Source organism: Rhamphochromis longiceps, linkage group LG14, assembly GCF_057381845.1.
Source record: "Rhamphochromis longiceps isolate RC_006_pf linkage group LG14, R_longiceps_female_GT1.1, whole genome shotgun sequence".
Classification (NCBI taxonomy): Eukaryota; Metazoa; Chordata; class Actinopteri; order Cichliformes; family Cichlidae; genus Rhamphochromis; species Rhamphochromis longiceps.
In genome coordinates, this window is record NC_140570.1 from 7,693,100 (window position 1) to 7,981,457 (window position 288,358).

General features: G+C 40.8%; 5 protein-coding genes and 1 long non-coding RNA gene across 7 annotated transcripts in view; 4 read left to right on the forward strand and 2 right to left on the reverse strand.

Moving 5' to 3' along the window:
- Window positions 1-18,965: 18,965 nt before the first annotated feature.
- Window positions 18,966-105,044, reverse strand: LOC146653505 (solute carrier family 12 member 9). Its single transcript, XM_085379455.1, has 13 exons — window positions 104,465-105,044; window positions 101,534-101,668; window positions 99,738-99,875; window positions 99,299-99,601; window positions 95,396-95,503; window positions 95,204-95,315; window positions 68,870-69,027; window positions 58,381-58,463; window positions 50,602-50,726; window positions 35,487-35,679; window positions 24,951-25,125; window positions 23,488-23,634; window positions 18,966-22,685 (listed from the first exon to the last, which is right to left on the reverse strand). Exons 1-13 carry the CDS (start codon window positions 104,682-104,684, stop codon window positions 21,730-21,732), a joined length of 2,853 nt encoding a protein of 950 aa, XP_085235581.1. The 5' UTR covers window positions 104,685-105,044; the 3' UTR covers window positions 18,966-21,729.
- Window positions 105,045-105,674: 630 nt separating this feature from the next.
- Window positions 105,675-112,433, reverse strand: LOC146653506 (uncharacterized). 2 transcript variants are annotated; one of them, XM_085379457.1, is made up of 5 exons: window positions 111,569-112,431; window positions 111,247-111,377; window positions 110,928-111,014; window positions 107,904-108,047; window positions 105,675-107,338 (listed from the first exon to the last, which is right to left on the reverse strand). In XM_085379457.1, the coding sequence occupies exons 1-5, from the start codon at window positions 111,579-111,581 to the stop codon at window positions 107,156-107,158; spliced, it is 558 nt and encodes a 185-aa protein (XP_085235583.1). In that variant the 5' UTR covers window positions 111,582-112,431; the 3' UTR covers window positions 105,675-107,155. The 2 variants fall into 2 exon arrangements, with proteins under 2 accessions (XP_085235583.1, XP_085235582.1); XM_085379456.1 differs by having other exon boundaries at window positions 111,247-112,433.
- LOC146653507 (uncharacterized) lies at window positions 109,474-111,428 on the forward strand. Its single transcript, XR_014907141.1, has 3 exons — window positions 109,474-109,612; window positions 109,691-109,856; window positions 111,296-111,428. It is a non-coding gene; the product is annotated as an uncharacterized LOC146653507 (long non-coding RNA).
- A 26-nt stretch (window positions 112,434-112,459) lies between the features above and the next one.
- Window positions 112,460-126,804, forward strand: LOC146653508 (uncharacterized). The gene is made up of 6 exons (XM_085379458.1): window positions 112,460-114,788; window positions 115,854-116,559; window positions 122,574-122,613; window positions 122,696-122,779; window positions 122,948-123,196; window positions 125,579-126,804. Exons 2-6 carry the CDS (start codon window positions 116,185-116,187, stop codon window positions 126,115-126,117), a joined length of 1,287 nt encoding a protein of 428 aa, XP_085235584.1. The 5' UTR covers window positions 112,460-114,788; window positions 115,854-116,184; the 3' UTR covers window positions 126,118-126,804.
- Window positions 126,805-135,895: 9,091 nt separating this feature from the next.
- Window positions 135,896-151,336, forward strand: chrd (chordin). The gene is made up of 21 exons (XM_085380024.1): window positions 135,896-136,304; window positions 138,404-138,507; window positions 138,632-138,758; window positions 141,145-141,291; window positions 141,399-141,516; window positions 141,813-141,900; window positions 142,809-142,950; window positions 143,194-143,331; window positions 143,443-143,525; window positions 145,166-145,313; window positions 146,465-146,571; window positions 146,896-147,175; window positions 147,267-147,502; window positions 147,599-147,712; window positions 148,360-148,560; window positions 148,695-148,788; window positions 148,909-148,965; window positions 149,535-149,638; window positions 149,867-150,130; window positions 150,858-150,951; window positions 151,171-151,336. The coding sequence occupies exons 1-21, from the start codon at window positions 136,160-136,162 to the stop codon at window positions 151,236-151,238; spliced, it is 2,859 nt and encodes a 952-aa protein (XP_085236150.1). The 5' UTR covers window positions 135,896-136,159; the 3' UTR covers window positions 151,239-151,336.
- A 74,642-nt stretch (window positions 151,337-225,978) lies between these two features.
- The window catches only part of LOC146653510 (chloride channel protein 2-like), a 175,654-nt gene continuing 113,274 nt past the window's right edge, over window positions 225,979-288,358 (forward strand). The window contains exons 1-2 of the mRNA XM_085379842.1: window positions 225,979-226,221; window positions 280,300-280,450. Of these exons, the coding sequence (XP_085235968.1) occupies window positions 226,171-226,221; window positions 280,300-280,450 (202 nt within the window). The 5' untranslated portion in view covers window positions 225,979-226,170. The remainder of the gene's footprint in view (window positions 226,222-280,299; window positions 280,451-288,358) is intronic.

The following is a 288,358-nucleotide window of genomic DNA, read 5'->3' on the forward strand; positions in this document are numbered from 1 at the left end:
ACCAGAATGACACATGAACCTGGCTGTATGAGCCCAATGGATTACCTCAGCGCAGACTTTTGTGAGTGCATAGAGCTGGTTCCTTCTGGGCATTTCGGACCAAGGTCTCAATCTCTCAAAACAAAGAGCAGATAACACAGGGTGGAGATGAGATCTGGGGGTTTTTCCTCCTCAGAAGTACTGTCTGAAGAGGAGAACTTCCCAACCCCCTGAGCCACGGTCGCCCCAAATGAAATCTATTCCAGTACACATTGAAATTAGTGAATCAAGGGAAGTGGTGAGGTCTTTAGCTGCTAATTCCCATTTCAGTTCATTAGTAAGACTATGCAAAAAGGCTCTGTGGAAGGATTTCCTAGGGCGATCGTGGCTCAAGAGTTGGCAGTTTGTTTTGCAATCGGAAGGTTGCCGGTTCGAGCCCCAGCTCTGACAGTCTCGGTCGTTGTGTCCTTGGGCAAGACACTTCACCTGTTGCCTACTGGTGGTGGTCAGAGGGCCCGGTGGCGCCAGTGTCCAGCAGCTTTGCCTCTGTCAGTGTGCTCCAGGGCAGCTGAGGCTACAGTGTAGCTTGCCATCACCTGTGTGTGAATGGGTGGATGACTGAATGAAGTGTAAAGCGCTTTGAGGTCCATAGGGACTAAGTAAAGCGCTATACAAATACAGGCCATTTACCATTGCCCAGGTCTCTGTAGCCAATGTCGAAAAGTCTGTGAAGAAATCTGCCACACTTTGCTTACCCTCTGTGAGCTGTCACATCTGGATTTGAGCCCATGTTAATAAACTCTATAAAAAGGAAAGATTTGGGATCAACTTTAAAACGGTTTGTCCCCACCTTGATGCTCTGGATCATTCTGTCCTGATCTGGACTAGAGATGGACCGATCCGATATTACGTATCGGTATCGGTCCGATACTGACCTAAATTACTGGATCGGATATCGGAGAAAAATTAAAAATGTAATCCGATCCATTAAATATCACGAAAGCATCTCACAAAACTTGCAACACCCGTAACTCACCTCAGAACGTTAGCACGTCGGAGCAGTATGCATCACGTGATAGAGCGGCTGTGGCATGCAGGACCTGTGGTGGTCTGGATAGCATTTGGAGCTTCGCTAGCAACCCGGCATTTCATCTCCGACAAAGTTATCCCGAGAGAAGTAAAGCAAGTGTGTAAGTCCATCTCTGAATGTAAAGCATTCCTGCGTTAAGCTTAACAAACGACTGCCTCTTCTTGCTGCTACTTCAATCATGAAACTGCTTAACGATCAGCTGATTGGCTTTTCTGTCGCGAGTCTGTGTCTCTAGTTTGCTTTTGGCCCACTTTGCACCAGAAAGAGGAAACCAGCGGCTGAACAACAGCAGCACGTTTAAGCTTGATAAGCTGTTGTTAGAATTTATTTAATATTACTTTCTACTCGAGGATCTTTTTCTACGTAGCTGACGGCTGGTAACTGTGCAGGGGCGGATCTAGCAAAGTTTAGCCAGGGGGGCCGATAGGGCATTAACAGGGAAAAGGGAGCACAAAGACATACTTTTCTTTCTTATTCTCATTTAAAATGTCGAGCTTTTAATAAATAATTATCTGACACCCAAAGTTTTAATTTGATGCAAAATGATTAGAAGTCAATTACTGTATATAGTGACTATTAAGTCTAATATACCCTAGTAAGCTATAGTACTTTTTCCTTTGGGAAGGTACCATCTGTGCAGTCTGCAATTCTGTTGAAGAAAGATGTTGAATCTATTTAATATTTCTTGAAAAATAATTGATTTCTGTGCATTTTTTTTCACACTGCATCAAATTAAGGTTGATTACGTCGATTAAGCATCATGAGGTGGAGCATGAGGGGTGGTTCCCTATTTTTTATTTATTTATTTTTGTTGTTGCTGGGAGTTGGAACCCTATTAGTTAGGTTGCTTAATATTTACGCTAAGTACTCTTTAAAATACCAGAATAGGGAGGATGGTGTAGGTTTAAGTTTATTAGATTGATCAGTATTGCTGAACTATGAAATATTTTTTTTTGCATACAGGTATAACAGAATAGCTTTAGTGTTGTTGTTGTTTTAAACTTGAGTATGAACTTATACAAAATGCAGCAAGATATTTAAAAAACAGTTTTGTTGATTAAAAAACACTATATCGGATTCATATCGGTATCGGCAGATATCCAAATTTATGATATCGGTATCGGTATCGGACATAAAAAAGTGGTATCGTGCCATCTCTAATCTGGACACAGGTGGGACACAATAGTACAGGTAGGACTGGCAGGGCTCCGAGTAATGTACTTTGACTGGGAGCACAGTATCACACGAGTATTTACAGTGAATAATAACATTTAAAAAGAATTATCAAAACAGTTGTGACAATCCAGACTCCACAATGGCTCTCTACAGCTTCATCACAATTTCTAGATGCTCTCTCAAATCCAAATAAAAACTGCTCACCAATCCACAACAGGGGATTCTCCAGGCAAACCTGAGCACAGAAAAACACAGGTTTGTATCTCTCTCACAGGTAAGTGGAAACAATAACTCAAGGTTTGGAGACTTTTACCAGAATACACACATACACGCGAGGGAGAGAGAGTGACAAGACAATTATAGAGAACAGCGAGTCAACCAGCAAGGACAGAGGAACCGTGACACTGATTGATAAACAATAGACTTGATAGACTAATAACAATCTTGTAAAGCAGCCACACCAGTTTTAGCAGCCACCTAACCAAATATTACTGGTTAACAATTTGATAATTGATAATATTCTTTGCTCTTGGGTCTTATGCACTTAGAGCACTGATAGAATAGAAGATTAATTCATTATATTAAAGTATTACATGCTGAAAAAATTACAACTATAAAGATAAAATTAACCAACATTTGGAGGATTGTGACTCATAGCAGTAATGTTAAAAAAAAAAAAAAAAAAAAAAAAAAGATTTATACTTAGTAATTCCTCCTCATAGCTAAACTGATGTAAGAAAAAGTTACTCTGCACTTTTTGCTATGAAGTATCTGGTTTTTAAAAGCTGATGGTGAAGAGGTTTAGCTTTTGGCCTAACTGCAGGAGACACATGATGTCATCTTTTATATATTTGTTTATATTCCATTCATCTTTTATACAGTCCCGATCAAAAGTTTAAGAACACTTGAAAAATGACAAAAAAAAAAATCATAATTTGCATGGTTGGATCTTAACAAGGTTCCAAGTAGAGCTTCAACATGCAACAAGAAGAAATGGGAGTGAGAGAACATTTTTATAAGCATGCAACACTTAAACTGAAACAGGCCTTTTAACCCTTTCACACAGAGTTGTCACCACAGTGGACAGCTATTTAAAGGCTGTCTTCTTATATTTGTGTCAGTGTTGATGGTATACTTGCACATAAACCACTACATTGGACACTGATGTGTCACTTCATACCCTGCCACCCACTTTTCAGCCAGTGTAAGTGCACAAAAAATGTCTTATTTAATTTAAAATTTTAATTTCTCTAACTACTTAGAAATTCAAAAATCTTTTTTCATGCCTAAAGATGAATAAAAATACTTAAGAAAAAATCCTGATTGAGATTGTCATAATTCATGCACAAAAGGGTTAAAGGCATGTGGTCTTAAACTTTTGATCAGCTGTAAAACCACATGTTTCAGTTTAAGCATGGTTTTCAAATAAATTGCATGCTCAAATGTTTTTTCTCACTCCCGTTTCTTCTTGTTGCATGTTGAAGCTCGATTTGGAACCTTGTTAAGCTCAGACCATGCAAAATATGATTTTTTGCCATTTTTTAAGTGTTCTTTGGATCGGGATTGTATATAGTCTGTGGTTTAGACAAAGACCAGTGGAGGTACCATTTAGTTAGACTTTACTTAATTCAAATGTGCAGCAATACAACAAATGGAGGCCACAGAGCAGAGTATACACAGGGATATTAGTGTCCTCTAACAACTTAACTAGTGAGGGCTTCTAATAATAAAACATCATTAACTTTTGTTAATGTTCCTTCCTGAAATAAAGTTTTTTCTTAATTTGATGCTTTCAAACCTGTATTTTGAGAGTGTGTGTGTGTGTGTCTGTGTGTTATTGTTGTTGTTGTTTTTTAAACATATTGCCCTATATAATAGGAAGCAAAGGTTAGAGAGACCTTTTCATCCTGGTACATTAACAAGCCATTAGTGCATCCATTTGTGGCTTGATTGGCCTCATTAGGAACTAGTTCCCTGCCCTAACAATGTCAGAGTGTTGGTCTTTTCATTGACCCTAGCTTCACTATTATAGAATTCTTGGTCTACTTCTAACAACATTCCTGCTCATACGCATGACTTCAAGTTGTCTTTCAACTTCTGCTATCTGATTAAAGACACACAAGAGTGATCATTCAAATAAACACTTGCAATTAACTTTTGTGACATTTGGTTTCTGTGTTTAGTGGATGCGCCTGCTACTACGTGTGTGTTTGTGTGTGCTAAATGAACCCATTGGGTGTACTTTGGCGTAACTCCATTACTTGTCCATTTCCACTGCATGGCTAGCCTGAGCATTTTACTCACAGCATAATACACTAATTACTGCTGTAAACACACACAAAGACAAACACTCATAACCATTTCCCGTGCTAATTTTACTGAGCCACAGCCATCCCGCCTCACTCCTTGTGCTCTCTGTCTTATTTCATTCAAGTGATCGCTCTTGTCCTGACTGTGTAAGAAGACATAATTTGTTTGTTCCCTTGATGACAAAAGGATAACCAGATCTGACCAGGCTCAAATAGGAATTGGTGAAAGAGGAGGTGGAGGGAGAGGAAAATTTAATCTTCATCACTGAATAGATGTGATTACATCTCTGGGTAGAGCAAAGGGATGAAGGAGGGGAGAAGGTACGAGGTGACAGTAGGTGAAATAAGAGGAGGAAAGATAATGACAAGCAGCAAGACTGAAGTAGAACTGAGCAGATGAGGTCTCTCACCTCTCTTTGTTCCTCATTTGGGCCACAGCTTTGATTACTGGAGACAAAATGAGCAGTGGTGTGCTTTTTTCTTAACACTGTTTAAGCAGTTTGATGGGGAACATTAGACGCGCTTTGAGTGCTCAGAAGAGTAGAAAAGCGCTATATAAGAACCAGTCCATTTACCATTTACATCAATGGTTCACTAGAGCTCAATGGATAGAGCGTTACTTACAAAGCTGAGCTTCAATGGATTACAAGACGATCAAACTGTAATATCCACTCAGGAAATTACAATATTTCCAAGGAAACAGTGTCAAAAAATTTGTTTTCAGTTACATAAATCTGTCTTGGTCATTTTATAACCTACTATGCTATTTTCATATGACTTATGCAAAAAAGAAACATGCTTTATTATTTTGGTCAAGTGAAAAAGGCAATAAAATCTTTTTTCAATTCTTATATGCATACCTAATGGAATTTGCACTCTGTGAAAACTACAGAGAAAAATGTTATAATTTCAAGTTTGACAACATGACAGCGGAATTGTGTCATGACCATTGTGCTTAAATCCAGACACAAAGATATCATCAGCTCCTTCTTTTTGTCCGGTAGTATCTCCAGCTTCCAGCAGCGGCAATGGCTCAAATTAATATGAGTCAGGACCACCATGGGTGACAAAACAAAATATTTAGTGCCTTGGTTTTTGGCCTTGAACTGGTTTTGAGTTTATTTACATTCTTTCTGGACTCCAACTCTCAAAACAGCTTGAGCTAAGACTTGTTAAATATTTTACGAAGCCTTTATTTCAACCTTGATTACAATACTTGAAAAAGTTCTAGAATATAACTGATTTTAATTTAAGCTATGAAAAAAATAGCACACTTAGATTATATGAAAATTGCACTTAATTACAGCTCGGGTCACTTCATATAATTTTGGACAGTAATTCCTAATTACGAGAGTGATTTTTGAGCTTTGTGAACAATGCTATAACACAGTTTCAAAGGATACAGAACTACAGTCTGATTAGAAGTGCACTTAATCACAGTGGTGGGACTGCATGTTAAGGAGCAACAGAATGGTTTTATCTGATTTTGTAAATTAAGACAGACTTTGCCTTTAAGTGTAAACGTTGCAAAGTGTTGCAGCTTAAAATTTGTGAAAACTGCATAATGTTATGTATTTCTGCTAGCCCAATGTAAATAAGTAATTGCTGTAATAATAGGCTTATGGACTAGCATCATGTTTAGGTGTATCTCTAGCTTTCTGCTTTCTGTCCACATGGAGTATTTTTAGGTAATTGAAAACATAGCTTTTGAAAAACGTAATTTTCTGCATTTAGATGTGAAGAAGTACCATAATAATTTTGTCTTGCTACATTAAAGGTGCGTGCCTTTTGTCTCCTTTTGTGACATCAGACTGTGAGTCACAATATTATTTGTCAGCATCCGATCGTTAATCATTTCTAAACTGTTAGAGTTATATTGCAACAGGTTGCTTTGGCATGCATTTCCAGTTTCATATCTATATATTTTTTTTTTAATCCCTGTGTGCATGTGGATATAGTCTAAGATTGCTTGCTATTTCTATGGCCTCATTATTTCCCAAATGATACAAAAGGTTGTTGTTTTTTGTTGTTGTTTTTTCTTTTGTGGAGAGGAAACGGTTCTAATCACTGAGTAACTGTGCTGCCAGTTTGTTATGGTTTGGTGTGATTAAGAAAAAACAAATCCAATAAAACAAGCGATGGTGAAATTGTCTAAAGATCTGGACAGTGTATAAATGAAAAAAGCAGAAGGCTAAGATAAAACAAATCAAGAATGGACAAGAGGAGAAAAGTATGAAACAGATGTTGAAAAGTTAGTGACAACAGGACTTGATTAAATTACATGGAATTAATATGGAATCTGCCAAGGTAGTGGCACGTATTCATTCCTTGATTCAGTGACACACAGGTTTCTCAAAGTAATCCCAAAAAAACAGCAAGGGCACCTAATCTAACTCCAACCTCAGAACGAGCCTCAGAAAGCAATGTCAATGTTAAGCTTGGTTAAAGGCCATTGATGAATAGAACTGAGAGTCCTATCCATCCTACTCAGTCCAAATGCCTCCTTTCTGAAGCATTTCTCCAAAAAAGTTGAGTTATGTAAACATTTCTACCACTGTGAGGGCCTCAGTTTTGTCCATTTTTTTCAGCATAATTCTTTTTCTCCCCATCTTTCCCCTCAGCAAAACAAACACACCCGCTCACACACATTGCAAAGGTAGCTGACTCTCATGGTGAGACAACAAATTGAAAAGGTAATGAAATTCGGCCATCTTTATTCACCTTATATTGACTGACCTGTGTGTGGAAATGAAGGACTATCATGCTACAGAGAAGGTCAAACATGAAAGAGAATAAGGCATGCTCGTCTCCACCTGTAGCTCTGCAAGTGCATCACACATATTCAAAAGAACAACATGGATCACAGCATGACTCAGCACACACACTGCTGATTAGGGATGGGTACCGGTGTCGCACCGGTTCTGACATAAACGGTAGTAACCAGACCGAAAAGCAGCGCACATTTCGGTGCTTTATTTCGGTGCTTTTTTTTCCTGAGCTGTGATACACTTCTAGCCAATCATTTTACGTTTCCGAGGATAGTAGGCGGGGCCAGTATGTACGTTCTGTTAGAGCAGAGCTACAGATTAAAAATGCCCAAGGTGAAGCGGTCAAAAGTCTGGCTGTACTTCACAGCAAAATATGCAAACTCAGCAGCCTGCAACAAGTGCTTTAAGCTGATACTGTGATACTGTCAAAGGAGGTAACACCAAGAATCCGATTAAACAGCTGGCGACGCATAGCGTTTTTTTTAAAAGCCGAGAAATGCGCCGTATTTGATAGCTTGCTGCGAGACCTCACACCGTGCACGTCGGGTGGGTTGCCAGTTATCGGACCCGGAGCAACATCCCCCAAAAACCCGAAGAATAGAGTCCTGGCCCCTAGCCCTGCCAGTGTAGCAGAAATGATGACGGGTGATGATGGCAGTAGCAGCCGTTCTTCTCTGCATGAGTAGCTTCATGTTGTTCGTGTGTAATTTACGTTGAGTAGGCTAACCACGTTATTACATTAATGCAGGTAAGGTGAACTAGCAAACATCATCATAGCTACATGCGGCTGTCTTCTTGTTTGATGGCAGATACTCCCTTCACCTTGGCCAAAAAGGCTAAAATGACCAAAGAAAAAGTGGAAAACAGCTAAACATGAGAGGTTTTTGGACAAAGTTTGTGTTTTTTCCATTGATTAAGCACTGCTTCCAGCCAAGAGTGATGCCATATATGCCACATAGCTGCAGAAAAGGCTAACATTGTTATATTTTTACAAAAAACAGCTGAACATGAGAGGTTTTTGGACAAAGTTTGTGTTCTCCATTCTTTAAGCACCGGTTCGAGCACCGTTTAAGCACCGGCACCGTTTCAAAAGTACCGATTTGGCACCGGTATCGGATAAAACCTAAACGATACCCATCCCTACTGCTGATACTGTAAACTATGTTAATTTGTGTGTGTGTGTGTGTGTGTGTGTGTGTGTGTGTGTGTGTGTGTGTGTGTGTGTGTGTGTGTGTGTGTACTGGCTTCATAGCTCAGCTATAGACATATCAAAGATTTCACCATTGAACAAATGGACTCTGTTTTTAAAAAGTTAAGCTGGTTGAAGTCTCAGTGCATAAGCATAAGAGACAAATTGTTCAGAGAGAATTGGCTGAAAATCCTTCTAAACAAAATGAGATGGGAGTAAAAGAGTCACACAGTGCCTATTGTAGCCCCATAGTTCTTGTCATGAAGAAAGATGGGTCTATATGGTTCTGTGTTGACTACCACAAGGTGAATGAGGTGTCACAGTTTGACGAATACCCAATGCCCCCAGCTCAACAAGCTCCTTGACTGGTTAGGCACTGCTTGGGTTTTTACAACACTGGATGACAGCCTACTTAGATGATGTCATCATCCACAGTGACACCTGAGTGGAGCATATGCAGCGGGTGGCCATGGTCCTGAAGTCCCCAAGGCAGGAGGGGCTCACAGCCAACCCGAAGAAGTGTGCAGCTGGATGAATCTCGGGTACCACTTGGGAGGAAGGCAGGTGCGCCAACAGATGAATAAGACAGCAGCAATCGCATCCTACCTGCCTCCAAAGACCGAAAAAGGTGAGGCAGTTCTTGGGGTTGGCTGGTTACAACCACCGATTCATCCCCGACTTGACCAGCCCCTTGACTGATCTCACCCGAAAGGGTGTCCCACATCTGGTCCAGTGGTCAAAGCAGTGCCAGGCAGCGCTCGTGCAGGTGAAGAGGGCTCGCTGTGGGAAATCCCAACTTCACTCTCCTAACTTTTTCCTCCCTTTTGTTCTGCAGACTGACACCTCAAATAGAGGGCTGGCGGCTGTTTTATCCCAGCAAGTAAGGGGGCCGACCACCCAGTCATTTATATCAGCAAGAAACTGTTAGATCCAGAGGCTAGGTACTGTATGGTGGAAAAGGAGTGCCTGGCGATTTGCTGGGTGGTCAACTGTCTTTGTTATTATTACCCCCTGAGCTGCCCTTTCACCATCTGTACAGATCATGCCCCGCTGCAGTGACTCCATCACATGACGGATAACACGCCCGGATCACCGGATGGTATCTGGCTATCCAACAGCTGACCTCCATCATCTGATCATGTTTCCCCATGTCGAGAATATATCCATAGTGGAATTATGTTTTGATGCTAGGGCTGTCAAAGTTAACATGATAATAATGCATTAACATTGCTTTGTGTTTTTATTTCTTTAATTATTTAGCCAGTCAAGATTCAAAGGGGCTAGGAAAAGAATGCATGAGTGGATGATAGGCAATCTTGATTATAAGGTAGTTATCAGAATACGATAACTACAATGTTAAATCAGTTTACAAAAGTGCTCTCTCTTTCTCTCTCTCACCCCAACCGGTCGCAGCAGATGGCCCCGCCCCTCCCTGAGCCTGGTTCTGCCGGAGGTTTCTTCATGTTAAAAGGGAGTTTTTCCTTCCCACTGTCGCCAAAGTGCGTGCTCATAGGGGGTCATATGATTGTTGGGTTTTTCTCTGTATCTATGAAGCGCCTTGAGGCGACTTTTGTTGTGATTTAGCGCTATATAAATAAAATTGAATTGAATTGAATTGAATTAAACCAGTCCTTTTATAAAATCTCAATACTAGCCATGTTAATGCACTCTAGTACTTGTAGAATTAACACAATTAGCAATCAGAGATGGGGGGTAACGTGTTAAAAGTAATGTGTTACTATATTTTGATTACTTTTTTCAAGTAATGAATAAAGTAAGGGATTACTATTGTAAAACAAGTTATTAGATTACTGTTACTTTCCCGTAAGCATGCTGCATTACTAAACCGTGATTTTGTTTGTGAAAGTGTCTCATGACAATGGTTCGTGGTAGCAACAGATGTGTGTAGATCAACAATGGATAATATGGAGTACGGGACAGAGTACGACCGTGCAGTATTTAAAGCCTAGAAGTAATGACATTACTTTGAGTTTGATTCTGTAAAAAGTGACGATCGTGGCTCAAGAGTTGGGAGTTCGCCTTGTAATCGGAAGGTTGCCGGTTCGAGCCCCGGCTTGGACAGTCTCGGTCATTGTGTCCTTGGGCAAGACACTTCACCCGTTGCCTACTGGTGGTGGTCAGAGGGCCCGGTGGCGCCAGTGTCCGGCAGCCTCGCCTCTGTCAGTGCGCCCCAGGGTGGCTGTGGCTACAATGTAGCTTGCCATCACCAGTGTGTGAATGTGTGTGTGAATGGGTGGATGACTGGATATGTAAAGCGCTTTGGGGTCCTTAGGGACTAGTAAAGCGCTATATAAATACAGGCCATTTACCATTTACAAAAACATTAGCGTCGGCTGTAAACTCTGCATGGGAAGAAAACTTCTTTCTACAGCAAAAAATTAAACTTCTAATCTGAGCAAGCAGATTAGAAGTTTAATGCCATGGGAATGTGAAATTCACAGAGAAAGCCCCGGATCCCCCCACTGACACGACCGCTGCGGGACCGGGCAAACCTCCAACAGGCCTCACTCCTGCTAAACAGGTGAAAATAGACTTAAGGGCAACAGTACCGCTCAATCTTTGAGTTTACTTATTTTTTGCTGTCTTTTACTTGCACTAATTTGAAAGAGTGAGTGTAAACACAAAAAAATATTTTATTTTATATGCTGGAATATGCAGAAAATAGGTTTAAATGTTAAACAAATTTCTTCCAGTCAAAGACTGTTGCATATAATTTCATTTATGCTTGATGCAATGTGCATAAAGTTAAAAGATTAAAACTAATAAAACAAGTTTTAAAAATAGACTTTTTCATTTGATTACATTTCATATGATGGATTATGCAGAAAAAATAGAACTGGGCTAAAAGTCTATTGTTTTATTACATACTCAGGTTGTGTATCATGTTTTTAAAAAGTAACTAAGCAATAAAGTAATTACTTTTAAAAATAAGTAATCACTAAAGTAACTGGATTACTTTCTTGGAGAAGTAATCAGTAATTAATAACTAATTATTATGTAGCTGGGTGGAAGTTCGATATTATGGGACATGCCACTGGATGGCGCTGTTTTTCTTTTGGGGTACCTCTGAGAGCGGAAGGGATCATGGGGATCTACGGAGACATGCCCGAGTGCTAGCTTGCATTGGTTTTATGTGGGTGTGCAATGCCTTTTTTTCGCTGCGTGATCTGTTTTGAACGCAAAGTGTGCAACAGTTAAGGCACCAGGAGTGGCTGCCACCAACTTCGCCGTTCGTCTCAGAGGGATCCATATTCCGTTTTCTGCTGGATTAATGCACTGTATGTATTTGAGGTCACACTTGTATTATACTATCTCTGTGGGTAAGAGGGAAATGTACCGTTTTGTTTTATTTATGTTTGGGTTTATATCAGACACGAAATGACGCTAGATGTCCTTGAGTTCCAGATGCTGATAAAGTTGGGGAAATAACCTGCAGTAGCAGTGGGTTACCAGAGCACTGGATAGGCGCTGTCTGTAACAATTTTATTTCTTTATTTTTACAACCTTGTTATTTTCTTCTGAGCACTTACTTTATCATTCAGATTAAAAGAACCCCAAAGATAATCTGTGTTCTGGGCTGGTTAATTTAGCCAGGCTACAATTATTTTGAAGTAACTTGATCAATACTGTTAGCAGTACTTGTGCTACACTGTTAGCACAGTTTGTAGCAATTCTGCCTTGTGTCATAAATGTTGAGATTTAAATTCAGGTCCTGACAATGCAATTTTTTGTCTTGGATAAATAAACTTAAACTGTCTTCTAAAAAATAACATTCTTAAAAAAGTGAGCAAACCTTTACTCAAAGTAGCTTTGTACCTCTCATTTGAAACATTTTAGAAGCAAATTGATTATGAAATGGTGTATAATAGATAGGATTTGACATCCTATTGTTGGGGTTGTTTTATGAATGAATTATCATAGTCATTTGCAGCAGTTAAAGATATTAACTGAAATTAATTTAAATAATAAAGGGGCACAGTTGTACTTCAATGCAAAAATAAAAATAAAAGCAGTTTTTTGTTAAAAGATTATTACTGGTGTTTTTTACTAAACTAAAAAAACTAAAAAACTGCCATAATATTGTTACTCAAACATCCCCTTGTCAAATTTGTCGCTGCATGGCCCTGCAGTCTATTGTGACAAGAATTACATAGATGTACTCCCTGAAGCTTAGGCAAAGTCAGTTCTGCACAGTTCTTGGGAGAAGACACTTTAAAAGGGACACTCAGTTCAGATATTTCAACCAAGTAAGCATGAAAAAAACTTCATTTCACATTGCATCACTATCTCAGCAAATCAATTTACAGTGCAAGTGGAATCAGAATAATTTATTAATCCCTAAAGAAATTATATTGTTACAGTTGCTCCAAGACAATCTGGTTGTTAAGTGATGGCGTATGAATCCTACTTATGGGTCCAAACTATACTGCATTCCTTAAGACTGATGTCTTTTAAACGTGTTTTAATGCTATGTATCTTGTTCTATATAATCTGAACAAGCCCCTAAAATAGTTAGTCATCACTGAAGGCCTCTGGGGTTTTTTCATATCATTGTTCATCTGACGCACGTTTTAAAACTCAGTGTTTAAAACCTCACGATGTAACTATAGCCTATCGGCTCAAGGTTTACCAGACACCAAATATTTCAACGTCAGTGAGAATGGTCTCGCTAACAGACCTAACTAAATTAAATAATACCATATACTTGAAAGCTACAAAATAGAAGAAATAGCTCTACTAGATTAAATTTTATATGATTGGTATTCTACTCTAAACCACATTAGATGGTGGAGTTTTAAAGAGAGAGGGCCACAGACAGGATTTCTTGTGTTGTTCAGTGTTGCATTTGGGTAATCTCAGCCTCTCGCTGACTGAGCTACACGTCATGGAGCGGGCAGGAGGTAATGTCAAGCACTGTCCTTGTCTTGGCCAACATTCACCTCTCACCAACTTAATAGAAAAGCTCAGTTGTTCATGATAATTTTGTGACCCCATTATCATATGTAGTTGAGTCCATCGACTTCAGGTGGCATGACGATGTGGGAATTGTAGCTCTAAGACAGAGGCCTCCTCCAGATAATCCTAGCGTACCAGACCTATAAAGAATCCTGCCCTGCCCCTTGATTCAACTCACCACCAGTTAGTGACCGGCTGAGCTCACATCTTAAACTGAATGTACAGGGTGGGCCATTTATATCTATACACCGTAATAAAATGGGAATGGTTGGTGATATTAAAGTCCTGTTTGTGGCACATTAGTATATGTGAGGGGGCAAACTCCTCCAGATGGGTGGTGACCATGGTGGCCATTTAGAAGTCGGCCATCTTGGATACAACTTTTGTTTTTTCAATAGGAAGAGGGCCATGTGACAGATCAAACTTATTGGTAATGTCACAAGAAAAACAATGGTGTGCTTGGCTTCAGGCTGTTTTGTTGCTTTAATTAATTTATTATTAACAATAATATAAAATTATGCACAAAAGGAATTACTAATGTAAAAAAAAGTGGTTTTATTTATCTATGTTTATATATAAATATTTACGGTGGCCCCTAGAGACAAAACACATACAAACTCCAAAACACAGCTACCTAGATCACTTAAATTACACAATTGAAAGCATACTTTTATGGTTTGTGTATTCATACACAAGCACTCATATATATTCAAATAATTTTAAGAAAAATGTTCATTTATCTGTTACTACCACACACCAAATCCAGTCGTTGGTAGTTGCTGGCTTGTGTAGCCACTAGGTAACAAAAGCTCAACACAGCGCCTAGCATCCTGGAGCACTTCTGTTGTGTTTTGAAGTTTGTACATGCTTTGTCTCTAAGGGCCACCGTAAATATACTTTTATTTATTCACTCCACATAAAATTTAATAAATAAATCATATAATACAAAAACGAACTATTCACAGTTCAACTTTTAACTTTTTCAATTTTCAGCTTCTTCCTTTTAAACAAATTTAGGCACCTTGCCCATGCCAAAAGTGCTGACAGGCGGAGGATAGTCCTCCCCCAGCTGCTATCAGGGCAGGAGACATTCAAACCTATGCGTCCAAACTGCAAATGAATCGCGCATGAGCGAAGCTGCTGCTCCCGCACTGACTGTAACGCAGTCAGTTCTTTTACTGTTATGTGTTATATATTGTTTTGTGGACCACAAGTTTTTAAAATACTTATAAACACACACACACAAAGTAACTCCACCAGAGTGCCTATTTCGGGTCACTTTTGCCGGTCCAAGCCCGGATAAAGGAGCAGGGTTGGAATTGTGACATTAAAAAAACAATAATTGCTAAAAGATATAAATTATAAATGGATTTAAGACGTTTTTTACTGACTTTATCTCTCTTCCACGATGTTATTTCTCTCTCCAACAACGTAGGTTACAATTACATTAGCATGACCAATTATGCAAATTAGGCGATGACGTCATTTAGCAACTTCTAGCGGCTTTTAGGACAGCCAATAGCGATTTTCCTTACTGTGGAGTTAGCAACACTGTTCGCGACCGACACATCACTACCAGTGTTGCCAACTCCTCAGTAAGGAAAATCGCTACTGGTTGTCCTAAAAGTTGCTAGAAGTCACTAAATGATGTCATCGCCTAATTTGCATAATTGGTCATGCTAACATAACAGTAAAAGAAGAACAGACTGCGTTACAGTCAGCCCTGCCCTGATAGCAGCTGGGGGAGGACTATCCTCCGCCTGTAAGTGCTTTGGCACCTACCCGCTGCTTATTTAGAGTAAGAGCGATACGCGCTTTCACGTCTAAAAGTCGTCATAAATAAGTCTCTAATAACGGCAGATTTGTCACTAGTCGCGTTTTAGAAAAAAAGTCGTTAAGGGGGTCTGGGTTTCGGCAAAGCCATTTTGATCACCGTCTTGGTAGGTTTGTTGGTAGGACTTCATAATACAGCCTACAACAAAGTGGATCATTCCCATCGAATCAAAAACTAAACACAGACGGTGCAGCTTAGCAAAGTCCAGCAAGTGAAGTTGGACTTTGTAGAAAGCACTCATCCAGATGCTCCTGGTGAACACTCACTAAATGATTGACCTGCCTACCTCTTGGTAGGGTTGGTCATCAAACTATGTAATACAACCTAGGGCTAAGTGCATGTCTCCCCGTAGAATTAAATAGTTGCGTTGGCTCTTGTCTGATATCACGATTTAATAAAATCTAACTGCAAATCCTTGTCAGAACATTTCCACCTGGGTTGTCTTGGTGCAGTTTCCAATTATAATGCACATCTTGGTCAAACATGGCGGTTGGCACTGTAGTCCACTGAGAGAAAGCCAGTTAAAAATTAAGAGAGCAGAGTTCATCACATGGCTGTGTTCACTGTAAAATCCAAAGCTTAAAAGTATGAGTGGGTCAGCTGGAGTGCAGTTTGGCCAGTGGTAGACATGACTGGTTATTAAAATGCAATTTTTGAGTACTTTCTAAAGCAAAATGTGCCAAAATTGCTCAGTTGGGAGAGCGTTAGACTGAACATCTAAAGGACTGTATTTCGAGCCTGGGTTTCGGCAAAGTCATTTTGATCACCATCTAGTACTTGGTAGGTTTGTTGGTAGGACTTCATAAAACAGCTTACAACTAAGTGGGTCATTCACATTGAATCAAAAACTAAACACAGACGGTGCAGCTTAGCAAAGTCCATCAAGTGCAGGTAGCATTTGTGGAAGACCACCCTGCAGAACACTCACTATATGATTGACCTACCTCTTGGTAGGGTTTGTAATCCAATTCCTATTCAATTCAATTCATAATACAGCCTAGGGGGGCATGTCTCCCCCTAGAATTAAATACTTGCATTGGCTTTTGTCTGACATAATGATTTAATAATATCTAACTGCAAATCGTCGCTAGTACATACAGTGAAATAACAGGTTAAAAGTTCACATTTTTACAGAACAGAAAAAATATATATTTAAATGTGTGGACCAGATGACAAAAGTGTGACTTTTGGAGCCTGGGTAGCTCAGATGGAAGAGCATCAGACTCTTTTGTCAATCACAAGACAACTCGTGTTCCAACAGTGTTCAGTTCCTTACTAATTTTGTTTTTTTTACCAAAGCAACATGTGCCAATTGCAGTGTTGTACACAAAGCTATTTCAACTTTACTCTGACCTTTACTATGGTCTTAAACAGAATCATACCCTGCATTCCCTTTCCTCCCTACACCTATAAACAAGTTCCTACTATTGACCCCAGAATGTGGCAATCTATGCTTTATGAATGCTTTTTCCCCCCTGGTGGTGGTCAGAGGGCCCGGTGGCGCCAGTGTCCGGCAGCCTTGCCACTGTCAGTGCGCCCCAGGGTGGCTGTGGCTACAATGTAGCTTGCCATCACCAGTGTGTGAATGGGTGGATGACTGGTTGTGTAAAGCGCTTTGGGGTCCTTAGGGACTAGAAAAGCGCTATACAAATGCAGGCCATTTACCATTCTTATATTTTGCTTGTTCTTATGTTATTGTATTTTTGCACACCTCTGTTGCTTGTGAAGCTCGCACACAAGAATTTCAATCACATGTACTGTACCAGTGTACCTGCACATGTGATGTGACAATAAAGTGATTTGATTTGATTTGAAGTATTAAGCCAAGAAATTCTTTGTGAAATGGAAAAGTAAATGCCACTTTATGTAATCCGTTTGTTCATACATACACATACTGATTGACCTAAAAAGATGTAACTCTTAGACCCCCTTGTATTCATAAAAATTCGACCAGCTGCCACGCAAGAAAGTTGAAAGAGACTTTCAGGTTTCTTTTCATTTTTTCCAAACAAACGGACTATTCATTTGCCCCAAACAATGACAAATTGATACCAAATACACCCAAGTGAGAGCTGGTAAATAAGGTCAACTCAGCCACATGCAATGAGATACTAGTGTGGGAAAAGAACAAAGGACGAAAGTGAAAACAGTAACCCTAAAAGTAAAGCAGCAAGTAAACTGAAAGAAGAGCAGACAAGAAGAAAACAGAAAGAAGATGACACACACACACACAAAAAACCCCAAAACAATTATGACATTTTTACTGGCATCTGTCCAATATTTACAGATTTATCATTTTTGCCCCCTTTTTTCTAACTGTGAGTTCACAAGGTATTGTTTTTCTCCCTTGAATGTCTTTTAAACATCAAACATTAAAAACATGAAATTTTCTGCAACAATATCTCAGAAGGTCAAGCTTTGGAAAAACACTGTTTGTTCATAGTCTATGATTGAAAAGTACCCAGTGAAATGCAAACTGGCTAATAGCTGCTTAGAAAATAGAGCTGTGCCATGAAGAAGTAACATGCTAAGCCTCACTTTATTATTGCATGAGATGTGCAGACCTTAAGGATTGTTATCATCAAAACAGCAGATATTGAGCATTTACTGAACAATCCTAATATCATCCTACTAAAAGTGGACAACACGCGTTCAGTATGTAAGACATCTCAAATGCACTGAGACTGCTGTATCAATGTGAGAGCTTTAGCTATTCAAAATCTTAAAATGTGAGGATGCACTTTCTACACATTTGCATGCACACATGATTCACAGGAAAAGCCAGCGGCCTGTTTGGCCTCCGAAAACCTTAACTAGTAATTGAATCTGGGTGTCAGCATGACCAAATCCTACTTGACACCCCCCTTCCTCCTCTCCTCCCGTCTTCTCTCTCCCTCTCCGATCCATCTGATGACTCTGGCAATCTGCGTGTCATGTACAATTAAGTGGATCTGGAGATGTAGAGAGGGAGATGAAATTTAAAGTGCTGTAGAAATTAGAAGTGATGAAGTACGGTGGTGTGTGCCGATGGGATCCCCAGTGGTTAGAGCTCTGACACACTGTAGAGGTGACAGGTTTCCTCTGATCAGGGCTGCACACGTGGCAGAGCAGGGTTGTCATAGTAATAATAATAATAAGTGTATAATAAAAAAAAATGTATACATACTCATAACATTTGCATTTCCAGTGTTTATAATAGTGGCTCATTGGGTTGCATGTTTTTGTGTGGGTTGCTACTCATTGTGTATACAGTAATATTTCATTCGCAGCACATTTCTGTATCTCACTGATGGTTGCTTTTGGCTTTTTTTTGGCATCATTTACATTTTTTTTCATGCCAAAATTCAAAAAATGTGTTCATATTTGTGAAAATGTTTTAACCATTTGTTTTCAAGATGCAGTGCATGTACAGGCCATCCTTTTCTTGCTGCCTGTTTCCTAATGTGATAATAATAATTTAAAGGAGACGAATTCTGGAGTCTAAAACACAACATATGCTATCCATTCAGGCAGCTCATTCCCAAACATAGTTAGTTGTCAGTTTTTCTTTTAATGAGCAAAATTTCTGACTTGCTAGTCTATATTTTCTTCTTTCATTAAATCATGTGTATGGAGAATGAAAGTACGCAGTGATAGATTCAAGTGATAGATACTTTATTAATTATAAAGAGAATTTAGGCATTCAGTAGCTTGTTAAACACAGTGCATCACACAGGAGATAAACAGCAAATAGACTGGCTCTTATACAGTGCTTTTCTGCTCTATTTGAGCACTCGGAGCACTTATACAAAATGCCTCATTCACCTATTCACACAAGCACTTTCTAAGCCCAAGTGCTCTGTATCTAACATTCACACTCTGATGAATGCATCAGACTTGAGGTTCACATTTTTCTTGCACAAATATGTTGGCTGGCACGCAGATTGGAGCAGCCAGGAAGGAAACCACAAACTTTCTGATTAGCAGATGACCTGCTCAACCTCTTGACCTACAGCCACCCCAAAAATCGTCCTGATGTCTGATTCAAGCAAGCGTTCTTCTAACTGGGTCTTTCTCATGAACAGGTTTGTACAGCTGGGTGGAGCTTCTGTGCTTAAGGCTAGAGGAGTGTGCTTGAGATGACCATATTAGGAATATCCTCTCTTATCAACAGTCAGAAACTGTCTGAGCTTTTGGCTCTCAGGGATTATTTGTACATGGGATGATTTCATTGTAAAACTAATAGTATATTTACGACAAAAAGAAAGGGAAAATCTAATCAAACTGCTTGTCAACTGTAAATTGTAAGAGCATACGCCTTTGTATTTTTGATTCATGTTGGATTATATATCAGTTTGTTTGATTCATACTGATTGGGATTTGTTTCGATCTACTTACAAATTGCATTTTTCTTAAGACTTAAGACATGCCATTAATGGTGCAACCAATAAACAAGCACGTCAGAAAACTAAGTTGCGATCTTTTTTTCTCTGCACATACGCAGACCCAATCCTCTCAGAGCTCACGTCTTTCCCTCAGTGATAAATGTCAGCCTCCCTCCTCCTGAACAGATATCGATGGTTATTTGGGCTTATTTCTCCAATCTGTTGTTCACCTCAGAACGGAGATGGAATCCATTTCTGCCTGGTTGGCAGCGAGGGTGACTGTAGGACAAAGTAATTTGGCTGGCTGGCACCCTCTAGAATCTCTCTGTCTGAGCTGCTGAGCTATCTCAGCCCTATTTCCAAAGTTTACCTCACACAAACAAGCGCTCACAAAAACCCCTCAGATCTCTTCTCAAAGACGCATAAACTGGTCTAAGGCTGAAGGAAACAAAGTGCAGACATTTGGAGAAGTAGTTAAGTTTGATCTGGCTTTTGCAAACAATCTGAGCAGGTATAACAAAACAAAAAGGACATATAATACAAACATTTTATTATTTATCTGCCATTTCAATTTAAAAGTATATATCAAACTCTAAACATTTCATTCTTTCAATAAAGCATGTGATTTATTTTTTTTGCAGGACAAAGAAGAACTCTATAATCAGTTGCTTGTTGGGGGCTGTAGTGTCCAAAAGGGAACCCAGCTGTAGCAACAGAGTGGACCCAGTGGGTCGAGAAATAAAAATATGTGTCATTCCAAAAACTGCAAAAAAAACCCCCAACAAACATTTCAAGCCATGTCCAAAACCAAGCACCAACCTCTCTTCAAGTACCACACAGGCATGTTGGAGTCAGGGTGAAAAAGAGTTTCAAGTGTAAGTTGAATTGAATTAATTTATTTTACATGAAATATTTATGGACCCCTAGCCTTCAGATTTTTACAGAAAAGAGAGGGATTTTCCAAAGAATGGAAATCCAATTTGCCACAGAATCCTGGGTCACACAGGGATGACACACTATGTATATTGGTAATCTAGCAGTTACAAATATCCCATAAATTTGTCCATACAGTTTAGCAAAAGCTACATAGACTCACTAAAGAAATGGTTTAGGTAAAAGGCAAAGAAGTTACTTCAATTAAGCCTGGCCAACAACGCCGTACCAAAAATGACATATCAATAAAACATAGATAATCACAGTAACGATTTGCATTGTAAACATGTTAAATTAATGTTGGAAGGCTGCTATTTGGCAGTGGAGGGACAAAAGTGTATTTGGATAAAAGGTGGAGTGTGTTTCTCAGATCCCACACGCAAGATGTTTGGAATTAAACCTTAAAGGCATCAAGCACCATTGTTATTGTTCGGGTGTTTCATTTGTAAAGGCAAAAAATGCAGATTTCACGAGTCAAGGTCTAACAGTCCAACTCCAGCTCCCTAACTAGCAAGGCACTTTTTGATCTGGAAGTAAAGTAAAAAACTAAAATAGAATGATTATTGTAAGAAAACAGGGAAGGAAGCTCTAGGAGAGGGGAAATTTAAAACTAGCTGAGCCTGCTGCGAGCGATTTAGCTCATTAATGTAACACTGGTGAAAAGTGAGAACAATTGTGCCATTTGACTGTGGTTTTTTGATTGACTGGCTCTACTTTTTCAACATTCACCTCCTGCTTTTCCCCTGAAAACATTATTTTGGTAAATCCAATCATCATCTGATTGTACTCATCTTATATTGAAATGAGGTCCATAAATGGAATATGATGGTGCCTTCAGGGGCTTGATTGGAATACTAGAATTTTTACTGGAGTGCACATATAAAATAAAGAAATGGTAAATATGTAGACAGTCAAGTTGAAACTGACGACTTTGTTCTGTGTCAGTGTAAAATGTGCAAGGGAGTGCAGACGGTCTCTGTGAGTGACGAGGTGTTTTGTTGAACTACTGTTGGGTGGACAGGTCAGACAAAGGCAGCTCTGAGGTCCACACACCTTCAGTGAATTCAAGAAAACTCTGTGTGTGAAGCACACTTCATCGAGCGTGCCGTTTCAAAGGTCGGTGGTGATGACTGGTGTTACGCCGTGGATGAGCAGCGTAGGGCCAAGGTCCTGAGTCAGCAGCTCCAGCTGGCGCAGGTAAGCAGTATAGCGGCGGGTGTCAGCTGGGGGGCGTGGCAAGTACAAGAAACGCACAGCGGGTTGGGGCCGGGACTGATCCAGGATCAGCTTGTTGACAGCTGAAAGGTAGTCATCTGACACACGTGTGGCGTTGCTTGGGAAGCTGTTGACGTAATCTTCTTCGTTCTCCTCATCCTCCTCCTCCTCAGGTTGCAGCTTCTTCTCTTCCGTAGTAGCATCCAGCTGTTTCTTCCCCCAGTTGCCTTGACGCTGCCAGTGTAGTGCCACCTGCTGATCCCAAGGCACGGGGTGGATCTGAGCCTTAATTCTCAACTCCTTAAGCAGCTGGCTGAGCTTCTCCTCCGGGCCCCTCACACTTCGGCCCTCCTCAACACACAGGAAGAGACGCAGTGTAGCTTTGCGCCAGTCCCGCACCATGTTAAGGATACATGCCAGCTGCAGCAGGAATAGAGAGCAGGTATCCACATAGCTACAGCTGTCTGGGCGTAGGAGGTTGACTGGCCAGACATCCACATACACAGCTCTCTTCCCGGGAGTGCAGGAGGGAGGTGAGAGAACCTGGGCTCTGTCAAAGTTGTTGAAGTATCGAGCTAGTACCACGTTCTTGAGCATCTTCATGGCATCAGCAATGATAGCTACATACTCCTGGGACCCTAGAACCTTTCCGTCTCCAAATTCACCATAGTCCAGTCTGTTACTAGAGCCCCGCAGGGATACAAAGTGGAAGAGAGGAGGTTGCTCTGGCTCGTGAGAAGGACCTGAGGGATCTGTGGACTGAGTGCTCGACATTGATGGATCAATCAGTTTGTCTTTTGGAAGACAGTCATCATAGAAACCCAGGACAAGGGTGTTAGGACGCATCCCACCTGGGAAGAGGAAAGGCAAAAATTATTTCTTTTATTACCATCATTCATTTCCTATAATGTTGAGAGTGGAAGACTTAGAATGATTCACAATATGTCCGTTACATGGCCTGGACTGAAAGTGAGCAAAAGAGCAACCGATGGCTAAAGAAAATTTTTAAAAGACCTTATGAAAGCCTGGAGAACTATTACTTAAGACAACTTGAACAAAATAACAAGAAAATCTGGCTCCTTGGAAGCAAAATATATAGAACTAGTGAGTAACTCAAGACTTTTGCGCAGTACTGTATGTTTTGTGGCTCTGTAAAGACCTTTTTGATCAAATGTGACTCTTTTGATATGCTGCCAGTCCTTGCCCTTGGGGCGGGATTAGGGTTATGGTGCATTTCAGGCATGTTAAATAAACACATTTACATAGAAACTACAAGAAGTTAAAATCAAGTGCATTTTGGGCACATAGATAAAAAGTGCAAATAGCAGTTTGGATATCGCAGCTCAATAACCGACACAGCATATCATCTTAGAGTGTTAACGTGTCTGCTTCTGGATGTTTGGGCAGTTTAGTTCAATACTTGAAACTTTGAGTAAACATAGTAACCAAACCACTGGTTGAAGAGCAGGTACTATTTTTTGACAGTCTAAATAATAATATAATATAATGTAAATGTAAAAACATTCATTAGGCATTGGCTTTAATCAAAATGTAAGTACGTGGAAGGAACAAAAATCATATTAGTATATTGATACTTGCCTTTGAATTTAATAACAAATAAGGACAATGTGCGTTATTAATAGGGGTACTGACCAAGTCCTGAAATGAAGAGGAGATGTTGGACACCATGACGTACAGAATCAGCTAAGGTCAGGTTGACAAAGGCTTTGATATTTAGATGGTCCACCAGGGACAACCAGGACTCATATTGGGCCTGCAGAGGGTCAGACGGCAAAGTGTCTGGAAAAAAAAACATAAAGTTGAATTGCACTAGAAATACATCTGACAGTTGAACAGAAGTGTGCTAAGATTCAGAGAATGAGAAGGAAATGGACCCAGAAGCAGGAAAGCCAAAAAGTAAAAGGAGGGAGTGGAGAAGTGAGTTGACAGAGCTGGAATTAGAGGCAGAGCGTGAGTGAGATGCAAGAGAGCATGCTGAGATATGGAGGAGAGGGAAGAAACAGAAAGATGCAAGCGTAAATGACAGTGTAGACAGACTTGGATAAAGAATGAAAGATACAGGGAAGCACAAACAGGCGAGCAGGTGATCAGTCATCCCAAAAAAAAGCATCAGCATGTATGTAGAGGGCCATCCAGAGGCCACGTCTACAGGCGTCCTGTGGTTGTTTGAACTGTGCTAGAAGCTGCCATGTATTCCATTCAGCTTTAAGGCAAACAGCTGCTGCACAATTGTAAGCATAAATGGGTAGACTCAAAATAGATTAGCAGGGCAATGTGCAAATCCTCAACAACAAACTCCACTTCAGTGTAATTATGTGAATGAATAGCTCGCTCATATTTCTCAAGACCAAGTGGCTCGTCAAGTGAGAGAAGGGCCCTTCAGCGGCTAATGAACATATCATTTTTTTCCACTGTGAAACACAAAGGATTTGGACTGGGAGCACTCCATTCATGGCCAGTCCCGGTCTGCCATCATCTCCCCCACCCCTTTACACCCCACGGAAGACAAAGAAAAAGACAATCAATGACCTTGCCCCTTGAAAATCTGCAAGTGTGTAGAAAGGAGGTGCCTCCAGAGCTTTGTGCGTGCGATTACTTCCCTCGACAGCAGCAGATGAGGCGATGTCAAAGAGAACGGGTTAGCATTCTGAAGAGGTCCATTAAACAATGAACCGCTCAGTCTGGAACTTTGGACTGCATTGCCAACATAGAGGCGCATTTCTCACTCATATACTTTCCATATTTGGCCATTTTAAACTGAACCAAAATGAAAGGACTTTAGTGATAGTGGTATATTTGATATATTTTATAGCAATACAGTTGAAGTTCTCAGGGAAAGAAGATTTTTTTGTTGCCTCTGCTGCTTTTAAATATCATAATCATGTTAAAATCCTCCAAAAACAATATCTTCTCAGCATCCCATATTTATTTTGCTCATAATTAATAGTCTCTCTCTCACACTGAGTGGGTGTACATGAGAAATGGTGCAGAAGTAAGCCTTCGAATCCTCCTAATGCAAAAGTCACTGGAGAAGAAGCTGATTAAATAAACGAAAAAAGTTTCTCGAGGTTTAAATCAAACTTTGGTGTTCTTACTAAGGTCTCCGAGCTGGACATGTCCCAGCACGTACAGGCCACTCTTCTTGATGTCGTTGATGAAGGTGATGAGGCCCACGCTACTGCGAGGGTTGGAAACCATGAGCAGGATCTGAGGTCTCCAGAATTTGACGTGGTCCTTCCTCACGTCCAGCATTAGCAAATACTTACGCACCTAAAGGTTGAAGAGAGACATGTAAGCAGAGCTGTTGGAGAATCTGTGCGTTTTTAACCCCATAAACTCCTACTTCACTAAACCTGCATTCCACAGAAGCCTCTAGTTTGACTTTCACTAAATCTGAGTTGTATCTGCAGCTGTCTCATGCTCAAGTCCATTTGAGTCCCACCAAAATAAATATCCAGATGTGACTGAACTTGCAATGACCTAAATTTTAGTTTTTTCACTTAATGTTAATTTCCATAATATTTGATATTGTGCAGGGGAAAAAAAACAACACTTCAAGCTGAAATTGCCAATATACAGTGGGGCAAAAAAGTATTTAGTCAGCCACCGATTGTGCAAGTTCCCCCACTTAAAATGATGACAGAGGTCAGTAATTTGCACCAGAGGTACACTTCAACTGTGAGAGACAGAATGTGAAAAAAAAAATCCATGAATCCACATGGTAGGATTTGTAAAGAATTTATTCGTAAATCAGGGTGGAAAATAAGTATTTGGTCAATAACAAAAATACAACTCAATACTTTGTAACATAACCTTTGTTGGCAATAACAGAGGTCAAACGTTTACTATAGGTCTTTACCAGGTTTGCACACACAGTAGCTGGTATTTTGGCCCATTCCTCCATGCAGATCTTCTCGAGAGCAGTGATGTTTTGGGGCTGTCGCCGAGCAACACGGACTTTCAACTCCCGCCACAGATTTTCTATGGGGTTGAGGTCTGGAGACTGGCTAGGCCACTCCAGGACTTTCAAATGCTTCTTACGGAGCCACTCCTTTGTTGCCCGGGCGCTGTGTTTTGGATCATTGTCATGTTGGAAGACCCAGCCTCGTTTCATCTTCAAAGTTCTCACTGATGGAAGGAGGTTCTGGCTCAAAATCTCACGATACATGGCCCCATTCATTCTGTCCTTAACACGGATCAGTCGTCCTGTCCCCTTGGCAGAAAAACAGCCCCATAGCATGATGTTTCCACCCCCATGCTTCACAGTAGGTATGGTGTTCTTGGGATGCAACTCAGTATTCTTCTTCCTCCAAACACGACGAGTTGAGTTTATACCAAAAAGTTCTACTTTGGTTTCATCTGACCACATGACATTCTCCCAATCCTCTGCTGTATCATCCATGTGCTCTCTGGCAAACTTCAGACGGGCCTGGACATGCACTGGCTTCAGCAGCGGAACACGTCTGGCACTGCGGGATTTGATTCCCTGCCGTTGTAGTGTGTTACTGATGGTGGCCTTTGTTACTTTGGTCCCAGCTCTCTGCAGGACATTCACCAGGTCCCCCCGTGTGGTTCTGGGATCTTTGCTCACCGTTCTCATGATCATTTTGACCCCACGGGATGAGATCTTGCGTGGAGCCCCAGATCGAGGGAGATTATCAGTGGTCTTGTATGTCTTCCATTTTCTGATGATTGCTCCCACAGTTGATTTTTTCACACCAAGCTGCTTGCCTATTGTAGATTCACTCTTCCCAGTCTGGTGCAGGTCTACAATACTTTTCCTGGTGTCCTTCGAAAGCTCTTTGGTCTTGGCCATGGCGGAGTTTGGAGTCTGACTGTTTGAGGCTGTGGACAGGTGTCTTTTATACAGATGATGAGTTCAAACAGGTGCCATTCATACAGGTAACGAGTGGGGGACAGAAAAGCTTCTTACAGAAGACGTTACAGGTCTGTGAGAGCCAGAGATTTTCCTTGTTTGAGGTGACCAAATACTTATTTTCCACCCTGATTTACGAATAAATTCTTTACAAATCCTACCATGTGGATTCATGGATTTTTTTTTTCACATTCTGTCTCTCACAGTTGAAGTGTACCTCTGGTGCAAATTACTGACCTCTGTCATCATTTTAAGTGGGGGAACTTGCACAATCGGTGGCTGACTAAATACTTTTTTGCCCCACTGTATGTGTTTTGCTCACTTTTCTGTGTCTGTTTTTTTTGGCATCAAGGAAAATTGACTTTTATTGGTCCTGAGATTTAGCATGAGGTACATTAAGGAAGGTTTCAGAAACTATGAATTTCATTCCTCTACCATCTGTACAGGCAGTCATCTTTAGAAAGATTTTTTAGCAACTTCTTCAACAACAGAAGCCTGCTTTCTTCTAAAGCAGTGCTTCCCAAACCTTTTTTTACTGGGCCCCCCTTTGTTTTACAAGAAAAATATTCTCCCCCCTTGCGCGCGCACACACGCACAAACACATCCTCCAACCACACACACCCATATTTTGCCCCATTGCAGTTTATTTCACACCTCAAACATTTAGTAAACAATTAAGCAAATACAAGTAATCTGCAGGTAGTAAGAAAATAAACTACTAACTCTTTTACGCTGCGTCTGCACGTGATTTTGAAAACGCAGCTGTTTCGTCCACATGTAAACAGCGTTTGGAATCACCGAAAACTGAGATTTTTTAAAACTCCTTTTTTGGGTTTATATGTGGACGAGGAATACGGAGTTCGTCACGCAACGTTTTCCACGTCACGCTGTGCGCCACGTTATTGTTTACATGAGATGAATTGCAGAATGGCAGATAGTCAGATTAACAGTATTTTGTCTCTATCTTCAGGTTTTATACGCTTACATACACACATGCAGTTACTGTCCCTCCATTTAGAATTCAGAGGCGTCACTGTGTAATTATTTTACATGTACTTGTTTTTTTCCTGTGTATTAATATTCAACATTGCTATCAATACATTTTTCAAAAAATGCCTGTGCAGGTGAAACCAAAGGGAAGATATGCTTCACCAGATTTTCTAGTCTTTGGCTTAGAATGAAGTTGGTTTGGAAACATATTCAGCGATGCGATGCTTCATCTCCTGCTTTGCGTTTGTGTGGGAGCCCCGTGCTAGCAGTGTCCAAGCGTTGTTTTTTTTTCCCCTTTTCATGCTGCTCCCCCCCTGCAATGGGGCCCCACACTTTGGGAAGGTCTGTTCTACAGCTTGTAGCAGTGACCAGTGATGAAGTTCCCACAGGACCAGGGATCCCAGTTCAACTAAAGCCTGATCCACACATGTCCCTGTACCAGACACTGCCATGGTTTTGTTGCCATGGATGAGAGGTAGATAAAGTATTTATAGTGTATAGAATAAAGTACTCTATAAATGTATGGTGGAAGTGGTCTCTAAAACTAGAAAAAGGCTATATAACCACTAGTCCAGATCCATTCATTGAATAATAATAATAATAATGGATTGGATTTATATAGCGCTTTTCAAGGCACCCAAAGCGCTTTACAATGCCACTATTCATTCACTCTCACATTCACACACTGGTGGAGGCAAGCTACGGTTGTAGCCACAGCTGCCCTGGGGCAGACTGACAGAAGCGAGGCTGCCATATCGCGCCATCGGCCCCTCTGGCCAACACCAGTAGGCGGTAGGGTAAAGTGTCTTGCCCAAGGACACAATGACCAGGACAGAGAGTCCGGGGATCGAACCGGCAACCTTCTGATGTACCACAACGTAAGGAGTGCTCTGATACGCTTCCCAACCCCCTGAGCCACGGCCGCCCAAGTATAGAATAGTCAGACATGTTAAGATGTTTATATGCATGTATAGATTAGAGATGGACCGATCCGATATTACGTATCGGTATCGGTCCGATACTGACCTAAATTACTGGATCGGATATCGGAGAAAAATAAAAAATGTAATCCGATCCATTAAATATCACGAAAGCACCTCACAAAACTTGCAACACGCCGTAACTCACCTCAGAACGTTAGCACGTCGGAGCAGTATGCATCACGTGATAGAGCGGCTGTGGCATGCAGGACCTGTGGTGGTCTGGATAGCATGTGGAGCTTCGCTAGCAACCCGGCATTTCATCTCCGACAAAGTTATCCCCGAGAGAAGTAAAGCAAGTGTGTAAGTCCATCTCTGAATGTTTGTAAAGCATTCCTGCGTTAAGCTTAACAAGCGATATATGGAGCGACTTCCTCCTCTTGCTGCTACTTCAATCATGAAACTGCTTAATGATCAGCTGATCGGCTTTTCTGTCGCGAGTCCGTGTCTCTTGTTTGTTTTTGGCCCACTTTGCACCAGAAAGAGCAAACCAGCGGTTGAACAACAGCAGCACGTTTAAGCTTGATCAGCTGCTGTTAGAATTTATTTAATATTACTTTCTACTCAAGGATCTTTTTCTACGTAGCTGACGCTGGTAACTGTGCAGGGGCGGATCTAGCAAAGTTTAGCCAGGGGGGCCGATAGGGCATTAACAGGGAAAAGGGGCACAGAGACATACTTTTCTTTCTTATTCTCATTTAAAATGTCTAGCTTTTAATAAATAATTATCTTACACCCAAAGTTTTAATTTGATGTAAAATGAATAGAAGTCAATTACTGTATATAGTGACTATTAAGTCTAATATACCCTAGTAAGCTATAGTACTTTTTCCTTTGGGAAGGTACCATCTGTGCAGTCTGCAATTTTGTTGAAGAAAGATGTTGAATCTATTTAATATTTTAATATATTGAAAAAAATAATTGATTTCTGTGCATTTTTTTTCACACTGCATCAAATTAAGGTTGATTACGTCGATTAAGCATCATGAGGTGGAGCGTGAGGGGTGGTTCCCTATTTTTTATTTATTTATTTTTGTTGTTGCTGGGAGTTGGAACCCTATTAGTTAGGTTGCTTAATATTTCTGCTAAGTACTCTTTAAAATACCAGAATAGGGAGGATGGTGTAGGTTTAAGTTTATTAGATTGATCAGTATTGCTGAACTATGAAATATTTTTTTTTGCATACAGGTATAACAGAATAGCTTTAGTGTAGTTGTTGTTTTAAACTTGAGTATGAACTTATACAAAATGCAGCAAGATATTTAAAAAAACAGTTTTGTTGATTAAAAAACACTATATCGGATTCATATCGGTATCGGCAGATATCCAAATTTATGATATCGGTATCGGACATAAAAAAGTGGTATCGTGCCATCTCTAGTATAGATGTGTGTCATTCAGACTGTTACTGTGAAAAATGTGCCCATGTGCTGCTGCTTATGAATGTACACTTAAATGCCAGAGTGTATTAGAATTATATATATTATATATATTATTATATTTTACAATGCAAGCAATCATGCAGCCATCATCAGGATTCACGTTGATAAAATTGGCTCAAGGTACCATTAAGGAAATGCAGCTGAGTAGAACCAAACATTAGGACTAAACAGCAATGATTAACGCTGACTACATATTGATCATTAACTCTGATGACATGTTAAAGCTGCATCCTACGCAGCCCAATTTATCTCTATGATAGAAAATGGTAATGGACAATTCCATGCTTTTCTTCAGACTTTTTGGAGTTTTGAGTGTTAAAACCAAGGAGCAATTTCAGGGCTGAAAAGGAAAATGTGACAAGACTGCTGTTCCTCTACTGACCAATTGGGGCTGGCTGAAAAAGCAAAGACATTCCAGTCACTGCCCAACTTCACAGCATTAAATAGAAATGATTACACTCTGATTAAAAAAAAGAAAGAAAGGAAGAAATATTTGGGTCTGTACAGATATCATCACCTTCAAAAAGTATAAGGTGGGTGAATTTTCTTTCTATGTATTTGGACACCAACAAAGCCTGAAGGAAGGACTGGTGTACTCTAATTATCTAACAAATATTATGGACTGGTATGCGGTACAACAAATGAAAAATGTTTGTGCTTCAGTTCTGGTGAGTGAAGTTATAGTATTTTATTATCTGTTACTTAACACTAATTAGCACATACACATCTATGTATTTTGAACCTGTCAAGGTTATGGATGCACCTAATAAACCAATCTTGCCAACATTAGTGGATAACTTAAAACTAGGGACGTGTGCGACCAGTTGACCACGCTATTGTCACTAGTCAGTACCAGACGTATTGGCATTTAATCCGATTGCTATCATTTTAATTGATGCTGAAATACTTTAAATTGCTGTGTTCTAAATGTTATGCAGCGATGTGCCACCAGATGGAGCATCACTGAGAAATGAGATTGCAGGGAAATGAGCGATTTCCAAAGGGTGGAGGGGCTCTCGAAAGAGGAATTCAATAATTCGAGAGAAGTTCAGAGCAGAGTTGCTGCTCCTCCACATTGAAAGGAGACAGCTGAGGCATAAGGTTAAGATGTTTTAGCCAGGGTTGGCCTACTGGGAGGAGGCCAGGGGCTAGCCGAGGACGAGCTGGAGAGATTACATCTATTCTTACATCTGGTCTGGGAATGCCTCGATGTTCCTCCAGATAAGCTGGAGTAGGGGACTGACAAGAGTGAGGTTTCGGCTTCTCTGCTTAGGCTGCTGCCCCCGTTACCCAACTCCAGATGGGTGAAGAAAACAGGTGGATGATTTATCATTTTGTTGTTTTAGACAGTAGTTGTCATGAATCTTTGAACAGCGTTCATAATGCACCACACTTTTCAGCCGCAGTTTATCAGTTTTTCGGATATTTTTAAAATACATGGACTTTTTTTATAGTAAAGAAATCGATTTAGGAACCAGGCACATCAACTAATTCATTTCAAAACCATACACAGAACATACATTACACCCTATAAGAGATTCCAGATGAAACTACAGGATACATATCACTGTCACATATGCAATGATTCGTCACCAGGCACGTTCTTACACATGTTATGAGACTGTCCAGTTATATCCAATTTTTGGGTCTTTGTGAACTCTGTGTTATCTGAGGTGCTGGAAGTTTTTTTATATCCCCAATCCTGGTCTTTGTCTCCTCAATGATACCTCTGAAATCTCCTTAAAACAAATACAATGCAAAATGTTGTTCGCCGGATTCACATCCGCAAAGAAGAAAATTACAAAGCAATAGTTCAGTCCTGACATTTGTATGGAATCATTCTGGATACGATGTCTTATCCGTATCATTAATCTTGAACATACCACAGCAAAATTAAATAAAGCTCGACCCACGACTGTCGAAGCTTGGAAAATCTTCTCATCCAAAGTTATCTCCTGGAAGAGGCAAGAACTGGTTGTAACTGTGTGTTTTTGTGTTTTTTCTTTCCTGTCCCCATGCCTTGTGACCAATGTTTGCTTTGCTACTGCAGTTTACAGTCGTGCTGTATATGTCTGTACACCCCCAACCCTGTTGTAAATCAATAAAATGTTGATCACAAAAAAAAAGAAATCAATTTAATATCATATTTCACAAAGAGACTGTTTGTTTGAAATACGACGTGCAATGTTGATAATGTGTGACGCGAGGTGCCGCTCAGTTAAGCAGTATGATTCATTACTGAAGAATGTGATTAATGGCTTCAAATGCCTTTGTTTAGATTGATTTTGACATTTTCCATTAATCGATTCACAAATTCAGCTTGATATAATAATAATGGATTGCATTTATATAGCGCTTTGCAAGGCACCCAAAGTGCTTTACAATTCCACTATTCATTCACTCTCACATTCATACACTGGCGGAAGCAAGCTACAGTTGTAGCCACAGCTGCCCTGGGGCAGACAGACAGAAGCGAGGCTGCCATATTGCAGCCCCTCTGAGAGCCCGGGGATCGAACCGACGACCTTCCGGTTACAGAGGCGCTTCCCAACCCCCTGACCCACGGTCGCCCATATCTGAGTGTTATTTAGTTTTAGACTAGTCGGTTAGTAATTTTTTTCCCCGTTTAGTCAGCTGCCAGGAACATCTCTATTTAGCACACCACCCTCTGGTCCAAATATTCTGGCTCCAAAAAACGGACATGGCAACAGCGACTGCTGCTATTGTAGAAGTTTCAAAATGCCAATCGATGGCATAACAGTAGCTTTTATTTGCAGTCTATGGTTAAAATTGGTGTTCCTGGTATAAAAGGAAAGTTGGGGAGGAAAAAAATAGTTTGAAAACCTTTAAATACATTCAGACACTTGCAGGGTGACTATAAAACAGACAAATGGAAAACTTCACTTGAGAATATCCTAAAATAGTTAAAATGGCTTCCACTTAAAAGTACTTTCAGGGTGTGCTTCATTTTATGGACTATAATCACTCTTGTGCTGCAGCTGGAGTTTAGCCTGAAAAGGCCTCGAAAAAGCCTCTGACAATAACGACTGTCTTAACAATCCAAGTTCAGCTCAAGCTGCTGAGTTTATGTTTGTGTGTACATGACTATCAATCAAAACTTGAGGATGCAACCAGCATTATTATATCATGATTGTCACACTTGTTTTTGTTTTTTTGCTGTAAAACACACACACACACAAAACATGGTCCCAGAGGCAGCGTCCAACTGCCTCCACTCATCTAATCATCTGTCTTCCTTTATCTCTCCATTTTCCCATCTTCTCATCCATCAGACTATCATCATTTCACTGTCGCTTCGGTCTCATCCATCACTTAGTTTCTCAATCACTCAACCCCACTCCCTCCTTATATTCCTGCTTCCTTCTTTCTTTTCCCATGATACCATCAGGCTTTGGTGCCTCAGTTTGTCTTTTTCTCCTCTCACTTTCTTTCCTAAACTCTGTTGTCAGCTGCTTGTTATCTCCAATTGAGATTTTTTTGTTGCTGTTGCTGTCGTTGTAGAATGCTGTGTTTTGTTTTTGTTGCTTTGCTTCAATGTCACCCAGCTGGCAGACCGCCACACTGGTTACTACTCGAGGGTGCAGGAGCATTGGACAAGTGTATGCATGAGCTCAGTAAATGTGCATGTATGGTCTCCTCTGCTGAGCCCATCAGTATAATCATTTGCGCTCTTTGCCTGGGGAGGTTTGAAAGTTCGGAGGGCCAAGCTGAGGCTCATTTGTGAAATGAGTATTCAAAGGGTTTATGACTTACATTTTAGATATTTGGAAATAAGTGCGGATGCACTGATATAAGTACCTCGTTGTTTGCCAGCAGCCTATTGGCATTAAAGATGACATTCGCAATGGCAATGTTTATCTAGAGTGTCAAATCAATTTTGCGCTGGATAAATATTCAAACACATTGTGATTTAACAGGTCACTTAATTTTATAATGACATAACAAAACAACAACAAAAACACTGGAATTCTAACTGACTGTCAGCCAAGCTGTTTTTAAAAATATGAATTACAGCCAAAGACTGTAAACAAAAAGTGGATGTAGTTGCCAGATCTGAAAAGTGATGCAATATCATTCCCTAATGGCCAGCCCCCATGTGGGATTTGAAGATGTCTAAGATTTCTAGTAGCTTCACCTGTGGGATGAAAATCCTTTGTCACCTCGTTTGAGTTATTGTGTTCAGAGTTTTAGAAAATTTGACCTCTAACTTTAACCTTGAAGTTGAAGTCACTGAGATTAATGTACCTATGGTACTAATTTGAAAATCGTACACCACCTGGTTCTCAAATTATCACACTGATGAACTCTGGTGTCAACGGCAACAGCCCGCCCATCAGCCTTTTACAGCTGAGGGGTAAAAAGCTATGGTAGCTATTATATGGATTAAAAACTATAACAAAGGACTTTACATAATTATTATAATAATAACTACACATAGATTGAGTGTTTAATAATGGAATAGAGATTCATAGATTGACTGATGATATGTTAAAATACATTTTAAATATTATTCAACTACTGACAAAGCAGTAATATGACTGACCAGCTAAGTGCAGGTTTAAATAAACCAGTCTTCAGCCCTCATCCGTACCTATCACCACCATTCTGGTAAACAGAGCTATCAAGGGTGGCCAATTGAATTACTTGAGAGTAGCTGCTGCCTCAGTGTTGTGTCTTGTGTAAGAGAAACTGCAGAAGTGGGAGGAGATGATACTAGAAGAAAATGGGAAAAGGGGGTGGTGAGGATTTGGAGGAAAAGTGCAATAAGTTAAGTGGTTGGAATCATGTTCTGCCTCCTGACAAGCGAGTGGCAAACCCAGACACCCTCTCTGCAGCCTTGGCAATGACTCCCCCACTCGGCTGTGGGCCGTCCTGGCAACGGTGAGCTGTCTCCTTGAGAGCAACAGGCTGGCCCGCTAGAGGACATGAAGAGCTGGATGATGTAAAGCTCTGTTTGTGTGTATCAGTGTCATAAATGTAAAGAGCTTTGCGGGGGAATAGATGTAGGTGTGTGTGTGTGTGTGTGTCTGCTAAGCCGGATATAAAGGTGACAGATAGCTGCTGTAGGGATGACAAGGCGGCATGAGTGAGAAAAGAGAGAGGGGAAAATGTGTGTGTTTGTCTGCTAAATGCAAAATCATTGGCTGAGGAGAGGCAGCGGAGAACTGTCTGTGTTTGTATTCGTTTGTGTGTCTCTATAAACCTGATAGAATGGTTGCTTGGCAGAGGTACGGGCTCTTGTAAAGCTGAGGGGATGAGATTTTAGTTGCTATAGTAATGACAAGGCAATACTGAGTGTGTGTTTGTGTGTGTGTGTCAGACCTGGTGGAAAATGAGAGCCTGGCTGATGTAGCCCCAGCTGGAGGTGGGACTGAGGTAGTGAATCAGCAGAAGCAGCAGGAGCATGAAGGCGATGCTGGCCGAGGCGTAGATGGCATTGATGAGGAACATCATGATGGCGCAACCGATGATGCCCAATATGCATGTGTGCCAGGTGAAATAACGAAAGGTGGGCCTGGGGAGAAAACAAGGGTGGTGAAGAGAGCACCACATTAGAATATTAGCCACCCCCCCACCAGCCCTCCAGAAAAACAGACTGCAAACCTCTGAAGTCATTCAATACTGGAGGGATATTTGTGCTTTTTAAAAAAAATTGTTTTCTAACTTAATACTCATTACTATTTTCTTACTAACTAAATGGTTTTGACTCTTCTAATATTCTAAAGATGAGATATTGCTTTGCTTTCAAATCAAGCCTTGAGAAACGAGAGAAAAAACCCTGCAGGAAACAAACGCAGTTTAACTCTCTGCTCTATGCCTGTTTCTTTTTACTTGTTTCCCAAGTTCATTCAAAAGGAGACCAAGTGTGCTTGGTCTGCACTGAATGCATTCACATAATCTAAACTAAGTTCAGATGGTACTATAGGGTATAAGGTTTTTCTGAAATTACCAACCAAACAAATAAGTAGACACTTGTAAACCAACTATAGTAAACTGTTTCAGAGTATTTAAAGTTTAGTTGCATTGAAATAAAGGTGGGTGAGCTCTACAAAGTTCTGGCTGTGTAAGGGGTACAGATTTAAACTGCCAATCTCCCTTTCACAATAACTTCTATCAATAGCAGCATAGCTTTGGTTTGGCTTTTTAAAAATGCAAATACGCTTCTACTGCAGAGCCCAGTGAAATTAGATGTATGAAAAAACAGACATTGCGAAGGCCTACTTTACACTTTAAAATTGACATTTTATAAACAAGGGCAACACAAACAGACCGTCTGAAATGTCTGTAAAATTCTGAATCCCACGTAATAAACAGCATGTTCCATTTGTGCGTCGCTGTTTGATTGGACTCCTTCAGAGGATACAGTCAGACAAACCTTTTGTTAGTGACCAGCTTCCATCTCACACCTCTGAAGAAAGATTTCCCAAAATGTCAGAATGTTCTTTAAAATGAGAAGGATTTAACAAACCACCAAGGAGTTTAGTGAAACAGCAGCTGCAATGGAATGAAGATTCTCCTAACATGGCTGTACATGTACTTGGGCTGAGAAAGATAACTAAGGGAAGGCCCTACTGAATGAGTAATGTCTGGCAGGAGCAAAGAATTACATTCTCAGCCAGAATAGTACTGCTCCCATTCTCCAGTCAATTTTTATTAGCAATTAGCAGTTGCTAATTTTAGAGTTAGCAACTGCTAACTGCTGATTTAATCAGACACCAACTATGCTTTTAATACTTAAATAAATACTTTAAAGGATGTCTAATCAGCCAATCACATGACAGCCAATGAATGCGTTTAGACACGTTCACATGATGAAGACAAGCTGCTGAAGTTCAAACCGAGCATCAGAATGGGGAAGAAAGGTGATTTGAGTCAGTATTTCAGAAACTGCTGATCTACTGGGGTTTTACCACATAGCCATGTCAAGATTTGTACAGAAAATGGTCTGAAAAATAGGAACTATCCAGTGAGCAGCAGTTGTCTGGGTGAAAATGTGTTGATACAAGAGGTCAGAGAAGAATGGTTAGACTGCTTCAAGCTGATAGGAAGGCAAAAGTAACTCAAATAACCACTCGTTACAACCAAGACATGCAGAAGAGCATCTCTGAATGCACAACATGTCAAACCTTGAGGCAGATGGGCTACAGCAGCAGAAGACCACGCCAGCTGTCACTCCTGTCAGCTAAGAACAGGAAACTGAGGCTATAATTCACACAGACTCATCAAAAAGTAGAGAACAATTATTTATTTATTCATTATTGTTATATACATATATATATATTTATTTTTTTCTACTTTCTTTTACCTCCTCAGTTATTTTACTTTTCTTTTCTTTTTTTCCGTCTCCATGCTTACAAGTCCACATATGCTAGTAATTGTTTACAATTGAATCTGTATAAGCATGCTGTGTTAAAAAAAAAAGCAAAAAAAACAAAAACAAAGAGAGAACAGAACATTAAAAAAGTAATTTTTCATAAACAACAATAAAGAGTGGATCCATCCTTCCCTGTGTCAATGGTTCAAGCTGGTGGGATATTTTCATGGGACACTTTGGGCACCTTAGTATGAACTGAGCATCATTTAAATGTCACAGCCTACCTGAATGTTGTTGCTGCTGACCATCTCCATCTCTTTATGACCACAGTGTACCATCTTTTGATGGCTAGTTCCAGCAGAATATCACATTTTTATCATAAAGCTCAAATCATCTCAAACTTGAAAATAAGATCACTGTATTCAAATACACTCCACAGTGACCAAATGTCAATCCACAGGAGCACTTTTGGGATGTGGTGGACATCTGCCTGATCCAGTCATACCAAAATGATCCAAAATCTCTCAGGTGTGTCCAGTACCTTCTTGAATCTGTGTCATGATAAATTATGGGAGTTCTGAAAGCAAAAGGGGTTCAAACCTGCTACTGGCAAAGTGTAATGAAGAGTGTATATGCTGTGAAGTAAAATCTCAGGCCTCAGACTGCTTGATAATTGTTGCGATCTTCTGCTTTGCCTAGTGTATAGTTGTGCTACTTACCATGGATTCTTTAAGTATATATCGTATCAAAGAAGATAAAAACTGGGAAAGAGCCATCTGGAAACTGGACACATTTTTACCACTGCTAAGGGAATCTTTTATACAGCTGCTACGGCCATAAAAGAATTTAATTTGTCTGAGTTTCACTGGAGAATTTCAGTGACACGTGAATTCCCACTTGCTGAGACTTTTGTACTTTCACAGACATGAAATACATGAATGCTTACCAGTTGTTTGGAAAACACTAACATTTAAAGTATGAATTTTATAGAAATCAACTACACAAAATTTACAGGGAATAAATTGTGCTCCTTAGGGTTTATCACCAAGGTCTTTATGCAACTATCTTAGCTTTTGACATCATAACATTTTAATTTCTGCCTCTCATTACCTCGGTTCTGTGTTCCTACCTGATGCTCCAACAGCTTGAGATGCAAATTTCTTGGGGGCAATATACTATTATCTGTCCTTGATTATACTACCTTAATTAAGTCAGGTTAAATTACTTGGCTAAGTAAACCTCATAATGAAAAATCTTCAATCAATATCTATATTTTAGAAATTATGCCAACTTAATATCTGCCATAATTTTGCTAAAGTGTTTTTTAAAGATTTTTTTTTTTAACCAAAAGTGATGTCTCACTCTCAATGTTAGACAAACCATAATTAAACATCAGAGTCATTCCCTAATGTGTGACTTCACAGCAGCATCAAAACTAATGTGGCGTTAATGCTGTGACAAGATCAATTAAAACAAACAGCACACATAGATAATAGGCTGCTGCTGCTTACTGCTTTAGACCTTTCAGTGTTTGTGTGATCGGGCATAAATTCTTATATGAATGCATGAATGCATAAGGACACATTAGCTGGCTTCCATCCACAAATACTTGCATGAATTTTTGTACTAGTTTTAAGTGGAAATGAGTTGGAGGGTCATGGAGTTGGGAACTGCACAGAGGATGGAAATGCTCATATTTTTGGAGGAGCATGTAACTGACCTCGATTTCCCTGCAATAACTGAAGCTGTGTGGATAAACAGCCATTAAAATAGTCCCAGCTGTAATTACACAAAGCAGCTCAAATGACCGGCGGGCTTCCTTCCTGGATTTACTTACAGATTTAGACTCTTTGTAAGAGACAAAAGCAACAACTGCTGAACACAACGATGCAGCGAAGTGCTAAAGTACGGAGAGAAGGGCAGGGGGGTGGGCCCACCAGAAAGCTAAATTAAAAGAGAAGACAAACACAGAGCTCAACTGAAAGAAGCAGCCATGAGGTAGTCATTAGTCTTTCTGTTGGTCAAGCTGTTAAAGGCAAAGGAGCAAAGCGAAATGTGTGCAAGTCTAAGATTAAAAACCTGAAAGTGAAATCTTTCAAAGCCAAAAATTGCTAAGGCAAAATTTTTCTTAGTACTGGCTCAATAATGACAGTTTTTAACTGTGTAACTGAGTCAGTAGATCCAGCCTATTTGCCAGAAATACTCGTGACTAAAACACTAGTAACATAAGCCCAATTTATGAGCGGGATTTACAACAGCCGACAAATGAAAATTTAAAAAGCAGAAGTAGAACAGATGGAAGAAACATCCTTCAGTTTTGTTCACCAGAAACAACTTCTCCGTTGGAAACACTCCAAACAGCTGATCCAGGGGTAGAGGGTAAGCGAGTAAATAAATAACTTGACATAACTAATTTTAGGGAAAGATGTTTATGGTTTTTGTCATGAGGTGCACATCAGGTTGGTGAGAACAGAAATAATGAAACGCTCAACGTCACACCAGCTGAGTTGCAGTTTGTGGAGTTTATATGATTAACATAATTTGGGTTAATGATTAAAACTATAAAGTTATAGCTTGGAATAGAATAGAATAGAATAGAATAGAATAGAATAGAATAGAATAATCCTTTAATTGTCCCACAAGGGGAAATTTGGTATAAAAAAAGAAAAAAGGACTCTGTGTTGACACTGCCAGCTCGGAGTGGCGCCGGAAGAATCTTGGACTTGCTTAGTGTTGTATTATATTGGAAGTAATACTTACAGATTAACATATCAGGAATAATGGAATAAGTTTGTAGTTTAATTTCTTGTGCTTAAAATGTATACTTTTATTTTGATAGTCTGGCAGAGACAGGAAGTTAGGCGAGTTCAGAGTGGAGCCACACAGTTTTTTGACCTCTAAATCTCTGCATCCATTTTAACTGAACTTTGTAAGCCTTCGATAATTCCGGATTCAGTTACTGTGTACCTGTTTTGGACATTTTTGGATAAGGAAAGATTTTTGGATAAGAAAAAAAGGGACTAAGTGGAGAGTCGAGCTAAGGCTTCATTCACTGGAAAGCGACACATACTATTCTCAGAAGCATTTAAAAGAGCAATGAAATAACATGGGGAACTGAAACTCACACCGAATTTGATGGATGGCTGGTTAGCAACTGTTTAAGTTACAAAAACGCTGGTTTCATTAGAGTTTAATGACTAACACTTTAGGGAAAGTTAAGCCTCCATTTTGAAGACGAAACAGTAAAACACTTGAACTTGCTGGAGGACGGTATCTTCTTAATATTTCAGCTCCCTCCTAGCTTGTTCCCAGTGTTGTACCATACAGGCCTTCTGTCTTCAAACTTTGCTTTTATTTCCTCTTGACCTGATCACTTCAGCATCAGCGTTGCCCACAATTGTCTCATCTAATCCTTCTCTTCATCTCATCGAAGAGTTGGTGTAATTACGATAAAAGCTTGCCCACCCGGTCTGCCTCCCCCCTTTACCATCAGCGACGACGGTCCCCTCGTACACTCACCTCGCACGCTCCCCTTTCTCCCCGCCTCACTTGTTCTCAAGCAACTGATGTCACTTAGCTGACACAGCAAAATGCTGCCAATCAAATCCCCAGAGACATTAAGAAACGCAGAATGATGAAGACAGAGAGAGAGAGAGAGGGAGAGAGGGCCAGGCTTTAGCCAAAAGACACGTCATAATTGAGAAGTAGGGACAGAAATGTTATCCTTCCTCACATACACTCCCAAGGGGAGGCGAGAAGAAGATGCCAGATTCTTTAAGTAAGAGGTCAGTGAGTTTGAGACGTTACGTCATGCAGCACCCCAACACTGGCACAACACCAGTGGGGACGGGACTGACCTTAAGAAACCTTAGATCATTTGATATTGGATCAGCCTGGTAAATTGCATCCGCTTCCTCTTAGTGCTTGATATATGAGATACCTGAGCAAAGGTTCAACCAGAAGTCAGAATATTATCTGAAAACTCTTCATGCAATTTAACAAGAGAATCATGGCAGGATAAGTTTTTTGCATCATTATTTTTCTTAAAATCTCTTCTATTTTCTTTGAAGGGAATATAGTATGTCCTGTCCTACTAAGGTTTTTCTCTTCTGCTGTTGAATACCTTCATTAGAAAACACACCGTTTTATCTTTTGTCTCTACATGTTCACGATTAGTAAGTCTGAAGTCCTATCACAAAATATTCCCAATCAATTGCAGCTTTCATAACCTAACATCACTAGCAAAGGGGAGCCAATGACAATCTCCTGCAAACATTGGACAACACTGGTGTACAAATCTATGATTCAGCTATATTTCATAGCTGAATTTGTTTGTACTCTACAAACACATCTAGAACTTCAGATCATGCGTGTGAACAAGCTCTTCTGGTTTTCCTGTCAAATTAAACAATAATAGCATAAGCAGAAAAAATTTAGACCGTAACCTTTTATTTTAAACATATTCCAAAATACTTTATCTTATCATAAAAATAACTTCTGTCATTGTGAATACTATCGGCTAATTTACTTGGAAGTATCTCAGTCTCTATAAACATACAGTTCCAATCGATTATATTACCTCAGTTCTTCTATTAACTGCTTTTAGAAATATAAGCAGCAACTGTAAAAATGTTAAAAAAGAGTAAAGAACCAGACAAAGAGTATAAATCAGCTCTCTCTTATGTATAAAACTGTTAAATGAACTTTATACATAAAGGTCATCCAATACAAGCCCTAGGTGTTGCATTTTAAGATAAAAAAAAAAAAAAAACAACATCCAAGGAATACAGTTGTTCTTCAGAACCAGAAAGGGTGGTCTGTAAATCCTATAGATCTTCTTACTGCCTGCACATTAGGGTCTATGGAATCTTTCAAGAATAGTGAGGTCACCTTTCAGTTGTTGATCTCTTAATCCATACATAACCTGCTCCAGAACGCAAGTTACCACTGTGATGGACCTTAATAAGATGAAAAACAAGGATTAAAGCTGAAGTCACCTTAACAAGCTCTGAATCCCCCTCATATTACAGGCCTCTGCCTTTCTGTAAGAAATCCTACACTCTGACATATGTCACAGCAAATCACTATCAGTTTCTGTCCCTGTTGTCCATACTCAGTTCTGAATCAGCAAGTCTTTTGGGTCAGGCTGATATTATGTAGTTTGAATTTGAGTACAGGAAGAGCAGATATCCTACTGTACAGTTTGGTTCCACAGGTTGAAAAGGCCGCCGAGAGAAACTAGTGATGTTGGGCTTGACTTCACAAAGTATGATACAAAGTGACGGTGTTCATGTATGAACAAATATCAGTTTAAAAAACATCTGTAAACTGAGTATCGACTATACTGAATCAGTATCATCACTAACTGAAAGGAAGCATTCAGCAGAGGAGCTCCCCTTAATGTTGTCTGAAAGCAACTTGATGAGCTTAATTGTGATCACTTTGGAATGAATTTACATAAATTAAATAAGCAACATGGAAGCTGAAATGTGTAACATAAGATCATTTTCTCTCCAGCTAATTCTGACACAAGCTATCCAAGTCATGTGGGAGTCCTGCATGTTTCTGCAATTAGAGAGCAACAGTTATTTGTAAAACAGGAGAGAGCCTTCAAATCATAATACAATAATGCTTTTGTAAATAGGTAACTGCTATGCTGATGGATTTCTAGTGCTTGGCTAGACCTGGTTTTGTACTGAGATGAGCATAATGGCCTGAACCAACAACAGGCGGAGGCACCACTTACTATTCCACTGAAGGGGTTTAGAGTCAGAGCCAGAGTGTCACGGCATTATGAAGTGTGATGTGTTCACTTGCTGATACTGAAGTGCATTTGAATGGTGATGGGATTCTGTAGCTTTGATAAAAATTGAATGAACTCCACAGTTGCTGAATATGAATGGCAATTTGCAAAAGGTTATCCACTGTACATTACAGCATCAGCCTTTCATCGAAAATTGGAGCACTTGATAAAACTCAAGATGAAACGGATCAAACATCAAAGTGTATACCTCAATATATCGTTCGCAGAAGTCTCCCTCGGACAGGATTTTATTTTCAGAGGTGGTGGGGTGTTTCCCTATTACATGCTTTTGTCTGCAATTTCAATGTCTGAAATTTTACACCCTCTCCACCCAAGGAATAATTACAGGCCGGGTTTCACACAGATTTTCACCAAACTCCCAGGTCCTCTTGCATTTAAAATCCAGCTCGGAAATCCACTTTGCATTTTAAAAATATGATTATACAGCTGCTTACTGATACTGAGTTTCATCAGCCTAGGATAGTATGGGAGCCAAAGTTAAATAAAACCAAGTGACACTAGCAAGACGGTAACATGACTCACAAACCAGCAAATAAACTTTCCACATAATATTTGCCGGCAATTGCAAAGTGTTTTAGATATACCTTTCTGAATTACTTTGTCATGGTTTGTGTTTTTTTCCCAGCTGTTTCACCAAGGTTTATGACCAAACATACATTTTTGAATATTTCCTATTGTAGAAACTACGTTTTCTATTAATAAAAAACATGTACTGGGAATTGTGTGTACCATTCGGCCCGTATACAGGAAAAAACATGGATGTAGCCATTATGTTACCCGCTAGTTTTGGACTCACATTTTGAAGCTTGATCATTAGTGTTTCAGCCGCTGCCATATTGTTGTTTTGAAGCTTGAAGGTACCTTGCACCTTGAAAAGGTGGATGGCTAAGTTAACAGTTAATGCAAGCAAGCTTGAATGGCAAGCTGCATCCATAAACTGCATGTGTGCAAAAGCATAGACAAAGGTTATAAAACATTTTTTAACGCATCCTCAAGAAAAACCCAGAGGAACTACAGTGGTTGTTACTTCCATGCTAACTTCATCTTACTGCTCTGGAGGTTTCCAACTGATTCCCCCCTACATTGGCTCCTCCCCGTGTCCTTTCATTTGCCATATCCAAGTTAGAATCCATGAAGAAGAAGAAGAAGAAGAAGAATCCTTTATTGTTATATTTGGTAACTCTCGGCACATATCAGAAGAGTCCTTCGACCTCAGCTAAGAAACACAAAAAGTGGCAAGGGTTATTTTTTCCAGCCTTCATTTGAAGAAGTTAAACAAGTTTAAACAATTATTTCCACTGGGAGTTAGATAAATGTAACACTGTGCAGGGAACAATGTTCAGGGAAAGAGCTCTTCTTGTGATATATATGGCTATGAAAGTTGATTCAGGGAGCATACTTAAAATTGAGAGTAAAAAACAGCAAATAGTGTTTTTATGCTTTGTGATTCTGTCCCCTGTTACACCTCTGTGGACCCAAATGAGACTGAGAATACAATAAAGTTTAAAATATGCCACCAGCTCTGAAATATACAAATCAAAGGCATTACATGGGCACTTCCACTTAAAGTCTGCAATATTTGTTAATTCATTATAGACTTATTAACAATATTTACTCGAGGTTTCTCCTCAATTCCCCTCCATATTAAATCCTTCCTGTATCATTTCATATGCCATAGAGTTAAATGTTGATTATTTTAAGATACTATTTAACAATTTTATAGCTGAGCAGGGGGTGGCTCTAGCTCAGGATGTAGAGCAGGTCTTCAGCTGATTGGAAGGTTGGTGGTTCGATCCCTGGCTCCCCCCCAGTCTGCATGCCAAATATCCTTGGGCAAGATACTAACCCCCACTGGCTCTCCGATGCACCCATCAGACTATGAATGTTCACGAGTGTTAGTTTGAAAGCACTGACAAGTATAGAAAACAGTGCTTGTGTGAATGGGGCGTGTTGTACAAAGCGCTTTGAGTACTCCAGGAGAGTAGAAAAGTGCTATATACGAATCAGTCCATTTACCATTTACTTTTCATGTCTCCTTTAAAACTGACAGTGTTCCTTTTCTGTAACTCCTGAAATGCAGTTTAACCACAAATGGTTGCCATAGAATTTAAGGGCAAACAGTAGAAGGTTAGTACAGGTCAGCTTTCAACACAATAAATGAAACAGTGCCCGTTGGCCTGTAAAAAAAAAAATGTTGGGCAAGTTGAGTGTAAAGCTGCTTGCCCATTTGGGCAAGTCACACCGTTTCCACCTTTTGATTCACCTAAGAAGCAAACTGACTGTTCTTCATCTCATACACATGCACACCTTCATACACCCAGTAACCTTTTGCACAATGCTTAGTCGTTTGCACATTTCTGTTGCACTGTTGTGTCTGCACTGTCTTTGCTTTGGGGTTTTTTTGCAATTTTTGCACATAGTCCTGTAGTCCTGTGCTGATTGTCTGTTATATGTCATATGTAGCACCATGGTCTTGTAGGAACACTGTGTCGTTTCACTGTGTACTCTACCACTACACATGGTTGAAATGACAATAAAGCCACTTGACTTGACTTAAAACTAAAGAAAATGTATCTGTTCATGTGCTCCCGTCTAGCTCCCAGTTGTTTTACAAAGCAACAGCTCAACTAAATTAAAAACAGACTAAAATTTGGCAGATATCTTGTAATTTGCTGAAGGCTGACAGCAGCCACCCTGTCTCTTTCTAACAGTGATACCTGCAGCTTGCAGGGGTTAGCCTGCTAACTTTAATGTATTAATTTAAAAGTGTAACTTACACACTCTTTTCTGATACAGATTTATAACATAAAACATATAGATCTAGTTCCAATTATGCTTTATTCTTGTACAATAAACTGAATTTTGTAAGGCAACTTTATATTGGACCATCACCAAGTCAGATCCCTCCATTAACAGATAATGACTCTCTAACAACCTATTTTTTCTCATTCATCCAGACCTTCCATCTGGATTTTTACACTACCCCAATCTCATTTAATAACACAGGCTGACTCATATTTGGACAAAGGACTGACCCAGCTTTTGTTTTTGGAGCTGATGGCTTGTCAATTTACACGTTATTACAAAGACGATTAAAGAGAACACAGTTGTAATTTGGGCATCACATGGCAACAAGCTGGTAAAAGTTTGTTTTTTGTCTAACTGAAGGTCACTGCATCTGTGAGTTCTATGCCTTCCATAAACACCCTTTGGCATCAATGCAGAGCACACAGTCGAGTCCTGATTCTTGGCCAGTGACCCTACCATACAGTGTGTGTGTGTGTGCGTGTGTGTTTTACATGCACGTGTTCATGCGCGTTTAAGCCACTAGTCCAAGTGGCTGGTGCCTGTGCAGCATCAGCAGCAGGACCACTCCACGCAGCTGGGGCCATTGCTGATAAAGCTGTGGCCAACACAAGCCTCTTCCCACAAAAACACATAAATAAAGATAAAGCTTCAAACACACACCAATAAAGGGGAACGCAAGCAAGCGCACACATGCACTCACACATCAGTGATCAGAAAAAACAAAAAAAACAAAACAGAAAGCGTGACGGGGATGTCAGACAAACACCCAGGCTCTAAAATTGCATACCTTAACTCTCTCTGTGCAGACACACACACACACACACACACACACACACACACACACACACACACACACACACACACACACACACACACACACTTAACAAGCAGGCATCTTTTCCGCTACATCATAATTGCAGCCCCCTTCCCTCCCCTACGCAACAGCAAATTTAAGGGAAAGGGAAATATTTCTGCTAAATTAGTTATGCTAATTACACAGTATTTCTCAGGGGGAGAGACAGCACTAAATGGCTTTTAATTCTTTTCGCCTGGAAAGAGATGTGGGAGAGAGCCAGACAGAGAGCACAGAGAGAGACAGCACAGAGAAAGACAAAAAAAAATTGAACGAATAAACACATAAACAACTGGCGTTCAAATTTGCCCAGTGACACAGCAACAGTGAACTAACGGAATTAACAGTGGGGGGGGGACGACACACACACATCATCTTATCAGCTCCGGAGGCCTTGGTCCCCTCGGCCAACAGAGAGGGGATAGTGGGAAAAGTTTTGAGGCTAACTTTGTGTCCTGTAGCCTTTGCCAGCGGTCACATATTGATAACGAGGCATGAGCAGATAGCACACAGCACTCTATATGGAGGGCACCAGAGGAAACACTTGGTACTGAGTGTGGCACACTCAAAGCTACTTATTCTCTCACACTCACTTTTGAGCAACCCGTTGTTCACTAAAGTATACAGTGTGTACTGGTGTCCACAGTGCACTCCTGTGGCAGTTAGCCATTGCTAATTTGGAAGAATACCGATGAAGGAATCGCAGCTTTGAAACATTTCTGCCAAAATTTAAAGTGAAAACTTTCCCCCATAGAAGACATGCTTTTGAGTGAATTTCCAAAGCTTCAGTAGCTTTTGCTGGAGCTTATTCAGAACTCTGTAGTAAGGCTATTACCAAAATAAAGAGGACATCAGCTCCATTTTAACAGAGTTTCACTGACCTCTAAGTATCCTACAGAATATAAACCTCAAATGGCCTCAGATCACGCTACATTTCTGACAGTCTGTCATGTTTATGCACCGACTCACACGCTTAGATCCTCCAGTGCTGAAATGTTGGTCGTGCAGCAGTTTCCAGAGATAAAAAGAGGAAGTAGCTTTTTTTTTTTATCTTTCTGGAATATAGCCAAACTTAAAATATTGGGGAAGCAAACTTGAATGATACTTACAAGAAGCTATTAAAGGTGCATTTTTAACTGATGTTCTTACTAAGTCGCGATTACCAAGTCTAAGAGGAGAAGCTTCAGCTAGCTTCAGTGAGCAGACAGCTACAGAACAGATGCACAGTTTCTTCATCAGTATCAGATCAGCCTTCTGTTATTTCTCTGCATTTTTCTGCTTCTGTCTCTCTTTCGCTTCATGTCTCTGTTTCTCAGGGTCTCTGTTTATGTACATTTTATATAAAATCTTTGTTTGGATTTCTTGCCTTTTTTCATGTTAATATGCTTTTATATCCGTGAAGCTTTCTAAAACCTTTCTGTGCCATACTGACTTCATTTGACTCAGCAGGTAATATTCAGAAATGGGGATTTCAGATTGAGATTTTTAAGGTCAAACACGTTACTAAAGACACTTGCTATCTGTCTATATTTCTGCTGCTTCTTTGTAGTTATCTGAGACCTACAGAAAAATCATCAACATGCTGGCAAATAAAATTTTCTCTCACGGACACAGACTTTTAATTCTGCACTTTAAGGGCCTGGACATCAGTCTATTCAAAGCAGTTATGAACACATTCTTAGGTATTTTATAGATATGGACTTATTCTGTTGTGATTGCAGTAAATACACATTGTATGCACGCAAGAAAAAGCTGGAAAAAAACATGCCACATGCCTCTAAACAATATCACCAGAGGGATTCCTGACATATCAGTTTTTTTTATTAGTATTTGGCAAAAAGTTTAGTAAAATTTTAGTTCTATTTTTTTAATCAGTTTATTTGTGAAAAATCCCCATGCAATTATTTTGTTAACTAGCCAGCTTCTAGCTAGCTTATACCCCTGATAAAGTCTGTGGCAATCCTTACAGCTCAGCTGTCTCCCTAGAGGATGCTGTACTGTAGTCGGACACACTCAAACACCAACATCATGGACAACAGCTGGCAATGATTGTATCTCTGCTGCTTTAGAGATACAAGATTTAATGCAAGCTGCAGGGTCGAGCGAACAAGAGCTTCAGTAAGTGAAAGCCCGCTTCATTTGTTGCTACGCCATGTGAACCAATACTGCAAAACAGAACAACAATTAGCATAGCTACTGTTATTGCAATGCAGTACAATGGAGTTGGGAGTTCATCCACAGGACAGACAGACTCACTGAAGGGGCACCTAATGATATTTCTGTTATTTTCCTAGGCATCGCTTCATCTTCGACCTTCACCGAGTCCCGATCAATAGTTCTATTGCGAATAAATGGTTCCATTCAATATCGAAAATAGAAGCAACTGTTGTTGAAGAACATCATCTTACAAGTGCTCTCTTTCTGTGTGAATGTCCTTAAGTGACGAATTCAATGCCTAAACTGCTCTCCAGGAGTATAATTGTGGTGCTCAGCTCCAATATGCAGCCATCAGTTTAATCCACTCATATTGTGCACCTAAATGTTCAGAGAACAGCTGAATAAATCCCACTGCGCCCAGATCCAATATTACACGAATTACTTATCAACCTCTTTGTTTTTCCTCACATACAGTATGTTTGACGTTTGCTGCTGTATCCCGATTTCGGCTTCACTTGACTGATGTGTCCTTGATATGGGCAGAAGTGTTCTAACATGTCTTCTGCCTCATTTCCAACTATCACTGCAGAGGAATATATAACGGCAAATGCAGCGCTGGAGGCAATTTGTCACAACAATAAAGCGATGTGTGGTTTTTAAACAGTTCCATTTCCCCCATAACAAATAAAAACAGTGGCAGTTAACACATTGGAAATGTATTTCACAGCCAGCGGAGAAAGTATGAATCTTTAAAATAAAAAAATAAAAAAACACAATAATACAGGTTATTGGATTTTCCAAGAGATTTTTCGTGTGACACCATCAACACCTCACAAAGAAAATATGAAATGAGTCATAAAAAGTTGCAGATCGAATCAAATGCCTGGCTGTGTCATGATGTCATTGAGACAGGGATGTGCATGCACACACACACACACACACACACACACACACAGAGTTGTGCTACTGTTATGTGAGAATGGTTTCCAGGAGCTTTTATAAATCAGAATCACTGCAAGCATCCTAGGAATACAAACACAGCACACACACTCTCTCTCTCTCTCTCTCTCACACACACACACACACACACACACACACACACACTCCACAAACATTGTAAATTTAAATCTCTAAGCATCTCCACACGCTGTAGCTTGAGCATCCAGTTCAGGCTGCACCTCCACAAAAACAAACAGTTTTATTGTCAGTCCCTGTCCAATATGGGGCTATAAGCAGTGGCCAGTTTTATGTCTTTTAATTAGTACACCGTCGCTATAGCAGCATCCAGCTGGCAAACAACCACCTCCAAATACACATATACATAAACAATAGCAGAGGGAAAAAAATACAATGGGGAGCGCAGTGTGCTCAGTGAGTCAGGAAAAAGTGATGGAGAACATGTGCAAGAAAGCCATGAGCTTTTATTATGGCACAGAATCTCTGTCTACATGTGTGTGTAAATTACCAGACGTGTGTGTACCTGAAATTAGGTGCCGAGGCCCATTCTAGGGCGAGACAAGCCAAGTCCACAGCAGCGTACACCAGCAGGAAGAAAATGGTCACAATGCTGGCGATGGTGTTGAGCTTCCCTGAAAACAGGACCAGCTAGAATGACCGAAACAAAGAAGCAGGGAAAGAAGGGGGAAGACAAACAGAGAAGAGATTAGCATTTAGAGCAATACTACATTCTACAGTCAGAACAGTGCATTTTATTCTTTTTTTATGACTTTTTTCCAGCGCCTAACAACTTTTCACTTCCAAAAATCTAAAATATGAAGTTAAAGCCATGTCAGCTGCTCTGATACATCTGAGCTTTGTTTGCCTCTTAGCTGGATATTTTCCAAAAATATAAAATAACCAAAAATAAATATATAAAATAATACCAGCAATCAGAGAATTGTTGGAGCTAAAACGTCTCAGAGGCTTTAAAGTGAGGTCTTAACAAGGGCAGAGGTTCCATACATTTTCAAGCCAAGGATCCCTAGATAATTGAGTTTTGGTCCCAAGAAACCTTTTTGCTGTGAGATATGATTATCTAGCTCCACTGTGGCAAAGAGGTGACATAAAGGATAGATTAGACTAGCATCTAGGGAGCAAGACACCGTTAAACTAAACTGTTCTACACTTTTCTGGGGATCTTGGAAGGACCACAGGTGGTCATCTGGCTCCACTTTGGGAGCCACTTACTGAGGCTAATGTTGAGTTTTAATTAAGATGGTATCAAGCCTGCTGTTCAGACAGGCAGCTATGTTAGCTATGGCAGCTACGTGACAAAACAGCCACATCCGCTTGCACTTTATATTCTCAGTGGCCGATTCAGGGGGAGAGCCGTACATCTAATAATAATGACAGCACATAGATGTATGAGACTCACCCTTTCTTACAGAGGTGCACTAGTTGACTTCTAATGGAGCAGGGAAATGATGACCTCATTATAAGCCCTGCTCCCTGCCATGTTCCCTGATATCAGAATGTGTGAACAAGGCTCTATGCAATTCACTGCGAGTAATATTTGGACGGGGAAGTCACGAATAAAGACAGTAAAAGCTTCGACTGTTTCACCTGACAACAGTTTACTTAGCATAATAAATCACAATGACATAGCTTAATGTTTGGACTAGAAATGGTCATTTTGGATACTGGAGTATTAGACTGTTGCTGCATATGCATCTTCTTTTAAATATATATTTCTCCCTCGTTTTACCAGTACCCTGTAATCAACCTAGAATTAACACACTACTATTAAGCCGTGAAAGAAAAAACATTATTTTTTGAATGACTGTCACAGGTCATCTCTGTGTTAGATGTGATGATGTAGAATATCCCGGGCAACTTATGAACGCTCATTTAGCCTTTTGTTAGCCATCTTATTCCCTAAAACACAAAAGCCAAAAATGGGGTATTTACATATTTATTAAATGGTGGAAAATAAAATGTGAAAATGCCTAAAGCAGTCATAATTTCAGGCATCTAACCAAAAATTTATTTAAAAAGAAAAACCTACATTTAGACCAGAAATGCAAAAGGCTAAGTTATATGCACAAAGCTACAGCACAATTTGAATTTTATACCAAATTATGTTGTTCTTGACTTTGAGCCACGAGCTGCTAGGAGTAAATATTAAAATGTGTCAATTATAAGACTAATACTCACTTTACTTGCTTGTCTCAAACTACAAGTTGCAGAATGTGCCACTAAATGCTGATAGCAAAGTTTAAGATCAGAAATTCAAATCATTATTAAATTATAAGTAGCTAAAAGCTTCACAGACAACTGTGCTAAACTGAAAACTCAATTCTGAGGGTTTCCTGCTCTTTCTGTAAATGCTTCAAACTTTTTATTCTATTCACTTCAATTCAGTTTTAGTTATAAAGAGAAAATTTACAACAACAGCTACCTTACAGCAGTACATATTGCAAGCTAAGCACTCTACAGTATTAGAAAGAAGACTCCAAAATGAAGTGATCTCCTTTTAGCAGCACTTGGCATGAGTGGGAAAGAAAAACGCTCTTTTAATAGGAAGAAACCTTTTGCAGAACCAGGGTCTGCGACGGCCAACTGGGGCAGTGAACATTGAGCAACAGGAGTGGAAAAGGGGGGCAAACAATCTGAGCCTTTAGTAGCACAGCTACGGGATGGTTCAGGTTCTGGCTCCCATTCTACTTTGAGAGACTTCTTAAGATGGAAACTACTTCTCCATTTCTTTATTTTATTATTTGCAACAACGTGTAGGACATCAAAACTATAAAATAACACTCAATGTGTGACATTTATTTAATTTATTCTATGTTGCACTTCATGGTTGTAAATATCAACTGTATCTACATCCAAGAGAATATTACAAGCAGATATCTCAGATGTATTTGACGTGAAACTACACTTTAAAAATAAACACACATGATCACCCCCCTCCTCAGCTCAACTATCCCTCATTTGAACAAAACTCTAATGTCACAGTAATACATGTGTGCTACTTTCACAACACATTATCACCATCACGCAAACCATAGCTTAGCTGTTCATTCAGTGTGTAAATTACACTCATTTGCAACAATCTCTGTTGAATTGTGGCGCGAACACGACTAAATTGTCAGAAATGGATATCTTCCCCACTGCTACCTTCCGTTCCTCAAGCACCTCACCTTCACTTTGGTGGAGAAACAGCACATGTAAATCTTTCAGGTAAAGACCGTCATTAGCTCGTCTGTGCCGAATGAAACATTTCCTGCAGTCGTTTCATCATCATGGAGTGGGCTTTTTATATGTGTTTGTGAGCTGCAGGGCCTGATTGCACAGACCAAGGAGGTAACTGCTGTACTGTACAAACACAGAACACCGCCTCTCTCTCTCTCCTTTTATTGTGTGTTTTATGATTTGCTACTGAGAAACTTCTCCAGAGTTGGGGAACATATTCATGAGCTCAAGGATATATTATTGGTATGTGTGGAGGGGAGATAGCAGCCACCATAAGGCAGATGTACACTGAGAAAGAGAGAGGGGGGAGAAAATGTAACGGTGGGGAGTTGAAATTAATGATGTCACATTATTGACAGGCGGGGAGAACAGGTCACCATGCACCGAGGGAGCAGTGAGGCTGGAGAAGTGGGGGAAGACAAAGAAGAGAGAGGAAGACAAGTGAAAAAGAGAAAGTGTGTGAGGGAGCACTGCTGACCTCTGACAGTCAAAGTCAGTGGGTGTCTCTTCAGTGCACCCGTGGGAGCTGGCTCTACCAGAGCATTAATTAGCCATTAACTCAGACACAGGCCTGCATGTACAACCGCTCTGACAGCACACCAACTGAGTGTGAATGAGTTGCGTTTGTGTGTGCATACACACACCATCCCGCTATTATGCGCTGATTTAAAAGACTGTTTTTACTGGAGAGCAGTGTGCATTAATTGCCACACAGGTCCTTGCAGTGTAAAGGCTCACACACACGTTTTTATTAAATAAAAAGAATAAAGTGGAAAAAGCTGAGTAATGCTTTTTACTACAGAACTGTGCTTTTCCAGACATGGCTAAGCATTACAGGTAACAATCATACAGCACATTCTAGAGTGTGTATTTGAGTCCAGATGCAGAAAGCCAGGTCCATCAGTTAGGACAGAGACAATTCGGTACAACACCACAGTGAATTTGAACTAAAACAATCAAGAATTAAAGACTTTCACCTTTCATTCAAGAGGGTTATAAAATAACTTGACTATGAAGACATAGTCTACAATTTATTATATTAGTATTTATAAAACGTAAAATGATCCTATCACGTTAACACTCAAATACAGACTAGAATGTCAAACGATTGGACCGGTACTGGTCCCAAACTCTGGAGTTTCCTTGTGTGTAAGGTAACCAGGGAGCAAAGTATAACTGACATCAGTCAAACTGTGCATCAAAAACAAAGACATCACAGAGGCAAGGAGGCAATGTTCCTCTACACCAACAAAGGGGAAAGATGTTTGTTGTACAGAGCTCTGCTTTCTCCCATCATCTGTTAAAGACTCAAACAACTGTTTTATATTAACACGGATTCCATCAGCAGTCATTTCAGATTAAATTTGCATCCATGTCCATAACATAGCCACCCTCAACTCTTATATCCAACTCAAGATTCACGATTACCGGCTGGAGAACACCTGGTCGCTATCGACAGGTCTGTATCCATCTGAATTGCCTACGAGTCATCAAAAATGTTCACATCTGTCACGTTTCTTAACAAGATTTTAGATTCCATTGAGATTATTTGAAACCAAACGCCCGGCCTGTAGGACCAGCCTAAAACTTAAGCCTAAAACTGTGGTCAAACATTATCAAACATCACCGGCAGTGTAAAAATGACTAGTCAAGCATCAACAGTGATGAAAGCTGGAACTGAATCCAACAACAACAATTTAAGTTGTCCCAACAACACATCAGTGCCCGATTAGTGCTGGACAGTAGAATTAAAACTATGGATCAGCTTGGGCGTACTGTTATAGCCAGAGCGTTCAACACAACCATGTTGGTTGACATATGACAAATGCTGGTTGAAGAGTGGGACGCCATCACACAGCAGTGTGTGACAAAGTTGATGACCAGCATAAGGAGGAAGTGCCAGGCTGTTGCGGCTTTGTCCGGTTCATCTTGCTTTGTTTTTGCCAAGTTTATTGACGTCCTTTGGAAGTGACATACATACCATTTATTTTTCTTGGGTTGCAGCCTATATTGTCAGATCACCATCCAACCCTATGCTCTTCAGTCTTCTCTTCAACCATTTATACTTTTCTCTCCCTGCATTCCCCGACCATTTCTCCTTTACTTAGAAGTCCAATAAAGCAAGGCCCCTGCCGCCCTCTTCCCTCCTCCTTCCTTTTCAATCCCGCAGCACATGAGAGTTTAAGGCAAGATTACAATCAGACTTTTGTCATCAGTGAATCATTCAAATGGTGGAGGAAGAGGCAGAGAGAAAGAGGACAGGAGTCAATGATTTCTGATGATGGCAGCAGCAGCGACGCAGCTAACGATTTCCATCTAATTGCTCCTCCTCCGCTCCTGGAGAGTGCCGGAGATGAAGAGAAGGGGACAGCGAGTGACAAAAAGAGAGGGCGCAAATAATGACAAGCCATTCAGCCTTTAACACTCACCTCTGATAATGATGGTTTAGTCAGGCCTATTTGCTCCTAAGATCCTCTGCCTGCTCTTCATCTCTATCCCCACCCTCCTCTACTCTGCCAATATTTTCTCCTGGTCTAAATTGGCTTCTTTCCTCCACTTAGGTGACACAATAGAAGAGAAAAACACTATGTGCTGTCTTTTGGTCAGAGTGGGAAAAAAGTGCCAGTTTTTCCCATTCAGCTGCTCTGATATTGTTCAGTCTTGTTCGGTTTGCGCTGCCTCTATACTTTAATCACCTACACACCAGGTTGTTGCTAGTAATGAACCCAGATGGGAAGTGAATCGATTAGATGATAAGTTACTCTTGTTTAGTTATAATTTTGCTTGTCAAAAATGCTTCTGAATGTTTTCCACCTCCCTATTTTTATTCTTGGACAGTTCTAAATAGTTTGTATTTTATACTGTGAAGCTGAAGGCTTAAAGGAATTGAAAGGATTAAGTTGTATAATGTTAATTCCACTTAAAGGTTTTGAATTCATTTGACAGCCTTTTACACCTGATTATCTTGATTAACTTGAACTAAACATCTGCTTAACAAAGCCCTAAAAAGCACACTTCCACGCTATTGGTATGATATTGGTGCTTGCGGTGGGAATTAACAGCAAAGACTCAATGTGAGCCCCATCAGGCTGAAGAAAGGTTCATCCATGCAGTCATAGATTGGTCCAAGTGTGAAGAAAGACAAAATGTAACGGCAGCCACCACCTGCCACCTGTTTGTCAGCTGCAGCTTCGTATTGTAGTCTCCTGAGTAACCGTGTCTGAAATAGCTTTTATGTTTCAGCATAAAGAAATAAGTATGCATGTTACAACATACTAATGTGGTTGTGTTTTATTTACAACTGTGACACTATAAGTGAAGTGGGTTGTTGGTTTGAAGACTAACACCATGCTAATGATAGTAGAAAGGAAAGTGAAGAGGGGGGGGCTGTATTGACAGGTCGACAGATGGGCTCAATGTGCGATGGTGAAGAGAGAGTGAAGGTGAATCTGTCCATTTAACAGTTGATCTGCATTCCTCCCCTCACTTATGGCCATGAGCTGACCACTCCCTTAGAGACAGGACGATGAGCTCGACCATTTGGGAGAAGCTCAGAGTGGAGACGTTATCCTCCGCACTGAAAGGAGGGGGTTCGAGTGGTTCAGGCATTTGACTAGGTTGCCTCCTTTGTCCTTCCTATGCAAGGTGTTTCAGGCATATCCAACTGGGAGGAGGCCCAGGGGCAGACCCAAGACCCACTGGAGGGACTACATCTTTTTCGCTAGCCCCCTCAGAAGAGCTGAGGGAGGAAAGTTCTCTGCCTCTCTGCTTAGACTTGTGCTCCTGGATCCAGAAAAGTGGCAAAAAAAATGAGCAGACGGAGGGATAGATGTTCTTCCTAGATTGGAGAAATGAAGTGAGAAGTCTGAAGCCTGACCTTTTGGCTCACAGGGATTACATCTACATCCACTGGCCTCCCGATTTGAAACTTTGGCAGCCACCATTGTAACAAAATATATATGACAGAAAAATAAAGAAACACATAATGGGTCCACTTTAATCTAAAGGGACATAAATGCCTGCAGCAATTATGAATAACATTATAAACTGTCAGATATCTGACAGATACTGCCTCTGTGGTAGCAGTCTGTAACCATGTTACAAAAGTGAACGCACTTCATCTTGATCCGTTTTCCTTCCAGCTGCTATCCTCTGCAAATCCCACAGCCTGTCTGCCTGTCTCTCTATTTATTTATATCTCTTTGTCTATCAAAAATTTTAAAGTGTTATTAATAAAAGACGGGGAAGGAAAGGAAATTTCAGCATCCTCACCTACCAATCAACACAGTAAAACTACTTAAAGTAAGTAAGTTGTGCTTTTTTGGAAAATTCACTGAACTCTATTAAACCAAAGAGACTTTAGTGATGCAGAAGCACGCCTTTGGAACGCATTAGTCGACAGAATAACTGACTTCAGGTGCCATTTGTTTAATGCAAATGCACAAATTTAAGCAGCACTATGACAGGTGTGCGTGGATGCAGATTGAGCGGTGATAGAAAACAAAGACATCAAACTGCTCAGGCTGAACTGGTGAATGAATAAGTTTAGTTTGAAGGGAGAGAGGACTTTCTGATCTTCTTGCCTGAGGAAAGTTTCTTTGAAAAACACTGAACAATCCAAACAACAGGAATTCCCGATGATTTTGTCCCTCTACCTTGCCAACCTTGCATTAATTAAACAGAAATAATATTGGCTTGTTTGAAGGTTCTCTACCTTCCTTATGTACTGAGAATTATATCTCTCGTAGAAGAATGTTACTGATTTCAGTGAAATATTGAAAGCCAAGTCTAAGGCTAGTGTTGTCTTGTTTGGACGTTTGATCACTGAAGCTCTTATTTTTGACACAGCATTCCTTTGCTTTTAATTTTGCTATTCAAAACATGTTTCCTCATTTGGATTTGTACAAAACATGAAGCTGACGGGACAAACTCTAACATTAGACTCTGTTCTCCTCAGCCCACACACTGATTACAAAACATTTACTTACAGTTATTTAGCAGTACTGCTTGACGTGATATAAAGTTGCACTTATCTGCTGATACTGATTTGCTTATCACTACTAACCTGCACTAGGAACCAGGAGATCAGCACTGAGACCCAGGGGTTGCCACTGCGAGATGTCTTCTTAGCCAGCCACAGCGCCTTACCTGCAGAGGTGAGAAAAAAACAAAAACAATAAAGACAGTGACCTTTTGAATCTTAGTATTAAAATATTTATCAGCAGCATCACCGTAACAACAGTCTTCCATGTTCACATCAGTAAAGCATGTGTCAACAGAACAGCTTAATCAGTGAAAGATTGTAACGAATGGCCTTTCTCGGTTTTAATAGACAGTGTTATCTATTAAATGTGTTCGTAGAAGCAGAAAAGGGGACACAGCTTGACACAGTGTCGATATCTGGGGAAGTTAAATAGCAAGTGCAGAGCACTGGGGTGTACTAAGAATCATGATTATTGGGTTAGCAAGCTATGTTGAGCTTAAAGTTTTCAGTGTCACAAAAATTTATCCTCTTTTTTAAACTGGCTAAATCACCATGGTAACGTATGTCTATGAACATATAACCTGTTCAGAGTTTTATTTATATTGAGTTTCAGTTCAAAACCAGCAGGAAGCTTCATGTTTTCACTGATTCTCTGCAGTATAGATTCTCTGCTAAGGAAATACAGTTTACATGTGCAGTTTGTTGAGTTACACGTTACTAACACCGCCAAATGAAGCCCAACACTGTCAATGGAAGTGATGCAAAAATGTATAAATGTTTTACATACATTCACACAGCAAGAAGACCTGTTCAATAAGTCGAATAATTAATTTTATTTTGATGTGCTGACAAACTAAAGCAATTTACACACCTTTGGTAGACTATGAAAGTAACGTTTGATGTTTAAATATATCCAGTTTATAGTTTCGGTTGTGTTACTAATGCGCAGCTTCTAATGAGCAAACTCATCATTTTTAATCTGTGCTTTGATTTTTCAGAACTACTGCAGTAAAAATAACAGCTTAAAAAACACTGATTTTCTACTTCACTATTTTATCATCGTCATCATCTCTGACTGGCGTAGGCAGAACTGACAGGGATTATTTTGTGTGGAAGAAGTGGAAGAAGAGTCACATGGTGCACAAAACAACTCTTTTCATGTGAGGAAGAAATAGAAAGCTTGGATAGCCGAAAACGCTGATAACCAACGTTGTGATATCCATTATCCCTCACTGGGTTTCAGGTTTTGTCACAGCAGCTGATCCAAAGAAAGCCTGGCTGTATTGAACTTCCTTCGCTGTATACCCCACAGGTGTCAGTCATTGTGCCTGTTGCAGGCCTTTGGTCTAATGCTTAGTTTATGTGTGCCATTTTTCGACCTCGTGAATGTGAGTGACGTGAAAAGCTAAGTCATAACTGCTGGTGTGCACCACGCTTTAGTGTCGTTTTGTATGGTTGTGTACGTCTCGCTTTTCGTAACCTGGGGTGTGTAGCGCAGCCATTAGTACATTGAAATGGAGGTGCGGCTGTCGCAGTCTGCATGTGCAACAGTCGAGGCAATGACCATAAACAAGATTTTGCTGGTATGCATTACTGAAAGTACATCCAAGTCCCTTTGACGATCTAATTTGTCACTCTTTAAATTCTGAACATTTCACTCAAGTAGGGAGATATTAACACAGTATGAGATTTAAAAAACAAACTCCTCCTGGAAGCGACAGCCAATCCCGCTCCGACTCGCTAGGTTCTGTTACTGCTTTCTTTCCATTTTTTATTTTATTTCCAAGAGCAACAGATATAAATAATAACCGATGATGGTAAAGTGCACAGAACAGATCTGATTTTCACTGGGGATGGTATTTTCTACCTTTACTGACATTTGCACAAAATTTATGTAATTAACTAAATGTCTGCTTTGAAAAGGGAGAGCGAGAGAGAGGGAAAGCGAGTGGGCAGGCGACAGCGAGGGAGACAAACGACGCGTCACTCTATTTAATACCTTACAGGCCTGTATGGTCTATTGAAAGATATTTACATACATTTACATACATCTCATAGCTTGCACGACATTTCATCGTGTGGCGATGATGGTATTTGCTTTGAACCCTGTGGTGGCTGAGCACAACAGAGGTAAGGCTGGTGAAAGACTATGGAGACGATAACGAGGCTCACACGGTGGAGAGACAGGAGGTGCAGGGACGAGGCGGGCGGTCGAGGGGGATCTGAGTTTAAGAGTAAATTTCACAGATGGTAAAGGACTGGAATTAAATCAGCGCGACTTTAAAGTCAAATCAATGCGGCAGAGCAGGGAGATGGAAAGGATGAAGAGAGGCAGGGCAGAGGTGAAGGAGTTAGAGATTAGCAAGTTAGAGAGGAGAAAGAAATGGAAGAGGTGTGGGACAGAGGGAGGAAAAACAAAGAACTTCTTTTGAGTGTGATTGTGTGTGTGTGTGTGTGTGTGTGTGTGTGTGTGTGTGTGTGTGTGTGTGTGTGTGTGTGTGTGTGTGTGTGTGTGTGTGTGTGTGTGTTGGGAAAAATTGACGCATCCATCACTTAGTTTGCATAGGACAGTGGCAAGGTTAAGCAGTGAGCAGCATGCATGAGTGACAACAACCAGAACAACACACACGTCATGATCCTACTGTCCCTTTTACACACACACACACACACACACACACACTACACATTTATGGTTCCACAGTCACTGACTCTTAATTAAAGACATTAATCTAACTTAAGTTAACCCTTTGGGTGTCAGTGAGTGAACAGACTCGTACCAGAGTCGTCTGCCTCTGCTCCATCAGATCACTTCATCGAGGAACTCTGACTAATACGGCCATTTATCTCCCCTGACACACACACGCACAGAAGTGCGGCTATACACACAGACAGAAACGGGCCAAATCCATTTGCAACAGACTTAACAAAAAAAGGAGAGGACGGGATAAGGAAGTTGCTCAGAGTCATTAATAACGACAAAGCAGCAGGCAGCGTCGACTCACACAGAGAAGTGATTGAAATCACACAAACGCTGCACTCGCTTGATATGGGAATGGCTTTGACTCAGAGGGTTTGTGTTCAGTTTTTTCAGAGTTTTTTTTTTTTTAAGAAAAGAAATAAGCACCACTGATCCCTGAAATACACCAGCCGCCTACACATGGACCTACACACATGACAAAAAGTTTCTGCTGGATATTAGGACTGCTTTTTGGATTTCCTGTCACGGTGAAGGTACAAACAAAGTGTTTGTCTTTTAATCTGTGTAAAATTTAAATAAGAAACAGGAAGCAGTAATTTGAAAATCTCAAAAACACATTTTATTCACAATAAAACACACAAGTATATCAAATGTTTACGCTGAGTCTTTTTACTATTTCATGTTGCTCATTTTGAAACTTTCTGGCAGTGCAAAAAAAAAAAGTTGGGACAGCTCCATGTTTACACTGTGTAGCATCCCATCTGCTTTAAACAACAGCCTGTGAACATCCTTATTGGGAAGACGAGTGTTGTCCCATTCTGATCTGATAGAGGGTTCTAGCTGCCTGGGTCATATTTTCTTTGTTTCTGTGTTTTCTTTTCTGTTTTGCTGGTGAAAGGTCTGGACTGCAGGCAGGCAGCTGCACTGTTCTACTAACAAAGCCATGCTGTTGTAAAAGATGCACTATGTGGTTTAACTTTGTCTTGCTAAAACATGCAAGGCCTTCACTGTTCGAAGGGAGTATAAGTTGCTCTAAAACCTGTGCATACCTCTAAGTATTGATGGAGCCTTTCCAGATATGCAAGCTGCCAATTCCACAGGCACTGATACATCACCATACCAGAGATGCAGGCTTTACTGATAACAAACCAGCTGGTCCCTTTCCTTTTTAGTTTGGATGATGAAGAATCCAATTTTTTTAGAGAGAATTTAAAATTCTGCTTCATCTGACCACAGAACAGTTTTCCGCAGTTCATTTTAAATTAACTTTGGCTCAGAGAAGATAGCAGTGTTTCTGCATCATGTTGAAATATGACTACTTTGTATCAAAGAGCAGCAGTCCCCAACCCCCGGGCCACGGACCGGTATCGGTCCGTGAGTCATTTGGTACCACGAGAGTTGAGGCTCGGGTGTGAAATTTATGGTTTTCAGGATTTTTATCGGTTTTTAGCGTTATTTTTTTAAATCGTTTTTATCGTTAACTCGGTTTCCCTGGCTCTTTTCCCATGTGTTATGAATAAATCTTATTTTTTTGGTGCAGGTACTGGTTTTATTTTGTTGTATTTATCTGCGACACCGGTCCGTGAAAATATTGTCGGACATAAACCGGTCCGTGGCGCAAAAAAGGTTGGGGACCACTGTCAAAGAGCTTCAACAGGCATTTGTGGATGGCATGGTGAACTATGATCCCAGAAAATGGGTTCATTCACTGATTTCCATGACACTATCATGACGGTTTTTAATGCTGAGCTGCCTGAAGGCCTGAAGATCACAGCCTTATCCCTTGCACACAGAGATTTCTTCACATACCTGAATCTTTTGATGATACAACAAACTCTAGATGATCACATACTTTACAATTCTGTTACGCACTCTTTTTTTAAATGTGAAAATGTAAACACAGCTAGGTGTTGGGTCTGCGCTTCCACAGGCCCCGCTGGTTTAGAAACTTATTCCCGTTAATGACAAGCAAGGAAACAAGACGAACAGCTTTTACTTGCTAGCAAGGGAGACTGGTCGGAACCAGGCTCTTGGAGCTGAACGCTCCTCACCTGTCTCCTAGCCAGCATCAAATAAAAAGCCTTCCTTGCCGCCTTTTATTGAAAACAGTTACAGTACACACAAGCACCTCCCATTGTAAACCCCCCCTATGGTTACAAAAGATAAGGTACTATGTGTGTATGTATGTGCAAGCATCTGTATGTGTGTGTATGTGTGTGTGTATGCATGTGAGTGTGTGTGTTTGTGTTTGGGGGTGCGTTTGTGTGACCTCCTGCTCACCAAAAGGGTCATAAAAGAAGGAAGCTTACTAACCAAGAAAACAGAACCTTCAGATAGGATGTCCCTATAATAAAACACTGCAGCCTCCCCCATGGCGATCGTGGCTCAAGAGTTGGGAGTTCGCCTTGTAATCGGAAGGTTGCCGGTTCGAGCCCCGGCTCGGACAGTCTCAGTCGTTGTGTCCTTGGGCAAGACACTTCACCCGTTGCCTACTGGTGGTGGTCAGAGGGCCCGCCGGTGCCAGGGTTCGGCAGCCTCGCCTCTGTCAGTGCGCCCCAGGGTGGCTGTGGCTACAATGTAGCTTGCCATCACCGATGGGTGGATGACTGAAAGTGTAAAGCACTTTGAGGTCCTTAAGGACTAGTAAAGCGCTATAAAAATACATTTACCAACAAACTGGTTGGAGAGGTGGTCAGAGACAAAGGAATGTCTTTGATCATGCTTGAACTAAGACTTACAAATTTAAGTAACACAATGACAACATTTAACAATTTGACTCCAACACTGTGTAATCTATAGTCAGCACTGCTCTGTAACAGATCACTTGCTCCCACTGTTCACTCTCTGGAGGTGTACATGAGAACAAAGTAACAACTTTGTTTCTAACATTCTCTCCCATTTCAGTTTAGCTCACTGTTGCAAACTTAGTTCAACATTTAGTTACTTTTCTTATTTCTTTAGCAACTTTTTCCTCAAATAACAACCTAGCAGAAAAGACTGACAGACGTTGTGTTGCTTCTAACTTTGAGTCACTACCACACAGCTATCATGTTTAACAAAGGTGTATAATTTTGTCAGATGACACTGAGTTAAAGTATTTGCTGTAGGTTACAATCAGCTCAAAAGATTAGAGTGACCACAGCTCTACAATAACTTAAATAACCAAAGACTTTTTCTTATACTTTCAAGGCAGTAAGCAGTTCTAACATTGTAATCTGTGGGTCTGATTTGTCTTGAGCCTAATGTGAACGTGTTAACAATAAATCCACAGGCATCTACCAGATGAGCCTCATGTAGAGGACCACACTGATACCCCCCTGCTGTAGGAGTAAATTTAATGCTTTCAGGAATACCCAGGGGCGTTCCCAGACCAGCCAAGAGATACAATCTCTCCAGCGTGTCCTGGGTCTGCCCCGGTGCCTCCTTCCGCTGGGACATGCCTGGAACACCGGAGGTGAGGAGGCATCTCACATAGCACTGTCTCCTCACCTAGGAGGCATCCTTGTCAGATGCCCAAACCACCTCAACTGGCTCCTTTCGATGTGGAGGAGCAGCGGCTCTACTCTGAGCCTCTCCCGGGTGGCTGAACTTCTCACCCTATCTCTAAGGGAGAGGCCAGCCACCCTTCGGAGGAAGCTCATTTCTGCCACTTGTATCCGCGGATCTTGTTCTTTCGGTCACTACCCACAGCTCGTGACCATAGGTGAGGGCAGGGACGTAGACTGACCGGTAAATTGACAGCTTCACTTCTACACAACAGACCGGTCGGTACAGTATCCGCATCAATGAGGCCACAGCACCAATCCATCTGTCGATCTCCCTTCTCCCGTCACTCATGAACAAGAACCCATGATACTTAAACTTCTCCACTTGGGGCAGGTGAATGTGAACGTGTTAAGAATATTCCACAGAATAGGAATACATATTAGAGGAAAATATGAGTAAACTCATTTAAATTGGAAAAAAAATATATCAAGAAGGAATAAAAAAAAAAAGTCTCCTGAACCTTATGTTCTAACACTAACTACAGTGCTGCCAAAAGTATTTGTCCCCTTCCTGATTTTCTGGCAGAGAGCAGAACTCACAGTTTCATAAGTAAGGTCCTAAAGCAGCAAAACAGTCCAAGACCGGTGGTTGAAACTGTGGATGGACAGATCGATCCTCACTGCAGTAAACGCCAGGACCGCCTCCTACAACGCGGGTCTCGCCACTGGCGATATGAGCGCCTACAAAGCGGCCTCATACGGCGTGCGGCGCGCGGTGAGAGATGTCAAACGCCGGTACCGGGAACGTGTGGAGTCCCACTTCCACCAGGGCGACACACGGAGTATGTGGCACGGACTACGCACCATTACGGACTACAAAGCCAGGGACACTGCGCTGATCAACGCTGACTCTGCATTCACCAACGAGCTGAATCAGTTCTACGCCCGTTTCGAGGTTAGCCAGGCGGCTAATGCTATCTACCGCCTGACTACCGAGGACAGTGATGTCATCAGCGAGAGACCGGTGACCAGCATCGCGGAGCATGACGTCCGAGCGGCACTGAGGAGAGTGAACACAAGGAAAGCGGCGGGGCCAGACGGCATCACCGGCCGTCTGCTGCGCTGCTGTGCTGACCAGCTAGCAGGTGTGTTCACTTACATCTTCAACGAGTCCCTGGCGAAGTCTGTGGTCCCCACATGCTTCAAAAGATCCACCATCATCCCTGTGCCCAAGAACAGCAAACCCTAATCCCTGAACGATTACCGGCCAGTTGCACTGACCTCGGTAGTAATGAAGGTGTTTGAGAGGCTGCTGAAGAACATCATCTCCTCCTCCATCCCAGACACCACAGATCCGCTGCAGTTTGCCTACAGATCCAACAGATCCACAGAGGATGCCATCGCCCACGTCCTACACACCACTCTCAGCCACGTGGACAAGAAACAGGGTAACTATGTGCGAATGCTGTTTGTTGATTACAGTTCAGCGTTTAACACAATAGTGCCCTGCAGACTGTTCACAAAGCTGAGGGATCTGGGACTTAACAGCCGTCTGTGTGCATGGGTGTTGGACTTCCTCACTGGCAGAACTCAGGTGGTGAGGGTGGGCAGGTGCTTCTCCAACAGCATCACCATCAACACAGGAGCACCTCAGGGATGTGTCCTCTCGCCACTGCTCTACTCCCTCTACACTTCATACTGTGTGGCCACCCATGGCTCCAACACCATTGTGAAGTTTGCTGACGACACAGTGGTGTTGGGTGCCATCTCCAACAATGATGAGACGGCCTACATGGATGAAGTGAAGAATCTGGCATCGTGGTGCCAGGACAACCACCTCCAGCTGAACGTCAGCAAGACCAAGGAGCTGGTGGTGGACTTCAGAAGGGGTCAGCACAGAGACTACAAGCCCATTATCATCAATGGAGCTCCAGTGGAGAGGGTGCAGTCCTTCAAGTATCTTGGTGTCCACATCTCCTCAGACCTGACATGGGCCGCCCACATTCAGGTCCAGACCAAAAAGGCTAGGCAGCGCCTGTATCACCTACGACAACTGAGGAAATTCAGGGTCTCTCCAAAGATCCTCAGGATTTTCTATACAGGCGCTGTGGAGAGCATCCTCACACAGAACATGACATCGTGGTTTGGGAACAGCTGTGTGAAGGACCAAAAAGCTCTCCAGAGAGTGATCCGTACAGCAGAACGCTGCTGCAGGATTGCTCTCCCCCCGCTTCAGGACACCTACACCAGGAGATGCCGGACTAGAGCAGCGCAGATACTGAAGGACCCGTCCCATCCTGGCAACAAACTGTTCCAACTTCTGCAATCTGGTAGAAGGTTCTGCATCTTCCGGGCAAGGACAGAGAGACTCAAGAGGAGCTTCTATCCCCAAGCCATCCGGGCCCTAAACACACACACCCGCCCTCTCACATCATCTATAATTGACTGAGTCAGGACTCTTCCAGACACTAAACCAAGGCACAATGTACATTTCAATTCCTTTAATTTTAAATATGTTTATATTGTCTATCCTGTAAAATAGTCAGATGTCTATTTATATTAATGTACAGAATTCACCTGCTTGCTGCTACTACTGCACATTCACCCAATGTATATACTACATATATATATATATAATGTTCTTCCTCTACACCCCCCCCCCCCCCAATTTTTTTGCACATGTCGAGGAGCGTGTCAGGCTACATTTCACTGTGTGTTATACTTCTATAACTATGCATGTGACAAATAAAGAACCTTGAACTTGAACTTGACCATCACACTACCAACTAAGGTGTGAGTGCTAGTGTGATGTTCTTTCTATGAAATGTTGTGTTAGTTTTATGTCAGATGTAACAGGACTCAAACCTTCCAAATAGTTCCATGTCATCATAGCACTGAGGATCAACAAGATGTTTTTGCCCAATATGAGACGAGCCCTTGTGTTCATTTTTGGTACTCGCTGGAGTACCTGTCCTTTGAAATGTCTTTGTAACACAGTCATCGGTCATCTTTTGAGAATGATCGATGACTGTGTTTCTCAGCTGTTTCGTTAGGCACATCGTGTCATGATGTGTTTGCTTTTTGAGCTCTTTTATTCAAATTCTTTTTGTCACATAGGTTTTATTTAAATGATTTTCTGGCAGTAATTAGGCTTGAGTGTGGTTAGTGAAACAACTCTGCTTTCAAAACACTATGTGTTAAGTCTAATTGTTGAATGTTGCCATTGTGTTTCTTAAATTTGTATAGTCTTAGTTTAAGCAGTAGGATCAAAGCCATCTCTTTGATCCTGACCACCTCTCCAGCCACTCTGTGCTGGGGGAGGTTTTATTGTAGATACATCCTATCTGAAAGATCTGTTTCTTTTGATGTAAGCTTCCTGGGTTTACGACCCTTTGGTCAGCAGGAGGTCTAACACACACACACACACACACACACACACACACACACACACACACACACACACACACACACCCAGTGTATACATTTACATACAGTCCTTGTCTATGTAACCAAACGGGGTTGCAGGGGGAGGTGTTTTGTAAACTATTGTTTGAAGTTTGTCAATAAAAGGCAGCGAGAGGAGGCCACCATTTGGGGGGTTCTTTGTCGTGCTGGACACAGACGAGGCCTCCCTTGCGCAAGAAATCGATCGAACACCGTTGCCTTGTTTTTCTTTCATGGGAATAAGTCCTGGATACAGCGGGGTCTGAGTTTAGACCCAACACTATGGTTAATCACACTTCATTCATGACTGATGATTGTTTTTTTCTTCAAAGGGCCAATTGGGTTTCTATAGTTTTTATCCACTTAATACATGAAGTCATCATTAAAAACTACATTTTTTAATTTACTCAAGTTATCTAATATGACTTTTTTTTGATGATCTGAAACTGGTGGCAAATATGCAAAAAAAGAAATCAGGATATATAAAATACTTTTTTTTAAATATTTTTAACAAATACTATGAAAATAACAGATTATATAAGGCTTTAAAAATACTCCATCTGAAAGGGTAATTATGGCTCTAGTTATTAAAGCTGATGATATTGATGATTATTTCACCTGCATCAACTATAATCCATCTTATCGCCTTGCTGCTATTATTATAAGCAATACAAATTTTACAGTCAGGATTAAAAGATATCATCTTAAGATTTTTAAAGAGTGTTTATTTCTCTGCAGCTGTAGGTATACAGTTGATTGTCTGGCAGCCAGCACTGCTATGAAACAGACACCAATGTTTTCTCTGTTGTCAGTGGCATTTTCATATAACAAATCACATCTGTGTTCCTGGCATATTTTAAACACTGAAATGTCAGTAACGATGGTTTCAGTCGAGATTTTGCGTCCCTTGGAAAAAAAAAAAAAAAAACATAGAGCCACCTACCAAACAGGTCATCCTTTGCCATGGCGTAGAGGACGCGTGAGGCCCCGATGAGGTTGCTCATGGCAGCAGACAGCGTGGAGGAATAAACTCCGATGAGGACGAAGGGGTGCCAAACATTGATGTCTCTCAGGAAACTGTAATCCCTCTGAAGGAGAAGGCTGCAACGGTTTGGAGAATAAAATTGACAGATAGGAGGAACCAGAGTGAATATTAAACTATATGGGACAAGTACTTTAACAAAGCACTGGAATTTTCGGGAGAGGTTTATGGCACTGAACACTGTTAAGTTGATAACTTGAGGATTTCTTGAACATTTTCAAGCACAGTTTTTGGGGGGGGAAAAAAGATTGTGCTCAGTTTTGACTCCTTTCTTAGTGCTTTCTATGTTTTAGAGTTGCTGATTAATTAGAATGATTTTCCCCTCCCATTTAACAAACTAGGAAAGAAGTCGACAGGAACATCATGGAATTTCAAAACCGTTGTCAGAAATTTTCCGAACCTTTCAGATTAACAGAGTATATCTTAGTACAACTTGGTCCTAGAAAAACTGTGTGTGTGAAATATCCACTTGCTGTTGCTTTTCTGTAGTTGTGAACTCTTTAATGAACACGTTCCAGACAGCTTTTGGTACATCTCTGACACTACATAAACATACCACAGCTGCATAATTATGCATCAGATACTCCTCATTATGTTTGTCGCCTAAACAAATGACAGAACATCTGCACCACAATAAAGTCTGACAACACAACAGAGCTGCTATTTTTGGATAAATACAATTGGTAATTGGCACGTCTCTGCAAAACACTGAAATGAAAGACATTATAACATTTGTAGGCACAACTTCATTTAGAACACACTTCAGTTATAGGTCCTATAAAGGTTAACTAAAAGGGTTAAAAGGAAATACCAAAGGCAGCAGTACACATCAGACAAACAATTCAACACACCAACCAGTAAAATGCTTCCCTCTGGTGGTGAAAGCTTTTGTGGAGTTCTACAAAGAGTAATTACAAAATGTAGCTTTAAATACTTGTCCCATTGTTTTTATAGCTCAATTGCAAATATTTGAAAAAAACAAACCCAGCTGCCTCACTAAACAGCTGTGACAAAATTAGAATTTTTATATCAAAATTTAAACTTTAACATAATCTTAACACCTTTACAACGATTTTTGTCAGTTACAAGTTCTGAAATAGTAACACAAATGTCCGCAAAATCCTAACACAATTCCATTTTGGCATACGATGATAACCAAGTAACAGAACCCACCCCAACAGAGATTATTAGCCAATACTATCTGTTTGCTAATTTATGTGTTATGGTATTCATAACGGGCAATCAGGTGAACTGACCCGTGGTCATTTTTTTTTTCATGTTTTCTGATACTCATCGATGCTGAAGAAAAATCCAAGTATGAATCAGAACTTTCACTCCAATTCACTATTTATCTAAAATGATTTCGATGCCCTGTAACAGACCTGCACTGACTTTTGGTGTGAAGACAAAATGGTAACCTGCTACAACCTAGTACGAAAAAAGAATGATCTTCCATCAACCCAGAGACTTTCATTTTAATCGTATTCTGTTTATAAGAGGAGCTCTAAATCAAGTAATTCAAAGGGTTATTTATCATTTCAAACTTGTTTGTCCAAAATGCGCTGATGTTCAATGAAAAAGAAAAAGATTGAAGAGGAGGTGATGATTACAATGCCAGGGTGCCTAATGATGAGATCCTGAAATAGCGGGCCCACTACACCGTGTGTTTGTGTGTGCGTGCAAGATAGACATGGAGAAAGAGAGATCAGAGAGTACAAAAAAAAAATCAGCAGGGAGCGCATGATTACGGCCAGCCCCCCACCTATTTTCAATACAACACAGCGAGAGAGATGAGAATTAGAGTGCAAAGTATTTCTCTCTTTTTCCTGATCCATCTCAGTCTCTCTTTGTAACTTAATACACACACACACACACACACACACACACACACACACACACACACACACAGTCCATCTATTACCCTCTATCTCTTTCATCATGGTGTTTTTAAACCCATTCAAGAGGTTTTTCTTGCTTCTCTTGCTCAGCCATCTTCATTTTATATCTACATGTACCACTGTCCGCTATCTGTTTTTCTCCATCTTTCTCTCCTAATTAAGTGTCCCATCACGTTTTCTTTCAGGTCCGCTGATTTTAATACTTATTATCATGGGCCTATTAAGTATTGTTCACTCCATCCACAGACCTGAGAACACTATTATTTCACATGGAGCCTGAGACGCAGTCAGTGCACGCACACGCGCAGGTTTTTTTGCATTACCACAAATCAACTAAACAAAAGGTTCTGCAGCGAAGTTAACATCACCCTCGAAATTAGGAAATGCCAACTACTTTGTTTATGGCGTGTGTGTGTGTGTGTGTGTGTGTGGTTGTGTTTGTGGTTGTATGTGGCGTGGGGGTGAGCACAGCAGTGAAAAGTTGATGAACTATTGCTTTAATCAGACTCCATGACATTTTCATAACACAGGAAAAACGGGAAAAAAGTTCATTGGGCTGATACTCAAATGTGCACGTGTAATTTTCACAGAAAAAGATGCATGCATGATGAGGAAATAATGTGTGTGTGTGTGTGTGTAACACAGGTGACTGATGATTTGGGTCAGAACTTATAGGCTGATTATTAATTTCTCTGACGTGTGGCAGCAACAAAATAAATCTCAAAAAAGGTTGACATTTCCAAACTGACTCCCAAAAACAAAGCCACAGTGAAATGACAGTGATGACAAATGGGGTGTTTGTTTGTGTGTGTGTGTGTGAGAGAGAGAGATGGTTCATAATAGAATGGCAGCAAATGCATTTTGCATTCATACACAGCAAATCCAGCATGTCCAAATTAACACTGTCGGATTTGATTTCAACACTATTAAAGTGTCTATATGGGTCCACACCAGAGAGTGTTAATTTTAACTCTTTTTGGAGAGTTGGTACCTTAACTCTGATTTAGTGTTAAACACCAAATCTGTCTGGAGTTGATAATTTAACACTTGGTGTTAAGAGTTTATATATTAACTCTCAAAGAGTATTTTAGTTTAACTACGTAAGAGTTATCTTCTAATTCACTCTAAAAAGCGGGAATTTTACTGTTCTGAACTTCTAGAAATTTCTTTTGGAAATAAACATTTACTAAAAAGACGCAATGGTTTTTGAAAAACATTTATTCTGAACTGTGCACCACAATTTCAAAACATTTTCTGAAAGACGTAACAGTATACATGTTCTCACTTTCATTAGAATTTTGTTTATCAAAAGGTCTGACATGGTAAATGCAAATAACAGCATTCTCATCACTTATTTCTTCAATACAATATGCATGTCCTTCATTCATCCCTTTGTGGAACTTCAACGCACTTCTGCTCTCCCCCATATTCCATCTTCACAAGCATATCCTGTGCGGAGATTGAATAAAAATTAGTTGACACTAATTAATGGCACAAATAATCCAGTAAACAATTGCAGCACAGTAAAAAAAAAAAAAAAAAAAAAAGGAATCCTCTTTGAGCCACTACTTGTGTAAAGTATTTTCCCAAAAGACAAGGACACAGGTAATACTGAACTAAATGTAAAACCTCAACCTTTTTCATTTTTACCTAAACCGTGTGCACAAAACTCTGGAGGGATCTATGCTAACGTAGAATCCAGTCAGGACGTCTGCTACTGCTGTTTGCTCGTTTTTTTTATGGGCGATCGTTTTCAGGCTTCAAGTAGCACCATTATACCAACATTTCACATTCTAGACATTGTTTTAGGTGTATTTGACCAAAAGTTTGACTGAAAATTCACATGCAAGCTTTTTTCAAGGCTGTGGTATTTGCCTGCAAACAATACCTTTCAGCTAGCTAAAACAGAATATTATGCTATCACCGAGCAATATGGCTACTGCCTTCCACACAGCTTTGTCTCAACTCCAAAGAGCCACAGAAGTAAAAGCTAATAATAATAATTGAAACAATCTTTGAAAAAATGACTTACCAAGCATGGCAAACAACTCAAATATGTAGAGCAAAATGTTCTGAAACGGCTTCACTTCAGCTTCGATTCGAGCCGTGCTGGGGGCGGAGTCTGTGAATTTACTCTGTTGGTGTCATAGCCCCTGTAGGAGTTCAGAGTTAAGAGGTCAAGAGTTAATGTTTCCATTGTAACACCTCCAGATTTGACAGAGAAACACTCATTTTTAACACTCGATTTTAACTACTATCATTTTACACCTCAGAGTTACATTAAAAGAATGTGACTCTGCTTAGAGTAAGATTAACTCTACTTTTGCAAGAAGACTATTAACACCAAAATATTTAACACTTTTGAATTTGCTGTGTACTTTTATGCATGGGGAAGACAGCAATTTGGTGCAGTTGTTAAGCACTACGACCTTGGCAGCAGGATAGTCCTGGGACAGACTGTCTCAGCAGGACAAAAGTGGAAAACTAGACACCAGCTACGTTTTGAAGGGTGGAGTTGGGCTTGTTGACATATTCTACCTTGTGACTACCTACATCACTATCATTAACAGATGACTGGACAGGAAAGATGGAGTATGATAACTTGTTCTTAATAAAGTTCATGCTTAGGGTCCCTGACCAACCCCCCCCAGTGCAAGCTACAGGGTAAACCAACAGAGCTACATCACCTGCAAAAACTAGAGATGAGATCCAGGGATCACAAAACCTGACGCCCTACATCCGTTTGCTGCATCTAGAACTGTTTAAATAGAATTTATGGTTGAGCACTGGTGTTTGCACACAAAGTTCTCTAGCTGCTGAGAGAAACTGACTGGGAGAATTCATCTAGCATGCATGCATTCCTCCAAAAAGATACCATGATGCAAAAGAGACACAAAGATAGCATCTAATTATGAAAAAGCAGCCCTGAGAAGCACAGACAGCGGGTACACACTGGATAGTTTTCCATTGTGTTTCTTTTATATTATTTAGTTTTATTTATATAGCGCCAAATCACAACAACAGTTACCTCAAGGCACTTTATGATGTAAGATAAAGACACTACAATAACACACAAAAAAAAGCAACCATCAGCTTACCCTCTATGAGCAAGCGTGTTGGCGTCAGTAAGAGGAAATAATGGGAAGAAACCTCCGGCAATCAATTCTGACTTCTTACTTCCACACCTCAACGGTCAATCTAAGGACCAGTAGCACAACACTGCTGTGTGAATCACAGCAGAATCAAATTTATAAGAAGTTTGCCACCTGAAAAGCTGAATCATTACATCATCAGCCAGCCTGACTCCACCTGTGATGGTGGATTTGTTTTCAAGTGCAATCAAGTACAGCAGGAGTAAAAAAAACACTATGAACATAACTATAAGTTACAGAAAGAGAAAAATAGTGAAGAATTTGGTTCAAATTGGACAAAAAAATCCCATCAATGTGAAAACAATGAAAGAAATAGCTATAGTCAAGGATCACCATAGACAAGTATAAAAATCATATTTAATTAAATTCAGTTAAAATTTAGTTTTAATAAACTGCCTACATATGATCAGTGGGGGCCTAGAATGGGTGGGGGTGCTGGTTAGCATAGACAATGGATGGATAAATAAGTCTCTACTGCTTTTGAGGCTGTGTATTCGCTACCTATGGAGTACTATATATGTATATCTTTGTGTGACTGTTGTGTGTGTAGCCTGTATAGTAATTATTGATCAGATCACCCTGCTGAAATGAGCTCTGCCACTGAAATAAAGAGGAGAACAAAAGCACAAGGGAGCGAGTGACAGATTAAAGGAACTCATTTAGAAAAGAGGAGGAAACAAAGCTCGATGACTAAAAGGAGCCCACAGAGATTGCTGGTCGATTGTTCTCACTCCTCCCAGTCCGCTCCATCCTTCAGCTTATTTGTTTACCATTTTTTATTCATGCCCTCATTTGTGTATTCATGCACATTCATCTTTTAATCCATCATTTCACGTGTTGTGCTCCTGATAATTCACCATTAAATTCACCTTTAATCTAACATTATGGATTAATTATCTGAGATTTTTCAAATGGGATGATAAATTATGAGTTGACATGAGGAGCGGGTACATGTGTGTGTGTTACGGTGCATTATGACATAAGTGCGGCATCGCTATCACAAATGCTGTGTATGCTGCTGTCAGAGGCCGAGGTCACCGCTCATCAGGAGTAATGTAACCACTGAGGATCATCTAGTTTAATGATCCCCGAGAATGTTCAATACATACTCGGATGAAATCAGAGTTGGTTACTGAGATGGCTTTAGCTTATGGCTAACATCACTTTTATGCTCATTGCACCATTATGTGGCCATTTGCTTGTCTAAAATATAGCTGTGACGGTCCTGTAAGTCAATCATTCCACTCACTATAAGATTCAAAGGTGCATTAGAAAAAATATACACAGTACTGTGGAAATAAATCTTGATTCACCACTAACTTATTTAAGTTCTGCTAGGGAAATGGGAAGTATGTATAGTTGGCACAGTACAGTGGTGTAAAAAAGTGGTGGCCCCCTTCCTGATTTCCTCTTTTTTTGTGTTTGTCACACTTAAATGTTTCACATCATCAAACACATTAAAATATTAGACAAAGATAACACTAAACCTATATGGCCCAGTGTGAAAAAGTGATTCAAGAATGCTCTTTGTGGACTAGCTCAGTGTCCAGACTTCCTCACCACCAAACTGAAACACCTTCAGGTCCCCTCTGACACCTGCTCCTGGATCAAAAACATAGCCAACCAGCCTCAATCACTCCAACTCAGCCCCCACCTCTCCCCCCACCACTGTCACTCAGCACCGGATCCACAAAGTGGCTGCGTTCAAGTATGCCAATGACACCACCATGGTTGAGCTCGTCTCTGATGGAACTGAGACAGGTAGAGAACTTGTCCCGCTGGTGCTCAGAAAATAACCTGAATGTGCTCATAGCAAATGAACTCATAATGGACTTCAGGCGGCACACACAGATCCACTCCTCTCTCACTAGAAATGGAGAATGAGTGAAATCTGTGTCCCCACATCTCTGCTGACCTCACCTGGAACCACAACACAAATGCCCTGGGAAAAAGGCCCAAAAAGCAGCTGCACTTCCTCCATGTCCAGAGCACGAATAACCTGGTCCTGGTGCTAACTGGTGTCAACACGTCTGTTTGGTGATGGCCTGTAAAGACTACCATATCTTAACAGACATGGAAGCCTACCATGACCTGAATGACTAAAACCAACATAGTCATATTCTCTGTAAACAAGATCTCACACTGCTTCAATGATGTTGAGGTCTCGGCTCTGGGGAGGCCAGTCCATGGCTGATAGTGTTCAATTGTGTGTTTTTCTATCCAGCTGTGCTTTTATTGTATTGGAACTGTGTTTGTGATCATTGCCAAGCAGAAAAAATGAAGCCGTTGACAATCAGATGTTTTCTGGATCACATTGCAGGGTGCATTAGAGTCTGAGGGTACTCTTTTTTTCCACATTCACAGTTGCATCAATTTTGGCTGAAAATGCAGGATTCAAAACATGGCAGAGCCTCCACCATGTTTTTTAGATGGCTGTAGAAACTAACCATTATGTGCAGCAAAAGTTTCAAATTTGGATTCATCAGTGATGGAGTCCCGTTCTTGTATAACTTGGCATACATCAACCTGTTCTTGTTTCTCTTCTGCAAGAATGACTTCTTTACTGCAGCTCTTCCACTGAGACCATTTCTGATGAGCCTTAAGTGTCCTCCACCTGTTCAGTTTCCCCAAATGTTTCAAGGACACACTGCACACTGTGCTGAGATATGACATATTTTGGGCTAATAGCTCTTCAGGATACCCTTTAAAATTGTTATCTTTGGCAGTTTTCAAGTAAAGAAACGGAAGGAAATTGCATGGGTGTTTTCTTTCCAAAAAAGGGGCTGGTAACAACATGCCTAACACGCCTATTTTAAATTGGTTCTTTGCCAAGTTGTGTTTTATGTGTAGCTGCAACACTGGTGCAGTTTACTCCTTTGCTTTGGATATCTGGAAGCAAAATATAAAGAAACAAGGGGTGGTTCAAGACTTTTGCACATCACTGTAGAATCTCACTGTAACATTGATGGAGAGAGATTCACTTCTCTGTTTGCAACAGAGATGGTGGTATGTAATGCTAAGACTTTTAATTAAAGACAATAGGTGATGATTATTTATTCCTTTAGATTTCAGAAACACATTTAATTCAATTTGTTTTCAGGCAAAAACAAATTCCAAGACCTGCACTATCAAGAACACCTTTAAAGTGGATATGAAACTCTTCAAGTATAACGGCTATGTCTAACCTTATTCCCCAGACAATCGCTTCACTTTTGTACTGTTTTTAACATCTTAGCTACTTACTTTTGTTTTCCAACCTTCAAATTCTGCCCACATGACACTGCCATGTCTTCATACACTCCTGCCATTTCAGGAATTTGGGACCCAATGACTTGCTTTCATTTCTGATGGTAATGTCCCCAGAAGTGAACAATTTGGTGTGTTTCACTCAGCTAAGACACTTCAGCAGAAGCGACTTGTAAGTACAGAAGTACAGAAAAAGAGCAGATTGTGAGGCAGCGGCTCATTCCTTCTTCATCCTCAAATCAGTTAACCTAGGGGACCTGACTGCTCTGGGTCAGCAGCCACCCTGGCTCGGTTCTGTCAGATGAGCATTCTGTTAAAAGAAGTTTTTCCCTCTCCAGTCTTGCCAAGTGTTGCCCAAGGAGAAAATTGTTAGGTTTCTCCACATGACCTAGTAAGGTGTCAGGCTTTTATGTTACTTGGACTTGTGCAGCTTGAGCTCATTACTGATGATCCACCTTTTTCCATGAACTTCAAGTCCCTACTTCAGTGGATCTTTAAGCACATGTGTTGCACAACATCTTTCACTTCAGTCAGGAACAAAATTAAGTTAATTGTTGCATTCAACAAAGCAAAACCTACATGAGAGACTGATTAGCAGGAGCAATGGAGAAATCCTGATTTTTAATTTCTAGCATCCTTCATTCAACAGCAGTAACATCTAAATAATTACTTCTTTCAAAATCCACATGTACTGCCATTTTTAACCCTGACTTTCTATTAAAATATTACCGTTTGTAGATGGGATTTACTGTTGGTCTTCAACCTCCCTTCATCTTGACCTTAAATGTACTTTTACAGCACAGCCAAGAGACACGAGGAGTGAGAAAGAGATGCACAGAGACAAAGCAACAGCCGAGAAGGAGAGGAACACAAAGTATAAAGGGAGGAAGAGAGGGGCCGTAAGAGTCAGCAAGAGATGGGGAGGATGGTTAAGTGCCCGCAGGGGAGTAGACTGTGGTTAAGGATTATTAAATGGGATCAATATCTAACAAGGCCTCTGCGTGCACAAACACACACACACACACAACCTCCATCACTTTTTTCCTTATCAATTCCTCATTCGCCTGCCTTCCCTTTCTTCCCAACCCTTCACACGTTCTCGGCACATCTTAGCCTTTTCAGGAACCGTCATCTTCTTTTATAAAATGTTTATCAAATCCTTTCCCCTCCAACATTGTCATCTTGTTTTTGCAGCAGCTCTTCATTTTCCATTTCCAATTTTCAGAGTTTTTTTATTCGGTCATTCTTTGCACCAACTTCCAATTTGCAGCGTCTTGTTTTTATTACTCGATCATTTGCAACTGATGCTTTTAACAAAGCATGACTGATGTGGGGTTCATGGTGAGGGGAAAGCCTTTTTATTAGGATTGCAAAAGACTCCAGTGAATAATTAACATTTTGAAGTGATGTGCATTAAATAAACTCACTGAACAGTTTGTGATGTGGTTATACCCAGACAGGGAAATATACTGTTACAAAAGGAGATGCTACAGAGTGGGCCTGTTTCAGTTAGTTGCAAAACTTTGCTGTTCCCCAACAATGAAGGCAAATGAGCAATTAGTGGCCTTGAATTTAAAATTTAGGACATTGCCATCTACATTTTTTTGGGGGGCCAGAAGTAACCATTTATGGACAAGAGGACTGAGTGATCAGCTTGGTAGCCAGTAAGCTTGAGTAAAGGGTGCATCCAGTGGCTATATGAGTGAAATGCCTAGACACAGAGAGCAGACAGTGTTACTATTTTAGGAATACATCAAAATAACAGAAGCAAACAACTTTTTGCATGGTACTATATACATTTAGAACAATTAATCACACAAACAGCCAATTCATTCATCAGACATTTGCATTAAAATGCCACACACCACAAACATGGTATTGAGGTCCAGTTTTTTCAAATTAACTAAGGTGACACCTAACAGACAGCCATTTCATTTAGCTACCTGTGTTGGCAGCAACTTTTCACTCAAGGTAACAGTTAACCTTGTTAACCTTATGACTCCTAGGGAACCCTAGCTGGCCTACCCTGGCCCTAACCAAAACTGGAATTCATACCAGACTTGTTTCTACTATAAAGTTGTGCCGTTCAAATGGGAATCTATGTTAATGAGACTCACTTTGGGAGTTAACCTCAAAGGGCCACTTGAGGAACTGCAGCTTTTGCTGTTGTTGGTAACAATTTTTAAGTCGGGCTGCTTGTAATAGCTTCAAAAAGTCAATACAATGGCCTATAGAAATTTAGTTAAAAATAAAGAAATCAGTTCTGTTTCTTTTCCTTATGAAATCTAATATGAGCAGAAATTTACAGATACAATTTCAAACAAACCCTGGAAGCTCCAGAACAGCTCTATTGTTTCTATTATCACAAATGAGCTTAAACAGTTTATCGGAGTGAAAATGTTCTTTTACTTACAAGGTACAAGTTACAGAGGTGAAATATGGACTTTGAGTAGATGAGATAAAATCCTATATTAGCATAAGAGTCCATATTTCACCTCTGTACTTGTACCATGGTGTAAGTAAAAGAAAACTATTATTATTATTATTTATAATTCAAGTTTAGTGCATCCCACAGACAACAGGTGAGGTAGCCATCAATTATAATGAGCTTCCTCATATCCATCACGGACAACACAAATGCCTGCCAAACCATTTTAAATGAAAAGCCCAGCGTCCACACCTCTCTGTGACCCAAATCCTCCCTTTCTCTCCTCTGTCTAAAGCCCTTTACTCCTGTGTCTCTCCTTCCCATTGCTGTAGCTTTTTATCCCGAGAGGACATGTTGTCGAAAACTTGGCCTGTGCCGCCGTCATTGTTACCACCTCCTCAAAAACTGGGACGGCAGCGAGAAAAAGAAGAGAGAGTGGGCGAAAGTGACTGGAATCTCTGCGGCAGAGAGATAGGAGGTGACTAACAAAAGGAGGGAATGCAGCTGTGTGGACGGATGAATGAATGATAGACAGGGAGGAGAGAGAAACTGGAAATGGAAGCCAAGAATGCTGCTGTGGGGTGATAGCACCAGGAGAAAGGGATGGGGAGAAGGAGGTGAGTGAGGATAAGAGCATAAGGAAGTGACTACACAGTGGACAATGAGGAAGAGAAGGCCAGAGAGCAAAGGTCAAGGTCAAGGTCAAGGTCAGATTTATTTATATAGCACATTTCCAACAGCCGATGCTGCACAAAGTGCTTAACAATAACAATAAAATTAGAAACTACAGTGTAATACAATAATAACAATAGAAACAATAAAATAGAAGAATTGAAACAATACTAACTAATTCAGATAAATCCAAAATGCTTGGGTCATAATGTGTTAAAAGCCAGAGCGTAAAAGTGTGTCTTTAGTAAAGATTTAAATTGCTCAAGAGTTTGAGCAGATCTAATATTAAAGGGGAGACTATTCCAAAGTCTGGGACCTGCCACAGAGAAGGATCTATCACCACGAGATTTGAGGTTAGTCCGTGGAATGGACAACAATAGTTTTGAACTAGATCTCGTGGGTTTTCCTGGAGCATAGGCAGAAAGGAGCTCTGACAAGTAGGGGGGGGGCTCGGGCGTTGAGTGACTTAAAAACAAAAAGTAAGAGTTTAAATTGGATCCTGTAGGGGACAGGGAGCCAGTGTAAAGAGGCTAAAATTGGGGTTATATGCTCTCTCCGTTTGGTACCGGTTAGCAGGCGAGCAGCAGCATTTTGAACCATCTGAAGGCGATGGATGGTGGCATGATCTAGGCCATAATACAATGAATTGCAGTAGTCCAATCTGCAAGTAGGAAAAAGGTGGATGATACGCTCGAAGACGTCAGCCGGAAGGTATGGCTTTATCCTGGCTAGCTGTCTTAGCTGAAAAAAACAGGACTGAACTACTGCACTCACCTGCTTATTCAATTTAAAAGAACCATCAATGTAAACTCCGAGGTTTTTTACATGTGTTTTACAATACGAGGAGAGGGTACCCAACGTGCTGTCGATATAATTGAAATTGCCAAAAATGACAACCTCAGTTTTGTTTTCGTTTAGCTGTAAAAAATTTAATGATAACCACTGTTTAACGTCGTCAAGGCAGCGTAATAAGAGCTGCGGTTGATCTGATCCTGATTTTAAAGGTAGATAAATCTGTAGATCATCCGCAAAGCAATGAAATGAAATGCTGTACCGCGAGAAGATGGAGCCCAATGGCAGCAAATAGAGTGCGAAGAGGGCGGGACCCAAAATAGAGCCTTGAGGAACGCCGTATTTAAGAGGAGCTAATTTGGAGTTGTGGGGGCCCATATTGACATAAAAGAACCTTTCTGTCAAGTAGGAGCGAAACCACTGAAGGGCAGATCCTTTTAGGCCAGCATGCGATTCTAGCCGTGATAACAGGATGTCGTGGTCAACCGTGTCAAAAGCTGCTGACAAGTCCAACAGTAAAAGGGCAGCAGGGCTGCCAGAATCCATAGTTAAGAGAATATCGTTAAAAATCCTTAAAAGTGCTGTCTCAGTGCTATGTAATGATTTAAAACCAGATTGAAATTTTTCTGAGATCATATTAGAATCGAGGTGTGCCTGCAACTGTAGATAGACCACTTTCTCCAAAACTTTAGATAGAAAAGGAAGCTTTGAGATGGGCCTGTAATTAGACAGAACAGTTGGGTCCAGATTTTGTTTTTTAAGAAGAGGCTGAACTACAGCTTGTTTGAAGCATAGTGGGACGCAGCCTGTAGTAAGGGACGTATTAATCAATTTCAGAATAAAAGGGCCAACAATATTAAAAGTGTTTTTGAGCAGACTCGGGGGAAGAGAATCAGAGGGGCAGTGTGATGATCTTAGGCCACTAACTATCGCGGTCAGGTCCTTAAGGGAGACGGGATCAAACTGCTCTAAGACAGCTGAACACAAAGGGAACAAGCACAAGAATCAGCACACAATAAGTTAATAGACTACAGAAATAAGCATATGTAAGCTCATGTATACTTTAGCTTTGCAACGCCGCCACAAAGAGGGGGCCTAGGAAGTATAAGTGTAGTTTTTGTGGTCTTTTTTGTGGTTTCTAGTCTTTTTACTTTTGCATCAACAGAATGAGATACAAGACAGCTCAGATATTTTTGGCAAACATTAAAAAGCAAAACAAAAAAAACCTTACCATTAGCTAAATGACTGATATTTACTACAGAGACTTTGTATCTTTTTTTAAATATTAAAAAGTGACTGTTTTGCCCAAAGCTGGAAAAAAGAAACTGCAATCAAGAGTCAGATCAGATGAAATTCTTCTGTAGCTTTCCATTTTGGACTTTTAGTGTGCCATAAATGCATATGCCAACATCATACTGTCTTTACAGTTCTATAAATGTACCTCTCTTTTTATGGTTTTTAGGTGTTTTGAAGTTCAAAGGCATGATTTTCTCTATGTACCACAACATGCATCATGTCCTGTTTGGTAAGACTAGACCTCTATGTTCCCCACTTTCTCATTTGATTAGGTTAGTTTGAGCTCCCTCAGTTCTGTTTCCATCTCTGTATATGTGATCTTGGACTCTAAATGAGCATACTTGCATAATTTAGAGTTACTTTGTTAATCCTACAGTAATACTGTGTGCAGCCTAGAGCTGGGCGATAGAACGATAACGATATGTATCGCGATATAACTTTTACTCGATAGAGAAATTAAGCTATCGCGATAGACCTCGCCGCTCTTGTCCTCAAAGAAAAAAAAAAAAAAAAAAGGTCAGCCAATCCAAATTAAGTAGCGCAGAGCCGAACCAATCACAGCCGCAGCGTCACGTCGCGTGGCTTGTTACGTACAGCACAAGTGCCAAGCCGCACGTGTGTTTGTTTGGGAAGCAGCCAGCGGGTAATGGAGGAAATGAGTGTGCCGACTAGAAAAATCAACCGAGCGTGACCGAAGAGAAAAAAGATGATGGTTCCAATGCCGGAGAGATTGTCAAACGGAAGAGCCATAGAAGTTCCGTAGGGTGAAGGTATTTCGGCTATTTCAAGTCTGACAAAAAATAGAGTAGCGTGCACTGTAAATTGTGCCGAAAGCAAGTCTGGAAATACAATAAACTGGAGCATGCGTCACACTGTGCGCCACGTTATTGTTTCGGTGAAATGAATTTCTACAATACTGTTACTGTTAATTCTACTCTCTGCAGTGTTTAAATGCTTACATATACACACAGTTACTGTCCCTCCACACATACGACTCGGTTCTGCTTCTATGCCCCAGCTTTGTTTACTTTTTCCCACCGAGGCTTCTAGACTTCTGATTGGCCAACATTTCGGCACGGTTAGGAATCTAGCGCCACCTGCTGCTTTGGCATGTTCATAGCAGCGTTTTCCTTCATTTCTGCCTTTATGTGTGGACGGGATTATTTTTTAAAACGAAAACGGAAAATCTCAGTTTTCAAAAATACCCGTGTACGTGTGGACATAGCCTCAGTCTCTGACTGGAAGCGCTAATTCGTCATTCGGCTTTTGTCAGACTAAAGTAACTGTTAAAACTGTTTGAAAAGCTCAGCTATACAACAAGGAGAGATTGAGAATTTCCTTTTAGTTCTCAGTTTATTTGATATTGACAAAAGTTAGTCAGTTTTGTCTGTTCTTCTGTAAAACAAACTAAGATTTATTTTTAGAATTAATACTTTGTTTCTAAGTGGAATTGACAATTTAGTCTGTTTCGTTTGTTCTATTTTGAAACTTAAACGCTTTAGCGGCTGCCTTTTGTGTAGTTTGCAATATTTGCCTTTATTTATCTGAAAAAGTCTCATGTTCCATAAGTACATCTACCCTGTTGAACTTATTATGGGAAATAAATATTTAAATAAAAACAAGCTGCTGATTATTTCACATTTTACTTGTGAGCAACGGCACATTTAAATCTTACAAATATAGTTATTTGGCTTATATCGTGATAGATATCGTTATCGCCTGAAATGAAAAAAACATATCGTGATATGAAAAAATCTCATATCGCCCAGCTCTAGTGCAGCCCCTCAGTTCATCCACTTAAATAAATCCCCCCCCCTTTAAGCCAACTTCTTCTGATTGGATAGGCCTCATGCACCTGCCTGAAATGCCATTTCAAGATATCCCCTCCCCATGTCATGACACAATCCAAAAATCCTTATGTAAAACAGAAATTCTGCTTGACCACTCTGAGTACCTTGGCTAAATCGTGTCTGTCTTCTTGATACTTCCACTGTGGGACACCTAAGCCGAAACTCTGAAATCCTACACGTGCTGGCTTTAAGCACAAATTTGAAATTGCATGTGTAGCACGCTGGTTTGCTTGGGTGCCAATATTCAAATGGAGAGCTGTGTAATTCTTTGATCAGTCACACTTGCTTTTGCAAACTCTATCTTAATAGCTTGTGGCCCACCCTTAGGCCACAGTCATTTAGTGGGAGACAGTAAAAAACCCTCAATTCTTAAAAAACAAAAAAGTTGAGTTGTAGGACTTGATCTACACAGAAGGTGCAGAAGCAACAGAGGAGATGATATTGAATAATTTAAAAAGTAAACACAAGCATGAAAGGTAATCCGCGCTAGGGGAGGGACGGTTAAAATATAGGATAGGAAGGCAGTAGAATGGAAATTGGCAGTGCGTGGGAGAAGACAAGAGACCGCAGACATACAGTGAAGTGTTTGGAAGAATAGCCAATGGAAAAAAGTGTTAAGCTCTGTGAAGAAAGATGTGTTTTCTAGAAAAGTAAGGGGAATTAGACACTGTGTGTGTGAGCGTGTGTGTGAGCGAGAGAGTAGAGGGGACAACAGAGGAGCTAGATGAGAGCGAGAGGCACTTCAGGGGGTGTATGGATTGCGCATGCATTTACAAAGCTGCATGTCAGAGATAGCACCACAAAAGGAGGCCCAGCAGATTCAAATTAATATAATTATCAAGTCGGTTATTAATACAAAAGCTTCTATAGCATAGGGCGGATTAGCCCACAGGTCACTCATGCACTGTGCTGCGCTCACACAAACACAAAGACGTCAATCAAGCAAAGACAGAAACCCCGACTACATGACTTTAACCTGTTAAGACTCAGCCCAATAATAATAATAATAATAATAATAATAATAATAATAATAATAACCATCATCATCAGCTTGGAAAAGCACATTGAGTTGTCATGCATTTCATTATCCACACACACATTACCAAAAGAGCTTGATAAAGTAGCGACAGGGCAATCTGTCATGGCTGGCTGGCTGGTCACATGAGGTTAATAGATTCCCCTTTATCTCCTATCCCCTCAGACTACATCGCCATCATCTGCAGCCCCTCTTACCATAGTGGCATATCATCAGCGATAATCTCAAAACAGACTAAATGCAGCCGCTCGATTAATGGTGACCTGAAAAACAGTTGGACAGTTTTTCCATCCCAATAGGCTTCATTTTCTTTGCAGTGCTAATAGCTGCAAAGGACAAAATGTGCTCTTAAAAAGTACATATGCAAAGTCAATCTTTCAGTGAAGGCCTTCGCACTTTTTTATATTTTGAAATATTTTATAATGATGTGGCATTGCTAAACTATAATAACTGAATCCATCAAACTTCAAAAGTCCATTCTGATTTATACTTAAAATAAAAATCCAACTCAGTTACTTCCTCTGCATGGAAGTGACTGATCACACTGCTAGGAAATTACAGGAAGGAAAAAAAGAAAAAAAATCTGTGAGCCCTCCACCTACAGCTCATAACAGAAAAGTTCAGCTAGCTGAAGCACATCATACATTAGTTCATGTTAAAACCGAGCCTGAACCATCTGAAGCTGTCAGTGCCACGGTGAATGATCTTATCCCTCGTTATAATGAGCACACGCTGACGATCGCTCACACCTAAGACAAGAGAGATGCTGCAAGAGCGGCACACACAGACTCAGGTAGGCAGCTATCAAGAAGCATTTTCAACAGCCCTTTTCTCACCTCCCTAACATTTACTTTTAAATACTCACAATCTTAACTGCTTGGCTTTTAAAAGCTATGATGGAGAGCTACAATTTGCAGAGGGTAGCAATTTAGAAGAAGAGCTCTGTGTAAAGGTTGGTCTGTCTGTCGAAATCTTTCAAAGAAGAGCTGCAGTTTGTAGAGAGAGCGTCACTGCCACACTTTGGACAACTTGTGGAACAGCAGGCAGAGGGTGTTCTGTTTTTGCTTTTATGGACAGACATTGGAGAACTTCAAAGAAAAGTAACCTGGCCATATTAGTGCCAGACATGGACATGGCCAAGATGACCTACTCATGTTTCTACAGAATAGAGAAGAACGGTGATTTAAGAGACTAAACATGGCACAGTTGTTGGTGGCAGACAGTGAGCAGCACTGCTCTGAGTGAAAAGACTTTGTTGATGCTAGAGATCAAAGGAGAATGGCCAGAATACTTTCAACTGACTGGGGGTCAACAGTAGCTCAAACAACCACTTGTTACAACCAAAGTATACAAAAGAGCATCTCTGAATGCTCAGCATGTTGAACCATAATCATCTACAGCAGCAGACGACCACACTAGGTGCCACTCCAGTTGCTAAGAACAAGAAAAAGAGAATACAATTTGCACAGATTCACTAAAATTGGGCAAGAGTCTTGATCTCTGAGTCTGATGAGTCTCAATTTCTGTTACAACAATCAGAATGCTGTTTCAGAATTTAGCATAAACCACACAAAGCATGAATCCATCCTGCATTGCATCAATAATTGAGATTCAACAGGTTCTACAGCTGCATTGTGGAGAGCACACTGACCAGCTGCATCACTGCATGGTACGCAAACGCCTGCAGAGAATGATAACAACTGCGGAGAAGATCATCAGGACTCCACTGCCCTCTCTGCAGAGCATCTACCATCACAGAGTCTAAAGGAGAGCTGCCTCCATCCTGAAAGATTCCACAACCCCCAACATACAGGGAGTGCAGAATTATTAGGCAACATCCTTTCCTTTGGCAAAATGGGTCAAAAGAAGGACTTGACAGGCTCAGAAAAGTCAAAAATAGTGAGATATCTTGCAGAGACCTGACATGGGCTGCCCACATTCAGGTCCAGACCAAAAAAGCTAGGCAGCGCCTGTATCACCTACGACAACTGAGGAAATTCAGGGTCTCTCCAAAGATCCTCAGGATTTTCTATACAGGCGCTGTGGAGAGCATCCTCACACAGAACATGACATCGTGGTTTGGGAACAGCTGTGTGAAGGACCAAAAAGCTCTCCAGAGAGTGATCCGTACAGCAGAACGCTGCTGCAGGATTGCTCTCCCCCCGCTTCAGGACACCTACACCAGGAGATGCCGGACTAGAGCAGCGCAGATACTGAAGGACCCATCCCATCCTGGCAACAAACTGTTCCAACTTCTGCAATCTGGTAGAAGGTTCCGCATCTTCCGGGCAAGGACAGAGAGACTCAAGAGGAGCTTCTATCCCCAAGCCATCCGTGCCCTAAACACACACATCCGCCCGCTCACATCATCTATAATTGACCGAGACAGGACTCTCTTCCAGACACTAAACCAAGGCACAATGTACATTTCAATTCCTTTAATTTTAAATATGTTTATATTGTCTATCCTGTAAAATAGTCAGATGTCTATTCATATTAATGTACAGAATTCACCTGCTTGCTGCTACTACTGCACATTCACCCAATGTACATACTATATATATATATATATATATATATATATACACACACACACACATATATACATATATATATATATATATATATATATATATATATATATATATATATATATAAATAAATAATGTTCTTCCTCTACAGCCCCCCCCCCCTATTTTTGTACATGTCGAGGAGCGTGTCAGGCTACATTTCACTGTGTGTTATACTTGTATAACTATGCATGTGCCAAATAAAGAACCTTGAACCTTGAACCTTGAAGAGGGATGCAGCAGTCTCAAAATTGCAAAGCTTCTGAAGCGTGATCATCGAACAATCAAGCGTTTCATTCAAAATAGTCAACAAGAAGCGTGTGGAAAAACCAAGGCGCAAAATAACTGCCCATGAACTCAGAAAAGTCAAGCGTGCAGCTGCCAAGATGCCACTTGCCACCAGTTTGGCCATATTTCAGAGCTGCAACATCACCGGAGTGCCCAAAAGCACAAGGTGTGCAATACTCAGAGACATGGCCAAGGTAAGAAAGGCTGAAAGACGACCACCACTGAACAAGACACACAAGCTGAAACGTCAAGACTGGGCCAAGAAATATCTCAAGACTGGTTTGTCTAAGGTTTTATGGACTGATGAAATGAGAGTGAGTCTTGATAGGCCAGATGGATGGGCCCGTGGCTGGATTGGTAAAGGGCAGAGAGCTCCAGTCCGACTCAGACGCCAGCAAGGTGGAGGTGGAGTACTGGTTTGGGCTGGTATCATCAAAGATGAGCTTGTGGGGCCTTTTCGGGTTGAGGATGGAGTCAAGCTCAACTCCCAGTCCTACTGCCAGTTTCTGGAAGACACCTTCTTCAAGCAGTGGTACAGGAAGAGGTCTGCATCATTCAAGAAAAACATGATTTTCATGCAGGACAATGCTCCATCACACGCGTCCAAGTACTCCACAGCGTGGCTGGCAAGAAAGGGTATAAAAGAAGAAAAACTAATGACATGGCCTCCTTGTTCACCTGATCTGAACCCCATTGAGAACCTGTGGTCCATCATCAAATGTGAGATTTACAAGGAGGGAAAACAGTACACCTCTCTGAACAGTGTCTGGGAGGCTGTGGTTGCTGCTGCACGCAATGTTGATGGTGAACAGATCAAAACACTGACAGAATCCATGGATGGCAGGCTTTTGAGTGTCCTTGCAAAGAAAGGTGGCTATATTGGTCGCTGATTTGTTTTTGTTTTGTATTTGAATGTCAGAAATGTATATTTGTGAATGTGGAGATGTTATATTGGTTTCACTGGTAAAAACAAATAATTGAAATGGGTATATATTTGTTTTTTGTTAAGTTGCCTAATAATTATGCACAGTAATAGTCACCTGCACACACAGATATCCCCCTAAAATAGCTAAAACTAAAAACAAACTAAAAACTACTTCCAAAAACATTCAGCTTTGATATTAATGAGTTTTTTGGGTTCATTGAGAACATGGTTGTTGTTCAATAATAAAATTATTCCTCAAAAATACAACTTGCCTAATAATTCAGCCCATACTCCCTGTAGACTGTTCAGTCTTCTGCCCTCGGGACGAAGGCTCAGAAGTGTGAAATCTAGAACATCCCGACTCAACAACTCCTTCTTCCCCACTGTTATCAGACTCTTGAACAGCTGACCTATTTTTAACAACATTAATAATTTTTGCACATTAGGTCATCTTGCATATTAAGCCAGTATATTAAGCTAATAGCTCTTTTGCACACACATCCACTTCAAACTTAAATTTTTTGTCTTCATTTATCTCTTCTATTTGTATATATTAACCGGCATCTGTGTGTGGACAGCAAAAAAAGAATTTCATTGCACAGAGAAATGCTTTCTTTGTATATATGACAATAAACACTTTGAATCCTTGAATTGGTAGTGATAGTCTAATTATGTGGGGCATACTTTCTTTGCACTTTTTGTGCCCTTCAGTGCCCAGTGAGAATTATTTAAACACCATAAGCAAACCAAGTATTGTTTCTGATCATGTTCATCACTTTATGACCACAGTACACTGATTTTCTAAGACTGTTCTCAAACAGGTCTCTCGGACATGACAATGAGTTCACTGTACTCAGATTGCCTCCATAGTCACCAGATCTCAATCCAGTAGAACACCTTTGGAATCTGATACAATGGGAGACTGGCATCATAGATGAAAAGCCGACAAATTTGCAGTAACTGTGAGATGCTATTATGTCAACATAAACAAAAATCTTCCCCCACCTTGTTTAGTTTATGCGAAGAAGAATTAAGACAGTTCTCAGGGCAAAAGTGGGTTCAACTTGGTACTAGCAAGTTGTACCTAATAAAATGTTAGCTGAGTGCATTTGTCAATGCTTATGGTGCTTATGGCAATAGTATCGCTGTTTTGGGATAAATGTTACATCAATTAGTGAGCGTTTTCTAGATCTTAAGGTGGCAAATACTATTTAGTCTCAGAGATATACAGAAGGTCTCCTTTAGCATCATGTGACATTTCTGTCATCATGTTTTAACCAAAGCCACAATGTTTTAATAAATTTTAATATGCAGTTTTGTAGTATAAGTCAAGCTAGTAAGAGTAAAAGAAAAATTGAAATTCTACTCTGACATCCCTGAGATCCAGCATCCATCCAAATGAGGTCTATATATGCACTAAGCTAAACTACCTATTGACAATCTACAAAGTTTAATAAATAGCTGCACCATCATAATAACCATCCAGATAATGTTCATAGATTAAAAAACAATTTTTAACCAATTAGTAGACTTTATTTAATTTTTCTGCAACAATTAACTCAAATTTAATCAACTAAAAATTCATAATTTATTAACAAAGTGCTATCAAGTGTTTGATAATTGAAGCAAATATATTTCAGATCAGGACAATTTGGCTAGCCAGAAAAAAAACAAGTGTAATTGACTTTGACTTGACGTGAATAATAACTCGTGAGGATTTTTAGTATCTTGATAATAATCAGCCTGTTTTGTTTTGTTTTTAAACCATAAAATGAAGACATAGTTATTGTAGTTACATCACAACATCTGGGGGTAGTTTTCACCAAGTATACACTCTGAATAGGTGTATGAGACCTGCATTCATAATGGATGGCAGTTTTTTTCCCTCATTTCTGGAACCATTTGCACTTGAAAAATAGATGTTACTTGAATTCTCGCAGTGTGATAAATATGGGTCTTCCAGCAATTTCCTTGCAGAAATTCAATAAAGTTTTATGATGCACTTCAGGTATTGTTGGTAATATTTTTCAAGGAGTGAGCCAGCTTAATGTAGCAGAAATAGCAGTGAAGGTTTAAAATAAATGGGTTTTTTTTTTGCAAGCGGGAGATGATGTACAAGGCAGCTCACTACTTACAAGCAGGTAATGTCTATAAGCTCCTGTTTGCACCATGAGAAAATGAAAGCTGAATCTTAAAATGGACTGTTCAGTGTCCCCTGACACCACAAGCACACTAATTAGCTGATGGTAGCAACTAGTGAGCAAATTAATACAGTCTTAAGAGTTTGCACAAAACATTGGTCTGGTGATTCACTCACCCACCCCACACCACAGATTGCACAGACTATTGCATAAATTGTGGAAAGTACAAACAGTGAATTCCAGCTTCTTACAGGCAAAAGACTACAACGTGAAAAAACTACTTCATGCCAAAGTATGCAACTGGTTTAAAGTTAAAATTAGCAACCATCCTTTTCCATGTTTTCCACAATTAAACACATTTAAAGTCAAAAATCTCAAAGTCAGATACCTGAACCACACAAGGAGGAACAGAAATACCAGCAGTTCTAGGAAATGACTTCATATTAACCTCAATAAACCAAATGATCCAAAGCAAACTAACGAAAATAAAAGAAATGATTTACCAGGCATGAAACCTGCTGTACGCAACCTTACACCACGTGTGCCGATGTCTCCTTCTTTGTTGGAAAGATTGCACGGTTCTGCAAATAAGTTGATGATTCACTTTCTGTCTCACTCATCTGTTCCTTTTACTGTCCTTTCATAGGAATCCTTTGCACTTCCTCTGTACAGTGAAGAAATAAGTCGTATGACCAGGTTTCTAAGAACAAGTGCAAACAAGTGCAAACAAGTACAAACAAGTGCATTACTGACTGATAAACATCGTCCGTCGTACATAAAACTCAGAACTAGGCATCAGTTATGTTACACGTTTGTGCAGTTATATATGTTCTTGGTTTGTGGTCACCAACATTTTGGTTTGAACACACCTGACAGCCCTGTGTGACCAATTCATACAAATCTAATTGTTTTAATTGTTATTTATTCATTTTATAACATCATGGAGGTTTTTTTGTACATCAGTTATTTTGTATTGAATAACTGATTTTCTTTTGGCTAACGGTTTGAAAAGTTTTTGATGACCCTTTTTAAACGTTTTACCTTTAATCAGAGTTATAGCTTGCTCTAACTGGCTTGCTCTACCTGTTTGTCAATTAAGCAAACAACTTTTAACAATTTACTTACATTTAATTATTTTGAGGATTTAGTCTTCACTTTTAGTTTTGGTAATTAACATCGCCACTTACACTTGTTACGTCACACGTTCTAAGATTTACCACAGTAGTCTAAAAACTTTACATTGTAATGACGTGGCGGGAATGAGAATTGGCAACTCTGAGAGTACTTGGGTACAAGTTAGTCAGTGTAAATCACCACTCTTCCACATCAAAAGGAGTCAGTTCGGATAGCTCAGGCATTGGACCAGGACACCTCCTGGGTTCTTCTTGAGGGAAGTGTTTAAGGCATTTCCAACTGGGGTCCCCTAGGTGGGTCCTCCCAGTTGGACATGCCCGAAGACACCCCGGGACATGTATAAGAGTTTCAGTTTCAGTGTAACTCTATGAGCTCCAGGTGTAGGCAGGGGAGAGGGAGGTCTGGGCTCTCTCCTCATACTGTTCCCCCCACAGCCCAGAAACAGATGAGCAGTGAGGAAAAAAAAAAAGCAAAAAAAGGATGTACACTAGTGGATTAGCAGTTTTCTTACTTCCCTATTAAATATTAGCCACTTACAAAAACTCAGTAAGCTATCCGTTTCATTTCTTTATTACTTTCAGCTAGTATTCAGTGTTCATTCAGTATACAATCAATCTGTATTCCTACTGTGTACACATACACATTTAGATCAGAGAATACGTCACCACCAACATACACGTTTTCATCCCCGATACGAGTCATGTGAGAATGGCCTACTCTAGTGATAAACACAAGGTTACCTTTGTCATAATTTGTTATAATACAACACACAATATGTGTGCATTTAAATAGCTACATCATGAAAAGGATATATGAACATTGGTGATTCTAGAAAAACACATTCAACAGTGCAGATGTAGAGAAAGTGTGTTAAGAAGCTTCTTGTCACCAAGTATATGTGTATGGTAGGCAGATACAGGGAGGGCGCTGCAGCAGAGTAAATGGTGGCAGTATTGATCTCCGATGCTCTTTTATAGCCCTGTCATGTCAGTTTAGCACCTTGGCAACATTCGCTTTAAAGCTGCATCAATTCTGAACTCTGACTTTCAGCAAAAGGCAGATAGAACGAGACATTTAGAGTGAGGAAGACAAAGGACAGCTAACCAGAGAAAAGCAAGTGGTAATTGCTACATCAAGAACTTAATGTACCTAACCTTAAGTATGAAATGAAAACATTTCACACTTAACAACATACCTGGATTTAATGATGCTTTTACTGTGATAAAAAAAAAAAAATCACACTTGAGCCACTATATAGTAACATCAGTCACTAGAGCAAACATACTGAACAACATATAAAAGATATGAGAATCCCAAATGTGTTTCCATTATAATGGTTGGCTTGATTAACTGACACCTGGTATTGATAACATCTCGCTGGAATGAATGGTTTTGAAATCGGCCTCCTCTGACGCTCCAATTCTGCGTGGTGAAGCAGAAAATGAACCCTCTCTGCATTATCTGACACCTTATGAGTATTGGATTTCATCGCTGAAGGGAAAATGTGCTGTGTCCACTACTACAGCACTGCATTTGAACTCAAAGATTTCAGCAATATGAACGGCTCTGTGAACACTGGGCTGTTACACTTAGGGATGAGTACTGAGGCACTGTGTGAAACTGGTAAAAAAAACCACCATACTGGTTAGTACCATAGTATTGCTGCTGTTGTTATTCATGCAACCTTAATTCTTCCTTATACAAAGCCACCAGGGTCGAGAACAAATGTAAAGTTGCTGTGTGTTTACAGCTCTCTGATAACTGCTGATCCAATATTTTAAGACAACAGAGCTACATGAATGAGAGGTTCCTTTACCAGAGCCTTGATGGGATTAACTAAACTAAAAATGCAATACCTCTGGTTGCAAAAAGCGACGACACTTCACAAACAATTTCCTAACGTCACCAACATTCTTTATACTGTTTGTGGTTACTACTCAGGACAGAGTTGGCTTTGATTTAAAACACGTCTTTAAATGTTCCTAACTGATCACAAGTACCTGTCACAGATTCTCAGTGATTACATGCAGGGAACAAGAAAAAACACTGTCACATGTTTACTGGTAAAGCTTTTTAATGGTAGATAGAGTGGTTGTTGTATAGTGTTTTTCTACTCTACTTGACAACTCAAAGCACTATATACTAAAAACCTCAGTCTCCCATTCACACAGGCTTTTTTCCTATGCGGGAGCTTTCTATCCAACATTCACACTTCGATGAATGTAGAGCAAATCAGTGAACAGTACATGGTATCAGGGATACTTTGACATGCAGACTGGAGCAGCAAGGGATCAAACCACAAACCTTCAAATTCTAGCTCCTCCTGAGCTACAGCCAGCCCAAGTTCAATCAAAACCTTCATGGATAAAAGCCAACTAAATTCTTTGAGCACTCGACCTAAACAAGCTTAAACATGTAGAACTATCTTTTCACCTGCTTCCATCCAACACAGTCCAAGTGGATATGAAGTGTGTGTCTCATGAAGGCTGCTATAGCCTGATCTGCAACTTGGAACTGTAAACGTCCGTGAGCACTTTTCTCTAATAGTAACACTGTGATGCAGAGGGCGTGTTTAAAGGGCTGGTAGAGGTGACTGTGGCCTCACGGGGTCCATAACAAGCTAGAAAGATTTGAGTTTGCCTGTTTCAGTGTGAGCTGCCATGACAATTCCAGAAAATTTATTTTGTGGTAATAAACTACATGTTCACTGGCACTACAGGAACATTACCAAACGACCTCATATCTCGTTACAATCAGGTTGAGATTCCATTCAAAAGTAATAATTTCAGACCAACGTTTTTACTGACCGATCGCAGGTGCAGGCGACCAGCACGCTGAGCATGATGTAGACGATGAAGGTGAAGATTACGGCTGTGATGGTGCCCCGGGGAATGGAGTAGCTGGGATTCTTCAGGTCACCTGATGGATAATGCAGGTTTTATGGTGTATGTTCTGACACAGGTAACCAGGCGGCACACACACAACATCTGTTCACTTACCTGACATGTTGGAGCCGGCCATGATCCCCGTGCAGCCGTTGAACATGACGGCGAACACGGTGGCGAAGGTCATCGTGGTTTGCGTTGTGTAATCTACAGTGTAATCAGCTGCAGGAAGACATATGAACAGATACAGCCCTGGAGTCAATGCTTTTATCGACACCACCACTCTTCAAAGAAAACTTCAATCTGCTGCACCTGCCTGCCCATCCAGCTTCATCATGTTTTGGAGCATTAGAGAAAGCAATCCTAATCAAATCTATCACATGATTTATTTCGAAAAATTCAATTTTGCAGCTCCAATCTGTGAGACATCTATTCTCTGTCTTCTCTATTTGTATCAGACAAAACAATTGGGAGTGCACATCCTATCTAAGAACAAGACAGACTTGTGATCACCGTTCAGTGATATAAAAGCTCAGTGTCAATGGTTTCCTGGCCTTTGCTCTGTATAATCTCAGTGAGGGCGGATAGCACTTATTTGGTCTGTGCTCAATGTGAGCACGCATCTGCTGCTTAAAACTTCTGTCTGCAAGGGGCAGCCAATTAGTTAGAAATGCAACAGCCATTGCACAGCAAGCACGTGTGAAAAATAACACAAAATTCCAAATTTTTTGGATGCAAACTTGTCATCTAACGGATGTACACACCGAAAGCATTCATTCTAAAAAAATGAACCGTGAAAAAACATGAAGTTCACATCAAGCAATGATGTCAAGCTTGGTTCGAAAAAATAAACGCTGCAAATTCATCCAGCGACATCATGCAGTCGGTGTGAATGGCTGCATTAATAGGCAAGTCCAAAAAATATTTCTAATGCACAAATTATTTGCACAGATTTAACATGTTTGGTGTGTAAAGGTCTTAAGCAGAAAGGAGGCAATCAACTGAGCTGCTGAACCAAGGCCCAGGATAAGAAAGTGATGCACTATTTTGAACTGTGAGGCATGCAAAGCCACTATAGTAGGCTCCATAAATAAAACCTTGCCGCTTGGAAATGAGCATGACAGGGTCCCTTTTCAGGGAGGTACACAACAAATAAAAGCTCAGTACTGATGTTGTCACTGATGGAATAAAAAGTCAAATGTTTTGCTGCAGAACAATTTTCAGTCAAATCCTAGCACAACCTTTTATTTTACAAGCATTTGTGCATGTGTATGTGTGCGTGCATGTGCGTCCTCATACTGAAAACAGGGATTATCCAAAGATGTGTGTTTAATAGCTGCCACGTGTGCATGCCTGAGTTAGAGCAATTAGCTCACAAATCATGTGCTTTACAGTAAGGCAGTGCAAACACAGAGCAGCGCTTGGTTTGGCTTCTGTGAATATTAAGATCCTGGACACATGTATAACCTCTAATTACGAAGCTTTCCTTTTCAGTCAGCAGTAAAATGAAAAAAAAAAATTAATGTGCTTTTAGGAAAGCAGCCACTGTCAGAAGAATGACACCATTTTCTCCACAACAGCGACTTCCGCTGGTTGGTGTTTACACCTTCACATGTTTGGCTGAGATTGCAGGGAATAGAGTCAAATCAGTCCAAAGGTAACAAAACCTGCCGACCAGCATGTATGAAGCTCACTTATTAACATGCTGCATTTCATTTTCCGAGATTTTGGAATGAAGAAAAAAAAAGAAAAAAAATCACTTAAGCCGAATACACAGTGGAAGCAATTTGCTGATTATGCATCGCTTTGAAGCTGCCAGTAGGTCTCTTGCGGACATGCAAGGCTTCAGCTGCCTAGGTTACCCCCTAATGTATTTACTAACAAGTAATACGTCAACTGTTTTCTTCACTCTGATTGGTAGTCTCTTCACTTGCCCATTGGACCTGCGCACATCGCGTCATCAGCAGTTATTTTGCCCATAGTCGCTTGAGGTCACCTAATAGACTTCACTTTCTATGGTCTCTGATCACTGTGAATCATTCCCAGTGTTTTCCAGATCAAACAAAAATACTTATTTTTGTTCTTCCCAAATCAGATCAGTATGGATACATTTTATTACAAAGGTAAAACTGAAAGAGTATCTCTGTATGGGGATGTTTTTATTATTCTTTCATATAATAACATGAAGACATGACCAAGTGGAATGATTGACCCACGATTCTCATGAATGATTAAAATGATCATTCAGATTTTCTAACTTATTTATAAGGGAACAATTATCTGCATTTGCATTCTTTTACTCTTTTGCAGTTGCTTTTGTTGCTTTGGAATATTCACATTTGCAATAACTGTAACCCCCAGGCCGACAGGACACTGGTAACCGGGTGCATGTCAACAGTTAATATGTTATTAACTTAGCTGATATTGTTCTGTGGGAAAGAAGTTGGTATATTTTTAAGTGCTTGATGTGTGATGTTATAATCCTGTAAATAATGGGCCATGAAATTAATTTGCTTAATCATTACATAAGACCAACAGAAGCTTTTTATAAGGAGTGATATATGCAGGACAACATCTTCCTGAAGAATTATTCCATGAAACTGCCAGGTAACAAGTTAAGACTACAGGAAGTGACAGTAAAATTAAATATAGCAATGAGAAGGGTGGCTGTTCCTGATGAAAGGGCTCAGGTAGTAAGAAATGAGTCATCAAGGTAACATTGTGCTAACACAAGTCTGTTACCATTTGAATACTTCTAATATCTGCAGAAAATAATATTTGCACTAGCGCTAACTAGTTATTTGTTCCAGTTAGCTGGTTATTACAAACAAATGATCTGAAGAGCAGGTTCCTGAGCGTCCGTGCTCACAGCCACCTCTGTATATCTAAAATATAACCCTATTAGGGATGCACTGTCTCTGACACGATGCACATCCAAGTGTAGAAAGAACAGTCTGAAACTGAGCATTCTGAAGTATTTTGGGTCCGACCTTGATATTTGAAATTTGGCAATCAACAATGGCAATATTGGAAAGAAAACCACCGTTATAATAGTAAATCTATGAAAAAAATAAAGAAAAATTTGTTAGAGCTCTCCAAGGTAAATTGCTAAAATGCTTTGTGGGCTAAATCAGGCAAACCCTTTGATTCTGTCTGAGTAAGTAATTATTATGTAATGAATGTATCTTTAATGCTAATCAGTTCTGTCCACACCTCCTGCTATTCACCTTTGTCCCTTGCACAGTTCAAAGACCACTTTACGTCATCCAGAGCTGAGCTGGTTATTATTAAATCTTATATATAGCACTCTGGCTTGTTTGAGCTTTCTTTCATAGACTGTAAAAGATGTATGTAGATATCTTCAGGATATCAAAGTGAGGCCAAGACGAAGTTCTATAGTGACATAGGATCAAGTCAATAAAGCCAGAGTTCTTCCACACACAGAGTCCAATAGAGTGGTCTGCAACCAGCTGACAACCACTGACTCCAGTGAGCTAAACCTGCGCCGAAGGTGAACCTTTTACTGAAATTTTACTTTTGGCTAGTAGCTAGTGAATTTTTCTATTCAGGGAAAACATCTCCAAACAACCGGGGCTAGGGAAACGTTCACTATGGCAGACAACTCTTGAGCAATGTGCACATAACGTTATGACTAAAAACTGAAAGATATCTACTGGAAGCAGTGTTCTGATGAATTGATGGCTTCAGTCCGTAGTTTCAAGTTTTTCTAAATAGGACATCGTGGTGTTTTTGTGGTAAAAAGGATAACAATCGCTGGGTGAGCTTACCCAGTGACTGACGAGTAGCTAAATTTACCAAAAAGTTTAAGGCTTCACAATGGGCCAACCAATATTTGACATCATGGTGGCTAATTCTTTTATAGGGAGTGTATGGGTATCATGCACAATGTACACAAGCAGTAAACATACAGAAGAGCATAAAAGACACTTATTGCTCATACCAACATGGTGGTATAATTTTTTTTATACTTTTTGACCCAGCAGTCCTCTAACTTACCCCATACGTTCCCAAGCAGTGTCTCCAACTTGAAGCCTGTAAAATTGGCTGTGGTGGGGCCCGTCGCATTGGGCTTCAGGTCAGGAAGCGTGATAGATTGAGGGTGCACGACGAAGAAGCTGATGAAGACAGTGATCAGGACAACAATAACAATCACAAAGATGAGGAAGGTGGTTTTGGCATAAATGTGGGCTCCCACCAGGCACACCAGCAGGCACAGTAGGGCAATCCCAGTGCCATAAAGCAGAGACCACCAGTAGCCAGATGGAAGAACCTGGTAGTGAGAAGTGGCTACATTCCCAGCTAGAAGGATGAAATGAGAGACCCATTTTAATAATGTTAAGAAAGCTTAAATACACCACTCCCAATCTTAATGTGAGTTTTTCAAACAAAAGTACACAATTATGCTAATGAGACAAACTATGAAAGTGAAAGTTACCTTCAGGGACTCCAAATGTGGACAAGATGGCTTCAACCAGACCGAGCACCATCAGAGCACTGCCGCATACATTAGCCAGGAAGAACATGATGCCGATGCTGCCACCAAACTCTGGTCCCAATGCTCGGCTGATCATGTCTGAGTGCCATTAAGGCAAAGCACACTTGTTTCATTCATTCACATGTATGTGCATTTCTCTACGGATAGTAGTCTAATAGTTTCGGGCAATATCATTACCTCCCTTGTAGTTTTTTTGGTTTATATTAGCTTAGCTTAGCATAAAGACTTCAAGCTGGGAAAAATAGGTAGCAAGCTGTCCAAAGACCAGTTAGTGAGTTTTGGGAGTGCTGGTAAGTGGATTGTGTTCCTTTTAAACCGAGGCATACTGGCTGTTCCCATATGGAAAAGAAATAGTAAAAACTTATATGTGATTACTCATGAAAGTGGCCACTTTCTCATTACTTTCATACATTGTTTTAGTAAGTATCCAAAACATACAAGTTTCATTATATAATTTTTCAAGGGATCTTATATCTGTTTTCACTCTCATATGCTTTTCATACAAGTTTCACACAAGACAGATACAAACTTTATAAGATTTATATATATCTTTTCCATGTGGGTTAACACCCACTTCTAACAACATTTAAACAAACAGCCGTAAAAAGAAAGTAGACAGGAATACTGGGAGGCTAGATATACAGCAAAGGCAAGAAGCGGCAAAGACAAAGGAAAAGGCTTACGGTGAATTTATAGTGACACCAAGATAAGATCAAAAGACTTGCATCAATTGGCTAGACAGACAGAGACTAATCTGAAAAGGATATGCGTTAGTGATTAAGGACAGAGGGAATTTCAACAAGTGAAAAGTGTGCATTGAGAAGATGGAAGGAGTACTCTGAGGAGCTGATGAACCAAGAAATAGAGAGAGAGAAAAAAGGATGGAAAAAAGATGAATTAGGAAGTGCAGAGGATTAGTTAGGAGTTGTAAGGGCTGCTATGAAGAGGATGAAAAGTGGAAAGGCAGGTGGTTCAGATAACATAGCTGTGCAGGTATGGAAATGTTTAGGAGAGAGGGCAGTGGACTTTTTACCAGGTTGTTTCACACAATCGAGGAAAGTGAGAGAATGCCTGAGAAATGGAGATATACAGATATGTAGGGTGAACAGGTGAAGGGCAGAGCTGTAGCAGCTGCAGTATAAAGTTGATAAGCCATGCTATGAAGATGTAGGAAAGAGTTGTTGAAGCTAGGCTAAGAGGAATTTTGAATAATCTTGGAAATGCACCATTTAGAACCGTGGACATGGTCATGGTTGGAAGGCTGGATCCTCCCAAGTTTCCTCCTGCCAAGTCAGTGCCTCATCTAGGGTCATGGCACAAATAAAATGAGAGAAAACCCGAATTGGAATTGGAAAAGCAAAATTGCTAGAAGGCTTTATTAAGTTGCCCAGATACTACAAATGAACCAAAATCCATAGTGTTATTCTTTCACAGTTACCTTCAAGCAAAAATACTTAAAATGTAATCCTGGCTTATTTACACATTTTAGCATAAATGTGGCTATAATGGTTCTATTGGTCAGGACCTAAAATAAACATGATACTTTAAAGGTGTCTTTAGTACAAATAATCGCCAACCCTAGGTCCATTCAATGTCACTGACAAGTCTTGAACTGCACCAACATACAGATTATATTTGTTTAACTAGTTTTTGTTCTTTTAGTGCCTGCACCACTGGCACTGTTACAGTCGTATGCAGATGGCGTTTCTGTGTGTGTGTGTGTTTTAAGAGGATACAATAAGCTCCCCCGGCATCAAGGGCTCCATTGGTGGAGATGGCGCAGACAGACAGCACGGTCATACAGATGATGATGTAGGCCACAACATACATGGCAATAGCCTGGTAGAGCCCAGCCTGTCCCACTGCAAGTCCTAGTCAGAAAGCACAAACATGGTGAGATGAAGCACTAGAAACAATAGAGACCTAGAAAAATCTAGGATCTCTTTCTCAGACATGGTTTAATTTACCCTGCGGCACCTGAATCAGAAAACCCATAAATTACGAGCATGCAAGGAAAAAACAGATAAATTAATGAGGGCAAGATGAAAAGTTTTTTAAAAAATTCATACAAAAGTCAGTCTGTATGGGTGGGGGTGGCATAAGGGTATAAAAATTCTGCAATATCAGGCAGAACCATACCATGTAGTGATTTCAAAGTAATTAATAAAACCTTAAGTTGAATTCTGCAGCAAACAGGAAGCCAGTGAAAGTAAGTACCCTTTCAGCTGTGTGCAGCTATACGCAGGCAACACAGTGAGTTTAAATACTCAATGTGGGAAGAAATGAGGGCGCAGATACGTACTTAAGTAACTGTCGAGAATTGTTCAGATGTTGGTAACATCTGTAATCTGTACATAGAAAGTCTGACCTAAACTCTTGACTTGCTGGTTGAAATCGAGGTGTGGCTCATATTCCTAATGTGTTGCTTTGGGTCAGTTATCAGTCATCCAAGGTAGGGAGTGACACTGAGAAATATTACCCAGACTATAAAAAACAAAGACTTCAGTTTTATTTATTTTTTTGTCTTTTGTAAAGCCAGTAGACAAAATTCTCTTTGCTTGGAGATGAACCCCAGTAAGAAGTGAACCATCTTTGAAAAATACTTTTAAACATGAACTTCCCTCACTGAGCCACTAATCCTGTGCTCAACTGTCTGAAAGCAGAAGTTACCTATGTGGTGTTGCACTGGTGACACCACCAAATGTGGTATCGAAAATGTGAGCAATTTAGAGTAACATGATAATTCCCCCAAACAAGCAGCGGAACCATCATGAAAATGGCCTTTTGTACTGCAGAAACAAATTCATGCTTGCTTCAACTGTATGATGAACACATCTGCAAAACTCCTTCAGGAAATGAAAAATGAAAGCAGCTCTGTCTTCGGCTTAAAAAATGACTCATCAAAACATTCCAACCTCAGTGAAAGCGAAACTGGAATCACATGTTGGAAGAAAATTCCCACTTCTCACAATAGCATCTGTGGTTGGAATGGTTCCTGACAGAAAGAAATTCCGAGTTTTTACACAACAATAAGTATAACTAAAATTTCTGATATTCAAAAGCGAATGAATGTGCATCTAAATACATTTGGGACAGGATATTAAGCTCACTTTACACCATGCTAGACACACATTTACCACATTATCACTAGTTTCTGCTGTAACCTTTGAGAGGCATTAAAAGCACCATGGTTTCATACACTGTGACCACTACTGCTGTGGATCTCACATGATCTCCAAGGACCAGACCTACAATCTCTTTAAGAATGCAGCAGGCACGGTTAATGAATGCAGCTTTACTTTCTTGTCACTATTATCTTGTCAGTAGGGCATATTTTAGTCAAAGTCTTCATCCTTATCTGCGCCAGTTGTCAAGACTGATAAAATAGTAATTTCACATCCACAATGAAACCCCTAACAGTTCCTGTGCAAGGAGTCTGAAAACAGACACAACACTGTGTTTTCCCTGTGTGTGTGTGTGTTTTAGGAATCCTCACTGCACAGCAGCTGACGTCTCACGAGACTGAGGGAGGGGGACAGTAGTGGTGGTGGGGTGGGGAAAACAACTAACACAAGCAGCAATGCCCAGATATGAGGGGTTGTGATGAGAGAAAAGAGAAGGTGAAGTTAGATGTGACCTCTTTTAATGCTTTAAACACAGAAATAGGGGAAAGTGCATTAAATTATAAATATCTGCTTATTTTCATAGCAAGGTAAACAGTGGATGACCTCAGAGTGCTCCTTACTTAATATAGTATAGTCTATTTTTTATATTTGTCAAATATGTTGTTTTAGCATTATTGAGTATGGTAGGAGGTGTTAGCATACCTCCGATGAGATTGACCGCAGATGTTATCTGTCGTTTAATATTTGGAGACCATTTCACCTTCTTTTGCATCCTCTCTGCTTAAAAAAGGGGGGGGGGGGGGGGGGGGGGGGGGGGGGGGGGAGTCCTTCTCCCTAGTACCAATAGTTTTTCCTCTCGTGACTAAGGGCTAAATAGATTTGTAGCCCACTGTGATCTTCACTAGAATCTAGTCTTAACTGTAAGGGCACAATTCTTTGGTAGATTCATGGATATATAGAGAGAAATTCATCGTCTCAACTGGTCCACAAACAAGTACAACCTGTAGGATTTTAATCGGAGCAGAACACTCAGTTACACCTTCCCTCATTTAACAACACTGAGGGAAATTTTTACATCTACTCACTTTTGTATAACATTAAATTCCTGGCTATCTAAAGCTCTTTTTAGCAAATAAGCAAAGGCTGTACATCAGTGAGGTGGGAAAATCTCTCTTACGTCATTCATCCACAGAGGCAGGTTATATGAAAAACTATGTGAGACAGTTTGGGGTTTGAATATTTAAAAAAGCTATAGATGTTCCTCCTCGTGATATCAATGAATGAATGCCGTGCATACAGGTAATGGACATATGCTGTCACACCTGTACTGCAAAGCCGGAATGTCACGGAAGTGACATGTGACAGTGACAAGTAACGGAACATAACGGGATTTAACGTGAAAGTTAATTGGGGGGGGGTCACAGTCGAGACATACACCCTCAACTTTGCTGAAAAGTGCACAACTTTAAAAATCTCTAAAGAGTTTGGCATCGCTCTTACCAAACAGGTGATTAGCGCACGTCCGTCTAAATGAGCACTCACCTATTCTGAGAAAGACTACCACGCTGAACATCGATAGCAAGGTAGGGATGACTACACCGAAGAAGGTGGAGAGTTTCTTCTGTTGCTTCTGCTGGGCAGCCCTCCGCCCTTGGCTGCCCGGGTTATGAACCGGGGCCTGCCGGCCCGCCTGTGACCGCAGCTCGGATTCATTGACGCTGGTAGAGAGGCGGTAGTGGAGGAGAGGAGTCCGCTCTGTCATGGTGAAACCTGCTCCCGGACTAGATTTCAAAACTTCATTAAAAAAAAGTGTCCCGGATAAATTTGAGCGATCAGACACCAGAGTTACATTTTCAAGTCTGCCCGGTTCGTGGAATATCTTCGAGCGTACAAATGAGCGTATTCCAACCGTTTCAAAAACCGAAGCAAGTGTATCAGTGGCGAGTCCTCATCAAAAAGAATCAACTTTACCTACCTACATAGCAAAGCAGTGGTTATGTTAATAATAAAAAAAAACTAAAATACAAATGCGTGTTAAACCTACATTTTAAAACGAGTAGGCCTTTCCTATAGCGTTATAATTCTGTTAAATGCCACATCAAGCGACTGTTGTATCGTAACATCTCATACAACTATATAGAAGAATGTCATGTGACACAGGAATGTCATTTTGTCTTAATAGCGGTGATTTCCGGTTAAAACTCCCACAGTAGAACACAGGGAACGTAATGAGAACGTAATGTAATTATGCCTAACTACCCCGGATGCAAACGGCAGGCAGGTGTATGAAGAGCTACCGTGTGGTTTTCATATGTGTGCGTGTCATATGAAGACCAACATGATTTTTTTTTAATGCCAGCACAGACGACTATACAAATGTTTTATTTTGTAGGCAATGTGCACAACTTCCGGTTTTGTCCTGTGTTTTCAATCAGTGCAGCGTCTTGATTTTCTGATTTTCCAGCGCCCCTTGGTGCCTGCCTGTTGCCTTTGGTCATATGACCGGGTTGGCCAATCACAGCAGTCCATTTTTCCGGCCACCTGCTGCATCAGGTTAGCCAGTTATTACGCTTGTGAACCTGGATACCTTCAAGGTCTTACAATGTTACAATGCAAAGTTACCATTCTAAACTTGAAATTATGACAGAAAACATACTAAATGCAGGCTTATTGTTATTATTATATACTTTATTATTTTTTGAAATTGCCGAAGGCACACTGAACATTGATGAACACAGATCAGTCATGCTCCTTCAAAATTTTTACACTGTAATTTTAAAATATAATTTTTTTTAAAAAGCTATTACATTTTATAGCTTTTTTATGTTTTAAAAGTTCATTTAATATCAATAATTAAAGCGATCCACATAATACAGAGTGGTCCAACTGCTGCCACAGACAGTCCAAAGTCCTCCACAATAAATAAATAACAAAAAACAGAGTGTCTCTAGCAAAGTCTTTGATGGGCACTGCAATCATTCAGCAATAATTGGCTAGCGTATACATATATATAAACTGAGCAGCACTTTTACATGTTTTAAATAAGCAAACACATACATACATTTTGTGCAGAATATATAGAAATAAGGCAGAATACCACATACTCTCTGCATCCATACACATCCATCTGTTATTTATTAACATGAGACATGAGTGCAGTCATTATGATCACTTTTGTTGTAGAATACAAAATTCTCATAAACTTAATCAATTCCTTGCACTCCAGGCCAAGTACACAGAGTTGGGAGCCATCCACAGGTGGTGACGGTGATGAACAATATCTGATGCATATTGACACACAATACGATTAATGCAACCTCATACCTACAGAGGGTGCTACAGTCACAGTTTCTGTTGCACTTTGCCATAACAAGTATGAGCACACAGACAGACTTTGTTCATTTGTAGGTAGCTAGTCATTACACAGATTCCCTTGCATGATTCATCTGTGGGCCAGGAGAGTAAATAGCACTTTAGTCAGATTTCCTCATCTTAAAAGCCAATTTGAATTTTCCTGGCACAGTTGGTTGCGCAATATATCTTTGTAAAGGCAAACAGTGGGCTTTTAGATCTAAAGCACACTGCCACCACCACTATCAACTCTACTATCAGTCACTGTCGGCTCCTTCACTTAAATCCATGTGATTCAAGGTGAATGGAATGTCTTAATATTAGTCATGCGTGGCAATCTGTTGATGTGTCAGTTGCTTGGCTCCAAACTTGAGTACACACTCACATTTCCCAACTTAGTTGGATGATCTGAGCATATTGACTGCAGTGATCCCTAAACATTTTCTCATGCCAGCATGAGGTCCAAACTTCAATTTATCCACTATTGTGATTTAGGATTAAATATCTGCAGAACTAAAGGCAGCCTTAGTAAGCTGTGTGTTCTTCTTCAAATGCAAAGCAGTGTATAAAAAATTATACCTGGTCAGTTCCAGCTTGTTATCACGGTGATGTTGAGCATGTTATTAGGCTTTATGCTAGCACTTGTCTCCATGCACCGATGTAGGTTTCTCTTTCATTTGTACAATTAGAGTCTTTAAAAACTGCTCTTGTTGCCTTTTGGAAACTTTTCTGCAGAAGCATTTCCTCCATATGAGGTTTACATCTTCCATTTGCACTCAGAGCACTCGCAGATTGTTACCTTTAAACATCCTTCCATTCAATGCAAATGTCACACAATGTTCCAACTCCCAGTCTTTTCTTCCTGGGTCCTCTCAGCGTACTTCATTCACATCTTCGATCAGGATCAGATTCCTTCCTTTTACTAAGTGAAACTTGTGGACACTCCTTAGCAAAGAGCTCAAGTTTTCCTTTGAGTAGCTGTTTGGAGCCAGCCAGCACTTTTTTCAGTGTGGTTTCATTTGAGCAGTGCTGCACTACCGAAGGAGACGCTGTCACCAGACCACTCTGTAAGTAAGAAGAACTCAGTTAAGCATTCATTGGCTTTTTTTTTTTTTTCAGAAAAACTACAAACATTTCTATATAAAGGCTGCTGATAGCATGCATGTGTCCAAATCTATATGTAAAATTTGTGTCATCTATAAGACGCAGTATGTTGAAAAATTAAAGATGGTTTCATTGGGTCTCATTAATCATAAAAGCAACACCAAGGGCACCTCAGGTGTTACATGAAACAAGTGAGTTTCTTCAATTAATTAGATGAAGTCAAGTATTTTTTTACATGGTGTCCCCTTTGTACTCATTCTCTAAATATTCCTGTTTTTTCTCTGTCTTTTCCAAGGGTATATGTTGTCAAGTAGTTTGAATTCTCCGTATTTGTAACAAACTATATACACAGCCTACACTCACTGGCCACTTCATTTGTTCCTTACTAGTACCAGGTTGGACGCCCTTTTCCTCCCTGCCTTAATTCTTTGTGGCATAGATTCAAGAAGGTGCAGGTCCTTATTTGACTTTTATCGCCTTAAAAATTTGCACAACATTTAGGAAAAGTAGTGTTATGATGCATTACCTGAAGGTTATTTTTGACAAGTATCAGATAATTGCGGACAATAGCACGCAGGTCAACCAAGCAGCTCTGATTTGTTTTAGCCTGCTCTAAACCGTTGTGTAACATTTGGAGGGATGCCAGTACGTCAGCATGCTTCTCCTGGAGCTTGAAAAAAAAACAAACACAAACACAAAAACGATTACAACTTTGCTATCGGTTACAATCCCAACATACGTGACGGTATCGTGGTCCCATTAATGTTCAACAATACAAATAGAGCATATCAACATATGCTGACATCCAGATGACCTGTTTTTAGGGGAAAATAGTAAAGCTTTGTATGTGAAACTTATACTGGAATCAGCAAACTGAAAGATCGTTTGAAGCCTGAGTTGTAATGTTGCAGCCTCAGTTTTACAAATCAAAATATTAAACAGAAAAAATCATTAAAACAATCATTTCAGTAATGCTGGAAAAATATCATGCCTTATAAATTTGCAGTGCCACCTTCTTTCAGGTCTATCTGTCCACTTAATGCATGTTATTACTTCCTATCATTCCCACAGTGAAGTTCAGATTGGGCAATATGTGTTTACTAAAGGCCTACAGTTGTCTGCACCATCATGCACGCCAGCATCTTAATGTTGGCAATGTGAACTTTGGATTGTGTCCATTTCTGATGAATTTCATTCAGGACTTGAAAAGGAATTAAGTTCAGTAGAATTTCACTCATTATTCATATCATCATGTCCCCATGTACGATATGAATAAATGAACATGAATGATGCAAAGTTTATTTTTAGATGCTTCTTCCATGCCATACCTCTCACTCATAGGCGAACAGCAGCAGGCAGTCTGAGCGGGGTCATGCTAAATTCTTTCCTTCCAAAGTCTTTATCAGATTTATCTTAGCTGTTATGGCCTTTGTTTCTCTTTCGAGAGTTTTGAACTGCACATTTTAGTCAGTCTAACAGCTGATGTGAAGTTATCGCAGTTCAGTGAATCTCATTTGATAAGAAATGATTAAAATGTTTGTTGTTGGCTTTTTCAATGATTTTTTATTAAAGCATTTTACTTTTAATCACTTTTGATATTTAGTAATATATCTGCAGACCTAATATTAATTCCAACAATCAGGTGTGTTTTGTGTTTAGAACAAATTGTCAGCACGTCCGCATTCTTATTGTTAGCAGTGTTTGCAGGGGCTTATGCAAGGAGACATGACTGGGCCTCCCAGGTGCCTACCTATTGATGCAGTTGGGCTACAGTACTGCTAGTCTTACAATGCACAGTGCCATTCGCTGATAGCACAGGACCAGTGATTAGGGATGGGTATCGAAAACCGATTCTTGTTGAGAACCGGTTCCCACTGTTTCAATTCCTTGGAATTGTTTGCCATTTTTGCAAACGATTCCCTTATCGATTCCAGTCGCCCCGAATGATGTCACCACGTTGCGGAGCGTCATTTACCTGGCAGGAAACATGGCGGCTCAAATGCTCAAAAGTTTGATTATACTGATTATACGGATGACAACAGGGCAACTTGCAATACTTGCAAAGTAGATATTTCATTTAAGGGAGGAAACACTACGAATATGCAAAAGCATTTGCTCACAAAACACGTGATAACCTTAAATGAATGTCGTGTTTTTTAATTCCGCTCCGGACTCGTGAATCTCAACCCAGCAGCAGCGGTAACGTTTGCACGTCCTCTCCCGTTAATATGGCAGGTAAATAATCAACTAATAGTGCATATTATGTTAGCGCGATCTGCCTTATTACAAAACCTGCCATTACTGTGCGTTTAGGTGACCATGATGAGAGAGACAGACAGAGTCTGGCTGGCTCAGATGCTGGCAGTTCTCACTGCAGTCTACCGGCAGCGTCTCAGGCCAGGATAGACGAATGTCACCGAGCAGTGACTAAGTTTGTGGTAAAAGGCTTGCACCCATTTGCCACAGCAGATGATTTTCAGTAAGTGAATGTGTTTAATTGTAGGCAGGGACATTACTGGATATTCTTGTGTAATTGCTACTGAATAATTTATGTTATACTTTATTATTGCTACAGAAGAATATTTATTTTATTATTTTACATTTACAATTTATTTTCCTGAGGACCCTGTGACACCCCATTGAAGAGCTGTAGGCTGTGGATCTCTTAAGATCTCACTGTTGGGTTTGTAAGGCCATGTTACTCCTAAATTTCTATCTTGTTCAAAGAGAAGATATAAAACAAAGTTCTAAGCTAATCAACCTTAGTGTTCTTTTAAAAAAAAAATAAGAGAATCGATAAAGAATCAAATCGTTAAACAGAATCGAAAATGGAATCGGAATCGTGAAAATCTTATCAATACCCATCCCTACCAGTGATAGACTATAACTTAAAATACACACTTCACAGAATTGCTGCTTGATGTCCTTAAACATGTCACTTCGTTGCTCGTTGTTTTGCAGATTTTCAAATATATAATCTATAAATCTATGGGCAGAGTCAGGGCAGAGTGTATATACAGTAAAAATCTATTATAGTTACCAGTAACAACACTGACAATGCTGTCAGACCGGAATAGCAGCAGATTTTGGCGAGTGCAACGTAGTGGGAGTATATTACTTCCATGGAAGTCTGTGCAGTATGTGCCAGAACTTTTTCTGTCTAGTTTTGTGCATGTGACACAACTGACTGTGATCCACTACATTATATCTCTTCTAAACCTCTTCTAAGCCCTTGAGACAGCCTTAAAAACACAAGCTGTTACTGAACTTTTTAACAAAGTAGAAATTGCTGTTTGAACAGAAGACAAGAATGCTGCTTTGTTTAATTGTCTTCTGTATTCTTGGTGAAGCTTATTGCAGTTAACTAACTGAAAAAAACGTTTAAAAGTAAGAAATAACTGAAGTTAGACTGTACACTTGCAGACAAAATAAAATGAGACTTGGTCAGTGGCCACTGACGCATACATTTACTGAGAGTAGGATGTCTGGTAGCCTACTCTTATATTTGTTGACAAACTGTTTTTGCTAAACATACTTCGGTTGTACTTACAGTTTTATTATTCCATTCTGCGGGTCGTATTGCGGTACATAGCCGTACTGAAGAGGGCAGCTTCTCTGAGACGCTGCACTTGAGTACCTGAGTACATCAACAACAGCACATTATCCATGCAGTCATGAAAATGACTCACTTTGTTAAACAAAAAGAGTCAAGATCTTTCAATAAAAATTCAAAATAAATATATAAATAAATGTTATAATTGTGCCTCCTAAAATGTGTACATTTAAAAACTGCTTATCAGCATCCCCACATTTACATTGTTTTAATGTTACTTTGGTAGATTGATAAAATGCAGAAATCATTTCCTCACCTGCTTTTTAAATCTATTCATCAGTTCATCCCTAACACATTTTTTGCAGAACTGCAAAGACAGTGATGTTGCATGAACTTCAGGTCGGTGGGTAAAAATCATTCCTGTCAGCAGCAGCAGCAGCAGAAGTCCTGGAGGAGCACACAACGGAGATGACTGACGAGCCATCTACCTCATTCATGCAACAGCAGACACAATTTAACCTATCTGTGTTTGTTTCATTATATCTCCTCCCCTCTTTTAGTTACCACTCTAAGTAACTATGAGTCTCACTGTCGTTTTATCTCCTCCTCTTCTCTGCGAGTACAAGCAGCATACTTACTGCTATGCGCCATAACCCGCTCCTGGACGCATGGTTTCCTTAACTATGGTTCCTCAACCTCCATTCTTCTTCTTTTTGTTGCCATAAAAATTAGGGCATATGTTCAGAAATCATTTCGTATTAATCATATAGTCTCTTTTCAGTCTACAAAGCTCCAGCAGAGTCCCAGAAATACTGGCATCAAGATTCCATTCAGCTATTTTCTCTTTCACTTGTTCACCGCAATAAAGCGTGTATTGAGAGGGGCTCGTGGCTTTGCTGTGACCTTTAGAGAAAGAAGTCTGTGTATTTGACTTAGCCCGAAGTTAATATTTGACTCTGGTTCAGTGCAAATAAGACCAGAGAGGCACTACATAGACCCAGACTATAGTAACCAGTTATGACACCATGATGCAGACATATGGAACTCATAATGAAATACTGTAGTTAATTTCGCTCTTATAGTGCTCTGTTTTGGGTCATAAGGCACTAGGCTAGAGAAGGCTTTTGTGACAACAACATTGTTTCAACTGCTGCTTTTGGCACATCCAGTAATGGTCAAGCCATGTTCATTGCTCATAGAGGAATCCAGTTTGTTTTGGATCACCATCATAGAAAGAAAAGATACCAAAATAAAAGTGATGAAACCATTGGAGGAGACCCTCTCCAGAACAGACATGCATGCTACAGTGGGGCAAAAAAGTATTTAGTCAGCCACCGATTGTGCAAGTTCCCCCACCTAAAATGATGACAGAGGTCAGTAATTTGCACCAGAGGTACACTTCAACTGTGAGAGACAGAATGTGAAAAAAAAAATCCATGAATCCACATGGTAGGATTTGTAAAGAATTTATTGGTAAATCAGGGTGGAAAATAAGTATTTGGTCAATAACAAAAATACAACTCAATACTTTGTAACATAACCTTTGTTGGCAATAACAGAGGTCAAACGTTTACTATAGGTCTTTACCAGGTTTGCACACACAGTAGCTGGTATTTTGGCCCATTCCTCCATGCAGATCTTCTCGAGAGCAGTGATGTTTTGGGGCTGTCGCCGAGCAACACGGACTTTCAACTCCCGCCACAGATTTTCTATGGGGTTGAGGTCTGGAGACTGGCTAGGCCACTCCAGGACTTTCAAATGCTTCTTACGGAGCCACTCCTTTGTTGCCCGGGCGCTGTGTTTTGGATCATTGTCATGTTGGAAGACCCAGCCTCGTTTCATCTTCAAAGTTCTCACTGATGGAAGGAGGTTCTGGCTCAAAATCTCACGATACATGGCCCCATTCATTCTGTCCTTAACACGGATCAGTCGTCCTGTCCCCTTGGCAGAAAAACAGCCCCATAGCATGATGTTTCCACCCCCATGCTTCACAGTAGGTATGGTGTTCTTGGGATGCAACTCAATATTCTTCTTCCTCCAAACACGACGAGTTGAGTTTATACCAAAAAGTTCTACTTTGGTTTCATCTGACCACATGACATTCTCCCAATCCTCTGCTGTATCATCCATGTGCTCTCTGGCAAACTTCAGACGGGCCTGGACATGCACTGGCTTCAGCAGCGGAACACGTCTGGCACTGCGGGATTTGATTCCCTGCCGTTGTAGTGTGTTACTGATGGTGACCTTTGTTACTTTGGTCCCAGCTCCCTGCAGGTCATTCACCAGGTCCCCCCGTGTGGTTCTGGGATCTTTGCTCACCGTTCTCATGATCATTTTGACCCCACGGGATGAGATCTTGCGTGGAGCCCCAGATCGAGGGAGATTATCAGTGGTCTTGTATGTCTTCCATTCTCTGATGATTGCTCCCACAGTTGATTTTTTTCACACCAAGCTGCTTGCCTATTGTAGATTCACTCTTCCCAGTCTGGTGCAGGTCTACAATACTTTTCCTGGTGTCCTTCGAAAGCTCTTTGGTCTTGGCCATGGCGGAGTTTGGAGTCTGACTGTTTGAGGCTGTGGACAGGTGTCTTTTATACAGATGATGAGTTCAAACAGGTGCCATTCATACAGGTAACGAGTGGGGGACAGAAAAGCTTCTTACAGAAGACGTTGCAGGTCTGTGAGAGCCAGAGATTTTCCTTGTTTGAGGTGACCAAATACTTATTTTCCACCCTGATTTACAAATAAATTCTTTACAAATCCTACCATGTGAATTCATGGATTTTTTTTTTCACATTCTGTCTCTCACAGTTGAAGTGTACCTCTGGTGCGAATTACTGACCTCTGTCATCATTTTAAGTGGGGGAACTTGCACAATCGGTGGCTGACTAAATACTTTTTTGCCCCACTGTATATGGGTAAAGCAAGCAAGCTGAGGTTTCCCCATGAATGCACTTTACATTCAAGTGGCATTCTTTGAATGTTTCCTGCAAGGGTGTGACACAGGAGACAGAAAATACAGCAAGCTACTTTCAGCAGCTCCCATATTCACATGAGGTCACCACAACAAGAAACTCCACTCCCCATCTTTGATTTGTTTTTTACACCATATGCCTTTCCTTACACAACCCCAAAGGGATTTGTGTCTCCTGCTGTGAATCTTTTGTTTATTAAATGATTGTGTAAACCATTACACCAGAAACACAGACAAGAAAATTCAGCAGTGGAAGCTACTCACTACTCGCCTTTCCCGAGTGATCTCTATATGGTGAGCAAAATGCAAAAATATTTTTTGCACACTACTCAGGTCATTTAATTGTCACTGCAGTCACACATGTAGAGTGTAATAGACAGCAAGAGATATTTTCATCATAAATGTATTTTCTCAAATAAACTAAATATATGTAGTTAAATATTTTGTCAATGTTTTTGTATGGATGTGCCCTATTTTCATGAGGCATTGTTAGACAGTTCTTTTTAAAGGGAATATCTGGTTTGAACCTTCAGGTCCTCAGGTGTGCTACCTGTACTTTGGGAGCATTCTTTTCAGGTACTCCAGGCTCACTGTTTCACATAGCAGTTGAGAAAGTGAGTCATTAAGAAAGAAGGTAGAGCTTGTTGAAAGAAATATCAGCAAGGACAAGTACAATAGCTGAAAGTGTTATGGGATAACAACAAGTCTACACGTGAACTTCGGTACTATTTCGCAATATATTAGTATCAGCAGGTCCTGAGTTGGATTCTACCACCTGGCTGGGGCCTTTCTGTGTGGAGTTGGCATGTTCTCCCCAGGTTTCTGTGGGTTCTCTCTGGATACTCTGGCTTCCTCACACAGTCCAAAGACATGCACTTAGTTGGGTAAGGTTAACTGGTAATTCTAAATTGCCCATAGGCGTGAATGTGAGTGTGAATGGTTGTCTGTTGTCTGTCTCTACCCTGCCTCTCACCCCATGGTAGCTGGGATACCATGGACAGATGGTGTAGTATTTTCAAAATGTATGAATTTGGCTCACTGGAGCAATCGAATAACTCCTCTTGAGCGCCAATTACCTCAGTGGGTGAGCGAGGGAACATGTGCCACTTGCCTGATGCGTAACAGCCTGGGATCGGGTCTGACCTACGGCCCTTTCCCTTCTCTCTGTCCCCACCTTCCTGTATATCTTGACTGCTCCGCAAAGACAGAAAATACCCATATGTCACTAGCCCCCCAAACCCTTCTCTGAATATGAAAAAAATTTGCTTATTCCAACCCACTTCTGAATCCTAACTCTCCCATGCTACAGTAACAAATTCATACATTTGTGTGAGCCCTTTGAGATTACAGGCTTTGACAAACTTCTCTGGTATTATGTTAAGCAATACTGCAACTATGTGATCGTGGTTCACAGGAATTCCCATGAGGAATACCGGGGACCTTGCCAAAACAGATAATCACACTGATCACAGAAGTCTGTTCATGCTTGTCTAAGATGTTTTTATCACACACATTGTCATCGTTAATTATTGTTTTAACGTACAAAACACTGATCTTTTAGTGCAAAATAATATCCCAGATCCTGACTTGATTATATCACTGTTGTTTTTGCAAGCTTTTGTGCACGTGTGTGTGCGTGTGTGTGTGTGTGTGTGTGTGTGTGTGTGTGTGTGTGTGTGTGTGTGTGTGTGTGTGTGTGTGTGTGTGTGTGTGTGCCTGCATGCACAAGTGGGTTTTTGTGGTGCATTATCTTGCAGCTGTGAGTCTCTGCAGGAAGAGCCATAACCATGGCAACGCCAGGCAATAAGTACCTTTCAAAAGGCTGGCCTCCTCTCTCCTGCTCCCCACTAATCATATTCTCCTACTCCCTCTCTCTCTCTTTGTCTGTCTCTCTCTTTCCATATTTTATCTGCTTGGTCATTCCACCGGTTTCACCCCTTCATAACCAGCTGGGAGGCATACTGGACACCACAACAAGAATACATCTATTCAGCTGGGCTCCTCCTATTCTGCAGTTTCACTTTGTGAAAGGCCACAGGAGGATACCACTTCCCATTCGAACATCTCTGCGGTTTGCTAAAAGGACATCTTTATAAACAGACGTTGCACGCGTGGTCTCTTTTGTTTGGAAGAACGGATTTCGAATGCTGCTTCTACTGACTGATGCCTTGTGAAGACCATGGCTGTGTACATGCAGTCAGACAGCTGTGGATCTCAAACAAAAAATTGATGTAGTGTATCTACAATGACATTGCATTTAGACAGAACACCTAAATAGCAATGAAACACGGTTCTTCTGAAATAACGAGCAAGGAGTTGACTGTGGGAAGATGCAGAAGGGGAGAGGATGAGGGCAAAGACACAGATTGTTTGCAGCAGTTCCCCCACTGTCCAGCTTGTAAACAAGACTATGACATCACTCTGATCCTGCCATGCTCTCACACCATGTGTGGTCAGTGTGTAGCAGCTGGAGAGGGAGCGAGGCTACGCCGTCAACCCATGTGCTCTGTGCGGTGCCCCTGTTGTCGGCATCCTGTGGAGCTGCCGTGCTTGACCTGGTCATCTGCCATATCTTGCCTCCCAAAACATCCCAGCATGAGATCTAATCATGTCAACAGAGAGGCCTCACCTGAGGATCACCCGCCACATGTGCAGGTCAGATGTCCTTTAGGGAAATTCTGGCATTTCCACTTAAACACAATGTGGTCTAGGTAGGCTAGGTAGGTACTCTGCCTTTTGGGGTCTGGGATAGTAGCCATAAACCTGATAGCACATTTAAAAAAAAAATAGATTGTCTAACCCACTTCCGAATCCTAACTCTCCAATGCTACATTCACAAGAGGGAGTTATTACTGTTGGTAAGATAATACTACACTGACAATAACCATTTATAACCCAGATCATGACTTGATTATATCACTGTTGTTTTTGTAAGCTTTTGTGCAGTTATACTTACAGATCATACCTAATATCTTTAAAACTTATTAGCTATTATACCTTTCCACATTTCACACATGTATTGCAATAATATTGTTGGGATTTTGTTGACCACCATTATTATGAATTGTAATGTGACAGCGCTAATAAAAAACAAACAGATAAAGCCAGAAGAGTCTGTCAGTTGGTGCTGAGACTCCCTTAACCCCCGAAACACACAATGACCAGTCTCACAGCATCACTGCTTTTGAATCACCAGTCAAGCAAAACCAATTATCCAATTCAAATCTATCCAACTGTATTGATAGCAATGCTGAATTGGTATAAGATTCATACTAGAGGGATAGGATCAATACTTTGTTTTGATTTTCAAAGTTCTTTCTTTATTTTTTTTTTTATGAAAAAATACACCTCAAACATGCCCTATCAAAAATGTCTGATCTTTTTTTGTGTTACCTGTCACGACTATTTTATTTATACCATATAGAGCATTTAAACAGCAAGCTGACCCTAAGTGCTTTAGAGACAGACATATTTACATTTCAGGTCTCTAGAAAACCCAGTTTAAAAATACATGAAAAGCTGCAAGGTGTCATTATTGTGGAAAGTAAAACTCATAATTTTGCAGTGTTAAATAAAATGTGTTCAGAATTTGCAAATTGACTAAGAGTTATCTCATGATTTATGACATGCTGCCTTTATAGGTTAAATGTATCAGTATCTGTATCAGTATTGGTATCAGCACCACTGGCCCTGAATTTACTTGGTATCAGATCAGTACCAAAATCTGCAGTATCACACAGCACTAGATGTCTGTGCAATCACCAGTTCTCTGCACGAGAGGACCGATGCTTGCACATTTTGTTTTGTCACCCTCTTTCCTGTTCTGGTGTGTTTATTTGTCCTGCGGTCATGTGACTCAGCGGCTCTGAGTAGCAACATGTAGGCTGCAGTAAGAAAGCGCAGCAGATGGAAGGAAATTTTCTCCTGGTCCCTCAACCATTATTAACTTATATAAAGATATGAAGGAGCACACAAAAAAGAAACGAACAGGAGGAAAGATATCCCTCAGGCAGCTCTAGAACCCCAGCACAGAGACTGACTCTGTACTCACGTATTATTGGTCATCATAGTTGTTATTTTAACAGACTGATTACCTTTATATTGTATCATTTGTAGATTAAATTAATAAATACATATAATAATGAATTAATTATTGTATTAGAACAGAAACATATTCTGTCCTATTTATTTATTTCTATTTTATCATTATGTATTTGAAGTGTTTCAAAGACAGACAAATTTACATTTCAGGTCTTCAAAAAACTGATAAAAAGCTGAAAGTTGGAATTTGTTGCATTAACAAAGTATGGTACAAAGTACATTCACCGGTATTTAATGGTCCCTAGAGTGTGTTTATAATTGGCAAACTAATGATGATTCATCAGTCATTCATAAATCTTGACACACTACTCTTCCTTACATAAGTCCTTACATAAGTTTAAATTATCAGTATCACCAATACTGAATTTGTATTTACTTGGCACTGGATCGATACCAAAACCTGCACAACACTAGTAGCCAAAAACCCGTAATCGAACAAGTGTCTCTTGATAGATAGATTTAGATTAATTAAATTAAAAGATTATTAATACTTCCAAGGTACACTAAAAGCCAAAACAGCATTGCTTGGCTCAGCACAGAAACACTTGAAACCTATGGAAACAAGTCTGAGTGTTTCAAGAGAAAACAAAATACACTTGCCAGCATGCCTAGAATTCAGGTTACCGCTTATTTAATGTGTACCTAAAGTTAACATCTATACTGTTTGCCTTCTTATGGCACATCAAGGCCAGCAAGTAAGTAATGAATATCAATAAACATCTACAGGAATAAAGTTAACTGTATGACGAGTTTTGAGTTAGGTACTTTACTATTGTATGTACTTTTTTTGGTAACTAAGCTAGCTTAGTCTGGCTACTCCACATATCACTAGAGATGGCACGATACCACTTTTTTATGTCCGATACCGATATCATAAATTTGGATATCTGCCGATACCGATATGAATCCGATATAGTGTTTTTTAATCAACAAAACTGTTTTTTAAATATCTTGCTGCATTTTGTATAAGTTCATACTCAAGTTTAAAACAACAACTACACTAAAGCTATTCTGTTATACCTGTATCCAAAAAAAATATTTCATAGTTCAGCAATACTGATCAATCTAATAAACTTAAACCTACACCATCCTCCCTATTCTGGTATTTTAAAGAGTACTTAGCAGAAATATTAAGCAACCTAACTAATAGGGTTCCAACTCCCAGCAACAACAAAAATAAATAAATAAAAAATAGGGAACCACCCCTCACGCTCCACCTCATGATGCTTAATCGACGTAATCAACCTTAATTTGATGCAGTGTGAAAAAAAATGCACAGAAATCAATTATTTTTCAAGAAATATTAAATAGATTCAACATCTTTCTTCAACAAAATTGCAGACTGCACAGATGGTACCTTCACAAAGGAAAAAGTACTATAGCTTACTAGGGTATATATATTAGACTTAATAGTTACTATATACAGTAATGGACTTCTATTCATTTTGCATCAAATTAAAACTTTGGCTGTCAGATAATTATTTATTAAAAGCTAGACATTTTAAATGAGAATAATAAAGAAAAGTATGTCTTTGTGCCCCCTTTTCCCTGTTCATGCCCTATCGGCCCCCCTGGCTAAACTTTGCTAGATCCGCCCCTGCACAGTTACCAGCCGTCAGCTACGTAGAAAAAGATCCTGGTGTAGAAAGTAATAATAAATAAATTCTAACAACAGCTGATCAAGCTTAAACGTGCTGCTGTTGTTCAGCCGCTGGTTTCCTCTTTCTGGTGCAAAGTGGGCCAAAAGCAAACAAGAGAGACAGACTCCCGACAGAAAAGCCGATCAGCTGATCGTTAAGCAGTTTCATGATTGAAGTAGCAGCAAGAAGAGGCAGTCGCTTGTTAAGCTTAACGCAGGGATGCTTTACATTCAGAGATGGACTTACACACTTGCTTTACTTCTCTCGGGATAACTTTGTCGGAGATGAAATGCCGGGTTGCTAGCATGCAGTGCTGAGTGTCACACTGGCACTACTGTCAAAACATATTCTGTTTAAAGTATTCAAGCTAATGTTACTCAGGCTCTAGTTATAAAAAAAATATCTGTTGACATAAATTAACAAATAAATTAACAAATACAAACGGCAAAAGCTTTTCTGGACCTAAGATTTGGTAACTTTGCTCACGTCACTGTTATTAGTTGTCGTTGTATTTGTGACATATTGCAAGCTTTACATAGCTATGACAAGATCAGACGCCAGTTGTGTAGATCAGATTTGGCCTACTAAAATTACAGGGTTTTTTCTTTTAAATAAATGTTTTTACAGTAGAATTTATGTATTTATTTATTATTTAGTTAGTGTCTTTAACAGAGCTGTAGCCTATTACTTGATAAAGCTGTTCCATGTTCTCTCTTCATGCACACTTCTTCAAATCTATTATTTCACTAGCTGGGCCCATGTCCTCATTTTAACTTTGACAGTGTTTTACTAGGTAAAAGTCAATGCTTTGACATGAATTGAGCTGCGGTTTGGGGAAGGCCTCGAAGGGGACTGCCAATGGCTCCCGGGCCTGGCAGATCCCCGTGTACTAAATAGAATTGAAGAAGTTGAAGAATGGAGAAGAAGGAGGGAGGGAGGGAGGGTGGGGCACGTAAACAAGAATGATCAGCTTGCAGAACTGGGGGAACCCAGATGACAGCCGGAAGGAGCATGTTTGGAGGCGTGGTCCTGCTCCTGAAATTCCGATACATAATCTCCAATTCTAAGTGGCGCCTGCTGTTTCAACCCTTTTTGTGTATCATATTTGTGGGAAGTGATAAGCACATTTTTAAATCTTTTTTTGTATTTTGTTGTTTTGTTTATTGCTTTGTTACATTACACTGGACCTTTTATGGGGCATTGGATATTTTGTTTCATAGACAATATACACTACCCCAAATAAAATACTCAATGTCCCATAAAAGGTCCAGTGTCAGGAAAACTACGAGCAAGTCAACGTTGAAAATGTAACAGGAACTTTCCTCAATGTGTAAAGGTGTCACCGTGGGTTCTTATGGGTTAATTTTGTACAGTCAAATAAATCCCCTTTGGTAACCTTTTTGAAATGTAATTTAACTACTAGTGCCTCTGATGAAGGCAAATATAAAAACAGCAAGACTGATTTTATAAAACCCCTTTCAATCCCCTTATCCATTCATTCAACAAGATTGGCACTATAGACTAAAGTGTCTGACTGATGTAGAGTAAAAACAAAAACAAACAGGTACAACCAAAAAGATGAATGAGATGGATCAACAGACTGGGAACTAGAACTACTACAGTCATGTGAAAAAGCTTTAATACCAATGGCTTGAAGTCAAGAGTCAGGAGAAGCGACTACCCACCTGTCATCTGTCACCTAAGATGCACAGAATGGGTGAGGTTGGAGAAGGAGGGACAACATCTTTGAAAAAAGGTGGAGTCATCAACATTTTATATATATGTACTAGCAATAAACAGATCTATATTTTGAATACAGACCAGTCAGGTTTTAACTGGTGAGGTTTAATGGTTTAATGCCACAATTACTAACTTAATTGTGATTTAGGAAAATTTTATACCCCTACAGTGTCATTCCTGTACAAGAGTAAACATAAAATGCAGTTTATAAATGATGATTTTGTATTTACTTATCAGTGAAAAATGCTTATATATTATATATCATATTATATATTTACTCAGGTTACCTTTGTCCAATATTTTTTGATGATCTGAGACATTCAAGTGTGACATATATGCAAAAAAAAGCCCAAATCAATAAGGGGGCAGATAGGGTTTTTTTAAGGCACTATGATTAAAAAGGCAATGAAAATGGACAAATGTTCAGACAAGGGGAAGTTTCAGCAATAATATGTTGCTGTTCAGTTTGAATTTCTTCAATTCAGTTCAATTCAATTTTATATAGCACCAAATCACAACAACAGTTGCCTCAAGGCACTTTATATTGTAAGGTAGACCCTACAATAATACATACAGAGAAAAACGCAACAATCAAATGACCCCCTATGAGCAAGCACTTTGGTGACAGTGGGAAGGAAAAACTCCCTTTTAACAGGAAGAAACCTCCGGCAGAACCAGGCTCAGGGAGGGGCGGCCATCTGCTGCGACCGGTTGGGGTGAGAGAAGGAAGACAGGATAGAAGACATGCTGTGGAAGAGAGACAGAGATTAATAACAAGTACAAAAATTCTTGTAATGAAAAGGTTTTAATTCTAAGACCAGTGTCCATATTGAAATTTTATCCAAGACGTCCTTTTCATTAATAAAACATTGTGAGGTTTTTAAAAACTTGGGTCATTATTGTCATTATTAATAGGATCATTATGTTATTACTTAACAATCCAATCCAACAACCTCTGCTGCAAATAAAATGTGTTTGGTTTTTCTGGCATATTTATTTGATAAATAATACATGCTTCATCCTGAATCTCAGATGGGTACTGTGATTAAATAAGAGAGATGTCAGAGAGTCATGGAAAGTTTGATTGTGCAAATAAATAAATAAATGGATTATTATGCTGTATGACTAATGTCTCTGGCATTTTTCTTCTGTATTTCATTATTTCTCACCACACATCGCCACATTTAGGAGGACAGCAGTAAAGTAACAGGTCAGACCAGTTTATACTGTAAGTATAGCAACCTCACTTTCAAGCAACAACCCAAAAGATTCTCATAAGGTAACCTAGACATTTCCCTCTTTTGGCCCAGATTCCAGTGTTGCCAGTTCCACGATAACACCAGTGGATGGTGCTGTAGATCTCCGGGAGGAGGAAATGGAGGCTTCTGTCTTTGGTAGGTAATCATATATATATATATATATATATATATATATATATATATATATATATATATATATATATATATATATGAGAGAGAGAGAGAGAGAGAGAGAGAGGTGTGTGTGTGTTTACATGCTGTACTTGATCTGCTCTGTCCTATTTTTACTCTGGCCTAATTTAGGACTGCATTTTGCTCTGGATCATCTTGATGCTTCAACTGCCCCACCATCTCTCCGTCTTTCTGACTCCTCTTTAACTGTCACCTACCACGAAGAGAATCCCCCTGTACCAGCTCCAGAAGGCAAAATTGGAAGACCTGTGATGACCTCAGACCCAGGGACTCTCCATCATATTCATGCTGATGTAGTAATTGCACGGGGGCAGTACTACTGGGAGGTGGAAGTGTGTAATAGCTCCATCTACAAGATTGGTAAAAACAACAACTTAATTATTCATGGCACACATAGGAAGACACACACAGTGTCTAAATCAGTAGCATTACAGCTTCCCTCCTCTTTTCTTCTGTGCTGTACAAGCAGGTTGATAACAATGGAGAACTGAGAAGACAGCCAAACGTTAAATCTGCATTATTTTAAATGGCCAACAGAGGACAAGTCTTCCATTTAGAACAAGAAGTGTCTTTAGACACAAGTTTATATTAAAACAGCCCTTATTGTCTTTTCACTTTGACCTCAGTAAACTCTAGTGTAATGAGTTTATTTGTCAGTCACTAAATTCAAATCTTATACAATACAACATGAAGCTTATTTGGTCAATAATGGTCTCCCCAGTTAAAAAGGGGCAAGAAAACAGGATATGTTTTACTGTATGACTGGCAAGAATGTATGGTGTCCATCATTCTTCGGTCAGATGAAAAGGGAAAGACCATGTCTGAATTGAGGAGGGGGCCTAAGGGTACATCTTTCGCCATCTTAAAATGCTGTGATTGCAGCCATCAGTGGTCTTTGATCAATGATCAATGGTCTTTGATCAGTAGTTGTTAATAAATGGTCATGAGAATGTACATATTAATGATCAAGGAACCGACTTCACAGCCTATTGTTCATTCAGTGGTGCTAGTTTCAGTCATTGTGCAATATACTCTTTATAAGGTTGGAGAAACCTGCAGTCAGCTGAGGCAGAAGAAGTCACCTGGATGAGTGATGAAACATTTCTCTCACTGAAAACGCTACGTCCAGATGAACAGAATCAACCTTTTGGGACTTACTTACCTGGATGATTGAGCATGCATCAAGACATTTGGATTTGTGTTTGTGGATATATGTGTGTGTGACAGATCAGATGCTTTCTAGTGGTTAAAATCACATTCAACGGCAGTGATGTGAGTAACTGAGGTTTCCTTGTTGGTGTTTTTCTGAATAAACATCATTGGATCTTTTTATATTCAACCGATCCAAGATTAAGGCAGGGCTGGAGCTTATCCCTGCTATTATAGGGCAAGAGGCAGGGTACACACTGGACATGCTCTCAATCTGTCACAGGGCTAACACAGAGAGACAGACAACCATTCACACCTCCAGCTCATTTAGAATCACCAGTTAGTCTAACATGCACATCTTTGGACTGTTGGAGGAAGCTCGAGTATCCAGAAATAACCTATCCAGGCACAGTGAGGACATACAAGTTCCACACTGGGAGGTCCCAGGTGGCCAGCGGATTTCAACCAGGACCTTCTTGCTGTGACACAATGGTGGTAACCACCACACCACCATGTTGCCCAACAAAAAAAACACACAAAAAATTAAAGTTTTCCACTTAAGATATAAACTCGTAGAGGACATGCATGTAACAAAGTTAAAATGTTGTTTTTCATAGTCGCCCAACTTTATACTTCACAGTATCAGAACAGTACCCAGCTGTAGATGACACTCAGTAAAGACATTTATTCACTCTGTTTGCCAATACAACACAAAAATGAAATGAAATGAAATCAGTCAAATTAAAACAAAACAAAGATTTAACATAAAAAGAAACTTGGTTTCTTACTTATTTTATTCAGAACACCATTGCAGACCACAACATTAAACAAAAACTCAACATTTCTTTTGGATTTAAATATTCTTTTTAGTTATTCCCACTCTTTTGAGCAATATCGTTGAGAGTGTTGTAACTCATAACTATGAATCACAGCATTTCTTGTTCCTGTCCAGGCTGCGGTGATGGTCCCGGAGGGTATCGTTTATGCAGGAGGGGTATATCTGTGGTGTTTCAAGGAAAGATGTCTTTTGTCTTCTCCTTGTTTATCTATGATACCACCAAGTTGGTGGCTCACCTCCTCAGCATCCAGACTACATCACAGACAAATAAGAGCAACAATTTCCACTAAGCAAAAATAACAAACACACAATGAAATGCCTACAGTTTATAGTAGCATTTGATTTATTCCTTAAGCTATTTACTTCAACCCTAAATTATTGTACAGTTGTCAGCTTATTTTAGTTACATTATATTAACTTAGCCACACAGATGGGAATAACATTAATTAAGCTGACTCGTTATAAAAGTATTGAGCAATGTGAACTAATGATCTGATAGTGTCTATAAACACTACAAATGTCAACCTCATGGTGGTGCAAGAGGAAAAGTAAGAAAGCCACCAAAGTCAAACAGATGCATCGTCTTAGGAGAATAAATAAATAAAATATTGTAAAAATCAATTGAATGGCTATTGGGATATTTGAGCGTTGGCCAAAGTGTTATCCCCAGAGCCAGGAATTGTTAAAGACTATTTTAATGCATAACCAAATCCATAAAAGTGCAGAGAAAACTGAAACTTTTCTGTCTCCCTCAGGTGTGATCTCAGTGGATGGTTCTAATGGCTGGTGGCTTGAGAGGCACAGTTTGACTTTTTGGGCAGTGTATGATGGGAACTGTGAACAACTTTGTACCATCCCACCTCAGATCAAAACCATTGGGGTCTTCCTAAACATTGGAGGAGGGACCCTAAGCTTCCACAACCCTGTAACCCAGGAGCATCTCGCCACACTGCCAACACGTTTCAGCAATGCTGGAGTGGTCCCAGCCCTGGGCCTGGGCCAGGGCAGACTGAGACTGCGCTGTGGCCTACCCCCACCTGTTTACGTATTTCTTAGTAAGAGCTCAACCTACAGGGAGCCTCATGGAAACAGCAGAAGTGAGTGGCGCCAAGAGGTTCCCTTTCAGTCGGTTAGGAAAGTGATCCAGAAGTTTGAGAAGCTGGCACTTTCTGACTCAGACTCAGGTCTGGTGTCCAGTTTTGGATCATCATGCTCCACCTTGGCTTCCTTTCCAGATGTGGGGGTTCCTGGGACCTTTCAGTCAGGGAAAGCAGGACAGGAAACTGAACCCTAATAAGAAGAGCTTGTGAAACCTTCTCTTCAATGAAAGGATAAACAAAAACTCCCACAGATGACCTGTGTAGTTTTAACTTTAGCTGTCATTTGAAAGGCTAATTTTTAATCTTCACAGACTTTTGGAAGTGTCTCTCCACTCCCTGCGTGACCCCCGGACCTACAATTGACTTTCTCACCAGGAGACAACCTTTTTCTCAGCTAAACAACCCCCACAGATTTGGCTTGGGCCAGAAAGAGTCCTCTGTGATGTGAAGTGTGAGGAAAGGGTGGGTTTTTAGCAGCAGGACTCCTTGATTTGTCTCTGTGTGATGGTTGTCAGACAGTAGGGGTCCTGTGCTCATAGTGCGCACATTTGTTTGTGTGTGTGAGAGAGCAGAAGCACTAACTCTGAGCATTTGCTCAGTTAGTCTTGGATTTCAAGGTGTGTTTGTGTGTGTGTTTGCGTGCATAGGAAGAACCACTGTACAAGTAGCCGGGGGTGGAGATGATGATGCATGAGTACAGCGACACCAGCAGTGTTGACACAGAGCACCAAGGACAGGTGGTATACTACGCTTATCCTGCAGCCTGTCTTTGATAGGACAGTAAGCCTGCCCCTTTCTGACCCTTTGAAACCCATAGGGCCTCTAAAGACTTTAAAAGAGCAGAGAGGGAAAAGACAAAACAGCATGCATAAATTAAAGACAGCAGGTGATGGACTGGACAAAAAGGAATGAGCTCAGAGAGTGATTCCCATCTGCTTTCACTTCCAAGACATCCTAATGGATCAAATGGCTCAGACCATATTTTTAAGGCAGCATACAGTATATTAATAAAATGGCATACTTTTTTACATTGCCAATTTGCTCATTGAACTTTAAGAAGAATCAAACAGGGAAATCAATTAAATTGAAACAATCTTTATTCAACACTATTTAATTACAGTGTCAAATCTTCATTAAAACCCGACAAGACTTTAAGACAAATGCATAAAGTCTTCTCACACAGAGCACACACTGAGGAATGTTTACTGCGTTGTTTTTTTTTAAATGAAAACCAAACTTTACTGGAATGTCTTTTGAACTAAAAGCCTAGCTATAAAATACTTTATATTAATTACACAATTACTGCAGTCACAGGTCTAATGACTACTTTATGTGCTGTGCCGGCTCAGCATTCACAATAAAGTGGTTTATATTTGTGTTGTGCACTCACTGAAATCAAAGTTATTTTGTTTGCAAATATCTGGATGTGCATGTTAAGCTGTCTGAGATATTATAAGACAGATGTGGCACACACATAAATTTGGAAGACAAATCTATTGAAGAAATGGCACAGATGGCATCTGTCTCGCCTCTCCGCTGATACATGTGCACAGTAAAGATTCAATTCAGTTTAGTTTGATTTACACAGCGCCAAATCACAACAGCTGTCACCTCAAGGCGCTTCATATTGTAAGGTAAAGATCCCACAATAATACAGAGAAAACATCAGCAGTCAAGGATTTTTTAGTACATCCTGGGGATAAGGAATTATAAGAATACAGCTTAGAAGCAATAAATGCATGGGCTAGTTTTTTTTGGCATAATTCTGAGACAGGATATGTTTAATTTTAGAGATATTGTGCAAATGGCAGAAAACAGTCCTACAGATTTGTTTAATATGAGCATTGAAGTACGTATGCTGGTCAAAAATGACTCCAAGATTCCTCATAGCGTGATTGGGTCCCAAGGTAATGCTATCAAGATTCACAATTGTTTTACTGTAAGGCATGGGACAAACACTGTTTAAACCTTATTTTGAGGAAACTTTGCACACTTTTCCAAACGTTGATTCTGTTCATCTGGAACAGAATCAACTTTTGGAGATTTACTTACCTGGATGATTGAGCATTCATCAAGACGTTTGCACACTTTTGAAGCATTTTTATTGTATTTCTTTCTTGATTTTACCAGTTTTTATCTCCTACTCGTCCTAGCTTCTTTCAGTGACCACTTGTATTACTGCAACAACAGCAAGAACAAATAAAGAAACCAGCATTTGACCTCATACACCATAATTTTCAGATATGTCTGAAAACTGTTGACAGGGACTGAAATTGAACACATAATCTGGTTATTAAAATTTCACTGAGGTTTCATATCTCTAGCAAATCCCTAAAGAAGTGTGTTGTCTTGATAGGAGCATATTTGGACACTTGATCAGCATTTCTAGACATCTGATTGGACAAAGGCTTCTTACTGGATATATGACCAACTTGGTGGCTCATTTTAGTTTTTCCACCCTATTTGCAGACAAATCCTTCTCCAGAATGGAAAAATATATTCAAAAATAAAAATCATTCATTAGAATCTATCCTTAGTATCTTTAGCTGGTTTAGAAGTTATCTGGGAGACCTCAACACGTTGAACAATCCTGATTTGTGCCCAGTGACCTAGACCCAGTTTCGTTGCTGAGCGCTTTGGGTTTTCTCCTGAAATCTTCACATATCCTTTTATATATTCATGAAACATCCACCTTAGTGTGATTCCCACTTCTGGACATACTGCAGCATACTCCCACCACCGTGCTTCACTGTGGGGCACACTGTTCTTTGGGTTGTATGTCTCTCATCTTTTTAAGCAGTGTTTCTGTGGCCAAAGATCTCTAGTTTCATTTAATCTTTTCTGTAGAAATAGAATTTTCTTTTTTGGTCTTAATCCTCACAATCCATTCCTTTGCAGGGTTCCAGTAATTGTTTTCTTTAAATCTACAATTCTTGACTTGGTCAAGTCATTGTGTCCTGACAATTGTTCTGGGTCTTTAGACAAATCTCACACTTTTTTTTCATACTCTTTGAAATCTTTCACTTCCTACCTCTGCCAGGCCTGTATCCTGCTAAAAAGTATACTAACAGAAAGTATCTGACTTGACACAAGAATAAAGCAAAAATATTAGTAACAATCTGTGAATCTGCATCCAATAAGACCCAAGCCTGTGCTGCAGAAAAGCATCATAAGAACAGTTTAAAAACAGTTTAAAATACTTAAGAAAGAGGGAAGGCAGAAGAAGACACCAAACGATGATACTAGCTGGCCATGTTACACACGTCAGTGTGAAACCATTCTGAGCCATAAGTGTGTTCATTCTTTGAACAGAAACAGCTATTTGCTCATTTCTTTGTTATTGGTGTTTAAATTCATTTTAATCTGCAGATTTAAAAAAAACAACAAAAAACTTTAAAGTTGTGTTTTTTGGACATTTCATGCCTTGTTAGGTCTCTGGCTCCACTTGGTTTCACTAATAGCCTCACCACACTAATAACATACTATATTTTGCATACTATACAATGAAAGTGGTACTGTTTTTGCCATTTTATTTGTCAAATCTGTAATATTTTTTTTTATGTTTTTATTCCTTTCTTTGCACCTCCCTTTTTTCAATTTTTTTCTTTTTTGTTTATTTTCTTTGTTCCAAACACTTCTGGACTTGTAAGTTTGGGAAAGATTCATTTTGTGATTCTCTGGCAAAGAAAATAATGAAAGCATAAACTTTCCTTCATTTTCTCCTCAATCTTCAGGGCTCCAAGCCCCGCTGGAAGAACCACTGGTGCCGAGGACTATTTATTCTTGGCTCAGCTGATATTCACATTCATTCTTGACCACTTGACTTGTGATTAGGCAATAAAGCCTTTTGCGCAACTCCCTCCTGTACCATCCTCTCCTCCCTGCCTGTCTTCAGCGATTGTTTGCCTTTTCTTTCCTATTCCATTGTCTTCCAATGTTCAGTCAGACCACCCAAACAGTAAATCTCATTGAAAAAGAAAAATCCTTGCAATTAAAACAAGCATCAACCAGCAGAAGTTCTTCAGGGGCACTTTTGAAGAGGTGGAGGAGTAGCAGTGGAACTCAGACCAACTTTACATTGAGCATCATTCATTTCATGCAAGCACGAAATCAGTTAAGCAGCGGGCCAGACTCGGTAATTACTGATGAGTCAGGAGAAGCTTGTTAGACTGTCGCCTCTCGGACCACTCATCAGGATGACTGCGTGTTGATGTTTAACGGTGGAGGTATTTGCCGCGCGAGTAAAAAATGCATGTGCCGTGACCGCTTTTGGCACAGCTCGCTCTCTCCTTCTCTCTCCCCTCTGCACATCTATCGACTTTTACAAATAAAGTGTGTGGAAGCAATTTGAGCCTTGTAAACAGAAATGAGACCGGAGTGATGCAGATTTCAAAGGGCCGACAGGAGAGAGCGGGGAGGGCGGGAAGGGAGTCTGCCAGGAAGGATGGATAACATGTCGTGCCATGTGTGCACATTTGGCAACGTCTGTCGTATTCTGGCTCTCTGAACATGAACTGCACAGCAAGATGCTGGACTTTCTTTTCCCCCCTTTTGCTCAAGTACTGCAAGTGCTTGAGATAATTATAATTGAGCATTTCAGTTGCATGTTTTTAGTTGATTTTTTTATTCACCTTTTAAATCAAACACGTCTTCTCTATTCTATGATCTCATTATGTTTTATACTTCTTTATATTTTCTTTTGGTTCTTTGTGTTTGTTCACTTTTTGTCTTTTGCATCCTGTGAAGTAGCTACTTTGAATGGTCTTCTTGTTCAAAGAGGCCCCCCAAAAGTGCACCTAGCTGCCAATATCTTTATTCTTGACCTGATCTTTCAGAGTCTGTGGATCTATCTATACACCTTTACTCTGCAGAGTGATATTTTGAAAAACATAACAGACTAATGCATTTAACACAGGAAAAGAACCTAAGAAGAAACATACTAACTGTTGAAATAGCCAGACTTTAAAGTACCGCACTACATATAATTATTAAATCTTTCTTTAACAATACTGTGCCATCTACCCCCAACCAGCAGATGGACTCCACTCCCTCAGCCTGATTCTGTTGGCGTTTTCTTCTTGTTTTTCCTTTCCACTGTTGTCAACTGCTTGCTCATGGGTGGGTCATCTGATTGTTGCTCTTTATCATTTTAGGGTTTTGCCTTACAGAATAAAGGACCCTGAGGTGACAGCTGTTGTGATTTGGCGCTCTGGAAATAAAATTGAATTGAACTGAATTCTGCTGAGTTTAGCTTGCCAGCTTTGTCAGGTCTCTACAATACTGGGTTGAAATAGTAGCAGATTTTAAGCAAATTAAGTCTCTTGAATAGTCACACAATCTGAGATTTTGTGCTGACTGACAAACACAACCATACCATGTCTTGAATATCGGAGTAATTAAATTCAGACCTATACTTCTAATTGAGTCTTTGCAGGTCATGTTTAAGTTACTTCTATGTATGTATAAAGCTCAGTGCTATTGCAGACAGACAACCTAAACGCTAACCTAAACACTGTGTAAATTTGCTTATTGCATAAATACTTAGAGTATAATTTGTTTTCAAAATCTTCTAAAATATTTCTCCTTGATTTCACTCTGGAATTAACAAAGCATTCTTCTTCGGAATTAGCCCCGAGTAACCACTGCTTATAAAAACATGCTTACAATAAAAAGGAATCGTTATTGTTTCCTTTAAGTCTTAGCTCATCGTTCTACCTACATTTTAGTACAATTATTCACTGATAAGTATTTTGATCACTGAAAACCACATCCTAATCACCGCCGTGCACAGGTCAGTGTCGGGAAGTTTGCTGGCTGGAAATAAGAAGAGCTTTTTATAATTTCAGCATAACTTTGTAGACTCTCCACTAGTAATCATCTGTTACTCCACACACGCACAAACTTCTCCTGGTGATAAACTAAACGCTGGGAACGTCCCCTGTAACTACACAGGTCTTTTCCCGGAGGTGTCAAAACAAACCGAGTAGCCTCCCCACACACACACTCACCTCCACTGCATTTGGACATAGCCTATGCTCGCTAATTGCCTGCAGTAATTATGGTCACGCCTCCTCCCCGATCCACAATAGGAGACGGTGAGAAGACAGGAGCAGCGCTCCTTTCTCCTCAATTTCGACTGTGTCTGCAAATTGATTCAGTTTGTATGAATAAACACCAACTCTGCAAGACGTCTTCTTCCATTTGCACATTCACATACTGACTGAGCAAAGGCCCATTTGACTCCCCACTCGCCCGCCCCCTCTCTCCCCTTTTCCGCTACCGGCATCAGTACACAATTAGCTCTACAGCCTCTTATTATTATCAGCATCAGCATAACACTGGCAGGGGCGAAAACATGGTGTGCGTCTTAATTTACCATATTCAGAGCACATTTTTAAAAACACGATAGATAGATAGATAGATAGATAGATAGATAGATAGATAGATAGATAGATAGATAGATAGATAGATAGATAGATAGATAGATAGATAGATAGATAGATAGATAGATAGATAGATAGATAGATAGATAGATTTAAAAAAAATCTTTTTATTGATGACGTTGATGGCGGTTTCCAGCACCTCGAAGTAAGCTACCTCTTCTTCAGATGTCCGCCCTTGATAGAAACCTAAAACGACGCTGGATTCCAAAAGGGAAACGCGTAATTACAACAGGGGCCGTGTATCTAAACATGAGTCAGAAATAATTTGGGTCTTGAGATGCATGGCGGCAAAAAAGGGAAGGTCACGCAGAGTGTACGACTCTAAACAGAATAATTCCGAAACCGACACTTCTCAATGTGAGCGCGTGGAGGCACATCGAGTCTGGGAACAGGTGGTGACTGAAAGGGAGGTGCATGAGCGGGGCATCCAGGGCTGACTGATATTCACACCTTCGGTCACTCCGAGCAGCAAACAGGATGCCCCCCCCCCCCCCCCCTTGAGTGAGCGCTCTGAGTCTGGATGTGGAGGTGGGGGTAGGATGAAGCTGTGGTCGTCTGGCGTGAAAAAAAGAGCAAATACACAGCGATTTGCTCTCCGTTACAGAGGAGAGTATCCATGAGCGTATTCATGGGTAAACCTTTATTATGCGTGACTGACAGCCGATACCCACCCTTGACCACCCCCTCCCTTGCAAACCCAGGCGCGCGCAGCAGGATCGCTGAGAACTTTTAATAATGCCCTTGTAATGGTGTCACGTAAAAAACATCCACGGCCGTTCCGTGCCAGCAGTGTTTCATACCAGGTTATTGCGCACTCTTCTGAGAAAGCTCCCCGTACAGCGGAGCGGGAATCTTAATAAAAGGAGAGAGAGAGAGAGAGAGAGAGAGAGAGAGAGAGAGAGAGAGAGAGAGAGAGAGAGAGAGAGAGAGCACCATGTCTGCTTTTAATTATATCAGAACCGCACAGAGCTGCCAGCATCCATATCCACGGTTAATCGATTTTTATTGGGCTGTAACCTTTCGTGGCAAATTAGAGATGATTTAAGACTTTTGAGCCTCTCCTTTCCAGCCTTAAAGATTAATGAGGGACAGTGATCAATCCAAGACCATTGTTTTTATCCAGGAAACAATCTGTAATTAATACCGAATAATGACCATTACACGACCCTATAAATTCTGCGGTGGAGGGGAATCCAAGGATCTGAGGCCAAGATACACTCGTTAAAAAAAGATTTACAATGCGATCGAATCTTTGCGAGTTATCAGCAACAGGTCATAAATACGTCATTATAAACATGCTCAGGTTTATTTTTTCTAAATGTGTCTCTTGATAAAACATACACGAATTATGACTTTATTGATCATTTGCTTTTATTTCTGAACCTAAAAGTCCGATTTTAGTTAGGAAATATGACGATTTTCCCCTGATAAAAATAAAATAAAATACTGCAGGTGAGGACTGATTTAACTCACCGAAGGATTAAACTATTCGATCAGCGTTCCCCCTGCCAGCCTTACAAACCATCAAAATAAAAGTTCCGCTCAGAGCAGAGCGGACACCTTGAAACTTAAATGTGTATTTGTGATCTTTTGGTTGATGGTCGAAAAGAATGACGGTGAGACCCCAGAGAAATGTCGTGTTATAAGTACTATGAAACAGAGGTGCCAGACTGATTTTAAGCGCAGGACACCTCCAATACACAAAAACCCGCTGTCAGTATGGGGGGCTGTACACTGCGGGGTTTTTTATATAGACGATTTGCTATCCCGTCTGCTTAATTAATCACTTTGCAGCGCAGAAGAAAAGAGTCGCTTATCACCCTATCATGAAGAGCAAATAGCCCATCATTGAGTCCCATTGCTGAGGTGAAAGAGGGTTGGGCAGTTGCGATGGGGGGAGCCGCGTAAATCCTCACACTCGGGTGGAAGTGGCTCCTAAAGGCCATGTAATGTGACACATGTATAAAAAAATAACACCTTGCCTGCGCCTTTGGCACGGAATGAATGAAACTGGCGCTTTTTTTAATGTAACGGTTTAATAGAGCTATCAATATTAATGCATTTTCTAGCCTATGTGTGGACAAAGTAATCCACGGAGGAGTTTGAAATGGTGCGTAGAGGCGAAAACACATCTACCAGCGAAGCCATACAGATTTAGCACATTTTGCGCAACGATTTAATATGGAGGTAATATTAATGGCCCTTGCAGTCGATTTCTGGTATAGGAGGGGGTACATAATATACAGCGGAGTGCACAATGCTGCTGTGCATCAGTGGGGTGTGTGGATTTGATAGGAAAGAAGAGCAAAATGAGACACAAACTACCAGGTGAACTGTGAACACAGAAAGCTTGGTAACATTCTGACAAAGCCTGACCTTTCCTGAACCCTGTGGTATAAACCAAAGCAGCACTATTGTAATGTAAACCTGACCAGTTTGTTTTGGGCTCCCCTCTGTAGGGACCACAGTGAGGAACTGGACTGTAAACCGCTACTTGTGTTTGATGGAGATATTTCCCAGGGCTAAATAGTCCCTAATAAAATTCACTTGTTGTTGACGTGGTGAATTTTTTTAAAGACTTTATGTTAAATAGCCCCCAACACATCCACAAATGAATACATTTTATTTTAAAATACATGTGATTTTAAGTGGAATCGTTCAAGCAGGCATGGCTTCGAGACAAGCCAAAGGGAAACTGCGCGGGAGAGGGACACAGAGGTCTGCAGAAGGGCCAGGAGAAATTTGCCATGAGGTATTCCAACTATTTTCATTTGTTTCTGTTAAGTCACTTAGGTCTCAGCGCCAAACGCACTTGAAAAAATAAGGGAACAGAAAACAGCGGACACTTACACATTCCTTACTGTACATGAGCTGGAGATTCCCACTTTCTCCCCAGAGCTCGTGGCTCATGTCCGTGGGCGTCAGATGGCTGAAAGCGTGCCGCTCATCGCGGTGAGCAGATTAGACTTTATCTTACGGCACAGCGCTTTAATGTGCGCAAAGGCCAAATGATTAAAGTTGGGGAAACGGACAGATAAATAGGTAATCACCGCTAAATAACACCAATACTGATTCAATTACACAAGAACTAAATCAAGAGAGCAGCATAACTCCCACGCACGGGATTGGCACACAAAAAACAATTATACCTGGCACATTTAATATCGAAGCAGCAGCGTATTAAACTTTATTAAAAGCACCCACGGTCCTTTATAACCTCAACATCAAACATGCAACATGAAAAAAATAGGAGGGGGGTGTTACAGAGAAGCTATTTTATTTTAACAACAACCAGAAAAAAAATATTTACCAAGCTAATTCAATGACAGGAAAGATATTTATGCCGTCACCTCGTCTCAGATATGTGTGTTGAAACACACTGCTGTAACTGCCCAGTCGTTTCGACAGCGTATTGAGTTGATAGGGGTGTCGATTGCCCTGTCCATCATCCACCCCCTCACCCATCACCCGGCCCACCCTTCATCTTCCCCCTTCCTCCTCCTCCCGGCTGTTTGGAGCTGTCAGGGAAGCAGCCTATAAAATCAAACGAGACAAGGCTGCGAAGAGACCGCTGGTACCGAGGAAAGACGGTGCAAGTACTGCCCTGCTCACGGAAAACTTTTTGTCTGGCCGAAACTCGGATGATTCTCAACAGCGGACGTTCACATCTAACGACAAAGGACGTTTTGTTATAAGGAGGAAACGTTTTATTCCCTCTCATTACTGTAATTCCCGGTTTAAAGGAGCCGGTTTCTCGGAAGTTTTTGAAGGGAGTCCTTTGCGGAGGTTTGTGATGCTGCTTCCCTGCGCACTCCACTCCTTGCTTTGCGCGCTGAGCTGCGCGTGGTGGCTGCACGGAGGAGCGGCCTCACGGCTCAAGTCTCCCTCTCTGCCCATCCAGCCCGAGAGAGAACCGCTGCCCTTCAAAGGAACATCAGGTATGTTGTTTTTGGAAACGTAAGAAAAGCCACGTAAGAAAAGCGGTGTTGCAGAATTGAGCTGGCAGCTGGAGTATACTCGTTTTTTTTTTTTTATACCAGCAATAGCTATAAAAATGGCCGCACGCTTTGAAAGCCTCTGAAGAAGTTGGCTACCTAAGCTGCATTTGTTAGCATCAGTTTCAGGCTTCCAAATCAGATAACCCCTGCTGTGTAAACAGTTTGTGACCCAGGGGGCAGCACTGAGCAGCAGCTAATTAACAATTTAAAAGTTTTGTTTGTTTTAAAACTTGTTATTAATTATTTCTTTTTTTTATATGAAGAATGTATTTAAAAAATGTGCATAATTTGATATAAAATTACTTACTGTTAAAATGTCTATTTTTCCGTGAGTTGTTTCGTGGGTGTGGGGTTATGACCCCAGTTCACCCCTCTAGCTGTGCACGCGACAGCAGCGCCGATAGCGGGGCTAGCTAACATTTAAAGACCGTTAAATCTCGACATTTAAAAGTTAGCTTTTTCCGCTGCAGTAGTACACAGTCGTTTTTTTCTAGTTTCCTCTCCCGGTTCCAGGTTGCTTCATGTGTAAACCAGCGGCAAACATGTGAGTCATAACCGCAGTCGATGTCTTTTGATTCATATGTGAAAGCCCCTTCGTACATAAGCTCGCCGCGGTTTTTATAAGGTAACTACTCTGGAGCACAGAGCAGCGGGAACTCCACGTTAACCACCCCGTTATAACGTGTAATTTCATGTTGGAAACTCAAATCAATCGACTTTCCATTACAACCGCTGGCTCCTCGGAGCCTCCTCCTCTATTTGAGCGCAGCGCGGAGTGGCGAGGCTCTCTGTTTGGCTCTCCCTTTAACTCGACTGGACTGTTTAAAGTGTGCAGTAACTTTAATGAAAGAATAATGCGAACCAGCTTGGTAGCCGTGAGCGGGGGAGAGCCATCAGCTCGAGTGAAGCTGGCCAGGGTAACATCAAGTTTGTGCGTGCACACACCACATACAGTCACCCTAACCAAAAATAATTATAATACTCCTGCGGTAACTCGGCGTGACAAACACTTAATTATGAGTGCAGCCTAGTAATAACAACACTGAAAGCTATTTTTATCCCCTGTAACATCAATATACAGCCCCGTCCCTACATATTAGGACATGGATGTGTATTTTATAGCCGTAGCTCTGCTCCAGCACACTGGGTTTAAAGTGAAAGGCTCACATGTTCTGCAAGAGTGTTGGAGTTCCTTCGCATCCACTTTGGGCAAAATATGGGAAGAGTTGCAGCCCATTGTTCACTTTCATTTCAAAGTAGACTGAACTCATCATGTACTGTAAAAATCCTTTTCACTAGAAGTTCAGTATACTGTATAATCTTTATAATATGCCCACTGAATTAATTAAGACGTGTGTGTGTTTCTGGGGAATCTGGGAATCTCTGATAAAAGTTTGAGTGGAACTTCTCTCTGGATCATTTAGGTCAGACAGGATGCAAAGCTCAAGTTCCAAAATTTGAGGCATCCAGGGAGTTTTGGTAGCTTCCAGCAAGTCTGGGCAGTGAGCTCATGTGTGGGATTTATTTGTTTTTAAGTATGCAAATGGCACTCGTGGTCTGGTATCTGTGGTTTGTCATAAAAATGAGTTAGTCTTTTTCTTGCTATTAAAGTGGAGTATTATCCTTATTTTTTAAGTTGTGTGTTTTTTATTTTTAAATGTTTTAATTTTTTATTACTAGAACTTACTAGAATAGCTTTGCATGATATTCCGTTCAATATAATCCTTATTTGCCTTATGCTCGGCCTTGAAAACATTGCCCATGTTTAATATGAGGTTCCACCACTTATAACAGAACATAGTAGGAAAACTCTAAATATCAGAAAGTCCAGCTTATCTTTTAAAATGTATTTTTTTTTTAAGTTTTTTTGTTGTTGTTGTGTTCCCTAATTAATTTTGGCATATCTCAAAAAGAAAAACATTTTTTAAGCATATCGTTTTGCTTTTCTAATCAAGTTCTTTATTTTGGAAAGAGCCAAAGAAATGAGGTTGTAATCGCCTAATTTTTGCTGTGTGTAATCAACACCGTTTGCATTGCAGGATGCTCATTTGGAGGTCGCTTTTATTCCTTGGAGGACAAGTGGCACCCAGACCTGGGGGAGCCCTTTGGCATCATGCACTGTGTCCAGTGCCACTGTGAACCTGTAAGTTTTGGCTTAGTGTGATCTCACTCCACATGTTGTGTTTGACTTTTTTCCCCTGCAGTAAGCTGTAACTCCAGGTGAGCTGACTAATGTGTGTGTGTTTGTTTTTATTTTTCTCTGGCAGCAAAAGAGTCGCCGTGGTAAGGTGTCGGGAAAGGTAAACTGCAAAAACATAAAACAGGACTGTCCGGCCCTGGACTGCGACAATCCCGTCCAGCTGGCGGGTCACTGCTGCAAAACCTGTCTTCAAGGTAATCATCCTCTCAGCTCAAATGCTGCTCTCAGCTTTTGTAGATGTCAAGCCATTCTAGTAGTCCTAAACACACGAAAAACAGGCAGCTGAATAAACAAGCATGAACATTCTTAATTCAGTAAACAAACTGTATGTGGAGAGAGCAGTTGTTTCCCCCCTTTTGTCACAAGAGCAATTTTTTCAACTTTCTTTTTGTTTATTCCGTTCAACTTCTATTTCTTTCTTTTTCTTCTTCCTCTCTATAACTTTTCCTTGGTTGTTGTTGTTTTTCTTCCCTCCTTGGGTAAGCTTGTTCGCCGTCAGAACAGCTGCTGAATACAATGAGCGAGTCAATTGATTTTCCATTTCTCCAACCAGTCTCAGCTGAAAGCACCACCCACCTATTTAGCCTCATTCTCACATAGTCACTTACCTTGTCTGCACACTGCTGCGCACACAGTCTCACCCTATTAGGGAGTCAGAGCTGCTTTACACATGGTCACACACGCACGCACACACACAAAGGGTGGGCCTTCATGCTGCAGTGTTATTCTCCATGGGTGTTTTTCTCCATGGCATGTGTGGTAATGGAATGGAAAGTAAAGGTAAAACACTGTGGAGACACTGTGTGTTTATATATGTGTGTGCGTGTCTGTTGTGGTCAAGCTTTAAGGAAAAGGTTGAGTGTGTTTGTCTTAGCTTTGGCAACCTTGCACCTGGTATATTTATGTAAGTGTTGGAAAATGGTGGGTGTATAAGTGTGTGTGTGAGCACCTGAGCATGTAGTATTACCAACTGGGGAGAAGTGAGAGTGATGCTGCCCAGAAGGGCTTCAGCGTGCCCAGTAGAGCAGTGGAATTATGAGATTGGAGATGAGTTTTAGGTGGTGTGTGTGTGTGTGTGTGTGTGTGTGTGTGTGTGTGTGTGTGTGTGTGTGTGTGTGTGTGTGTGTGTGTGTGTGTGAATCACACAGCAGACAGTCCAGTTGAGTTCCTCAGGGAAAAAAAGCCTTGGTGAAATAGCGTTTGAGTGAGTAAGAGGCAGTGTGTGGATTGCTTTCTCAAAGAACATATCAGAGAGGCTGTATTTGGCTGAATGAGCAGGGCTTTATGTGTCACTTTTTGTCTGTGTGTGTGTGTGTGCAAAGCAGCGAAGGCCACACATAGCATCAGGAGAGTTTGTGTGAAACAGCAGGTCATTGTTAGGATCGCATGCCAGTGTCGCTCCCAATTCTCCTTAAACTCCTCTGCTGCAAGAGACAACCTCGTGCTGAGAAACAAGAAATAAGTGGCGTCTGACGTCTTCTGCCTCATTTGTTTCCTCCCGTCTCTGCTCATTCTTCTGGAATTTCTACCTGCCATGATCAGCCTAGATTTGTCACTGTCCGATCCCTTTATCCACATGCTTCGCACTCCATCCATTCTTAAAACACAGCAGCCAGTGTTTTATTGTCATGTGTGAACCAGACTTTGGCACAATGTGTTTTCAAATGTTTGTCTTTATGCTGTTTATCTTGCCAGGTACTGACACTGTTTCAAAGGCAGGTGCTGAAAGAAATCTCAGTACCATAAAAGTAGTTAATAGCAGTTGGGGTTTTTTCCAGAGTTTGATGACTTGGCTTCACTTATGCAAGAACTTGTGGCTCAAATAAGAGCTCTTTTACTCTGGCGTGCTGTGTGCAGTTCATATGACTTATCATCCTGAAGTATTTCACAAGTCAAAATAAACACCTTAAGTTAATGTTTCTTATTCGTATTTAGTTGAGTTACACCACATGTTTATTTACATCATTTTCTTACTTTTGTATTTACTGAAGTGGGATAAGTCACACACTGTCGGATTTTGACACGTTGACTTTACTTAAAAATATGCAGACTCATTGCCTCCAAAAGAATATACCAATTATAGTATATCAAATAAAAAAAAACTTGATTTAACTTTTTTTTAAACTTTTGCACTCTTATTATACACAGGATTTATATTATGTGTTAAAAGACAAACATCTTATTTTTCTTCCCATGCATGTGTCCTATTCATGTGTTATTGGCTAACCCTTTAGAGTGTTCTTAGCCACACAAACAGTGGAAACCACATTACACATCCACAAGAAGACTAAACATAACCTAACTGAACTTATTCCCGTGAGAAAAAGTACAAATGAAATAAATGCAGGCAAAGAGTACAGATAACTTAATTCTACCTTCATTCTTCATTTAAACTTTTTTCAAATTTACATGCTTATATTATCATTGAAATTACACGAGGTCATTACTTACATTTGCAGTGTATAGCCAGTGTACATTTCAATACAGTAGTTTGGGAAACTGTCTATTTGCTTATACACTATTTGACAGTAATTTACAGATTCTTTTAGTGACTTTCAGTGTTTTTATTTTATTTTATAGGTGGTAAAAAACAGATTGACTCTGTGCTGAACTCCTTTGAATATTTCCCCCGAAAGAGCAAAGAGCGAGAGGAAGAACTCCACAAGTCATACAATGATAGATCCTACCTGAGCTCTGAGGACGTGGGGCCTGGGGAGAGCCGCACAGGTACATATGGAGCACCTGCTTACAAATAGACAGAATTGTCCTGAACACACATGACACAGAGCCTGAATAAAACACTACAGCTCATGAAACATTCTGTTGTGGTGCAGACTTTGTAGCAGTGCTGACAGGACTGAAGGACTCGTGGCTGCCCAGCTCCAGTGGAGTTGCCAGAGCTCGCTTTACTCTGACCAGAAGCAGCCTGACCTTTTCCATCACATACCAGAGGTGAGACTCTTTGCTTCTCTTCAGATGTCGTTCTGTTCTTTTTTTTAAAGATCAGGTACGCTAATATCAGTGCCTGTTGCTAACTATTCCAGCGCCTTTCCAGCTTATTCCAAACAAACCTCCTGTGTTAATATATTTTTATTTTTTGTAAAAACAAACTTTGTTTTTTGAGTAGCAGTCAGTATAATAGAATATAAAACTGGAATTGGTGAAAAAAAAAGATTTATTTTCAATAAATTAAAAGTTTGTCAACTTTTCTGCCTGCATTTCGCTTACATTTCCCTCTGGCTTTCCAGAATGGGCCATCCCACTAAGATTGTCTTCCTGGACTCAGATGGGACCCCTGCTTTCGAGTACAGAGTCCCCAAGGGAGACTCTGACATGGTAAGAATAGAAAATCATCTCCTCACATCCTGTTACATGTGCGTGAGTGCTCCTGGACAGAAAGGGAAACTAAGCACCGGTGTAATGAGCACTCACCCTGCCACTTCTTCACTCATAACTCACTCTGCAATAATAAACAATAAACACACTCGCTGACAGCCAAATACACATGCGGTGACACTTCTTCTCTGTTCCATTGCCCATTCTTAAACATGACAGAGTCAGCCTGATTGCGGTTAGCATCAACACGTGGCCGTTCAGGTTTTTAAGGTTAATAGCAGGCTAGCATTATCCAGATAAATCAGTAAACTGATATGTTGATGTAACAGTATTAAATGTGCATGCATGTCCATATGCTCCTCGAGGTCTGACTCTTGTCACTAAGCATCATTTCCCATCAAAACACACACATCTCCACTTTCCATTTCAGACCTGAACTGCCTGCTCAGTGAGGCAGGAGCCCCCTAAATGCAGGTCCCAGAAATTGGGCCTGTTATTATTTTTAGATAAATGGCAGCGTCAAGCGCCAGAGGACCTTAGAGAAAACACTCTGGCATGAGAAAAGGAAGGGGGTTTTGCTTAAGCAAAACTTTGGGGAAAGAGAGGATTTTTCACATGTTACATCACTGCTTAGCAGGGGGACAGAGAACATCGCTAATTAAAATGGAGATTACCCCTGAACTCTTGAGTTATGAGGCACAGGCACAACGCCACATTTCTTCCCTCTGCTCTCAGGGAGAGGTTTTATGTTGAAGCTTTGCAGCCCAGGATTGAGAATACAATGGTTGGATGTATTCAACAGATGTGCCTGTGGTGTCTGATATGTGTTTTTGCCACATGCATGCTATCCTGAAGAAGTATAAAATGATTTCCATCTTTTAAGCACCTACCTGCTTCTGTGTGTGTAGATCTGTGGAGTATGGAAGAACGTGGCTGAGCCTCTACTGCGACAGCTGCAGTCTGAGCAGATGCACATCAGTATGTCCACGTCCACAGGCCAACGAGACGAAGTGGAGGGAAGGATCATCAAACACAGAGCACTGTTTGCTGGTGTGTATCCATGTGGGATGCTGTAGCTCTCTAATGGCTCATTTTTTTTTTGAGACATGTGTACGCCTTTGTCTTTGTGTCACAGTACACAAGAAGCCCAATATTTACAAAGCAGCAGAGCCGTGTATATTTTCATGTAATCTTAAAAGGCTTCGCGTGGATTAATGTAGCTAAAATGTGCCGGCTTTGTTTACAAGTCCTGTAAGAGAATGCAGATCTAATGTGCACATGTGTTACATACAGAGACATTCAGTTCAATACTGACGTCAGAGGAAGAGAATTCAGCCATGGGAGGCATTGCTATGTTGACGCTGAGTGACACTGAGAACAACCTCCATTTCATCCTCATCCTGCAGGGCCTCATCCAACACAGAGATAGAGGTGAGAGGAAGGAGAAAGTTCACTTGAAATCTTTCTATAAATGTAGATGCATTAATATGAAAGTCAAGGAATGTAAAAGAGTGACACTGAGACAACTCTGTCTCTTCTCAGACCCCATTTTGGTGCCCATCCGAGTCCAACTGTTGTGCCGGCAGCACATCCTGAGAGAGATCCGAGCCAACATCACGTCTCATGTGAGTACCCAGCTTGGTGTAGCCACCATTTCACACCTCGCAACACTCCTTTTTAAGACTCACTTCTTCTTCATGTTTCTTCTGGGAAATTATTTAAAAATGTTATTTTTAAATAATGCATCCATCCGTAAGTGACAGGTAGTTACTGTGCATATTGAGGGGAAATTTTTAGTTTAATGTCACAGTTTCACAAAATATTTGGGTATTATGCTGAAAATTAAATGAAAAAGAACTGAATAAAATGCCAGATTTTGAAAAATGTTGACAGGTATTATATTTTGTACTCAAAAAGAGCCATAGATGTTCTTCAATCCATCACCAAGTAAAATAAGTGGGCACTTTGGGTAAAGTAAAATAGATGTATTTATATCTGAGACAGACTAAAAGTTAAAAGGTGACTGGGGGAGGAGCAGTGTTGTTTTCACTAAAAAACTTAGGACACAGAACATCCCACGCCTCCTTCTCTCAGAGATGGATGTGGTTTTGTCACCACATCCTAGTTATGTTGCCACTGCCGCTGCTCTGATCACAGAAAAGACAAGACTAAAAAAAAAAACTGGATGGAGAGGAAACTAGAGGGGAGAAAGTTAGCAAGTAGTTTTGCATGAGACAGATGTGAGACGTCTGGGAGACGAAAAGAGGGGAGGGTAGGAGGGAGGTAAAGAGGATGCACTGCGTACACACTCCTCACACATGTCAGTGGTTAGTGGTCTGCGGGGCTGAGATGGATGGAGGGAGGAGGAGGAGGAGTGATGAAAGGCGGGCCTGTTTTTAATTCTGCCAGGAATTGCGTGAAGGGCCGATGCACCTCTCTTTCTCTGAGAGACTGTCCATGAAAAATACACGCAAAACACACACTTTAACTATGAATTACATATCATACACTATTTCTAGCTGGGCAATGATGATGAAGATAATTGGCTTTATTTGTACAACACATTTCCTCCTCTCTCATAATTGTGTCCATTCACCCCCCCCACCCCCCGCCATTCCCACTCTGTTTTAGCCCCTCGCTGTGTGGATTTATGGTACATGTGTATTTATATTGAACTGCGGCCCCACAGGTCATAAAAGTAACATTTCTCCAACACTCGTGTGCATCTGTCCTATTAATCCAACATTTTTCAACGTCTTCTTGGAGACCGGTCAGCCTGCATTAAATCTAATTTCTCTCAGTATGAAACTTTTTAAGGCAATTCAAGCCATATTTTTTGCCTCAAGTTTTAAGTGTGCATGTATGAGTGGGGGCAATTTTAAATCTGTGTTCTTTCTGTAAGAAAGCCATTTGTGCCCTTGATGCGTTCTGACTTCGTGATTCCTTTCTGACTGCCCTATTTATTTTATCTTAAGCCAATTTCACTGTCTTTCGGCTTTTGTTTTTGCTCTCTGTGCTGCAGATCACATTTTAATTGTCCCAAAATGAAGAAACTTTTTTTATTTTAGCTGGAAACTGGTTTAAATAAGTTGAGGTTTCATTACTCTGGTAACATGCCAGTGTTGAACCAACATCCTGTCAACAACATCCAAAAAGGCATAATGTGACATTTTTATTGCTAGCATTTGAAAAGGCATTTGTTTTAAGAGGAAAATGGTTTTATATTTATCCACATTTAACTTTTCGTACTTTTCAATGTGTGCAGGATCCGGACTTTGCAGAGGTGCTGACAGATCTGAAGAGTCGTGAGTTGTTCTGGTTATCTCGCGGTCAGCTAGAGATCGCTGTGGCCGCCGAGGGTCAGGATCCCAGGCAAATCTCAGGTTTCATCACAGGCAGAAAATCTTGTGATAGTAAGTATTTACTGCAATCGGTCCATCCTCGCCTACATGTCACCAGCAGTGTTAAGGCACCAGACAATGAGGCTGCTGAGAACATGTTTGTTGGTTTGCTGCTCGTCCATCTGTGGACTGTTTTTGTCATTCACCTCTATAAATACTTTTTTTCTGTCTGGGTTCTTTCAAGTCTTATCGCTGGGGGAAAACCATGTTTACAGACCTTCTGTTTGACTTGGTGGCCCACCAAGACTGTTTGCATGTGTGTGTGTGTGTGTGTGTGTGTGTGTGTGTGTGTGTGTGTGTGTGTGTGTGTGTGTGTGTGTGTGTGTGTGTGTGTGCGTGTGCGCGCGGGGAATGGCTGGAGGAATGTTGTGGACAGCTTAATCGTCTGAAACAGTTAAAGCATGCACACAGTCTTTCAGTGCAATGCATATTTGGACATTTCACATTAGCGTGAAACATTTATTGTAATACACAGACACATATGTATGAAGATGCTGGTTTGTAACATATTTACACTCACATAGTCACTCACACAGTTGCACTGCCAAGGTCACAGTCTGCAGGACGTGGGTTTCCCTGCCAGTGTTCCAGTCCTGTGATTAACAGCTTGATATTATGTCTGAAGAATTCAAACCCAATCCCCCCCTCCTTCTCACTTTTTCCCACTCTCATTCCCACTCTCTCTCCCTTCATTTCTCTATCCCATCATCTGCTGTCCTCTTTGGCATCTTTCCTCTTCACTGGCTTCTTTCTGTCTGTGTCATTTTCAGACGTTTTTCTCAGCACTCTCCTCTCTTACTCATTCCCTTCTGTCCTCTCAGCCCACTCTTTTAAGCCTTCTGCATTCAGCCAAGGTTACCTCATTTTGAAGCTTAAATCTTGGGTGGGTTATTGTATGCATGTGTGTGTGTGTGTGCACGTGTGCTAACATATATGTATTTGGCCTGAGTGCCACACAAGCAGACACGCCTCCTGACTAGTTGTCCAATTTAATCTGCCCTCTCAATGACTCTTTTTCAGTAAATGGATAAAATCATGGGTATGTGGCTGTAATATTTTTTATTCTCAGAAAACTTGAATGTGACAGATTTTAGATAAGTAGTGTGAGCAGGAATGTGCTCTGAAGTGGACTTTTGATATGAATCTGTCTTTCTCTGGCTCAGCTATTCAGAGTGTGATGTCCAGCAGTGATGCATTGATCCCAGGGAAGACGGGAGGTGTGGGATCTGCTATCTTCAACCTCCATGATAATGGAACGCTGCAGTACCAGGTATGAGTCTGCTCACTTTTGCAGGGTTGTTGTTGTTCACAAATGTGTCTTGCAATACATATTTTGACTGGATTTGACTCAAATTTTATTTGAGTGTTGCAAGAGGTCCAGCTGCATTTCTGTCAAGGTACTTTAGTCAAAATAGGATTATTATTTCCATTTGGTTTAGTGTGACTCTGTTCTGGGGCCTCCCCACCCTGTATGTTTCCATGTATACATGGAAAGCATAAACACAGAGAGATCAGCAGTAACCCTCACCCTTAGAATAAAACAGGCAACACTGACAGTGATTAGACTTCAACCTTTCTCTCTCCTCTTCTTCAGGTTCAGGTCACAGGGCTCACCAGCGATGTTGTCAGCCTCACCATCGAGTTGAAGCCACGTAGGAGAAACAAGCGCTCCATCCTGTGCGATTTAACGCCAGAGTTCAGCAAGGCCACGGGGCAGGCGATAGGAAGCTGGAGCCGCCTGGAGGCCCGACACATGCACATGCTGCTGCAGAATGAGCTCTTCATCAATGTCGCAACAGCACACAGCCAGGAGGGGGAGCTGCGGGGGCAGATCAAGGCCCTCCCTTATAGTGGCCTAGAGGCACCTAGACATGGTATACATTGATTAAGGTTGTGAAATTAATGTAAAAAACCATGCCAATATGCATGTAAATATTCTGAACTGCTTCCTTCTTCTTCTTCCAGAGTTGCCCACCCCTCTAGCTGGCCACTTTGTGTCCCCACCAGTAAGAACAGGTGCTTCTGGCCATGCCTGGGTGTCAGTGGACAAATACTGCCACCTGCATTATGAGATACTTGTTGCAGGCCTCAGCCAAACTGACGACCTGACGGTGAACGCCCGCCTCCACGGACTGGCTGAGATCGGAGAGCTAGATGATAGCACCCACATGAGGCTGCTCACTGGCTTCTATGGCTCAAAGGTACATCAGTGTACACAATAAATGTGTCCTTACGCACATCAGTGTATTTGGAGTAAAGAAGGCCACTCAATGTTTTTGTCTTTTGGTCTCCTCAAGGCTCAGGGAGTGTTAAAGGACATCAGTGTTGAATTACTGAAACATCTGGACCAGGGAACAGCCTTCATCCAGGTCAGCACCAAGCTCAACCCGAGAGGAGAAATACGAGGACAGGTATGTACAACTTTGGCGTGCTCAATTTGTGGTTTGTTTTTATTTTGGATTTTTTTAAAACAGGCACTTCAATCTCAGGTCATATATAAAAGATGAACCACTAAGATTTTCACATTTAGAAGTGTAATTTTGGATGTGTGCAAACGGGAGCTTCTTTTAGCAATCTAAAGAAGCCTTGTATTTGTGAGGTTGCGTGATTGCCCACTTAGTGCCTACTAGCCTACACAAAACAACACACTTTCACAGCCATAGCCCACAGCTGCTTGCAAAGCTAGCTGCAGCATTGCAGGTGTAGTTGTTGAACAATATGTTGTTTAACAGTTGAACTAAGAAGAGTGATCTCTCTCACACACTTGGAACAGAAGTATCCAGCTGTTTTAATAGGAAACAGGTCCAACACATAAACAGCCATCTGCTCAGGAGCACAAAAATGCTCCATTTAAGAACAATTAACTATAGATGACTTGACACCGGTTTTTAGTCAGCTGTGTCCAACATCACTCTTGCTCTAACCTTGCTTTCTCCTGTTTTCTTTTTTTTTCCATCTTTCTTGTTATTTCTCCCCCTCCCCCTTCTTCTTTTTCTTTCATGGCCTCCATGTCCATCTGTCGCTTCCTTTCTTTTCCTCACACATTCCCTCTCACCAGGTCCACGTGCCAAACAACTGCGAGTTTGGGACCAGGAGCGAGGCAGAGGAGGAGGAGGAGGAGGAGTTGGAAGACTTTCTGTCAAAGGACCCCGAGGAGCTAAAAAAAGACCCCCATACCTGCTTCTTTGAGAACCAGCACTACCCTCATGGTTCCAGCTGGACGCCCAACTATGACAAGTGTTTCTCCTGCATCTGCCAGGTTAACACCAGAAACACAAAAAAATGTTTTTTTGATGTTTAAATGAATCATTTTAATAGAATGTTAAAACATTTAAAAAGCAGGTCATGTAAAATTCACGTCCGTGTCAAATCTTTGTGGGCTTTTTTCTGTAGAAGCGAACAGTGATCTGTGATCCAGTCATCTGCCCGGCGTTGACCTGCTCCAGAACCATTAAACCGGAGGGCAAATGCTGCCCCATCTGTGATGGTGAGTTAGCCCGTTTTTAGTTCAGCATCAGGTTTCATACTGCTTTTTGTGGATCTATTTTATTCCCACAGCAATCATAAAGCTTCAAACTAATTCCTCCATTTCCTTTTTCCTGTACAGAGACGAAGGAGCTCAAAGACGTGAAAGTTCCAGAGAGGGTTGATGAACATCCTGAAGGTAGGGACCACTTCTTCTGTCTATAACTCAGCTCTTCTTTCTTTCTCATTCTTTAAAAGGGACCTTTTTTTTGCTCGTTTCCATCTCCTATAATTTTTTCTTAATCTTTACTTTAGTACTTCTGCGTGAGTTGAAAGAATACTGGGCCTTGACAAAGCTCCTCAGATTATTTGCTGAGTGAAAGTCATTTTAGCTCTGTTCCTCCTCTTTTTTTCAGTCAGCTTTTTTTCTGATTGGCTGCCCCTCATAAAAGAGATTAGAGCAACAGGTGGGTGGGGATTCTGCAGTTTTTGCCAGAGCTATGTGCCAGAGATGATCACATTAAGATCATATTGAGGATATCTGCTCTTACTAAACCAAAAATCAGACCAAAATGATCATTTAAAGGCTCTTGTACGTACACGAGTGTAAAAGATAAACTACCATAACAGCATATGTAAAAAATAAAACGTGTAACAGGTCTTCTTTCATTTTTATTTTGCCTTTATTTCTGCATGTCTCGGTGCTGCATTTTTTTCCTTCAGGGATTTTCTTACTGACTGTCCTCAGTAACCCTTTCTCTCTGTCAGGTTGTTACTTCGAAGGAGACCAGAAGATGCATGCCCCTGGGACCACATGGCACCCCTTTGTTCCTCCTTTTGGCTACATTAAATGTGCCGTGTGCAGTTGCAAGGTAAATACATATCAATAAATCCCCTCACATCTGGCTGGCTTTACTTTCTGGCTCTTAATGGGTCATTTGTTTTGTATTAGAGTCCAAAGAAAGTGAAGCCTTAATACATTTCTCATCAGTTCTTTCTTGGGATATGTCCAAACTATTTATGTGGAAAAAGCAATAAGTCAGCTGCTGAAGTTAAAAATTGCTGCTGACCTCCTGCTGTTGGCTGTGTTTTATCCATAGGGATCTACAGGAGAGGTTCACTGTGAGAAGGTGACATGTCCAATGCTGACCTGCAGTCACCCAGTGAGACGTCACCCCACCGACTGCTGCAAGGTGTGCCCCCAGGAGGAGAGGACCACTGCAGCCCTGGAGCACAGTGACATGATGCAAGCAGACAGCCCCAGATACTGCAAATTTGGCAAGAACTACTACCACAACAGCGACAGCTGGCATCCCTGGGTGCCACTCTTTGGGGAGATGAAGTGCATCAACTGCTGGTGTGATGTAAGTAAATATGACACAAGAGGAAATTCTCTTACTTTACCAAAATGTTACTTTTATATTATTAATGGTTTTTCTGATACTTAATGGATGATAGATGATATTTTCATTATATAACTAAGGAAATGAATCATAGTTTCCAGAGAGTTCAGACTAAATGTATTCAAGATAACCGAATACAAGATCTGATAAGGAACTGAAGCCAGTAATGTGAATGTGCTGTGTGTGTGTGTGTGTGTGTGTGTGTGTGTGTGTGTGTGTGTGTGTGTGTGTGTGTGTGTGTGTGTGTGTGTGTGTGTGTGTGTGTGCGTGTGTTGAGTCATCCCCCAGTTTTGCTGTTCAGTATTTAAAGTACCTCTCAGCTCGCTGTATTGGTTAATCTGTTTGGTCAACTCTCACTATTTTCAACATCCTCATTTCCAGCTCCAGTGGGCAACAGCTGGTTTCGGTTAAGATCTCTAATAAAAACTTTGTATCCTACGTACTCATTCTAGCTTATGGAGTTAGTTAACTCTGTTAGCTAGAGTGGGTAGTGAAAATAGTGCTTAGTAGCTGAAAAGCCAGATAATCTGAAAAAATGATCAAAAAGGAGACCCAATTAATGCATTTATTCAGTGTTGAGTTTACAGCTAGAAAATACAGCAGGTATATCTAATGTTATCAGAGGAAACAAACAACCTTTACTGCCACATGTTGCTTATTTTCACAAATCCTTCCTTTTTCTCCACAGCATGGTGTGACCAAGTGTCAGAGGAAACAATGTCCACTACTGACTTGCTCCAACATCACCCGCACAGAGGGCTCCTGCTGCCCCGAATGTCTCGGTAAGCACACTCTCTTGACCTTTTGAAAGGTCGCTTTATATGTAATAAAACATCTGTGATGAGTGTAAATAGCTATTAATTACATGTAAACATCTGCACTGAAAGAATTTGCTTCTCGCTGGGTAACGTTGTACTTGGAAGCTGTTTCTGCACAGTGTTAGTGTAAAAGCACAACTTCCTGTTTCGTGGGTGCTCAGCACATTTTGCTTTTATCTATAGATGACAAAGAAGAAGATGACATGGTGATGAAGGCTCCAGACAAAAGACAAACCTGGAGACACCACTGATCCCTGAGCCTCCCTTATTCGTCCAAGATGGACAAAAAGCCAGAGCTGCTCTCTGAGGTCTTCCTTCCTCCCTCCCTCCCCTCCCCTGACACCCACCCTGTATCAGCTTCAGGATTGTAACGAGGCAACGTGGACACAGCGGGCCTGTAAAATGGAATAAAAGACTCAATAAGTGAAGGAATGTAAACTGCGGAGACGACCCACCAGCATTTACTTATATGCTGCCTTCATTTTCGTGCCTTGATCATGTGTTGGATTTTTAATTGTAATTTTTTTGGAAGCAGCTCAACAAAAAATGGACAAATGGTGTAAACAGATAACGCTGTTCAGTGTTCAGAAATCCAGCTGGACTTTTAAATGTTGGTAATATTAAGAGAGCTAGTTGTATTTGACTGACAGAGCTTCTTTGTGAAGCACAGCTTAAATCAGTGTGAATGTGTGCGCGTGCAAGTGTTTCCTTTTTTTTACCTGTAAAGAATATAAATAATAAGCAATACAAGATGTACAAGACAGTGAAGTTGGCAGGGTTTGAAAACTCTCTGCCACAGTCTGCTGCTTTCATTGTTGTGGTTCCACCCGCTGTCGCTCACGTACGGATCAGTGCTGCTCGACAGCAAGAGGTCTGAAACACCTCCAGTCGATCTCAGCGCTTCTCTGCTCTGCTCTGGTTATTCTTCTTCCTGTTTTGAATTTCAGTCAGATCTCATGATGCCCGTTGTCTTTGTTGTTTATGAATATGAAGCTTGTTTACATTTTGTATTTATTGAACAGTGTGAAAAAAAATAAAAAAAGATGTTTGTTGGTAGAAGCGGGCTGATAATCCCTCTGGTTTTTCATCATTTATACATCGTCATTTAAGGTCGGCAGGATTTTTATGCTGCTTTCCTCTCTGAGTTTCCCGGCACGTTCCTCTCCCACAGTGTTGGAGCTGTGGAGTGGGAGTGACAGACATGAGTGATTTGACTTCATCCTTAGATTTTGCTTTCTCTTTCTCCTCTGACCTCCCATTTCTGTCATTTAATTTCCTGTTTCTCATATTCCCTTTTATATTTTTCCTTTTGCTCCATCGGTTCTTTCTTTTTTCCTTCCCCTGGTTGTTTTCCACATCACTCACCACATGTGCTGTGTAATGTTTTGTCCCATACGTACCTCACAATAAAAAAGACACAGGCAGAGCGCAGACAGACCGGAACATAAATATATTTTTACAGATGTACACATGTACGAAACTCCTGAATCAGGAGTGCAGACACTGCCAAAGGGCATACAGAATTCTTTCCATTACACACACACACACTCACATAGAAATCTGCTGCTGCACTCTGCTGGATAAAGCACATTAATACACCAGAGGTGTGTGCTGAAAACAGCTGGTTGACCACACACCTGTCCACCTCCACTATGTTTGCCAGTCAACAGGGAACAGGGATTACTACACCACAGCCCGATCCAACCTGAAGAGAGGCATCAGAGAGGCAAAGGGGGACTATAGGAGGAGGATTGAGGACCATCTGAAGAGTAATACCAGCCGGCAGGTGTGGCAAGGCATCCAGCACCTAACCAACTATAAGATCAATCTCGGAGCTGCGGACGGTGACCTGGAGCTGGCAGAGGAGCTGAATATCTTCTTCGCCCACTTTGAGACCAGGGTACCGGAGGTATTGGAGCCACAGCAGCAACACGCCACCCATAGCAGCACCACCCTCACCCTGGAAGAGCACGAGGTGAGGCGCATGCTGCAGGCTGTTAACCCGAGGAAGGCGGCGGGTCCTGATGGTGTGCCAGGTCGAATATTGAGGGATTGTGCAGGACAGCTGGCTGGGATCTTCACCAGGATCTTCAACAAATCCCTCGCACAGGCGACTGTCCCACTCTGCCTGAAGTCCTCCACCATAGTCCCCTTGCCTAAGAAGCCCCACATCACCGGCCTGAATGACTACAGACCGGTGGCACTCACCCCAGTGGTAATGAAATGCTTTGAGAAGCTGGTCCGCAGACACATCACAGCAGCCCTGCCCCGCAGCCTGGATCCACACCAGTTTGCCTACAGAGCAAACCGGTCCACGGAAGACGCTGTAGCCACAGCACTCCATGCTGCATTAACTCACCTGGAAGAGCATGGTAGCTATGTGCGGATGCTCTTCGTGGATTACTGCTCAGCTTTTAACACCATCCTTCCACACAAACTGGTGGCCAAGCTACAAGACCTGGGGCTTCCATACAGCACCTGCATGTGGATCAACAGCTTCCTCTCGGGCCGTAGACAGAGAGTCAGAGTTGGCCATCACACATCCTCAGCCCTGAGTCTCAGCACTGGCTCACCCCAGGGCTGTGTGCTCAGTCCACTGCTCTACTCTCTCTACACACACGACTGCACTCCTCGCCACCACAGCAACATCTTTGTGAAATTTGCAGATGACACCACAGTGGTGGGGCTCATTACCAAGGGAGACAAGTCTACGTACAGAGACGAGGTGGAGCAGCTGACGTCATGGCGTAAGGCCAATAACCTCCTCCTCAACACTTCAAAAACCAAAGAACTCATAATAGATTTCAGAAGGAAAAAGGCAGAGATCCAACCACTATTCATAAATGGGGACTGTGTAGAAAGGGTGGCAAGCTTCCGCTTCCTGGGAGTCAATATAGAGGAGAACCTTTCCTGGAGTGTGAACACCTCCGAGCTGCTGAAAAAGGCCCAACAGAGACTGTACATCCTGAGAATTCTCAGGAGGAATAACATCACACAGAAACTGCTGGTGTCCTTCTACAGAGCCACCATTGAGAGTGTTCTAACTTACTGCATATGTATTTGGTACACTAGCTGCACAGGGGCTCAGAGGAAAGCACTCCAAGGGATCATTAACACCGCCCAAAAGATCACTGGCTGCCCTCTCCCCACACTGGAAGTTCTACACAATGCCCACTGTTTTAAAAAGGCCCAAAACATCATAAAAGACACCTCACATCCTGGCCACTCCCTGTTTGAACTGTTGCCCTCAGGCAGACGGTACAGGGCAATCAGAGCAAGGACTAATAGACTCAAACACAGCTGTTATCCAACTGCAATAACACATCTGAATACTACAAAAAAATGTCCATCACGCCACTCTTGTGTTAATCTATGCACGGTCTGAAGCATGTGTGTGGGAATGTATGTGAATGTTTTACTGTTACATCTTATTAGTATTTTAAGTATTCTATCTATTTTATTTATTGAATTTTATTGTTTTATTTATATTTTGATATTGCTAGGGATGATGCAATGATCGGGGACCATTCTTCATTTCGTTGTTCTCGTGACAATGACAATAAAGTTTCTGATTCTGATTCTGTGTTTTTCAGAGAGTAGGGATAGTGGAAGTCAAAGGTTAAGTATCCTGTGGTAGCCTGTGATCACACATATGAGAGGTGTGTGATTCCTGCACCTGCACGCATAGTAAGGCCATGTGTGAATATGATTTTCTAATAGAAATGACAAACATCCATTTTTCCAGATAGTTTTTTAAGCCTTGCTGTGGTATAGCTGTTTCGTCTGTCGCAGATGGGAAATATCTGACTATTTCTGGGATGAGTTATCATCCTTTTGATTACTCATAAACCCATAAATTCCAAATAACCTGGACTCTGGTCCCTTTTTTTCTCCTATGTGCTTAAATAGAACATAGATGACCTGCTGCTTTGAATTTCTGTCATTCATTCAAAACCAGATCTGATTGTACTGTTCCCCTACAGATTTTGAGCCCTAAATAGATAAAGATGCATCATAAAAAGCATATCGTTAGCTTCATAGCATAATTGCCTAAGTCATTTGACTAAGTCAATGACTTAGGCACTTATGCTATGAAGCTAACGATATTAACCATTCTCTCATATTACAGATGAGTGATAGTTTCTGACCTGAGGCCATTAAAGTAACAGTGGAAACCACTCAGCGTGGATGTTTAAATTAGCCTCAGCTGGGATGTTCATTTCAAGAGAAATTCCAGTTCATCTTACACTTGTTTCCCATTTATAACATCTTGACCCAGGCAAACACAAAAGAAAAGAGAAGAGCAAACCTTCCTTGTATGTGTGCTGACTCAGCACGAAAAAGGAAAGCAGAATGTCTCACTGTGTTATATTCCAGTATAACAATTTATTTTAATTTTTGATCCAGTATTGGACAAATTATTTTGTTACAGTTGTTGAATTAATCATAATAATTATAACAGTAATGGAAGCAGTAATATTAGTAAGAACTATATTGTATATACACTCAGTAACTTTATTAGGTACACCATGTTGGTACTGGGTTGGACATCTGCTTCTTCAGAGCTGCTGTAATTCTTCATGGCACAAATTCAATAAGGTGCTGGAAACATTTCTCAGAGATTTTGGTCCATATTTACATGACAGCATCACACAGTTGCTGGAGGAATTGTTGGCTGACATCCATAATATGAATCTCCCGTTCTACTACATCCTAAAGGTGCTCTATTTGGTGACTGTGAAGGCCATCTGAGTACAGAGTATCCTTTATGATGTTCAAGAAATCAACGTGAGATGCTTTGAGCTTTGTGGCATGGGGGGGTTATCCTACTAAAAGCAGCCATAAGAAGATGATACACTGTAGTCATAAAGCGATGGACATGCTCGGTAACAACACTCAGGTATAGGCTGTGGTGTTTTAACTTGCTCATTTGGTACTAAGGGGCCCAAAGTATGTCAAGAAAATATCCCTCACACCAGCACACCAGCAGCAGTCTGAACCTGATCAGGCAGGAGGGCTCCATGCTTTCATGTTGTTATGCCTCACTGTAACAATTCACTTTAGTTTCCTGTTCCTAGCTGACAGAGGGAACCCAGAGTATGCTTGAAAGTTTGATGTTCTTTGAGATCAGAGATGTCCTTTTGCATACTTTGGGTGTAACAAGTGTTTATTTGTAGTATAATCATTATGTACAGCTACTTTTAAGACCCCATGTATAATTTTCTAGATTCGCTGCTGCCTTGAGGTGATTTCCTGTAAACCTGAAGCAGTGTGTGTCCAAAGGTTGACTCTGTTCATCTGGACGTAGTGTTTTCTGTGGGGGAAACATTTCGTCACTCATCCAGGTGACTTCTTCAGTCTCAGCTGACTGCAGGTTTCCCCAATCTTATAAACAATACATTTGCATAATGACTGAAACCAGCCCACTGAAGGTTTCAGTCATGTCTGATGTGGGCACAGACCAGTGTGCAGATGTGTACAATCACAGTGTTTGTCACCATCTAGTGGTTGATTCATTTAGTTTAGTTCATTCACTTTATTTACCATCAGTAAGACAAATGTTTTGGAAAAATGTGTTTTTAAAGAGTTTCCCGCCAAGGTGTATGTCTTGAACTGTGCGAGGAAAGCCAGTATCACAGGGAGAACATGCAAACACTACAAAAAGCGACTTCTGAATACACAAGATTTAGATGAGCCACTGCCAGCTCACTTTCAAAATGTCCTGTGATCTGACTATTAGATTGATGATATTTCCTCAGTCCTAATGTTAAAAACATTGCATTACACTTTCCAACCTATTGAATAAAAGGTTGCAAATTAATCAATCAATCAATCTTTATTTATAAAGCACTTTTCATACAAAAAAAAATGTAGCACAAAGTGCTTTACATAGTTAAAAGCAGCCCACCCCACCGTCCAACTCACTCCCCACACTCTCATTAACATAAATGATGTGAATACACACATATCCCCCCCCCCCCCCCCCCCCCCCCCCCACACACACACACACACACATACACACACGCGCACACTTAAAGAGTAAAAATTGGGCTGGGCTCGCATGAGCCAAGTGAGGAAACACTATAACAGGGAGCCGTCTGCACCGGGAGCCGGTCACAGACCGCAGCCTCCAGGCTGGGCACACAGCAGGAGGGAGGCCAAGGAGCCCCCCAGCCAGGCTGAGAGGACCCCCAGAGACCCAGCAGCCACAGTCGATCACAGCCCCGGTGCAGAGAGCGCCCTCTGAGGAAACACTGGAGATATGACACAATAGGATATATACAGGGTAAAATCATAAAATAAATAAGAACAGGATACAATATAAATATAAATATAAATAGAGTAAGAAGGTTAAAAAATGAATAAGAATAAAATCAATAAATATTAGGTAAAGTCTAAATTAATAATAGAATAACAGGATAGAATAAATAAGCATAAAATAAATAAACGCTAAGTAAAAGCTAAATTAAAAAGGTGGGTCTTGAGCCTGTTCTTAAAAACATGTACGTTCTCTGCGGCCCTGAGCTCCTCCGGCAGGCTGTTCCACAGACGAGGACCATACCACTGAAAAGCTGCCTCTCCGTGAGTATGTGTCCTGACTTTAGGGACAATTAAAAGGCCAGCACCAGAGGACCTCAGGGTCCGCGAGGGTTCGTATGGTAAAAGCAGATCTGAGAGATAAGAAGGCCCATGACCATTAAGACATTTAAAAACCAATAAAAGAACTTTAAAATCGATCCTGAAACACACGGGGAGCCAATGCAGCGATTCTAAAACCGGTGTAATGTGGGCCCGCCCTCTGGTCTTCGTCAGCACACGAGCTGCCGAGTTTTGCAAAAGTTGTAAAGTTGAAATATTCTTCTTAGGAAGACCAGAGAGCAGGGCATTACAGTAATCAATGCGACTGGTAATAAAAGCATGCATCAGCATCTCCGTGTTGGCCCGAGAGAGAATTGGACGGACTCTGGCTATATTTTTTAGATGATAAAATCCAGTTTTGGTTACATGTTTAGTATGTGGGATAAAACCAAGCTCAGAGTCAAAAATAACACCCAGGTTTTTCACTTGTAGCGAAGGACATAGTGAAAATGCCTGTAATTTAGACAAGAGTTTCTCTCTCTGAGCCTCGGGACCGACGATTAAAACTTCAGTTTTGTCCTGGTTAAGCTGTAAAAAGTTTTCTGCCATCCAAGATCGTATATCTAAGATACAGTTAAAAAGGGCATCCATTGGTCTGGTGTCATCAGGAGACACGGAGATGTACAGCTGCGTGTCATCAGCGTAACTGTGGAAGTTCACTCCATGCCTCCTGATGACACTGCCGAGAGGCAACATATACAAATTAAAAAGTACAGGGCCTAAAACCGACCCTTGAGGCACACCACATGTCATTCTATGGATCTTAGAGGAGCATGTATCCATACTCACCATAAAAGTTCTGTCAGAGAGATAGGAAGTGAACCAGTTGTGTACAGCACCAGAGAGGCCCACCATGTGTTTCAGTCTGTTTAAAAGAATAGCGTGGTCTACTGTATCAAAGGCTGCGCTTAGATCCAGTAGCACCAGGACTGAGAGCTTTTGGGAGTCCCAGTTACATCTAAGATCATTTAAAACCTTTAGGAGAGCCGTCTCTGTGCTGTGGTTCACCCTAAATCCAGACTGGAATATCTCCAGGATCTGTCTATCATTGAGAAAATCAGTAATCTGAGTAAAAACAAGTTTTTCTAAGATTTTACTTAAAAATGGTAAGTTGGATACAGGTCTGTAGTTATTAAAATCATTACAATCCAAATTGCTCTTCTTCAGAAGGGGCCTCACCACCGCCGTTTTAAAGGCAGCAGGGAAGACACCCAACTGAAGAGAGCAATTCATCATGTATAAAAGCTCAGCCTCAAAAAATCCATAAAGTGTTTTAAAGAGTGAAGAAGGGATTGGATCTAAAAGACATGTGGTGGGTCTCACTGTGGAGAAAACTTTCTGAAGGTTCTCAGCATTAACCAGGACAAAGCTGTCCAGTGTCTCCTCAGGTACAATCGAGCCATCAGATGTGTTTACAAACATATCGCGATTAGATGAAATATCAGATCTGATGGCGCTGATTTTTCCCCTGAAGTGGTCTGCAAACTGCTCACAGAGTGAGTCTGTGGGGGTTCTTTGGGAGCTGTTAAAATCAGGGTTAAATAAATGATCTATGGTGGAAAAGAGGACCTTGGGATTATTTTTGTTATTACTGATTATTTTGGCGAAGTATGAATTTCTTGAGTTCCTTAATGTATTATTGTACATTTTAAGTTGCTCGCAAAATATTTGATGGTTGATAGTATTTTTATTTTTCCTCCACCTCCTTTCTGCTGCCCTGCAATTTCTTTTGAGTTTTTTGACTTCTTCGTTTCTCCAGGGTGATACGTGTTTTACGTTAATCTTTTTGGTGGTGAGTGGAGCAACGGAGTCAAGGCTTTTCTTCAGTTTGCTGTTGAAATGATTAAAAATCAGATCGCAGGGTGCAGGTAAAATCACAGGGGGGCATTCGTCTAAAACCCTGGTAAAATTTGCAGCCACTTCAGAGGTTAGATAGCGCCTCCTCACAGTTCGCACCGAGGTCTCCCGCTGAATAAAACCGGTGATGTTAAAAAACACACAGTAGTGGTCAGAGACAGCCAAGTCAACAACAGAGGACACGCTGGTGGACAGCCCATGGGTGATGACCAGGTCCAGAGTGTGTCCTCTGTTGTGAGTCGGCTGCGTGACGTGCTGGGTAAAATCCAAACAGTGAAGAATGTTTAATTAAGTTATGGAGGTCCTTATAATAATGGCACTTATTCATTTATTTTGAAAAAAAGTACACTGTGAATGTTATTTGAGATACTGAGTTCCATTTTTGACACTAAGCATGCACTTCATCTGTGACTGTGTTCCTCACAGTCCATTGTGTTTCTCAGAGCCTGGATCTCAGATCTCTTCTGCCAATTGTTGATTTCAGCTCGTAGACCAGAGAAAGGTTTTTGTTCACTGTGAACTCTGAATGTGTTCATAAAACTTTTAGCAGTTTGTGGAAGAATAAAAGGTCAATTCTTCCTCACTTTGCTCTGTCAGATGTGTCCATTTAACGCTGGTGTCTTACTCTTTTCCAAGAACCACAGTGAGAAATGATTTTTTTTCTCCCTGTGTGAGCTTGAATAGCTATGGAAGAGAATGCGGGATAAAGGCCGAGCTCTGGGGGAGCGAATGATTTCACTGGTCTCCTCAGCGTCCTCAGCATTTTCAAAGTCTGGTTACTAAACAGAACAGAACAAACCTTTATCCAGTGTACGTGTGTGCATGAGGTCCTATTTCTGCTGCTAGTTTGACTGATGACTTTCAAACTTGTGACTCATTCATGTGAAATGTTGTCCACACATGAAAACAGGCAACTTTTCCTCACCGACAAAAAGCTCCCATTGCGATGGAGCCTTCACCTGCTGGCAGATGTTCATATAGTGAACATCTGGCAGGCCTCATCAACACATGGGGTCAGCCTACAAGACAACACAGTGGTCTCATAACTAATAACTAATTTACATGTCCAAACCCATTCCTCACCCACACTTATGACTTTCCTGTTTTCTTCTCTCATTCTTTGTTACCTGCTGGTTCATTCTACTGATAAGCACAAAAGCAGCTCAGTTCATGCTCACTTCATATTTCCAGCTGAATCAAACTCAACTCTACCTGAAGCAGCACTCTTTTTTTTTCAGACTCAATTTGCTTTGGTTTCGCTTGGCTGGACACAGAACTAGAAAAAAACTAAACCTAAATCTTTCTTAACTTAACTGCTGACACACCAAGAAGAACATAGTCTCCAAAACTGCTAACACACAGACACAAAGCTGTTAAGAGTACGAGAAATCTATTATTATATATGATTTAAGATCTTTCTTTCCTGATTTTAGAGAACAATAAAACCTGCTCTAGTATGTAAAATCCTGTGGTATGACATGATTTAAGAGTTTGTACTAGAGAGACAACAGAGAGACAACAGAGAGACAACAGTCCATAATGACATCACAAAAAGCATCTGTACGTGAGGAGAGCAAGGTAAGCTCACACAGAAAACCTACAGGTGGACACGAGAGGTCCACACATCCGCTTAATTCTCTTCCTCCAAATGCTACTCATTCGGAAGTCAACAATTCAGTACAGCAAATACTTCTGTGCAGCAGTGTAAAATAGAGCTAACACAGAAATTGCAGTTACCCTGGGGAAAGACCTATGGATGACCTCACATGAGCCTCGCTTGTTCCAATTCCAATAAAGCTGGAATGCTGTGCAAAATGTAAATCACATCAAAAAGTCAACAAAACAGAGTGCAAGGATTTGCAAAACCCATAAGCCCCTGTTTTGTCCACATAGACCACACAAAACATATCAAATGTTTGAACTGAGACATTTTTCTATTTCATGAAAAATATTCACTCATTTTGAATTTGATGGCAGCAGAACATCTCATAAAAGTTGGGACGGGGTCATGTTTATCACTGTGTACTCTTTCTCCTTTATCATCAGTCTGTAAACGTCTCTGGACATGAGAAGAGTTGTCCCATTGTCATCTGATAGAGGATTGTAGCTGCTCCACAGTCCGGGGCTTTCTTCATTGTACTTTTAGTCTCATAAAGCACCAAATGCTTTCAAAGCCATGCTGTTGTAACAGATGCAGTGTGTGGTTTAACATTATCTTGCTGCAATATGCAAGGCCTTCTCTCAAAACGTTGTTGTCTGGATGAGAGCATATGTTGCTCTAAAGCCTGTGTTTACCTTTCTGCAATGATGGAGCCTTTCCAGATGTGCAAGCTGCCAGTTTATAACTGGGGATTCTAAATTACCCATGGGTGTGAATGGTTCTCTGTGTGTGTGAGCCCTGTGACTGGTGACCTGTCCAGGGTGCTGCCTGCCTCTTACCCTGCAGTAGCTGAGATAGGCTCCAGCCCCCCGCGACTATAATTGGGTCAAATGTAAAAAATTAGCCTTTGTTAAGTTGGAGTACATTTTTTTAACATAGCATGATTTCAAAATATGGACATGGAGGTGTAATTAGGAAGGTGTTTAAGTTCTGACTTCATAGATATTGTTCAACCTTAATTATTGGCACTACATCTCGTTAGAGGAAAAACCGGCGTAACTGAATTCAATAAATAAAAACAAAGTAAGAATAACGGTGAAGGTGTCATGAGTGCAGCCCTTAAGGAGGTGTGAGGAGGAAGGTGTGAGAGAAGCTAATTTGAAGAAAAGAAAGGAGTGAAACGAGATGAAGAGTAGGTGGGAGTGTTGTGTTGGTGTGACCCAGGTTATTCATTTCTATTTATCTTTCACACCGAGAAGACAAACCAGATTAAACACGAGTGCCAACCTGCGACAGCAGGAGGGAGAGACAAACACATCTTAGCATCTGTAAGTCTGGGTGGCAGTTTTTCATTTTTATGCACTGACAATAACGCGTCAGCAAAACCAAACCTCAGCAGGTTTTGAAAAAAAATACAAAGGACATCACGACGACAGAGAGCACACTGCACATAGATCAGAGGCACACACACGTGGCCACATTTGTTATGTACTAACAGCAGAGCTATAGTGTGAACACAGGTGCTGCAGCCACCCGATGGTCTCATCTGTCACGCACACACACATGCATACTGATTACACTTTTTTTTTTAAAAGATGGGACTATTAAATGCTATTTAAACTACCCCATCTGATCTGGGGTCAGTGTTCATGTGATTGAATCATTAGCAGTTATGGGCACAGGAACATCAAGCGAGTACTCGTGCAGTCTTTGCTTTGCCCCTTCTCAGAAATTATTTTCTTTCTCTTTCTTTTGTCCACATTCACTGTGGTGCACACAATGACACCAAATGACTCAGTGACTGCTTGTCTCCATTTGAATAGTCTGAATGACTTGAAAGAACAATGACTCATAAGATGCTCCCTGAAGACAATAGTTTGCTTGAAACATAATGACAGCTCAATTATTTATAATAAATATATTTAATTAATTCTACAGCAAACCTGCATTGTTGGTAATAAAGCTGCAATACTGTCTCTTGATAGCCATGAAGCAGTCACAATGTACAATCTATTCATGTAACAAATGGAGCATTCATCATCTTCCGGGACATGAATCCACAGGGGTTTGTATGGTGGCCTAGAGAGGTCAAATGCACTGCATTGTAAGAAAACACCAGCAAATATAAAGAAACTGCAAAAGCACACAAAACAGAATGGGAGTTAAATAAAACTTTTTGGGAGCAATGACGAAACAGTTGCAAAAGTGACAAAAACCCAAACGCATGACGGATCGCACTGAGATGCGCTGAAATGAAGCAGGGATTCATAGATGACGTGAACAAGATACATTAAATTTTTTTAAATTGCATAATAATTCTGTTGATATAGCTTTACTATCAGTTGTTTACATATCATGTTATTGTCTCCCCTAAATCACTCATGTTGTGTTTTGTGAGCCTTTTTTTTGCAGCGTTTACTTGCTGGTGTTTTCTTACATTGCTCTGTTTGATCTCTCAGAGCCACCATAGCTTTGGTAAAAATATGAGTGTTTCTATTTTTCCATTTTCTCTCTAAAGAGTCCCCAGAGCATACGTGCTGCAGACACAAAATGTTCCTCTTTGAAATACATTCAGTTCATAGTTATGGACATTACGCTCAGTAATGTCCATGGACACAAATCGAATGCTCTTTTATGGCTATTTGTCATTTCACCACGAGACTACATCCTTGTGCTACAAACTCAGTTCAGAATACCCAGGTTATCTTTCTGTTGTCTGGATTCACTTCACCAAACATCTGCAGTCAGGCTGAGTTTCTCCTGCACGTTCCTGTAATATGGATGGCAACATGACCGATCACCAGTGGCGGTCCTAGCCTGTCCTAGCCCCGCCCCCCCCTCCCACACACACACACACACACACACACACACAGACATAAAACATATCAAGGATTATACATTATCATAAAATTGTTGTCGAAACCATACTGAATTTCGCCAGAGACACACACACACATATGAGGAGAGAGAGAGTATGCATTGTATGCAAATGGCTACCAAACAGCCATCATAATTTGTCATACAATGAGAACAGTACAAATCAACAATTGACAACGACTAATTAATATTAAAATCTGTAACATAATGTATTGTTTGGAGTTTAGTCTGTTACTGTTATTATTTTTACCATTTCTTTTTGGAGCAGCTGTAACCACATAATTTCCTCAGGGATTAATAAAGTATTCTGATCCTGATTGTTCAATTCAATTCAATTCAATTCAATTCAATTCAATTCAATTCAATTCAATTCAATTCTTTATTTATTTGTCACATGTAGTTATAACTAGTACAACACACAGTGAAATGTTTTTTCCGGCTAAAAAGTACTCCCCCCCCCCGACTGTGCATCTTACTAAACTTATAATAAAAAATATCTATATAAAAGTATAAAAATGTATAATATCGTGCAAAATATTACGCTGTAATAGTTAAGAGCTATAGTGTACGTATTTACATAAATACAGATGTATATGATAAAATACAAATAAAAATAAGGATAAAACTCAAGGAAAATTATATACTGTGTATGGAATTGTCCATCATGAGCACCTGATGGCTTTGAACTTTTCTTGTCCATCTTCCATTGGTTTTAATTTTGCACTCCAACTCGAGGATTGCCACAACATAACCTAATAGTTCATTAGTGAACATAGTTCACAGATTCACTTTGTCTAAGGTGTATTTCTGGCCTTTCACACAACTTCAAATCATGCATAGATAATGGGCTTGGATTTACATCATTATGATTGAAATGTGCTATGTTTGGAAGCAGCCGGCCCCCCTCCCCTTTCGACAGGTTGTGTGTGAGACTTTAAATCAGCAAACTGTAAATTATCAATTTTAAATTGTTATTGATCCTTTACCCCGAGTCCTAAAGTGTATATTTATTTTCAAATCAAATCAAATCAAATCACTTTTATTGTCACATCACATGTGCAGGCACACTGGCACAGCACATGTGAGTGAAATTCTTGTGTGCGAGCCCCACAAGCAACAGAGATGTGCAAACACAACAACACAAACGAGCAAAATACAAGAATGGCCAATCTGAAACTAATAAATATATGTACAATGTATAATAGTGTATGCATTTCTGGATGTGTATACTAAATATTTTCCTACGTGTGTGTGTGTGTGTGTGTGTGTGTGTGTGTGTGTGTGTGTGTGTGTGTGTGTGTGTGTGTGTGTGTATACACATTTTTACAAATTAAATAGTAAAAAAAATAAAAATAAAATAATAATAATAATAATAATAATAATAATAATAAAATATATAAAATATACAGAGTTGAATATGTGCAAAACAAGTGGCATTTATATACAGTGTGGAGTGCATAATGTTGAAGTTCCAGTAGTGAAGCTGAGGTGTCTATGACGTGTTCAGCAGTCTGATGGCCTGATGGAAAAAGCTGTCTCTCAGTCTGCTGGTACGGGACCGGATGCTGCAGAACCTCCTTCCTGATGGAAGCAGTCTGAACAGTTTATGGCTGGGGTGACTGGAGTCCTTGATGATATTTTATTTTATTCTATTCTGTACAGTTGTGTACTGTATTTATTCTTATTGTATTCTAATTTTTGCCTCATAACTTTTGCACTGTCCACTTCCTGCTGTGACAAAACAAATTTCCCACGTGTGGGACTAATAAAGGTTATCTTATCTTATCTTATCTTATCCTCCCCGCTTTCCTCAGGCAGCGCTTCCTGTAGATGTCTTGGAGGGAGGGAAGCTCACCTCCAATTATCCGTTCAGAGCACCGCACTACTCGCTGGAGAGCTTTGCGGTTGTAAGCGGTGCTGTTGCCATACCAGGTGGTGATGCATCCAGTGAGGATGCTCTCAATGGCACAGCGATAGAAGGTCCTGAGGATGCGGGGGCTCATGCCGAATCTTTTCAGTCTCCTGAGAAAGAAGAGGCGCTGCTGCGCCTTCTTCACTGTTTTGTTTGTGTGTACTGACCACGTAAGATCCTCAGCCAGATGTACTCCAAGGAACCGGAAGCTGCTCACTCTCTCCACAGCAGCGCCGTTGATGGTGATGGGGGTGTGTACTTCTCTGCACCTCCGGAAGTCCACTATCAACTCCTTTGTCTTTGCGACGTTGAGGGTGAGATGGTTGTCTTGACACCAGTGGGTCAGGGCGCTGACCTCGTCCCTGTAAGCCGTCTCATCACCGTTGGTGATAAGACCCACCACTGTAGTGTCGTCCGCAAACTTCACAATGATGTTGGAGCTGTTAGTGGCTGTGCAGTCGTAGGTGTAGAGTGAGTACAGGAGAGGGCTCAGTACACACCCCTGTGGAGCACCAGTGTTCAGTGTGATGGGGGATGAGGTGATGCTGCCCAGTCTGACCACCTGGCGTCTGTCAGACAGGAAGCTAAGGATCCAGCTGCAGAGGGAGCTGCTCAGTCCTAGATCCTGCAGTTTCCTGTCCAGCTTCGAGGGAACGATGGTATTGAATGCTGAGCTGTAATCTACAAACAGCATCCTCACATACGTGTCTCTCTTCTCCAGGTGTGACAGGGCAGTGTGTAGTGTCAGGGCTATGGCATCATCAGTGGACCTGTTGTGGCGGTATGCAAACTGTAGAGGGTAGTGCAGAGCAGATGAAGTCCCTGACCAGCTTCTCGAAGCATTTGCTTACGATGGGGGTCAGGGCTACAGGTCGCCAGTCGTTCAATGAGGAGATGGTGGAGGATTTGGGTACAGGGACGACTGTACTTACTCTTCTTATATTTATTGTTTGTTTACTTGCACTGCTGTAACTGGAGCCTCGCCGTCTCGTCTCTCTGTATACTGGACTGTAGCGGAGATGACAATAAAGTTTACTTTGACTTCAGCAGCGAGCAGGTGCACCGAGGGCTCTCGCGCTCACTTTTCGTGTATAGAATTTCGAAAAAACATCGGTGCAAATTATAAGTCTGTATTATAATGTCTGGTGTTTTCGTGTTTGTTGGTTTGTTTTTATTTTGTTTTATTTTGTGAGTTGGTTATTAGATGCCGCTGCAGCCAGCCAGTGAATCCCCCGCCGCCCCGTCCTCTCCTCCCAGTGCTGCAAGCAGCAGGCGCACCTCGCAAACAGAGGGCCCCCTTACTCCCAGCAAATGGGCGATAGAAAACCGATCGGTGCCTATGCCATTCCCAATATGCGCTGGCTGATGTCGGGGCAGCATGAGTATGAGCAATTTTTTATTTTTTTGCCGATGCCCGTGATGTCGCACGTATCAAAAACCGCTACTGCCGATCACAAACACGGATAAGTGTGCTTGTTTTTAAGTGTGCGGATAAGTGTGCAAGAGGAAGATAAAAGTATACTATGAGTAAAAGTATGAAAAGGTTCAACATAATACAGACTAAAGGCGACACAGCAGCTGAGTTTGTGTGAGAGGGAAAGCAATATGCAGCAGGTTAGTGTAAAAGCCTGTTGGAATGTCTGCAATACAGTCTAGCCTATTTGACGCCTGGAAAGAAAGCTGTGAAAAAAGCTGACTGTGCAACTTATCAGTATTAACAATATTACAACTTTTCATTAATACACAGGAGACAGATTATAACAGGGGAAAAGGAATAAGGAATACAGCTGCACCTATGAATCAATTTTTGTTATTGTTGCTCATCAAGGAAAAACATACACAAGGAACCAGTAAAACTAGATTTATATAACTAATTGTTTCCTATGATTTTTGACCATGTGGAAAATGTTATGAATGGGTGTTTGTTTATACTACACTGTGACCCAAAATACCCAATAAGATTTTTATTGTAACCCAATAAAATATTTATGCCCAAAATATTGACTTTAAGTAACTGATCACACCTAAATTTTCTGTGTAATCTTGTTATATAAGTAAAATGATACATTTAATGGAACCTGGTCAAATGAAACTTGCTTGCATACATCTTGTCTACTCTAAGCACCTTTTCCTTAATTACTTGGTTTTTATATTTCAGTTACTCAGAATTATTTCTTCATCTTGGTGAAGAATCTTTTGATGAAAGTTAGCAAATGATTGACATACACAGAGAGGCTGCCAACACAAACAATCTGAGTGGGTCTGTTTCCATTAGCACAACTCGTCTGACGAGTCTCTGGTGACAACAGGTGGCTCTGAATTTAAGTAGCTATAGTGTGAATTTCTGTTTATGGACTCAACAACAGATTTACAGTGTTGCTACATTTTTACAGTTATTCACTACATTATCACAAACAGATTGCATGTAACTGCCAACTTGACCCCATTCACTCAGACTGATAGCAGACTGACTGCCTTATTGCCATTTTATATCCATTATGTGGTGACAGGAAGTGAATGCGACAGATCACAGACTTGGCTTCTGTTTACGAAGCAACCCTTTTCATTAACATTATCTCTACCGTGGACCTCTGTTTTCCCTAATGTGAATACAGCAGGAAACATTTGACTCCATAATACATGGAATCAAATGTAAATGTAACTTTATTACTGAGCATGGCATTAAATGAATCTAAAAATATTTTTACTTCCCTGTTTTTGAGAAATGATAGAAAATTATTCCACTTTTTCACCAAAGTATTAGTTCTTGGCTCTGAAGGCTGTGACAATTAAATAGTCTCACTTGTCTACTTTGGTCATTATTTCGCCTGTCACGGTGAGTGAGATGAGCCGTGTGGAAATACTAAAGGAGGATCCAGTCGCAGGCACTCGTGAAGGTGAGGTGGTTTATTGAACACAAAATGCAAATAGAGAAACGGCAAACGGGACAGAAGACTATCTAAACTGAGAACAACTAAACTACTGAACACAAACCAGGACGGTTGACAGCAGGTAGCGCAGAAAGATGACGCATGGTGGATACACAGATCGACCAGCGACTACAATGACAGAAGACACGACTTAAATACACTCAGAGAAACACAGGTGGGGGGGGGGGGGGGGGGGACAGCTGGGAGTAATTAACGAGACCAGACAAGGGAGGTAAACTGAACACACTCACATGAGACGCAGACCTTCACAATAAAACAGGAAACAAGAAAACACAACACAAAGACGCAGACATGACACTGAGAGACAGACAGAATGTAACACATGGAACTCAATGCTAAACATGAGACACAAACCCTGAAACACGAATAAACAGAAACATGGAATTATAATAATAATAATAATAATAATAATAATAATAGGACCCGAAAAACACAACAAACATTCAAAAATAAACCAAAACATCAGAGTTCAAAATCCTGGGTCGAACCGACCCAGAACCGTGACATCGCCTGTGAAAAAAGTGTCAGTTTAGTTATTTTACAAGCCAGTCTACACATTTATCTTTTTAAACTTTGGAATCTCCAGTAATCCATTTCCATGATTTGCTCCCCTGCAGCAACTACGTCACGATTTGTGGACGAATTTCTGAATTTCTCCTTCAAATCTATGACAGTCTGCATGGATTCTGTTTGTTAAAGAAGTTAATAAGAATTTGTGCACTGAAGATTTGATGCATGCGCGAGTTTGTAAGTAATGGCACAAGCTGGACAAAAGAGGTTCCATTTGGACATTTTTAATTAGAAAGATTAAATATGTGTAGTACTTTGAAAAGTGTGTTAGGAATAGATTCACATAGGGCCGATTATCAGGTCACTGAAATGACTCTAGATAGTGTGAGCAAGGCTCATCAATATTTTACCACTGCTGCCCTCTGCTGTGAACAGCTGAACTGACATTTTAAATCACAGCCCTAAAATGTGGATTTACTGTTTAATTGGCCATATACACACGAGCCTCATAAAATAGTTCCTGCTTCACTGCCACAGCAGAAGCCTTTCACACCATAAAGACCCTTCTGAGTCCAGTCCTGCCCCTGTAAAGCTATTCACAAAACACACAGCCTACCTGCGCCACTTCTGCATTTTCAAGGGTAAATGCCTCGCTCAAGGGCTTACAGCAGAGAAAATAAACTTTCTTTTTGTATGTTTTCTGTGTATGAGAGAGCTAACCTTCAGGCACCCTCTCCACACACAAGCGAGTCCAGCTGTATCTGAAGAAAAAGCAGACAAAGGTGCAGAAACTAAACTATCATATCAAACGGATTTTGACTATAATTCTTTTGGAAATTCAGCTTTGTGTTTAGACTGTGCCTCAAGCAACGAAACACCCTCTGGGGTTAAGGATGAAAAAGAAGCACTTGATGATTTATCTATCTATACTTATATATGGCAAGGAAACTGTATAAAGCCTTTTTAAGGTGGGCAAAAGTTTGCTTTGTGACCTTCTCTCTTTAAAAAACTTCTGAGTATGACTGACAAGGTAACTGACTCTCTCAGTTAGTTGATCTTTGCTGATATTTTGGATTTTGCAAGGTTATGTCTGTTTGCTGTATAAATGTCATATTAATCTAAGATTTCTTTTGAAAAGACTTTGATTTGAGGCCTCGCAGCACCATTACAGCAGAAAGAGTAGTACCTTTTGACAAACAAACATGAAGTGGGGATGACAGAAGTGATTGTATATGACAAATCTATATCTGTAAGCCATAGATTACTAAAGGACATTAAGAGATGCACTTCAGTGCTATTTATGTGAGCGCTGTGTTTGTTCAGGCAGCTGTTCTACAGCTGATAACCATTCTACACATCCTGCTGGTAAACTGTAATAAAACTTAATCTGTCACATATCTGTTCCAAGTCTCCCAGAAGCGCCAGGCTTTCTTCACAATTGCTGGTGTGACAAAACCAAAAATCCAACTCAGAAATAACAGGAGGTTACCAACTTTAGCCCAGGCTTTAAAAGAAGTATGTTAATATATTTATACTACCACTCTTGGGGCTGCTGTTTCTTTCTAATGTGGCAGCTTCGTATTAGAACTCTGAAACTTGCACCTGAACATTGCAGGTTATCACTGTGTTCAGCTCTGACTCTGCCCCATAGCCTAATAACGGAGACGTGAATACAGCTTTAGTTTGTCAATTCGGTTTTTTTAGCATAATTACTATGATGAGCTAGCCAAGTATAAAGGGAGCTACCTTTATGACATTGAAAACTGTGACTTAAGGCTCAGCTTAACATAGATCTTCCATATCTTTATAAACACGCTCTTGCAAAAGTGGAAAGCCATACAAAATTAATTTAAAATTTCTAGTTTTAGTTGTATTGCATTTCTACTCTTGTCTTTTTTTTTAAGTGTAGCCTTGTCTTGCTGCTCAATGGAGCACAGATGCTACACTTTAAATACAGGGAAAGATTGAAAAATTCTGGGGCTCACTCATTTTTAAACCCAGGTTACAGCCCTGCCTGTAATGTTGGGGATTTTACCTTGTAGTTTGTGAGGACTCACTTGCTGTTTGGCCCTGCCTTAAGTGATTATAAGAGGAAGCTTTTTATTATTATTATTATTATTATTATTATTATTTGGCTTCATTTTTCAGCCTCGGATGTGGCCACTTGAAAACTATAAGTACAGTGAAAAACAAGAATATGAGAAGACAAGTTATTCACATTTATGCAGTAAAAACAGGGCCAACAGAACAAAGTACTTCCAGTTCGTATTAATGCACCTATACAGTAATTGTATGTAACCATGAATCATGAATATATTTTTCAAGCAGTTCCTTCGCTCCATGTCAAGTTTGCTTCAGCGTTTATTTGTGATATAGCCTTGGAAAGAAAATATTAAAGGTGCAGTCTCAAACTCAAGAACACTTAAGACATTTGGAGTGCTGAGGGAACTTCAGATTTGCCACTCACAGGTAATTGGTTGCTGGATTTCCTTCTTGGGTGGCCGTAGGGTGAGATTTATGCACAACACGTAGAGTCTGATGTTTCCACGGTTACATCAGTCAGTCGGATTCTTGCAGGGTTTTTTCATCTAGACAGATTTAAAGTATGCCAATGTTTCAAGAAACGTTATTTCATCTGCAGTAGTTTTTATATAGAAATATAATTGTTGTTGGTTTTCACTTAATTTAACTTGATTTCTAAATTCTGATCTCTGAACCAGGTCCTCAGTATCCTCGGGACAATAAGCAAATCAGTAATTAGTCTGGTAAAATCTTAAAGTTGACCTCACATTACAAATCAGTAAAACAGAGACAAGAAGAAGAATGAGAATATAGCACCTGTGATGAACCATGTTCTTGTTCATGAAATGACAACAAAGAAAACAGAACAAAGAGTCTGTGTAGTCACCACAGAGAGGTGGAAATGTAATTCCTGTGTTATAACAATGGCAACCGGCTTTCATTGCTGACGTCAGTGTCAGCAATTTTGGTGAATCGCAGAATATTGTTGACCTATTGTTGAAGAACATCAGTTTGTTGACAGACTCAACAGTGTCAACCTCTGATTTCTCCAGAGCAACAAGGTGCAGACATGTAGCAAGGGAACATACTACTCTCTGAAGGTAAGTTTGCTGAAAACACTGTAAGCACTGTTTTCTCCATTTTTGTTTTTTGATTCAGTGTGAAATGAATTCTCAGCGTTGTTTTGACACTGGCTGGCTGTGGTCTTGAGCAGAGAAAAACTGTATTGGAAAAACTGGATATGCCAGAAGTCTTGCATGTTTTGTTTGTGTATTCTAAAAAATGGGTTTTGTGTTTTCAGGTTTGAGAAAAGGGGGGATATCTTCCAAGAAACTAGCATTTGTTACAATAAAAAACAGCCCCTCTTCCACCTCCTCTCATTCTCCCCGTGTGCATTTAACTTCTTTGCCTGTAATTAGTAACGCAGATGTGGCATCTTTTGTTCATGGATGAGGACTGATTACCAGCACAATAGCTGTTTCACAAAGGAGCACTAGAGAGTCATGATGACAACTATGTTGCTGTCTTTCATTTAACAGAATGACTCTAAATGAGTTTTTATGGGTGACATTTTATAATAACCGTAATGCTAAACTGATGGTTATCTATACAGGGTGGGCCATTTATATGGATACACCGTAATAACATGGGAATGGTTGGTGATATTAAAGTCCTGGTTGTGCCACATTAGTATATGTGAGGGGGCAAACTCCTCAAGATGGGTGGTGACCATGGTGGCCATTTAGAAGTCGGCCATCTTGGATGCAACTTTTGTTTTTTCAATAGGAAGAGGGCCATGTGACACATCAAACTTATTGGTAATGTCACAAGAAACACAATGGTGTGCTTGGTTTCAACGTAACTTTATTCTTTCATGAGTTATTTACAAGTTTCTGACCACTTATAAAATGTGTTCAATGTGCTGCCCATTGTGTTGGATTGTCAATGCAACCCTCTTCTCCCACTCTTCACACACTGATAGCAACACCACAGGAGAAATGCCAGCACAGGCATCCAGTATCCGTAGTTTCAGGTGCTGCACATCTCGTATCTTCACACCGTAGACAATTGCCTTCAGATGACGCCAAAGATAAAAGTCTAAGGGGGTCGGATCGGGAGAGCTTGGGGGCCATTTAACTGGCCCACGACGACCAATCCACTTTCCAGGAAACTGTTCATCTAGGAATGCTCGGACCTGGCACCCATAATGTGGCGGTGCACCATCTTGCTGGAAAAACTCAGGGAACGTGCCAGCTTCAGTGCATAAAGAGGGAAACACATCATCATGTAGCAATTTCAAATATCCAGTGGCCTTGAGGTTTCCATTGATGAAGAATGGACCCACTATCATTGTACCCCATATACCACACCAAACCATCACTTTTGTTGTTCCAACAGTCTTGGAGGGATCCATCCAATGTGGGTTAGTGTCAGACCAATAGTTTTTGTTTGTTAACTTGACCATTCACATAAAAGTTTGCCTCATCACTGAACAAAATCTTCTGTGTCCTGCTCCAATTTTTGTTTTGCCCATTCTGCAAATTCTGTGCGCCGATCTGGGTCATCCTCGTTGAGATGCTGCAGTAGCTGGAGTTTGTAAGGGTGCCATTTGTGAGTAGCTAATATCCGCCGAAGGGCTGTTCCACTAATGCCACTCTCCAGTGACATGCGGCGAGTGCTACGCTGTGGGCTCTTGCTGAATGAAGCTAGGACAGCCACTGATGTTTCTTCATTAGTGACAGTTTTCTTGCGTCCACATTTTGGCAAATCCAACACTGAACCAGTTTCACGAAACTTAGCAAGCAGTTTGCTAACTGTAGCATGGGAGATGGGTGGTCTCGTAGGGTGTCTTGCATTGAAATCTGCTGCAATGACCCGGTTACTGCGTTCACCAGATATCAACACAATTTCGATCCGCTCCTCACGTGTTAACCTCTTCGACATGTCAGTGGCTGTGAACAAAGAGAAACGTGTAAATAACTCATGAAAGAATAAAGTTACGTTGAAACCAAGAACACCATTGTTTTTCTTGTGACATTACCAATAAATTGGATGTGTCACATGGCCCTCTTCCTATTGAAAAAACAGAAGTTGTATCCAAGATGGCCGACTTCTAAATGGCCACCATGGTCACCACCCATCTTGAGGAGTTTGCCCCCTCACATATACTAATGTGCCACAAACAGGACTTTAATATCACCAACCATTCCCATGTTATTACGGTGCATCCATATAAATGGTTAACCCTGTACTATTGCTATATTTACTATCTATACTAATATTTAGTTTATTATGATACCATGGTATCAAATGCTGCTGTTTGTAGTCAAAGCCTCTCGCGTCTTAAAGATGTGTAAGTATCTCAGTAATGAGACCAGTTGCTCTTGGACCCAAACCATAATCTTTTCCTAAAAGGCCCCTGCTCATTGTTTCTTTCATTTAGCTGGGGAAAGTGAAATGACAGCAAAGCCAAGCACAGTGTCGTAAGTACATCTTACTGGCTCCATAGGTATTACAAAGTAAGCAGTGGCAACTAAGTTCTGGTAATCAAATGCACTTGATTACCTGAAGTGTGAACACCTTTACAGTTGGCACTCTGCTGGTCTGGAGGAGTCAGGTGAGTCTTAACACAATTCCAAAATCTTCTTGGGGGCGGGGCAGCATGCAATGTAAATAGCAAAATGGTACAGTTACAAAAACCTGAACATTAGCTTGTTGGAAAAGGTTCTCAGAGAAAGCATTTTATCTTAAAAAAGAAGATAACAGCTTAGCTTTGCAAAGTTTCAAACAAACAAATCACAAGATGTACTGTGTGTATTATTGTAGGGTCTTTACCTTACAGTATTAAGTGCCTTGAGGCAGTTGTTGTCACTGTTGTTGTATATGAATATAATTGAATTGAACTGAAGACTCCTGAAATAATGTTGCTTGGACAGACAAGACCAAAATGGAGATGTCTGGCCATAATAGACAGCACCACTTTTGGTGAAAACCAAAAACAGCATATTAGCACAAACAGCTTATGACTGAAAAGTGATCATTTACATTTGTTTTGCAGCCCCAGGACCTGGGCACCCTGCAGATAATGAGTTGACCATGAACTCCTCTAGATCCCAAAGTATTGGAGAGGCTGTCTAGAATACAGGGCAACAGGGCAGTGATCCCAAGCATACCAGTTAATCTCCAAATTTACAACAGAATGGCTGAAGAAGAAAGATATCAAGATGTTGCAAAGGCCCAGTCATAGCCAAGACCTGAACCTGACTGAAATGCTGTGGTGGGATCTGAAGAGAGCTGTGCATGGATGCCTGCTCTCCGTTACAGGTTTCCTATGAAACAACAGGTGAAACATCACTCTAGAGACCATGTTTATTTCAGTATCAATGCCCAAGCTCAAACTGACTGGTTATAAAGTGTTAATACTGCAACTTCCAACTTCTACAGTTTTTCAGCCTGCTAGCTATCCTAACATGTCAACTGCTGGTGTCCTGATTTGACTCTTGGCTGCACCCACTCGACTCCCTCAAATCACAGCCAGCAGACATGGACACACCAGGCAGCTCTGCTAGCTATGTTAACAATGCTAAGTGTGAACGTGAGCAAAAGGAATAATGTGATGCTGGTGGGAGTGACATCACAGACTAGCAGCATTTAATTACTTAGCAATATTCTTAATCGTTAATGTCTGCTCTGCTCACCAATGTCTTGCTTTTTCCTCTTCCAAAAGGGCAACGGTTATTTTCTTTTAAGCCTAATCATAAATGCCATTTGTAGTGGAAGAGAGTGGAGGCAGCTGGGGCCCCTCTCAGTAAGGTTAGGTCTCTTCAACTGTCAACACAAGCTTTGCACATTTCCACTGCTGTAGCTTGCCTCAAGGCTTCCCCTTACTGGCCTGGGGCTCAAGTAGTCGCTTGCCTTACCTGGTGGCACGTAACACTTCTGCCTAGTATCATTATTTACAGTTCACTATGTTATGCCATGCCTTATCCTTTAATATTGCTCTTCTATCATGCAGGTCTTTAGTTTTGAGCAGTACTCAGAGAAAAAACTCCTTCTGCTGGCTGTTCATTTTCTGCCACTCTGCACAGCCGTCACCTCGTAACAGTGATTTTTGACAAGTGTGTAGATAGATAGCTGGAGGATATGGTTTACAGATTGGATTAACTCTCTCTATTTTCTGTGTGCAGGAAGCAGAACCACAGGTACGACAGACTGAGGTACATATGCTGTTCAGTTCCCCCAAATCTATGTTTTAATCTACAAGCAGCTCTGGCTGTACGGAAATGTAAACCTGTCTGATATGTCTTAATAAACAGTAAATTACTGTGGAAGAAATTAACATATAAAATCGCTTTTTTAAAAATTTGTTTATCTAATGTCAAACCAAACAGACAGAGGCTTGACACAGGTCCTGCGTGGAATTCCCGTTTTTTATATTGATGGAAGAATGATGTTTACGAGTAACAAGAGCAGTTATTGAACATAATGGTGCTACCTCCCAGCATGTTTCCATTGCCAGCTGGATATGGCATCATTCATTATTTCCTGCAGGGGTTTATTGCAGCTTGTAACTCTGTTGCACCCTCATCAGAGACAGCAGGGCCAGATATGGTAAAGTCAGATTATCATTACTCCTACAGCATCTGCAGCCATTTTCTTCAGCCCGAGCACAGAGGTTAGACTGGACGGCAAAGAGTGTTTTCCATTATTCTTGCCAAAACAACAGCTGACATTTTCAGATATAAAAATAGCAGGATTGGTTATTTCAACGTGATTAGAGATGGATTTGCATTATCGCTGTGTTTTGTTTTTTTGTGGGGTTTTTTTGTTAGATGTTGAATAGATGTCCCAAGTATTTTTTAAAGTCTGTAAGACTTATAACCTTCTGTCTATAACTTTCTGTACTGCTCAATGAGCCACAAATTTGAAACTGTATCAGTCATAACATCCATTATATTACAAGTACCAAATTATGAATAAAAAGAAACATTTAAAACCAAATACAATGGCTAAAGATTATGGCTTAAGTCACCTTCTGAGAGACAGAGAGATAGGTTTGTAATCACATCTTGTGAGGGGGGGGGGGGGTAGTTTCCATGGCTACAGAATTGACTTTTGACACATTTTGTCTATTTGAAATTGTTGAATGAAAGCAAAAATGAATTGAGCATGCTTTTCACGTGGTTAGGCAAAGTCACCACCATCTGACATTATACATAAGCTAGTATCTTGAATCACGTTAACTAGGAAAGCAGTTTAGCAAGAAAGACAACTAGCATTTAAGTCCAAGGTAAGTACGTTGTAAAGATAAAAGGGAAAATAAAATAAAGGGAAATGTCTAGAAATAACATAGTGCAATATTAATGCTGCTTTGATTCATTTTTGCATTGGGATATTATTTTGTCTGTAACATTGCACATTTGAAAAACCAATTGTTTTTAAGCATCAATTAGAAATAATATTGGAGTTGCTGAATATACACTTGTAGTTGGTTATTTTGTCTTATTGTACTGATACTGCAAAAACAAAACTTGATTCCTACTCTATGCTGAGTTTTGGCTAGTTTTGACAGGATATACAATGAGTTTTATCACAAACACAGGACAAGCCACATCCATTGTGGATGAAAACACAGTCTAAGGGAGCCAGTTGCTTTTCCTGAAACACATACTCATTCCCAGCTCCTGTAATACGTTATAACAGACCTCTTACAAGTTGAGCTGTTCATTTCTAAAGGTTCAAATGTGCTGCACTCTATGTGGTATTGTCTAGTATTTCACTGTGCTTATCGAAGCATGCAGACAGAGAAAATTATACCATATCTCCTTCCAGCAGAGAATAATTTTTCAACTCACTGTAGACTACACGTGATCTATGCAAGCTTCTGTCAATTCAACTAACTGTCTAGATGTTGCAGGTGTTCTTCAAGCATACAGTTACTAACTATATTTGCATAAATGGTTATATAGATTGTTTTTGTTTATTGTGAATAGCTTATATTTTTGAAAAGGTACATAGGTATCTTACCAGTTGTTACCATATAAGGCCATATTATTCATTATTGTCTCAAAAGGATATGCAAATAAGCCTGGAAATTATAGTACGCAGACAGTTGCTAAAAAGTCCACAAGTTAAAGGAAAGCAGTGAGGTGAGTCTATCTATGCAAGACAGACTCAGGTGCTGCAAATGAGAAAGGAGCTGAGGAAAAACAAAGCAAGTAAGCTTCCTGTTCACTTAATTGTAACCTCATAACCTTACATACCTCAGTCTGGGATATCAGGCTCTAATTGAGACTTATAGAGTTCACATTCCCATATACCCATCAGCCCTGGTGCATTTTTCAAGACAGGCCTTCTACAGTGCATAAATGAATCTGCTTTGGAGTTGTGAAGCAGCTGGCTCACTGATCTACAGGATAATTGAGTGAGATCACGGAGAGCCAATGCAGTGGTGTTACAAATTACTTTATTGACTTCTTTCTGCTTTCTGCTTTATGTCTGAAGAATGGCTGTGGAAAAAGAGTCGGGCATACATTGTCAAAGGCTCCAAAACAAATAATGTCTCACATGTATATGGGTTTGAATTCCAGTACCCCGGTTATTGTCAACATTATTTGTCAGATGTTGTCTATACTGCTTAGTTCACTATATATGTTTTCTTAGCTAAACCCTGCTGTCTTACATCACTGTTGTTTAGTTAACTTTTCGAACTACATCACATGGCATTGCCAACATTTAAATGGACTGGTGCTGATATGGAGCACTTCTACTCTGAGTGCTTAAATTGCTTTTTACTATAAGCCTCATTTATCCAATCACACAATCACTTTGTTTTTCTATGTCTAAGAGCTAACATCCTCATGCGCACTCATAACTTGAGCTTAAGTATTTTGCCCGAGCATACTTAGGCAAACAGACTGGATTAGCTGAGGAATTGATTCAATGACATCTAATCCTGCACTACAGCCAAAAGCTTATTTTACTATTTATTTTGCTGTCTTCATACTGCAGACTTTCACAACCGCACATTTGGAGTGTGCTTGCCTTCATGTGTGCTTCAGATTAATACAGCATGATTCAACCCAACAGAGCATGCTTTTCATTTATTAAATACACAACTGAATGCAGAAACCCACAAACAAGCAAACAACCTAAAGGCCTGGCAGAGCATCTCAGCGGAGGAAAGAAAGAATCTGGTTATACTGTGGGTTCTAGATTTTGAAGCAGTCAGTAACTGGTAAGGATTTTCATCCAAATAATAAAAACAATCCTTACGTTAAAAATTATGTTAGCTTGTCCAATTAGCCTCATTTTGAGCCTCTGAAAACTACGTATAAAAATGTAATTTCTAAACTGTTAACAAAATACTTTTGTTAAACCCCTTCAGCTATAACTGAAAGTCTAACTAAGGACTCGAATTATGAGGCACTGGTATAACAGCGGATCGTCCTGAGCTTTTCCTGATTTTTCTTGTTTGTGTGGATAAAGTAAATTAAAAGGGTAGGTTAATACCAAAAGAGTAGGCCAGTCTTGTCTTATTTATTGATATGCTAAAGTTTTTTAAAATGATGTCTGAACAATTATTAATGTGGAAATCTAAAATATAGCATCTTTAACTCTTAGGGGGGGAGCTCTTAGAGGTGCAGGAGCTTTTCTGCTTTAAAGTGCTTGGATTTGCCGATAAGGCTAGACAAGCTACATAAAAGCAGCCCACACACCATTTTCCATTGGAAATTCTTTAGGCCTGAAAAAGGCAATTTACGATTGCCTGTCTTATAAACACAAATGCATTTTTATTGCAATATATCAACACAAATGTCTCATAAACCTCTGAATTATTTCTCAGTGTAAAAAAAAAAAGTAGCTCAGTCTGCACTTTAAGTTATTTTGGGATGATATTTCTCTTGTTTTTTGTTCCCATTACTCTGCTGCTTATTTTCATCCATGCGGCCCATAGCAGAGAGTCACATTTAGAAATATAAAACCCCTGTGCTGTGCTGATATTAAAAAGGGTCTCATAAGCTTTTACTTTTACACTCAAACACTTCAGATATGTCTCAGACCAGATACTATTAGATTGAAGGTTTTAACTGGAAAAACTTTCGCATGACTGCAAAGGAAAATCAGAATTGGATAATCGAAACTCTGGAAACCCTTCAAGGTTTGTTTTTTTCTTTTTCACTAAGAACAACAGACACTTCTCAGCAGTATGTTTTCTAATGTTTTATGTATGAAAAACTAATACATCTAAGAAGAGAAGTATGTGATTGTGGAAGCATTGATGTACACATAGCATGACTTTACTGAAACAATGATTTCACTTATTTCAATGCAGTATTAACAACATAATGTGATGTAAAATTCACAAACTGGATTTAGAAAAAAATTTCAGAATCAGAAAAACTTTATTAATCCCAGAGGGAAATTGGGTTATCATAGCAGCAAATATACAACAAACAACAAGGACTCATATAAAATGAGTGTAGAAACTGAGTTATGATAGATAAATATTACGATAAAAAGATAAATATAGAGATATAGGCATAAATATACGCAGAAATATAAAAGGACAAGTATGTGTGCAATATATGTCGTGGCATACAAAAGTGGACTGAAATTTGTTTCCTTAGTTAATATATGTCAAGTCCAACGTAACCTCATAACATAAAAAGGTCCACGGATCCAGAATCAAACTCTTCTGTTCATTTTAATGTGACCAAAGCCCTTTAAAAAGTGTAAAAGCCTTACTGAAATAATCTCCTATGGAGCTTTTGTGTATGTTTTTATGCTCCAAACAAAAATTACAGATATTCTATTTCCTTGCAGCACCAAAAGTTAAGCTGTAAAAATGGTTTTATTAGTGCTTTTTTTTTTTTTTTTTTTTTTACAATGATTTAATAAGACTGAAGATATGAGTTATATTCCCTGATAAAGGTTTTTTTGGGGGTTGTTAATAATGAGGTTTCAAATGCTGGAATGCAGGGGCATCACGGTAGCCTCATACAAAGTCCCAGCAAACAGTGCTGGCAACAATCAGCAGTGCAGATCTGACCAGGGACATTTTTCCCCTGTTTTTTCACTCACTATGTGTTTATAGACCACTCTGAATTTATTTATTTATGAGTTTTTCAAGGTGTTTCTTTGTTCTGTCTTCCTTGCCTGACTCCAAACCGGTCGCGGCAGATGGCGGGCCCTCCCTGTAAAAGCATTTTGGCAAACTGGTGGGGTTTTATATATATATATGTGTGTGTGTGTGTGTGTGTGTGTGTGTGTGTGTGTGTGTGTGTGTGTGTGTGTGTGTGTGTGTGTGTGTGTGTGTGTGTGTGTGAGAATTGCATGCCTTCCTTTCCCTATACAGCCTTGTAACAAATTTGTACAAAGTTTAATTACCAAACTGTAACAACACCTAGCTACATAAGTGATTGTTTCAAAGGGAGCAGGGTGCAGGCATTTCACCTTCCACAATTAGAACAAAACAAAAGCAGAGGAATTACTTGAAACCCCAACATTACTCTGCAAAGCAACAATGCCCCAGACGGGAGTGAGTCTGCACTGGTCGTGTTTTTTTTTACTCCCAAAATATGATTAAGACTTATGTGTTCATACAGCCACTGAATCTTTTGCATGCAAATGTAATTTCCCACTCACACACGTACACAGACTTACACACGTCCTGTCTTTCTCCCCTTACCCTCAACTGTTCTCTTCCAATTGGGAGGGGGTTACATGGGAACCTGCCCATTACATGTAATGTTGCCTTTCCTTTTTATTTTCAGTCATCCCCAAAAGGCATCACAAATAGAAGGTCATTCATCCAATCTGCTATTGTTTTTTTTTTAAACCAATTATCAGTTTTTCTACCACCTCATGATTTATACTGACAGTGTGGGATCGGCTACTGTTGCCTTTTAAAGATAATTGGTTCACAACATGAAAGTTTTACTCTATCCTAAAACACAGATATCTAGTATGTATATGCAATAAATCTTGTTTATACACAGCTATTAAAATCCAAGGGTCAATCACTAAATATATGAAGTGGCGAAAAACATTTAGGCATGTTTCTCTGTCCAAAAAATACTCAAAGGCAGTCTGATATAAGACAGAATAGACAGCTCGGCACACTCTGACTCTCAGGTCTCGAGTTAGAGAAACACAATAATTAATCAATAATAAATTATACCCACATCATACTGTATTTCAAAGATACCTTACTGGACTGAAGTAAAGGACTTAAAATTTTATTTTTTTTCTATTGGGCAGCAGGGGGCGACTCCTCTGGTTGCAAAAGATTTCTGCAAACTCTATGCAAAATGCCCCCCTTATTGACTTCAGTAAATGCTTTTCTCATGAGTTAATGCTCTTAATCACCACTTTCATGTCTTATTAAACACATCATGATGTTTATTTTCTAAAGTGTGGTGCCTGCTAGGGTCAAAAAATGAGAATAAGGCTGTATCTGATCAATAGCTAATCACTCAGTTTTGAGGTGATGGCTGCTTTCACTTTTAATGTTTTAATCTTTAATCCCAGTCTAAATCTGATCCCTCGGCAGGGATTACATTAAATGAGAAAATGTATTATTAATTATTTAAACCAATCCTGGTTCTTTCCTTTCAATTCACTAAATATTGACTTGTCACCATCTAAGTGATTTTTGACTGAAGATTTTTGAAGAGACCGCAAGCTCTTTCATTCAAAGAACGCGATTACTTCTAGATTCAAATGAAAGGACCATGAAAGCTCTACGTGTGCAGGAACGCCGGTTAAGGCGCACTGACGCGCGGCATGCACAGATGCTCCTCCGCCACTTTACTGATCACCCGTCTTTGTCTGTATGCCACCTAATTTCACCCAAATCTCCCTCAGGTATCCACATCGCGCTCTCTCATCCAGCTCCCATGCCTCCTCCAACAGTGAGCTCTCCTCCACCCTCCTCCACACGCTCGCTGCTCGCCGCATCCCCGTCTGTCCTGGTCAGCTCCAGGCGCTGGAGGCAGCACATCTGGGGGTAGCATGGGCAGCCGAGGAGGGGTGTGTGTGTGTTGGTGTGTGTGTGTGTTAGAGAGAGAGATTTGTTTTTTTGGTTTTTTTTGCCACGGCAGCAGCAGCACCCGCATTGCAACACAGGAGCGGCTGTTGAATGTGTGAGGAGCATCTCTCTCTCTCTGTGTCTCTCTCTCTCTCTCTGCGCTCCGTGTTTATTGAACAGACAGGTGAGCACGCTGTTCCATTTATCAGGACGTCTCTTCACACGGTCACAGGGAGGGGGTGTTTTGGGTGGAGGGAGTTTTTAAACGCGTCTTGGAAGTTGGGGCTGTTTGTTGCAGCCAACAGGATTTCACCCGGCAGCCTGAAACGGCGGCATCGGACAGGAGCCTGGAATCTTTGCAGCAGCAGCAGCAGACAAGTTCCAGTGGAGGATAAACTGTTGCCTCGAATCAAACTTTGCCTTTGAACTTGCGGGATTTTTCGACCTCTTTCCTCCCGAGCACCCTCCTCCTCTTCTTCCTCCCCCTCCTCCCCCTCCTCCTCTGCCCTCAGCGCTCGGAGGGTCTAGAGATGGAGAGCAGCAGGTGACTGACCGCTCACCGCCACTTCAGGACGCCTGCCGGGGGTTTCACTGGTTCCACTGGGGGACACCCAGGGCCCCGACGAAGGATGGTGAGTAACCTGCGCACTGCGCGACTGATGAGTGTCCTTGCACGCGTACATGCGTGCATGTGCGCGCGCGTGTGTTACCAAGCGTCTTCTGCTCTTCCCCTCAACTTCCTTACCTCCTACTGTCCCTCACACACACACACACACACACACACACACACACACACACACACACACACACACACACACACACACACACACACACACCCCGCGTCCTTTCCTAGTCACGGGACAGATAATGCACATCAGCTGCGAGCTCTCAAATCACAAGACGGCCTTTCCGAGGGCCACAGCGCTTCACACATTATCTGTTTTAATAGGGAAGTGATCATGTGCTTCACCCTTTCAAGAGAAGAGAGGGGAGAAAAAACTCTTTTAATTTGTGCGCCTTGTGGCGCCTTGTCATGCCTCCAAATACGGAGACTCTTGACACAGTTTTGAGTGGGCCTGAGGCCACCAGTCGCCCTTTTTGGTTTTGTCCGAGGGGAATCAAAGCAGAGCGCTTCCTGTTGCGCAGAGCGTGAACTCTCCGCAGGTCCCGCTACTTAACTGTGATGAATACTTCAGAGTGGTTACACAAGGACCAGCTGTACCTGGATTGTCCCACCAGGGGGCCCAGAGCATCCATGTTACAGGGCTTCCCACACACATTCAGATATGATCGATCTGGGACCTTCCGCTAATCGTTCTTTAATTCGGTTTGCCAGTTTCTCTCAGTGTGTATCAGTCATCTGATTACACGGCTAAATATGCTGAGAGCTCTCACATAAGTGGGACTTCTCAGAGGTGTTTCTCGGTCTTGGAACGAATTCTGACATTTTTAAGAACTAACAACAGAATCTGGCGCCATTATTTACATTTCAAATAAGGAGCTACTGAGAGTTTTGACTTCAAATTAGACATTTCGTGTCATTTTATGTACGAAATTCCTTTGAATTAATGTGATTCGAGAATGAAGTTATCATTGAAACATTTACGTTTGTTTATATGAAAGGCAAACTGAAGTAGAAAGAAACTGCTTACATGACAACTTTGGTATTCAAGTCTTCTTCCTCTGTGGTCCTGCTAATGTTGTTTAAATATACTGTGTTAAAAGTTGTATTGGACAAAAGCCAGGTAGCACTCCGGGTGTGGCCCAAATGTTGTCACATTTAGCCTGAACTGATGTCAGATCTGTTGCGACAATGCGATTAGATCGACTCCACACAGTGCTAGCTGTAACTCAGATCAAGTCCAGCTCAGGACCATATCTGACCCTCAGTGGTGTAACTGTACCCAAAGAAGCCCAAAATAGGCGCAGCAATGTCTGCAGGATGATTCATATATACAGGTGAGCCCTGATCACATGGTTTCTTTTAAATACGAACTGTAGTTTGATTCAATTCATTTTATAAGTTTTCTAGCACTAGTTCACTCTGTATTGTAAGGTAATAACCCTACAACATTAGAACGAAAATCCTCTCAAAATGTGTTGATCCCTATAAGGAAGCATTTGGTGAGAGTGGGGAAGAAGAATTCCCTTCCTCCAGAATCAGAAGCAGAATCAACATTCATCATATCCGCGATCTAATATGGACATCCAGATTTAGCACAATATGTGAGGTGTCCTAGCTAGTGTGCTGACAGCACATGTATCAAAACAAGTAGTTCAAATGCAAATTTTCTAGTAAGTCTGCAGAAAACTGCATAGCCTGTCAGCTGTCAGCTCACTGACAGGAGGTCAGAGTTATAGTTTGTAGAAGTGCAACACATCCTTTTGTGTGATTGTAGTGTTACTAGAAGTGTGTGTTATATGTATGTTCACAGACACAGAAACCATGAAATGTGATTTATTACTCCTGTGCATTTTGTTTCTTGAGAAACGGCATCGGTTGAGTGACTTTTTCCAAAAGCTGTGTCAGCACTCAGTTTAATGGCAAATACATACTCCTAAATATCCTATTTCTGTACACTGACTTGGTGAGATTGTTTTGCTTCTTACCTGCAAATACAAAGCTGATTTTGGCCTTCCTTTCATGAAATTCAATTTGGATTGATTCCATTTTGATCCTCAGACATTATACAGCTTTTTGCAATATCTTTAAAAAATCTGAATTTCTAAGTAGATTACATTTAGAATCTGTTTGGGGTTTTCTGGGGTGGCAGATAATGTCTGTTTTGTTACCATATGGAAAAATTAGTTGTATTCCTGGTCTTGGACTCAGATTTTTTCTTTGTGTAGATCAAAACTAACTGTGAATAAGTTTAACATGCACAAAATCTCCATGCTCATAAACATAACCCTAACCCTAGTGCTTCCAGTCTGATAAAAAAAAAAAGGGTGGGAGGTGGTGCCGATGTGGAGGTCCCCAAACTTTCACCAATACTGGGTACCAGTACTGGGACATAGTTGCATTGCACTTGCTGTTGCCACAGCTTCGTTACACTGTGGTGTTTAATGTGTCAGATGTCTGGGACAAAGGCAATGTGATTTCCAGTTGCAGCTGCATCAGAACAGCACAAGTAACAGAGTTTTGAATCCGTAGCTAGCAAGTGGGTATCGTATCTTTTGCTTCCTAAAAGCTTTATTCAGTGAGCACTGTCTTTTAAACCTGCTGAATATCTCCAAAAGTGAGAACACATCTGATGAAAAGAACCTCTTGCTGTGTGCAACATGTGAGAAAAGACCTGACCTGATTCTTACCATTGTTGTTTGTTTGTTTTTTAAACATAAACTATGATTTAAAAACAGCAACTGAAATTCAAATTTCATATTCAAAATTCAAAACAGCAACAGAACTGCTAATAACACTCGCTCAACATCTCACAAACACAAGATTATTAAAAAAAATATTTCCTTGAGCTGTGGTCTTTGCTTGGGAGGATGAATGAACTTACCAGTTCCTCTAGCCCCTCTAACCTCCAGTGTCTTCCTGCGTCCTCCTTTTTCCTGCAAAACTGCACTTCATGTATCTGCAGATGAATCTATAGATAGGATAGATAAAATAGAAGTGATACCATGCCATGAGACTGTTGCCGTGTAAGTATGCTGAAAGGATCAATGGTAGTATAAATTACAAGTTTTCAAACCAGCGGTCTAGGCTTTGAGTATAATGGATTCTACATTCTTTTATCTCACCCTTTGGTTACTTTAAGCCTTAACCAAAGGGTGAGATAAGGTATCAATGACAACTTGGGAAAGATTCAGAGTTTGGATTAGAAGACCCCTTTTAGCACTGAACCTGTGCGTCCTATATACTGTTTGTGGCCAATTGGTAGTGAGACTGATTTCATTGTTCCATAGCTGGACACTTTGTATCGAATGCCTAATGACAGAGAGGCAGTATTGAGAACGGGCTGGCACAAAGCACACTGCCAACTAAAATACATTACTAAAGTTAAAAGGAAATTCCTTAAACATGTACGGGGTAAACACATTGTGTAAGTGTGATCGAGTTGCTCCTTGAGTTGTGAAATGAGACCAGTTCTGTATTAGGAAACCACAAATCTTGCCCTGCATGTTGGCTTTCTCCATGGTTCTGTAAAACATTTACTTCCCTTCAGTCACGGGCTCTTTAGACACATTCCATTAACGCCGTAGTTGACATTTAAGTGTGAAACAATTAGGTGAGGCATCAGCCGAGCTGGCAAAGAGCCGCAGGTCTGCACTGCAGGCCTGGAGGGAGTTTTCACTTCAACATATCACGACTCTAATAGAGTTGTCCACCAGCAAATAAAGACTGAGTGTGTCAGTGGACGTGCAGCCCAGAGTGTGTGATGGATTTTCCTTTAAAGTTCACCACTCGAGGGATAGTGTGAGTCTTGTTGAGACAGGAAGAGAGAAAGGTGCAATGTGGTGGTGGTGGGGGGAGGGTTGGACTGCTCCCAGTATTTATTATTGATCTTTGAATCTTGCTTCTACTTTGATGGCCTTAAAGAGTGAGCCAGAGTGTGCTGCATCATGAAGTGCTCGAACACGTGAAGTGAAGAGGAGATCAGACAGACTGTTTTGTTTTCAGCTACTTCTGCTAACAGAAAGTGTTCGGGTGCCTGGGTCGTTGACCCAGAGTTTTGAGTTTTCATTATTATTGTACTTTGATTTTTGCCTTTATTTATCATTTCTAGTCTTTTGGTTTCTTTGTCAGAGTTGTGCCTTCTGGTTTCTGTTCTGTTCCATAGTTGCTGTATCCCTGTGTCAAGTCTGTGTCTCTGTGTTATGTTTCCTGTTTTACTTTGAAGGTCCATGTCTTATGTTAATGTATCTTGCTTCCCCTGTTTCGTTAGGCTTGATTTGCCCCAGCTGTGTTTCCCTCCTGTTACCCATTCCCTGATTGCGCCCTCTGTGTATTTAAGCCTTGTGTTTCCCTGTGTTAGTGTTGTGATCTACCATCATATTGTACTGTATGTGTTTTCTCTGCCAGCCTGCCAAGTTAATTTATTTTGTATTCTAGTTCAGCCAGTTTTCTGTCTTGCCGTCCAGCATTAAAGCTGTATTCCAGTTCACCTTTTGTTTCCATGAGTCTGTATTTTGGTTCCTTTTCCTGCCTGCACACAGCCTTCACATGACAGAAAGGCAGTTTTAATGAAGTTCATCTATTTGGGGCGGGTTGGGGTCTAGAAATAAGAGCTTAATTGAGATTGGTTTAATTCTACATTGCTATTGTTGAGAATAGATTCCTTAATATACTTCAGAGTTAAAAAGAATATAGTTTGTGATTGCTCGCAACATTATAATATTGTGGTTAATGGGTGTAAGAATACAAAATAGAAAATAGGCCTGGGATGGGAACAAAGAACTGGGGTGCAGGGCAGGAGGACAATCAACCCCCACACCCCCAGGGCAGGAAGCAAGAGTTACTGAGAGTGAGGGGCAGACAAAGGGCAAACGGACACTAACTAAAAAGGAGATGGGGGTCAGGGTGTCAGCATCCTTGGCCACTGTACTAGTGTATTTCCATTGTAGGGGGGAGGAGACCAGAGGTTATAACTGTAACTGTTGTGTGGAGTTCTTTAGATCAGCCTTTAGCATAGGACTGCATAGGAATGCAGTGTGCTGATCTCCAGATGCATCTGTAAGAATAATGGGTAATAAAAGGATTGTGTAAAACATGGAAAATCTCAGCGTGATCTCTACCAGGACCAAAAGGATCGCAGAGACCGGCGTTGTCTCAACACTCTCTAAAGAGCTAAGTTAGCCTTGTGTGTCAGTGTGTTCATGTACATGTCTGTGCGTGTGCAGTGTGCAATGCCACTGGCATTCCTGTTTAATTGGAGCTAGAAAATCATTTCCCTTGATTGCTTGCACACTCACTGGGACACAGCTTAGATGGATTGTATTGTTCCACAAATTACATTGTTTTTTCCTCCACAGATGGGGCATTGATGTTCTAATAAACACATGTAACAGAGATACTCGGAGCCAGAAGCCCACCCATGAACATGATAAAACATGATTTTAAAAAATAGTCTTGCTGATATTAGATTTCTGAGAAAGTATATACATAGTCATTTAATGCCATAATACAATCTGAAAGCCTAACAAGCTCCTGTTATTCAAATCAAGATTACAGCTAGCTATAAGCTATACTATACGCTTCTTCTGGGCTATATTCTCAGCAGCATATTAAACATATCAGGTCCCCATAAGGAGGATCATGTGCTAACGGCTGTCTAAATGACTCAGGTAAAGTTTGTAGCATGCGTGCTTGTTGTTTTTGTCTGCTTCCACTTGTCTTTGCACTAGGATGATGCCGGTGTAAATGTGCAGTCATATTCATTGTGTTCCCACTAGTGTTGTCAGTGTTAATCTCGTTAAAATGACCTTACCGCGGATCGCCCCGTGCGTGGGGCTGGACGGCATCAACACGTTAACAAGCTAACTGCGCTAACGCACTAGTCCCCATCAATTGAGCATTGCGTGGCACAGCCGACATACTGTTTTACGTTTGTCCATGACGCGCTTACCATCAGGGTCATGCTTCACATGAAAACCAAGATAGTTCCAAACGCCAGATCTGAATGAGGGTGGGGGAGGTTCAATTTCGAGCTTAGCTTCTGTCTTACGAGCTTGCACTGCGCTCAGTGGATCTGCACTCGACAGTGCAGCCTAGGCGGAGTAGTCGAACGCAGATTCACTGAGCGCTCAACACAGACAGCATCGTCAGAAGAAAAGTTGATAAAATAAAATAAAAATTTGTATTGTTTGATACATATGCGTACCGAACCGAAAGCACTGTATCGAACGGTTCAATACCGATATGAGTATTGTTGCACCCCTAATATATATATATCCCTAACTCCCTAACTTAATCCCTAACTTAATTATAACCCTGAAAAGAAATGAGAGGTACAGAAAAAATGGCCTCAGCTGCCACATTTGAGGGAGGATGATTCATTTTTAAACACTGCCAACTCCTGAATCACCTTATTTTCAGGTGAACCTGTTCACTGTGAATGGTTTTAATCTGTAGTGTAAGACCGGGGGTCTCCTTTTTTGGGCATATATATACTTATTCCATCAATCCAGAGGCTGCAAGTAAGTTAGGGGGTCCTCGGGTGTAACAGTCATTATTCTGGGGTCGCTTTGAGAGCCAAGAAAGAGAATTTATAGGGATAACAGTGAGTCCACCTCCCAGCATATAAACACCTTCCTTGTAAACATCAGTGAGGGTGTTGCTGAGAAATAAAGCTCTTTTTGTCTGGAGAGCATGCACACAATGCAGATGCTATACACACACAATGTAGTCATACCTGTTTCTTTCTTGCAAAGTGACTCTCACACACACACACGGACACACCTGGACCCACGCACATTCTTATAGATCAGAGAATCTTTATTTCCTTTAATTCAATCATCTCAACGCCTTTAACCTCAGCAGAGCTCAGGCAGCTTGCACAAGGTCACCATTGAATGGACATGAGTAAATGCTTCAAAATACAAGGAATACACTCTTTTACACACTTGTCTTATTTGCTAACTCAACAGTCAGCTGTTCACCGTACCAGAACAGCACTAAATGAAACTAGTATAGAGAATGACAAGCCGTATTCAAAGTAGCAGCAGGTCATACCAGATGCAAGTCTTTGTTCCACTCTTTGTCTTTGCACGTGACTTAGATAAAGTAGATTTTGCTGACAAGGATTTTCAGCTGTTTGATTATTAAATGGATTAAGTGGGATAACTCCCAAAACAAATAGACATGCTGCAGAAAAGAAAGAAAGAGCACCCTGCTGTGTGCAGTGAAACCAAACTACACACAGCCTCCTGAGAGGTTGGGAGGCTGTGGAAAAGATACGTTGATTTTCAAATCATTTAAATCATATATTGAAGTGAAATTGGACCAAAGACATACATGGGTATAAAAAGAGAATCCCCTAAGGGAAGATGGATATTGATATGTTTATAATAATATATATTGGGGGTTTTTATTACAAAAAAATGGGCAAGTCAAAACTCTAAAATATGAGAAAAATACATACATAAACAAGATCCAGAAATACCCATACCTTCTTTGGACCTATAACCTCATTTAAAATTAAAAAGAAAAATGTAATGGTTTTCCCACCTCAAAATAGGATAACTGATCCTATTTTCTAAGACATCAAAACTGCTCTGGGTCAAAACTCAAATGCCTGAAAATGTCACGGGTGTAAGTTAGAAGGGAACCCCTTCTAAAACAGGAAGAGCAGCAGGGGATGATCACGGGAACAGAAAGACATGTAAAATCTGGTTAAAATAATTAATAAAATATATACTTTATTTACAGCATAAAATGTATCCTGATCAGGGGAAAGAATAATTAAAAGAATGTAAAACTAAACAAAATTAAAAAGAAGAAGCTCCAATAAATACAATAAAAGCATGCAACACTAAAATACACTCAACATTAAAACACAACAAAGCATGCAACACTAGATAAGAAATCCTTCTTCCCCGGATGACAGAAGCTCAAAATCAAGTTGCTTGTTTGTTCTCTGATCACTAAGCAGATATATGATGTCACATCAGGTATTCTGTTTTGGACTTGAATTAGGCACTAAAGGCTCTTAATACTCTGACAGCCTCTTCAAGCTGCTTGTCACAGCTGGTGCCATTGATAAATCTGATGATCACAATGGAGGGCAGCCAAATTAACAGACCTTTTATCTTAAAGAGCTGACATGTATAATGGTGTGACTTTAGAGTAGCACAGTGTGAGAAGTATGGAGTGTCAATATAATTGTGTTTGAGTTTAAGAAACTTTAGGAGGCAATTTATTACACTGTAAAAAAAAAAGAAAAAAAGAATCCCTACAAGCATGCTATAATCTGCTGGTTTTATATGAGGAAATTTTCCATATTGGAATTCACAGAAGTATCCATAATTGGTAGGGAAATTGTACAGTAAATTTACAGAATTATATGTATTGAGGTTGATAGAAATGTAAAAAAAAAAAGTCAGCAGAAAAACACATAACATTTTGGCAAAAAAAATTACCAGTATTTTACAGATTTTTTACAGTGTGTCTTATAGAGTGACTGATCTTTAAAACAAAAAAATCATCTCCTGTTTCTGACAGTTGTCTTGCTGAAGTGTCTGTAATCTCAAAGCAAACGGTTTGCAAAATTATACACACTGCATTTAAAATAGGCTACCTCTCTCCTCCAGTTGTCATTGCACATTTCCTGCAAAGCTAGTGACAGGAAAATCGCGAGTGCTTTGTGAACCTAGACAGTGTGCCCGTCTGGCCCAGGGGATTTGTGGGATGATTTATTCAGCGTAGCTCAGCTGATGGGAGAAAGAAAAAAAAAGAAGCTCATTCATATGCAGCTAGAAAAGTTTGTTTGACAGCTGGATAGAACCAGTGCTAATGACAAATGGAAAAGAATAAAGAAAAACTGAAGATGTAATAGCAAAAAGGCTCCAGTGTCCAACTCCCAGCATTTTCACAGCTTGAAATATGACTGCACCCTCACGGTGCTATGTGCTTTGTTGTATACCGGGGAGGAAACTGGAGTCAAAAAGTGTTTGTTGAGTTTGCAGTGAGGGCTGCAAAAAGAAAAAAAATCTACCCCAAGCTTACTGGTTCTTCTAGAGTGTTTATTTGCATGTGCACATTTATACTCTCAGGCTGATATTTATTTATAACACCGTTTGGCAATGCATGTGATAGTCCTGATGATAGACTGTTACCTGCATTGTGTATTGCTGTTTGTGTGTGCGCTTTAATCACCCTGCAGCGATGCTAATGTAGTCACAGAGTCACAGGGTCACATTACAGAGTCTCACCTCAAAAGATAAAGCTTAGCATGCCAGGGTTCAGCCTTTTCTTTTCTTTAGATCACAACTGAATCTACAGGGTGGGCCATTTATATGGATACACAGTAATAAAATGGGAATGGTTGGTGATATTAAAGTCCTGTTTGTGGCACATTAGTATATGTGAGGGGGCAAACTCCTCAAGATGGGTGGTGACCATGGTGGCCATTTAGAAGTTGGCCATCTTGGATACAACTTATATTTTTTCAATAGGAAGAGGCCCATGTGACACATCAAACTTATTGGTAATGACACAAGAAAAACAATGGTGTGCTTGGTTTCTATGTAACTTTATTCTTTCATGAGTTATTTACAAGTTTCTGACCACTCATAAAATGTGTTCAGTGTGCTGCCCATTGTGTTGGATTGTCAATGCAACCCTCTTCTCCCACTCTTCACACACTGATAGCAACACCGCAGGAGAAATGCCAGCACAGGCATCCAATATCTGTAGTTTCAGGTGCTGCACATCTCGTATCTTCACACCGTAGACAATTGCCTTCAGATGACCCCAAAGATAAAAGTCTAAGGGGGTCAGATCGGGAGACCTTGGGGGCCATTCAACTGGCCCACGACGACCAATCCACTTTCCAGGAAACTGTTCATCTAGGAATGCTCGGACCTGGCACCGATAATGTGGTGGTGCACCATCTTGCTGGAAAAACTCAGGGAACGTGCCAGCTTCAGTGCATAAAGAGAGAAACACATCATCATGTAGCAATTTCAAATATCTGTCACAACGGGACTGCACGGACTCACATGCAGGCTCTAAGTTTTGAAAACACAAGAGTCTTTATTACAGCAACACCAGGTGATCTATTTACAAAGGTGAGAGGAAAGCCAGGCTCTGGGGGTCCACACACAAATGGGGAAAGACACAGAAAGACCACACACACTCCATCCACGCCTCACGCTCCTCTTCACACTCCACGCACACTCGATCGCTCGGGAAACACAAGGGTTGGTCCAGGGAATCTGTACACAGAGACACGAAGGGATTACAAAGGAAGATCGCTGAGAAACACTCTAGAGGTAACTGAGCTGGGATTACACTGACGAGGGTCGGCAACGGTCCAGCGACGAGAAACACAGAGCTGCCATCTTAAAAAGGAGCTGGAACAGTCTCGTGATGAGCCACAGGTGCGTGATTGCGACCAGGTGCGTGGGCCAAGGGCAGGAGCCCACAGGTGAGCTCCGCCCAGGCAGAGGGAGGAGGGAGAGAGAGGAAGGGAGAGAGCAGGAACAAAAATGAAAATAAAAACATATGTAGCCATACTGAGCTGACCAGGTAGGCACAGGGACCCTGAAAATGTCCAGTGGCCTTGAGGTTTCCATTGATGAAGAATGTACCCACTATTGTTGTACCCCATATACCACACCAAACCATCACTTTTGTTGTTCCAACAGTCTTGGAGGGATCCATCCAATGTGGGTTAGTGTCAGACCAATAGCAGTTGTTTTGTTTGTTAACTTCACTATTCACATAAAAGTTTGTCTCATCACTGAACAAAATCTTCTGCGTGAACTGAGGGTCCTGCTCCAATTTTTGTTTTGCCCATTCTGCAAATTCTGTGCGCCGATCTGGGTCATCCTCGTTGAGATGCTGCAGTAGCTGGAGTTTGTAAGGGTGCCATTTGTGAGTAGCTAATATCCGCCGAAGGAATGTTCCACTAATGCCACTCTCCAGTGACATGCGGCGAGTGCTACGCTGTGGGCTCTTGCTGAATGAAGCTAGGACAGCCACTGATGTTTCTTCATTAGTGACAGTTTTCTTGCATCCACATTTTGGCAAATCCAACACTGAACCAGTTTCACGAAACTTAGCAAGCAGTTTGCTAACTGTAGCATGGGAGATGGGTGGTCTCGTAAGGTGTCTTGCATTGAAATCTGCTGCAATGACCCGGTTACTGCGTTCACCAGATATCAACACAATTTCGATCCGCTCCTCACGTGTTAACCTCTTCAACATGTCAATGGCTGTGAACAAAGAGAAACTTGTAAATAACTCATGAAAGAATAAAGTTACGTTGAAACCAAGCACACCATTGTTTTTCTTGTGACATTACCAATAAGTTTGATGTGTCACATGGCCCTCTTCCTATTGAAAAAACAAAAGTTGTATCCAAGATGGCCAACTTCTAAATGGCCACCATGGTCACCACCCATCTTGAGGAGTTTGCCCCCTCACATATACTAATGTGCCACAAACAGGACTTTAATATCACCAACCATTCCCATGTTATTACGGTGTATCCATATAAATGGTTAACCCTGTAGTATAAACTTTAAAAATACCTTTTCAAACTCATACTTATTATATGAAACCTCACCATTATGGTTCAATGCCAGTGCATAGAGTAGCCTGCTGAATTACTGTTTCTGAATTAAAGTGTATTAAAACACAGGAGAAAGGACCTAACCACAAAATTTTACCTTGACAATTTCAAATTTACAGGCTCTCAAAATACAGAGGGGTGGATTGAAATATAGCATTTTGTGATCCCTCACTGCAAAACACATGAAATTTTCAGTGTTGGAAAACACATTGAAGCAAGTTATCACATATGAAAGTTTTCTTTTTTTTAACTGCCTAACTTTTAACTTTCTAACTTTCTAACATCTTCTAGCGGTCTAGTTTGTGACAGTGAAAAGAATTTTCTAAACCACATTTTGCAGTAAGTCTGACATTATTAGTCATTAACGAGTCCAAACTTCTTCGGTTCCCAAACTCAAACACTGCGGCATCACTGTAGGTTAAAAACTGTTTAAATTCTTTCATCTTTCATGAAAATGATCTTGGCTGTTGTTCAGGTGCTACGAAAAAGTTAATATTCAAATATTCATTATTAAGAGGATTAGTGAAGTTTAATGGAGTTTGATAAGAGCAGGAAGTTAGCTCGCTAGTTTTCACCTAAAGATGATATACCCTGTTCTGACTCAGGGATTTCCAAAAAGTAAAAATGGACAGCTCTGCTATCACTTCGGACGTAAATGAAAACAGAAAATTAAACAGCAATGTTTGTAGGTTCAAGGTTACTTTATTTATACCTGTAAGTAAATTTGATAGCATATTAGGAAGGTTACTGAAGTTGAGCTAGCTGGCATATAATGGCATGCTACCTGGCGGCTAGCTACAGAGCTATTGCTAGGATAATATAAATACATTACAACCTTAAAAATGGAGAATGAGCGTTAACTTAACAAAAGTTAATGTGAGAATCCCTGATGGGCAGAGATAAATACAATCATATAACAGGGAAAAAATGCAGAAAACAGGCCACACTTCAGTCGAGGGAGCATCTAAGATGATCCATTCCCAGAATGAGGTTAGTCATTAATATGATTTTGGATGTCTCACTATAAAAATTCCTAAGTTCGATGTACCCATTCAAAGTTTGGTTAGCCTTCGAGTAATTCTTTTCTAAAGCATTCAAGTATTTGGTGTCCACCAAACTGTGAGCCCATGGGCTAATGTTACAGCGCAAGGTTTTAAACTTATATAAAATCAAATATGATATAAATAATTAGAACACATTAAAAAGACAATAGCCTTAATGAATGCAGTAGGAGCTACTAACAGTAGATATAGACAACTAAATAATTGAACGCTGAAACTTCAATCACATCTTTCAAATATTTTAAAACCCCTGTGGTAATGAATGGTGCCAAAAACTACAAAACTTGTATTATTAGACCTAACTGTATTCAAGTAGTTAGTGTATGTGCAAAATGTGACTAATGTTAAGTGTGCTTGGTTTCAGGATAGGGTTAGAGTCACACTGGGGAAAACAGCAGCATGGCCAAATTTTCCATTGGCTTTGAAATGTTTGTTTTGCAGATAGTGACCAGGTCTGTGACTACTCACAGTTAGTTGCAGTCTGCCATTTAACTTTAGTGCTGTAAGATGGTGATAAAACATCAAATTGGCAATTGCATGGGGTCACAAGTACATGCAATCTACTTGTGATGATATTGGCAATTAACTGTGATCATTTGGCAAAACTCAGAAATCTGATCAAACAGATGAAACAGAAATTCTGAATTGTTCCAGAAATAGTGACGTAGGAGCTGCAGGAGTCATTTATTTGCAAAATGACATAGATGTACTCAGCAACTTTCCGCTTATATATGAATATAACCAGAATATGACCAGCATCGAAGCCCCAGAATAACCCTGATTGATTGCAACATGCTGACAATCTGTCTGAGAGTGATTGCAGTCAGTCTGAGTCAGGCTTTGGAGACAGGTTGTCACCCACCAGATGAACTGTGCAATTGCCTTGCAGTTGAAAGTGGTCTCCCAGAGGCATGCTCAACTAGGTGACCAGATAGTGTCTTCTTCTTACAATTGGTCTCCAACAGCACAGAAAAAAAATCAGTGCAGTCACCTTGCAACCACCAGTTTTTTTACTCACAAGCTGGTCACTGTACCATTCTCACTCTAATGTGACTGAGACAAAAGAGGCTTAGGATGTGCATTCACAGTATAAGATGTTATGGAGGGTCTGCAGAGAATGATTGCTAGTCAGTGAGAGCATGACAGAGCAAAAGTTAATGGAGAGATACAAAGAAAGACAGCACTGTGATAATTTTATCTTCAAGTAGTCTGAAATTGATTTTCAAGGTTCTTGGAAAGACAGTGGGCCTCGTTCATCAAACTGCCTTTTGTTACACTGCCAAACTGCATATTTATCAGTTTAGTCTTTGTTGGAGCCATAAACAAAGGTCCAGCTCTGTTCTGTTTACAGAAACTCATTTGAAATTGTATTTGAAAACCTACTGGACAAGAAATCTTTAAAGATTACCTATGCCAAGTCTTTCAGGCTTATTTATATCCATAACTTTCCTATGAAAGTGACTTCAAAACGCAAATTTCTGTCATATGTATGCTCTTATAGTGCTCATACTAAAAATGGTCAAAGATTTACATACATTTTTAGAGTTCAATGCATGTAGAAGTGTTTCCTTTGAGCCAAACACACAGGATTTAGGCTCACCAATCAACAATGTTTTTTGTGTTTTTTTACTCTTGGCTTTTTTATAATATCATTGAGATTATACGTCCCTTAGTGTACCCATCTCAGTAACTCAACCAGATAACTTCTAATATAACTGAGAACTCCCAGGATGTAATGCTAGCATTTTATGGTCAAATTGTAAAAGCAGTAATCAAGAATTGCTTTAGCCATTTTACATTTCACTCTTTTGAGTTTTGTGCAGTGAGTTTAACAGGAAGTGGATTGGCTCTTAGACTGACTCTAACACACCTTTGGCTTTCAGGGCAAAAGCCCCGCCAACATTCCATTCAAACCTATCCGGTTGTTAAGTGATGACGCGACGAATCCTACTTCCGGGCCTAAAGTAGTCTGCGTTTAATATGGCTTTTGTGTTGTTAACATGTTTAATGTTATGTATTTTCTTCTATTTGATCTCAAAAAGCTCCTAAAACAGTCAGTGATCACTGTTGACCTCCCTCGGCTTTTATTACCGCTAATCATTTATTTAAGCTCAGTTTTTAAAACCTTAGGATGTAACTACAGCCCAGCCCATGCAGCAGTATATGAATGACTAACCTCGTATTGTGGATGGATTATCTCAGTTGTTCTCCTGGCTGAAGTTTGGTCCTTTTACAGCATCCTGCCATGCGATTACATTTGTTCCTGACCACCGAGAACACTCACGGTAACTTTTATCGAGTGGAAAAAAAGTTAGCTTGTTTATATTATGCTAACATAGCTGTGTCACTAGCGGTCACGTAGCACATCATTATATACCAGCTAGCCCAACTTCAGTAACCCTACAAACGTCACTGCTGTTTAGTTTTCTGTCTTCATTTATGTTGGAAGTGATAGGAGAGCTGTACGTTTTAATTTGTTTCCAAAACCCAGGACAGTCAGGACATGCTATATTGTATTTAGATAGAAGCTAACGAGCTAACTCCCTGCTAACTTCTAACTCCGTTAAATGTCATAAATTCCGTTTTCATGGATGCCTGGATGTTAAACTCAATTGTTACACCTGGTAGAGCAGAACGCTGATCATTTTATTAAAGATGAAAGACTTTAGACAGTTTTTCAATTCTCAGTAATGCCATAGTGATCGTTTGATATATGGACCTGCAGCGGAGTTTAGGTACAGACACGGCTAGTGACGCCAGACTGAACAACCGGATTGTTTATGAGGAACAGCCAACCAGAAGAAAGTTGACTTAAACAGAAACGCATGGACTCACCTGGTTTTTAGATAGTGAATACATAAGGATTATCGTGAACTTAAATCATACAAAGGCATTTGATAGGAGTCCAAGAATAAGAATGTGGAGTTGAAAACAGCAGAATAAATAGTTTAAATTCAAGTGCAGATTTTCCATACAAACACAATCACAGTGAGAAAAAAAAACTATGACAGTTGGTTGGGATATTATTTTAAGAATTATTTTAAAATAATAAAAATGGTCACTTAATAGCATACTTTCTGGATCGAGTCACACACTTGTACTTTGAATATACATTTTAGTCATAGACAAGTTCATAAGTCATAGAGAAGAAGTACTTTTTCAAGTGGAACTGGGAATCCTGCTGAACAAGTTGGACTTGTCATACATATGTAAATTTCCTTTAGGGATGAGAAGTAACGAAGTACAAATACTTTTGCTTTTGCACAACACCAGACTAACTGCAGGTGTCCATAAGTTACAGGGTGTGGTACTTCAGCATCTAGGTAGCCCCACAGAAGAGGACCGAACATAAAGGACCTAGCTTCCTGGCTAAAGATCCAGCTGATTTATTTCACAGGGAGAGAAAACAAGAAGAGCCAACTTCACTCAGAGACAGAGAATGATAATAAAGACAGTACAAGAGAGGAAGAAGAGAGCTTAGAATTAAAGGTAAGAATGCTCAGTGGTGCTTGATAAACTGAAAATGTAAAGCTTACAAGTCTTCATGTTTTTAAATCAGATATTGGGTCTGTACATATGGCATGTTTTTTCATATTTTGAAATGTGCTGCAAAACAAACTGAGGTAGACTGTTTTATTTAAAGATTATATGAAAAGCAGTTAGTGCAGGATAAACCGGTTTGTTTGCTGTACTGTGGTGGGTTTAAAGTAAAGAACAGTGTGTGACTGGTGCACGGTGGCTGTGGTTTCATGGTCAGTGTTAGGTTACATCAAGTGTAGCAGAGATTCATACTGATTTTAGCTGATGAATTCCACCTTCATACCAACTTTATACCATCTAGAAAAAAGGCAACATAAATAGTATACTGTTAGTGCAGAGGATGGAAATTAGCTAGGAACTCATGAAACATTTGCACACATCTGGTTGAATTCAGGTGTGTACATCCAAAAAGAGCAGCAGGTGTCACGATCCTGGGTCTTTTGACCCAACGTTTTGAGTTTTAGTTTATTTTGATGTTTATGGGTTGTGTTTAAGTTCGTTAGGTTATCTAAGTTCATTTGTTTATTAGATTCCCCTTGTGTTTTCAACCCCTCTGATAATCTTCCTTGTCCTTTGTGTTTCATGTCTGCATATTTTTTGTTGTCAAGTTCATGTTGTCATGTCTGCGTTTCATTATGTTTCCTGTTTTATTTTGAAGAAGTCCTATGTTCCTGTTGTCTATGTGTTTAGCTTTAAGGCCTTTCTCAATTCTCAAGTCCGCAAGTCTGTACTCGCGTTCTCAGCGAGTCTGGACTTGCCGAGAACGCGAGCACGGACTTAAGATTTGTACAATTGGAACACCAGCGTACTTGATGATGTCACGGGTCTGGAGTTTTTACTGCTGTCCCCTCTTAATTTAACTGTGATTAATATGTTACGAAGCTTAACTTTAATCTCAGCCAAACCAATTTACCTACGAGCAAATAAAACACTGAAATACACCAAACATTAACATTTAGAAGTGATCTAAGTGACTTATATATTGTGTTTAACCTCAGTAGTGAAATCTCTATTAATAAAAATAATGTACATGTATGCCTTAATAAAAACAAACAGGTGAGATGTTAGAAGGCTTTTATTTTTATCTTAGTGGACACTCAAAAATTACAATAGACAGCTGCTGGGGTTTGGAAGAGAACTGAACAAATATTTAAAATATAATCTGATCATTTTGAAGCATCCTTCAGAATCTCCACATATTAACATGCTGTTTTTGTTCCCGGTGAAAATGTCTCCTCCTGAATTGAAATATATCTCAGCCAGGAACAAATAAAACACTGAAATAAACTGAACATTAACATTTCGCATTAGCATTTGTGCCGGGAGTCCACTGTTCTTGCCGGCTCAAGTGATCCTTGACCTCCCGGTCTGCTATGGAGCTGGTGGGTAACAGACGTCTCCGAAAACGTCAGAGCACATTTGGAAATATATGATATCTAGATAAATCGAGCAGATATTTGAAGTGTACACAGCTACATTCTCGCTTGAAAATAACTTCAAAGTTTATTTTGTGACCCAGAAAGAGTAATAAAAGTTTTTAGCCGCACTCCTCAGCCATTGTCACGTTTGGGTTTTGGACTAAATGCATTCTGGGATATTTAGCTGTACCAAGTACACACAAGTCACCACCGATGCATGCTCAATAAAACAGGCGGAGTGAGAACACATCCGGGAATTTTTCGGGTTCTCGGCTTGATGCCTACTTTGAATTGGAACAGTACTTGGTCTCCAACTGATGATGTATCACGAGAACGCAAGTACGCACAAGTATGCATATTGAGACAGGCCCTTACTCTCCCCTTGTTGGGGCGATCGTGGCTCAAGAGTTGGGAGTTCGCCTTGTAATCGGAAGGTTGCCAGTTCGAGCCCTGGCTTGGTAAATTAGTTGAATCAGTACTTCCAACTTTTACTGGAGTCTTTTTAACAGTACTATTTGTACTTCTATTTAAGTACAGAATGTCAGTACTTGTGCCAACTCTGTCTACATTATGATTAAGTATCTTTATTCTTGTCTTGCAGTTACATAAACACTCAGCCACAATGAGCCTTAGGCTACGTCCACACATACCCAGGTATTTTTGAAAACACAGATTTTTCTATGCGTTTGCACCTTTCGTCCACACGTAAACGGCGTTTTCGGTCACTAAAAAAGGAGATTTCTAAAAACTCCTGCCAGGGTGGATATTTTCAAAAACTTTGCATTTACGCGTGGACGAGAAAAACGGAGGAAACGCAGAAAACGCAGCGTCAAAGGTGTTCGCCTTTTTTGACGTCACACTGTGCGCCACGTTATTGTTTCGGTGAAATGAATTTCTACAATACTGTTACTGTTAATTGTACTCTCTGCAGTGTTTAAATGCTTACATATGCACACACAGTTATTGTCCCTCCACACATACGATTAAGGAAGAGCGAACCAGAAGAAAGTTGACTTAAACAGAAACGCATGGACTCACCTGGTTTTTAGACAGTGAATAAATAAGCATTATTGTGTGCACTGTAAATCATACAAAGCCATTCTATTAGAGTCCAAGAATAAAAGTCCAAGCAGAATAAAGAGTTTAAGACTATTATTATTGGTGTTTTCCATGTCATGAAGATTGACGTTTTTTAAAAAGTTCAAGTTCAACTTTATTGTCACTTCAACCATATACAGTTTAAAAATACACAGTGAGCTGATTCTGACATTTAACTAAGAGGATCACTGTTGTATTGCCCTTGTCTACGTTAAATGAATTTGATTGATCTTTCCATTCATCCATCCATTTTCTGATGCTTACCTGGGTTCAGTTTGCAGGAGCGTCTAGCAAAGAAGCTCAGACTTATCTCTTCAAGGGGAACCTCCTACAGCTTTTCTAAGGTGACCTCTAGGTAATCAACTTTGTTACATCTATAGTGTCAAAAGTGACCACCATAGTAAAGAAATGGCAATCCCCCCACACCCCCTTTGGCCTCTGACCCCCTGAATGGCCCACTGAATGACCAAATAAATGAAAGACCCACTGAACAACCCATTGAACTACCCACTGAACTGAATTTGGTGGTGAAAAATGTTTTTTATGTTAATTTAAGAGCTGTTAAAACTGACCAGTCAATTGTGACCGGGAACACAAAAGTAAGGGGGTGGGGATGCACACAACCAGCTAGTTTTACACCTGAACCACCTCAACTGGTTCCTATTGATGTGGAGGATTAGCAGCTTTACTCTACTCCCTTCTGAAACATTAAGCTTCTCACGCTTTCTCTACGAGAGAGGTTACCAAGGACTGTCCTATGGCCTGCTCATAGATTTTCATGAGTGAAAAACCAAGGAAAGACTGTGGATTTGCCTTAATTGACAGGCGCTTCTTCATTGTTTTTTGCTGGTGAAACAGGAATTGTTCTGTTTTAGAAAATAAAAATGTTATAAGTAGGGGCGGATCTAGAAGGGTGGCATGGGGTGGCAAGTGCCACCCTAAAATGATCTCTTGCCACCCCAAGTGCCACCCTAGTTTTGCATATGACAGTGTTGTTTATTAAAATAAGATAGCATTAACACTTTGAGCGTAGTTACAGTTAACAGTGAACATAAATGCTAAAACTGAATATATTGCATCGTGTTACCAATGTTCCCTCTAATTTTTCATGTGTCTGAGCGAACACACAAGCTCCCTGAGCGGTCCCTTGGACCACCTTGAGCGACAGCAGATGTGTGCACTGTAGTCACGCCAGCATCGAATCCATTCAAGTTACATGGTTTATTAAAATAATCAAATTACAGCATTTACATTTATGTTAGATTACTTTTAATTAACTGCTTTAGCCCACTTATAATGAAAATTAAAAAAAATCTTGTCCATGACCTGTGTAGTATGTTAACACTATTGGAAGTAAAAATAACTTGAACTCCAAATTTGAAAACACAACTTTCTTTCTTTTTTATAAAGCTCTGACTTGTATTATGAGTCTGTAGTCTGGGAGAGAGTCCTGTAACTCTCTCTCTGCAAACTATAGTATATATTGACCAATGTTGGGCAATTAATTATATAGTTACTTCTTCAAAAAAGTAACTGAGTTTTGCAAACAACAAAGTTTTTTGCAGCTGTTTACCTAAAAATGCAGCAAAGGCGTTTTTTAAATAAACATTTCAAACTATTTACAGAACAATCAGCTGTTCTGCATCAAATTTGATGCCACACAAAAAAATAATTTCTGTCCACTATGAGATAAAGGAGAACAACAGCGCAATTGTGCACACGCGCAGCTTAGAGGGTGCATGTTACCCACCTCCACCATTAACAAATGGTTCAGCCAATAGTGCAGACCGGCTTTTTTCTTGTTTTCAGTAGCAAGTGATGCTTATGATTGTGTCAGAGCACATTTTGAACAACACCAAGGGAATTTCAGATTTTACACAGCTGGTTGGTTGTTGCACTCTGGAAATGGAATAAGGGTGAGTGTTATTAACCCTTTGGGGTCCACGGACACGCTGCACCTCCAAATCACATGACTGATTCAAGCTGACATAACAACAAGCTGCAGCCACGCTGACACTTTCAGCCCGTGTTGAAAGTTTGGACTTCAAAGTTTTTTATGTTATATTTATATATATATCTCTCTCTCTATCTCATCATGGTTTTTTTGTGGGGTGGGAGGGGGGGTTAAACATTTTCTAAATACAGTGAGAAAACAGTAAAGAAAGGGGGGGAAAAAAAAGACACCTATTTCCTATTGGTGGGAAAATGTACCATTTTGACCAATTAAAAAAAATAAGTCAACACGTGGGATTTGGTTGTTTAGACAGAGGGGAAAGTTTTGGGAGTGACAGTAACGGCAGCGAGACAGAGCGAGTGAGTGAGATAGCGAGTTTTTAGAAGTGTGTCACGGTCTGACTGGGGCAGACCGTATGTGTTGCAGAGGAGGACTCAAACGCAGACCAAAATGTGGTGTGGATTAACAAAACAAGCCGTTTATTGAGGTTAGCAACGAGGGTACAAAATAATAGGGCATCGGTGAAAACTAAACAATAACCTAAACTGGGTGAACTAATAACAAAACATGAAAAACCTTAACCATAGTGAACTGACATGGGTACCTGGAGATGAGACATGGATGAGCAGACGACCTGACAATGGCATGAAGAAAACAAAAGGCTTAAATACAGACATGAGGTGATCAGGGGAAGTGGCGACACATGGGGGAAAACAGCTGACAGACATAAACCTAATGACAGGACCAGGAGAGGAAAGCTAAATACAATAAACAAAGAACACATGACATTGTCAGAATAAAACAGGAAATACTAAAACATGACAACACAACTTAACAGACCTAATATGTGATGAATAAATACAAAACCCCAAAACATAGAAAACCCAGAAACAATAACTGCCTAAACTAAAGGCAGATATGTGATTTAGTTTGTGTTATTTCCTAACAAAATGAGACAAATACAAACATGAACTCAGAGCGCTGGGTCAGAGACCCAGCCTGTGACAGAGCCCCCCCCTCAAGGGCGGATTCCAGACGCCCAAAACCACGAAAAACAAAACCAACCCACCAAGGGCGGGCGGTGGGGGTCCAGGACGGAGGGCCAGAGACAAGGCCAAAAAAACAAAATGTCCATCAAAATCACAGGAGCGCAGGGAACAGTTCATGACTCCTCAGGGGGCCGACCCGGAGGGTGACGGTCCAGAAAAATCATAGTTCAAGTGATCAGGGGGCCGGCCCGGAGGCCGACGGCACAGAAGTCCATGGTCGAACAGTTCCGGGGGCCGTCCGTGCGGACGGCAATGGTGGCGACATGGAAACCGTTCAGGGGGCCGACCGTGCGGACGGCAACGGCGTAGAAACAGTTCAGGCGGCCGACCTCGACGGCGGTGACGTCCAGCAGGTGGCTGAAGATTCCCAGGTGCAGAGCGAGGCTTGGGCGGCGGCATAACAGCCGTAGGACCAGGCGACGCTGAAGCAGAGGCCGGACCAGGCGAGGCAGAAGCAGAAGCCGAGGAAGACTCTGACGAGGCCGGACCAGGCGAGGCAGAAGCAGAAGCCGAGGAAGACTCTGACGAGGCCGGACCAGGCGTAGACGAAGACTCTGACGAGGCCGGACCAGGCGAAGCACAGGCTGGAGCTGCAGCAGGCGAAGCACAGGCTGGAGCTGCAGCAGGCGAAACAGAAGCAGAATCTGAAGGTGGCTGGACGGGCTCCTCGGGCCCCCCAGCTGACGTGGCTTGAGGCTGGACGGGCTCCTCGGGCCCCCCAGCTGACGTGGCATGAGGCTGGACGGGCTCCTCGGGCCCTCCAGCAGAAGCAGTGGCAGGACCAGTAGGTGCCGAGACTACTGGCTGAACAAAAGGCTGAGCAGGTGATTGAGCAAATAACTGAGCTGAACAATGGGGAGCTGGCTGAGCTGCACAGTGGGCTAAGGGCTGAGCTAACGGAAACACAGGAAAATGAACTATTGACTGGGCTGCTAACAGAGCTAATGACTGAGCTATAGACTGAAAAGCATGCAGTAGTGATGGTGGTGTTGGTTGCGGACTGAATTCTCCTGAGCCTTCAGTAGAAACAGGAACGGGTGCAGGCACCTGCTGGACACTAGCCACTCCCACCCGAGGAGTAGGTACGGGTGCGGAGACGGGCTGTATCCTGGCTGACCTCACCCTGGGGACCGGCATTGGTGTAGGGGTGGACTGGTTCACAGCCCCCCTCACCCCGGAAGCCGGGACAGGCACCGGCAACGGCTGGGCAACTGCCCTTCCCACCCGAGGAGCTGGTACGGGTGCAGAAACGGACAGAGCCTCAGCTGGCCTGGAAACCAGAGCAGGGACCAGCTGGGCCTCAGACTCCCTCACCCGAGGAACTGGTACGGGTGCAGGGGTACGCTGGGCCCGAGCTGCCCTGGCAGCAGAAACACGAACAGGCAAAGGAGCAGGCTCAGAAAAAACAGTCTTAGAAACGGCAGGCTTAGGGTTAATATGTATTGGGTCGACAAAAACAGACCTAGCAAAAATGAATCCGCCGTCCACTTCATGTTTAGCAGTCTTAGTATTAGCAGTCCTTGGGTTAACGGTCTTAGAGTGAGCTGACTTGGGGATGATTGAACCAGACTTAACAAAACCTGAACTGAGTGTTGTAGACCTGGTAGAAGTGTTAACAGTTTTTCCTTTAACCGCATGTGCAGACTTAAGCGAGCGGGAATTGTCTTTCATCCCTCCCTGCGTAGAGGGAGTAAAACAAAACGGATCCTCCCAGTCCACGTCGTCATCCATCAGGGAAATTCCCCATGGATCGGAAGTGAGCCGATTGTTGTTAATGTCAGACGGGACGTGAGAATAAAAGTCATTTTCACTCACCACCGTGAGCTGCTCAGCGATGTCCGGTTTATGGCGGCGTGCGCGCCGCTTCCTGCGAACAGAGGAAGCTGGCGGAGCGAGCGACTGAGCCCCTGGTGCACAGAATGGTGACACCGAGGCTGGAGCGTGAGCGCCTGAAGCCACACGGAGGACTCCCACCTGAAGCGAGCGAGGCTTAGATGCAGGCAGCGCAACAGGCGGGGACTTTCGGCAGCTCTTGGGACCTCCGAGAGCTAGCCGAGTCCCGTGGAAAATGCGCTCGTAGTCGGGGGTACGCCACGGCTTCCAGCGGAGCTCCTCCTCCAGCTGGGCGAAGGCTGCCTCCCGACGCTCGTAAAGCTCGCGGTCTGCTGAGTCCATAGTGGTCAGGTCGTACTGTCACGGTCTGACTGGGGCAGACCGTATGTGTTGCAGAGGAGGACTCAAACGCAGACCAAAATGTGGTGTGGATTAACAAAACAAGCCGTTTATTGAGGTTAGCAACGAGGGTACAAAATAATAGGGCATCGGTGAAAACTAAACAATAACCTAAACTGGGTGAACTAATAACAAAACATGAAAAACCTTAACCATAGTGAACTGACATGGGTACCTGGAGATGAGACATGGATGAGCAGACAACCTGACAATGGCATGAAGAAAACAAAAGGCTTAAATACAGACATGAGGTGATCAGGGGAAGTGGCGACACATGGGGGAAAACAGCTGACAGACATAAACCTAATGACAGGACCAGGAGAGGAAAGCTAAATACAATAAACAAAGAACACATGACATTGTCAGAATAAAACAGGAAATACTAAAACATGACAACACAACTTAACAGACCTAATATGTGATGAATAAATACAAAACCCCAAAACATAGAAAACCCAGGAACAATAACTGCCTAAACTAAAGGCAGATAGGAAATAACACAAACTAAATCACATAACAAAATGAGACAAATACAAACATGAACTCAGAGCGCTGGGTCAGAGACCCAGCCTGTGACAAAGTGGGAGATTTCTGACGTTTAGTGTGTAGTATGTAGTAAGTGTGTTGTGTTGTCTTGTGCATTTAGTCTGTTTTGTAGTCGCTGTTTTGTTTTGTGTGTCAGTGAGGGCACTAATGAATGTCACAAAGGCACATTGCAGTGTAAACACTTTCACCAGGTAGAAAACCAGCGGAGTGATGCACCTCCTGTTGTCAGGCCAGCAGATTTATCCCTGTGGTGTTCTCCTCTATCTTGTGGTGGACAAACTTTTTTTTTTTTTACTGGCACACACAATTTGTAGAGCATCCTATTGCGAGACCTGATTGTTCTCTCATTTTAGTTAGAGTAATATTTTTAAATGGTTGTGCAAAATAAAATAAAAACGGCAGGTGTATTGGCTGCATTTTTAGATAAACAGTTGTATATGTTTACAAAATGTGTGCATAATTTTTCACCACCTGCATATGTGTTTGGAAAAAAAGGCTTTGATTTTGCCACCCTCATGCCCCTATGAATTTCTCTAGATCCGCCCCTGGTTATAAGTAATGTTATATCTTATAAAGGTAACACCAAATGTGGTTTCATTCAGGCCTAATGTAGTGCTGATTGGACCGAGCAGACCTCCTGGTGCTCGCTGTTCTCCAGAACCTCCAGATGGTCAGTCTGCTGCTGCCTGAACACACTCTGAATTATTCATTTCGAGTTGTGTGACTCCCGTGGGTCCTGTCACACAAATAGACTTATAGCATTCTGTATGTCCTGGAAATGTGCAAACTTATATCATAAGTTATAGATACTGTAACTCTGGAATGTATGGAAGACAAAAAGTAAAAAATGAATAAAAACAAAATATAGAAATAAATGAAATAGTTAAAAATCAGAATCCTTGTGTTTCTAGATGTTTACTTCACTGTTTTTTCATTTCTGTCATAGAGTATCCATGTGTTAATGGGCTGGGCTAAAAAGGGATTTGGCAGGTAGGGGAAACCTAAGATTTAATGTAACAATTTCAGTATGATTAAAAGACTAATTTAGAAATTTAATAAGAATAATTTGTGTTGTCAACTCCGACCTTTCCTTTTGTGAGGGTTATTGCTCTTTTTTAGATTTAGACAAGTATGCTTTCCAAACTTTATCCAGCTGTATTTACTGATGAATTTTATATATTTAAGTATATAATTTTGAAAAATGTAAATACATAAAAAATTGGAATCGGACAGTAAGTCTTTACATTTGAAAGTTTTGGTCAAAGCAAGAACAATATCTGCTTTTGACAGTTTTATTTAGATCATTCTCTGCTTTGAATATTTGACTTCTTTGACTCTATAAATGATGAGTGTTAAAATCTGTTTTTATTTGTTTTAGTGACTTAAAGTCACTAATCAGTGAAACAAATCCACAGTGGTTAAATCGCGAAACCATAACATTCAACAATATGTTGCTATGACACAGATGTTTTGTTTTGATCTCTGTATTAACATTACTTACCTCCAGAGCACCCAACTGTTCATCTGACATAAATCAAGCCATAACTTTTTGATTAGTCCCACGAACAAACAGAGAAGCTGAATCAACCACATAACCTGGTTGATGTAATTAAGTTGCAGCTTTGAAAAACTACTGTGTATACAAATGGTGAAGAACAAAAGAACAAAATATGGAACATTGTGGTGTTACATATGACAGCCACAGTGGTCTGACAATAGGTGAGATGAAATCTAGGCTTACTCTAAGATAAGCTATTATTATTATTATTGTAATTACGACAGGACCAAAGGGGAAAACAAGGAGAGGTATGTAAAAAACCCGTAAAAAAGAGAGAGGTCACTGTGGATTGTATTCCACAATATTTACAGTGTGTTTATTACTCCCCGCATGCCCAGACATATCATCTGTTTTACTGAATACAATGATGATTCCCTGAGCCTAAATAAGACCCTTTTTGGCCTTAAACAAACAGAGGTTACATTCCCCTTTCTACCCCTACCCATGCACCTGACCAATGTTCCCTCTAAGCTGCGCACGTGCGCAATTGCGCACTGCTGGCACGGTCTCTGTGCACGGAAAATCTGCGTTGCACAAAAAACAACAACAAATCTAACCTGAATTGAAATTAAAACTTTAACAATTCTGTTTTACAGTGTTAGTCAGTAAGTGACTGGCTGCTCCCGTATGGGATTAGAACGATGCCACCTTATCCCATAGTCCAGCCATATGATTCATATTCGTATATACGCAGCTAATCAACGTCGTTGACAGGCTATGACAGCGTCTTTATGTGCCGACACCGGTGTTTTAGCTAGCAAAGCGGCGTGGCTGATGTGGAGTGAAGCCACGTTAATGACAGCGTGTACAACCATTGGAGATGTGAGCAGGACAGACGGAACAATTGACGGAAAAAGTGTGGACTTTATACCAGTTTTTAAATTGTGTTGATAGGCCACGTAAAACCAGAGTTATGATAAAAATATCTGCAATGTTTGGTTTTCTTCCTGAATACTATCGTTGTTTATATTTACTGCGGGAAGAAACGGTAAAAACGGCGTTTTATAAGGAAAGCGCTTAAAAGCACTCTCCGCCTGTGAGCAAAAACAAAGCCCACCCTTTCCTATTGGTGGAAAAATGTACCATGTCGACAAATCAAAAATGATATGGCAACATGGCATTTAGTAGTTTAGGAAGAGGGAAGTTTTAGGAGTGATGGTGGTGTTTTGAGATCTGAGAGATTTGCAACGTTTAGCGCAAATATTGTGTAGTTAGTTTGTAGTGTAGTCCAGCAGTCCCCAACCCCCAGGCCTTGGACCGGTACCGGTCCGTGAGTCGTTTGGTACCAGGCCACGAAAGTTGACACTCAGGTGTGAAATGTATGGTTTTCAGGGTTTTTATCGGTTTTCAGCGTTATTTTGTTATCGTTTTTATCGTTTACTCGGTTTTCCTTGGTCTTTTCACCTGTGTTATGAATAAATTTTCTTTTTTTCGGTACTGGTACTAGTTTTATTTTGTTGTGTTTATCCGCGACACCTTAAAGGCCGGTCCATGAAAATATTGTCGGGCATAAACCGGTCCGTGGCGCAAAAAAGGTTGGGGACCGCTGGTGTAGTCAGTAGTTTTGTTGTGTGTGTCAGAACAATGAGGCGACTACTGAATGTTACAGGAGTGATACATCTCCTGTTGTCAGGCCTCCAGGTATCAGGCTGTTGTTCCTCTTTATCTCATAGTGGACAGAATTTTTTTTTATTTGTGTGGCATCAAATTTGATGCAGAACAGCTGATTGTTCTGTAAATAGTTTGAAATGTTTATTTAAAGAAACGCCTTTGCTGCATTTTTAGTTAAACAGCTGCAAAAAACCTTTGTTTTTTGCATAGCTCAGTTACTTTTTTGAAGAAGTAACTATATAATTAATTGCCCAACATTGGTCACTATATACTGTATTTTGCAGACAGAGAGTTACAGGACTCTCTCCCAGACCACACACTCAGAGCTTTCAGTCAGAGCTTTATAAAAAAATAAAAATAAAAGTAAAAAAGAAAGTAGTGTTTTCAAAATTGGAGTTCAAGTTATTTTCTTACTTCCAATAGTGTTAACATACTACACAGGTCATGAACAAAAACAAACTAGAGGGAACATTGCACCTGACCATCACCTGTGAGGTTGTAGAGGGTTGAGAATCGCTAGGTGAATCATATGTGTCATATCTAAAGAACAAAAAACATTAACCACCACTTGTCTACTGAGAAAAACTTTTTTAGCATTGTTAATGGTGCACGCCCACATGCAATATCCTTCCAAGTGTGTAAAATGCAAACCTTTGTATCCCCAGGTCCAGTTTTGAGAAGCTGTTGATTGCTTCAGCAATCCAAACATTGTCTTCTTTTTTAGAAGACAGCGTCTAGTTTCACGTGGATGTAAGAGGACAGGTTTTTTTGTCCCTTTGTTGTTTTTACTACAAGTTTCATTTACCAGAGAAACACATATTCAAACAAGAATTTTTTTTCCTATACCTACGTTTTGTCTACCATTCTCATATATTTACACTCAGATCAATGTATCAGGGGGAGTTTCAGGTTCAGTATCTTGCAGTAGCTCGAAGAACACTTGGAGACAGAAGCCACTGGGATTGAACCACCAACCAACATTTGGACTAGGAGTTAGCTAATCAGTGGACTGAATATTAGGTTTTATTCATCCATCCATCCTCTTCCACTTACTCGGCTCAGAGTCATGGGAGGCAGGAACCTATCCTACCTCCCATAGGACGAGAAACTGGTTACACCCTGGGTTGCAAGTCACAGGTCAAACACAGAGAGACAGACAACAATTCATGTACGCCTTTACACTTATGGGAAATTTAGAATTGTCAATTAACCCAACCCTGTCTTTGGACTGTGGAATTAAACTGGAGTACCCGGAAAGAATATGCAAACTCCAGAATTTGATGTTCCTTAGCAGACTGGAGAGATGTAGTATATGCATCTTTCTGTCATATTTTGTGAAGATTTTCTCAGAGATTAATCAGAACATGGAACAACCTATATATAGTCAGATGTTCATTAGATATGCAGAATATAAATTATATGTGTACACTGTGCAGCCAACAAAAGGGGTCACTGTTGCAGTGTTACCACTGTGTGAATGAGCCTAATTGTTGCAACCACAGAACAACATCCCTTCCTCACACTCCACTGTTGCAAATGATCTATTGTCCGGCAGTCTTTTGAGCAGCTTTTTAGATACACCAAGAGAAACCACACATGGCTGCAGGATGTTTTTGAGTTCTGCACATGCTGCGAGGAGGATAAGGAGGAGGTCCTCTAAGCCTCGAGGGATTGCAAGTTTGATTTCACTGCTTATTAACACAGAGACAAAGACATAAAAGTGTCAAGACTGAGACAAACAACATCACATGCCTTAGCGGAGAGCAGCTTTGCATGAAATGGGCTCTAATATAGCACACTTACACTCACACAATATGTATATGCACAAACACACTCATTCAAACCAAGAATAAACAAATTAAGGGGTGGAGGATGCATTATGGCCTTTTAAAGTCAGAGAAGGTCAGATGTTGACTGAAGAAAGCAGCAGAGAGGAATAATAAAGTTTTAAGTGGAAATATCACTGCTTAAAAGAAAGTGTGCACGCAAATGCTCCATTCAAAAATAAATACAAGAATAAAATCCACACAAATATGAATTTTTTTTTTTTTAAGTTCATGATATAAATCAAAATAAAAAGAAAGCAGCAGCATCCACAGCTGTGAGACATGTGTTTAGAATCTTTTTAATTGGTTTACCGCACATCAGATCCTCGTGAGTGAAAGCGGAACAAAGCTTGAAGGGATAATAATACTCAGAAAATTGATGACCTTTTTAAAGGCTAACAAACTTATACAGTGGTTTAAAACAGAGGGTTTATGACGGTTTTACTTATGAAATACAGGTAAAGAATAGCTGTTGCAATTTATTGATGAAAAGGGTTCAGAAATAAATTCCATTGTTCCTTTATTTTTTCATATGTTTCTGTCAGGTTTACACACTGAAACTAACAGTAAACTATTGGTGCTTCACTTACATTAGGTATGTATGTATGTATGTATGTATGTATGTATGTATGTATAGATAGATAGATAGATAGATAGATAGATAGATAGATAGATAGATAGATAGATAGATAGATAGATAGATAGATAGATAGATAGATAGATAGCAATTTGGCCATTGAAGTTACTTCTTTTGTTAGGGAGGATTGGTTTGTTGTTGTGTGCAATGTTAAAAAAAGTTCTTTAAAAAACAAAAAATAATTTAATATGAAGGCAATATGAGGAGAGAGTACAAACATGTTGAGGGATTGGCTGTGTTAGTTCAGTGAGAGAGTTGTTGGTAAAGGAAACCGATTTTCACTATTAGTCAAAAACGAATGTTTATATGTATGTCTTCATTTTTATTTTGTTAAATACAAACAAAATTATAGCAGAAGTACAGCCAGAAAGAGGGTACCAATTTCTTTATTTGGTAGTTCAATGGAAGGCTTCAATTAGTTAAGAGAAGAAAAAAATTTTTTAAGGTAGGACTGTAAACATTAAACATCTCATATTTCTAATTTTATCTCTTTGTTTTATTTTATTTTTTATAATTATCATCGTTCAAAGAAAAAGACAGCGGACTCTTTGAAGCGCACTTCACAAATGTCTGGTAAATTTACATTTAAAAGTTTAAAAAAAATCTATTTACATTTGTAAAGTTGCTAATTATGATCAATATTGATATATACTATAAATAAACATTAATGATACAATAAGATGAAGTTTTCTGGGTGGATGTTTGAGAGTTTTTCTGAATAAAATTCTGGAGCAGTGAAGAAGAGGTATAAAGCAGAATAAAATCCAAGATCCAGCTACCAGAAAACCCCACTTGTAGTCCAATGACAGGTGTATAACAGTAGGCACTTACAGGCTATTGGAGAGCAGCAGACCTGTTGGAGGATGCCAGGTGTGTCTTTCACAGAAGTCAAAAGAGGATTAGAAAGAGTGAAATGTGGTGGTTTTTCCTGCTACCAAACTGATTCGTCTTATTGACACAGACTGTGTGGAAAGGAGAAATCTGGTGAAGGGCAGAGCCGTCGCAACTGAGCACCTCCTGTCACAAAAGGTGCTCACCTACGTGAGTCTCCCACGTGTAAAGTTAATTTTTTTTTTTTAGCCCTGTCACTACTCAGGCCTCCGCTTCTCCCACTGACCAGTTCTGTTGTGCAACACACTGAGCATTTAGCCAGCATTTGGTTTAACCATTACACACAGAGACGCTGAGTGTTCCTGCCACAGTGTTCGAAGCTTTCTTTGTGTTCTAACAGAATATGATTATTCAAGAACTTACACTCAAAACATGCAAATACATACATACACTAATTGCGTAAAAAGGAAATTACCAGCAATTCGTTCAAGTGCTTGGGTGTCAGCTTTCTAATTCAGTGTTCTGTAGGAGTGTTTACCGCTTCTCGGCCGAATCTGTCACACTTACATGCCTCCAGCAAACAAGCTGTCGCACAGTCAAATAATAGCCATGAGCTTTTGCATTAGCACTTGTGAGTGATTGCTTTTATGTTAATATGGGTGTGACAAACACACTTTTTGTGCATTAAATAGAAGAGAAAAAAAGAATGGAAAAACAGGGCATTAAGCCTTTGTTTATTTGTCTTTAGATTTTATTCCTTGAGTTTGGTATTCGCACTTGACTGACATCAAGTCTTTTTCCATCTCTCATCCTTTGGTCTCAGTTGACATTGGGGGTCAACTTTTCTTTCAAATAACAAAAAATTCTTTCCATTTCTTCTTTTCCTACATTGTCAAAGTTAATAATTAGAATAGCAGAAATGTACAGTTAAGTCCATAAATATTCGGCTCTGTAAATTATCACAATGAATTTGAAACAACTTAGATGCAGTTAAAGTGCAGACTTTTAGTGAGCTGAACAAAAGGATTGCATAAAAATGTGAGGACTAAATTATTTTTAACACAATCCCTTCATTTCAAGGGATCTAAAGTAACTGCACAAATTAAATAACTGAAAATAAAATGTTCATGTCTAATACTTGGTTGAAAACATTTGCTGGCAATGAAAGCCTGAAGTCTTGAACTCATGGAAATCACCAGATGCTGGTTTTCCTCCTTTTTAATGCTCTGCCAGGCCTTTACTGCAGCACCTTTCAGTTGTTGTTTGTTTGTGGGACTTTCTGTTTGAAGTTTAGTCTTCAACAAGTAAAATGCATGCTCAACTGGGTTAAGATCAGGTGACTTGACCATTGAAGAAAATTCCTTTTTTTTCTTTTGCTTTAATAAACTCCTGGGTTGCTTTGGCTGTATGTTTTGGGTAATTGTCCATCTGTATTATGACTGTATGTCTCTGAACACCTTAGAATTAATTACCTTCTGTCCTGTGTCACATCATCAGTAAACACTAATAATAATAATAATAATAAATTTTATTTATGAGCGCCTTTCAAGTCACCCAAGGACACTTTACAATAGGATAAAACACTTAGTAAAACAATGACAGAATAAGAACAATAAAATAAAGCACAAGATAAAATGAACAAACAGTGGATTCACAGTGAATATGCAGATTTGGTGGTGAGGCGGAAGGAAGGTACAGTAAGCTGGACAGAAGAAGAAGAACGAAGTGAACGGGCAGAACAAGTGGTGGTTAACAGGTCAGAAAGGTAAGAAGGAGCGAGGTTATGAAGGGCCTTGAAGGTGAGCAGAAGAAGTTTGAAAATTATCCGGAATTTCACAGGGAGCCAGTGAAGTTCCTGAAGAACAGGGGTGATGTGCTGGTAGGAGGGGGTTCTGGTGATAATGCGAGCAGCAGAGTTCTGAACCAGTTGAAGCTTATGGAGGGATTTTTGGGGGAGACCATGCAGAAGAGAAGTGCAGTAGTCAATACGGGAGGTAACAAGACTATGTACAAGAATGGACGTAGACTGGGTGGAAAGAGAAGGAAGCAATCTGTTAATGTTACGTAGATGGAAGTAGGCAGAACGGGTGAGGTTATTGATGTGTGATTTATAAGAAAGTGAACTGTCTAGGATGACACCAAGGCTCTTAACCTGAGGAGAAGGGAGAACTGTGGAGTTATCGATGGTGAGTGAGAAATGGTTTGCCTTCAAAAGGTTGGATTTGGTGCCAATAAGGAGGATCTCAGTTTTATCGTCATTGAGCTTTAGAAAATTAGAGGTAAACCAGGATTTTAACTCGGATAGACATTCTGTAAGGGAAGAAGGTGGGAGGGAGGAATCAGGTTTGCAAGAGAGATATAACTGGGTGTCATCAGCAAAACAGTGAAACTGAAGATCAAATTTGCGGAAGATGGTACCTAGAGGGAGGATGTATATTATAAAGAGAAGAGGGCCTAAAACTGAGCCTTGGGGTACACCAGAGGTGTACCCCACTAGTGTTCCAGTGCCACTGTGAGCCATGCACACCCAAGCCATCACACTGCCTTGGTCATTGTAGGTTTGCTTATAATCATCAGTCCGCTGTAACTGTATGCCAGCCGTTTATTAGCAGCCAACATGAACGTTCGTACACTCGTAACAGGAATTACTGTCATAGGCAAGTTAGAACCACAGCGACATACGCTGGAAACCTCCGTAACAGCAGCAATGGCAGGCAGTATAGACAAGGATAACATTACTGTTATCTACATCCCCCTTTTCATTCTTTTTTTTTTTTTTTTTAGTTTTGCACTTGTTAGGCAAACCCAAATCAAACAACACCACTGTAATGGAAGAACTTATCGGGTTATGGATTACACAAAAAATAAAGGTTCAAATGTCAAATGAAATTCACGGTAATCATTGTCATAAATGCAACAAATATGCAACAACATAACATGAGAGAAAACACATTTCAAAACAGAAAATACAGCATCACTGTGCTTAGACACTCTACCAGATCTGGTTCGGTACAAGTTGTCATCAGAGCGTACTTGGCATTTTGTAGGTGTGATCACTTGTTCGGACTGTTTTGTGCCAAGTTGTGGTGGGTCAAGTTGAACTTGAATTGTTTCATGTTTGTTGGTTTGTGCTTTATTGGGTTCAATTTCATCCGCTCGTCGAGATGTGTCCAGTTCATTTTGTGTTGTAGCGAGCTTTTCCGGTTGAGGCTCGCTCACAGGCAGAAGATGTTGTCTTTGCGCCTGTATTCCTTTCCATCCGACTCAACTACATAACAGCGAGGTTCAGCACATACCGGTACCTTACTTACAACTCCAATCTTGTCATATCCTCTCTGTGTTTGTAATCTCACCACCTGGTTTGGTGTTAATGGACTGAGCAGCTTGCTGGTTCAAATAGAAATCAATTCCATCTCTTTTTGATGTTTCAAGGAGTCTTTTAGCACTCCGGACAGCTCTTTCACTGAGTCCATTTGACTGAGGAAACTCAGGGCTGCTTGTGACATGTACAAATCCCCAGTGTGTGGCAAACTCACGAAAGGTCTGGCTGGTGAACTGGGTGCCATTGTCTGAGTACAGTTTCTGTGGTATCCCATGTACTGGGAAGTGGCGTTTAAGTTTGTTAATGACTGAGGCAAATGTTAGGTTTTCAAGTTTATCTATTTCAAACCATCCAGAATACAAATCCACGAGCACAAGGTAGTGGCAGTTGTCCCATTCGAATATGTCTGTGGCTGTGATGGACCAGGGAAGATCAGGAATTTGGGGTTTCAGGGGTTGTTTTTGTTGGTGAGGCTTTAGACTGTTGCAAATGCTGCATGATTTGACTTTGTTCTCAATGTCAGAGTTTATTGTCAACCACACTGTCCCTTGCTCTCCTTTTTGTAGACTCCATGCCTGGATGTCCCTTGTGTAGTTCCTGTAGATAGGTGTCATGTAGTGATGCTGGAATGATGGCTCTGTTGCCTTTCATAATGACATTGTTGTCGATGATTAGTTCATCGTGGTAGCTGAAGAATGGTTTGATTTCTATAGGTACACTACTCACTTGTTTTGGCCACCCCTGCTGGATGTAACGAGCAAGTGTCTGTAGAGTAGCGACCTTCGAGGTGTGTTTGGCAAGCTCTTGTAGGCGTGAGACGAGCTGAAGTGACATTACCTTGAAGTCGCGCCCCACTTCCTTTAGAGATTGCTCATCCAGCGTTGGTGTGCAAGAGAGTGTGTCTGCAATGGAAAGGTGTTTGCCTTTCTTGTTTCCAAGAGTCAAGTTGAACTTTTGTAATCGTATCATCATGCGCTGTAGCCGTGCTGGAACTGTGTGGAAAGGTTTGTTTTGGATTGTGACCAAAGGCTGGTGGTCAGTTTCAATCACTACTGGCTTGTAACTCCTTCTCTATCTGAGCGTACCTTCTCTCTGTTGGAGTTAAAGTTCTTGATGCATACGCCGCAGGTTTGTCGTCCTGAAGGCATGCAGCTCCTAGACCATGCTGGGAAGCATCACTGTTTTGTGCATGTCATAGTATTGAAGTACTGGTGGGCTGGTGAGGCACGCTTTAAGTTTGTTGAAAGCATCCTGCTGAGTGGTGTTGAGTTCAGCTCCACACCACATCCTTGTGAAGCAACTGACGAAGTGGTGCTGACAGTTGGGTGAACTTGCCCAGGTAAATGGTAAATGGCCTGTATTTGTATAGTGCTTTTACTAGTCCCCCCTAGGGACCCCAAAGGGCTTTACACACACACACAGGTGGAGGAAAGCTACAGTTGTAGCCACAGCTGCCCTGGGGCAGACTGACAGAAGCGAGGCTGCCATATCGCGCCATGGGCCCTTCTGGCCAACACCAGTAGGCGGTAGGTGAAGTGTCTTGCCCAAGGACACAACGACCGAGACTGTCCGAGCCGGGGCTCGAACTGGCAACCTTCCGATTACAAGGCGAACTCCCAACTCTTGAGCCACACAGTGAATTAATCTGAGAAGGTGCATTAAAAAATAAATGGCCGGGCCAGCAGTGCACATCGCAAATTAGCTCACATACACACATTAGTTGTGCTGCTTAATGAAAGCTTTAATGAGCAGCTGGATTTGTCTCGCATTAACTGGCTGAGTTAATGCCAGTTAATGTGACATCAAAATGCAGCTGATTGAAGTGAAAACCTCGACTCTGTGGGGGTCAAAGTTTGCAGAACTATGAACGCAGCTGGAATCCATAGCCGTGCGTGTTCATGGAGCTTGCATTTTCACCTGCTGGACATCACTACCTGACAAGTTTAACTGTCTTCAGAACATTGCAAAGGCCTTATTGACAGTATTTGGCTCTACATATCTGTGTGAGCAGATTTTCTCTCACATGAGTGTCCTCAGGTAGCCGTCTGAATGCTGGACACTCGGAGACCTGTGTCTCTGAGTGGGAGAGGATAGATCACATTAACATGTGTATCTCTGTATTAACAAACATGCCATATTGGCCCGGTTTATTTTTCTTATCATTGTTGTGAGAAGACCATAAATAGCATTTGCATTTTCTGTTGTATTTCATTTGCTGTTCTTGTTATGGATAAAAAATGTATTTTTTTGTTTCAAAATAGCAATTCACTGATAGCTGCCAACATATGTGAACAAATATAATTCTATAAAGTTGTTCTATATAGTGTGTAACTGTTAATATAGAGCGTTATTAAATATTAAAGGGCGATCGTGGCTCAAGAGTTGGGAGTTCGTCTTGTAATCTGAAGGTTGCCGGTTCGAGCCCCGGCTTGGACAGTCTCGGTCGTTGTGTCCTCGGGCAAGACACTTCACCCGTTGCCTACTGGTGGTGGTCAGAGGGCCCGGTGGCGCCAGTGTCCGGCAGCCTCGCCTCTGTTAGTGCGCCCCAGGGTGGCTGTGGCTACAATGTAGCTTGCCATCACCAGTGTGTGAATGTGTGTGTGAATGGGTGGATGACTGGATATGTAAAGCGCTTTGGGGTCCTTAGGGACTAGTAAAGCGCTATACAAATACAGGCCATTTACCATATTGCTAATGCAATCATATGGCACATTGACTGCTGAGGACGTTTTTAGATGGCACTCATCATCAGAAAGGTTGCCGACCTCTGATTTAGACTAAGGTAAAAGGAACACGAGGATATTCAGATAAGGTTGTTCTAAACAGAGAGACTGAGAGAGAGAGCGGAAACAGCAGTGCCAGCTTTATTATTTAATGTGGTTGAAGAATGGCAAATAAAAAGAGTGCAAAAACAAGAAAGATGAATTCTTGAAATCTTTCAAAGACATATCTCAATAAAAGACTGAAAGTTATATTTCCATTTTCGTCAGCAACAATAGAAATGAAGAAAAGTTATTCAGATGTATATGTGATAGCCAGATACAATATGGACATTGGACAAGATTCTACATACACTGTTTAGACTGAATTTGGACGTAGCCCCAAATCTTGTACCGTGTAAAATGATATACCTGTACATGGCAGTAAAATCTCTGAACTGGAAAAATGTGACTTAAATCAGCAAGTTTCACTAAGTTTTAATAATGCATTTCCATCAAGGTACTACAGGGGCAATATTTGGAGAAAGATGCATAATGGTAATCAGAGAAAAACTGCTCTTCTTGAGGGTAACATATTTAATTTGCAGACTTTTAATGACAAAATAAACTGTGATAAACTTTGTGGTCTCCTTAAGAACAATGTGCGAATTATTTCAGACTAGCTGCCTCATCATTTATGTCATGGTCCTAGGTCTTTGACCCAGTGTTTGGAGTTTTTGGAATTTCGCTGTGAGTTTCCATTCTCACTTTTATTTTTGTTATCCTTTGTTTGTTGTTGTTCTTGTTTTGAGTTTGCCTATTATCCCTGTTTCAGTTTATTCTGCCTCATTGACTTCTTTCCGGCTGGATGTTGTTCCTTTGGACTAAAAAGCAATCATTAAACGTACAATACCTTTCAATTTCACCCATCTGTGTCAGAGTCCACATTTCATGACAGTTTAGCCAACCCTCCTCAAAACAGATTAATATAACAAAATAGGGACATAGCCACCGTTTTGGTGCGTGGCGTGCATTTTTAAAGGCTCCAGTTTTGTTTTTCAGTTGTCACCATTTTTAGACCTGTGACTCCTTTCAGCTCTTACTAACAAACATGCACCTTGGATGACAACTACAGATTTAACTGCACAAGGGGTTGATTTTCTTTTTCAATCTCTATATACAACCATGGCTTTGTGAAAGTATTCTGGACGCTCTCAAATACAACAAGTGAACCAGGCAGAGGCCAGAGACGGAGAGAGATGGAGGATGTAGTAGGGAAGATAGATCCCTCAATAAATGTTTTGTGCCATCACTGCCCAGATCTGGATAAGTGGTAGAAAATAGATGGATGACTGCTGTTGATCAGCTGGTGTTTCTGCTTATCACATACCTCCAGCCATTTTCCATTGTGAGTCATGAGTTTCAAGAATGTGAACCCTTGCGTAACCTTAAAAACAGCAGCTCCACAAGATAGGAGCTGAATCTACAAAGGTTGTCGCTTTCAAACAAGATTCACACAAAGCAGTGCTATTCTAATGATTAACCTCTTCTGTCCAACAGCAGTGAGCTCAAGTGTGTATTTTTGTAGAGTTTCATATCAGGTTGGACTCCCCGCTGACAGCTATGAATAGGTTCCTAGTATTTGTTTCACATCACTGCAAAAGAACATCAAACACCTGAGTTTCTCAGTATCAGGTTTCTGAAGACAAATTAAATCTAACACATTATTGACCTCAGGAAGAGTTATCTTTGTTCGACTGGATAGCAGTTAATATCTTTAGAATGGTTAACCTCTGCACATGAAAAGGTTTGTTCAAGTGATACCGAGTGAGAGTGAGCTTTCTCTGCATTGATCTGATTGTCTGTGGTTTTGGCTCAGATCAGTAACTTTCTATCTTTTATTTCAAGGCATAATCTTTCAGATGTGATTCTTTTATGTTAGAGTATCTTATTCCAAAACAATAAGCAGAATGGGATATTGTGTCTTTGTGTCTTACTTAACAAGACTGAACATCTACAGCCAGACTCAAAACTCTGTGAGTCTGTACCTCAGAGGAAAAACAGTAAATGCCAGTATCACAATGCTAACATCCTCAAAATTACAATGCAAACATGATCATTCTTCTATAAACTGTATAATAATAATGGATGTAGTTTCTGGTGCTACAAAATGAAACCTAGTAGAAGTGCCTGAATTTGCCAAAAGGGGGCGACTGCAAAAAATAAGTCACATTGTATGGAAGTCTTTGACAAAAGCCACTAGGTTACTTTTTACTAGATTTATTCACTGGAAAAACATTTTCCTATTGGGTTTAAGTCTCAGTTGCTGTATAGCATACAATTAAACAAAATTCGCTAATTTCTAAAGCCCCTGACTGATGGCAAGATGGTTAATGAAGGCAGAAATGGATCACTCCCTTGTGCAGCGCAAACAACAAATACCTAGTGCTTCAGCTGATTCACCACCTAAAGAAAACAATAACAAGGAAATATTTAGTAGTCAGTACTGTGAAAGCAACCTGTCTTATAGGTTTAGACAGACTGGGGATTTTATGAGCTCGCAGCTTGAGAGTGCCATCTGTTGAGAGAAGCTTTCTTATCCTAACATGGTAACACCAGCTAAAAAGGCAAAATCAAACATCCTGGGGTAAGCAGGTGATTGCTGGGTTTGAATCTACTCCAAAGCCAAATGCTCTGTCTCCAAGCATTCATTACATCTCCCACATTAAAAAAACAAACAAACAAAAAACATACAACTGTTACAGACGTTTCCTCTCCCCAAGGAATATAAAACATAAATCTGAATTGGGGTAGAAAATTGGTTTTATTGTTTTAAAAAAGAAAAAGAAAAAGTCAACTGTAATTTGAACCCTCAAAGTTGGCTAGCTTGGTGGGTTCAAAATGGTAATCCAATGGTGTGGTGCTATTGGTTACATCTACACAGAAGGCGATGTAAATTTGGCAGGTCCCAAGATAAACTTTGAGACAAGTATTTGAAGCGACTGCTGATGAGAGAGCACGATACCGGTGACTCACAGATAACCTGCCAGCAAATTAACTGGGTAGCCACAGGCTGGAATGTCCAATAGAGATAACCATCACCTTCAAAGTGATCCATGATGAGCGAATCCCTCATTGTCATCCTTGTGTGCCGGTGTCCTGCAGGTTTTAGAGCTCACACTGGGTCAACACACCTGAATCAAATGATCAGTTCATTACCAGGCCTCTGGAGAACTTCAAGAGATGTTGAGGAGGTCATTTAGCCATTTGAATCAGCTGTGTTGGATCAAGGACACATTTATAATCTGCAGGACACCGGCCCTCGAGGCCTGGAGTTTGACACCTGTGAGTTAGATGGACTACCTGGACTACCTGTGAAGTTCACACAGTGTAGCTTGTTGGTGGTCAGTATTGACAGGTCAGCTGGTATAATACTTCACTAAAGCCTCAAATACTGTAGTAAATATTCAATTCAATTCAATTTCTTTATTGTCCCACAAGGGGAAATTAGTTTAGCAGCAGGATATAAATAAACAGAACAATACTATAAAATAATAATGACAATAATAGTGATTAAAAAGTCCAAGAACAGTTATTTGCCATTGAGGAGACAAGATGCAGTGGGGATAAAAGAGACCTGGAGTCTTTTAGTCTTCCTCACAGGTACTCTAAAACGGCGGCTGGAAGGCAACAACTCAAACTCAATCTTCAGAGGTTTTCAGCTACCTTATCAAATACATTTAAATGGAAACCAATATTAAATGGAAACTTTCACCACAAGGTTGTAGCATTTTACCAAAAACATTAAGTGTAGTTGTCCACCCCAACCAGGATTACATACTTCTATGTACTTTTAAAATTATTTACTTCCTAATAGAAGATTTCTACCTAACCTAATGCTTCTAAACTGCATCATCTCTGGTCTTGTAACTAAAGGCTAAACAGTAACGCGAATTAGGTACAAATTCTGGACTCGATGTGATTCCAGTTCATATTACATGAGAATACAGCCTGACAATGTTTTAACTTTAGCTGACATCTCTGCGATGCGATACATCAGGGTTTAAGCAACCTTTAAAGATTGGGTCATGTCAGGGAAAAACTTGCATTAATCATACTTAAAAAAAGAAAGGAAAAAAAAAGATGGATTCATCTGTGTCAGAGATATTTCAGAGATTGTATTCCTTGTAGAACACCTGTCCTATCACTGGTGCATTGTGTTTGTAGCAGCTAGCTTAATGCAGAAATAAATAGCTACAATGAGATATAGATTTCACTATTTAGTAAAGAGATATGACACCAAAGAGAACATTTCACACATACTGTGTTTCAGGCCGCCTGTGTCATTCACCGATTTAACCTCAGTAATTTGAAAATGCCCATTGTGATTTGTGAGCATAAAACTGTGCATTCCTACACAGAGTTATTTTTTCAGAGCACAATTGAATGCTTAACTCAAAAGAGCTTTGTCCCCCCCACCGAAATGCAGACATTTCTATTTCTAACATTAAAAATTGTTACATTTTGTTCAGTACCAGGGCTCTGTTATTGTGCATTCAGACACAGTGGGGCACACTTTAACCTGTGCATTTCCTGTTATAAGTCTAAATGTTTGCTGTGAGATGAGGAGTCATTAGGAGCTCTACCATATGACTGCAGCACCGTTCCTTATGAACACGGTTAGATTGATTGTCCTTTGTTTTTTGGTCCTGAAGAAGCTTGGACCAGCTCAGAAGGCTTTAATTACTCATATTATTTAACCTTTAATGAATTCCCTGATTACATACACAACAACAACAACAACAACACAAGCATATATACTAAACTAGACTGTTTTGTTTTGGTTTTAATTTTTATCTAAAGAAAATAAAGGATTAAAGGTAAAAGAAAAACTATGAACAACCGAAAGGTTCCTTCTGGCTTGACTGACACCTCCCACTTAAACTAGCAAAAGCTCCGCCTCAGCCTTCTATCTTGTTGAGAACTTGAGGCTATAAAATGAAGGAACTTACTGTAACCAGTTCACAGTCTTTACTTGGAGTTCCGTTTGTGAACTCCTTAACAGAAACTACAGTAAATCTAATGCTTTAATCAGTGAGAACACAATAGCGCTGTCGGCTTTTCCTTTCACTTGGCGACCTGAAAACCGCGAGCTGAACCATGGCAGGAGACGGGTCAGATCAGCGGGCGCTGCAGTATGAACAAACTCTTGTAAGTCTTCGCTTGTCACCACTCTGAACTTTGTTCCCTTGTTCGACAGTGCGTCCACTTCTCTTGGGTTGGCGGAGAAGCCACCGTGTGCCCCTTTTTGCTCGTTAAACTGTTGGAGACAACGATAAAGAGCAACGTGTGAGCCAAGTGTGGCCAAAAGCTGGAATAGAGATGAATGAAGTGTGGGGCAGTATGTACGTGCCGAATTCAACGGTGTGCCTATGTGACTGTGGAAATTTCTTGTGGAGTGTGTATGCGGTAGAAAACACAAGTTTTAAGTATAAATTGTCACATTTTAAACGAAGTTCAACCTCCGGGTGTTCTCACGTGAATGGTCGAGGTTTGCGGTGTCGGGAGCCTGCTGTGTCGGGCTAATGTGTCCTTAATTCCGTAATTGCAAGTCATGTATTCTTGTGAATTAACATGAGCTAATTCCTAAACTGGTGAACACCACACACTGAATTTCTCCGGCTTGCGGCTTCGCTGTAGCTCTGGAAGTAAAGGTGTTTGTCCGAACATCTGGATTTGGCTCTGTCAATAGGTAGCAGCCGATAACACCCACGCAAGAGTTCAGCCAAACTCCACTGTTAAAAAAACAATCTGGCCGTAAGAGTCGTCTGTATTGTCATAATACCATATAAAAGGTTACTTACTTAATTGCAGTTTTAATGTGTAAGTGAGTTTATTAATTCTGCATACAAATTATACCAGTTTGCATCAAACAGTACTGCATCCATTTCCAACCGATGAACGCAACCGTACTATTAGATGCTTTATTAGCTAAATGTAAATTTTGCAATGCATATCTGACTGCCAATAAGTAAATGAATCTTGCTGGACAGCGTTTTGTCAAGATTTAAATTGCTACAATGCAAGCGCCATTTGATGAATAAATTAAATGCCTGTTAGATAGTTTGGGTAAACATGCACATGTCATAGGGATTACTGGTAGTGTCAGGAGCACTGGATGTGTATACAACCACCAGCATCAGACAATGGATCAATTCATCGTTGGTTAGCGGCTTGGGTGCAGCACACAGCAGGTTGTGATGCAACTGGCAGCTGTGCAAGTGTCTCGTGCAGCACCCACATCTGGCTCACCATTGTTATCGTAGGCCATCTTCTTTATCTTGCTTTTTTTTTTTTTTTTTTTTTTTTATTACACATTACACAAGCAGTTGTCAGAAGTCCTAGAAAGTCTTCATGCAGCTTTGGATGACTGCGTTTAGACCTGATTTAAACAGCAGGGGGCTCCCACACATTTTAATGCCACAGGGCCTCAAATGAATAGAGATCAGGGCCTGTAGGTTCCCACTCCATAAGAGGACTAAGTGAGGGCTTTTAATTGGTAAATTTGAGCACATCCCTCAGAATGGTTACAGGGCAGGCTTTAAGCTGAGAGTCCCCCTCGTGTGTGCGCGTGTGTGTGTGTGCGTGTGCACTTTTCCTGACAAAAACAAAACTTTGGTCAAGCCTAAAGAATTGGCTGTTTGAAGAGACTCGTCTTATAGGCCAACTGGATCCATTCAGCGGCACTGAGGCTTTAAATTAAGAGGAGCCACAACTGTAACACTTGTTTGGGCCTCTGTTTCTTTTTTCTTGAAGTTTCCTTGCACAAACACACACACACAGACACACACACTCTGCTCTGTCCACCCTGCCTCTGCTAGTGTGTGTGTGAGATTACACAACTTGTGACCCGCTGATTCAGCACTGGACGCTCTGTCACCCTGGCAGGGTCTCGTGCCCGTTCCTTCAGCTCTCGGAAAGAAAGAGGGAGGAAGAAAAAACGTGTTCAGACTACTTCCTTTGTTAATCTCGGCTTACTTCACAGCATATAGAAGATTGTTACAGGAACAAAAATTGTGAAATGGAATCAAATAAAAATAGCTCCAGTGTGCGAATAACCTCTTTTATCATAAATGAGTTCTCTCTCTGCCCCCATCCCCTCGCCGTGGGTTGTAGTAACATGGTGTCTTTGTGCAATATTGGCAGTCGTGGTGGTTGTGTGGGTTTTGTTGTGGGCAGTGGATGCTCAAAGAGGCCAGTGTAGTTTGGCTGTTAGGAAGGCTGAAAGGCTGGCTGTACAGAAACACTGGCAGAAAAGCAGCCTCAACATATTGTCGGCTAACATCAGACTAACACGTCAGTTTGTGCGTGTAGCTGATTTTCGGCTGTTTCTTCAAGAACATAAAGTTACATTTGCGCGTGTTTGAATGGTACATGGTGTGAATCTAGTGTATAAAGTTACGTAAGCATACGCACATCTTTTGTTGCACGAATTATCAGCAAATGACACCTTCAGTCAAGAAGTAATATTTTTGACCTTCATAACTGTCAATTGCAAGGTTAACATTAGCAAATCATTTTTGAAATGAGCAAGAGAATAAATAACTGAGCAAATGTTAAAGACTTCTTCTTCCAAGAAGTTGTAACAAAACTGTTTGATAGCAGTTTAAGGGTTAGGCTTTTTTTAATTTTTATTTATTTTTTTTTTAGCTCAAACGTAAGGTTTTAATAGGTCTTGTACAGTGGTGTGAGTAGCCTATCAGATGTCACAGGCTGATATTTATGACATTTTCCGTGGCGACCGCTATCATAAGCAATAAAGTGAAATCCTGTTTGTCGGCGTTGCTCCAATTTATTTGCAAAACTGTGTGAACACGTAATAATTAACAGAACGATCACACTGGTGCCAAACACGGAGTGCACACGACACGCGAGCTTCTTGGAGGCGCTAAAACAGTTGGATTACTCGTCACGAGGAATGCTAATAAAGTTACGGAAAGTGTTGTAATATCTCCTGCAGCTATAAAGATTCCAAAAATAACCCTGAACAAAGGACATAATGGAAAGTGTCTCTGTTGCAATCTGGAGTTTAAATTAGAGTTTTAAAGGGAGTTGGTGACAACAAGAGATTCCATCATGTTGCATTATGATAATTGCAAGATGCTAACACGTATGTTATTTATTCATTTAAAAAAAAAAAAAGAACCCCCTGAGACTTAAATATTTCTAACCTTAACCCTACGCTATCAGATATGTTGTCTATTTACTACTTTTCTGCTTTTCAAGATTGCGAAGTCTTCAAAGAACAATCAGGGGCCAGAAAAAACAGATGAAAAACAGTTCTTCTTCTTCTAAAGAAAAATGTTCCCAATAACACTGCTTTTATCAAAACGTTCCCCTTTTTTTTTTAATTTATTTTTTTTAGTCCAAAAAAAGACACTGTCCACATACCAATGAGACGTCTACGCATTGGATCATGTATTTTTACTATTAGATGAAAATAATGAAATCAGCAGAGGCTTGGCTTAGAGGCTATGAAAGCTAAGGGTAGCGCTGGCTAAGAGTCCAGAGATGGATTGACTACAAACTAATATAAAGCAGGAAACTTTAAAGATACATTTTCTGTAGAGTGTCAAAGATGTTCATATTGGAGCGTGACCTATTATAAAATGTTTGACGGGTACACTCCTGTACTGATTCTGGTAAAGTCTGACTGGAAGATGCTGCTTCTCACCCTGATATTCTAGTGTTGAAGAAAGTTTTCAGCATCTCTTAATGTGGAATTGGCACCACTGAATGGGCAACTTTCCCCACTAAGTGACTGAGTAAATTGTGTAGTGTATAAAGGTGTGACATTGTTAGACGTTAGAGTCCTAACATTGTGGACAGCCAGCTGATCACCACCTTTGCCCTTTTATCTCACTCACTGGCTTTGATGGCTTGCTATTGCAGTGTGACATGGTATGTGTGGAGGCTTACGACCAGCTATTCCAGAACTCGTATCAGTGTGGTTGTTGGGCGTGCATGTTCAGTAATTCAGATATGAGTGATAGGACAACATGCAAATACAGAGTTAAAGATGGTCACTGATTGCGCTCGTCTATGGTGATGCAGGATGACACAAAGGCAATGCTGGAACCTTATTTCAGTCAGACTGTTTCATTGGAAGGGAAGTTACGGGCAGGCGTATTTTGTGACAGCAGGTCTTCTGATTGGGAATGTGCTTCCATTATTATACTGACCGAAGGCTTTTTTGAAAACGATGAGGAAGTGAAAGTGTCAGCTAAAGAAGTATGGAGACTTCATAATTTGCGAGTCCATATTTCCCTGTGTTAGTGGGGTGGCTCTGTGGGTTGTGTCCATTTGTCTTGCTGTGACACAGAATCATTTGTAACCTTGCGTCTGTCGCCTCACTGTAGTAATTTTTTGTTTGAAGCTTGCTTCCCAGCATTCATAGTGGAAATTTCCCTTCACTGGATCTCTCTCTGCTTCATTATGCCTTGTGGGTGAAGTTTTTTCTTCTTCTTCTTTTTTCTTTTTGCAGACCAGTCAAGAGCTACTTGACCCCCTGCTTTTGACTGTGTGCAGAAAGGGCTGTTTGCATAACCTAAGCTGGCTCTAACTGCAGATAAGCTTCAAAAGCCTCTAACAAGTTTTCTTTCTGTCACAAGAGATCAAGCATTTAGTTTCTTTTCTCTTTCATAAACTGATGTGTCCACCTGTATTTACTCTTTCACAAACAGTTGTGATGGATTTGCCTCTTGGTGTGAGGGCTCTTGAGGATGGTTTCAGAAAAGCAAAATTCTTAAACCTGTTAATGATGAAACCACACATAGTAACGGTGCATTTGGCAATCACTTCACAGGCCGGGACAAATGGAGGCTGGGCCTTTTTAGGTAAAACAAAAGCTGGGATGTGTTTGTGCGACTTACGCTTTGTTCTAAGATACATTGATCACACAGGCCGGGTTGTGTTGATTATTAATCACCCAGAGATGGCGGGAGGGAAAGGTTAAGCTCAATAGGCCATTAGATTAAAAGGATGAGGCAGTTTTTAGTGTTGAGGCGTGTCTCGTGATTAGTGCCACACCTTTTTCTTTCTTACTCCTCTTGAGTCCTTAACAAATATGGATCAGAGAAGAGATCAAAAACGGATCTTAGGCAAATACGGGAGATTCAGCAGAGCTGATTAGAAACTCTCAACGAGGTGATGTCAATTTAAAAAAAGAATGGATAACAAATATAAAACACAAAGCACATTCACTTGACTGCAAAGAGTGGTATGAAACTGGCTGTAATAAGATGACAGGAACAGTTCTCTAGCCAAAAGCAATTAGGAAACCTTGAATTTTGCTATGGTGCTGCACTACATACCTTTTAACTGTGTTGGCCTGTAATAGTGTCTGTGTGTGTGTGCAGGCTTGCAGAGGTAGGCTTTATTGGGGTCTTGTTCACAAGAGATGGGAGAAGGCAGTGGGAGATCGACAGACGGATTGCTGTGGATGCGGATGCTGTGCTGTACTGGTCTGCTGTGGTGAAGAGGGAGCTGAGTGTAAAAGCGAAGCTGTCAATTTACCGGTCGATCTACGTCCCTACCCTCACCTATGGTCACAAGCTGTGGGTAGTGACCGAAAGAACGAGATCGCAGATACAAGCGGCAGAAATGAGCTTCCTCCAAAGGGTGGCTGGCCTCTCCCTTAGAGATGGGTTGAGATAGTTCAGCCATCTGGGAGGGGCTCAGAGTAGAGCCGCTGCTCCTCCACATTGAAAGGAGCCAGTTGAGGTGGTTCGAGTACCTGACTAAGGATAAGTATTGTCACCATATAGTGTGTACAGTATAAAAAAAAATGTAAATATTATTTGAAACATTTGGCTTTTGACCTTCAGATCAAGCTGTTGACCCTGAAGGAGAGGTAAAAGGAATAATGCTATATAGAACTATTTAAAACTATATTTCTGACTGCTATTGTTTGTACTGACGACATATGGGCATATAGGGAATGATCTATGGGGATTCTAAATATCACAATGTTGTTTTGTGTCCACGTGAACTCCGTGATCTCACTTTTACATTTCACATTTGTCTTTCTTTCAAGATGACCCCAAGATGTGTTATATCCTCAAAGAAAGTATTGTCAAGAGAGAGGATGAGCTGCCTACTTAGTGAGAAATATACTGTAGTGTAATATTATATAATAAGCTCAAGTTATTCATGTCCAAATCAATACCTATTATCCATGACCAACTCCTACAACATGTTCGTGTAATCAAAGTAAACCTCTGTTATGCTACCTGCATCTAATTTTTACTGAGCTGTCTTGGTAGAGGTTTGCTCTGCTGGAGCGCTTGTTGTTAAAAATTAGTTATGTTTTAAAACCTGTGCAGGTAAAAAAGAGAGGAATTCATCATGTTTAAATTAACTGTACAATTTTGTCAGTCACTGCGTCAGACTGGTGACCTGTCCAGGGTGTATCCCGCATCTCGCCCTAAGACAGCTGGGCTACAGCCCCCCGCAACCCTGAAATGGATAATAGGAAAAGAATGGATGGATGGATTTTGTCAGTCACTTGGTGTAACCTGATAATGCACTTAATGGCGATAAAGTGGTAATAAAGGACAGTGGGAGTGCACAGCCGGAAGAAAGATGACAATCATGATGTGGAGCACAACAGATCGGTGTGTGATGCTGTGCTTTAGACTGCGCAGTGCAAGTTGTGGCAAAAAAATCTACTGTTCAACAGTAGTAGAAATATTTAGTTTAGCTTCTTGATGCATTCTCAATCATCCAGGAAAGTAAATCTCCAAAACTTGATTCTGTTCATCTGGACATAGCGTTTTGTGGGAGAAACGTTTCGTCGCTCATCCAAGTGACTTCTTCAGTCTCAGCTGACTGCAGGTTTCCTCATTCTTATAAACATACATTTGCATAATGACTGAAACCAGCCCACTGAAGGAATTCACTTCTTTAGTACTTTAATGTACTATTTTGGTGTTGGATATTGGTTTACACATGTGCCCAACAAGTGAAAGATCCCTGACTTTTAGACTGGGACAAGGGAAATCTTTTTGGGAGGTTGTCTCAGAAAGGGCATCCACTATAAAAGTCTGCCAAATCATTTACTTGGAGTTGTGATTGAAATGCAGCTGTAACTGGTTTGAAGGCTGGTTGTTTTCAAGTTGAACTGATATTGTCTATTCATTTTTTTTTTTTTAAACTGTTGTAATATTGATCATTTTAGGAATTGTAGCAGATGGCTAAAGTTTCCTTACTTTGACTGTTAAATTCTGTCTGAAAACGCTGTCAGTCACAAAAGCAGAATGATGGGCCTTGCTCACAAAATATCCAAGTCAACTGGAACGCAACAAAAGTAAATGGGGTACATACATATAGTAGATTGTGGTAAAGGGTAATTAAACTACTTCTTTATCTTAAAAGAAGGAAGAAATAAAATGTGATGATGTCACAGTAAAAACTAATTTTTACTTTCTTGACCTATAACTAGGGCTGGGCCATATCATACCGTTCACAGTGATACCGGTATAATGTTGGGCAACAATAAGAAAATGAAATATCGCGATAGAATATGGGTAAAACGCGCATGCGCAGTGCCTTTTGTTTTCATAAGCAATGGCGGAGAATGAGAAGGGCGAAAGGGGATCGTTGAATGAAACGGATGAACCAGAATTGGTTTGTAAAAATGCTGCAACTTCAGTGATGTGGAACTGGTTTAGCTTTTGTCCATCAGATACTCAACAAAGCACTATTTTTGGTAGAGCATGCTAGCGGGGCCGTTGTTATTACAGTGTTTTTTTTTTTTTTTTTTTGGAAAATACGGCACACTTAAAATCAATCCTTTAATTTTTCTGAAAATCGACAGTGCCCCTTATAATCCCGTGTGCCTTATGTTTGAATTCTGGTTGTGTTTACTGACCTCGAAATGATTTTATGTCGTACACGGAGCACATTGTCGGAGCATTACGGCTATCGTAGGCAGGAGCCTCGCGGAGTGATACTGTGCTTCAACATAGGTGTGTGTGTGTGTGTGTGTGTGTGTGACCTCTTAAGTTTTGTGGATATTATGCATGGTTATGCTGAGGATATGTCGGCCAATTTCCACTGGAAATACCTTTTGGTTAAACTGTCAGCAAGTAATTTGCACTGTTACATTTTTATATAACTTTAATGCACATAAAAAACAGCTGCTTTGAGTGAGTTCTAGAAATTTTTCTCTGAGCTATCCAGGAATCACCATGAACTAGGCGGACACGGTCTGAATTTGGTGGGTTCAAGCAAATGGGGAGTCTGACTTTGGTATCGGATCATGGCACTCAGTCACCTCAAAGTGACCTAGCTGGATTTTTTTTTTTTTTTTTTTTTTTTTTTTTTTTTTTTTTTTTAAAAGCGTTGACACATCAACGGATGTTCAGTCCACTATCAGTACTATGTGTGACTGTTTGTTTGTTTTCTGGGAGATTTTCCATGCCTGGAGCTGCTTTTACTTCAAACACCTTTTTGATAAAGGAATTCTTGTTGATGTATCAACTCTGTGTAATGAAAAAGATCCCAGACTTCTTCACCTTGTTTGGCCTAACTACCCCAGTGCCTAGTGTTAGATTTTTGGCTTTTGAAAGTGCTTCATCTAAATGCTGCACCTAAACTCATTATCAGTCTTTCAGTTAGGGTTATTTATAGTCATCAGTGTTGACTTGGAACACACAAAGTTTTAAATGGTCAAAATAGTATTTGTTCTTTTTGGTGTTTTTGGGTTTTTTTGAAGCCCTTTACCTTCTTTGAATGACAACCCAGTGACAGGGCGCCACAAGCCAGTATACTCCCGGTGCTGATCCAAAGCCCAGACAAATGGTGAGGATTGCGTCAGGAAGAGCATCTGACATAAAATCTATCCAAATTAAACATGCGGGTCATAAAGAGTAAGCTGGAAAGGATATGCAGCAGTTGGTGGTACTGGGGGCAAAAAAGACAGGAAGCCAAACTGGAGGTAGCAGAAGTGAAGATAATATTTTCATTTGGTGTGACCAGAATTGGCAGGATTAGAAATAAGTACATCAGAGGGACAGTTCAAGGTTGAGATGGTTTGGGACATGTTTAACAATCTTTGTCCAGGCCGGAGGAAAAGAGGAACTGTATTGATGAGTCCGGGAGTATTGTTGAATATTGATCCTCAAGAATTTCATATGGGTTCATCTCACACAGCTGGGTTTTTGTTTTTTGTTTTGTTTTTTTAAGTTCTGCTTTCCATTTACAGCTTTAGTTCTTAAAGTGTTCAATTTATATAAATTTTAGAGTTTTAAAGAAAGAGAAATGTAGAAATTATACTTATTCCTGTAAAAAGTATTCCCAGTGGAACTGGTAAAGTAACGGGTTGTAGCATTACCGCTAAACACAGAGTACATCTGAAGCTCATGGGACTGTCAGTAGTCTTGTAGGTAGGGCTGTTCGATATAACGATATATATCGGATGACGATATAAAAACGTCTATAGTTTCATTTTACGCTATCGTTTGTTTCGTGGTGCATGAAAATGCATCGGTTAAAACACTCGACTCCAGCTACATGACGCGCAGCTGGAAACACTTCCCACAAGACGAGCTGCCCGAGATTCACAGAATTTACAGAAAATGTTACATTTTTGTGATTTGTATCGTTATCGGGACAATAGAATTCTTATATCGGGATATGAGATTTTGGTCATATCGCACAGCCCTACTTGTAGGTATTTGCTAATATATGTGACAAAGGAGGAAAAGCCAGGGGATCATCAAAGTTGGTGCCATTCATGATCTGTGCACAATGAAGTTTGGCATCTACTGAAGGAGCTGAAAGAGATGGAAAGCACAGAAAAGAAGGCCCGTAAGATCATGTTGTTGTTGTTGTTTGTTATTTTCTTTCTTTCTTTTCCTACTTGTCTTGTGCCTGACAACAGCCTTAAGAAGTTCTAAATCACAGCCTCTTTGAATCTATTGCTGATCTGTTTGCGTTTTTTCTGTAGCCTGTGGCATCTTTCAAAAGCTGCCCAATCAGAACAGAGCGGGCTTAGAAGTGGGGCCTTGAAAAGCTAAAACAACCCATTCAAGACAGAGGCTAACCTGAGGGCTTTCACAAAGGACCATTTTAAGATAAATAAGGGCTTTATTAAATTGTAAATCATGCATCAGCAGAGCCTGGACATGACAGTGTTTCTGAAGGTTTGCTTTAAGGAATTTACTGTTCAACATGAATCAAACCAAGCTCAGCTGCTTTATGGTTAGTATTGATTCTAAAAAAGTTTCCGTCTCCTATGTTTCTGATAAGCCTATCCTATTTCTAATGTGCTTCTAGTAGCCCTGCGTTTTAGTGCACTTTAAAATAAACCAACTGCAAGGTAACTGTGTGAATGCCACACACACAAACACAACACTCCTGTGTGTTTGTTGCTTGTGAAATCTGCATACTGTACAAGATCAGTTCATAAGCCTAGAATTGCAGTAACTCTTCCCCCTCAGCTGCCTGATGTCTAATTGCCGTTAGATCGAGTGTAATTAAACAGACGCTTGGCGGTGTTTAGCCCCCAATGACGTTGATCAACGCTGCTCTTGGCAGCAGAGACACAGCGGTCCCTGTGCTGACAGATTGGAAGGGACGATGGAAGGTGCTTTGTTGCACCAAATGTTGGTTATCAGCAGGCTATACAGAACTCTTAGCACACACACCGTCTCACTAATAGGCACTTGGCCTTTTGCTCACATGCAGCTCTTTAGACAACGGCATGCAGGGAGGTGTGACGTGGACACATTAACACATCGGCACTCGTGCACAGCCCACCTGTTTATTTGTACCATCCATGACTCTTTATACCTCGTGCTGTTCATCCCGTTGCTGTGCAGAGGCAAACTGTTGCTAACAGGGTGCAGCTCTGCGTATCCAATCAGAACACAGTAGATTTAATTTTATGCAAATGAGCCACTTTGCTGTCCTGTCTCAAGTGTTTGAGGGCCTGGGTTTGTTCTCACTTTCCGCATGGCTGTCCCCGTCTTTATTTTCTTTCTCTTTGTCCCCCTACCATTCCCGGTCGCAGACGCTCTTGTCTCATGTTTCTCTATCTGTTCCTGGATTGTTTGGGACTGAGCGTAACTTGCCTGTTCTTGTTGATAATATGGTGCTGATGTGAGGGTTTCTTTCAAAGTTTTACTGTGTGCCGGCTGTTCGACCTTTGAACATTGGATACTAAAGTGTTGTGTTTTTGTTTTGTTTTTTTGTTTTTTTTGATATTGACCAAACCCTTTCCTTCAAACAAATCCTTGCTACTGCACTGTGTCTCTGAACAAATGATGTAGCTAACAGTATCCCTGTGAAGAGTCAACTTCTGCTTTGGCACAGATTTTCCTCTGTACACTTCCTCAGTACATTTTAAATCAAACAAACAAGATAAGATTGAATTGCAGACTTTCACTTTTAATTTTGCATTTAGGAGTAAAAAAAAAAAAGTACATTAACTGTGGAGGCGTTGATAAGGATTGTTATCTAGATCATTTAAACTGCTGTTAGTTTCTCCAGTGAAGTTGAGCTTCTTGAAATGTCAGGAGTGTGGAAGACTGTGTTCAAACAGTTTTGTTTGTTTTTTTTTTATCAAATGAAGAATTTTTTTTTTTTTGTTTGTCTCACACGGTGCCAGATTGTTTAACATCAGTGTTGCAATCAGCCCAGAACGTCACTAATTATTATTTATAATGTTAAGAGTTAATCGACTTTATGTATTATGTTTGTTTTTGTATTTCATCACTACTTTGTGTGTCCAGCATATTTTTCCGGCGTTTTGCTTTCCTAGAAATATTTCCTAGAAATGTTTCCTAGAAATGTTTCCTAAAGTAAAATTAGTTGATTTATTAATTAGTGGACACACGGAAATGAGTTTGTGCTTATCCATAGTCACATTGTATTTTGTTTTTGAAGTGCACTCACTGTGTTTTTAAATTGAAAAAATTGTCCTTGAGTTGTTAAATCTTTTCATCTCTGCCTGTTGATTGCCTTTTAGTGTTATGTGTTGTTGGCAAGCCCTTTTTAATATCGGTTTTGATAAGTAACTTTATTACTTTATTCTTATTTTTATTATTGATTAATCATTTACAAGATGGACTTTTACTAAACAGCCAACATCCAAAGGACGTTGGCTATGAATGTCCTTCAAGAAGCCTTGAGAACTATTCCTAAAAACTACTTGGAGAGTGATAATTGTATAAACTGTATTTTTTGCTTTGTACACTGTATTTCTGTGTTCGTTTGTATGTCTCAGTAAATCACTGGACAAGTTTCTCATTTTCCTTGCAAAGTGTAAAGAAATGAGGGGTTGCTCAACACTTTATTACATGCATGGAGAACCAGCAACAAGCTACATACATGCATGGAGAACAGGCTCTTCTTTGTGCACAAATTGAAGAGAAAATTTAATTAATTAATTTATTTAATTTAGCGATAATGTTTCTGGCTTTTAATTTGGATTTTTTTTTCGTTTGATAGCTTTACACAGTGTAATGAGTTTTTAATTAGTTTTTTAACTAGACATGGCACATTATATGCTGATTGGCTGATGATTTAAAACAAATTAAATCTGCAATAATGGAATACAAACATGTTAAAGAGGACAAGGCCAGTAGGTTATAATTTATATATATTTTTCATGTCTTACAGTTTGTTGCCCTTTGTCTGCAACTATCAGTATTTGTTTTTTGTTTTGTTGTATTTATGTATTTATTTTATTTTTAAATTACAAAACAAACAGAAACAGGCGAATAAAATAATCCAACAGCCACCACAATAAAAGCTTGGCAACAGATGTACAACAGATCATTATAACATCACATATTAGAACATTATAACAATGCATCAACCAGATGCAACAATTGCATCTGGTATAGGAAATGTGTGTGTTAATGATGGAAAATTCCATAAAGTAAATGAAGAGTGTCATCATCACTATAATAGTAATGACAATAAAAACCATTATGAGCTGGGATAAATGCAAGTAGGAGGTTTATTCTGATGTCTAAATTTGAAAGTGTTAAATTCCTGTAAGATTTTGTTATTATTTTATTTTCTTAAAATTTTGCTATTGTTTCCTTTTTTCACTCATGATTTGCATGTTATTTGTTCAAGTCAGTTTTAGTAACACCAACAACAGTTGCTCAATGCGCTTTATATTATAAAGTAAAGACCCTACAATAATACAGAGAAAACCCCAACAATCATTTGAACACCCCATGACACACACTTAGTGACAGTGGGGAGGAAAAAACCCCATGAAGAAACAAGAAACAAGGCTCAGGGAGTGGTGGTCATCTGCCATGGCCGGTTGGGGTGGGTGTCCTCCTCCATAGTTTACTCCCCTGTCGCTCTATCGTCTATCGTGGTAAATAGCTGCCCCTCCCTGAGCCTGATTCTTCTGGAGGTTTCTTCTTGTTAACGGAGTTTTTCCTCCCTACTTGTCACCAAGTGCTTGCTCATAGGGGCGCACCTGATAGTTTGATTAGAACAAGAACCCAATCTATACCATACAATTCTAACACCTTGAGGCGACTGTTGTTGGTGATGGTGGTGGTGCAGTAGCTTCTGCTGGCTTTAGAGTAAAGGCTGACTAATATCCTATTTAAATATTGTGAAAGATGGACATTTTGTAAGAGTTTTCGTGTGTCAGCCCTTTTGGTATATTTCATGCTGTTCACACACTTGTCAGACTTCACAGGTTTAAAGTATATTGATGCAGTCTCTCAGATGTGCTCCCCTCAAAGAACAGGCGTTATGCAAGCACAGTCCTCTTTGCTGATTAGTCAAAGAACATTAGATGTCAAATTCAGGGCTAAGTAAATAAAACGTGTCACTGCTTTCTTCAATTTGTCATTCTTTAGCACCCCTGTAGTCATTTGAACAACCACATCCACAGTACATAACTATAATTTAGCTTTGCTGTAGCAAAGGCAAGACTGGGCGCTACAATCGTGTGTGTGTGTGTGTGTGTGTGTGTGTGTGTGTGTGTGTGTGGGGGGGGGGAATGGATGGATTGTGTAATGTGATGTGACACTGGAGAGAAAAAGGAAAGATTAAGTCTGAGAAGTCACTGCTATTAAAATAAACCCTCTAGCACACATCAGCAGAAGTAAACCCACATGCAGACAGACAAACTTCTGACTTGTTATTATTTTACCTGCGTTTATGTCACTGAGACCCAGCTGTGTGCGTCTCACTGTTAGACACAGTTCTTTGGATATAGCAGTAAGCTGTAAAACGGATGCCACTGACTTTTTCTGGCATGTTTTAACAGAAGAGCTGTGAGTGGCCCTGTTTAATTTAGCATCACATTACAATGGGGCGTAACTCTGCTGGTCTTTAACTTTCTACCTTTTTGTGGTGTGCGACTCGCTTCGGCACCTACTTACAGAGCTTCTGGATGTGGCAGCGACTTCTATGCTCTCTACTTTTAGTTCTCGGTGTTATTTTTTTTTTTTTCCTCCTTCCTTTCTAACAAATTTGTGCATTTTCTGTCTTGTTGTTGTTTTTCTGTTTCTGCAAACAAATTCCACAGCATTCTTTCCCCCTGGGAGAATGACTGTGTGCCTTTGAACGCCCCTCTGTACTCTCACCACAACATACGATTAGTCTTCACACACACACACACACACACACACACACACACACACACACACACACACACACACACACACACACACACACAAACACAAACGGAGTGGATACTATGGGCACACTACAGAAAACATGCAGGAACATACAGGCATGAAAGATGCACATTAAACACACTTTGTTTGAAGGTCTGCCCACTAGATCTAAGTTGCAGTTAGAGTGTGTGACTTGATTGTTAACTGGTTAATTCTGCAGCTAATCTACCTCTCGCCCATCAATCACCTCCCTTCTCTCTCTATTTCTCTAGTTTCTTGCCTGTTTTTCTCCAAAGTGATTTCTTTTTTCTAATCTGCTTTCACCTTTAACCTCTCCAGTCCACCATGAAACACTGCACAATTGTTCTATGGGTTGTAAATTTGGATCATTAGATTAGCATTTAGTATGACCTTTTTGTTTTAATTTATTTTTTTATTACTGATCAAAGTTTTAGGGAAAGCACTATCTACATTTGTCATCCACTTAGTTGCCATAGTTTGTGATTAAGCCACAAAGTCATCTAAAAAAATACTTGTTGGCATGTCAGGCGTGAAATGACCATTAATCTATCATCTGAAAATTTTTAACATCCCTGCTCAGAGGACATTTGTATGCCAGGTACCCTTCCTGCTTCAACCCTTTGCTTGTTGGGAAGATGTGTAAACTGCCACACTGTGGCATCACCATCTGAAACTACTGACCTTAATAATAAATGAAATTTAAGCTGACATGATGCACTTTGATGGAGACTATCATTCTAACAAAATCAGGGCTGGACTGGGACAAAAAATCGGCCCGGGCATTTTGACTAGGGACCGGCCCACCAGGAATTATAGGGAAAAACCATAAATCCTTTTGAATGAAAACAAACGCTGTTGTGACAGTGATGTACACTGTCTTGTTGGTATATATGTATCAGTCTAATAAACTTAAACCTACACCATCCTCCCTATTCTGGTATTCTAAACAGTACCCGAAAGTAGACTGCTTGGTCGAGTTAACCTCCTGAACTATCTACAACACATGGTGAAAACCTGAAATTAAGACAGAGAAGACTAGAGGTGAGACATGATCATTACTGATGACAGATTTAGATATATTTTCATAAAGCATTCATTTGCCACATCAATAAACAGCATGGCAGGGCAAAATATTTTTTCTAACATGGCAACCTTTAAAAAGTGACTATTTGATGGCATTTTACACACAGTACTGGTACAGTATCTAGAAAGTGTGGGAAAATACTGGCATCATATACAGTACTTAGCTACTTCTGAAGAAATTATGATGGGACCCTAAAAAAAATTACTATGTACAATAATGGATTTCTATACATTTTACATCAGATGAAAACGTTTGTAAGATTCAGATAATTATTTGTTAAAAGCGAGACATTTTAAATGAGGAAAAAAGAAAAGTATTTCTTTGTGCCCCCCTTTCCCTGTTAATCCCCTACCTGGCCCCCTGGCAAAACTTTGCTAGACCCGCCCCTGCACAGTTACCAGCTGTCAGCTACTAAGAAAAGGATCCTGGTGTTATTTGTCTCTCAGAAACGGTTCATAACTTCCCTTCAACTCATTCATGTCACCTAAAAGGTAAACCTGTTTCTCCATCATCTGTTCAGCTCTGATGATTCAGTAAGGACATCTCCTGATTTCATCTTCATGTTTCCCTCTCACCAGATAACCAAACCAATATCATGACCACCAGCTTTTACAGCCATGGCTCCAACAAACATCAGCTGATCCTAGAAATTAATATTAAATAAATTCTAACAGCAGCTGATCAAGCTTAAACGTGCTGCTGTTTAGCGCGTCATCCGCCGGTTTCCCCGTTCTGGCGCAAAGTGGGCGATAAACAAGAGAGAAAAGCCGATCAGCTGATCATTGATCAGTTTCATGATTGAAGTAGAAACAGGAGAGGGAGGGGGAGAATGAAAGAAGAGTCAGCTGTCCAGCAAAGACACAGAATAACTCCAGCTTTGTCTTTTTTATTGTAGCTGAAGTCAGGGACAAACTGTGTTCCTTTTCACCTCAATACCAAACGCGCAATATTTTCTCTGAATACCAGACGATTCCGTTTTTTATGGGACGGTTGGAAACTCTAATAACTAACCTTATAAATAAAATAAGATAAAACAAGTTCAACATCATTAACATCATAGCACCCGCCCAACTGTATAGAAACTCTGTCATGCTAGCTAGTACGCAGTACGAGTTATTGTAACTGACTGTAAAAAGTCAGCATAAGGAAAATAAACTCCACCTAAACTTGATTTATATCTGACCCAGATAGACTGCAGGTCATAACTTCTTACCTGGGGCCCGTTCTTCGTACCTCGCTAAGTAGGTTAGCTGGATTTGATTGTTGACGATTTCGCCTGATCTTGGATCGTTCGGTTCCCCGAAGCTCATCCGGGACTTGCTGTCATAGCAACAGAGCCGTAAGCGTAAACCTGCTCGGGAGCAGGTTTACTTTATGTAAACAGGATTAGATCGCGGCCACGCAGGTATGTCCGCTTCATTTATACGAAAGCAACAGCGATATTCCACCACTGTTTCACCATAAATAAATATTATCAATGTAACTGAAGATAATGCAGCACTGATCCATTTATTGATTTCACACAGATACATACAGGTCATTTCCTAAAAAAGGGAAATGTACTATTAACATTCTATTACATGTATGTGATTATTACAGATGTAATTCATATTTCAGAGTAGTAATTGCAAATTACTTTGTGTAATCAAGATGAGAGACCACGGCTATAAAAGCGAAGGTGGATTTGGGAAGCCTGTCGCAGCCATGTCCTGTCCGTATACGCGAGCCACCCATTGCGGAAGGTGCAAGATTGATAAGGAGAGTCCTCAGAATCCAGCGTATATTGCGGGATAGACAGGATCCTTTAGCTCAGCGCGACAGTGTGCTCATAGAGAGATATCGATTTTCCCGTGAGGGTATTATTTACTTAACCAACTTGTTGACGAGGGGGTGCAGGACCACCACCTGTCTTTTTTTTGCTCTGCCCTTTTCTTGGTTGCTGTTATAAACAAACAGATTATTCCAGGGTCTCTTTCCAAGAGACGAAAAGCAATATAAGTGATAAATCTTACCATTCTGTAGAATATTCTTATGTTTCACTTTTACCTGTTCCCATGTTCTAGTGGGTCCTGTTGTGGCTCTAATGTGAAAGGGGATATAATATAACATATTATAATATAATGTAATATAATATAGTGTAATATAATAAATCTACCCTACCGCCTACTGGTGTTGGCCAGAGGGGCCGATGGCGCGATATGGCAGCCTGGCTTCTGTCAGTCTGCCCCAGGGCAGCTGTGGCTACAACTGTAGCTGCCTCCACCAGTGTGTGAATGTGAGAGTGACTGAATAGTGGCATTGTAAAGCGCTTTGGGTGCCTTGAAAAGCGCTATATCAATCCACTCCATTATTATTGTTATTATTAAATCACTTACGAGTTTAATTTGTCAGCAACTTTCTGCCAGCCCTCGCTCCTTGCTTTTGCAGCCTTTGCAGTGTTCCCTTGCGTTCTGATTAAACTCTGAAACTCCTGAAATCCCTCACTCAAGAGTTCTTGCTCTGCTGCCGAAAAATACCAAGCCGAGCGCGCTCCGTCGACATTTTCACCGACCAATCAGAGGGTTGCCGATCAATGTTTCTACTATCGATGCGTAGCCCCTTTTACGACACCCAGTGATGTCACATTACTGCGTCCAGCTGTACTAATCGTCAACAGCAGGTGTGTTCGGGGAACCAGATTAGTGAGCTCACGGTTAGCGCGATGGTTTGGTCTTGGATGTGTCATTTGATCTTGGATGTAGTGAGCGACGTACGAAGGACGGGCCCCTGAAGTTCAGTTCACCGCCTCGGGTCTCTGCTCCTCCTGCCTTTCCGTCATCGACCTGCCAGCGTGTTGCATCTGCTGGCCTCCACCACTTGCTAATGTTACTGAATCTGTGGGAGCTCCGCAATCGCCACCACCAAACAATTGAGTTATTTTTACACGTCTCCCAGCATCTGGCCATTCCACCACCTTTCAGTGTTTTTACCGTTATGGGGAAAAAAAAAAAGGGGGGGAAAAAAACCAAACAAAACCCATTGGCCTATAAAAACGAAAAATCACCATCTGCCCACTGGGCAAATGCCCGGTGGGCCAATGGCCAGTCCAGCTATGAACAAAATGATCAAAGATGGAGTGGTGGTTCCCATCTCTCAAATGACCTTTGGCCGAGACACAAGTACAGAGCACTTTGAACTTTTTGCTATCAGGTTAATCTTCACTCTAAGAATTAAAGATGATTTCATAGTCGACATGATCTGCTGATGTCAATTACTGTTGTAAACTGTGAAAGCAAGGATCAGGGTTGTTTATTTGTATTTCAGCTTGGACCAACTTAATTAATCATCACGTGAAGCGGGTGGGAGTACATAAGTGTTACTTCTTCCAACTCCTTTTCGAGCACCTATTGTACTGCAGGACTGTATTTTCCTTCCTGTGTATATGCTCTATTTTGCGTATATGTACACACATGCTCGAAATAAATGGAAAAATAATTCAAAAATCCTGTTCCCCCGATGTGGCCAGTAGACTTTTTTTTTTTAAAATTAGATTTCCAGTGTTAGCACAGTGATAACCTCTTTTAAAGGTTGTACATTAAGGTTTGGAGTTAACTCATTCACTGCCAGCCATTGGCAATTGACGGCTATAGACGTCAATGGCAGTGAATGAGTTAAGAGAAACTTATTATCAATTGATTATTTGTTGGTTTAACACTGACTCTACAATATGATATCAAGAGTTTGTGTTACTTCTGCTTTTCCATCATAGATCTTCTATAAATTTCCAAAAAAAGGAAGAAAAAAAAAAAAGAAGAAAAGTTGATAAAATAAATTAAAAATTTTGTATTGTTCGATACATATAGGGACGCAACAATACTCGTATCGATATTGAACCATTCCATACAGTGCTTTCAGTTCGGTACACATATGTATCGAACAATACAATTGTTTTTTTTTTTTTTTTTTTACATTTATCAACTTTTTTTCTGACGATGCTGTCTGTGTTGAGGGCTCAGTGGATCTGCGTTCGACTACTCCGCCTAGGCTGCACTGTCGAGTGCAGATCCACTGAGCGCAGCGCAAGCTAGCAAAACAGAAGCTAAGCTCGTTGCAAAATGGCAACTGCCTCAATGCTAGCCGAAACTGAACCTCCCCCACCCTCATTCAGATCTGGCGTTTGGAACTATCTTGGTTTTCATGTGAAGTATGACCCTGAAGGTAAGCGCGTCATGGACAAAAGTAAAACAGTATGTAGGATGTGCCACGCAATGCTCAATTGGTGGGAACTAGTGCGTTAGCGCAGTTAGCTTGTTAACGTGTTGACGCCGTCCAGCCCCACGCACGGGGTGATCCGTGGTAACTCATTAACGGAGATTTGACACGTTATGGCGTTAATGTCATTTTAACGAGATTAACGCTGACAGCACTAGTGGGAACACAACGAATATGACTGCACATTTACGCCGACATCATCCTAGTGCAAAGACAAGTGGAAGCAGACAAAATCAACATGCACGCATGCTACAAACGTTACCCGAGTCATTTAGACAGCCGTTAGCACATGATCCTCCTTATGGGGACCTGATATGTTTAATATGCTGCTGAGAATACAGCCCAGAAGAAGCGTATAGTATAGCTTTTATTTTGGAAAGAGACATTTCTCTGTAATAAACTCTCTTTTCCAAAGATGAGTGATTTCTCCATCAGATTTATTTTTTATTATTTTGTTGTTTCAGCAACATTAAATTTAAAAACTGTACTTTTGAGTTAAAATATCTATTTATAATTTTAATAAATGACAAATTTAAAAAGGCATGAAAATTTTTTTTTTTGTATCGAAAAAAAAAAATAAAACCGTGACACCAAAGTATCGAACCGAACCGTGAATTTTGTGTATCGTTGCACCCCGTGTGTGTGTGTGTGTGTGTGTGCACGCACGCACGCACGTACATGCATGCGTACATGCGTACATGCATGCATGCGTGCGTACATGCATGCATGCGTGCGTACATGCATGCATGCATGCATGTATGCATACACACACAATTTTATTTTTAAGCCCCGCAGGCATCAGCAGCTGATGTCCTTTGTGCAGATAGCATTTAATATATCCAGACAAAATGCACATTTTCAGTCTTGTCTTCTTGTCTTCAGAATTTCGTTTTGGCAGGCTAGAAAGGTTTAGTTTTCCCTCTGATCTGTAGGCAGTAACCAGTTTGAGAAGGTTAAATAGCGTAGGAAATGTTTGCTGAGCTGCTAAAAGAACAAACAGGCCTATTTTTTATTTTTTTTTATTTTTTGTATCAAATCCTTCTGTACTACAGTAGAATATGCAGTTACCGTGTTTTCTGTGTTAAAATATTCATTTGGATGAACCCTGTGCTTGCACTCAAAAGCACTGAGATAGAGAGAGATATATAGATATATATATATATATATATATATATATATATATATATATATATATATATATATATATATATATATATATATATATATATATATATATATATATATATATATATATATATATTTTTTTTTTTTTTTTATATATATATTTTTTCCTCGAAATCTGATCAGAAATCCACACCAGACTTGGACCAGAACAGCATATTGATTTCTGCTGTTGTTTTCAGGGAGGAAAAACTTGACTTGGATGTTACACTGATGATATCTGCAGTGTTGTCATGTAACCATCTGACCTGTCTGGCTCAAGTACACAAAGAATAAGGTGTCTGTCAGGCTAGCACCGGCCTCAAGGATCAAACTCACAGAGGTGGAGAGGCTGATAATGCATTTGGCTTTCTAATCTGTTATGAAATCCAAAAAGAGTGTCTGTGTGCGCGTATGCTCAGGGGCACCTTGTGGCTCATGCCTCCCTTTCCCATTCGCTCCCAGACCGCTTACCTCACATTATGACTATCTCATAGAGCTTATGCAAATATTCAAAACCAGGATGCCCAAACCTCCAGCCTCTTTGCTGCTGCTGACTACTTCAAACAAACTTGGCCCTCTGGAAGATATCCTGAATTTGGTATAAAACCTCTCAGGCCGCTACCAAGATGGCGCCGCGGATGGTCGCCCTGGTGCTTCAGTGCTTTACTTTTGTTTTGTTTTTGTGCATTTCTTCTGTGTCTGGGCACTCCTCTGGATACTCGTACACCAGAGAAGAGCTCCTTAACTACAGGACTACAACGCCTGTGGATTTATTTCCAATATTTGTCGCATCTGCGGCAGATTTACTGCTGACTCTGACCAGGAAAGCGAGACGCCGAAAGAGAGGGAAGCGAGCCGGCGCACTCGTGCGTTTGAGGAGACGCGGACTGCGAACTGCTCTTCCTGGGATCTTCCTTTCTAATGTACGCTCACTCGGGAATAAGATTGACGAACTGGCCCTGATGAGAAGCATGAACAGAGACTTTGCCTCCTCCTGTGTCTTATGTTTTACGGAGTCGTGGCTCAGTGAGAACATCCCAGACTGCGCGCTCAAGCTGGAGGGCTTCCATCTGCTGCGCGCGGACCGGCAGGCCGCTCTCTCCGGTAAGTCCAAAGGTGGAGGTCTCTGCTTCTACATCAATAGTGGCTGGTGCACAGATGTGACAGTGATTGCTCAGCACTGCTCTTCCTCTCTGGAATATCTTTTTATTCACTGCAAACCGTTTTATTCTCCGCGGGAGTTTGCTTCATTCATCCTGGCCGCTGTTTACATCCCGCCAGACGCAGATGCGCAGGCAGCTCAGTGCGCACTCGCGGAGCAGATTCTCCACACGGAGCGGACATTCCCGGACTCTCTCATCATTGCTCTTGGGGACTTTAACAAAGCCAATCTGAGCCATGAGCTTCCAAAATATAAGCAGTATATTAAATGCCCGACCAGAGAGGAGAGGACATTGGACCACTGTTACAGCACGATCAGCGGGGCCTATCGCGCGGTGCCCCGCGCTTCACTCGGACTTTCTGACCACGTCATGATCCACCTAATCCCCGCGTACAGACAGAGGCTGAAGCTCTCCAAACCTGTCGTGAGGACTAAAAAACTGTGGAGCAACGAGGCTGTGGAGGAACTTCGCACGTGTTTGGAGACCACAGACTGGGACACATTGAAGGCTGCTTCTAATAGCTTGGACGAGTTTACGGACACTGTCACCTCCTATATCCACTTCTGTGAGGACAGCATTGTGCCATCACGCACCAGGGTGAGTTATAACAATGACAAACCCTGGTTTACTCCTAAACTCAAAAAGCTGTGGCTGGAAAAGAGAAAGGCGTTCAGAAGCGGAGACAGGGACTGCTACAGAGAGGCCAAGTACAGGTTCACTAAAGAAGTGGACATTGCTAAACATCAGCACTCTGAGAAGATGCAGCAGCAGATCTCAGAGAATGACTCGGCCTCTGTGTGGAAAGGTTTTAGGAATATCACAAACTACAAGCCTAAAACCCCCCACTCCACTGATGACTTGCTCTTAGCCAACACCCTTAACGACTTCTACTGCCGTTTTGACGAGCCATCAGGCAGCCTTCACACCTCCAACAGCCCCAACAATAGAGATACTTTGGACACTAATTCCCCCACCTCTCCCCCCTCCATAGAGCCATCACCACCTTCAAACCGTTCACCTACAACACCCCCCTCCTCACCCCACACAAAAGAGGATTTCACACCACCTCCTCCCACCACAACTCTTCATATTCATGAAGCAGATGTGAGGAAGCAGTTTAAGAACCTGAATGCTCGGAAAGCTCCCGGCCCAGACGGCGTGTCTCCTGCCACCCTCAGACACTGTGCAAACGAGCTGGCCCCAGTGTTTTCTGGCATTTTCAACTCCTCACTGCAGGCATGTCATGTGCCTGCCTGCTTCAAGTCCTCCACCATAATCCCTGTCCCCAAGAAACCTAGGATCACTGGACTAAATGACTACAGACCCGTGGCTCTGACATCTGTGGTCATGAAGTCTTTTGAGCGCCTAGTTCTCTCCCATCTCAGGACCCTCACGGCCCCCCTCCTGGACCCCCTGCAGTTTGCATATAGAGCCAACAGGTCTGTAGACGACGCCATCAACATGGCCCTACACTTCATCCTGCAGCATCTGGACTCCCCAGGAACCTACGCCAGGATCCTGTTTGTGGACTTCAGCTCTGCCTTCAACACCATCCTTCCAGACCATCTCCGAGACAAGCTTTCCCAGATGAATGTGCCTGATCCCATCTGCCGGTGGATCACTGACTTCCTGACGGACAGGAAGCAGCATGTGAGGCTGGGAAAGAATGTCTCGGACTCCCGGACCATCAGCACCGGATCCCCTCAGGGCTGTGTTCTTTCTCCTCTGCTCTTCTCCCTGTACACCAACTGCTGCACCTCCACCCACAAGTCTGTCAAGCTAATCAAGTTTGCAGATGACACCACCGTTATTGGACTCATCTCGGACGGGGACGAGTCTGCCTACAGGAGAGAGGTTGAACGTCTGGTGTCCTGGTGCAGCCACAACAACCTGGTGCTGAATGCCCAGAAGACAGTGGAGATTATTGTGGACTTCAGGAAGCACACAGCTCCACTCCCCCCATCATCCTGACTGACACCCCCATCACCTCTGTGGACTCATTCCGCTTCCTGGGTACCACCATCACCCAGGACCTGAAGTGGGAGCCCACAATCACCTCCGTCATCAAGAAAGCCCAGCAGAGGATGTACTTCCTGAGGCAGCTGAAGAAATTCAACCTGCCAACACGGACGATGATGCAGTTCTACACTGCAATCATCGAGTCCATCCTCACCTCCTCCATCACCGTGTGGTACGCTGGAGCCACTATCAGGGACAAACAGAGACTGCAGCGTGTTGTGCCCTCTGCTGAGAAGGTGATTGGCTGCAGACTCCCATCTTTGCAGGACCTGTACACCTCCAGGACATTGCGGCGTGCAGCTCGGATCTCAGCTGACCCTTCTCACCCTGGACACAGTCTGTTTGACCTGCTCCCCTCAGGCAGGAGGCTCCGGTCCATTCACACCAGAACCTCTCGCCATAAGAACAGTTTCTTCCCCTCTGCTGTTGGACACATGAACAATAACCATATGACTGTTCCCACCACTAACACATGACCCTACGCTGTGTTCACTGCATCATTCCATGTTTGGCACTGATCACCACCTGCACTCATGTATATATCTTTCAACGTAGCACTCTTAATTCTTATTCTCATGTATATATCTCATGCACATATCTTTCCACGTAGCACTTTTAATTCTTATCCCTACTTTTATTTTTTTTCCATGTCTATTTAAGTGCTATTTATGACACTATGTTTGCACTGAAGCACCGCAGCAATTTCCTAATGTTGTAAACCTGCTCAACATTTGGCAATAAACCCCATTCTGATTCTGATTCTGAGATAAACAGTGACACCTCCAGCACCTTCTCCCCTTTGATGTCATTTGCTCCCTCTGCCCCAGATCACTTCTTAAAGATCAGGGTTAGGACTGTTATGTGTTTTGATGTCAATGTTTTTTGTGTTAGTTATTTCACTTATGTTAACTTGATCCAAGTTGGGAGTGGAAGAGATGAATATATGATGATATATGCTGCTACCTGCCCTTATGCAGCTGAAGCCATTTATCCTGTATCATTTATCCACCTCAGTGTTCTCTAGAGAAAGCACTACTAAGAGAGGAGCACCAGTCTGTCAGCACCTCTGATACTTGGAGGGCCATGTGGGCACTTACTGGTGTTGATGACACCTGTAGGCCAGAAGGCACGTTGCTATAAAGTAATCTCCCCTCAGTTTCACACTGGAAAGAGTGCATTATGTGACACCAGAGGCCACTGTGTTAGCCTGTAGTGCCACCTGATGCTACCCAAGCATGACCTGGCTACGACCTTTAAGAAAAGACACTGACTGAAAAAAGTGAGGCACAGTTCTACGCAGGGACAGAAAGAAGAACTAATACACCGAATAAAACAGACTGTTTTGGAAAGAAGCTGCTTCTATCAACCACATTTAGTCATGCCTTCTTCCAATTGTTCTTAATGGTTAAGATGTATTCCCTCACTGAACTTGTTTCCCATCTGATGCTTGTCACTGGATGCCTTGGTATTCTATACATTTAGAGCGCTAATCCACCATGTGTGTCAGCATACCTTAATTTACACATATGATTTGTTGATCTGTATATGAATGCATGCATTACAATATAGTTAATGACAGTAAATCCTGTGGAAAATCATTATAAAAGTGCAATAGAAGTTCTGTTTACAGTATATGTGAGTTTGCCATTTTCAGGACTGATAACAGTATTAAACTAGTAGACCAAATCAGAATAATTGCAAGGCATATTTGCCAACAGTCCCTGATTAGTTTAATTTAATAATTACGCACGCAGTTATTAATTACAGCTGTTTGTTTTTACACCAGTCTTTCACTTGCCCACCTGCCAACATACTCTACCAGCAGTATATATCTGCAATTTAAAAAAACAAAAAACAACTAACAAAAAAATGGTGTCATGTGCCTTTAAAATGGACTCAGTCACTTGCCTAAAAAGTAACACAACATATTGTTATGCTTGGGAAGTGCGCAACAAAATCTCTGCAACAGAAAATATGTTATCATGACTAAGACTTTATCTCTCAATGGAATGTGTCATGGGTTAAAAAAATGAACAAAACCAAAATGTTACAATGGTTATAATGTTAAATTTGTTTTGTTGATCATACATTTTGTTGCCATTTTGAAACATAATCTCTCTCCGTGATGAAAACCCAGCTGTCTGTGTGAAGATGAGTCCTCAGGTCCACCCAGCTCTGCTCTGCACTTCTTGTTCCCTCTCTCCATTGCTCTCTGTGTTCGAACTGTAGCTGAAACATCTCCCCATTTTATTTTTACCGCAGGTGGGTGTTTGGTTTTTTTTGGGTTTGGTTTTTTTTTTTTTTTGTAAGTATGGCACCTACGGCTCAGCTCATTCTCCCAAAGCTGGTCCCCTGCGCCACTCTTCTCCATGATTTATGTGTGCATGTGTGTCGAGTTGCCAATCTTTGAGGATGGACAGATATGAGAGTGTAGGAGGTTTTTTTTAAAATTGCCTTTCCTCTGTCTTTGCTCTCAAATCTCTGAGTGCAGGTGAGAAGCTATGCTCAAATAGCTGATATTAAGCTCGTGTGTTTGTGTGTGCGTGCATGTGTGGGTGGTAAATTGGAAGGAATGTTTGTATGAACGCCACAGACTGTATAAGATTTACTTGGCCACTGTGACATTACCCAGTGGTTTTAAACTCTGGATTTTGAAGCTTTAACGTTAGCCCTTTGGCTGACGACATGTTGGGTTTTTTGAAGCCAGAAGTGACTGTGGTAGTGTCAGAAACGATTGACTTATCCTCTAAACCCTACTCCCTGCTATAATGGTCATACAGCGTAACTGAACTACAATACATAAGCTATAGTAATACTCACTACATTCAAAAAGTGCAACCAAATAGCAAACCAGCTAGCATGACAGATTTTTGGAAGTCCATATTTGGATGAGAGTGTGGAGTCCAGAGTTATCGGCAAAGGCTAGCAGCCCACTTGGGTCCCAGTAACGTAATTTTTTTTTTATAATCAATACTCAGTTTTTTGTTTTGTTTCTTCCTTTACTTTACTACACTAAAAGAGTGGAGATGATGCCTTGCAGATACCCGTCAGCTACAGCTGCCTTTTTATAAGTGACCACACTCTAACTTAAGGACCAGATTACTAACCAGGGCAAAATAGCACATGAGCCTAATCTCCAAATAGCACCCATAAGTGTGGTTAGTTTTACAGACGATTTACAGAAGTTGTGGTGTTTTTCAAACACGGCTGCATTCAGTTCATTTCAGTCTTGTTAAAGTATCGTGTTAAATATCTGCGCTATCAGCAGTCAATCTGCATGTCACAAATGCTAGGAAATCAGTTTGTACACTTGATTTAATTATTACACTACCTATATTTTTGCCTCGAGAAAGGAATTTCCAAAAATGCATACAGTGCTCTTTTTAAAACAGTTTTGTTTTTTTTTTGGTTTTTTTTTTGGTTTTTTTTGTTTGTTTGTTTTTTAAACACCAAGTTTGTGCTGTTGCAGTGTGTTACTAAATCTAATCCAAAATCCAGATGGGTGTTATATAAAAATTCTAAAAGGACATTTTTTTTATTTTATTTTTTTATTTTTTTTAATAAAAGGGAAGTTGGTCTCCTGCTGTTAAGCCAGGCATTTCAACATTTCTAAACAGATTCAGCCAAAATCCTAAGTAGATAGAAGTTTTTGTATCATCTCCTTATGGCTGCATATTGTGTCTGTTTTAGCGCAGTAGTAGTTAGCATGCATCTATAATCATACGTGTGCATGACCTGTATTGGTTGTAAACTACCAGCCTCAGCCGTTCTCATCCTCAGAGTCCCATCCTCCTCTGCTCTCTTGTGAGGGAGGTATTTGTAAAAAAAAAAAAAAAAAAAAAAAAAAGTGGCACAGGGAGGAAAACCTGTGGGGGGGTTAGGTTTTAACTGCCTTAAAACGCTGCAGGGCAATGGTGCACTACATTGGGCTCAAGCATGGTAAATGGACTGATTCTTATATAGCGCTTTTCTACTCTCCTGGAGTACTCAAAGCGCTTTGTACAACATGCCTCATTCACACCTACTCATACAAGCACTTCCTTAAGTGCAATCTAACCAGCATTCACACTCTGATGGACAAATCGGAGAGCAACTTGGGACTTGCAGACTGGGGAAGCCAAGGATCGAACCACCAACCTTCCAGTCAGTAGCTGATCTGCTCTACCACCTGAGCCACAGCCACCCCATGTGACACACACAAGCTTTTTCTCTTTTTTTGTATTTTTGATGCAGTGATGGTCTGTTACATTGTCTGGCTTGGGTGTGCTGCAATTTGATCAACACATGCCACCTCTCTCTCACACACACACACACACACACACACACACACACACACACACACACACACACACACACACACACACACACACACACAATATCCAAGGACAGACGACCTGGGAAACACCCAGCTCCTGTTGCAGTAGTCGTATGTTCATTATGACACTTGAACGCACGCAGACGCTGATAAGAATGTGGACATTGGACACAGTATCGCATCCATTAATGGCACTGCATTGACAGACTAGCGCCTGCTAATATCTCGCTGTTTGAGCCTGAGTGGTGACAGAGGAATATCAGAGCGCAAGGATTTTATGGACACACATACTGTAAACCACAGCGTGAGAAATATCAGACCTTGAGAAAGCAGGAGGTGGAAGTGTTATAAAATGTTTCGAATGCTGTTGTCATCTTCTGCTGCTGTGATAAAACTTTGTTACTTCTGCCCTTAAAATGTTGACACTCCTGAGCTTTCAGACACAGTTTTACTGTAGCTGGCTTGGTTTTCAACAGAAAGAATTTATGGCTTTAATTATAATACTTGATGATGTACGTCTATTTTGTAGTTGATCCAGGGTATTGCAACATGACAAATTTGGCTTCTTTTATCATATTGATACACAAACTTGTGCATATACAAGTCCTACATTGTCCTGGTTTTACCCACAATGGTCTTGTTTCTAAAACATTAAACTTTACATGTATTCAAGTTTAAAAAGGAAGTCTTTCAAACAGACCTATGCTCCTTAGAAACCATTAAAATGTAATGGCATAATTGATGCAAATGCAAGGTGGCATTTAGAGCTGACTTGCTCATTCATTAGAAATCAGCCTCCTGTGGTATAGCTTCGAAACCTTCATCGTGATATAGAATCGACTTTAAATAAGGTGCAGTAAAATGGAAGGCAAGCCATTGTTTGGCACCTCTTTAAACGTATCCTTGCCCAACATTGGTTTTTATATATATATATATATATATATATATATATATATATATATATATATATATATATATATATATATATATATATATATATATATATATATATATATATATATATATATATATATATATATATATATATATATGTGTGTGTATGATAAGTATAAATTTCCTTTATTATGCATGTATATATGCACATATGATAAATATAGTAAGACGATGCAATAGCTAGAACTTGTTGTACTCAGTCGGTTTTCTTTCCTACATTTGAGTAAAAGTGCTGAATATTTATTAGATCCATGAATCCTACATGATCAGCTCACTTTCAATCTTGATGGGAGAGCAATGCAATTACACCATCTCAAAGTGCAAACTATATTCTCACCCTCTGCTGCAATGCTCTACAGGGATTCAGTATCGTAAATGAAGCGTTAGGGATGGAGACACACACTCACACACACTCTTTAGCCCAGCACAAACAGCACTGCTACTGTGACTAATAAATACTAACAGAAATTGTACTGGTATGCATTTGAGTCTGTGGGTGTGGACATTGATTGCCTCTTGTACCTCTTAGAACATGATAACCCCACTAAGCATGTATACAAAGCCCACAGTGACCATAGCATGACACATTCACATACTCGCACAAAGGACATATTTGTGTATGCATATCTAAATGCCCTGTTGATATAGCCCTTAATTGCTTGTTTTTATTCTCCTCCATGCTGTAGGAGCCACTCAGGGGTATTTGCAGTAACAGTTAGCAGTGCAGGCGGTTGTGGCCTGTGTGAGGGGGTACTGCCAGTATCAAAGGATACTGATTTAATCAGGTGTGTGTGTGTGTGTGTGTGTGTGTGTGTGTGTGTGTGTGTGTGTGTGTGTGTGTGTGCGCACTTTTACAAATGACTTGCACTTGCTTTGAGACAGATGGGAATCATTAACCTTAAATTAATTACAGCATACACCTCTCTCTCACTCCCCGACTTTTCTCTTTTCTAGCAAAGATGCGCTTGGAGGCAGCCGCATTGTCTTCCACAAGACGATTGAGTGTGGGGACAAGCGTGGGCGTACCTTGTGTAATACAGCAACTCCCACAGAAAGTCATTCTAAAGCCAAAAGTTAATCATTTTGGTTCAGAGGGCAGGAAAGAGCAAATTGAGGCTCAATAGATAAGAGTCTGGAAAACTCTTTAGCACTTCTTTAAAAAATGATAATGATAGCAGTGTATGAGGATGTATGGATCTGCCACTCCACTCCAAAGTCATTAAAAGGCCTGTGTTGTGTGTGACAGTTACAGTGACAGTTAATTTACATGGCTTTAGAATTGTGAAGTCAAAGCATATCAGTAAAACAGTTTTATTGTAACCTTTATTAACACAAGCTGCGACAGTGACTCTGCAGGAAATGAATCTGCAACTGACTGATTTAAGATGCCAAACATCTGGCAATTCACCGTTCCTGCCTTTAGTTGTCCGTCATAGTACGCAGAAGAATTTTGTGAAGAACTGGTGACAGCTGGTTTGATATCCAAGAAATCAGATGCTTCTTTGAGACACAATGATAAATATTTGCTGACACAAAATAAAGATTATTGTGGCCTTTCTTTTTTTCTTTCTTTTTTTCTTTCTTTTTTCTGCATCTTTTTATCGTCAGGCCTGTATTGCATTAACACCAAAAGGTTTAGGTACAGAATCATTTTACATTGTGGGCCACATACTGCTCATTTTGATCTTACAGTAAGTGGACCAGACCAGCAAAACTCCCCTTAATGTCAGTTTAAAGATGTTTAACTGCATATTTAATCTCTGCAATGATTTAGTGAAGGGGAAAAAGTTCTTGATAGCTCATTGTGCAGACTGTCCTATAATTAAAGTCATAAAAGTTTTACTGTACATTTATTGTAAAAAAAATAAAATAAAATGCCTTCTATGCCAGATCGTAGAAACGGGAACTTTTCTTTCATTTTACTGTTTTTCTTCTACTTAATTTCTGTGGCGTATGAATAGCCATGGGGAGAGGGGGAGGGAGGGTGTCTTTATTAATTGGGAAAGCTTTAAAAGTTCTGAAACTACAGTTGAAAGATTACTTTTACTTTTTTTTTTTTTTTTTTGGTGCCTTTATTTTTTCCAGAGCTGGCTAGTGGGCCGTATTTAAGTCTTTGCTGGGCTCTGTTTTACACCTGTGATGTACAGGGACTTTATAAAGTTATTTTAAAACAAGACGCAAGATACTGTGGCTCCATAATGTAGCAGTTTACAAGTGAAAGATTCCTGGTTTGATTCCAACTGGAAACACAAATCCCTGTGCGGATTTGTCAGGAAGGACTTCCTGGGTAAAACTCTACCAAATCAAGACCACGGTGACCTTATGTGACAAATTAGCAGCAGAAAGTAGCATCAGTTTCAAACATAAGCCATTGTGGGCCTTAACTTTTGTGTGGATGTTACTTTTACATGTATCCATCCACCCCTGCCACCTTCGTCCAAAGGGGATGACCCTCCAAACTACCCTGACTCAAGCATCCATGGAGGCCCTACACTGTAACACAGTGCACAAAGGATCTTCTGTAATCCCAGTACCACACACCACAGCATCCTTCCACAGGTCCCACGGATGTCAAGGACATGTATTCACACATTTCTCTTATGTAACCCTGTCAAAAACATATGGGTAGATAAAACCAGTGCCTTAGTATATCTCAGCCATGCATGGATACACAAACATAAGTTCACATGTTGTACAAATTAGTCACAACATAACAGTAAATCCTCTGTTTCAGGAAAAAAAATTACTACCTTAAGACTTTTATTAAGGGCAGAGATTCAAGCTGTAGGGGGTTGGTGTGTTTGGCACAAGTGTAGCTCACATGGCTCAGTGGACTAGCCGTGGGGCATTTTGATGAGAATCTCCTCGCCTGTGTTTGTGTGTTCCAGTGAAAGCAGCACAAGTAAAGGTAGCCCGTGACCCACAGTGCAGAGGCCGTACTGACATTCGTCTCATTGTGCCCTAAAAATATGAAGTCCTCTTTAGATGAGATCATACAGCCTGTGCCCACGAGCAGTTCAGCTCTGCTCTGCTTGCCTCTCATTATATGGACAGCGAGTGTGGACAGATTCTGTGAAATGTAGTGAATGTCAGCAACATAAAACCTTCAGGTTTCTGTGTGACTTCTAAGCTTATGACTGTCTCGTAGTTTGCTCAACTTGGGTAATACACCATGCACAGCAGTTCAGCTAATGCCCATATCCGTGATATGCCAAGTGCAGACTCGCACAATACAAATGATTGTGAAATTATACAAATTATTTTGCACTTTTAAGTGATCCACTAAGCATGCTGGATAGTATTGATTAGACGTCTGGTTCAACATGGTGATGAAACTGGAAGGCTTTAGTAGTTAAAAATGTGTGCTCAAACTTTTTGTTGGCTATGTGAATGCAGTGTTAGTCTGTTACATATCCACTATGCGAGTTAAACACTCATTATTGTCCTTTCGTACTTTGACAAAAGGCAGCTGCTTTGTTCTGAGTGCTCTCTAAACTGTTGGTGACCTCAGACTCTGATCCGGGACCAGTTCAGTCACGTACTCTCTCCATCACAGGACTCCCCTCCGGAAAGGACTGAGCTCTGCAGTGATAATGTTGGCGGGCTCACTTTTAAATAAAAGATTAACAACGTTTTGGATGAGAGATCACTTATTATTCAATGTTACGCTGTGTATTCTTGAAAAATTAATACCGTTAACCCTCACTTAACTCTGTTTGATCGCTAACTTAGCAAATCTGATTTTTCTTTTTTTCCTCTTGAATGTTCTGTACTGATATATGGTGTTCAGTCGGTCATTCTACAAAAACCTAGAGCGATAACTGAGTGGATCGATTTAAACTTACAGTATCTATATTACCAAGTAGAAACATCTTATTTTTTGTAACTAATGCCACAATCATGATGAATATTAAGAGATTATTATAGTTTGGCGCTAGCATTTCAAACAAATTTTCAATATCCCCATAGAATGAGTCTCTTTTGGACTTTGATTACCTAACATTTCATTCGCCAGCTGTATTTGTGTTAGGTCCTTGGCAATATTTTTACATTTACATCTGGCTAACTTTGTTGTTGTTGTGTTTGTTTGTTTGTTTGTTTGTTTGTTTGTCCATTTGTGAAGTGCACCACCTGGTTAAAAGCATGATCATTATTTAAAGCATATTTAAAGCATGTTTTCATTGCATCTATTACTTTTTTTTTTTTTTTTTTAAAGCAAAATAAAACGTATCCATCAAGAACTTTTTCTTTTTTTTTTTAGACTGCTAAGCTAGGTTAGCTAGTGTACTATAGCGTTAGCCAAACTCCCTTAACTTATTTCTCAACTGTCAAATGTTTGAATCATTTACTGAATTACAACTGTCACTTTATGAAAATGATTTATAGCCAGACATAAGGAAAACGGTGCATTTTTATTTTTTGCTTCCCAGTGTGCCGTACTATTATAATATCATGCAATTTTCTGTTTAAGAAGCCGTTACCCTACTTTCTTCCTCCTTTTTAATTTCCTCTAGGTGTCTGAAAGTACTCTGATATAACTCGTCAGCTAAGTGGATTTACTGAGGCGCCAGTGTGGAGTGGTTTCACTATCACTGGTCCAAGTACTTAATGCTCAATGATCATTTAATTTTCAAAAGGCCATGCACGACTGATGACAGATCAATATATGTAGAGTGGCCGTGTTATGAAATGGGGATCACGGAAGATTTTAGGTCTTTCTCTGTTTTTAGTGAATGTTACACCACAAAAGCTGATATTATTGCCTGTTTTACGATATGATCAAATATATTTGCCGGTTATTCCCCCCCCCCCCCCCCCCCCCCGACTTGTTGTCATCAGGTGTATAATTTTAAGGATTGAGTTGTTTTCTCTTTTTCTTGTTTCTAATCTCCTCCCACGTGATAAAGCTTAAGCAGCTAATCTTTTATAAAATGGGGTAAAAGTCATTCCTCCGTGTGTGCGTGCACGTGATTTTTGTCGGTCTGTGTTTTGGCTCTGTGACTTTCGGTGTTAAGCAGAACTCTGATTTTAAATTCAGTGAGCACTTCCTGTTTTGTGAAAAGGCTGTTCTTAATCCCAAATATCCATTCCATTCATTTAAACTACATTTATATCTGTAAATTTATGCATATTTGTATTAATCCGTGTTATTTTCTTTCCGGTCCTTCGATTGGACTCTGCTGTTCCTCTTGTTTTTGTTTCTCCTCAGTCTCTCTGGTTCTTGCCATACTTGTTCGTCGTCCTCTTCATAAACATTCAGTAACACCCCTTCTGTTAACGTTGCTTCTCATCATCCTCTCTTCCATTTCTTCTCCTTTTTTCCTCCTCCTCATTCCTCCCTCCCATAATCCCCTTCCTCAACCTCCTTATTCTCCTCCTCCCCTGCTTGTTCTTTCTCTTTCTCTTCCTTCTCCACCTCTTCCTACTCCCACTTCCCATCCTGCATCTTCTTTCCTCCCCCAATCTCCCCCCCACTTTTCCTCCTCCACTTCCTTCTGCTCTCCTTCTCCTGTCCCTGCTTTTTGATAGTCATATCCTCTCCTTTTCCACTTCCTCCTTCCTCTTCTGCCTTGTACTAATTTTATAATCTTGCTTTCCTGAAAGCAGAATCCATCTATTATTATTATTATTATTATTATTATTATTATTATTATTATTATTATTATTATTATTATTATTAATAATAATAATAGCTTATTAAATGGGAAAATTGAGGCTAGAAGTGCAACTACTTTAAATCACATCATTTTGAGCATAGATGGAAGCGGTTTGGGATTTTCATGAGCAAAGGCAGGACTCTTATTAGATTAATTGGTAAAGGGGTGTTGCTGGTGGGTGGTGGTGGTGCAGTGCAGCAATATGCTGAGAGCTGCAGGTTTGTCTCACACGCAGGTTGATTGAATATTGTCTCAGGCAGCCTTTATTTCATTAGAGATATTGACACAAAACTGGCCTGCCTGGCACTAAATGGTGGCCTTCTTCTTGCTCTTTTCATGTGCGTGTGCGTGTGTGTGTGCGTGTGTGTGTGTGTGTGTGTGTGTGTGTGTGTGTGTGTGTCTGCAGCTGTGAGCCTTTGTCGTATTCATGTTTATCCTCTCACCTGGGTCTGTGCCTGACTTTTCTCACATGCTTTTTTTTTTTTTTTTTTTTTTTTTTTTTTTTTTTCCTCACGCTTAGTGGAGTCCTGTTTGTGTTATGATTCTCATATTTCAGCCCGTCTTTCTCCCCGCGTAATGTTTTCACATGCTCTTGCCGTCGCCCTCTCTGGAGGGTTCACACCACTTGTTGCACGGAGCCCAGCCTTTGTCTTTTGTGCCGTTTTTCTGTGGATTTGTCTATTTTACTGTGTTTGTGCGTCACTTTCTCAGGCTAGTTATTGTCACAGCTGTGTTTTCTCAGTCAGATGTCACTGATGAGTTTGCCGGACAGTGTGTCCTCAGCCCGCGTCTGTGTGAGAGTGTGAGAGTCGGGGCCGGTACAGGGCAGTGCCATGGCGGTGTCTTCCCACGTCCTGACTGAGCACGCGTGAGAGACGGAGCAAACACTGAGGGTCATTGTGCGTAGTCGTCTTTTCTCAGCTCCTTTTCTCACTGGGACTCCATTGTCTGTCCTCTGACTGTTATATTTCATTTCATCTTCAATTCAGCACTGGCATTTGAAAATGAAATGTTGTGGTAATGTAGTGACGCAATTATCAGTTTCTAATCAATACGATGAGTTGGAATCAGCCGCTGTCACAATATATTGCTAGCACATAGCTGGTCTCACAGAGCAGCAATACTTTATAACTTGACATGATAACCTTACTTACCCATCATTTATCTGATAAACACCTAGGAGTCATGAAGAGTACCCCTGATGAGTCAAACAGGCTGTCGAATCTGTTAGAGCGCCTACATATTTTCCTAAAAATATCGATATTTGGCACCTGTGTGTGTGCGTGTGTTGGACCTGCTGGTGGTTGGGATGACTGAGAAAGATGCAGAAAGAATCAGAGACATATTCAGATTACCTAGGGTGTATATTCTGATTGCCATGCCCTTAAACCAGGCCGGTAGCCTGATCAGTTATTTGAAGGCTGTCATTTAACCGAGCAGCGCACGATCACATTCTGTACATAGGTGTCTGTGTGCTAACCTGTGAGGAAAGAAAGCTGCTCTTCCCTGAGTAACCTGATATCAGGTGTGTGCCTGGTATTTAAAATAAAATGTAGGAAAAAAAAAAGGCAAGTAATAGTTTTAAAAGACTTCTAAATACTCACAGTATATTTTTGCAGGCTGTTTTACGTTGTCTGTTACAGTCCACTTATTTTTGCCTGATGTTTAATTTTTAATTAAATTTTTTTGACTGGTTGATTTGTTGAATTTTTTTTTTAATATTTCATTTTTAATAAGCCAATGAAACATCTTAACAGGATTGTCCCCTTTATTAGTTGCTCTATTAGTCCAGACGACCAGGTGTCTTCATGTGGGACTGCGCAGCAGTTTTAATCCCTTTGCCTTTCAGTCTTCCAGATTTTGATTGGCTCATGTTTTTAAAAATCCACATGATAAAATGGGTGCTTTTCCTAAGTCTTACTTTCCTGAATGCCTGTCAAGACAAAGGCTGTCATTAGAGGTTAACGTTTCACTTTCTGCACTACTCTCAAAGCAGAAAATTGCAAGTCCATCGCAAAGTCACAAGCTACACAAATGTTTGTTGCATGTGATGTAAGCTACTGCAAAAAGGAAACGTAGCTCCGATAAGACTGGAAACTTGTAATAACTGGTTGAAACTGGTGGAAGTTAAACTCATAATAAAATTCTGAGAATTATTTGTGAGTCAAAAAGAGACGTGCCAGTGAATATTTGCATCACTACTGAAATACAAGTGGTCCTTAAATAAAACTGCAACTGGCAGTTTACAGTTTTATAGGTTATCCATAGAAATATCCATAACTTAGTCTTAAGATCTTCAAAAGAAGCCAAGTGGACTTTTTCATGTTAATGGGAAGGTTGACATCCCAACTCCCACTCCCCACACACAGACACACACCACTATCTGTCTGTCTGCAAAACCATTTACCTAATGGGAATCTCTTCACCACAACTTCCTCTTTATGGACGCCCTCACTGCAGTGACCTCAATCTCACTACTTTGTGTCTGTGTGCGTGTGTGTGTGTCTGTGTTTGTGTGTGTGTGCGCGTTTGTTTACAGTGTGGGATGGATTTTATAGGTAGGGGTAGCCTGAAGGAAAGAACACACTGTGAACAGCATCATGGTGGTATATGTTTAGAAATGTGTCCACTGTGATGGAGCGCAGTTATTGAATAGCAGTGCATTTGATCTTGTTTTGATATCAGATTTCTGTGTGTGTGTGTGTGTGTGTGTGTGTGTGTGTGTGTGTGTGTGTGTGTGTGTGTGTGTGTGTGTGTGTGTATTCTTTCTGTAAGGCCTTTATCTCTGGCTGCCACTTTATTCTAAAACTGTCAATTTTTTGGTTTCCTCTTGTAGAGGACTGAATTATTCATGGCTAAAATGATAATAAGTGCTGAGTGAAATTAAAACCCGTCCAATTGTAAAGTGATTGGCTCATCATGGTGTAACTGATGGATTGTGTCTAGAGGACACTGTAGACTGTGGTTGTGCAGGCACCGCTATAATGTGTTTACCACCATCTCATATGGTCGTGTTATCCTAGGCTCCCATTAGCAGTTGCGTCAGTAGCTCGCATCTAAGTTGCGAACTCAGGACCCAGCCACGCTACACCGTTAACAGTTATTTAGCCTGATATATGTACAAGTTACTGCATTTCATTTACAATGCATACTTCCTGGTTATTACATTGATCTTGAATCACTGCTAGTTTTTTTTTTTCCTGTGACACTGTGATTAACACCTAACACTATTACTTGTAGCACTGTCCCAAATACCACTTGCGCTCCAGATATTCTGGGCAGCTTGCTGCATCAATTAAAAAGGACTTTATCACTGGACTCTTTTTACACTACAGAAGGACCTCAGCACAAAACTGTGCTGTTCATCATACTTCAGTTCATGTTGCTGCTGCTGACAGCAACAATGTTCATAGCTTTTCTTTTTTCTTTAAATACCACTTTTCGATGATCGCTGCAGTGGCAGTGTAGTTTCAAACTTAAAAAAAAATTGAAATTCAAATACATTTACACTGAAACACAATGTGAATAGTCGAATATTTGTGTCCTCTTGTAAATTGATTGAAAACAGTTCCTTCTGTGGAAACCTTTTGTGGTTTTCAATTGATTGTGTACTTTTTTTTTTTTTTTTTTTTTTTTTTTTTTGAACAAATGCATATTTTTCTCTTTTTAGAGCTCTTTATTTGTCCGCAAAGATCCTTGTAACTAAAACCCAACTTAAGATCCAAGACTGTGGCCATGTAGGTGGTTGCACTTTGTTATCCCCTAAGGGGGAACTGTTTCCCATTGCCATTTAAACAGTAACAACAACAGAAAGGCAAAAAGCATGGTAGGTCCTTGTCTGCAAGGTTTAGTGCTAATTTTGTTCTCAGTCACTACTCTGATCTGTGTTGTTGAAGATCTCAGCAGCTGTTAATCAAGACAGATCGTTAACTATTTCTATGGGTTGCCAAATGTGCTTAAAGTTGATCAAAAGGAACACAGAAACTACTGTGTTCCTTTTGAACACAGTAGTTTCCCACAAGTTACCCACAATTAATTTACTTCAGTTTAGCAAATTTTAGCCAGCTAGCTTTGTCTTGTCATCTGTATGTTTCTCGACCTCCAGGTCAGTCAGCTTGCTGTATCGGAGTTGGCAGTGTTTTCAGCCTTGTGTTCATACACATACCGGTTATGTACTGCCAAACATCAACATCATCAATCGGAACAAGCACTTAAAGTTGTGCTCTAAAGTGAAATGAATGGACAGAAATGCCAAGATAATCTGCTGAACACAAGGTGATTAATTGGAGGAATGCAGTTTGAAAGCCTTCTTCAAAACCACATGTGGCTTTAAACCTTGGAAGGGACGACCAAGTGATGAAGTATTTGGAAGGAGCAGGTTTGCAGTTTGCCAGCAGTGCTGAATGTGCCCAAGTAAATGTGGGTTTTCTTAATGAGGCAACAGGAGAGTGCAAGTTCCACACACGCATGTGCGCGCACACACAGTCCACAGGTGAATATCAGTGCTTTGCAGCGTCTGTGGCTTTTCCTGTGGTGGTTGTTAAGACGTGATGCTAATACCAATGTGCAGCTGCCAGTGCGCCGTTGGAACTGATTACTGGGGCGAGTGAATGAAGCAGGAATGGACAGAGAGAGAGGGAGAGGAAGAGTCATACAGTCTCTGTAGCACGACATCGGTGCTCGTCTGTCTACGTGTAACTGATATGAGGAAGTGAGAGACTGCTGCGTATTGGACTGAATAATCTTATTCATTTAACTGAAACTCTGGAACATAATTAAACAGCGTATTGCACCAACTGGAGCTGAAGTCGTTTAAAGACAGGGTCACTATTCAAGCCCCCCCTGTTGCTCACATTTTGCACATTGATTACATTTATTTGCTTTTGTTTAAGATGTGTGAAACCCCAGTCATTAATCACTAGCCATTCCTCCAGTGTTCACAGCTTCACTGTTTCATTCTTCTTGCTTCTTCCCTCCTGCCCCAACACACAGTTAAAATCTAAATTCAGCTCACACTGTAGGATAGATTCTGTATGGACTGCCAAACTTCTTTACACCCCCTCACACATATATCCACCTACCCCACCTCTTTCTTTTACCCCTCTTTGCATCGTTTCCATCACTGCTGTTCTCCAACACCTCCTGCAGCTTTTCCTGCCTCTTATTTTTCTGTCATCTGTCTACCCGTCGGTCTTCCCCTCCTTTTTCTGTTTGTCCAGCTCTGGGTCAGTGTGAGACAGGCCTCGAGGGTTGGCATGGCAGCTTGGCACAAGTTTGCAAGACTCCCTAGTAGCCCCCTGGGGTCCCTCACAGGAGGATAGGGAAACCTTTATTTACTGTAAATCCTTTTATTACACTGCTCCTTGCTTTCTTCTTGCAGTCTTTTTCTTGGCTACTTTGATTTGCTTATAGTAGTAAAATCGTGCTGGTTGTTAAGCATGTATTTGTTAGACCTTTCAAGAATTACACTCAAGGTTAGTAGTAAATGTTTTGTAGTAAAAGTATTTGACAGTAAAGTTCAAAAGTAGTTTCAAGAGCTAGGTCCACATTGCCGTCAATGAGTTGGACATGTTCTCAGCGGGCTGCCTTTGTCCCTGATTCTCTTCATAATTTTCATGGGCAGAATTTTTAGGTGTAGCCAGCTGGCAGTGTTCTGTTTTGGTGTTCTCAGGATAAGGGTCTGGAACAAGTTGCTGCCCCAAGTGAGGAAAGAGTGGAACAGGAAATTGACAGATTGCGGCCGTGTCTGCAACAATCTAGTTCTTCTTCTGGTCTGTTTTGGTGAAAAAAAGAGTTGAGGGTAAAAGCAGAGCTGCTGTCAGTCTGCCTCCCTGTCCTCATCAATAGTCACAACCTCTGGGTAGTGACCAAATGAATGAGATCACAGGTTGAAGCAGTGGAAAAGAGATTCCTCAGAAGTGTTTCTTGCCTGTCCCTTAGCCATAGGGTAAGCAGCTCATTTACTACTCTATTATTCTACTATTCTACTCTACTCAGAGTAGAGCTACTACTTTACATCAAAAGAAGCCAGTCAAGGCGGTATTTGCATCTGACTACGATGTCTCCTAGACACCTCCTGGGTGAACATGTCCTACTCAGAAGAGGCCCCAGGACAGGGTGGAGAAATTACATCTCTTGGCTGGCTTGGGAACGCTTTGGTATCCCTCCTGAGTGAGTTGAAGGAGGTGACCACGAAGAGGGCATATGCAAAGGCTGCATATTCCTTGATTATACTTGATTATACTATACTATTGCAGACAAAGTCACAGACAGATATCTGGCCTAGTTCTTGAAATTCTCTTTTTTTTCAGTTTTTCCCATTTCTCTTTGGTATATGTTTATGTAGGTCTAGTCCAAAAATGGCTGCCTTGTCTGGGAATGAATCAAAATGGAATTCATTAGAAAATACTTAGACCCACATCCAGAACCTCTTCAGAGCTGAACTGAGACAAGTCTGCTAAAACCTTTATCCACCCATAACTTTCTGAGTGATCCTGATTAAAAATACATTTTAAAAATTGAAACTTAATCGGTCACAAAAACCAAGTAAGCCTGCAAGGTTACAAAGAAATAAGCTTATCATAGAACTATATTCTCCTTTAGTCTGCTCGAGGCTAGCACAACAACACTGATTTACTGGCTGAATAATGGCTGGTTAGGTGGCTGTGTGATGAAAGATGGGTATACTCTTTGTGATATTGGGGTATCACATGAAAGTTGGCTAACAGCATATATAAATAACAGCAAGGATACAGATTGCAAAGTATTACATCTGGACATTATGGCCCATCATTCAGTTGTTATTATGGAGAAGTCTGCAGATATCAAACCTAAACCCAACTTCCTTAGACCTGTGTCGTACGGTACAGATTGACTGTAGCCACACTGTGGTACCTTTACCTGGCACGGCTCACACTGGACCTCATTTTGATTCTTTTGAAGGAGTTTCACTTGTCTTTTAAAGTGTTGTAGTCGTCTTTAGTGTTGTCTGTTTTACTTTGACTCACAGATATTTTTATCTCAACAATGTAAGATTGCACAGTTTAATTGTAAAGCGAGAAGTTCTGCCAAATAGTAGCAGATTTGAAATTAAAAAGTCAGCCAGCCATTCAGAAGCAGACAAAGGTGCTGCTGTGCTCAGTAATGTTCTGTGAACATTAAAATCTCAAAGCGGTGCAGTGTTTCCCCACACAGCTTTCTTCTCATTCGGGTGAAGAATCTTTCACCAAATTCCTCCTTCTGTCCTACGCCATCTCACCGCGCACCCTTTCTTCTTCCAGTCCTCTAACACAGTCCCTCCTTCAGATTAAATCACACAATGATTCTTTTAAATTCTCTTCTTCCTTCCTTAAAAGTACATCTTATTGACATAATACTTTCCCTAGTTGCTTACCTTAACCATTACAAATGATTTCTTAACCCTAAATCTAACCATAACCTAACTGTAACCCTCACACTTAAACCACATTTTGAGTCTCAAAAATGCCTTCAAACTTGTGGAAATATAGATTTTATCCCTATAAGAGCTGTCGGTCCAAACAAGTAAAGTAAACTTCCAATTTTTGGGAGGACTGACAGCAGGATCTGAATGTGCCTGTCATTGTTGACCATAAAATCCTACAGTGTCACTCACTTTTCTCTAACCAAGCGACAATAAATCGTACAGCTTTGGCTGAACACGGGTGGTGACACAAAGTTGTCATTCAGACTGCAGGAGAATGTCAGCTTCCACGCTTCCTAGATGCAGCATTTTTTTTCCATTGAAGTTTAAGTATTTTTAACCCATGTGGGCGAAAGTTAACTTCTATTGGTGTCACCCAGCCCGAATTAGTGTCTTCAATAGGCTCTTTGTGTAATTGTGTGAGAAAACTCTACAATTACAGTTGCACTACTGACTCAGAACAAGTTCTTGAGACATGCTGCCCGGCCACAAAGGAAAACAAATGTGTTTATAGATGGCCACAAAGCTAGACAACCATTCAACATGCTGTTCAGACAGACAGCAAGTTAGATTAGCTACATTCAACTTGACTTTATTATTTTATGACAAACTATTTTTCAGGTTTGTTTGTTTTTTCTTATGTTTTTTTTATGTTTAGTTTTTTTTCTACTGTTGGATCTTTAAACCTCTAAGTGAAAGAAGATATCTTTAATATGGTCATCAGAAGCCCCTCCCATGTTCTGTTTGCAAAAGCAAAAAAAAGCTGGCTTAAAGTTGAACTGCTCCGAAGACAAGCAACATGCGCTAAGGATCAAATCTGATTCATGCAAAGCTACTAGAATAGAATCCAAAAATAAAAATAAAAAGGTAGACATGAGGGGAATGTCATTTAAAATCAAATTCAGTTTAGGTGTGGACAACTGTGTTTACAGTGTACACAAATCTAAACGGAAACCGAGACGATAAATACTGATGATGTCAGTTCAAGTCCAGCAAAGACAATAGAAAAGAAACAAACAAGCAAGAGGGAACAGGTGTGCACGTGTGTTGTGCTAGTCTAGTTCACTGATTAACATTAAGACTCTGTGAAAACTTCACCTTCACCTTCTGTGTCCTCTTTATCTTGACTTGTTTCCTTTCTCCAAACGTTTTCTTTTTTGATAACGGTATCAATAAACCATGACCTCCTGTCTTATCTCTTATCTTTTGATCTTGTTTTCTATTCTCGGAGTCATAAACAGTTTCAGATATCACCTGAAATGTCCTGCATCATTGGCAGTTGTTGTCTTAACACTGTCCTGGGGCGTTTTGTTGCCCTGTCTGCTGAAAAATCTCAGCTTTTAGAGATACATGGTATTAAAGTTTGTTTCAGATTTTAAGTAATATTTTACTGTAGTAAACATGGAAATATGCACTCAATGTACCTTGCCCCTGTGAAATAAAGCACCCTGCCAGAGATCTTCAGATACTGCGATCTGAAAACAGGTGAAGCATTTTTCTTTTCCCCAACATTCCATGTAGGGTTTTTTTTTTTTTTTTGTAAGACTTTACTACATGTAAACAAAGATGAGGAACAACTTGGGAATCATCTATCTGTCTCTGCTGTTATCTTACCTGTTTGAGTGCCTGTCATTAAACAAGGTGACTTGACCCTGGAGTCACAGTTGGTTTCTGCCTACCCAATCCTTGTCCCTTGTTAATTGCATGCTTGTAATTTAGTCTCTGAACTGTGTTTAAACCATGTTAAATAGATTTCGTGGTCTTGCAACAAACTTCCCTTTTGAAAGGACCTTGCTTCTCCGCTTCTTTCCAGCAGCTAATACCTTTAATATCAATACAGGCATTATTTGTCGTCTGTGCCCTCTCTCTTGCCCTTGTGGGCAGGACAATGAGTCCAGGACAGCCCGTTCATCTGGGATCAATTAACCCAGGCATTCAGGCTCAGCCAAATGCCCATTTCTGACTATGCTCAGCATAATGATAGGCTTTCAACCAATAATGTCTTTGTTCTGGATGGGTCTGTTTGTTTTCTTTCTTTGGTCAGATCCGAGTTTCAAGGGGTGCATCTGAGAAGGCCTATTTCTGCCCTCTTGTTTTTGGGTCTTTTGAGTTTCCGTCGCGTTTGAAGCTCCTTACTTAATTAAAACTTAGGGTTGGCGATCATGAATGTGGCTGAGAATGCCATGCAGAATGGCATCTTGGGTTAAACAGCGGTTGGCATTTGATGTCAGAAACCCCAAATCGCTCCCCAAATGTTTCCCTTCTTGATTTTTTTTTCTTCCTCCGTTTCCCACTGTTTGTGTTCATTCCTGTCCTCCTCCCATATTGGACTTTAACATGGACCCGGCGAGGTATTTCCAGGCTTGTCAGTCTATTAATCCTTTCTACCAAGAAGAGTCTACTATTAAGAAGTGGTTTTCAACTGGAGCCAGATCCACATTTTCGAACCACAAATTCATCAAGAAATGTTTTAAATGCTTTCAAAGCCTTTTGATTCTGTTCATCTGGGCCTCTAAAAGAAAGTTCCGCTGTTCTGTGGTATGCTAGTGTTTCCCAGAGAATTGCATTTTGTTGATGGTGGTTGTCGGTAAGGCTGCTCGATTATGGCAAAAATGATAATCACGATTATTTTCACTGAAATTGAGATCTCGATTATTTGACGATATTTATTTAACCCTTTCGACCTACTATAGAACCAAGTCCGCCAGAGCTTATATTATTTTTTTACATGTTGTAGTGCCATTTGTGGGAGCATTTCAAGTTGCTATACAACTGTTATAGCCCATATTTTAATAATATGTATGCATTAAGTCCATAGTAACTACATTAATTGCAAAAAAGTGCAATAAACTACAAAAAAATTGAAAATCGTTTTTGTTTTGTTTTTTACATATATTTCTACTTGGAGAAATTTAAGAGGTTTATCCCTCAAAACTTTAAATACAAAAAAGGTGCAAAAAATAGTTTACAACAACAGGAAATTTATTTTGAGTGTCTTCATAGTTTTATTTTGGAGATACACTAATTTTTATATACTGCAGGAAAAACGAAAAAACAATCCTATGATGCAAATTTGCAAAGAAAACAGCATGTGCATCAAAATAAACTATTTCCAGCAGTGCAAATCGAGTTCTAAGCATCCCAGCAACTATTCAGAAAAGTCAAACATGACCAGTATAGGCTTTTAAGGCCTACAAGTAAAAAAAACTACATTTTCCGCGAAAATGACGTGACTTCCGGTTTCAGGCAGGAAATGGCGGACATGCGATAGTTCGCGCTGACGTCTGTTTCACTGTGGGAAATGTTACGAACAGCTGATCGGATCGGCAAAGCGTGTTTCTGGAATATTATGTTTTTGTTCCTGCAAGTGCTTTTTATGCAATTTTTGCAAAGCTTTATGCGGAAGGAAACCATGACCGAGGACAAGCTGATGGCATAAGATGTAAGTACAACTCCTCCGGTTTCATATGCAAAACAAATTATTGCGCTAGCTTACACGGTTCAGGTTCTACAGGGATTTAAAAATAGTTACACAAAACGGAGCGTGCTGCTCTGACCGGCTTTAAAGGGTTAACAATAACAATGTATTTAAAAAATAATATAAAATAGTGTGCAACACCACTGAAGTTTTTTTTTTTTTTTTAACCTCTTTTCAACCAATGGCAGTCACTCTCCTCTCCAAATAACTTCTGCTTAGCTTTCCAAGCTTCCCTCGGGTCCTCTTAATCAGCGGTCTCCAATGTTTTTTGCACCACGGACAGGTTTATGTCCGACAATATTTTCACGGACCGGCCTTTTAAGGTGTCGCAGATAAATTAGGGAGGGGCTAATAATCGGCTCAATCATTTTTAATGATCATGAAAGCCCAGATCGTAATTGTGATTAAAATTCAATTAATTGAGCAGCCCTAGTTGTCGGATACATGCGCATGTGTGTTTTGACAACTGTAGGTACATGCGACCTTCCACAGATGAATTATTAAATTATACCATTATATTTAATATTTCAACTTCCAACTACTATGTGACAAATGCATGATGAGTAATAAGCTCAGCTGTGAAATCTTGACTTAAATCCAATAATGATGCACAGAAAAGCAACTACTTCAAACAGCTACTTGAAAATGAAGTGTTAATACAACAGTGGAAGTCTAATGACTTGATTAGACTTCCACTAACATTGCCTTTGGTTCTTACCTGCCATTTACAGGTTTAGACACCTACTTCAAGTCCAGATGATTTGATAAGACTGAGCCGGGCAGTTTCAGGTGCTCCTCAGTGAAGCAGCACTTTTTATACAGTTATGCTTCAGGAACTAACATGAGGAACACTGGAAGGAAACTGGTTGACAAAAAAAATATTGAAGATTTGCTTATGCTAAGCACCTGTCAGATAAATATGTGGGCTATTTCAGTGACTACACTGGTGGTTTCGAAAGGTGGAAGACTTTAATCTCAGTCGGTTGGAAAATTATATTTTACCACCTAAAAAAAGTCCTTGGCCTTTCGAAATCTTCTGCTGCACACTGTCTTAAAGTCAGGTGTTCACTTAATTGAATTTGGCCTGAACACATACTTCCTTAATTTGTCACTTCATAGATCTGCATATTCAGGGACTTAGACGCACTTAGATTTGCATCTAAGTGCCTAGATTTAATCTTTATCAGTCATTGTTAGCTGATACCTGATCTATTTGATAAAGTCACTACTGGGGCTCCTGGTTACTCCTGGAATTTCATTGACTTTAGTGACATAACTGCTATGGCTTCACAGAACCCACACGAGCTTGATAAGGACAGAACTTGCACAAGATGTAGTCAACCTTTTCACAGCACGGCTGTAACAAGAGACACAATGTGACCGGAGCCAACAATAAATGTGACTCAAAGGCACCTTTTCTGTGAACTGAAAGACCTGTTTTGACCTCCTGTTTTGACTGAACCATGGCTACAATTTGAAGTCCTGTGCTGCTCCTCACTCACCCTGCGCCAACCTGTCAGCTTATACGGGATTTGCAGTTCAGACAAACTTATGCAAGAATGTACATGGGTGTGTGTGGTTAAAAATAGTCCACAGATTTTTTTTTTATTTTTTTTTTTTGTGCGCATGGCAGACGGTGTATACAAGTGCATATTGCCCGTGGGTGTAAGGGTGTGTGTGAGAGTCGATCTGCATGCTTTTCCCCTTTGTATGTTATCAAAACAGTTTCTTTTGTCAGCCAACAGGCGCCACTTTTCAAGAAATTTTATCCTGGTTCCTGTGTCTGTTTTCCGTGCACGGAATCGTTCTATATCGGATCTGGACATTTGATTATTAAGAAAGTGAACACACAACACAGTCATGTGACCCGTAAAAGGAATGTGCCCTGAATGATTTTTCTTTTTCTTTTTTTTCCTTCAAGGCCATGTCAACGAGTATTTCCAATTTAAAACTGATGATAGTTGGTGTCTGTGCTCAGCATGAATTATTCAATATTTGGCTGTTCTATATTTCACACTGTCCACGGGCACGCACGCGCACTAGTGCGCTCGGCACTCATATATATATATATATATATATATATATATATATATATATATATATAATATAAGGCTAGACCCCCTATGCTAAGCAAGCCTACCGCAGACATGAGCGAGACAGATAAATATGAAGGCATGCCGGCTCGGACGTCGCCCGGATCAACAAGGTCCGCGTCAGGTGTTGAGGAACCAGGGCACCCTGACGAAAAGTGGGCTACTGGAACAAGAAGGCATCGGTGGGCAAGAGACGAAAACAGGGCGTTGTTGGAATGCTACTATGCAAGTAACCCCGGCGGAAGGGGCTACATGAATAGGATGAGGGACCTATGGATTCTTCGATACCCAACATCCACAATGACGGCGAAACAACTAGTAGCTCAGTGTTCCAACATTCGAAAAAAGGGACTGCTCTCACAGCTAGAGATTGACGAGGTACAACACAAATGCTACGGCAAGGAGGAGTCAGGACGCCAGGTCAGGGGGGAGATATCATCACCCCCACCCGAGATTGGGTACATAGCCCCAAGTGCGATAGGAGAGTTGAGTGCGAGAGGAACTGACCTGAAAAATAGGATCATGGCCAAGCTTGAAACCTGGATCCCCCGTAGCCGGTTACCAAGATTACGTGAAGTTCCCTCAGAAGGTCTGCTAGATGATGTTAATGCAGCACTACGGACAATACCTACAACCACGATTACCGACACTAACAAGCTGATCTACAATACGGCAACAGTGATCAGTGAGATGCTTGGCTACAAGTTGAACAGCGACAAGGGGCAGTACCCTCCATGGAGAAGGCTAGAGGGCAAGATCAAAGTAGCACGGAGGGAGGTTAGCCAACTAACGGAGTTGCAGAAAGGTGCGACAAATAAGGTGCCTAAGAAATACAGCAAGCTGTCCATACCTGAGGCCTTGGAAACTGCCAAGCAAAGACTCACAGCCTTGGCCAGCCGCTTGAGGAGGTACACCAGAGAGATAGAAGGCAGGAGAATAAACCAGCTGTTCTCCACAGAACCAGCAAAGGTGTACTCTCAGTGGCAAGGGAACAATAAGAGAACAGCACCACCAAGGCTGGAGACGGAGCAATACTGGAAGAGCATATGGGAGAAGGATGCAACCCATAACGGCAATGCTCAGTGGCTAGAGGATCTGAGGGCTGACCACAGCGACCTCCCTGAACAGGGTCCAGTAACCATCACAGTGGCAGATATCCAAGAAAGGGTCTCCAGTATGAAGAGTTGGACAGCACCAGGGCCCGACATGGTTCACGCCTACTGGCTGAAGAAGCTGACTGCACTCCACGAGCGTCTGGCAGCACAAATGAACCAGCTGCTAGTTAACGAGAGACACCCGGAATGGCTAACTGAAGGCCGGACGGTCCTGATCCCCAAGGACCCCAAGAAGGGACCGGTCCCCTCCAACTACCGACCAATAACCTGCCTCAGTACTACATGGAAGCTCCTGTCAGGCATCATATCGGCTAAGATGAACAGGCACATGGGTCAATACATGAGCGGGACACAGAAAGGAATTGGCAAGAATACCAGAGGCGCAAAACACCAGCTACTGGTAGACAGAACAATCAGCCGAGACTGCAAGACCAGACTGACCAACCTGTGCACTGCCTGGATTGATTACAAGAAGGCCTATGACTCAATGCCCCACAGCTGGATACTGGAATGCCTAGAATTGTACAAGATCAATGGGACCCTAAGAGCCTTCATCAGGAACTCAATGGGGATGTGGCGTACAACACTAGAGGCCAACTCCAAGCCCATAGCACAAGTCACCATCAAGTGCGGGATCTACCAAGGAGATGCTCTGTCCCCACTGCTGTTCTGCATAGGCCTGAACCCCCTCAGTGAGATCATTAACAAGACTGGCTACGGATACCGACTACAGAACGGAGCAGTTGTCAGCCACCTCCTGTACATGGATGACATCAAGCTGTATGCCAAGAGTGAACGAGACATCGATTCACTGATCCACACTACCAGGCTATACAGCAATGACATTGGAATGTCGTTCGGACTGGAGAAGTGTAGTCGGATGGTAACAAAGAGAGGGAAGGTAGTCAGAACTGAGGGGATTGAACTACCAGAAGGCAACATTGCAGACATAGAGGACAGTTACAAGTACTTGGGGATCCCGCAGGCGAATGGGAACCATGAAGAGGCCGCTAGAAAAGCTGCAACCACCAAGTACCTGCAGAGGGTCAGGCAAGTCCTGAGGAGTCAGCTGAATGGTAAGAACAAGATCCGGGCCATCAACACGTACGCCCTGCCCGTGATCAGGTACCCTGCTGGGGTAATAGGCTGGCCAAAGGAGGAGATAGAAGCCACTGACATAAAGACAAGAAAGCTCCTTACCATGCATGGAGGGTTTCACCCCAAATCCAGCACCCTGAGGCTGTACGCTAAGCGGAAGGAAGGGGGCCGGGGACTGGTGAGTGTCAGCACCACAGTCCAGGATGAGACAACGAACATCCAAGAATACATTAGGAAGATGGCCCCAACTGACCGAGTGCTCAGTGAATACCTCAGGCAGCAGAAACCCAAGAAAGAGGAGGGAGACGAGGAACCATCATGGAAGGACAGGCCCCTGCACGGTATGTACCACCGGCAGATAGAGGAGGTGGCTGATATCCAGAAATCCTACCAGTGGCTGGACAAAGCTGGACTGAAAGACAGCACAGAGGCACTAATCATGGCAGCACAAGAACAAGCTCTGAGCACAAGATCCATAGAGGCTGGGGTCTATCACACCAGGCAAGACCCCAGGTGCAGGCTGTGTAAAGATGCCCCAGAGACAATCCAGCACATAACAGCAGGGTGCAAGATGCTAGCAGGCAAGGCATACATGGAACGCCATAACCAAGTGGCCGGCATAGTGTACAGGAACATCTGTGCCGAGTATAACCTGGAAGTCCCGAGGTCAAAATGGGAGATGCCCCCAAGGGTGGTGGAGAATGACCGAGCTAAGATCCTGTGGGACTTCCAGATACAGACGGACAAAATGGTGGTGGCTAACCAACCGGACATAGTGGTGGTAGACAAACGGAAGAAGACGGCCGTAGTGATCGATGTAGCGGTTCCGAATGACAGCAATATCAGGAAGAAGGAACACGAGAAGCTGGAGAAATACCAAGGGCTCAGAGAAGAGCTTGAGAGGATGTGGAGGGTGAAGGTAACGGTGGTCCCCGTGGTAATCGGAGCACTAGGTGCGGTGACTCCCAAGCTAGGCGAGTGGCTCCAGCAGATCCCAGGAACAACATCGGAGATCTCTGTCCAGAAGAGCGCAGTCCTGGGAACAGCTAAGATACTGCGCAGGACCCTCAAGCTCCCAGGCCTCTGGTAGAGGACCCGAGCTTGAAGGATAAACCGCCCGCAGGGGCGTGCTGGGTGTGTTTTTTATATATATATATATATATATATATATATACACACACATACACACACACACACACACACACACACACACACACACACACACACACACACACACACACACAGTGAGTTTTACACGGTTCTTCTTTGCTGCATTTTGTTTTTAACCAAAACGCTTGAGATTTTTTTCCAATAGCAAAAATCTGATCTCTTTTAATGGTGAAAAAAAACCCTGTAATAATATAAATAAATAAATAAAATAAAATCACAGGACATGACATTTTAAACATGCTCAGTCAGACCACAACACATATTTCATCACGTATTTAACGGAGCCCCTTTCAGGCCCTTTAACTGTTTTTATTGCTTGTAAGAGCAGCTGTTAATTTTGCAGCACTTTCACAGTGGTTTATTTCCATAAATGTTTAACTTCATTAACTTTTATAACACATGCAATTGAACCATTAAGTTAATGTTCACCTCTGAACGTAAAGGCACTCTTGGCCGTGTAGTGCGGTGCCTCCATTGATGTTGCAGGAAAGCTTGAGCAGGAAGAAGAGTGGGAGCGGGATTCATGGAACGATGAGGAGGGAGTAGAGTTGGAGAGCCTGTTACAACTTCACAGAAAAGTCATGTTATGTGATTCCACTTCATTGTGTTTTATTAGACACATCCCCAGTTCAACTTTGGGAGGATACACAAACCTCAGGTCTGTGCCAAATCAAACGGCTGGTGTGGCGACCCATTTGGAAATAAAGGAGCAGCCAAAAAGTACCTAAAGAATTACCAAGTTTGAGTCTGACTGTGAATTTTGTCCAAAATACTTGAGCATTAAGTCTACAGTGGACACCCGATGTCAGTATAAAAAGACATGATGCCAATTGTTGTTTGAGCAGTGTTGATACTCAACTTTGTGGACCCGATAACGCAAAAATGAAGCGATGAGATATTGTCAGTGCGTCTGCTAAAAATCTTGATAAGTTCAAATCTCGGTGACTTTGACCTCAACGAGAAGAAAGTCACCTAGGACTTTCAAATTGATACAATAGGTGCATCTACTAGGAGGCTGAGGGGCAGCACTGGCGGCTGTCAGTATTTTTGCAATTTACTATAGGCAGCAATATTCTCAAACAACTAAACCACCACCAACAATAACCTCCGTTACACTTCTAACACTGTTATTTCCACCACTACGTTGTAGATTTTACCCACCAGTGAAAACAAAGCAGAAGATTTTAATGAGAGTACATTGCTGATCCCCAAAGGGACAGCTTGAACTGTAGAGTATCTAGCACTGTGTTCTTATTCTTGCTTCTATTGAACATGACCAAATATAGTCCGATACACTTTTTGGGACCTTTCACAACCAAGTGAGTGCTGATGAAAGTATATACTGAAACACTTCAGGAATGAGGCTTCATTATACCCCATTTCCTTATTTGTCCTGTTCACTTTGGACTAACACTGTGATGTGTGCAACATTTTGCAAAAGTCTGAATGTGTTTGCATGTAAAGAATTGGGTTTATAAGTATCCAAATTTTGAACATCACACAGCAACTTTGATGCGGCCTTGATGGCCTTGCATGACCTGCTTCAGGAAGTTTTAAAAGCCTTGCTCTGTTGAGAGTGGAGGGGGCGGGGGCCAAGAGGAAATCATCAGTGCCCCAGTTCCTGTCCAGTACCCAAGATTACTATGGGAGGGCGAGCTGCCATCTAGGTGGTGCATAAAACTTGACATTTCCTGCCTCTTGTATTGCTGACTTGACTTTTGTGTGTGTGTGTGTGTGTGTGTGTGTGTGTGTGTGTGTGTGTGTGTGTGTGTGTGTGTGTGTGTGTGTGTGTGTGTGTGATGCAGCTTTTGGAGGGAGTCAGTTTGAGATGGAAGGTTCCTGTACTGAGGTCACAGATTACAGCCAGTAAGGAGTCACTGAGTCTATTGCTGAGCATAAATTTATTACGTAAACCTGTGAAAAAGCGAGGACGCGAACCAAGCTAATAGACATACAGTAAGATCTCAAACACACAGGAGGAACCCATCGAGTAAACAAACACTGAGTCATAAGGAGTATTATATAATACTACAGTGTAACGTTTCTTGAAAGTCAATCTTTTCTTAATGAAATCAATCTTTTATGCTTAACTGTGGTTAAATTTACCCAGACCTAACCCTAACTTGATCTTACGCATCAACAGCAGTATTTGAATGGCGCCATTTTAAAAGAGTTATCCTTTGGTGGAAGAATGTGGCCTGGGATGCTGAGTGGAGCAGCCGCTATCAAAACTCAAGTTAATGCATCACAAGCATAGGGCAGAATTTCAGCAGAGTGTATCTCATGTTGTATTTACACAGAAAGTGTTACACTGCAGTTTTCATGCCATGTTTTCACTGCACACATAATAGTAACCAGGAGCTCCAAGTAACCAGAGCATCACATCTGTTTTTCATTTTCTATTTATTTTGCACTTCGAGCTCTGAGCAGTTGTAAGAGGCAGGTGACCTACGCTTAAGACTGCGCCTGAACGCCTCCTGTGTTGATACAGACTTTTGGTGATCCTCATTGAACTGTATTTTTGATTTGTTACTGACGTCTAGGGGCATGTTTAATATGTATGTTCCTTGAAACCTAAAAATATGACTGTGTCCATTTCCAGATGTATGGGCGTTACACCCAGGAGCTCGGGGTGTACGCCAAAGAGGAGGCCGCTCGGCTGAGGGAGAGCGGGCAGAGGCGATCAGTCAGCGATCGAAGCCGGACATTGGACCTGCTGGAGTACGACAAGGGCCGCTGTGCCAAGTGTCGGAGTAAGTTTCAGACCACACAGCCTCATACCGGTTTCTGGAATAAGGGCCACTGATGAGATTATTTCTGACCATTTGCTTAGCGTGATTTAATGACACTCAAATGAACAAAATTGGTGTGAAAAAAGTGCAAAGTTGGAGATTTCCCGTTTGGCTTTAACTAAAATCTTTTTAGTGCCAGCACCAAAAATTTCCTCTTTTGTTTGAACATTTGTGACATATAATCTAAAATCCTGCCACTGCGGTGATCAGTGTACAGTGGGCCATTGCTCATTGCTATACAGTTTACTTTTTGGCCTTTTTCGTTATATCTTGTCGTGTGTGATATAGCTATAGGACTTCTCTGTGACATTTTCTGGTGGTCGATAATGTCTGCCTTGGATGTGAGTGTCCCACAGTACTGACAAGACAAGATCGCTGAACATCGGGTTTTACTGTGGTTTGGCCATGTGCCCACTGACTGACAGCTCCAGTATGGCACAGTTCGATTACTATAAAGTGTGTTTACCCTGGTCATAGGGGCTTTTAGGAGGGAGGTTAGGGACCTTACTAAATTACTGGAATTCTGGACATTTCCGGGGCTTGGACGAAAGTTGATGGTTTTTCTAAATTGTTATTGGGAAGAAAAAAAATTAAGTCAGTCTTTGCAATGATTTAGCTCAGGACAGTCATAGAAAAGAAGTGCTATAGTGTGTGAGCCCCATTAATAGACATATAAACAGTACACACTCATATTTACATAGAGGAGCCTGAGACTTCCCCAGCTTGAGGAAAATTGTTTGGTCACTATTACCTTTGTGTTGAAAATGTAGTGCCAAAGGCACTTTGATAACTCTAAAATGGCTCCTCTGCCTTATGTTTAGCTTGAAGCATTTAGCTTACCGGAGAGTTAAAGGAAGAAAAGAGTCAAAAGTGCAAGAAAATGCTCACAAAGGCAATCCTTGGAGCTTTTTACTGCATGGCTGAATTCATGTGAACATTCCCCAGCCTTTCTCTCCCTGCTGTTGGTGGGGATAAAAAATAATTATGAGTGTGTGTGCATGTTATTCAGGCAGATAAGATTAGATAAGATTGTGTATAGAATGCTTTGCAGGATGAAAGAGGTTGTTAACACAACATTACAAAGGGAAAGTCTTTGACATTTATGTTGGATTTTGAAGGCACATGCACAGACTGTCTGTCTCAGATGGTAACTGAGACTGAGGTACCAGTTTAATTCTTGGTCAAGCTTTATTTGTCAAGAGGTCTAAATCCAGACTGACACTGGTACAGACTGATTCAGACCCAAATCAGGATAAATCTCCATCAGAGGGATTAATTGCCTACAGTTGGAGTTTACATGGAGTGTTACTTTTACAGTATTGGGCTTGAATGTTTTTTTTCAAACGGTTATTTTTTTTCCTGTGGAATAATTATTTATAAAATACACCTTTTTATAAGAGTTCAAAAAGAGTGCAGTTCACAAGTTTTGGTTTTCTGAAATAAAAGAAGTTCAAAAGCCATCAAAAATTTTCTGGCACTGGTCTGATTTAATATGTGAGTTAAATGGTCTATTTGTAACAATGGTCAGAGTTCAGGTTTTCAAATGATATTTGGCCTGTTTTAACCAGATTTCTCCAATGAGCTTTTAATGTACTTTATTATTGCAATCACTCTGTTCACTGTGCCAAAGTCACTGGTAGCAAAACAGCCCCAGGAAATGATGCTAACCCCATCATGCTCTGCAGTACAGTTTTAGGTACTCATTCAAACTCTGATAATTATGGCAAGATACCTTCATTTTTATCTCATGTGAACATAAAAGTCTTTATGATTGTCCATATAATCACCCACAAACTTTAGTCAAGACTGAAGGTGTCGATTTGGGGCCTCTTTCTTCACCCATCTCAGGGGTGGGTGAAAACCTGGCTGACGGTAGAGGGTGCAGGGGAGACATTTCTGTTTTGCTTTTTGTTTTTTTCAGATATGCATTGATCACACTGGTCTATTTCACTATGTTTTTCAGTCCAATGAGTGCGGTAAAAGCCCAGGGGAGAGATCCCAGCTTTAGTCAGTCATGATCACTAAGAGAAAATTAAGAAACTTGACTCTTACAATTGCATGCTGTGCGGTCTCTGAGCCACAGAGAAAGGGGAGTTTGGAGAATTCAATGAAATCCCATTATTGTTAAAACAATGACCATAATGAGTGCACATAAACTCTTGACAGGAACCATACATAAAAAGATCCTAATGACTGGCTGAGCTGTTGGAGCTTGCCTGGTTGTTAGTGCAGTAATATTAATTTATAAATAGCTCATTCCTTTCTACTACTGCAGAAATGCTGAATGAAGACGTTTCTCTTTTTTAGCGTTATTTTAAGGACACACACTGTTCTGACTTAAATCAGCAGACAAAGGCACCTGTGGGTTGTGTGTGCTTATTGTCAGTGCGAGCAACGACATCATGTCCTGTATGGTGTGGGCGTAACGTTGCAGTAAAGCTGATTTAAAAAGTTGCGAGTTAACAATCCAAACTGATAAAACAAGCAAAAAAAAAAAAAAAACAACAACCCAAAAACCAAAACTTCTCTTCCAAACCTTAGGGACATGTTGAGACTTTCTACTTCTCGACCTACACTAGCTTTATATTTTCCAGGTTTTTTAGCTTCCCCAAAAATTAATATCTTGCAAGCTCCCCTCAGCACATTGTTTGTTTTTCACAGTAGTGCCAAAGTTTTAGGAAAATTTGTGTCAGCAAATTAGTGTGCTGACATCACCATCTGAGGTCTAAGTCATCAAAGGTGAAAACCTTGATTCTAACTCTAGGCTATCACAGAATGTAATTTTTGCTCTTACTGTTATCCTAAGTCTTGGCAATCAGGGAACAAATAAACTCATTGTTTAAAATGACACATCCGAAAAAGAAAAATCAGTTTTGCCTTTCTCCAGCAGATAGGGTTAAGTTAGGGTTATCTCCTATAATGATGTCTGCTTCAGAGGTCTGAAAGCAGAAACAGTAAATGTTGTACGCGTTTCTGAAAATGCATGCATTTCTGTTCCTGGTCAGCATTGGCCACACAATACAAGCAGCATGTTTGCTATTCCAGGTTTTTGTTGCAGGTGCTGCAAAAATGAATGTATTTGACTAACTTGCACTGTGCTCACATGCAAGCCTCCCTCTTAAAAATCCTGTAACCTTCAGAAGGGTTGGGGTTAGGCCAGCCACCAATCGTGGTGTGCAAATGTAAATGTTTTGCAGCGGCTTGGATCAGTGGACAGTAACTTAGGCTTCATCAGACTGCTCAAGGGTTGTTGACCATGCTGCTGCCTATTCAGTGTTAATGGACTGCCCTCTGCTGTTCATAAGTGATCGGTGCAATCATATAGACATGTTTGTCCTAAAATCAGCAGATTTTTTTTCTGTGTGTGTGTGTGTGTCCTCTGCTCTCATCTGAGTGATGAGTTTTGCCGTTGTTTTGCTGACAGCTGATGACTCAGCTACCAGTCCATCTCTTTTGCCTCCTCTCATCATCTCTACACTGATCAGGACACCAAAATGCCAGCGATTCAATGGATTAGTCCCTCAGCAGGTAGCTTCAAGCATGAGAGAGGGGATGTGGATAGCCCTGCGGCCACACACACTTTTCTCTCTGCAGGAGGGAAAAGGCAAATATAAACACACACAGAGTGAGGCAAAGGCATAAGCCACAAATCGACCGGCTTAGAACATGTTAATATAAACCTGAAACACACACACGTTTTTATTTATTCATTGCTGTGGGTTATGACTTGTGCATGGATATGGACACACAGATATACACAATCCTGTTGCGGAGTTCTGCACAATCTCTTTATTATTGCTCACACTGTTTTCTAATTCACACTTTTCTCTCTCTCTCTCTCACTCACTCACTCACTCACTCACACACACACACACACACACACACACACACACACACACACACACACACACACACACACACACACAGAGAGAGAGCAGAGAAACAAACTCCTCCCTTTTCATTTACTGCTGTTTAACGATGCTGAATGGCACAGCCAGGAGCAGTCTGTAGCCTGTCCTCTGCATTCTGCGGCCCCACAGGTGCTGTCATCGTTTCAGCTCCGTGTCGACACTGTGGTTTTTTTTTGTTTTTTTTCTTTAATGATGTATAGAAGTCCCAGCAACTCGGTGCAGCCTGAACAACAAGTAGAGTGGGTTTCAATATGGTCAGCATTAGAGTACAAGTGAGCTGTAAGATGCTGATGGTCTGTTAATGTGTGTTTAATGTCAGCTTTATTGCTGGTCAATTTTTAGGGAATGGTATAAAAAGGATGGGCTCATTAGATGAGAGTAAAATCCTAATAAGAATGTAGTGATGCATACATGGCCTTATATTTAAATTTAAACTCAGAACCCAAGAATGTGCTCTTGAAATTAGCATAAATCATGGGAGATACTTAACCTGGTGTTTATTTTTAGGCTTTTGTTGTGTGGCTTTTGTTTCTCAGCCGGGCGGGATTTTTTTTTTCTTTTTCGTTCTGAACAATTGTGGGTGGGTGTGTGCGTGGGTGTGTTGTTTTTTTTTTTTTTTTTTGTTTGTTTGTTTTTTTTGGGGGGGGGGGGGGGGGGTCTGACACAATAAACTAACACATAGGGACAGACATAGCTGGACTGGCCAGCGAGCCGCTGGCGATTTTTTGTTTTTATGGGCCGATCGATTTTGGGTATAAATAATGAAAGGTGTTGGATTGGCCAATTGGTCATGATCGACTCTGGGCTGGACCAATTACAGCCGAGGAGGTCGGATGCACCCTCCCCCTTGTTTAGCAATCTTATAGACGAACTGAAGAAAATGGAGAACAAAAAAGGGAAGGAGGTGCAGAAAAAATTATGGCCAAAAAGAAACAAGCCCTTCAGGCAGACGCTGCCAAATGTGTAAAAATAACTGAATTGTTTGGCGGTAGCTATGGCATAGCTTCCACAGATTTAGCAACATCAGCAAGTGGTGGAGGCCAGCAGGTGGATAAGGGAAAGGGGAGGCAAGAGGAGGAGAGACATGGAGAATCATATCACAAGTCACAAGAGGGGAGAACACAAAAAAACAGTATATTCATATTTAGGACATTTTTTTTTTTTCCATCTTTAGTAATTTACATATGATTAAAATTAAACAAACTATAAAATGATGGCAGACTCTCAACAGACCACAGGTTTTATCTGTAACATAGGTCTTAAAGGATTGACAGTGATTTTATATACTCAAATTACCTCAATTTAAGGACCATAAAGTGGAAAACGGTTACCACAAGAGTGAGCATACGGTCTTTTCACCGACTGTTAGCTGTTCAACCACCCAGTGGAGTCCTTGGGGAAGGTCTTATTCTTGTGCCACATAACCAGCAGGGTGCAGCATTGAGCTTCAGAGCGCTACACTGGTGCTAAAGGTGGGAATGTGTTTGCCGGAGAAAACAGGGACTCCGGAGAGGAAGAGTAATCTCGGCGGTCCCTCTTGTCCTCTACAGTAGTGTTTTGTGTGTGTGTGTGTGTGTGTGTGTGTGTGTGTGTGTGTGTGTGTGTGTGTGTGTGTGTGTGTGTGTGTGTGAATTCTGTTAAAAGAGCTCAGCCATGAGAACGGACATAAAATATTCAGCTGACAAGAGAAAGTTGCCCTGCCGAGCACAGACACACAGAGTGGAGCGGTAGACAGTAACTCACAGCGATGCACCAATTCAAATCCCAGTCAAGCTTTATTCATCCACAGATGTGGCTCAGAGAACTGATGGGACTTGCCAAAGCAAATCAGCATCAGCACCATTAGCTCCCCCCACCCCCCCACCCCTTGTTCTCTGTTTTTGTTGCTCTCGTCTCAGTTAATTGATTTTTTTTTTCTTGCTTTAATTCTCAGGGAAAAAAGATATAAAGCTGTTTTCTTGTGGTAATACAGGGGCTGAGACAAACAGGCTGGTAATAAAAGTGTCTATTTTTGTTCCCTCCATTGCATTGTCTCCATCTTTTTGTTTCTGTTGCTGTGGTGAGAGGGAGGGTGGTCACCTGAAGCTTTTGGAAGCATGTGCTGGTCTTGCTGCTGATGTCACAGACTCTCTCATCTCAGAAGAGAAAGGGACACACACACACACACACACACACACACACACACACACACACACACACACACACACACACACACACACACACACACGTGTGCCACATGTAAGCAGCTGTGCCCAGGAGGTGATCAAATCTACACAGCTGTCCTTTTTCTTCTTCTGTCTGTTTCTGTCCCTGAGTCCTCCTCAGTCTAATTGGCTCCGAGAGAGAGAGAGAGAGAGAGAGGGACACACACACACACACATACACACACACACACACACACACGCGCTTTGCTTCAACAGGTGTGATGTCAGCAGGAGCTCAGCGTGGCGCCGCATGTTGCCATGGTGACCGTCAGGCGCCTAGCGACCAACAGTTGCTCGCGTGCTCATGTCTTCTTCCCTTTCATCTTCCCTGCTCTTCAGCTCCTTCCTCGCAGCCCTCCTCTCTTGCTCCTGTGCTGTTTTCATTCATCTTCCTTCTTTTTCTTCTCTTCCTCTGTCTGTGTTCCTCCACTTGATGGTGGTGTAAAAAGATGGATTTGAACAGCAGAGCAGAAAAGCGTCTGATATCCTGATGGCCTGTCCAAATGGTGGAATGGACACATTTGTCATGGGACACACATACCCAGACTCGCACAGACAGACAATGGTACGCGCACTGATTAACCAGTGATACTTCCCATGTCGGCATTCAGGGACCCGTGTGAGGTGCAGGGTCTGTTGGTCTTACTAGCAGCTATGTGTCCTGTGTATAACCTGTGTTTAAATGCACCTGCATGTAAAAACTGTGTCTGCACAGAATTACAAGAAGAAGCTGTGAGGAAGCTTAAACATAGTAACCACATGCATAAAATATGATTAGGCAGAAAGGCAATGGTCATGTCAGCTAGTGTATGTAAGATGGCAGGATGTATTTTTAATGGATCAATTCTATGTTTATGAGACTGTATGAATCTTTTGGAACATGTAATTGCACAGTGATCAACATGTATTCATGAGTAAAATATTCTTTCTTTTCTATGAAATAAACTCTATGGACTAAATGACGTGACAGAGCTTTGGTCCATGTGGCTCACAATGACTTGTAACCCTGAGCTACAGCTATCCCACTACAGTCTCCAGCATCTTTCATATTATCATCGTGCACCCATTTCCCTCACTTCAGAGTCTCCATCATCGAGGCAACGTAGCAGAGACTCTGTGATTGTGGTGTAAGACACCCTTCATGGACCACATTTAACGAACCAGCAGCTTGTGCAGTGAATGGGCTCTGTTCCTCCATTCAAATCTACTCCGTACACACGCACGCACACACGCTTCTTAAACGTACGTTGTACATGAGCCACATGTGTGTACTGCTCATGCGGCCATGTGTTGGGTATCACACTCTGACGCACTGTGGGGGTGCTCAGATGTCATCACTTTTCAGCTACCTGCCAGATCCAGGAAGCAACACAACTGACACTCACACAGAGATCGTGTGTGTGCGTGTGTGTGGGTGTGTGTGTGTGTGTGTGTGTGTGTGCGTGTGTGTGTGTGTGTGTGTGAGTGAGAGAGAGTGAGTGAGTGAGTGAGAACTTTCACTTTAATATATCAAGTAACCAAGGAGACTTGGACCACTAATCAATATTTGATACAGTGCCACTTGAGGTGTGTGTGTGTGTGTGTGTGTGTGTGTGTGTGTGTGTGTGTGTGTGTGTGTGTGTGTGTGTGTGTGTGTGTACTTGGGCCACTCTTATCCATTGCTTTTACTATAGAGGTTGTGGCCCGGGTCCAATGTGAGTGTCAGCACAGAGAATCGTCTCCAGCCAGCTGTTGGCTTACATTTATTTTGTCAT

What these genes read in the sequence shown, in the direction of transcription:
- LOC146653505 (XM_085379455.1), bottom strand. Translation starts at nt 104,684, where the DNA reads ATGACAGAGCGGACTCCTCTCCTCCACTACCGCCTCTCTACCAGCGTC. An exon ending in TGATGCCGGGGGAGCTTATT is followed by an intron (nt 99,876 to 101,533) that starts GTATCCTCTTAA and finishes AATGGCACTCAG; the next exon opens with ACATGATCAGCCGAGCATTG. An exon ending in TGTCCAGCTCGGAGACCTTA is followed by an intron (nt 23,635 to 24,950) that starts GTAAGAACACCA and finishes TTTTTTTTCCAG; the next exon opens with ACACTTTGCCGTCTGACCCT.
- LOC146653506 (XM_085379456.1), bottom strand. Translation starts at nt 111,414, where the DNA reads ATGGCTCGTCAGTCATCTCCGTTGTGTGCTCCTCCAGGACTTCTGCTG. An exon ending in TGAATAGATTTAAAAAGCAG is followed by an intron (nt 111,015 to 111,246) that starts GTGAGGAAATGA and finishes TGATGTACTCAG; the next exon opens with GTACTCAAGTGCAGCGTCTC. An exon ending in CAGAATGGAATAATAAAACT is followed by an intron (nt 108,048 to 110,927) that starts GTAAGTACAACC and finishes TTTTTTTTCAAG; the next exon opens with CTCCAGGAGAAGCATGCTGA.
- LOC146653508 (XM_085379458.1), top strand. Translation starts at nt 116,185, where the DNA reads ATGAAACACGGTTCTTCTGAAATAACGAGCAAGGAGTTGACTGTGGGA. An exon ending in AGGTCAGACCAGTTTATACT is followed by an intron (nt 122,614 to 122,695) that starts GTAAGTATAGCA and finishes CTTTTGGCCCAG; the next exon opens with ATTCCAGTGTTGCCAGTTCC. An exon ending in TAGCTCCATCTACAAGATTG is followed by an intron (nt 123,197 to 125,578) that starts GTAAAAACAACA and finishes TGTCTCCCTCAG; the next exon opens with GTGTGATCTCAGTGGATGGT.
- chrd (XM_085380024.1), top strand. Translation starts at nt 136,160, where the DNA reads ATGCTGCTTCCCTGCGCACTCCACTCCTTGCTTTGCGCGCTGAGCTGC. An exon ending in CATCCAACACAGAGATAGAG is followed by an intron (nt 143,332 to 143,442) that starts GTGAGAGGAAGG and finishes GTCTCTTCTCAG; the next exon opens with ACCCCATTTTGGTGCCCATC. An exon ending in GAGGAGAAATACGAGGACAG is followed by an intron (nt 147,713 to 148,359) that starts GTATGTACAACT and finishes CCCTCTCACCAG; the next exon opens with GTCCACGTGCCAAACAACTG.